Source organism: Lissotriton vulgaris, chromosome 8 (genome assembly GCF_964263255.1).
Source record: "Lissotriton vulgaris chromosome 8, aLisVul1.2, whole genome shotgun sequence".
NCBI classification, from domain to species: domain Eukaryota; kingdom Metazoa; phylum Chordata; class Amphibia; order Caudata; family Salamandridae; genus Lissotriton; species Lissotriton vulgaris.
The window spans coordinates 1,246,186,803-1,246,475,160 of NC_141696.1; the positions used below are offsets into that span (position 1 = coordinate 1,246,186,803).

The window sequence follows — 288,358 nt, forward strand, 5'->3', positions numbered from 1 at the left end:
CTATGTGTATGTTCTTTGTGGACTCTGGAGATCAGCCCTAGGATTTGCCTGCTTCCTCTTAGGGACTTTGTTTTCTGTTTAACTGCCTCTATTTAACTTTCTTGATAGAAAACGGCCAGCAGAGGTCAGTAAAATACCAGAAGCACTTTAGTATTCTCTAGCTTCCAGTCCATAGAAATTGTCTTCCACGAGCACCCGTAGACAATAATATATTTTTTCAAATCTAGTAGTAGGCATAAGTAAGTAAGTAAGTACACTGTTTCAGAACCGATTGGAATCTGAGGGACAATGAGTGATAGAGGAGACACCTCGATGGGGTAGATTTCTTCTGTTAAACATTTGCCCTGTAAAGGACAATATTGTGTACTGAAGATATGGTGTAGATACATAACTTGATTGATGAAACAACCTTGCATGTACTACCCTGATGCAACACTAGTTAAGCTATTCTGTAATGGAGATGTTTTGTTGTTTATTGTTTGTAAATATCCCAAAAAATAATCTTATCACAAAAATGTTTAGCAATTTCCATTACAGAACTAAACAAAAACGATAAAAGTCAAAAGACTGGCATTCGATGCAAGGCCTATTGGCTTTGAAAATGCTTGTGTTAATTACTTTTAGCCATGCTGCCAGCGGCCGCACTGCTGCACAGCATGGGTATAAATCATTGCCAACGCACGTAGCTCTGGTAAGTGAGACCTATTGGCTTTGCCAATGCTTGTTATTATGGTTAGGATGTTCCTGCAACAATGCGAATATTAAACATTGTGGAGCATGTGCCAGCTTCTGTCTTGCATGGGCAGAAAGTGGAAACCACAGGCCCATCCTTTGGCTAATTTAAGATCTGCCTGGTCAGCATTTCCCTTTTCTCTGACATGCCACACCGAATCACAAGGGATAGGCTTGTGCTCATCAGAGCCCTCCGATGTGTGCACTCTTCTCAGCCTTGCAGAGTCTGTGCCATCTTAAGGAGGAGGGGAGAGAACCCTTGTCGGATGCATTGCAGCAACTCTCTCTTTCTGTCTTGATAAAATAATGTCGTCTGCCGCTGCATGCGTTCTCTTAAAAAGTGTATCTTTTGCATCACATTCTTGACGTTGGCAAATTACCTTTTGTTTCTTCTATAAGGCCTCACAAGCGGCCATCCTGCGGACACAAAAATTCCCTCCACGTACTCATTCTTGTGCTATATGTACACACTTTCTTGCTGCTTTTCTCTTGTTTTTTTCTTCTCCACCTTGTCTTTCGCACTCGTACTGTCTCCCTTCATCATCCACTCTTTTTATCTTTCTTTTCTCCCTCCCTCCCCCACTGTCTTTTACCTCTCCGTCTTCCCTCCCTCTCTCCCCTTTTCGTTTATCCTCCTCTTTTTTCATTCTCTCCTGATTTTCTCTCTCACTCTAACTCTCTCCTGTTCTGTTTTTCTCTCTCTTGGTCTCTCTGTTCTTCTCTCTTTTTCCCACTTTCTTTCTCTCTAGTTATGACTAGTTTTCTTCAACACCAATAACACAATAACAATAACACTGGGCTTTAACGTACAAAAGTGGGGTGCTTCATCTAGGGCATATGATAATCCAGAATGGCTTTTCACAATGTGGCCTCTCCTGCCTCTGAATTCCAGCGGCCCTGACTGTAGCGAATTTGAAACAGCCACGCTCTATAGCCATCAGCCAGGACCTCTTCCAACCTTCTCCATTGGGCCCGAATCTGAGTTGGAGAATAGGGCATGCAAACATTTGGGATTAATGCAGAGGCGTGAAAGAGCAGGTGAGATGGGACTTTCCCCATGCAGTACGTTGTGGTGCAAGGCTGGCTTTTGCACTAGTGCGCCTGGTGCGACAATCTTTTTTGTCACCTTCCCAATTATCTCTTTCTCAACAGATTCCCTCACTACCACTCTCCAAAAGTGCCCCCATATCTCCTTAGCCTGTCTCTCACATTTTATTTGTTTCATTGCGCTGCTTCTCATACCAGTGTAGGGTGTTAGAGCACTTTATACCACACACACACATTACATAGAGACAAAGAATCATACGTGTGAAATTCCGTCTGTAGGAAAAGAGGATTACAAGGTGTTGGAATCACGTTATGCATACTAGTAGGCAGTATATTTTAAGAGTGTTTGGTATGCAGAAGCCAGACTCGTCCTCGGCATCCCACGACATGAACACATCACCCGACACCTGCAATACATCCACTGGCTCCCCGTCGACAATAGAGAAACCTTCAAGCTACTCATCCATGCCTACAAATCCACCCACAACACCAAACCGACATACCTCAACGAAAGAGTCTCCTTCCACGTACCCAAGAGAAACCTCCGCCGACCTCACCCTCGCCAAACCCCCTCACATCCGCAGAGCCAGAGCGGGTGGAAGAGCCTTCTCCTACATCGCGGGAAAGACCTGGAACGAGCTCCCAGTCAACATCAGACGCTCCCCCACTCTGCACACCTTCAGGAAGAGCCTCAAGACCTGGCTCTTTAGCTGACACGGAGCTGCACCCCACCCCCCCAGCGCCTTGAGACCCTCACGGGTGAGTAGCACCCTTCACAATTCCCTGATTGATTGATTGATAGAAGCTAGTAACAAAATGATCTCTGACGAAAACAGTAAGCCAGGGAGCTATCCAAATAAAATACGCCTCTGGGATCTGCATGGTACACATTATGAGCTAGACAAAGCTCATTTCCCTCCAGCAGGAACATTAACCACCAGAGTGATCTCGACATTTGAATTGTTATTCTGAAAACTGCTGGAGACACAAGGGACTCTACAGCAAGTAATTTTAAACCCAAATGGTATTTCTAAACACAGCACCCACTTTCTGCCCTCCCAGCTGAGGGCCTGGTGCGTCTGTACCTGTTGCACCACCCTAAAGCCTGCCCCATTGTAGTGCCTGTTATGTTTCGCCAAGTAGAGTTTCCAGAACTAGGCCAGTCCTCACTCTCCACCGTGCATTTAGTCAAATTCGTTGCATTAAAATGTAGTATTTGAGGCTATTGTTTCAAAAAGTTTTTGAGGAAGAGCCCCTATGAACCTCCTTGAGAAAGGCAATTAATGTCAGATACAACATTCGACTTTGGGCAACGTCCATGCAGGCAGCATTGGGTGTCATTCTTGGGAGTGACAGTGGTAGATGTCTTGGATGGCCTCCTAGGAAAACTCTTGTGTGCTCTTAGCTTTTAACAAATTGAGCATGCGTTGCTGCATTGCTTGTGCTCCTGATCTTGTCAGTATGTAGCTAATAAATGTGATTCGTTGCTTCTTGTAGTATGAGTCAAAGAACACCTTGCTGAAGATTGTTTCTCAGCGCATTCTCATTCCTCTATTCAGATTTCACATGGTCGCCATCATTCCATTCTCAAAAGTACTCCCACCTTCTTTCACTGAGTTAAAACAAATAATATTTCTTGTTTTGTAGTTGTCTTGTTTCTCTCACTATACACCACAGTCTGCAAAGGTTGCTGCTTTTAAATGGATTATCTTCCTGTAGTTGTAGGTTGCTGGCCTGTGTTCTGAAGAAATCACACAAACTAGCCCCAGAAAGTAAATACTCCATTTAAAGATATTGAGCTATTGTTTTTGAGAGGATGACTTATTAACAAGTTGACTTGCTTTAAGTGGTCTGCTCAGTATGTGAGTGGTGGGAGGTGTTTTCTAGTTGAGGGTCCTGAAATTACTTTTTGATTTCAACCTCCACTTCTAGGAGAGAGGCTCAATAATCTGCTTGAAGGGGTAGGACTCTGCTTATAAGAAGAGTGTATTGCACCCTGCAGAACAGATCATACTTGCTAACATTTTAGAACAGGAAAGCAGGACATTTTTACTTTTATTGAAACAGAGTCAATTTAAGACAAGCGACAGCTAAAATAAAGCCATTTAAAAGAGTCCTTATCCAAAATCGAGTCTATTGGCATGTATGAACAGATTTAGACAGATTGCTGCAGGTGGTGCTTTTCATGGTGGAAGCATACCACAGTCATGCATCCTTGTTCACACACCTACAGACACACATAATTGATACCGCCGACATACATCCATACACCGTATTTTTTATTTTTTTTATTCATTTTAAGGAGTTTTATATAGCGCGAACTTGACCCGAATCGGGTATCAGATCGCTTTACATAGCACCAGTTGCGTTACATGATGACACATTCATTTTTTTTATCCTACTGACTCAATTCATATACCAAAAACAGAACAAAATACCACATTTGTGAACACCCATCTCATACAGATATCAGGAATGCACATACCCAACAGACACACTCACATAAACACATGGGCACATATCTCATAAAAACACACCCACCTACACCACAAACATGTTCATCCACATACACCACACACAGAAACAGCAAATGACAATGCAAGGCTCCCAATGCCATTTTCTAATTCATAACCTTATTTTACTCTTTTCAAAAGAGGTAAAATCATTACATGGCCATAAAGTGACCAGCAAGCGGTCACGCATGAAGGCCCTGGCCCCGTTAGGCTTTACCTTGTCTGACTCGTGAATGATAAATTGGAATTCTGTTCCATTGCAGTTCACCCTACTCAGAAGCGATGGCATGTAGCTCCTTAAGTCTTCATATACACGAGCCTTTGTTTCCTCCAACGTGCATTCATATAAATATCAACCACGCCTAAAGTAGCCCTACCTATTGGCTTTGCCAGTGCTAGTTTAAAGTCCGCAATGCTATAGAAGGACAGCTGCAGTAGGTTTTCGTTTTGGGGTCTGTTTGCAGGGACGTAGTAGGGGCCGGGCCCCTTGGATATGAGGGGCCCGTTTTACCCCAGTTATTATGTCTTTAGTACCCCGCTGGGTGTAAAGCGGCAGTTTCCATCCTCGCAGCGGGGTCCATGGTACCCTTGCTACGTTACTGATCTGTTGAGCCAGTGAACAGTTTGGAGGAATATTATTTAGACCGTTGTCAAACATGTTTGTGTCTACAGGCCAGTGAGAAAACTCAGCGGGTGAAAGCACGTGCTGCAGAAAGCTGCTCGCAACCTCCAGATTGTAGCGTCCAAGCCCGTCCATTGATCACGGCTACTGGGTGAGGTAGCGCTGTAATCATCAGATTTAGTGGAGCAAAAGCATGCTATGTCCCTCCTGCGTTTCCGTAATGGTAAGGCCTTCTAAGAGCGTGGAAAGATGTTCCGTAATAATGAATTAATTGTGCCTCCAAGTGGAGCAGGATGTATTTTTCATGATATGCAGTAACTGCCTGGAAGCAATTCAAGGAAACAGTTTTGGAAAGTAACGTGACTCGATCGGGCTGCGTTGCATGGGTTTGTGACTTATTGAAACAAGGTGGCGTAGCAGGCTTAATCAGTTCCAGAAGAGATTTTGGGGCACTCCCTTTGGAGCTCGCTTCAATTTTTTATTGAAGTCCATTGTTCTCCAGAGCGGCTTGCACGCAGGTCCGTCACGCAGTGGCCTGGTGAAGCGCCAACATCACATGGTGAGCGCTATGTCAGCTCGCCATAGAGGCTCTGCGCAGCTGGGGGGGTTGGTCCTCGGTCCTAGGGGCTGCCTCCGTTTGTGGGGTTGTTAATGGGAGAGCCTAAGTGCTTCTTAGCCAGTAGTTGGCAGAAAGTGTGCACATCCAAGGACCCGCCTCCTCTTCACACAGTGAATATATTAGAGAAGTTGGCAGGCCTGGAAATCACATGTTTGCAGTGACTTGGATAGACCGGATCACTTTCCATGCGGTTTTCAGGGTGAGTTTCATATTTACCCGTACAAGTCCTGGGAGGAAGGGGAACAGCACGCACTGCTGCTGGTCTGGCGCACCTGTTCCTTGAATGACGGAAGCTTGCAGTGCTGCCGCCGCGGCATTGCACACCTTCTGAGGTAGGAGGGTGCTCGCACTGCTTCTACCGTCGTGTGAAGTGTGCCCTGCTGCTGCACCTGTTCTTTGTATGACCGAAGCTTGCAGTGCTGCTGCCGTGCTGCACATCTTCTGTGAGGAGTGGAGTTTGCACAGGTTGTGCCCTGCTAAGCTTGTTCTGTGAGTAGGAAAGCTTGCCCTTCGGTTGCTGTTCTTTACATTTTCTGGCTGGCCGAGGAGTTTGCCCACTTAGAATCATCCTGCTATGCCAGTTCTGCGAGGAGGGAAACTTGCACTGCTTCTGCTGTACTTGACATGTTCTGTGAGGTACAGGCGTTTGCACTGCTTCTGCTGTGCTTTACATGTTCTGTGAGGTAGGGGTGTTTACACTGCTTCAGCTGTGCTGAACATGCTCTGTGAGGTAGGGGCGTTTGCACTGCTTCTGCTGTGCTTTACATGTTCTGTGAGGTAGGGGTGTTTACACTGCTTCTGCTGTGCTTTACATGTTCTGTGAGGTAGGGGTGTTTACACTGCTTCAGCTGTGCTTTACATGTTCTGTGAGGTAGGGGTGTTTACACTGCTTCTGCTGTGCTTTACATGTTCTGTGAGGTAGGGGTGTTTACACTGCTTCTGCTGTGCTTTACATGTTCTGTGAGGTAGGGGCGTTTACACTGCTTCTGCTGTGCTTTACATGTTCTGTGAGGTAGGGGTGTTTACACTGCTTCTGCTGTGCTTTACATGTTCTGTGAGGTAGGGGTGTTTACACTGCTTCAGCTGTGCTTTACATGTTCTGTGAGGTAGGGGTGTTTACACTGCTTCAGCTGTGCTTTACATGTTCTGTGAGGTAGGGGTGTTTACACTGCTTCTGCTGTGCTTTACATGTTCTGTGAGGTAGGGGTGTTTACACTGCTTCTGCTGTGCTTTACATGTTCTGTGAGGTAGGGGTGTTTACACTGCTTCTGCTGTGCTTTACATGTTCTGTGAGGTAGGGGCGTTTACTCTGCTTCTGCTGTGCTTTACATGTTCTGTGAGGTAGGGGTGTTTACTCTGCTTCTGCTGTGCTTTACATGTTCTGTGAGGTAGGGGCGTTTACACTGCTTCTGCTGTGCTTTACATGTTCTGTGAGGTAGGGGCGTTTACTCTGCTTCTGCTGTGCTTTACATGTTCTGTGAGGTAGGGGTGTTTACACTGCTTCTGCTGTGCTTTACATGTTCTGTGAGGTAGGGGCGTTTACTCTGCTTCTGCTGTACTTAACTCCTGCCGCCTCTGAGGAGGAGAGCTTGTCTCTGGTCTGACTTGGTGTCCCTCTACTATGAGGGAGGAAGCATCTTGTTTTAGTGTACATCTTCTTTGAGGGAGGGGATTTGTGCGGCTCCTATGGTACTGTGAGGCACGAAGCATGCACCTCTTGTGAAACACCACATGTTCTCTTCATGAGGGTGTTGTGTTGCACATGTTAGGTGAGTAGGGCAGTCTGCACTGCTCCTCACATGCTGTGCCTCTCCTGTGAGTGAGGCAGTCTTGCTGTGTTGATGGCCACGCAATACATCCCCCCTTGTCTTACTGAAGCTCGAGAAGACATTAGCACTAAACCCTCGTCTAGATAACTGTAATTTTCAATGCTTCTTTGTTTTATGACTGCTCTAGATCAGGCGAACGTACAGTGCCTCAGATATGAGCCATTTAGTGCAGGAAAGTCTATTTTTTATTTGAGTGTGCAAGTCTGCGGTTGGTATGTCGCCTTTTCGTTGCTTGCAGAAGTCTTTAACACAGCCATCCACCAACAGGGGTAATGTTGCTTTATTTTAAGGCCTAAATATCACTTTTTTTTATTAAGGGCATAAAATAAAGCAACATTCCCCCTGTTGGTGGATGGGTGTGTACGAATTTCTTCTTTGATAAACCAATTTTTGGTATTTAGTTGGTACCAGCCTGTTTTTAACACGCTTAAAAAAAAAATTGTTGAGAGTTCATAAACATTACATCTTTGAATAATTTCATATATAACTACATATTTCAGTATTTCAAAAAAAGAGAAAATTAGTTTAAGCCTACAGTACAAAATATTACAGTATGATAAATATTAATTTCTAAATGCACAGCAATATAATCACAATATTCCTATAATACAGAGAGTTCATAATAAATTAAAGTGCAGAGTGCAGAATCGGGGTGCATACATATATACATACCTTATCTTTGTATATCAAATTTGACAGGATAGCCGAAGGAAATTAGGGACCTTCGAGTAAAGTGCAAAGTGCTACACCAGGACGAGTACATAAGTTCTGTCCTTTTATACCGACTGGAATACATTCTCTTATGTTTCAAACACACTCCAATATTTCTCATACTTTCTTATTGTCCCTTATCCTATTGCATATTTCTTTTGCATTTCTTGTACTCTGGTTAGTTTTGCCCTCCAAGCATTAAAAGTGGGTACTTTCTCTGTTCTCCAGAGTTGTAGGATTAGAGATCTTGCTAATAAAGCTACAATAAATAAACCTTCTTTGTGAACAGAGATAGCAGAGGAGCAACCCAGGACTGAGATAGATTTATCAATAAAAATCAGGGGATCGATTGTATTTTAAGATATTTCTCGATCTCCTCCCCAAAACTCTGGATTTTTGGGTACTCCCAGATGATATGTGTCCAGGTTCCTTTCTCTGTGCAACGAAAGCATTTGTCTTCTATCTGCGGGTATATTTTATGAAGAAAAGAGGGTGTTCTATATATCAACCATTTCGAATAGTATTGCATGCGTTTGAAGTTTGCCCTTCTAAATATAGCTATGTTAAACTTATTAAGCCTATTCCAGGTTGGTTTAAGGATCTGCATACCTTCCCTTTTCTTCCGTCTATCCCTGACTTTTTCATATAGAGAGAGACATTTATTGTCATTGAAGATTTTAATCCAATTACTAATCTTCCGCTGTATGAGGGAATTAAGGGCTTCACTAATAGTAGTTTTATAGTGCAGGTTTTCCATGTCTAGCTTTTCTAATATGGGTTTTAACCTAATGAATGACCATTTTAAAATTGTGCTTGAATGTTTCAGCCCTGTTTCAATATCCACCCAGGTTTTCCAAATATTCACCTTGGCGAAATCTTGGATCTCAACTTATCCATTTTCTTCCCATAGTTTTAATATGTTACTCTATAGCAAACTTATTTCCCCCACAAATAGATTCCAAAGCCTAGTTGAGATATTCATTCTTAAAATATCGTAGTGTGCTAAGAGCTGAGATTTTTGTTTATGTATCCTTTGCAAGGTCTTATAGCGTACTTTTGTGGGGTACTTAGTAACTCTTGTGGGGTCTACTATGTTATGTTCCTTTAAGATCTTTATCATACAAAAGTTATCTGCCTCTTGAGGATCTAAGAAGAAACATTTAAAACTATGATGTGCAAATGCTGCATAATATTAATCTCTGATATTTGGTAGTGATAGTCCTCCTTCTGCTACGGGATGGTTTAAAGTGCTGAGTGCCAATCTTGGTATCTTATTTGTCCATAAGAAAGAAGAGAACATACTGTCTATTTCTTAAAAAAAAGAAGCCTGTATTGCACAGGGTGCCGCACTAAAGAGAAAATTAAATAACGGGAGGATAGACATCTGTATTAACACAGCCCGGCATATTATTGATAACGGCAGCTGATTCCATCGCGTTAATTGAGAGTGTACCTTTTTCGATAATGGGATACAGTTTAGAGGAAAAAGATCTTCTACATTCTCAGTTACATAAATCTCTAGGTACCTCCTTGGGCTGGTATTATATGTCTGTCTGAATTCTAATAAAAGAGAACTCACCTCACAGTTGCATAATATTATTTCTGTTTTGGTCTTATTAATCTTATAACTCCCTATTTTTTCAAAGTCTGCGAAGATTCTCATAATTTCCGTCTGGGTATTTGTCTTTGGGTCCAAAAAAAGAACAATGTCGTCAGCGTATAATTTTATGTTTGTCATTCCTTGGACCGGGACCGTATGAGCTCTTTTTTCCCTAATCGCGATTGCTAAAGGCTCAATAAATAGAGCAAATAAGACACGCTTGTAGAGCCTGCATTTCCGCAAAGATACAGCTTTGAAGTGCTGCACAAGAATACCCTGAAATGAACCCTAAGGCTACTGGGAAAGGCGACCTAAGAAAATGACCACCCTCCCAAAGTATGCTAGAAGAGTACGGTTCTGTGGTTTGTCCCACCCATTGGGAGAAGGAGGGCGAGGGGAGTTCTGTAGTTAATCTCCTGAATATCTTGGGTTGGCTGATCGGGGTCCGGTTTGGAGGTTACAACTAGGCTGATCAGCGGGTCGGAAGCACAGAGGGCGATGTGCCAGGTCGCTCCGATCCCCTCCCGAGACCCGTGGTGCTAGTAGCGCCCCTTTTGAAAGTGCAGTGACACTCCAAATTTATGGAGTATTTTTTGGAATCGAGTATTTTACTCTTCCACTAATTTTTGCACTTTTTTTCACTTCCTTTTTACTTTCACGTCCCCAGGTTAGGGTGGGTGATTAGAGAGCCCATACCGCCGGGGTATAGTCCTGATGAATGCCACGGTAATATACCACCCTTATGGCTGAAACATGTTGACTGATAGCAATTGAGTATATCCTGTATTTTACCAACCTTGAACCTTGGCATATAAATACAGACACATAATACTCTTTTTTTTGTGCCTCAGGGATCATTTATTAAATATATTTTTTCGATACCCTTATTTCAGGCACTTTTAATATTTCACTGTAAACAAGAGCACGCCCTCCATACACAAAAAAACCTGCTCCGCAGTCTTCCTGGCGTCGTAGCACACCGCAGAGGCATTCGGCCTCTGTCGGTGGGGCCCGATGATGAAGCATGACACTGACTAGGTCAGTGTGTGAGGGCTTTCCTTATCACCCAAATCGGATGTGATAAAGCTAACCTTGTGTTGACTCCTTGAACTGTGGTTTATATAGTTAACTCCTTAATTGATCAAGTGTTTGATCTGACCTCTCTTTTCTTGTTTTTGCATGATCGGTCAATCGGACAAAACTGTAGCTGTCGGGTTGAGGTGCTCAGATCTCAGATTTGTATGCCTTGTTTTGGGTATTTTAGGCAGAGCACTTTATGAGCAGTTTTGTACTACGCAGTTCAACACGCCTATTAAAATAGGGGCAGTGTGGGGTCTGTTGTTGACCCTGAAGGCAACTGGTCCAAATTGAATTTTCTAATACTTTTCTGTGAGAATAGGAACTGTCCAATCCCATCTTTTTATGGTCTGGCATGACAGCGCAGCTGATAAAAGACAACCATGTGAGAATCATCAGGAGAGGGGCTTTGGTGCAGTCCAGATGTTGAGAGCCAAGAGTACATATTTTGATTGGGCAGAAGTTGTCTGCTTCCTCAAAAAAGTGCTTTCCTTCCACACAGCTGTGATCATTTTGTTTATTGAGCCAGCTGCCTAAACCTGAACTTTTAGTGGCACACACATCAAATTGTAATGCTATTAAAGTGTCTTAGATAACTAGATAATTTATGGTGTTTTTCTCTGGCAGTAGCACAGATGGAAGAAAGCTAGTCATTAACCTAGATGGATTTCTAATTCTGGATTGAAAGTGCAACTGTCACCTGACCTTTTAGCATACACACATTTTATTTTACAGTTCTTTACTTCCACTCAATTACATATCTATTCCCATGCTATTTACTTATGATGCTTCGCATTACCATGCAAAATTCCTCTAAAGCCAGTTGCCTACGCTTGTTTTTGTTTTTTCACTGTAGCAGGCTTTATAAATGTTTTAGTTAAGAATTATGTGCGAGTTCCACACACATATACACAGACATGTTTATACATGCCTGCATAACGGCACACAATTCAGCTTCTTTAAAAAAAAGCATTGGCAAAGCACAAGGCCTGGCTTAAATAAGACAAAGTATGAAACACAGACATGCACAAATGCAGTTTGGATGTACTAGCTCATTAAAGGAAGACCTATTTACTTTGGCAGAGCTACTTCATATTCTTGCGAGAGATATCTACGAGCCTTTTGGCTGCAGAAAGTTTCTTAATCGAGCATAGATACATGCCAAATGACTGAATGTGTTCTATAGAGCCTCCTGGTCCAAATCATGCCTAGCCGGATGGCGGAATCTCAGGGAGACTGGTTGGTTCAAAGTACAATGATAGGTGTTAATACCATGCTTCTGAATTGTGCTTATTTTATCCAGCAATGAAGGAAGGAAAGCATACATATTGCACCCAGTTCACTACAGCAAGCGCTCAACCCACTCTGCTTTTGCATCAGGTTAGCCATCATTGAAGTAGCACGTCTTGCTCATTTTCACTCGAGCTCTGCCTTTAAATGTGCCTCATAGCTGAGCTGCTTTGTGTCCTTGGAGCTTCGGTCCTTTAACTATTAACAGTGTGCACAGCCATGGGCGCCTGAGAAGTGTTGCTGCCCCTTTATTCTGTGCTAATACTGCGATTGATTATGTGCTGCCACATTGGTGGTTCTTGGGTACTACAAGCATTAGCACAAACAAAGCAGAGGGGAGACACTATTCTAAGGGTAAGAAGGAAGGTCAGTATCAAGTAGTATCAATATTTCTAGATAATTATGAAAACTAGATTACATTTGCATGCACATGTTCTTTTAACTGCAGAACCCTGGTTAGCTGCACACCTCCCCCACCCACTTGCACTTGATGCTGCAAGCACACATAAGTGAAAAGAGTCTTGCATTTGAACAGACTGAGGACGCACGTTCAGGACAGTTCCCAGAATCGAACAGCTCTTCAGTAAACCATATCTCTCCACAGCCTCATGGTTTCCCAAAAAATAATGATATATATATACTTGAATAAATAAATCCAGGGTTTGTAAAGTGCAGCAAATCACCTGCGAAATCTCTCGCCAAGCAAGAGCAAACACTCTACTTCCAGCAAGCGGGAGCTTTCAAACTGCTCCCGCTTTCTGGAAGGGGAGTTTAAGAAATGAAAATATTTCTCTTGCACGCAGGGAGCTGTATTTCCAACAGCTTCCTGTGTGCAAGAGCAATGCCACTCCTACAGGAGGCGGGGAGCCGGCTGGGACCAAGGGCCTTGAGGCTCAACACGTGGACCCTAACATGCACACTGGGTGCCCTGGGTAGTACCAGGACACCCAGGGAGACCAGGCTGGGCCCCGGGGGTCCCTGGGCTGAAATCTGCCCAGGGAGGGAGACCACACAGACCCCCACGCCTATTAAATTTTGACCAGGCCCTGGGGGATGTGGTCCCTGGGGCCGAAATCGATTCAGAAGGGGGGTCATGCAGGCCAGTTCCCCTAAAAAGTTTGAGCCTGGCCTCAGATGATGGGGTCCACTGAGGCTGTTGTGGTACTGATGCTCATTTCACATAAATTAAACCTCAGCAGGAAGCCCTTACAAATATAAACATAGGAGGTGCCCCAGCTGAAGCTCCACTTCTGTAAAGGACAAATGTTCCTAACTCCTGGGCTTGGCGAAGGCAAAGCAACTGTGCTTTCTCGACAATTCCATATTGAAAGACAATCTGAAATCCTTTGTGGAGGTGAATGCATTGTTAATATTTTGAAGCGCAATCTGTAGTAACTGTGACGAGTGGGTCCTTAACTAGGTAGAGCAGAGTCCATGGTTCTCCCTTTAAATTGCTACAAGTATTCAAATGTACAAATCACTTGAAAGCTTCACCATTTGGCCCTGCCCACCTTAGCAGTGTGCAAAGATGTTCCTGTCTTTTGCCAGGGTGATGGACAGCTTAACAAGTGGCCCCTCATTGTGTTTCTTGCCGATTTTGATGAGGGGTTTTTGATGCAGAGGAATATGGAGATATCTCCACCAAACAAAGAAGCACTTACTTCATATAGTTCTAATGTACTTAAGGTTATATCATTGGTGCTATTGTTGTAATGGTTTTAAGTAACTGTGAACTAAATAAATAAATACATACTTCATATAGTTATGAAGAAAGTACCTTGTTTGGTGGAGATTTTCCTCTTTATTGTCTCATTGTCTTCTCTACAGGAGGATTCATGTTAACACATATTTTTGGATAAAGACGCACCAGGAATAATCACATTGCCAAAATGCACAAAAGGTCACTGGTGACATTTCCTCATGCTCCATTACGCAGCTGTAGTGTAGAACATCTACTGGACATTTACCCAAGGAGGTAGCCTTAGTAATTAACCGGTAGAAAATACTCCACTTAGGTAGATATTTTGTGCAAAACTGTGGACTCTTGTTGGATAAAGAGGCAGGTGAGGTTCCATTGTGACCCAGCCACACACTGAGGCACTGCCACACCAAATGAGAGACCCACTCAGACACTAATACACCCACTCATAGACCCACTCAGACACTCATGCACCCACTCCCAAAACCACTCAGACACATACACCCACTCACAGACCCATTCAGACACTCATCCACCCACTCACAGAACCACTTATACTCTGTCACACCCACTCACAGACCTACTCAGAGACTCATGCACCAATTCAGAGACCTACTTAGAGACTCACACACCCACTCAGAGACTCACTCAGAGACTCATGCACCCACTCACAGACCCATTCAGAGACTTATGCACCCAATCACAAGCCCACTCAAACACTCCCCCCCCACACACACACACATATATATATATATATATATATATATATATATATATATATATATATATATATATATATATATATATATATATATATATATATATATGTGTGTATATATATATATATATATATATATATATATATATATATGAAGAGGAAGTCGAACTTGTCAAATGCATTTAAAAGACGACTGCGGACCCAAAGTTGAGGTGCATTTCGTTTATTTGTGCTCAAAACCCCCGCACCTAGCCATGACGCGTTTCGGGCCTCCCTGGCCCTTGATCACATGACACGCTGCGATGTGCAATAAACATATTTAAAGTGCAAGTGCTTATTACCAATGACAGCGTCATCATGAACATAGAAGTAACACTATGTTAGAACAGTGTTGGTCCAAGGTTATAAGAGAAAGTCTTCAGTAAAATACTATATAACCTAAAAACACTTGATAATCAAATTATAAACAATATATATAAAATCATTCATAAAATCAGTGATTTAAGACCATAAAATCAATACAGCTAAAATAGCATGTCACGATTTGATTGTTAAATTTCCAAATGGCAAAAACAATAATTGTAAAATACAATTAAAAATTTTTTTGATGGCAAAAAAATACGAAATTTTTCATTGACTTGCCTCTGAAACATTTGATTATCTAGCAGCACTGTTATAATTAAAACCTCAATAGAAGATGACGCATATATGAAAACTTTGATATTAAAAACAGTATATGGGGTCAATGGTAATGTGCAAAATTGTGCATAATCAAAAAGTGCAAGAAAACCTGTGCAAATAGTACATGTGCAAAAAATATGCTATATCACCACTAAAAAACCTTTTCAGTAGTAGAGAATTGTATATTTAAAATATGTGTAAAAAGAATTACTTTGTTTAAAATGATTTTTGCATTTAAAAAAGCCATTGTTACAAAATTGAAAAAACTAAATTACGTCTTTCTCATCTGAATTTAACAGCAATTGAATTTTGAAAAGATCCATTTAGATTGCGTGTGGTGACAGGAGAATCTGCAAGATCCTCAATAACTACAAACACGTATGCATATCTTCCCAAGCGTTTAAACCTCTAGGATGCTTGCTATCGAGGTTTAAGATGTAATGTGGTTCCAATCTTCTGAGGATTCCTTCTCTGTCTCCACCCCTACGTAAAGGCATTACTGCATCTATTACGTAGTATTGTAATAGACTAAGGTCTCTTTTATGGCAATCGTTGAAGTGCCTTGCGACTGGGTACGTCCCATCACAATTAGTGATAGCCCTGATATGTTGTAGTACTCTTTGATGGGCTGGGAGTTTAGTACTACCTATGTACCTTAACCCGCAGGGACATTCCAAAACATATATGGCAAATTCAGTCTTGCATGTCAAATATTTGTTAATGATGATTGGTTTGTCAAAAAAAGGAGAAACATATGATTTTTTGTTAGTACCATGTTTGCAGGCTTTACAGGTGAGACACTTATAAAAACCCTTTCTACTGTTCAACCAATCAGATTTAATTACGACCTCTGGGCTGCTTGTCACCAAACTATTTTCCATTGAGCCCGCCTTTCGGTAGGTAATGGTTGGTGAGGTTGTATTTCCCATTTCAAGTGCTAGGTCATTTTGAATTAATGGCCAATGTTTGGTCATAATATTCCTAATAGCGTGATGTTGCTTATTATATGTCGCTATTAGGCGGATTGGATTATCAACAGGCACTGGTTCAGTGTTTAGTCTCATCGCTTTGGTTATTAATGCTTCATCTCTGGGGAGTGTTTCTGTGCGTTTCATGGCAGCTTTAATGACTTTATCATCATAACCTCTTGCCAGAAAACGAAGGCGACATGCTGCTTGTTCATTTAATACATCTTCCTGCCTGCTACATATTCTTTTAATACGTAGCATCTCCCCGTAAGGGATGCTATTTATAAGATGACGGGGATGATGGCTTGATGCATGCAGGAGTGTATTACCAGCAGTGGCCTTTCGATGTAATTTAGTCTGAATAGTTTAGTGACTAATAAAAACTTCCACATCTAGGAAATTAACTGTGGTTTCACTAATGTTAGATGTGAAATGGAGATTAAGGGCGTTTATGTTGAGATTATCAACAAATGTCTGAGCTTCACTTTTTTCCCCTCTCCAAATCAAAAACAAATCATCTATATATCTGTAGATGCAAATCACATGATTAATCATAACATCGGAGTATTGGTCCCCGAGGACCTGCTTCTCCCACAGCCCCATATGCAGACAGGCATAGCTGGGGGAGAAGCAGGAATCCATAGCCACGCCTCTTGTTTGTTGAAAGCACATTTTGTCAAACATAAAGTAATTGTTACAAAGACATAATTCAATCATGTCAGTGATCATTGTATTATGTGCATGACACTGTAACGGTCTACTATGTAGAAAATGCTTGACAGCTTTGAGGCCGTCGACATGATTAATGCTTGTGTATAACGAGGTTACGTCCAATGTTACTAATAAGTAGTCCTCTTGCCACACAATGTTTTTTAATTTCCTTAGGAAGTCCCCAGTATCCTGAATAAAAGTTGGCAAGCTATTCATGTGCTCTTGTAGGAAAAAGTCAATATATTTGGAGGTATTTTCCAGGAGGCTACCACAGGCAGAGATAATTGGTCTGCCCGGTGGGTTTTTGGAGTCCTTGTGAATGTTAGGAATGAAATAAATGCATGGTATGACTGGATGATCATTACGTAAATATTTATACTCATCTGAACTCAGTAATCCCAAGCCTTTCCATGCCACAAGTTTCATATAGAATTTACTCCAAGAAGTTTTGATTTTTGCAATATCCACCTTTTTGTAGCAGTTTTTGTCATTTATGTGCCCCCAAGCTTCCTCCATATATTTTTCTCTTGGCCAGATAATAACCTTGCCACCTTTATTCGCCTGTCTGATGATGACTGATTTGCACAATTGTAGTTTTTTTTATCAAGGCATGGTATTCTTGATCCCTTCTTGAATATTTAAATTTGGTACGTGTCACTTTATGATGCAATTTTTTAATGTCTGAAATCACCAATTCATGATAATAGTCTATATTGCCCTTGGCCATGACAGGGCAGAAGGTGGATTTTGGTTTGAAATTAGTTAAACCCGCCCCTATCATTGGTTGGTTCATGGCACTTGCTGGCAGCTGGGTACTTTCACCTAAGAGATCAATAAGATCCATTCTTAGATCCATATCACCTGCTGTTAGGGACTCAGTATTTTTCCCTACTGCTGCAGTAATGTCTGTGGGTTTTGTTTTTATACCTTTTGTAGAAAAAAACTTCTTTAACTTGATTTTACGCACAAATTGAAAAATGTCCACTCTTGTTTGTGCGTATTGAAAATTCCCCACAGGACTATACGATAGACCCAAAGATAATATTTTGGTTTCTGTAGCATTCAGCGCAACATCTGATAGGTTGATGACGGACATTTCATCTATTGCATTTATTGTCTCTTTTTGTTTTTCTAATAATTGTTTGTGTTCTTTTTTCGTGGCTTTGCGTTGGCATTTCCTGCGTTGGTGACGTTTGAAGTTGTGGAATTTTTGTGGTTTGTTTACCCTGGGTCTTAAAGTGTCCAGACGGTCCCGCCTGACACAGTCGACCTCTTGCCCCAGGGTGAGCCGATGAAACCCCAACCCATCACTTTGCCCTGCTTGTTCATTGTCCGATCCGCTACCTGCTACAGAGCTATAATCGGATAGGGAGGTTGAAGATTCTGCTCTCTCAACCAATTCTGCTTGTTGCTGCGGTTGCATTGTGCTACGTGGGGGTTTTGTTATATTTCTTTTCACATTTAAAAAGCGTTTAGCAAATGTGAAAACCTGACCCCTTTCATAGTCTTCCTTGTCTCTTTGGAACTTGAAAGCTTTTCTTTTACGAATACTTTCTTCAACAACCAACCAACGCACACCATGACCGAACAACCACCCCCCACCACCACCCTCCACGCCTGGACCCCGATCAGCACCGAAGACACCATCCGCACGATGAACTCCATCCACTCCGGATCACCGACCGACCCCTGCCCTCACCACGTCTTCAACAAGGCCGACGCTGTCATCGCACCCCACCTGCGAGACATCATCAACACATCCTTCGACACCACCATCTTCCCTGAGAGCTGGAAATACGCCGAACTCAGCGCTCTACTCAAGAAACCAACAGCGGACCCCACCGACCTCAAGAATTACCGCCCCATCTCGCTCCTCCCGTTTCCAGCCAAAGTCATCGAGAAGACCGTCAACAAGCAGATGGCCGCTTTCCTCGAGACGAACGGATCCCTCGACCCCTCACAGTCCGGCTTCCGAGCCAACCACAGCACCGAGACCGCCCTCATCGCCGCCACCGATGACATCCGAGCCCTGATGGACAACGGAGAAACAGCGGCCCTCATCCTCCTAGACCTCTCCGCGGCATTCGACACGGTCTGCCACCGCACCCTAGTACGGCGCCTCAGCAACGTCGGAATCCAGGACAAGGCGCTGGAATGGATCATCTCCTTCCTCGACGGAAGAACACAGAGAGTCCGCCTACCACCGTACAAGTCAGAGGCCACCGAAGTCATCTGCGACGTCCCCCAAGGATCATCTCTGAGCCCCACCCTCTTCAACGTCTACATGAGCCCCCTCGCGGCCATCGTACGCAAACACAACCTCAGCATAATCTCCTACGCCGACGACACCCAGCTGATCCTCTCCCTGACCAACGACCCCGCCGCCGCCAGAGCCAACCTGCACGAAGGGATGAAAGAGGTAGCCGAGTGGATGACGACCAGCCGCCTGAAACTGAACTCGGACAAGACGGAGGTCCTCATCCTGGGCTCCTCTCCCTCCGCCTGGGACGACTCCTGGTGGCCTCCCGCCCTGGGCACCGCACCCAAACCGACAGACCATGCACGCAACCTGGGCTTCATCCTGGACTCCTCCCTCTCCATGACCAGGCAAGTCAACAACGTCTCCTCGGCATGCTTCAACATCCTACGCATGCTACGGAAGATCTTCTGGTGGATCCCCACCGAGACCAGGAAGACCGTCACCCAGGCCCTCGTCACCAGCTGACTGGACTACGGCAACGCCCTCTACGCCGGTACCACCGCCAAGCTCCAGAAGAGACTCCAGCGGATCCAGAACGCCTCAGCCAGACTCATCCTCGACATCCCACGAACCAGCCACATCTCCGGACATCTGAGAGACCTTCACTGGCTCCCCGTCAACAAAAGAATCACCTTCTGCCTCCTCACCCACGCACACAAAGCCCTACACGACCAAGGCCCGAGCTACCTCAACAGCCGAGTCAACTTCTACGCTCCCAAACGCCACCTCCGATCAGCCAACCACGCCCTCGCCACCGTCCCCCGCATCCGAAGAGCGACTACAGGAGGAAGGTCCTTCTCCTACCTGGCCGCCAAGACCAGGAACTCCCTCCCTCCCGACCTGCGCCTGACCCAAGACCACCTCTCCTTCAGGAAGAAGCTGAAGACCTGGCTGTTCGAGCAGTAGCGGCTCCCCCCCCCCCCCCCCAGCGCCTTGAGACCCTACGGGTATGTAGCGCGCTTTATAAGTGTCACTGATTGATTGATTGATTGATTTGTTAATCCTAACAAGCATTTCCTCCCTCATTTTAGTATTGGTTGGGGTCTGTTCATCTGCATCAAGTTCATTTTCTAGTGCCACAATTTGCTCCTCATATTTCACTCGATCTATTTCTGCATATTTTACCAGCAACATCATTAATTACAGGATTACTTTAACATCCTGAACACAAGCACACCAAAGTTGAATTTCACCTGTGAGATAAGCAAAGAAAAATCAATCTTCTTAGATGTGGAAATCTGTGTAAAGAACAATTGCTTGGAAACAAACTTACATAGAAAGAAAACAGCAACAAATGCCACATTGGAAGCAACTAGTTTCCACCAACTATCGCTGCTAACAAGTATACCATACAGAGCTTTTTAAGGTTGCGACGGTTTTGCAGTGAGGATCAGGAGTGGAAAAAGAACAGTGCCGCAACAATAAAACGCTTCAGAGAAAGGAAATATGCAAAAACAGTAGTAAAAAAATGCTGGAACAGGGTAAATCTAAAAACCAGGCAGGAATGCCTAACTGCAAAAAACAATCAGTCAGAAAGTAAGGAGGAACCCATCAGGCTAATCATGGATTATAGCCAGGAATCCAAGCAGATCGTGAATGTTATCAAGAAAAATTGGAACATTTTACAGCTTGATACAACCATTGGAGAAAAAATGGGGCCCCATCCGGTAATAACTTATCGGAGAGCGAAAAACATAAAAGACCGTCTGGTTCACAGCCATTTCAAAGCGAAATCCCCTAAAATCACATGACTCAAAACAAAAGGCTTTATAAAGTGCCACAACTGTAAAGTATGTGAAATTGCAAAACCGACAGCAGAAGTGGCAATGGCCAATAATAAGATCTGGCAGATAAGAGAATTAATCACATGCAAATGCCAATACACGGTATATGTGATCGAATGCCCGTGTATGATGAAATATGTGGGAAGCACCATATATGATTTAAAAAAACGCATATTGGAACATGTGCGCGGAACTAAAAACAAAGACAGTAACAACGCGGTTGCAAAGCACATGGAAATCCACCATAATGCAAATTGGAAAGCCTTGAAATTCTACGGGATAGAAACCATCCCACTGAACGAAAGAGGTGGAAATCGCCTAAAAAAACTGCGCCAGAGGAAATCGCGACACATCCTAAATTTGAGAACTATGATACCGTATGGACTGAATCAGTCGGAAGAACTGTATATACATTTGTAAATATTTCTGTTTAGTTTCTCTATTCGGTGCACTACAAGTATGACAAAATTGATAGAGTACCCGTTTTTTGTCTAACCCACAAAAGATAAAAGAATATGTTTATAAATACATGCAATGGGCCCACCCCCACCGGAGAGCAGAACCCGGAACTAACCCATAAAAGCATTGTATAACATACTCAAAAAATGGAGTAAAACTGATGCATGGCCCGAAAGGTTTCAATTTAGTAATATGATTTTAAATACACTGGTTATCTGTTAGAATTACGAATAGTAACTCACTGGAGAGGGTATTTACAATCACAGTAACAGGGCATAAACATGCATCAGGTTCGAGTTATGGTATAAACAAATGTGTAGGTTCCCACTAGAGGGATGAGAACATTTCAAATTGAATGATTGCTGTCTTCTAAATATGGGCAATGTAAATAATCAATGGGTCAAAATATCAAACACTAAGGGTACTCAATCATGCAAAAGAATATAGCAGTGCACCACGTTAATAATGTATAGATTGTAACTTAGGAACCACAAGTCCCATAAATCAATGTGGAGTACCTTGAAAAAAACAGGAAGTGATGTAACCAGTATTTCCTGTTTTTATTAATGTTTAAAATGCAATCATACACGAGAATATGTTAGCCGTGAACAAGGTATTAAGATATACCGGAACGCTTGTTTATGCTGTGTTAGGCTATGGAAATGAAATTTGGAAAATAAAACCATAGTGATACAAACTCTGCTGGTGTGCGACTCTGTTACTTCCGCTGTGGAGGTTTTGGGTACATTGAATTGCGGTGAGGTTCGATCGCGAGGGCAACGTACCCGTCATTGCAGCGCCTGATGCTGAGGTAAAGGAACCGCCATTTACTGGATATATATATATATATATATATATATATATATATATATATATATATATATATATATATATATATATATATATATATATATATATATATATATATATATTTCTCCAACACACGAAGTTTGCCTGGAATGAGGAAGCCCAGCGCAGGTGAGTAAAAGTAATCCCTCTTTTAATGGAGAAACCAGCAGCAGGTAACAGCACGTAGGCACCCAACTTAAAACTTAGTCCTGTGAAAAACGCCCAACGCGTTTCATGTTAACAAACATTTCTTCAGGGGCTCACAGTTGCAAAAGAGTTCCTGGGCACAGCTGTTTAACAAGCACTTGTTATTACGTCCCGCCCCGATGGGCGTTGCCACGAGCGTGGCCTCCTGGATCATGTAGTGCCTGATTTCATAACTCCTGTGAGCCGCCGTGCACAGTCTCCATATGTCAGCAATTCATTAAAACCCAAGTGGGCAGTGAATATCACCCACGACGTTACTGCTGCTCACAGTGTGCAAATCCATTAAGACTCTCCTGTCCTGGCGCTGCAACCTCGGGTAAAGTCACAGCAGGACTGTGTCAGACACAGTGGGGCTTCGCTCGCAGCTCAAGCAGCGCCGCTCAAATCCAACACACGAAGTTTGCCTGGAATGAGGAAGCCCAACTGGGTAGGAAATCGTTAGGGGACCCACGCAAGCCATACCTCGCTGGACTTCCCCGGGAGTCTAGTTTTCAGAAATGTGTGGGTTTGGTAGGTTTCCCTAGATGGCCGTCGAGCCCGGGGCCAAAAACTTATGGGACCCCCCTTGCAAACCCAGGTTGTTTTGTGAAAGGTAATTTTGATGTCGCCTCAATAGGTTTTGGGCCCTTGCATGTCACGAGCACTAGGCCTACCCACACAAGTGAGGTACCATTTTTCTTGTAAGGCTTTGGGGAACGCGGGGTGGGTGGAATTATGTGGACCCACGCAGATTCCATAACTTCCACCACAGATATGTGAGGAAAATGTGTTTTTTGGACATATTTTTAAGGTTTGCAAGGGGTTCTGGGTAACAGAACCTGGTGAGAGACAGTCAAGTCAACCCATCATGGATTTCCCTGGGTGTCTAGTTTTCAAAAATGTATAGGTTTACTAGGTTTCCCTAGGTGCCGGCAGAGCTAGGGTTCAAAATCTACAGCTAGGCACTTTGCAAAAAAAGGGTCAGTTTTCACTGTGAAAATGAGGTGTGTTCATGTTGCGTTTCGGGCCATTTCTTGTTGCGGCCACTGGGCCTACCCACGCAAGTGAAGTACCATTTTTCTCAGAAGACTTTGAGGGATGCGGGGTGGGTGGAATTTTGTGGATCCACGTAGATTCCAGAATTTCCACCACAGAAATGTGAGGAAAATGTGTTTTTTTGGACACATTTTTAGGTTTGCAAGGGATTCTTGGTAACAGAACCTGGTGAGAGCCAGTCAAGGCACCCCATCCTGGGTTCCCCTCGGTGTCTAGTTTAAAAAAATGTACAGGTTTGCTTGGTTTCCCTATGTGCCGGCTGCGTTAGGGCCCAAAATCCACAAGGAGACACATTGCTAAAAACAAGTCTGTGTCTAGTGGGCTTTCTGCTGTCCTGGGGGGGATATCGAGGGGGTGGGGTTGCCCCAATTTGTGCCCAAGGGGAGTAGAAACACTGTGGCTATAATTTTGGGGTTGGGGACATTGGTATGCCCATTCTGGGCAGCCCCCACCCCTGGCATAAAAAAAGCCAGCGTAATTGTTTGCATCTAGTGGGCTTTTTGCCACCCCAGGGGGGTAGATTGGGGGCTACTGCCCAATCTTCCTGCCAAGAGGGGCAGAAAGGCTGTCATTTTTGTGGGTGGAGGGTGGGGGCATGGGCATACCCGTTTTGGGCAGCCCCCATCCTAATTCAAATTTGCCCACAAAAATCACTGGCGTCTAGCTGTTGTTTTGCACCCCCGGGAGGGGGGGGGGGTAGATTGGGGGCTAATCCCAATCTGCCCCCCGGGGGGGCAAAAAGCCCACTAGACGCCAGGAACTTTTTTGGGGCAAATTTGAATTAGGGTGGGGGCTGCCCAAAATAGGCATGGCAATGCCCCCACCCTAATTAAAATGTGCCCAAAAAATCCCTGACGTCTAGTGACTTTTTGCCCCCGGGGGCAGATTGGGGGCTAAGGCCCCCATTATAGCCCCCAGGGGGGCAGAAAGGCTGTAATTATTGCTGGGGAGGGGTGGGGGCATTTGCATGCCCATTTTGGGCAGCCCTCACCCTAATTCAAATTTGCCCCAAAAAAATCCCTGGCGTCTAGTGGTCTTTTTGCCACCCCGGTGGTGAAGATGGGCGGCTAATGCCCCCATTTGCCCCCCAGGGGGGCGGAGAGACCACTAGACGTCAGGGATTTTTTGGGCAAATTGTAATTAGGGTGGGGGCTGCCCCCCCAGGAAGGGCAGAAAGACTGTACCTTTGCGGCAGGGTGGGGGCATTGGCATGCACATATTGGGCAGCCCCTCCCCCAAATTATAATTTAAAAAAAATCCCTGGTATCTAGTAGGCTTTCTGCCCCCCAGGGGGCATATTGGGGGATACTGCCCCATCTGCCCCCCAAGAGGGGCAGAAAGACTGTACCTTTGCGACGGGGCAATGGGGGCATTGGCATGCCCATATTGGGCAGCCCCCACCCCTAATTATTTCTACATGCTCAGGGGGCTGAGATAGCCCCCTGAGCACGTAGAAACTGAAACTGAAATGAGCCTCTTGGCTCATTTCAGTTTCGATTTCACTGAAATGACATCAGCGCGACGTGCGCGCCGATCGTCACTTCAGAGAAACCGGGGGGCCTCGGGAGCTGGGAAAGCTCTTCCCCAGCTTCCGATTGTTGCGCACGACGGCTCCCGGCCGTCGTGCGCATAGAAGGGGTTAAACTATCCTCTTAATTTGAACTTAAACCTAGATGATCCTTGCTTTTACTCATCTATAGATTAGAGGACCCGAAATTCTTCTCTGAGCACCAGATCTTACTACTGACCTTTTGTATTGCTGTGACTGAGCTTCTTCTTCGTCTAATACTGATACGCCTAAACTTCTTTAGGAGGTTGGGTTTCCCAGTTGTTATTCTGTATCTTTGTAGCATGGTGCTTGGAAGGTGCTTGGATGGATTTGTGTACCACAACATGATTGCTAATTTGCAGTAAACCTTCTTAACTATAGTCACTGATTCCTGGTCCTTATTGTGTAGCCAAATGCGTTACACTGTTAATTGAAATTGTTTGATGTAATATTAACTCCCATCACCCCTCAGGCGGGAAAGAAAGGTGCATTGGAGGACGAATGGTGATAGAGTTGGCCGTGAGCGCTGGATCACACGCACTTCCACGATTATGACGCTTCCTTGCTAGATCCTGTATGTCTTTGAATGCCTATATCATGTTTATCGTGGTCCTTGTGTTATGTATCATTTTAGGAACCTATTGTAAGTTTCCCGATTCATGCCCTTATATAGGTATAAATCACCATATCCTTATTTAGGCATAGCTCATGCAGTCCAAATGCGGCAGGGCTACTTCCACTAGTTCTGAAAATCCTCAACGATTTCTTGAAAAACTCAGCCTCAGCAGCCGGGGACTTCTCCTTGCTTGAATATTGATTTTTCCAATAACTCATGGAGTTTTCAAAGAACTGAGACTCTTTGATGACGTTATTATGTCCAACTGTACGTCAAAGTCGGCACCTTCAAGGTATAAATATGCCAACACTCTCCCAAGCAAACACACAGTGGTTTGGAGCAGTTCGACTATCTACTTTACCGACATGCCCTGCTACAGCAAGTGCCGAAGGAAGCCGAAACTCCAGCAGACGCACTGAGAGAGACGTTGTCTTTTCTCCTGCCGAGAAATGCAGCTCCAGTGTTTCCAAGCTACCCTTGCGGGTTGTTGGGAAATTGAGTCCCGAGACCGACCTTCTCCATTCTAAACTAAGGTACGGAGCTGATTAGACCCTTAGAGAAATCTTTAGCAGATTCTTGGCAAAAAGAATACTACCTTTATGCTACACCTCACTTACTTCTTCCCTCGTACTAAGCTTAGGTTAGGTACACCGGGGTAGGCGTATTTTAGAAGCACCAGTTGAGTACTTTTAGCCTCTGTTATTTATGTATGTATTTATATATGGTTTAGGAACCATACAATGCTCTTACAGTATTATATTATTCTACTATTTGTACTGTACGCATTATATTTTGCAAACAGTTTTACTATTGTAGCAGTTCATTTCTTATGCTTGAGAAAGAAGACTGTTCAATAAATCCTTTTATTGAAAACGCCCCTTCTTTCTACTTTCTCTGCACCTCTAGTGAAACGAAGCATGCACGATTGACTGAGTGAAATATCTATCTATTGTTTCCACGACTCTGAAGATACGTTTTATCTTGGTGAAACAAAGTTGTCATGTTTATGCGGTTGTCAGAGCCTAATCCCTTCTTGTGAATTCGAGAAAGTTTCCAGTGACCTCTAAGCTAGCTGGCACACGCAATTAAATCTAGTTTATTCGATAGAGACCTAGTCGACCTCAGTCCTACGTCTAATCTATAGGATGTACTATTCCAATGCGCAGAACCTATTGGGAATATAGGAACTACACTACACTTGGTTGGTGATTGTAGCCCGGTGGCTTTGGTTCTTGCAGGCCGCAGACCCCTTTATTGAAGAGATGTGCCCTGGCTTCATGTTAGCCGAGCTCTCCAAAGTACCCAGGTCGGGAGGGTTTAAGGACGGGAAGGGTCTTGCCAGATGGTGTGTGACTTGTACCGCTATTGCAAGTTCCGTGTTCAGAAGCAACATGGCTGAGTGTTATGTTGTATGTTTCTTTAAGTTCACGAGGGTCAGAATATAGAATAGTATGATGTGGGAATTCTATGTGGGAGATTGATTCTATGCTGAGCTGTTGAGATGGAAGACATCGCTTCCCTGGCTCCCACCTGTTATTCATCTAACTTTCTGCAAATAAATATATACCTTGACTACACCTTGGTTTGGAGTACTTCACTACAAATTGGCGACGAGGGAAACTGGAGTTCTACACGTATTTCAACGGATGGATATTAAATACGGTGATTGACGAAGAAAATTTTCTTTTTAAAAAAGGAAACGGATTTATACATATATACCGCTGTTGCCACCGCTGTTGTCCTGACTGCGCTTTATTTACTGTTACGCCTGTGCCTAGCGCCACTCGAGAGTGTAAACCATTGAAGTCACTGGGTTACCTGCATCTTTTAACCCGTGTTCACCATTCGGTCTGCATGCGCCAGCAAGCTCGAGAAGGACTACGTGCGTCACCTTACATGCGCAACTGTGATTGATAGCGCGTCCTGAGGAACTGACGTCGGACGCAGGTCACGCAGCGTGACCCTGACGTGACGGCCATTTTAGAAATCACTGTTTACCTTTTTTTACGAAGGATGTCGACATGGTGACAAAAAGACTTCAACAGTGTATGAAACTTCACAGCGCATAAGAGAAGAACAATTGCATTATACATTATATATATTCCGGTCAAGAAATTAAGGTGAAGTAATTAAAAAGTAGTTATTTTTTGGTTCTGAGTATTACAACAGGTGAGGAGGTTGGAAGAAGGTTGTTTTTTATTGATTTTGTATATTCATATGTGCTTCATAGTGCATGGAAGAAGGTGACTGCATTGTGAGCACTGTTGATAAGGACAGAGACATGGCACAACAAAATTTTTCAATTAGTCCTCCTGAACCATTTTGGGTTAAAGGTGCTCAACCCAGTATTAAATGGGTAGAATGGAAAGAATATTTTGTTAATTATTTAGAAGCTGTTGATGAAACAAAGAAAATGAAACCTGAACAGAAAAAGAGAATTTTACTACATTCTTTAGGACCCATGGGGTTAAAGACCTTTTCTAGGATGAGTAAGTCTGATGATTCCAATCTAGATGAGTTTGAGAATGCGATCAAAAATATGGATAAATATTTTGCACCCAAAGTGTGTATTGGGGTCATAAGACACAAATTCTTACAAAGGAAGCAAACTAAAGAAGAAACTGTGGATGAGTGGATGGATGACCTTAAAAAACTTGCCATTGACTGTAAATTTGACAATTTACATGATGACCTAATACGTGATCAACTAGTGATGCGCAACAACAACTCTGCCCTACAAGATCGTCTTTGGGTTAATGGAGATGCACCTCTTGATGATGTGGTAGCCATCATGAGGAAATCTGAAATGTCTGGGAGGTGCGCTACGGTCGTGAAGGAAACTGAAAAAGATTTGTCCAAGACTTCTGGAACTATTTGTAAAATTCAAGCTCCTAATAGAAATTTTCGCCAACAGCAACAGCATCAGCAAGGAAAATGGACTAACCAACCTACAAGGGTTCAGAATAGGAACATAGAGGAGAGAAGATGCTACAGATGTGATAGCAAAGAGCATCTAGCCTTTAGTAGACTCTGTCCAGCGTTAAAAAAAAAATGTGGTATATGTGGACTTCTAGGTCACTTTAGTAAAATGTGTCGCAGACGTAGTAATGTGAAGTATATGTATGAGGAAGATGTAGAGAGTATGGATGAAGTAGAAACTGAGGACGAATGTTGCGTTAAGAATGTTCGAGGGAACTATGTAATTAACATTTCTGAGGATTCTTTAAAAGGTAAACCAATTTGTGAGATATCTCTTGGTGGGGTGATTGTAAGTGTATATGCGGACTCCGGTTCCCCATACACGATTGTAAACGAGGAGGTTTGGAGAAAGAAATTTGTAAACAAGATTGGTGAGCAATTGAATCCACCTGATGTTTGCCCAATCAGTTATACAGGAAATAGAATTGGCATGATTGGTTTTAGATGGCTTACCTTTTTGTTTAAAGGCAGGTCCACTAGAGGAAAGTTGTATGTGGCAAAGGTAGGACCATCAGTGTTAGGGTGGTTCGACCAGAAAAAACTGCACATCATTTTAGACCCAAATTCAAAAGATAAAGTACTGATTTTGGATGACTGCAGCAAAATGGGAGAAACACTGTCTGAAAGCTTTCCTAAGGTGTTTAGCAAAGAGCTGGGTGTTCTAAAGGGGTTCGAACATAGGATTATTTTAAAAGCTGATGCACAACCTAAGGTTCACAAGGTGAGGCCCATACCTATACTGATAGGGGAGGAAGTTAAGAAGGAGATTCAGGGATTGCTTGCTAAAGGCATTATAGAGGAAATTGAGACGTCTGAATGGATTTCTCCGATTGTGGTTGCCCGGAAACCCAATGGAAAAATCAGTTTGTGCATTGATTTGCGCCACTTGAACAATAACATCGTGGTTGAGAAATTTCCCCTTCCCAAAATCAACGAAATGGTATCTTCCCTTAAGGGTGCAACATGGTTCTCCACGGTTGACCTCTCCGCCGCTTACCACCAGGTTATGTTAGTTCCCGACTCCAAGAACCTTACGGCGTTTATAACGCCATTTGGTTGTTACCAATTCAGGCGTATGCCTTTTGGGTTGGCCTCAGCCGCTGCTGTTTTTCAGCAGCTGATGCATAAACTCTTTGGAGACATGGACAATATCTCATTTTTTCAGGATGATATCCTGGTTGCGGCGAAAGACAAAGAGGGTCATGACTCTAAGTTAAAACAAGTTTTGGAAACCCTACAGTCAGCAGGCCTGACTGTGGAGTAATCCAAGTGCAAATTCAGCCAAAGAAGTGTTTCATATTTGGGACACATTATAAGCGAAGAAGGTGTTGAACCCAAACCCGCATTAGTAGAGAATATAGTAAAATTCCCTGCACCTGTTTCAAAAGATGAAGTAAGAGCGTTTCTCGGCATGGCCGAGTATTGTGCCAAGTTTATAAAAAATTTTGCTGCAAAAGTTTTTAATATACGTGCACTTTTGAAGAAGAACACTAAGTTCGTATGGAGTGAATTGTGTGAGGAAGAGTTTAAATTGGTCAAGATCGAGTTGCAAAATGTGAATGCACTTGCCAGTTTTGACCCCAATATTGACTGCCTGTTAACCACTGATGCAAGTGATAAAGGCCTGGGTGCCGTATTATCACAATATGATGGAGATGGTAAAGAAAAGATAATCTTGTTTGCATCTAGGGCTCTTTCCCCTGCTGAGAGTAGGTACCCTATCATCGAGAGAGAAGCCCTTGCGTGTGCGTGGGCTTTAGAACATTTTCGAGCATTTGTTTGGGGCAAGCCTGTGATCATTCGTACTGATCATAAACCATTGATCCGTATTTTGTCATGTGAGGGTATGTCTGGTGCGTCAGCAAGATTAGCGAGACTATCTATGCGGATGAAGGAGTACATTTATAAAATGGTTTACCTACCTGGGAGAGATAATCGTGTTGCTGATTGCTTATCAAGACTTCCACCTCCTCTTGAGGAATGCGAGGATGATCATTGGAGTGAATACTGTGTGGCATTAGTGCATGATTGTGGTGAACCTGCCATAAATAAGACTGAATGGTTGGCCGAACAGGAAAAGGATGTTGTTTTGAAAAATGTATTAGAGTACATTTGCAAGGGTTGGCCCAAGAAGAGAGGTATTCCTGGGTTGGCAAATCCGCATGGAGTTGTCCTCTGAAAATGGTATACTCTTTAGGGGTGATAGAATCGTTCCACCTGCGTCATTGAGAAGGAAAATTTTACAACTTTGTCATGAGGGGCATTTTGGAATTATGAGAACCAAGTCTATTGTTAAAGGGATGTTTTGGTGGCCAGGTGTTGACAGCGAAATAGAGGAGTTTATAAGGAAATGTGTGGTTTGCATGTCCGCTGACAAGACACTTAGGACCTTTAAGCCTAAAATGAGTGAGGGTTTAATACCCGATTTTCCTTGGGACACCATTGCTATTGATATTATTGGACCTATTGGGGACTCAAAAGAGTATGGGTTGGTTGCTATTGACCTTTTCTCCAAGTGGCCAGTTGTCAAGTTTGTTGAGAAAATTGACACTCAGACTGTGCTTACATTTTTAGATAAAATGTTCATCGTGGAAGGTTTGCCTGTTTGTGTGCTGTCTGACAATGGTGTCCAATTTACGTCCAAGCAGGCTAAGGAGTATTTTGACAGATGTGGTATTAAACATAAGACCACTGCATTGTACAACCCTAGTGGGAACGGCACTGTTGAAAGGTTCAACAGAGTGATCAAAGGCGTCATTCAGGCCTCTGTGCATAGTAAACTTGATTGGAAGGTGCAAGTACAGAAGGCGGTTTGGTAATATAGAGTTACTGTGCAAAACAGCACTGGCATGTCCCCGTTCACCATGATGAGAGGCAGAACAGCGAGATGTAAGTTTAACCCTGGATGGCTTTTTGATGGGAAAATAGCATGTTGGTCTCCGGTTGATGTTAAGGATAAATTACTGTCTACTCATGACAAAAGCAAGGAGTTTTATGATTGTCATCATAACACTAAAGATGTTTCCGTCAAGGTTGGAGATTGGGTGAGAGTTAAGAAACCCTTTAAGGTACCTAAGGGCGCGAGTCGCTTTGAACCACCTTGTAAGGTTATTGAAGTTTTAAGGAATTCAGTAAGATTAGACGATGGAAGGGTGTGGAATCTTAAAAACATTGCCATGAACCCTGATCAAGATTGTGTTGAGGTGTTTTCCAATCCTAATGTCAATAGTTTTGATTGGGTAGAAGATCATTTTGAGAATAGTCATGTTCAGTCTCAACTTGCTAATGAGTCTGTATCTGCTTCTGAACCCAAGCAATCCAGTTCGCGTTTGTGTAATGAGGGGGGAGTGGGCGAAGGTTGCAGTTCTGATGTTCAGACAACTACTCGTTCGGATGCATGTGATACTCAGAGCAAGGTTGTTGATGTTTTACCAGATAAAAGAACTAGAGCCTTGCCTGGTTGGCTTAAAGACTTTGCTATGTAATTTATTTGACTTGTTTCTGTTGCCTTATTTTTTTCTTTCTTGTTGCGTTTCTTTTCTTCTGGTTTTGTTTCCTTTCATTGTATAAGGGGGGGGATGTGTTATGTTGTATGTTTCTTTAAGTTCACGAGGGTCAGAATATAGAATAGTATGATGTGGGAATTCTATGTGCGAGATTGATTCTATGCTGAGCTGTTGAGATGGAAGACATCGCTTCCCTGGCTCCCACCTGTTATTCATCTAACTTTCTGCAAATAAATATATACCTTGACTACACCTTGGTTTGGAGTACTTCACTACACTGAGCTGTTTATGTTTTCGTGAATATGCACTGTTTATTCAGCTGTGCAGTTTCAAAAGCCCCCAGCGATTCCCTGCTGTTTATTTGTTTCACGGCAGCACATCCGTGTCAGCAGATGTCTGCTGGCAGCGTCTAGAAAGGAATCCGATCACAATACCGGTGCTTCGCTGTGTTGTACTCGTGTACCTGCTGTGCTCCCTTTGTGATAATCCACCTAGAGGTACATTCTCGAGGCCCTTGATCGGAGTTAAAGGTCTCCCTCGACGGCCTTCGGCATTCCATTTACAACTAATTCCATGCGGTTCACCTCTTGCGTGAGTGCATCAGATCCGATGCAGATGGACTACCTAAGCATCATTTAATTTTCCTGGTGTGTGTTTCTTGCCAAGCCTATTGGCTAGCATAATATAGCATAATCTAGCATAATATACCAGTTATCTCTGGGGCAACACGTTCTCTAGGGGTGCATAGAGCCATAGGCTCTTCTGCTGACCTCTTTTCTCCTCTACTCTGACATAGTTCACTGGGCCCTCAGTTTGAGCGGTTAGGTTTATTATAGTTAATCTTTTATGGCTCTTTTCATACATGTCACCACTGAGGAGCACCCAATGGGGATTGTGTTTAATTAATAGCCAAATTAACTGCAGCAGAGAGGAAGTGCTTTATGTAGCTCAAAGGTAAACTAAAAGTGGTCACATGTAATGCAATGAAACACCCAAAGCAGAGCAATATCCTTATTGTCATAAACAGTGGGACATTTTTAACTATTTAAAGAAATCAGGTGCATCTGGAATTACTCTAGTCTCTTACCATAAACAGTCTATACATCTGCACACATTCACGATTAAAGAAATAATGTAGCAATGCACGCAGTTAGTTTGGGGTGAAGCAATGGCCAGGCATTTTTTTGCATACCACACACTCATGGAAAAGAAGGAGTAATCATCTGGGCTGGCTAGGGCACATGTCCCCTCAGTGGTCGGCCAGACCAATGCATGCACAAGGAAATGGCATGACACTTTGCGGGCTGCCCAGGTATTTGCTGTGTCCCATGAACTCACACATTTCCTTGAAGAACCTTCCCCCTACAGCATTTCTACCTCCTCCTAGGCAGCAGTAGTTATTGTTAGAATCATGCAGTTATAACCCTTTCTTAGCTCATCCTATGGCATGAGCCTGCCTGTGCATTCTCTGCCATTGATTTTCCTGGTCCAGTAGTGTAGGTGACGCCACAACTCGGACTCAATGAACTGCCTTAGGGTCATTTGGCTCAAGGGCAAGGTAGGGCCCCCTTTTTGACTTTATTGTCCCTGAGCCACAAAAGGGACCCGGGCCAGGGTTCCCTTAGTTTAGCTGTGGGTAAGTCACCTGTGGTGTCTGCTGTGGATATGGGTAGTGTTGTGAGTTACACATTAAGATATTTTTAGGTCAAATGTCTTCCGTTCAGGTTTGACGCTAAGATCCGCTGATCTTTGCAAGGGTCATGTGACTTCCTCACTCGCCTGAGAGTCCAACATTCCAAGTACATTGGCAGAATTTCCTTGTTCTTGGACAGCTTCCTTTCTTGTCCATGTTAATCAGGTCCAGTCAGCAGGATCTGTGCAGTAGGATCCTCACCTTGGCATTGTGGGCTGCAAGGACAGATAATTCTAACTCTAGCACCCCCTCTGTGAGGAATGGGCCTGGACAGGGGTACCATCGAGGGGAGTGGGTAAGGGAAATTAGACTGCTACAGACATTTTGTTCTCTTGAAGCTTCTTTGGAGCTCGCAGTGCCATCTTAGGGCAGATGTTACAACAGTTTACAGCTTACCGATATCACTTTATTTCCCCTGTAATTGTTGCATTATATCAGATGGCTCCAGCCAGCATCTTGTTTCTTCGGCATTCATCAAAAAGAAGAGAGGAGGTTCTGTTTAACCATGGCAAGCTCTGAAGAAGGGTGAGGAGAGCTGGTCTTCCAAATGGTGGGGCAGACAGCAAGCAGGGGGGTTTCAACCACCTGCACTCATCATTCTTCATGCTGGGTGTTATGACTTGGCAACCATGATTAGGAGAGGCTTCGGCCTGAGATTACCGGTTTAGCCAAAAAGGTCCCACAGGCATTAACCACCTGGTCTCATATTCTACCACAAAAGGTTGCGGGAGCTGATTCCTCTTCGACAGGTCTCAACAAGTCTGCCAGGTGCCCGAACAGTTGTAGAAAGGAAGTTACTTAATGCTCCTTCCTTAAGGACCGTCACACATTTCTGTTTGAGGAGTGATCTCCTTTTTGTGAGTGATGTTGCCAGGCATTTATCCTGCAGAGTAATGAACTGGTTGTGGTGCTACTACTGCTAATCACTATGCAGCATTTTTCCTGGCTTAAATGGTGGCCTTGGGGGCTCGGGTAGTGGTTTAGTTAACTGTCCATGCCTGAGCCATGGTAGACTCATGGCATCCAGCATTCCAGAAAGTTGGGCAATTCTGGATTTGCCTAATTTTCTACTCAGTTATGGTCCTCCATGAAGCATGGGGAAATTGGGAGATCCCTCTTTAGTGCTGGTTTTGGCAAGGTGGTTTGGGCTCAGCTTTATAACTGGCCTGGCTCCTTGGTGTTGGGGAGCTGGTGATTTACATCCAGGAAGGGGCTCCAGGTATTAGTGGACGGGGGCCTATTTAATTCTCCGTTGCTAGAAGAGCCATCTGGGGGTGAGGTTACAATGGCCTCTCAGGGATTATTATTGCCCAAGTGGATAGGGCTCATGGTATCCAGCTATGAAGGATGAAAAGCAGTTTTCGGATTCAAAACTTTGAACTCCATATTGTATGTAGTTCACTTCAGCAGGTATTCAACCCACTCATCAGTGTATCCGCCAATAGCGGCAACACATTTTGCTCATCTGTACTCGAGCAATGCTTTTAAATGTGCCTCATCACTGTGCTGTTTTGCATCTTTACAGATGTGTGTCTTTAATAAGCATCTGCACAGCTATGGGTGCCTGAAAAGCATTGCTTCCCTTTTATCCTGTGCTGATACAGTGATTGCGTGCCATATTAGTCGTTTCCAGTGGTCGAAGTGGGAAAAAAAAGTAGGGGAACCGTGGGTGGAGAATCAGGGGGTGAGAATAACCGAATATTGAATCAGTGGGCGGAGTCAGGGGTGTGGCTAGAAATAGCAAAACATACCAATTTTTTGTACGTTTAGCATTTCACTGACCAGTTACAGCTTATAACGTTATTTAATTAAAACAATGGATAAACATGTTTATTTGAGGTTTAATTCAGGAAAAAACAAACACTCATAGGGAATACAGGTTTATGTAAAGCGTGTGAAATATAAGCAGGAACAACATGTTACCTTAATGCTTTTACTCTCATTGTTCCGAAATCCATGATTATTTTTTGTCTCAAATATTGAGGTCATGAATACATGGCTCCTCCTGTACACATGTGTTAAGCAGGGCTCAGAAGAGAAAGGGACTCTTCAGGAGAATCTAGACTCACGGAAACCCACAATGGCTCCTTCATATTCATGTCAGCCAGCTAGCTGCTCAATCATAATATAGCAAAAAGAACATCTGGTGGACAGAATGCAGAACAATATCATACATTCACCCCAGTACAGAGATCTGGGCCTAAATCCATTTTTTCTTTGCTCACCATGCCATTCCAGTTTGGACCCAGGCATATGCAAATCAGTCTTGATCCTGAGAACAGTCCAGCCTGAACTGCCAGGCCAGGTCCTCCCTGGACTGGAAACAAGCATCCTAGGACCGGTTTCGGGCTTTCTGCCCTCATCAGCCAGGATAGCTTGATTCCAGTGGCATGGAGAGCCCGGGACTCATGTCTGAGCATACCTGTCCCACTCGGGTGACAAATGCAAAAAGAACAATTGATGGACAGAACGCAGAACAATGTCATACATTCACCCCAGTTCAGAGATCTGGGCTTAAATCCATCGTTTTTTGCTCACCATGCCATTCCAGTTTGGACCCAGCCATATGCAAATCAGTCTTGATCCTGCGCCCAATGTGAACAGTCCAGCCCGAACTGCCAGGCCATATGCATTCAAGTGTCATTTCCTTCGGGAAGTGAACACAAAGCCGTACCCACTGAACTATGCACATAACATATTGCTCTTTGATATGCATGGTACATGTTCTTTGCAGCAGGCATTTTACTCCTCTGCACTACCTTAGGTGAGTAAAACAGCCACTAGACAAAACATGCTCCCATCTCTCTCCAGCAGGTACATTGATCACCAAAGTTATCTTTGCACTTGTATTGTTGACCGAAACCTGCTGAATATACAAAGAACTTTGCAGTGTTTTTAAAACTTCTGCACTTGTACAAAACCGGTCCCCCCAAACTAAACTGGCCCACTACCCTTCCAGTCGCCCTGGGAAACGCCTGCTCCTGCCCTTTGACTGCTCCTGTCCAGTCAGTACTCCTGCTCATGCTCGATCAACACTCCTGCTTCGTCAATTACCCTGCCCCCTCCCTTCTCCTGGCCCGTCACTTCTCCTGCCGGTCACTTCTCCTGCCCTGTTCACTGCTCATGCCCTGTTTACCGCTCCTGCCCTGTTCACCGCTCCTGCCCTGTTCACCACTCCTGCCCTGTTCACCACTCCTGCCCTGTTTACCGCTCCTGTCCGTTCACTGCTCCTGTCCGTTCACCACTCCCGTCCGTTCCCCGCTCCTGCTCGGTCACTGCTTCTGCTCATGCCTAATCACTGCTTCCGCCCGTCACCTCTCCTGCCCATCACTTCTCCTGCCCATCACTTCTCCTGCCCTGGCGCCTCTCCATCCCTGGCGCCTCTCCTGTCCTCTTCGCCTCTCCTGCCCTGTCCCTTTTCCTGCCCCGTCACTTCTGCCCCGTTCACTGCTTCTGCACCGTTCACTGCTTCTGCCCCGTTCACTACTCCTGCCCCATTCACTGCTCCTGCCCCATTTACTGCCCCTGCCCCATTCACTGCTCCTATCCGTTCACCGCTCCTGCCCGGTTAACGCTCTTGCTCATGCCTAATCACCGCTCATTCCCCATCACTTCTCCTGCTTCGTCATTTCTCCTGCCCCGTCACCTCTCCTGCCACATCACCTCTCCTGCCCCGTCACTTCTCCTGCCTGGTCACCTCTCCTCTCCTGCCCTGTCACATTACCTGCCCGTCATGTCACCTGCCCATCACGTCACCTGCCCATCACTTCTTTTGCCCGGTCACTTCACCTGCCCGTCACTTCTCCTGCCCGGTCACTTCTCCTGCCCGGTCACCTCTCCTGCCCTGTTGCCTCTCCTTCCCCGTCCCTTCTCCTTCCCCATCACTTCTCCCTCCCAGTCACTTCTCCTGTCTCGTCACTTCTCTTGTCCCGTCACTTCTCCTATCCCGGCACTTTCCTGTCCCGTCACTTCTCCTGTCCCGTCACTTTTCCTGCACCGTCACGTCTGCCCCATTCACTACTCCTGCCCCATTCACTACTCCTGCCCCATTCACTACTCCTGCCCCATTCACTGCTCATGCCCCGTTCACTGCTCCTGCCCCGTTCACTGCTCTTGCCCGGTTACCACTCCTGCTCATGCCAAATCACTGCTCCTGCCCCATTACTTCTACTGCTTTGTCACTTCTCCTGCCCATCACCTCTCCTGCCCATCACCTCTCCTGCCCATCACCCCTCCTGCCCGTCACTTCTTGTGCCCAGTCACCTCTCCTGCCCTGTTGCCTCTTTTTCCACGTCACCTCTCCTGCTCTGTCGCCTCTCCTGCCCATCACTTCTGCTGCCCAGTCACTGCTCCTGCCCGTCACTGCTCCTGCCCTGTTCACTGCTCCTGCCCTGTTCACTGCTCCTGCCCTGTTCACTGTTCCTGCCCCGTTCACCGCTCCTGTCCTTTCACCGCTCCTGTCCTTTTACCGCACCCGCCCGCTTACTGCTCTAGCTCGTGCCCCGTCACCTCTCCTGCCCCGTCACCTATCCTGCCCGTCACCTCCCCTGCCCCATCACCTCTCCTGCCCCGTCTCTCTCATGCCCTATCACCTCTCATGCCCCGTCACCTCTCCTGCCCCGTCACTTCTCGTGCCCGGGCACCTCTCCTGCCCTAGTACCTCACTTTTCCTGTCGCCTCTTTTGTCCAGTCACTGCTCCTGCCCAGTTCACTTTACTCCGTGTACAACATTGACAAATTACACAAGGTGTCAACTTTCCCACAGTACTCTGTCTGGGGAAAGCTCCTCTGTAATCACCAACTGCGATCTCACTGGCACTTGATATGCTAAAGGCAGAGGGCGGCCGCATTGTCATTTGAAAGGGGATAATCTGCCTCAATTGGAATGACAATGGGCCTGCCCACAGTCTGTGCGAGCTCAGGGAGGGCCTGCTGCAGCCTCTGGAGCTCAACAGAGAAGTGCGAGCAGCCCCTGGAATCTGAATGAAAAAAGTTATCGTTTTTAAGTTGGACTATTCTTGCCGTCCCGGGATGCTTTTTTGAAAGTAAGAAGTAGGGGAATGGACTGAAATAATTTTTAGAAGTAGGGGCACGCTGTGCTCTTCCGTTCCGCCCACTTCTACCACTGGTCGTTTCAGGGTCCATTGAGCAATAACAAAACAAAGAGGAGAGGTGCTATAAAATGGAAAGAAAGGAGGTCATATTGAAGCAGCGTCAAGATTTCTTGGCGCTATGAAAATGAGATTTACACACATATGTCTTTTCAGCTGCAGAGGTCTAGTTGGCTGCACCCTTGACCCCACACACTTGCACGTAATGCTACAAGCACACATAAGTAGAAAGTGTGTTTGTACACAGACTGCAGGCCGACGTGCAGGATAGTCCCCGGAATTCTGCAACTTTTCCCGTAAAACAAATCCCGCAGAACATCAAAATATTTCCGTATTTAGTTTTTTTTACCACTTTTAGTCATAGAATATTTGTCATTTTGGAAGTTCACAGTTGTTGGTGAGTTTTTTGTTATAATTGTGGTAATATGGAAATATAATTTCAGTCATTCACACGGTGCACACACCTAAAGTTGAGTTGCTTCGACGCATATAATTATGAAGTGTTATTAGCACCCAACCCAATTGTACTTTTTATTTATCTTTTAAGGAAAACATGCTGTTTCAGCACTGCTGGGATTCAAACTGTGACCAGAAGCAAAGTCACTAGGTCTTGTTGACTAATTCGCTTTGGCAAGGCTTTTTGCGGATACTGTGCAGCATCAGAAAAAGAACAAGCATTTGCAATTCAATAGGTCTCGCATTTGCGAGACTTTGAGCTACTGGCATTGTAAATGACAAACCTTTTATCTATGTGTTGGTTTTTGAAAACATATAAATAAAAGGCATTGCCATTTACAATGCCAATAGCTTAAATAGTGTGCAAATGCGAGACCTATTGCATTGCAAATGCTTGTTAGAGTTAGATGGTATACTGTGCCTTCTCATGTTTAAGCTTGTACAGGACCCTGCTTCCTCAGTACTGGAGGGTCTGTGCAGAGAATTTCCAGCAAATTTTGCAGTCCAGAGGCTTACGTTGCGGTTATCATGCAGATCATCTGAATGTATGTGCTGTTTCCCACAAAGCCCACATGGCCTGATGAGTCTGTTTAGGTGTTTCAGACATGATGATTCAAGAAAGTCCTGGCTCAAAATATCCCCAGGGGCAACAACTCCATCAGAAAGGCTGCCAATATGGTTGAAGTAATCCAGAAAGCCAAATAAATAGTAGGATTTCGGATTAGTTGTGAGAAAGAACAGAGCTCTGCGAAGACTTTATGCACGCACCACATGCAGTAGAAATTGGTGCTAGAACTCTGAGAAAAGTGGAGTTTGGGTCATATCCAATGAAGAATACAGCCCACGAATATAGTGTTTTTAACTTATTTCTATAATTTACTAATCTTATGCCCTCTTGTTTATTGGACCGGAGGCTTCCACAACTACAACTCAGAATGAGTCAAGCATGTGAATCTTTTAGAGATCCAATGCTGGATACCAGTGTTCCTGCTTCTGTGATCCTTCTTCCTAAATTCAGACATAGGTTCAAAACTGTGACTTACTAGTAAGTAGTGTGTCAGTGTAAGGCCCTTTAAGATCTTGTTCCCAATTACCAGTGTCATAATACAAAATGATGGGGTCCAATGCAAAATTTCTTTAGCAGCCGCTAATATTTCACTTAGGCTTGCGGCCTCACGGGCCAAGATTATGCTGATGCTTGATCCCCAGGACAACTGATGAGGAAGCACTCCTTGCATTGACCCGATAGATTTCTCGGGCCTTAGCAGGGCACTTATCCTGTGCACACTAGGCCCATGACAAATTCTATTCAGTTAGGCAATAGGGCACTGCTGCCTGTAAAGGAGGCTTGCACTGTCCCTCATGGTCCACGGCAATGCGTCGACGTACTTCCAAGGCACCAATCATACTATTGCCTCATAAACAGCTTTACCGACCCCTACCCTCGTCCCATCAAGGCCAGCCACTTGTACTTAGATGCTTCCAATAGGTCCTCTAGGACATCATACTGATTATAATATAGTTACTGCCTGATGTGATCGCATTTTATTGCCACTTGACCTTTAATTAAGAGATTTGGGAGCTCTACTCCTAAGAGTTCAAGACCAAGCTTATTCATTTCGAAATAAGAGAAATGAGCTCAGTGCCCATATCTGCAAAAGTTACAGATGTAAATAAATGCCCTAATGTAAGTAGAAAATAAATATTAATGTGAAGACGATGCACTCCTCTGTAGCTCTACAGTTCTGAAGATGCCACATGCGAGTGTAAAAGAGGTGGAAGTGCGGAGATGGGAGTGCATGACCATGATGAGGTGAATACTGCAGATATTGTAGAAGTCATTGTTGCTGTGAAGACCATATTGCACTGTCCTGGTGGTACTGATAGAAGAGGCTTAGGTCCAAGTCAGGGACATCTTAAGTTTTTTTAGAGCCTGGGACCAAACGTATTTAAGGGGGGGGGGGGGTCTGTGCTCGAAACTGCTTTGAATTTATAACCCAATTTCCGCTCTTTAAAACCCTCTTTGGCCAGGTCACTGCCAGTGCACAGGAACATCCACATTCTAAATGTATTTACATCTAATATTCAGGGATAGTGACATTTGTTATCAATATAGTAACCCAGCAGCAGCTCACTAATATTACGGCAAATAATCTCTGCGACACCCTCCCAGTTCTCATATGTGAGGTCCTGTTTTGATCTAGGAAACTTTTTTATGGATGTTGCATAAAAACCTAAGCACAACATTTCTCTGCAATCGACTCTCACACAACCCCCACATTCAAAATGAATTAAAGAAAAATGGTATTTAAAAACAATCTGGTTAAGACTTATTCAAGGTCAAATGGGCAACTCTTTCTGCTGAGCATGGCTGCCTCTCTGGGGGATGGGGCTGAAAGGCTGGGGCCCTGGGCCAGAGCACACTTTGCTCATTCCTTAAAACGTCTCTGGGTCCAGTGTCATTTAAATATCACAGTGTCACTACCAGTGCGACCCTCAGCAGCATGCAGGTGAATTCATGGAAAGGTTGTTGACTGGTGTGGTTTAGAAGTGGAGTGAAGGGTGTTGTTGAGGTGATTGCTGGCTTTGTATTCCAGTCATCTGTCAGCGTGACCCAAAGATGCGTGTCGAAGGCATTGTGGGGGCACTGGGCACAGCTCCGCAGCAGCAGTAGGGAGGCAGGTAGTGTGGGAGGCAAGGAGTGCAGAAGTGGGGCATAGACCCGTGGGAGAAGCGGGGAGACAGGCAGTGTGTGAGGGCAGGAGTGCAGAAGTAGGCCACCTATCTGTACAATGAAACTGACGAGACCAAAGACGTGCCCTGCTTCAGTGGAAGCACAGGCTGGTCAGAGCCTTGGGGGCTGTGTGGGAACAACATTTGAATCCATAGTGGCTCTGTGTTGAGTGCACAGTTGTGGAGCAGTACCAAGCCTCAGGCATCATTCTATATTACATATCTAATCGTCGGTCCCCCATGTAGTGCTAAAGGGTTACCTCTTGCCTGCCTCTGTGCACTATGAACGGCTTCAGTCTGCGCCCTGTGAGGCGGCCCGATCTGGCTGTTATCTCCGCAGCGGACGACGGGGCAGCCTAGGTCAGAGAAGGTCATCTGGCGAAAGCGAATTTGGCAAAGGTAGCGAGAAAACGAGCCCGCCTGGTGGTGCGGAAAGCAGGGTGGCTGGGCTTGCGCAGTAGAACGCTTCCCCTCCGCTGCCCCCTGCCTGACCTCATGCCACCCGCCTGACCCTTGTTATTCCAACACAGGTGCACCAACCGTGGCAATGTCCACACAGAATGCAGACGCCATTGGCAAAAGAACCCCAGCACTACGAGTACAGACAGTGCTCAAAGTGCATTAAAAGCAAGAGGGAAAGCAAAACCAGCGCAGCGCTTATGAAAGGGCACTGCGCAGATACAAAGAGCATGCCTTCCAGAAGATTGATGCGCCAATGCTATTAAAAACAAGTCCGAACGGACGAAAACTGTAGCTAGGTGCCCCTGCTTCCGGACTACACAGAAGTTACTATGGGATCAACAGTCAACACGAAGCGATAAGAACAGCAATGCCACAGTTAAACAAATCACAAGCGATATGACAAAGTACACGGAGTTTCACCCAACATATAGATTACTTTATGTCTCGCTGAGACAGTGCATGCGCTGCCGAGGTGAGACCTAAAAAAGGAAAAAAGGTAAAATGGCGCAATGATGCCACAAGTGCTGGCAGGTAAGTCATTCTGCTGGCACGCACGTCGGATGATATATGCGGCACATGCAAAATCATGAATGCTTGTGCCAGATAAATGACTCTGGCATCATTTTTTATTTTTTATTTTTTTATAATTGATTCAAGATGGCAGAAGCCACTTGACTCTGTAAATAAAAAACATGAAAGCAAAAGCAACGTTTGGAATACGGAGAGTCCTGACAGCAAATTGCAGCTGGCAGGCCCTACAAAAGAAAAAAAGAAAAATGAAAGAATTTGCTTTGAATACAAGTAATAGGGGAGCAACAGTAGGACTGGTGAAAGGGAAGCGTCCTATTTGAGGTGGGAGCAGCACAGGAGACATATCAAGAAAACACATGCACTTTCATGGAGGGATTAAAGAAAAGCAGTGTTGTGCAAGTGTGAGCAGTGGAAGGATACAAGTCAGCCAGTCAGAAGGATGAAAAAGAGGCTGTGCTCCAGGGGAGAGACAAACACAAGGAGAGGAAAACAAACCATCAAATAAGAAGCAAGCAAGTGAGAGTGACAATAAAGGCAACCAATAATAAGCATTGGGCAGGTTCTAAGCCAACCGTACGTTTTTGGCACGGTCCACAAGAGACTTTCATCTCATATCCAAGACCTAAATAGCACATTCTCCCTTCTTAGCTATTGTACTGAGTTTTCCAAAGATTCTCAACTTGTAAATTCAATGTTGAAGCTATGGCTTTTCCCGAGTCATAAGTTTTCTTACTTTCCTAACTTTGTAAGTACCCAGAAAGGATGACATCTCCAATTTTGCTGGAAAATATCTTAGCATTAATTTCATACAAAGCTCCTTGTGTCTACTGTTTACAAGAATGTCTGCCTGCCATCCTCATGATTCCTTTAACTCCTAAATTGTCAAAACTTTAGTCATTAGCAAACAAAAGCGTCTGCTGCAGAATAAGGCTTTCTTTGAAATATGTTGTAAATGATACAACTATTCGGCCAGTTAATTTGGAGAAAACAAATTGAACAATTGAAAAATAACTTTTTCAGGAAAGAGCCTCAATTTGCTGGCCACGCTCGCTCACTGTGCGCAGTACGGCGACTGGTAGGGCAAACTTTGCTAGGACTTCTTTAATTGGATCACAGGAAAGCTTGTGATAACTCTATTGTAATGTCCGCTGTGCTGGCCTAACTCTAAAATGTAGCAAAACACACAACAAATGTGGCCTTAAAAAGAACAGGTTTTTTTCTTTTTAGTAATTTTATCATAAAACATAATACATAAATTTTTCTGAGGTATCCCTGCGGCATGTTGTTATGCCTGCCACACTGTGCCAGAAGGGGGATATATCTTATGATGGCCGGTTTATGATGCTCAGACGTTTCTCTTTCTTTCTGATATAAATTATACAATGCCCCTCTTACTAGCTTATGTTGTGCTTGATCAGTGGCTATGGCGGGGGAAAATAAGTGCTCCATATCCAAACTTGCCAAGCTTCTTTTTACTGCCCCTAGCCAGGGTATATAATTTACCCTGTCACACCTTAAACAATCCGTGATTATTTCTTGGGTCAGAAAAGCGGCAGGGTTCCTCCATATTTTTAACCAAAATAATGCCGGCCTTGACCTGATGAAATCCTCCACATAAAAAAGATTCAGCTCCCTATGACAAACATAAGTGGGTGCTGAAATAGAGGCCCCAGGACCTTTCTACAGAATCTGTTCTCTTCATTGCCTTACCCACTTTATTCCTCCCATGCGCCACATGGGGCTGCCAAGATCCTGTATTTGAGAACATCAGGCCTAGGTAGGGGAAAGTGCTAGTGCTTTTTAGGATGTCACTCCCTGACACAATATGCTGGGTGCTGTGTTTTTTGGGCCCGCACGACATTATGTATGATTTATTAATATTAGTGCACAGGCCAAGATCCGCCATATATACGAGACAAAGCCCGGTATTAAAGTGCGCAGTGCATTGGGTGTGCGGCCCATAAGGACCGCGTCATCCACGTATAAAAAAACGGGGAGTGGTGTGCCATTAATGCTGGGGACGATTCAGAAAAGGGGGTGGTGATGAACAGAGTGTCTGAATTAAGCAGACCACTCTTACCCAGTCCAAAGATCAGGGCTTGATCCATCACCGTTATTTATCTCACTGCACCATTCCAGCTCAGAACCTGGCTATATGCAAATCAGTCTGTCCCTGGCCCAGTGCATCATGGGAACAGGGCAGACTAAACTACCAAGCCAATTCTTCACCAGAAAGGAGACAAGCTACCGGGGACCGGTTTCTGGCATTTCAGCCGTCTTCGGCCCGGCTTGCTTGAATCCTGATGGTGCAGTGAGAAAGGGACTCATGTCTGAGTATACCCTGCCACACCTATAGTGGCCAAAAACGATTCAGAAAAGGGGGTGGTGATGAACAAAAACGGTGAAACGGTGATGGATCAAGCCCTGATCTTTGGACTGGGTAAGAGTGGTCTGCTTAATTCAGACACTCTGTTCATCACCACCCCCTTTTCTGAATCATTAATGCTGGGGACATCACTAGTTAATTTAGACAATGAGTTACTTAATTCATTTATATAACAGATAAAAAGCAGGGGGGCTAAAACACAACCTTGCCTAACCCCCCTGCCTATTAAAATGTCCCCTGAAACCTCCCCTTCATTGTTTATCCTAACGCGGGCTTTCAAGTCACTGTGCAAATGGGCCAGGAAATATACAAGTGCTTTGTTCAACCCATAATTTAAAAGAACCACTCACATTCGAGAGCGGTTAACAAAATCAATAGCAGAACTTAAATTCATAAAACCCAAATACAATTGGGCTTTTTTGGCAAAGTGTATTTGCCCATTATTAGGTTTAAATTCAGACATTGCTCCACAGTCCCCACGTTGCTTCTAAAACCCAACTGACACCGAGTGCAAAAACTAATTGTCCTCCCCCCAGGCCCTGATTTTATTAAAAATGACTCCTCCTAGAATCTTTAAGGTGTTATCAATTAAGGATATTGGGCGATAACAACTAGCATTGAGTCTGTCACCCTTCCTGAAGATGGGGACGATGATACTATTAGACCAGGTTTCCGGGGCAGTGGTATGGGACAAGTTGTTAAAAACGTTACACAGTAGAGGTGACCAAAATTCAGGCTCTGATTTAATTTGATTGATAGATAGTCCATTAGGACCAGGTGCTTTGTTGCCTGCACTTTGATTTATAGCGTCTTCCACCTCCATTATCGTGATGTTAGGTGCCATGACTGGGTAGATGATGTTAGCAGATGCGCAAGGCGCAGCATAAATGTTTGTAAAATGATCTTCCCACATTTTACCTGTTATATTACAATTAATGGGGGTCATGTTTGATCCTATAGACCTCAAAGATTTGACCTCGCCCCAAAACCCGGCAAAAGCTTTCAGTGCGGCTGTGCGGGCAAGGGATTCCCACTGGTCCTTCAGTAGCTCTTCAGCCCGAGTTTTTGTTGCACGCTTATAGTGTGTCCTCAGTAGTATTACCAGGGACTGGTCCCGTGGTTCTGCTGAGAGTGCCACTCGTAGTTCCCGGTTTGCTTCAAACCACCTAGGATCTTGTTTAGGACGTGTAACTGGTTTGAAAATCTCCTTTTTAAAAGCTACACATAGCCGTGCTAAAGCCTCAATAATTTCAGGACCTTTGTGTTTGCTGGATAAACAGATTTCAACCAATTGAGGATACTTGTTAATAGTGCACGCTAAGAGCCCCTTATTGTCTATCCCCTTCCAAATTACCCTGAGTTTATTAGTTGATTCAGCCAGGTTAGTTGCCCCTATTTCCTGTCGCTTATCCAATCTTTTAATAGATTTAAAAATAGTCAGGATAGGATTATGGTCGCTATATACAGTGCTAGGGACGTCAGCCTTTATTAAACAGTCCACAAATAGGGAGGATATAAATACATAGTCAATTGTGGAGGAGCAGCCGCGCCCTGTGTAAGTGGCCAAAGGGCCTTCGCCCGTGATGCGACTGGCTATCTCCATAGCATTGACCGTAGATTTGTCCATCCACGATTTTGTCAATAAAATCAAACAGCCTTATAAAATTATTATTCGGTTGTGATATAAAATCATTATTATAAAAACTATTTAAACACAACTTTATCCTACTGGAATAGATTAAAGCCTGGAAATTCTCATCATTAGTCTCCAAGGTTTTAGTATGGCATCCTGCAGTGATCTTTACCCATGTTGATAGGCCTCCACTGGGTCGTCCCACGGCTGGACATGGTACGATGGAGTTATGGCAAGTATAGCCTTCAAGGAGCAGACTACTGGTACACCATGTTTCCTGGAGCATTAGGATGTCGAAATTATTAATCCATTCAGTCCAGTCTATGGATTCCATTTTTGCTTTTAGACCGGCAATGTTCCAGCTTAATATGGTTAACCTATCGGTAGGGGTAGCCACGACGGTGACAAGATCAGTTGTATTTAATTCCCGTGGCGATGTTCCCACGGAGCTGCTGAAGGGTAGGATTAATGCTGAATATCAGTAGCGGTCACTATACCGCCGATTAAAACCCTAAGATGCAGGCTCATGGGGCACGCAACATGTGAAACAACTGGACCACAACAGGTGAACCTTTTTCACGCTTCACTGAGGGCCCACTCAAGCCCTGAAGCACAACTTAGTAGCCTATTTTTGCTACCAAGTTTAGGACTTTAGGCATACTACATTTATTTATAATTGAGTTTTGTCAGTAGGGACCATCAGAGGTCCTGAGGAGTAAGCAGGAGGGGTCTGCTTACGAAACATGTCATGTCAACAAAGTAGATAACGCATTTCGTTCTACTTTATTACCCCTTTTTACTGTTCCCAGCCAGAGAAGTCAATAAATTATTTTTTTCTACTAGCCAGGGAATTTTTATCTTCATTTTTCCTTGTATCACCACCACACTTAAATAGGTCCCTACACCCCTATCACTTACCACTGTCCTCACATCACACATAGCATACCGTCATTACATCAAGTGCTCCCACGTAGTTCGTAGGTCGTAGCACGCCCCGCCCCGTAGAGGGACGGGAAGACCCCTATGATGAAGCATGACACTATGGGATTCAGAGTGTGTGGGGTATTTTAAAAGCACATAGTGCTCTCCTTTTGCCACCCGCAAAGAGGGCCTTTCCCACTGTTCCCTAACACCAGATCTTTATAAATACGAATAAAATATTCACTCCCCACATTGATAGAATCTCATTGGTTACATACAACGTTCAGGAGGGTGATTCTATCGCCACTGCCTCTGCACTTCCTCGTTTTGTTTTTTGTACCGCGACTGGCTATCTCCATAGCATTGATTAAGTCACGAGTGGCTAGGTGATTGAGTAATTCCTCCCCTCTTTCACAGGGTGGCATCCGACCAAGAGGGGCGACTGGGTTGGCGTTTCCCTTGTGAATATGAGCATTAAAGTGACCTCCCAGTATGATTCCATCTAATTTACCGTAGATTTGTCCATCCACGATTTTGTCAATAAAATCAAACAGCCTTATAAAATTATTATTCGGTTGTGATATAAAATCATTATTATAAAAATTATTTAAACACAACTTTATCCTACTGGAATAGATTAAAGCCTGGAAATTCTCATCATTAGTCTCCAAGGTTTTAGTATGGCATCCTGCAGTGATCTTTACCCATGTTGATAGGCCTCCACTGGGTCGTCCCACGGCTGGACATGGTACGATGGAGTTATGGCAAGTATAGCCTTCAAGGCGCAGACTACTGGTACACCATGTTTCCCGGAGCATTAGGATGTCGAAATTATTAATCCATTCAGTCCAGTCTATGGATTCCATTTTTGCTCCAGCTTTGTTCCAGCTTAATATGGTTAACCTATCGGTAGGGGTAGCCACGATGGTGACAAGATCAGTTGTATTTAATTCCAGTGGCGATGCTACCCCCACACAAGCCGTGGGAGCAGTGATAGTGGTGCTGGGTTTATTATTATCAAGGGGGCCATTGTCGTTGGTCATGCACCTTTCTATGACATCTCGGGTGCCCGTTGATGGTCAACCCTGGCTCTCTAGGTCAGATAGGGCACTAAACCTGTTAAATAATGGGTAAATTGGTGTGGCTGGGTTGTGTGGTCTCTGTGGAGGTCTGTAAAAATATCCCAAATGTAATGGGGTCACAGCAGTTGAAGGACTAAAGTGGGTATTGTTACTATTTAATATATATTTTACGGTTGAGGGATGCCTGAAGTTCATGACTATACAATCTCCATTAATGTTCTTAGGTATGGGACCAACCCAACCTACCCGTCGTACTGTCAGGATTTCACTAGAAATCTGCATCCCGACACCTTTGTGCCTGGACAGCCAATCAATGCACTTATTTTTTAGCTGAACCCAAGACTCGCTTTGATCATCTTTCAGGGGGGGGGGGGGGGGGGCACCTGCTAGGATTAAGACATACGGGCAAGCTTCAGGGGGCAAATGAAGGACTGGCCCTAGTTGTTTTTTGGGCCGTGTAACGTCAGTAGAACCGTTGTCAGAAGCTACTTTTTCAGGTTTCCCCGGTTTCGCAGAGGCCGGTTGGAAGTTTCCCATTGGGGCTCCCGCCACGTGGAACAGGGCTGCCTATCTACTACATGCAATGCGGTCTGAGATGGTGTGCGCGCAGTAAGACTATGTGAGGGCAGAAGCTGGTTTTTCCCTGTATCATTATCCCTGGTTACACTCTTAGTGCCTAATGCACCGCAGGTGGGCCTTCCCCCCATAATGCCCCTGTTGGCAGCCTCCATATCTTTCAGGAATCGATCTCCCCTTAACTGATCAATACTAATGGCACCTTTCCTTTTTACATCTTCCTTTTTTACCAGGCTTTCTAATCTGTCAAGTCTTTTAAAAATCATATTAAACTGTTTGTCCATTTGACTTTTCATTTGTTTAAAAACTGAATCAACTATGGTCTCAATAAAGTTCCCATTTAATTTATCCTGTGGAACACTTCCCATGATTGGCTCAGTCTGTGTACAGGCAAAGTTTTTCTCTCTTCTTGTAGAGGCAGCGACAATGTTGCTGTCATCTGAGGGTACAATCTCTATGTCAGATCCCCCGCTGGATGTGGTTTTCCTTCGGGACCACATGCTCTGTGGAGTAGGTTGCCCTTTATTACGAGGTGGTTGTTTCCTTTTATTTAATGTTGGTTTAGTGGGACCTCTCTTCCTTTTCCTTCCAACAGTCTTATCATTAGGAGTCGGGTGGGAGTGACAGTTAGGGACGTACGATCTTGCTTTGAGTCTGTGATGGTGATTGTGTTCAGTCCACTGGTAGAACAGCGGATGGAATGGCCGGCAAAACTGTTTTGATAATTGTAACCACTGGGGAGAGCGGCAAGACATCATTTGTACAAATCGACTGAGGTTCTGGTAGTTCTCGGTGTGAATTTGACAATCCCATAGACATTCTTCTTTCTGTATTAGCTATCTCTGTAGAGACAACATTAAAAGCATCTTCCAGCATGCTTTCAATGGAGGCGGGTATAGCAGAGGGAGCTTTAGTGGGCTGGGTGGAGGAGTTAGTATTACGTTTTCCATATTGAAAAACAGACTCACCTTTATAGCAGCTTAGAGGGCTGGCCCAGCCCGGCCTCCACCGGCCCGGACAGCCACAGACGGCCCGCCCTTTTCCCGGGCTTTGCCCGGCACCGCCCGCGGGCGTCCGCGACGCGGAGGAAGCTCCTGTACTTTATGCGTCTCCGGGCGCGCTGTCCGGCGGAAATGGGCGGTGCGGGCAAAGGAGCCTGGGAGCTGTAGTCTCCCCCCACTGCGGCCGCACAATGGTGCTTGTGGTGGCAGGGGAGACCAACAGCGTCAGGGCCTCAGGAGTGTCCGGCGAGCAAGGTGAGTGTGGCAGCCTCCGGTTCCCCACAGATATATTCGCTCCGTGCGGCGTTTGTGTCCCCCACTCGTCAGTGGGATCTCCTGTCCTTTATGCGCCTCCGGGCGCGCTGTCCGGCGGAAATGGGCGGTGCGGGCAAAGGAGCCTAGGAGCTGTAGTCTCCCCCCACTGCGGCCCGCGATGGTGCTTGCGGCGGCAGGGGAGACCAACAGCGTCAGGGCCCCAGGAGTGTCCGGCGAGCAAGGTGAGTGTGGCAGCCTCCGGTTCCCCACAGATATATTCGCTCCGTGCGGCGTTTGTGTCCCCCGCTCCTCAGTGGGAGCTCCTATCCTTTATGCGCCTCCGGGCGCGCTGTCCGGCGGAAATGGGCGGTGCGGGCAAAGGAGCCTTGGAGCTGTAGTCTCCCCACACTGCGGCCGCGCGATGGTGCTTGCGGCGGCAGGGGAGACCAACAGCGTCAGGGTCCTTGGAGTGTCCGGCGAGCAAGGTGAGTGTGGCAGCCTCCGGTTCCCCGCAGATATATTCCCTCCGTGCGGCGTTTGTGTCCCCCTCTCCTCAGTGGGAGCTCCTGTCCTTTATGCACCTCCGGGCGTGCTGTCCGGCGGAAATGGGTGGTGCGGGCAAAGGAGCCTGGGGGCTGTAGTCTCCCCCCACTGCGGCCGCGCGATGGTGCTTGCCGCGGCAGGGGAGACCAACATCGTCAGGGCCCCAGGAGTGTCCGGCGAGCAAGGTGAGTGCGGCAGCCTCCGGTTCCCCGCAGATATATTCGCTCCGTGCGGCGTTTGTGTCCCCCGCTCCTCAGTGGGAGCTCCTGTCCTTTATGCGCCTCCGGGCGCGCTGTCCGGCGGAAATGGGTGGTGCGGGCAAAGGAGCCTGGGAGCTGTAGTCTCCCCCCACTGTGGCCTCGCGATGGTGCTTGCGGCGGCAGGGGAGACCAACAGCGTCAGGACCCCAGGAGTGTCCGGCGAGCAAGGTGAGTGTGGCAGCCTCCGGTTCCCCGCAGATATATTTGCTCCGGGCGGCGTTTGTGTCTACTTTAAGGCTCAGCTCCTATTTGCGGCCCAGCCCAAGATGTCATGGCCCCCTTTCTGGACACCTTATATTGCTACTTTCCTACCTCCTGCGCCAGTGCCACAGTGGTAGCAATCAGTGGGATTGAGCCCGCATACGCAGCTTTATTTGAGAGGTATGTTTGGTACGGTCCCCAGTAACTCCTGGGACGGTTTCTGGGAGGGAGTAATTCATTGTATTTATTGGCTTGTGCGTTACAATACAACATATCAGCATGCAATTCTTTAATCCGCAGAAGTAGGCCACCCATCCAGTGCAATGCAACCCGGTGCTTAGCCAGGAGGAGTCCTATGGCTAGTAACAGACGTACTTTCTTGTCTACTGAGAGGTTCCACCCCAGAAGTGCCATCCGAGGGTCCGGCTCCAAGTCAGCACTTATAATAGTTCCCAACTCATGAAACACATTATCCCAGAATGCCTGAATCCCAAAGCACTGCCACGCTAGGTGCCAGCATCCGGCATCCTGCTCCCCAAATCTTAGGCAGCAGGAGGTCTCTACCAGCCCCCTCTGGAAATGGCGCTCCAGGGTGCAGTACACCCTGTGCAAAAACTTGAAGTGGATAAGTATATGCCTCCCATTGAGCGAGACTGAGCGGGCTCGGGAACAACAATACTGCCACTCCTTGTCACTCAACGGGGTGCCCAGATCCTGCTGCCAATCCTGTCTAACTCTGAGGATTTCAGGCCATCGAGTGTCCTGTAAATTAGTAGTGTAAAATTTTGTGATTAGCTTAAGGGGCTCCTCCACATTGATGCGAGATGTAAAGGACGCCATAGCCTGTGGTTCCAACAAGTCGTCACCTAGAAGAGCGCGCCACGTGTGCCCCGCCCTGAAGAAATGAAACAGCGCTGTGCCAGCCGGCTGTACATACAGCTGTTGCAAGGCCTCCGAGGCAGGGTTGGATTGGGATTAAAAATCGCCCGGGCACGCATGAAAAAATAGGCCCACATTTGCATAATGCCTTCCCTTAAATCACTGTTGCAGCGTAATTTTACAAAAAGGGGGGCGGGGGTTTAAAAAAAAAAACATGCACGCTTCAGTTTACACTAGTGAAACACACCTGAAACCAAGTGAGGCCACTTCTGCTCAGGCCACCTGCCCTGCTCAGTATGCCTATATTAATGGGGGGCCCAGCGAGAGAAAGGGGGTGACACCTCTACCTGTTGCTGCTATACGGGAGGTAATGAAAGCCTGTCTCCCTCCAGAAAGGCCACTTAGACACCCACTGGGCCGCTGGAGGTATAGTTGAACAACAGAGACACCGTCCAAATCGGCCCCCAGGCTGCTCAAAAGCAGCCCTCAGATGGACCTCGGACACTGGCCCCTCGGGCATTGCCCGAATGCCCCCGTTACCAATCCGACGCTACTCCCAGGATACTAGTGCACCAGCTCTGATAAAGCCCCCATTTTAGCGATTTCTATTGTTCGTAGTGCCTGCCTTGCTCCCATGTCTTGATCCAGCAAAACAGGAAAACAGGGTAGTCCCTCTTGTTTACTTAAGAAAAAGGGGGTAGTCCTTGTTTGTATAGTGCCACCATAACTCAAGAGATCTTAACAATTAAAGCCACTCACAACAGTTGTCACAAAATACAAAAACAATTCAGATAAAATATCTCGGTGATTTATTAAAAAATTTTTTTACAATGTCAAACATCAAATAACTGTGCCACAGTAGAAAATTAAAAAAGAGTGTCAGCATCATGCAGAAATGATGTACATCTCTATAGTATCCACATTACACAATTTAAAAACAGCAATAGATTTAAAACCAAGTTGTCGACGCAGCGTTTCGGTTCCTAAGTTGACACCTTCATCAGGACAGGGTTTAAAAAACGGACTCGTGTGGTCTTCGAGCCGTATCTTCCTCTCATTCAATTTGAGGGAAGCAGTCCTTAGTTCATCGCAGGACATCACATGTAAATCAGGTCAATTGTGACATTTCTGAAGGAATCTCCTTATGTCTTGGTAGTATCAAGGAGGTTTCGTTCTATGAAGGAAAAAGGAGCCACCGGTATATGGGACTGTTGTTTTGTCAAAGTTCCCCTTTCAAATAAGGGACCAGCGCGAAATGCAGCACGTGACTGGATGTCGTCAGGCTATTTTCGTATTGGAGGGTTTGATTCCTTATCAGGGTTAAGGAGGTATTTTTCGCATTCACCACCCTTCCGTCCGAGATTCGGCCTCCCTGCTCCTTTTTCACTCCGGGTTCATCGGGTTGTGTATCCGGCTGTACATACAGCTGTTGCAAGGCCTCCCAGGCAGGGTTGGATTGGGATTAAAAATCGCCCGGGCACGCATGAAAAAATAGGCCCACATTTGCATAATGCCTTCCCTTAAATCACTGTTGCAGCGTAATTTTACAAAAAGGGGGGCGGGGGTTTAAAAAAAAAACATGCACGCTTCAGTTTACACTAGTGAAACACACCTGAAACCAAGTGAGGCCACTTCTGCTCAGGCCACCTGCCCTGCTCAGTATGCCTATATTAATGGGGGGCCCAGCGAGAGAAAGGGGGTGACACCTCTACCTGTTGCTGCTATACGGGAGGTAATGAAAGCCTGTCTGCCTCCAGAAAGGCCACTTAGACACCCACTGGGCCGCTGGAGGTATAGTTGAACAACAGAGACACCGTCCAAATCGGCCCCCAGGCTGCTCAAAAGCAGCCCTCAGATGGACCTCGGACACTGGCCCCTCGGGCATTGCCCGAATGCCCCCGTTACCAATCCGACGCTACTCCCAGGATACTAGTGCACCAGCTCTGATAAAGCCCCCATTTTAGCGATTTCTATTGTTCGTAGTGCCTGCCTTGCTCCCATGTCTTGATCCAGCAAAAACCACAAACCCCACTCGAGTGGCATCTCTGGAGCATACAAGAAGGCCCCTGCCTGTCGATGCAATAACGTCTGCTCGGCCTGTACAGTGACAGCCAGAGAAACAAAGACCTGTAGGCACCTGTAGGTCGGACGTGTAAACATTTGTGGAAGTGAAAGCGTATCCGCCGCGTTTCACTCTAAATATAAAAAAAGGTGTATCCTGTGGACCATGTATCTAATAAAGCGCGAATGTGCTATTAGCAGCCCAATAATACTTTTCTAGGTCTGGGGCCCGCAATCCGCCCAACTCGTAAGGCAGCGTATGAGTGTCCCATCGTATTTGGGCTGTTTGCCAGCCCATGCTAGTGGTATCATCTGTGTTCGCCAAATTTTAAACAGGCGTTTGGGTAAGAGAATGGGTATGTTTTGGAATAGGAATCTTGGTAGGACCCTCATTTTCATAATGGTCCATTTATCAACGTTTTCGGTTAGTCATTGCGTGGCCCTACCATAATTTTCACGAATCACTAGCGTCGGGTCAGTATGAAATTGAATCCCCAGATACCGCACTGCATCCGTGGTCTAGCACAGTGGGAACTCCATGATGGGTTCCATAGTGAGGGGTGTGAGTGGGAATATTAGGGATTTCTCCAAGTTAATTTGTAAGGTAGAATGACCGCCAAACTGGACCACCTCTCACAGTATGGGGGATAAATTAACCTCTGGATCATAAAAGTATAATAAAGTGTCATCCGCATAATCAGAAATATTAAGCGTGTACTAAGGGAATCCTAGCCCTCTACGTGTGTGATACTCACAAATGGCGCAAGTCAATGGCTCTGTGACTATCGCATACAGGAGTGGGTAGAGCGGGCAGCCTTGTCGTGTACCCACACAATATTGAATGACTGGGAAATGACACCCCCGAATTGTATTCAAGCAGTGGGCGATGTGTATAACACTGATACTAACCGAAAATAGAACACCTGCAACAGCGTTACATTTGAGGACTCCCTAGGCAGCCCAGAACTTCCTACACGACTCTTTGCTTCACAGTCAAGTGTCTAGAGAGCTCTAAGTGACGCACCTTCAGGCAAATATCTGCATTCCAACACACTCTCCGCTCACCAAGCAAACCTCCAAGTGGTCCTTGAGCAAAAGAGCTAAATGGATTTCTGCCACTGTCCCCCCAGCATTGCCTTGCGTCAAAGAATAATACATCTGGGCCTAGATGCTGAAGATTGGAGAGATACTCTTGTTGTAAATGTAAATGTGATGTAAATGTAAATGTATTGGCATTTATATAGCGCACTACTTACCCGTAGGGTCCCAAGGCGCTTCGACCGCTGCGAAACCCTTCCTGGCTTCCCTGAGAGATGGTCCCTTAATGGGTATCTCCAGGGTGAGACCAGGCATCCCCGGCGATCTGGTGGGGCCGTTAGTGAAGATGTGGCAAGCTAATGCCCAGAGTTGCCGAGTGTGATCGCTGATCAGAGTGGGCACCGAGGCGAGAGAATTATCGAGTCCGCTGACCCTGGTCCAGAAACCTGCCCAGAAACCTGCCGCGCCGGGAATCGAACCCTGGTCCCGGGCCGTCCTCTGCTCTCGGGTCTGCCGCCTCTAACCAGTGAGCCACACTACTTCACTTGTTCAGAAGGGAGCATCACATCTTATTGGTGCATGTAGAAAACAACTTAGGGACCTTCAAAATTTCTTCAAGTCTCAGAAGATAGTGGGAAGACACATCACTACTTCAAATTCAATTTAATAGCAGATGAAGCCTAACCTGTCGAAACAAAACAAAATGTTAGCTACACTGAAGCTGCTTTTTGGACAATAAATCAAAAGTGAACTTTAAATCAAATATTAGAAAATTGCAGTCACACATAAAAAGTCATCCAGTGATTTGTCTTTACTTCCCTATCATTCTTCAGTGGAATTAGGAGGCCAATCTGATTTGTTCATTCTGTTTGGAGAGATTCTACCACAGCCATTGCCCAAGTTGAATGTATCACACATTTGCCCCCATCATAACAACGACAAATTATACATGTCAAGTGAGAAGAACACAGTCATCTTACTACTTGGAGCTGCATGTTGTAAAAGCAAATGTTGTTTAATCCGTATTTAATCTACATAAGCAGAGTCCTCGTCACTCTTTCATTTCCACAGTATAATTTTTAGTTGTCTTTGCGAAAAGCTGCACCACATGCAAAGCCAGTTAGCCCCCAATATTTTATTCAAGGAAAACCGATCAACGTAGCTCTCTCTGCAGTGGCAAAATATTTCACTCAGGTCTGTCAACTTGTGGTCGCCTAAAAAAACAGACTCATCACTGTTTCTTCCCCCTCTTTGTCACTCATTCACACAGTTATATCCTTCCCTGACCTCTAAAACAAACAAAACTGTAAAGACAATCATCCAACATTACCCTGGTTGAGACACATTCCTCTAGGTGCTCACTCACCGTCAGCCACTCAGATAATAATACTCCCACAAAGGCTTGATGCACATGATTGTGAAAAAGTTGCCTAACCTGCATTACTGTTTACTCCACTACTCTCTATTGAGGAAGATGAACATTTCACCACAATAATATAGAAATGTGCTAAATATTAACAGGAAAAATGCATAATAAGGTAAATGTTGAAAAATGTGTGTTTACTTAAATGCAAACTTGAAAATTTTTGTTTATTTTCTGCAGAAACCTTTAATTTCTATCGTTCGCCACTTACTAGGCAGCACTATTCATTTATTCTACTCTATCACTTTAAGAAAATACATGCTTTTCATAAAAATAGTGTTTTAATGTTATAATCCAACGCTAGGGCTTGACGTTTTGTGAAATGTGCTGTTTCCTGAAAAATGAATTCCTTCTTTCATCTCACAACATGACTTCACAGTATTTAGATTTCTTTGCCACATATACATAACAAACAAGTGTATTAATCAGAAGAAAAGGCTTGCTGCAGCTTACATTTTGTAATCTAACCAGGACAAACAGGAATTTGAATGTTTTATTTAATTTCATAGGGTGGCTCACTGTTAATTGATGGGGCTCGAAATAGCTAATAGAGTTCGCTTGCAAAATGTTCTCATGAGAACCTTTGTAGATATAACTTCTTGTAATCGTTGTAGCCATCTCTAACTGACTTCATGCTGGCATGAACGTTTACTGTGGGAATCGATGATGAAGATGATGGATCATCAAAAGTAGAAGAAGAAGAGGTTAAATAAATAACCATAAAAGATATCAAACATAATAAAAACGCAGTAAAAACCAATATAATGTATACATGACTACAGAATATCTCAAAAGCGAGTCAACCTATTTTCAGGTAGCAGATAATCCAATATATACAGGTTCCAATACACACAAAAGCCATTCTTTAAGATCACAGGAAGCATTATGGCCAGGCACCTCAGACTGTTCCCACACTGCTCAAAAAGTAAACCATACATACGCATATGCGAGAATTCCCCAGCATGGCTGATCTCACTGAGAAATTTAGCCTCCTTCAGCACTAGAATCAAATACTTTTTCCTTGGCAAAGTGCAATAACGGCAAAACATGACAACATGTAGCAACGACTACCCCGAGGAACCATCACACCCACAGGGCGCTAAACAGTCACCTGCCACCCATCCTTTAGGAAAACTAACCTGTGGGAAGAACACATTCATCCTAAACCTGGATAAAAGATGTTGATGATAAATGTTGTTCACCCAGGTTAAGTGAGGCTCATGACAACTGACTGTCTGGATCAGGCAATAAGCCCAAACTGACACTTCACAAAATTCAATGTCCTCACTGTTAGCTGATAAGCACATTAGAAAATGTTGTTCGACCCACTGGTAGTCATCTTTAGTGATCCCTTCTGGGCGCGGGAAAAGGTTGGGACGACCCAAGGCTAAGAATGCAGACTATATAATTCAAATAGAGATAGCTTATGGTTGTATAAGGAAAGGCAGTCCTGAAGGATCATTCTATTCAATATGGGTTCGCTCTTATACCAGATAAAGATCAAATGTAATGAAGGTCGACGTTTGAGAATATCTGAGATATAATTAATGCTAAGTTCCTCATGGATCGCAAATGTGGAGGTACCATGTGGAACACCCAGCAGTCTCCCGAGGAACTTGTTTTCTTCCCGTGGTATGAGGTCACAATCCTGTATACCCACAGAAGTCACTACCATAACTAACCACTGAGATACACTTATATAAAGTTTTAAATAGCGCGGACGTGACCCAAGCAGGTTTCAGAGCGCTTTACAGATAATCGAGGTACAAACAGAGTTGCAGGTAAAAAACATCAACAGTGAGAAGCAAGATACTGGAAACGATAGAGGAGCAAAAAAATATGCCAACACAAAAGGAAATAGAAGAGCATATAAGTGCAACAGACAAATAAAGGGGTTGAGCACAGACATAGTCAAAAGAATAGGACCCACTGTGGAAAAAAATAAAATAATAAACTATGAAGTAGTGTTAATCAGGGTGAGGCAGCTTGTGGAGGAGTTGAAAAGCCCGCCGGTAGCGGAACCAGCCACGAGAGGTATCTGATGAGGGTAGGTGCTGTCAGACAAGGGCGTTCATCCATAGAGCTTTCACTACTTTTTTGTTTCAAAATCTTTTTATTGAATTTTACATCAGTACGAGAAAAAACATGGCTAACATATCCAGTACAACAAACCAGACAAGTGTTACAGATGGCTAACTGGTAAACACAGCTTGTAAACAAGGACTAATCCTAGCGTTCAGCGTTTTCCCTGTTCCCTCTGCTCAGGTGTACTGAAGTGTCAAGCCCGAACTATTAGCCCAACGCTGTGCATTATGAAAGGAAGAAGCAGGAAAAACATGAAAGAGAAAAATTGGAAAACAGAAAAACCAAAAGTAAACCAAACAATGTATCATGGTGGGTATATTTCAATGTGGTGTCCTTTGTGGGGTTGTCTAGTTGGCTGCTGCCCGGGTCGGGAGCTTTTCAGACTATGAGTCTCTATTGGGTGCTGTCTTTGGTTAAATGTGGAATAGGTGGAGTGCCCTTAGTCTAGGGCTACATGTAAATAGGGGTAGTCCATTTGACATATGTAGTCAAAGCCCTTCCTCATATCCACTGTGATATCCGTCAAGCAATCCATCGCTAGTGCTTGCTAAAGTCTAGCATACCACTGCGTAATAGAGGGGGCTTCTGCCTTTTTCCAGGCCGCAGCGATCACCATCTTGGCGCCACCCAGACACAGGCACATGATAGCTCGGTCCCCCGCTGTTTGTCTTTTTAGTAACAGATCTTTAAGACCCAGGAGGGTGTGTTCTATGGTCTCAGGGATGGGGTACCGTAGTATCAGTTTTATCTGCGCAAGGATTTCTTTCCAAAATGTCTTGAGGGAGGGGCAGTTTCACAATATATGTCTGAAATCTCCCAACATGCCACAACCTCCCCAGCTTCTGTCCGAAGTGTTTGGGAATATTTTATGAAGTTTTTGGGGATACAGGTACCAATCGTACATTATTTTATAGTGAGCTTCTTGTAGGTGCCTGGAGCGGTTGTGTTTGGCAATGTCTTTATATAAACGGCCCCAATGCTTCTCCTCCACTGGTTTATCTAGCGTGGCGTCCCAGAACCCCCTATGTCTCAGAAGCAACTGTGGGCTCATTGCCCTGATGAGGGAGTACAGTAAGGAGACCGATCCCTTGGTGGAAGCCCCTGATTGAGCACATTTCTCGATTGGGAGCAGGCCCCTGGTGGCGGTCAGATGCTCCAGGGGTTGCTGCACCCAGTGTTTGAGCTGCGTGTAGTGGAAGCTCTCTGAGGGCTGTAGGTGGAAACTGCAAATGTCAGGAGGTCCCCTTTCTTATCTAGGTCGGATATCGTTAGGCAAACCCCCAATCTCCACTGCGTGAAGGGGCCACCTTGTAATGCCATGGGGGGGGGCAGGGTTAAAATGTATAGGGGTATAAGGCGAGGGGTAAGTCGTGAGGGAGTGTTTTAGTAAGTAGGTCCCATACTCGTAATGTAGTGGCCGTGGGGGTGCTAATGTAGGAGTTTAGGGGTCTGTGCTGCTTCTTTAATTATAAAAGATCCCAGATGGTCCTGCCCGTTATCTGACGATCCATATGGAGCCGGTGTTTTTCAGGCTCTCAGAGAAGCCACTCCATTATGACACAGACTTGTGCCACTTGGTAATAACCCCTAAAATCCGGGAGGGCCAGCCCCTGTCCATTCACAACCAAGTCAGGACCCGATATAAAAAGGCGAGCTTGTTGGCCCTGCCATATGAATTTAGTGATTGTTTTTTTTAGGTTGGTATATAGTTCCCTGTCAACAGGGATCGGGAGGCCCTGATAAAGCTAGAGGAGCCTGGGGAGTATGTTCATCTTCACTGCATTAATTCTCCCTATTCAGGAGGTGTAGACCGATTTCCACTCATTTAGATCCGCCTTGATCTGTCTCATCAGGGGGGGGGAAATTGGCTCTTTAGAGTCCAGAAATTGTTGGTGTGAGCTTCACCCCTAGGTATGTAATGTCTTTGCCCATACAGAATACCCTTTAGGGAAGTGAATGTGTGGTATTTATGGCTTAATGGGGACTCTTGGTGGCTCTTCTCTGCCACTTGTAGTTCCTTTATCAATAAAAACCTCTCTCCCCTCTGCTGGTTTCTATGTGTGGTGGTTAGTTCTATGCATTTACCCAAAGTAACCGCCTTAAAGGCGTCCTAGTTATTGGTGAAAGAGGTGAAGGCGGGGTCGATGCTCTTAAAATAAACCATGATTGCTGTTCGTAATTCGTCTCTGAGGAGTCTATCCCTGGTGAAAAAATAGTGAAAATACCATCTCCTGTGCTTCGTACCTGGTGCTGGGCAGTTTAGGATTAACTCCAGGGGGGCATGATCTGAAAGGCAGATCAGATGGAACCGTGCATCTGCTACTGTAAAGAGGAGGATTTGACTGAGGAATATATAATCTATTCTAGAGTGGGTTCCATGAGAGTGGGAGAAAAAGGAGTAATCTCTCGTCGTTGGGTGGGCTTCCCTCCAGGCGTCCAGTAACCCCAAGCGTCGAAGAGATGTTTTGAGAGTCTTGCTAAAAGTCCCGCCCGCCGCTCTATGAGGGTGGGTTGTGTATAGTGTGGGGACCCATATGAGGTTGAAATCCCCCATCAGTAAGATGTCCCACTAGGCAAACCCCTCCATTGTAGATAAGAAGGATTCCAGAAAGTCCAATTTGCCCTTGTTAGTTGCATATATTGTGGCAATGGTGCAAGCCCGCCCCCTGATCTCACCCGCGCCATTAGAAAGCACCTTGCTGCATCAGATTTCGTAGCTTGATGGTTAAAGGCGATCGAAGAATGGAAGAGAAGTGCCACTCCATTTTGTTTCGTAGAGGCAGATGAGCGAAAAATTTGGGGATATCACTTGTGTTTCAGCCTGCCTTCATCACATTTTTAAGTAAGTTTCCTGCAGAGCGGCTATCCGGATCTGGTGGTCAGAGAGAAATTTCCACAAGGCTTGCCTCTTACATTCCAGGAGAGGCAGGTAACTGCCATGATTTAATGCAAAGACCTCCCCCCGCTTGCCTCCCCCAATGTTCCACCCTTTCACCCCCCTTCCCAACCCCACCTGCCAACTCAAATTTTAAAAATACGTTGATACATAAAAAAAAAAACAATAGAGAAAAATGATAACTGAGAGTTGTGGGGACTTCTATCCCAGAGGAAGGCCTCACTTTGTCCAACTCTAGGAGCGAGCCCATTTCTGCTCCCACAACCCCTGTTATCCTGTTGACAGGGTACTAATTTCTTTCCCTCCGAAAGTATTTCAGAGTCCCTTCCCCCAAGGTTGTGCCATGTGCCAAGAATGTCAGCTGTCCTGCCAACTGTTAGTCTCAGTTCCTGATAAGTCTGTGGGGGCGCTTCATCCCTTTGGTTTCCCTTTGGTTTCCCTTTGTTATCCCCCTTTACCTTGACCTCTATATCGGGGGATGTACCATGTTACAACGCATACCATTACAACTACCTACTATTACAACGCGACCATTACAACGCATACCATTACAACGCATAGCGCTTTGAGGTGCTGGATAGTGGTAAGTATAATTTACTATTCTAACTCCAGTCCCCGTGGACACTAGGGAAGGTGTTGGATAGTAAATTATACTTATTCCCTATCCTAGAGCGCCCCCCAGCGCAATGCGTTGTAATGGTATGCGTTGTAAAAGTTGCGATGTAATAGTAGGTAGTTGGAAAAGTTGCGTTGTAACAGGTGTATACCATATCGGGATCTATGTGGGAGAACTGTCCGTGTGGGAGTTTTCCAGTAATGTCAGGATTCCTTATTTTCAGACCGTTGTTTTACTGCTGCTGCATCCGTTCGACTTCCATGGGTAGCCTCCTCTCTGTTCCCCTTTGCCGCTCTTTGGGTTGGATCCTCTTGTTGGAGGAGGGGCTTGATACCCTGAGGGCAGCTGCATCTTCCATGTTCGTGTAGTGAAGCTGCTTGTTATCTAGTTGGAAGGCGATACCAAAGGGATAAGTCCACCGGTACTTTATTTGTCGTTCCCGCAGGACTTCCGTGATCGGTCAAAATTGCTGCCTTCGATCCAGGGTGGCCTGTGCCACATCTTGGAACAAAGAGCAAGTGGTGTTTTGGAAGCTGACCTTGTCAGATCCTCTCACCTTTTGGAGCACTAGTTCTTTTGTTTTGAAGGAGCTAAATTTTACTAGGATGTCTCTTGGCCTCTTGTTGGTTCCAGGTATTTTTGGCCCCACTCTATGTGCCCTCTCCAGGCTCAACTCCGGTCCTCCCTCCCTGATAGTCGCGGAGAAGAGGCTCATCAGGAACACCTCTAGATCAGGACCTTCGCAACCTTCTTCCAGGCCCCCGACCCTTATGTTGTCACGCCGGGGGCGGTTCTCCAAATCCTCACATATGAGGGCGGATGCCCGCAGTTGGTCTCGTAGCTCCGATGTGCTCTCCTCCAAAGAGCCCAACCGGCCTTCCAAATCTTGACATTTTGCTTCTAGATCCAGGGTGCACGTTCCCACTGAGTCTACATCAGCCTGCAGGGCCACCATCTTCCTCCTCATCTCCACTCTGAAGGAGGCATCCATTTCGGCCTTGATATCTTCCCTCAGGTGTTTCCTGAAATCCCTGAAGGACTCTAGTAGGTCCTCTCGGGTAATCACCATGCTGCCCCCTGACTGCCTTTCTCCCTCCTAGGCTGCACCTGTGCTAGGTTGAGCGAAGTAGTTGGAGACTTTGCTGCCTCCTACTTTTATGGGTGGCATAAGGATGTTGGGGGCACCACCAGCTCAGGGCTGCCCCACCAATGGTCTGCGAGTTGCTCTAGTGACTATCACCTCCAGGGGTCTTCGTTGCCAGCCACTTGCACTCCTGATTTCGTAACCCACCTGTCTGCCAGGGGACGTCACATTTCTGGATGTTAGGCCCTTGATCAGTCCTCTTTCCCTACTATGTTCTGTGCAGGAGCTGGGACAGCTGGGGAGTAAGCCAAACCAGTTTAGACCAGCAGAGCCTACCTACCAGAGCTCCATCCAGCCCTTGGACCTCTCAGGGACTCCTTTGCTGTTGCAGTTGCCTGGGTGGGGGAGAACATGCTTGTGCTGATATGCTGGTGTGTTCGAGGGCTGGGCACTCATTTTACTGCTAACTATTGCACCGCGTTTATGAGGAGCAGCGCGAGTACAACGCCATTTTGAAGACAGGCAAAAGATTTGGGTGGGTCAGGCGTCTGGTCTGGCCTTCATGGTATCAAAAAGAGGAGTAATGGGCTATTACTACTTAGACATAAGTAGAAGGTCCAGCTACAGCTTGCCCTAAAAGGATACGTATATGCAAAATTGCCGTGCTGTTCCTAAGAGGAAGAGGGGATTGATACAGTCTGAGATGCGAACGATAATGGTAGGTTGACTAGAGGTTAACCCTGGGGATCCATTTTGTTGGATTTAATGCCCTCACACACCCTTTCAGGTGTCATGCTTCATCATTTGGGCCTGCTCCTCGTTGGGTCGGCGGTGCAATACCCAACGGGCAACACCTCATAGAGGGGCTCTTTGGCGGAGATCTTTTTCCAACAGCCGTATGGATGAAGTGCGGGTATGGGGCCAGAATAGGAGGTAGACGTTGAGGAGTGATTTAAAATAAAGCTAGGGTTTCAGGGAATGATTTATTCAGAAGGTCCGCTGCTTTAATTAAAAACGGATTTCTAGAGGAGAGTGCTGGAATATTATGTTTCCAGAGATCCTCCAGATCTTATTATTGTCCGGTCAACATGTTTCTCGCTGGCGTTAGTTTAACAAGCGATTCTTCAGGACCTATGTGACTATTTAGCAAGTATCTAGAAGTGAAAAACTGTCTACTCTAATTCCCTAATGTGTGGTGTGTGTACGCTAGTGTTGGTACAACAACGATATGGGGTGAAGGGAGAACATTCCTATATTACCCTTCTTCTATTCGAACCTGTGTTAAGCTGTCAATACCTGTCTAAGGAAAAAGGAAGAGCATATCACAAATAGCTTATTAACATTCGCATAGGTGACTGTATTCCTTGTGTGGATTGCATGCCAGTATATAAATTAAACAGGCGTGTCACTGCACCAAAACACAAGTGTACATGCACTCTCAAATGTGAGAACTCAGTGAGAGTGATGCGGACGGAACAATTAATACATTTTCAAAAAGAAACAATAAAATACCAGATTGGTATGGTTAGCAGCAAGCTATCAAAACGCACCTAAAATTTATGACAGTCAGATAACGACAGTATCCAGCGGGTAAAGCTTCAGGTTAGATCTTCTACTGCATGGCTATGTATAGGGAAAGATCTTAGTGCCTCTTGAACAGTGTGCAGTAACTGTTATAGTATGTATGAAATATAGCGTTTGTGCCAATGTTCAGTGTGGCCTGCAAGCGGTGCGGTATAAGTGGAGTCAAATCCAGAGTTGTATATCTCATGTAAGTGAGCACTTAAATGGTGGCCAACGTTGTAAGCAGTGCATAGATGTATTGGGAGCGTACAAAAGGGGGGGCATGGTGGCAGAGTCTGTCAATGTGATATGGTACGGTAACTGCCAAAAAGAAATGATGATTGCACACGGAAGACATAGTGCGATTATGTGAAAAACAAACCATGGGGGAGGAGGTTAACCATGGCTCGCTGGTTGCAAGTGTAAGTATACCATTATCCTGCGATTACAAAAGGGCTAGTATTTACCATTGGCAAGGAGAGGATATAACATGGTTCGCTGGTTTCAAGTGTAAGTATACCCTTATCCTACGATTACAAAAGGGCTAGTATTTGCCATTGGTAAGAGGAGGATATAGTCTGTTGGATACGCACAATGAGTCCGCTATCGTATTGAACGAGTTAAGATCTCCTTTCATTAATGGGGGCATCCGCTGCCGTATTAAACGCTTTGCGAGTTCCTATCAAGATAAGGTTAGGCAAGAAAGCAACCTGTGAGTGAGCCTCCGCTGCCGTATTAACCGCATTTCCAGTTAGTGTCAAGATCAGGTTAGGCAAGGAAGCAAGCTGTGTGTGAGCCTCCGCTGCCGTATTGACCGCATTGCCAGTTTGTCTCAGGGACTCCTTTGCTGTTGCAGTTGCCTGGGTGGGGGAGAACATGCTTGTGCTGATATGCTGGTGTGTTCGAGGGCTGGGCACTCATTTTACTGCTGACTATTGCACCGCGTTGATGAGGAGCAGCGCAAGTAGAACGCCATTTTGAAGACAGGCAAAAGATTTGGGTGGGTCAGGCATCCGGTCTGGCCTTCCCTGCATCATGCCTCATATGTGCGAGCCTCCCACTGTCATCGGGGACGGTCCCCGGGGCGCAATCACTAGCCTTCATGTTGTGATCCCCCCATCACGACCCTACTTACTTCTGTTGCTCGGCTGGAAACCTCTGCACAGCCCGGGAGGAATATTTTTCACCTTAGGGGGCCACATGTTGCGCTCATTAGCAGAAATCAGATGAGCTTTGGGACTCGTCCTCACCGGCAGCCTTTGTTCATTTCACTGTCGACTTTCTCTCTGCCGGCATTTTGTGGACCGCCGCATCGCTCCTGAGGTTGGTGGTCTCGTCTCCTATTTCGATCGCTCCTCAGCTCCTCGGAGCCCACCTCAACATTTCTATGGTTCCCCCACTTTTCACACACCTTGGGCCAGGGTCGGTGGTGAGATTAGTACACTTTTCTCAGTGGAACTTCACGGGATCTGGGACAGAGCCGTTCGGAGTCACGTACGAGTGGCCTTGATGCCTGGCCACGCCCTTCAACATTTTTTTGAAAGATGAGTAGAGACTGACAGTCTCATGTGTGGAGTTAGGGAGTTCCAGATTCTTGAGGCAATACCCAACAACGCCCGATTATACGTTTTCTTTTTCTGGAATTTTTGATGTTTCAGCAGGAGAATGCCTAGAAGATCGGCTCCCACCAGAAAGCTCCAATTTTTGGGCTAGGCACAGAGGGGTGTTAAAGTGAAGGGCCTTGTGAGTCATGCACACAATCTTAAGATGAATCCTAGCCTCCACAAGCAACCAGTTCGAGGATTTCAGTACTGGTGTGATGTGGCTATTTCTTCTGGACCCTGTGATGAGCCTTGTAGCTGAATTCAGGGAATCCCTGAGCGGAGCCAGCTTGTTGCTGGATAGTCCACAGAGTGTTGCACAGTTATAATCTAGCCTGGAAATTACTAGAGCTTGAACCACAGACTTGAAGTCATAGGGGGAGAGGAAGAGTTTTACCTTTCTTAGAATATTCATGTGGTAGTTGGCACCTTTGGTAGCTGAACTAATGTGTTCCTGCACGCTCAATGACTTGTCAAGTGTAATTCCAAGAAACCTTGCAGAGTCAATGATGTGTGGGGTACATTTGAGAGCTGTTAGATGGTTCACGTATTCAGTGATGATGGTAGTCTGTGTGGTTGGCGTGATCAGAGGCAATTCAGTTTTGGAGGAGTTAAGCTTAAGATGTCAGCCAGTGTAGAGTTTTGAGTAGGGTTGAGTTGAGTGATTTGATGTTGTCTGGGGAGGAGATTTTCAGGTACAGTTGGGTGTCATTGGCATACATGTGCTAGTGAATGTTGGATGAATTGAGTAATTCCGTTAGAGGCTCCATGAACAGGTTGAAGAGCGTGGGAAAGAGTGCAGATTCATGAGGGACTCCAAGTGTGGATGGCAAAGAGTTAGAAAGGGAATGATTGACTTTACATCTTTGCTTTCTGTTGTTAAGAAAGGACTCAAACCAGTTTAATACAGGGCCAGAGAGACCCATCCTTTGTTCCAGTAAATCCAGGAGGTTATCATGCTTGACCGTATCAAATGCTGACAATATGTTAAGGAGGATCAGAAGGCAGGCTTCTTTCCCATCGAACATTTTTAGATGGTCATTGACTGTGAGTGATAACCGTTTCAGTACCATGGCCCTGGCAAAAACCAGATTGAAATTGATTTAAGAGCTGGAATTGATCAATGTGTTTACATAGTTGGACAAGAATATATTTCTCAAGGAGCTTCGCTAGAGCAGGAGTGCTAGTGATAGGACGAAGGTTATTACGGTCCTCTTGGTCCGCAGTGGGATTTTTGAGAATGGGTGTAACCTGCCCTGACTTTAGACCGTTAGGGATCACACCTTGACGTAGGGGGCATTTACTATTTTAGTCCAGAGAGGAACTAAGGACCCTTTCATCTCATTGAAGAAACTTGAGGGTAAAGGGTCACTGAAGTGGTTTGAGGGTTTCAAAGTAGTAAGCAAGTTAAGAATAGAGAATTTGTCGTAGGGAGTAAATTGGCTCCAGCAGGCATTATTTTTGGATGAGAGACCTATGTCAGGCAGAGGCTGAGGTGAAGTGAGTTGGCTCCATTAGGAGTTACATTTGGGTGAGAGACCAATAGCAGTCAGAGGATGAGGTAGAGGAGGGGATGTAGGGTTAGTCAGGCATAGGACAGTCGGTTGGTTGCCTTGTAGGGCTCGTAGATCATTTTCAATCTGAATAGTCTTTTCAAGGAAGAAAGAGGCAAACACTTCACAGGTTGGCTGAGTAAGTGCCTGAGTTGGCGGGAGGATGGGTAGATAGTTGGTTAAGAGTTTGATCAATTCAAAACGTTTTTTTGGTCTGTTTCTGGCAATATCTAGTTGGCTTCTGAAGAAGTTTGATTTTGCCCTCCTGTTTGTTGTAAGAGATTCTTCTAGATCTGAGGAGCAGGAGATGTTCTGGGGATGGGGATCCTCTCCTGGATCATTTGGCAAGTCTCAGATTGCATCTCTCTGAATTTAAACTATCCTTGAATCAAGGTTTGGAGTCTTCAGAGGGCATTCTTTTAAGTTGTAAGGGGACAGCAGAGTCCAAAAAGCTCAATATAAAGCTGTTGTAATGTTCTGTGAGGTTCTGTACCTGGGACATGTCAATTGGAGGCAACAAGGAGTTCTTGTTGAGGGAGATCAGGTCATTCAAGTTTGAGTTTCGGAGAGAACGTTTCCAGAGCCTGGGATTCTTGTCTTGTGATCTATTCTTGGACCTGGGTTCAATGATGAGGAAGGAGATATAATGATGATCAGACCAGTCACATTGGGCATCGAGACCAATTGAATAGCATTGGGTTTAGCTATAATAAGGTCCAGGAAAAGCTTAGAATATTGGTGAGACTATCATATGTTTCAACCTGGCTGAGGTCCGCAAGGAAAGTTTTGAGAGATTTTCGCTACCAAGTCTTTTAAGTCATTCCAGTGTAGGTTGAAGTCTCTGAGGAAGATTTGGGGACAATGATGCCCCACACTGGAAGAAATGATTTCCATGATATCTTCAACGAAAGGAAGGTTGTCACCTGGTGGATGCCATTTGCATAATGAGGTATTTACAGGAGGAGACGGCATCCATGCAGGATTTCAGTGAGACTATTCTGGTATATAGATGCCATCCCACCACCAGGTCGGTCTGCTCTGTCCAGCCTAATGACGTTATGGTTCGAGGGGACTAGTATGTCAAGGATCGGAACAGAGGAATCCTTTAGCCAGGTTTCCGTAAGTATGAGGATGTCAAGATTCTGAGCCAGGATGAGATCAGCAATGTCTGTTGCATGTTTCACGGTTGATCTACAATTGATGAGCATGCACTTCAGATGTGGAGTGGTGACAGAGGAAACAGGCGGTGATATGGGAACTTGTATGAGGTTAGAGAGATTTACAGCATTAGTGTTGTGACTGGGTCTTCTGAGAGGGTTTAAAGGAATGGCTAGAATGTGGCCTTATCTCCCTTGATCAGGGCATTCACAGGTTTCCTATCCACCTGTGAGCTAAAATACATTACTGCTCCACACGACCTGGTGAGAGCACACTTCTTGGAATAATGGGAAGGGTCAGGATGATATGTCATCAAACAGGATGCCCAGGTAATTAAAAGAGCTCACCAGAGCAATTCGGCTTTCTGACAAAAATTATTCCTAGATTTAACAGGCTTGACCACCAGCCTCATTGTAATAGATTTTGTGAAATTTACGGACTAATCCATGCTCTCCGTAAAAGATGCATAAGAATCTAAGAGGCATTGGTGGCCTGATGTTGTCCTTGAAATAAGGACTGCATTTTCAGCTTATAAAAGGACTGGGATTGAGTGCGAACCCACCCTGGGAGAGTCAGCCTGAGCTTCCATTAGTGCTGTGTCCAGGACGTTAATGTAGATGCAAAACAAAAATGGCGCCAGGATACAACCATGTTGTAATTCATGGGTGATAGGAAAGCTCTTCGTACAAGCACCCTCATTTGTGAATCAAGCAGACCCTGACATTTCCCTATAAAGGTCCGCCATAAAATAAACTAAATGCTAGCTCCACACCCAATGACAGTAAAAGGGGGCACAGTTTTGACCAGTTCACCCGATCAAAAGCTATTGAAAGTTCCATAAAGCCCAAAAATACAGTCCCTTTCTTGGCCAAAGTGTATTTCTGAATCAGTAAATAGAGATTCAGATATTGTCCGATGATACTTAACCCAGTTCTAAACCCGTACTGACAATTGGACATAATATTCTTTTCCTCTGCCCAAATCTATCAACCTTTTTAAAACAACCTGACCCAGAACCTTCACGGTGTTGTTTATAAGTGAAATTGGTTTGTAACATTTTGGATCCCCTCAATCCCCTTTCTTGAGTACCAGTACTATAATGAATTGAGACCAAGAGGACAAGGGACCATAAGAAACCGCAACGTTTAGGAAAATAGTTAGTAAGGGATCTCAGATGGTAATATCTCCCTTAAAGAGATCTACAGGAACACCCTAGGGCCCCAGGCTTTATGCCTTGATAGACAGCTGGTAGCATTAATAACCTCTGAGATAGAAAAAGAGAGCAGGGAGATCTAACCTCAACTGTACTAACCTTAGATGACTGCATGTCCTGACTGTCATCCAGAGAGTAGATAGATGTGTAATGGGCGTACTAATGGGTTTCCGGTATAACCGGTGCCAGATCGGATAAAGTGTCCACTGCCAGTAAGGGGTGGTTTAAGATTTTCCAAAATGCAACTGTGTCACTGCAATTGCTAGCGTATACCAGCTCCTCGCAGATGTCCTTCCTGATGGGCTACTTTCCATCTTTCAAGGATATTTTGTATATAGGTCTTAGACATCGTATTTCAACCCTATCTCTAGGCCATGATTAGGGACTACCTTTAAGGCCCTTAAGCCTTTGAACAGTCTGTATTAAACCACCGGGGATTGTTAGTGGAAGGACGTCCCTGCCAATATGGGCACTTTTAACTCTAGCACAAAGGGCCAAAAAAGCTAAACGAATGTCTTTGGGGCATAAGTCAGGGTTGAGACAATTCACCACCTCTAAACAATATTGTTTAAAAAGTGACCCACAAAAATTATCGGGACAATTTTTGATCACCTAATCCAAAGTCCATCATAGGTAGGCCTGAGAGGAACTCTGGGAGTTTTGCTACACAGAATTCCACAGAGTGTCCCTAAAACTCTGCAAGACTCCAAGGATTTCTGCGAAAGGACGGAGCTGCTCAGCACACCCATTAGCACTACGTTTTTGACATACAGCAATGTGACGTGCATTCTCACACTCGAAATTGCGCGTGAATGGCTCCAAGAGGAGAAAATCTGCATGAGGATGCTGCTGTGGTCACTGGCACTCTCTCTTGCTCGCTGTCTTCTGAGAAAAGGCGCTGGATGTCGGGCCTGGCTTAAAGCCACGCTGGCATCCGGCAAGTCGTGCAAGTGCTCGCCGGCAGTCAGCAAGTCTTGCTAGTGCTCGCAGGCAGCCTGCAAATCTCGCTAATGCTTGCTGGCGGCTGGCAAATCTCGCAGGTGCTCGCTCAAGTGCGCCAACTGAAAATAAACTCTCCTATGTGGCGGAACACTGAATTTATTAGGAACTCAGCTTTCTCTACAGAATGCAGAGCTCCTGAATTCTGCAAATTCCACAATCGGAGTGGAATTTTACACCCATCTCTCACCATCGGACGCCTATGATCTGTTTTTGCAACATGTTTATCTGTTTTCTATATATTACAATATTATGTTTTCCTAACTAAAGAGGTAAATTAATTTCATGCATCCCTACCCTGCCATGCCCCTTGGCCCTTTGCTGTACTAGCCCGACTTGTCATTAGCTACTGCTTACTGTGATTTCTTTGTTCTTCTTATGCTTTGTGCAGATCTGTAAAAGATCTGTATTCGCTAATAATTAAAAGAACTACCAAGGAGCCAAAGGATACTGTATATGAATATCATGAGAGATTATTCCAGGTATTCCAGCAGCATAGTATATGTGAGTATCCTGAGGAAAAGGATATGGGGATTTTTGTGTCCTATTTGTACTAGGGCTGAATCCAGAGATCAGTTCGCACATACCCAAAGAGGGATTTCTGGTAGAATAAATCACTCGAAGAAATTCTGAGATAGGCTAAATTTTGTAGAGATGAGTTTGATGTGAAGCATGAAAGGATAAAAGAAAGATTCTTGTTGGCTCAGACGAAGCTGGCTCAGAAAGGTCTTCAGAAGCCTTCCTTTGTAGAGAACCAAGAAAATATGCAGGTAGTTGTGATGCCACAATCAGGTTTTAAAGGGAGGCAAGGAAGAATGCCCATGTCACAGGGAAGAGGTAGAGGTGTTCCTGTGGTAACAGGATCTGGATCAGATATTGCTGCTATGAAAAAGATTAACCTTTGTCACATCTGTCTCAAAACTGGACTTTGGAAGAGGGAATGTTGATATAATCCTGAAAATTCTGGAGGATATATGCAAATGCCACAAGGTATGCAAATGCAAAATGCAAAATGTGCCAGTACAGGGACAGGTCCCAATGATGCCAATTGCACCTGCACAGATGGGGAATCCTAAATATAATTTGAATCAGAGGCCAAAAATAAATATATATCAATTTATTTCAAAATGCCATATCACAATTCTAGAATCCAACCCAGAATACTTTGCAACAACCCCTCCCCCCCCCAGAAGGAAAACTGAGTGAAGAAAAGTATAGTGATTCATATTAATTTGTATTGATTAATAATTGATATTCTGATTTCTTGATTTTTGGGTACTGAATAATTTTATTAGTAGTGTAACTTAATTTATTCCTCATACAATTCCTTTTTACTTTGCACTAACATGGGGAAGAGAAAATTGGCGAGCACCCAGAACAAAAAATTAATCAAATCAGGGGAGCACCCGCATCAGTCCCTATTAAATTATTAAACGGGCACCGTGGGAGCTATTGAGCCGCAGATTATAACTGTTGAAGAGGCGTTGAATCCAAGAACGGAGGGGGGCGTATTGGGGAGAGTTAGCTCTATTAACCCAATAGACACACATGGGTGTGTATTGGGGGTTTAGCTCTATTAACCCAACAGACACACATAGAAGCAACTCAGGCACAAACGGCTGTTCAGTAAATATTTCTGATCATATATCTGGTAGCGAACATGATTACGAAACACAACCGCTGACTAAGAGCCCTAGGATCCCTGATATTCGCTCCTCTATGTCTGAGTTACCAGGCTCAAAGACTGTGTAAAAAGGCCACAATCAAGGAGACCGCATTTTCGCCCATGTCCCTGGGCATTCATTGCACTAAGCACTTTATTCACGCCCCCCAGAGGGTCTTTAAATCATCGACAGCGGTCCCGCGATGTGGGAGACCGCAATCAAGGAGACAGCACTTTTGCCCGAGTCCCTGGGCATTCATCGCACCAAGAACTTTACTCCTGGCCCCTGGAGGGGCTTTAAATCACCAGCGATGGTCCCGGGACCCATGTAGGCCGTGCCCGGTCCCGGCCCGGGTGAAGATCGGGCCAAGACGGTCCCATCTTAGCCCGTCATAGACCAACAGAGGCCGGGCCGGGCCACAACTATGTCATCTGCCACATCTAAGGTACTGTGATTTAAAGCAAAAGACTTCCAACTCTTCACTACTTAGTTCTAATACGTGCACACAGAGTGAGGTCGGATAGCTGAAAGCCAAATTGGAAGCCCTAGACATGCATATTAGAGAATGTTTAAATAATCTGACATCTAGATTTGACTTAATGGAGGTAACTTTATCCAAATGCTTGGACAAACTCCAGTCCTATGGGCAGGGGTGCGAGTCTATCCAACTGAGCACTCAGGACTGTGAAACAAATAGAATAAGGCCTAATACCACCAGTTCCACCCGGATACTCATAATGATACAGGACATGGAGTAACCAACACACTGTTTCAGTCTTCCACAGTAAACATTGGGATCTCTCCGCCTGCCAGCCCACCAGCCTTGACCCCACTCATGTGTGTTCCGCTCACCAGAAGCTTTAATGATGCATACGAAAAGAAGAAGGAACAGCACATAACATATCTGGACTTCCCCCAGCAGCCACGCCGTATATAGTGGTGTTATCTAATGTTCCAAAACTAGAAAATGGGACAGAAGAATTCTGGGAGGTTTTAAGGAACAAGTCTTTACATTGGCTCGGCCCTAGGATGGGCCACGCCGGGTAGCTATTCGATAGGCCTGGGTGGTAAATTCCGTTCCACTCGTGGAATTTGGGTAATTTGGATAATTTTGTGTTCCACGGAGAATGCGAAAATGCCCAAAATTCTGTGTTACGCAACTTCGCGAAATTTTTTGCTTGTTCGCGTTTTCAAATGTGTGTTCGCAAGATATTTCCCCCGAGCATGCAAACAGCGATTGCGAAGAGTAAAACAGCATTGCAAACAAGCAATTCCGCGTGTTCGCGGAATTTCTGCTTGTTCGCGGAGACTTTTTACCGTTTCCCGGAGATTTGCGTAACGCGATTCCGCAAATTCCGCCCACCCCTACTATTCGAGGAGTTTAAGATGGTAAGGAGAGTAGGATGGGTAGGCAGAGGACGGAAAACTCTCCCAGGGAACTGTGTAGTGCTGACATTTAAAACCCCTGTCTAGTAAAATTGGTTTTGCGTAGAGCGGGAAATCATACTGCGCTACGACCAGGTCTTAATGTAGTTCCATCAGGCTTTTTTATCAACCTATACATAGCAATAATACAAGAACAAACTGGGAACCCTACACTCCGATCCATAGAAATCAGTTTAATATTCAAACACATAACTGCTTCAATGTATTTAACAATCTCGAAGCAGTCGATTGACTGAGACCAGAGGATTCTACCCAGGTAACAACACCTAGTAGAATGAACGCTAGCTGGAATGTGGGCCCACTAACACTTCAAGTCAGTAATGAAATAGGTAACACACAAGATTATGTTACAAAGGAAAACATACAGGCAACTGTGAACATAGCCCTGGACACGGCTGTCCCAAGAAAAAACCCTCTTATCACTAACTGGATCCACAACTTTGCAAGCGGAGGATGGGCGGGAAAGGAACAGGAACAGGGTTATAGATAGGAATGGCAAATGCCAGTTTCTGTTCTGGAACGTGGCTGGTCTAAAATCCAAGGTGACCAATAATGTGTGGGTCGATTTTGTGAGCAAATTTGAGATCTTAAGCCTGCAAGAAACATGGGCAGAGGATCCAATCCACATCAGTGGGTACAAAACGTTTCATACCTCAGCAGTAAGATCGTCTTATGGCAGAGCCAAAGGGGGTCTTTGTACCTACATTTCCAATCACTTAAATCTGAGGAAAGTTGAATTACCTGTCTCTAATCAGTACTATCAAATCATAAACCTACATATAGACCAGGGGTCATGCTTGGTTTGGTTAAATTTTTATAATGATGCTCCAACTGAAACACTTGAGGGAATATTGCAAAAATTAAACATCGAGCTGAATAACTCACTGTCCAAATCAACTAATGAAGCTTTCGTTATATGGGGTGGAGATTTTAATCCCTCTATATGTCAAAGGGGTTATAAGGGGGTTTGTGGAATAACGTATGAAAAAGGCACTAATCTTCCTCATTTTCTTCTGAACGACATGTTTTCATATGATATGGGCTTTGCAAACAACTTATGTTCACCTGTGGTCCCTTTTTGCCCAACGTATAACGGACGAGGTATTTTTTCTACAATTGATTTTATACTGATAATGTGTAGGGATTCCCCTCGTATTAAGGATTTCACTTCTCATAGCATTGCTCTAAGTGATCACTTTCTGCAAAGTATTGACATGCTAGTGTATAAACAAGACTTTAACACAAGAGGTAATTCCACTTAGCTTCTTAAGAATATCACCTTGAGCAGACAAAATGGGTATGGACTAAAATGGGGGAAATTGGACCCTGAGGATTTTGTTACAAAAATCGTTTCGAAGTGCAAGAACATGTTTTAATCTTGTCTTGATGAGAAGTCCTCTCACCAAGTAATCATAGAGAGTTTTTCAAATATCTCTAATCAAATTAAAGAAACATTGTGTATAAAGGCAAGAAGGAATAATGTACACAGTAAAGACTGGTTTAAGTCACAATGCACAAAACCCTATACTAAACTTTAACATGCACTAAATGCTAGGGTGAAAGACCAGGACCATATTGGTAAACCAGATGGAATTATAAGAGGGTATTCTAAGAAAGGAAGAAAATGCTGAAAGAGGAAGCCTGGAGTGCCCTACATGAGGCTTCGATTAATCAAGATTCCACTGCTCTTTGGAAGGCGGTTAATGCGCCATTCTTGGCTGAGAATAACAAAGCAACTATAGAAATTGCTATAACTGAATCGGAGTGGATTTCGCATTATTCAAAGCTGTATAACAACTCAACTATTGATGAACAGGGATTCTTGGCGAATGAGCCTGACCTTGAGTCTTCCCTCCCTTTTCAAACATTAGCACTGGATTTTCCCTTAGGTGAGGTCAAGGCTGCCATAAATGCAAGCTTGGGTGGTAAGGCCCCGGCACCTGATGGCATCCCGGTTGACCTATTTAAATCTAACTTTGCATTGTGGGGACCACTTTTAACACAAGTATTTTATGTGTGTTGTACAAAGGGATTTTTAACGACCTAGTACGATTCTATAACTCTCCCCATTTTTAAAAAGGGAGACAGGGCGAATCCAGCTTGTTACCACCCAATTTCATTATTGGACTCTACAGTTAAGATTATAGGACGGGTGATCCTAGAAAGACTGCAGGCCTGGGTGGGGGAGAAAGGAATTATAAGTGATCTACAATATGGTTTTCGCAAGGGCCTGGGACAATTGATCAGAGACTAAATCTACACATTTTATTAGATAAATACACCCAAGCAAAAAGCAAAAGGTTGTTTTTAACTTTCATTGACCTAACGGCCGCATTTGATTGCGTTGTCCACGAAAAGTTATGGTTGATTTTAGAGGGGCAGGGGGTAGATATTTTATTAATCTCCTTTTTAAAGCAGCTTTATTTGGGGGCAAGGGCAAGGGTACGCTTTGGGATGGACAGGGACTGTACTAAAAATTTTAGAGTGTTGAAAGGCGTTAGGCAAGACTGCGTTCTCTCTCCATTTTTATTCACATTGTATATACATGATTTAGAAAACACTTTGGTAAAAGAGTGCAGGGATTTACTGTTAGCAGCAACTCGCCTTATTCCTGCACTCCTGTATGCAGTTGATGCGGTCCTTATGGCTCGTACGCCGCTTGGTCTCCAAAGGGTAGTTACCTCTTTTATAAATTTTATGTCTGACTTGGGTCTTACCATTAACTGCTCAAAAACATTCGTAATGAATTGTGGCAACGGATCCAATAAAAAGAGTAATACTATTTTTATTAACACCAAGGCAATAGAGTGCACTAAAACTTTTTCTTATCTTGGGATTTTATTTGACCAATCAGGAACTTGGACCCGGGCAGTTAAAACCAGAAGGCTTTTGTTTAGTAAGTCATTGATGGCACTAACCAATTTTAGTAGAAAACTAGGAAAACGCTCTCCGGGGGAACTATTGCATATTTATACTGCAAAATGTGTTGCGATTGCCACCTATGGAGCAGGAATCTCGGGATTGGGCAACGTGAATTTATTACAGATGGCAGAAAATATGTTTCTCAGGTTCCTCTTGTCAGTACCAGACAATAAGTCAAATTGTATCTGTTATGCTGAACTTGGTCTGCCCTACTTGGAGGACGTAATTAAGATTCAGCCCGTCCTCCTCTGGCATAGGGTTTGGACCACAGATGATCCTGCTTTTCATTGCAAACATAATAAAAGACGCCCGGGGGATTGATGGGGATAAACATATAAGATGTCTATAATATGTTAAAACATTTGTATTTCAATTAGGCCATCAAGAATATTATAACGATCCCCAAACTATGTGTAACATGTCTAGAAAGGATCTAAAGAGTAGCTGTATGCGATATTTGAGCGAAATGAGAATTATGACTGAAATGAAGGAAACAACGGTTCAGTCTCACCATCTTACTCTGGCCTTTGAGAACATTCAGCCATACGTCCTGTTAATCACTAGCTACTACGATAGATTCTTGCTAACACATTTCAGACTAAACATTCTACACAGGTCGTTAAGTTTCCCAGAACTAAATGATTGGTCTAGAACATTATGTAATTGCCCGTTTGAAGATGTTTCTGTACAGTCGTCTATACATATATTGTTTTTTTGCAAATTTGTATTCTATCCCTAGAACAAGATAGATTATACCAGTGATAAAGAAAATTTGGACTGAGAAAATGCCGCACTACAATTTTTTGATAATTAATTGACTATTGCCTCTATTACTGCCTTTTAAAGAAAAATATTTTTAAATTGTGTAAATCAATTGTGATATAACATATACATGTTCTTTCTTTTTTAGTTCATGATAAGAGTACCTGATACTTTTGTGGCTTTCTTTTTTAAATTGTTCAGGGAATTTTTATTGTGTAATATATGAACTGTGCTTTTATGGTTTACTTTGTATAGTAACCGAATAAGGTATTGAATTAGAATTGGTAAGAGAAGAACCAATTTGTTGTTTGTAATTCAAGTCCTCTGAACCGGTTATGGTGAGATTTGTAGAGCAACTTAAATTGCACATTATACTGTACACCAGAAGGTGTAGCATTCCAAACTCATGATGAAGACGTATGTTTAAATTGATCAGACAGCAAACCGAGGCAGGACTCTTTCCTTTGGTAACTATTGATGAATTACCTGAAGATCTGAGAGAAACAGTTAATGCAGAAGTTTGGGATTTTACAACAAAAGACAGCAGACTAATTAAAGGTGTAGAGCCAGTCCGAATTACTGTGAAACCAAATGCTGATTACTCTAGACCACCAATGTACCATTTGACCCCAGAACCTATTGCAGGAATACAACCAGTGATAGATAACATGTTACCGTAAGGGATCCTAAAAGAACTGATTGGAAGTCCAAGTAACCCTCCAATTATGAGGTTACGGAAACCCAGTGGTAAATAGGTGATAGTTCAGGATTTATGGAAAAGAATTGAAATTGTAGTGCCCTGATGTCCTGTGGTATCAAATCCAGCCACCATACTGTTTCAAATTCAATGTACTGCAGAATAGTTTAACATAATTGATCCATGTCAGGCTTTCTTCTCAGTGCCATTGCATGAAGAGAGTCAACTGTGATTTTTTTCGTCTTTCAGCAGAAAACATTAAAAATGGTGTCATGTCCCACAGGGGTATACAGAAAGTCCATCTATCTTTAACCAGATTATAAAATGGAATCTAGAGACCCAGGTAATGCCACACAAATCCACTCTAATTCAATAGATAGATCATATGCTTGGGACGTCTGAAACATAGAATGCATGTAAAAATGACAACATTGTACTCTTGAATCCCCTGGCTGAGAACAGAGACTCATTACAATGCAGTTCGGACCGCAACCAACAGCTTGTCGGTTGCGGTCCGAACCTCATCTACTGCTGCTGTCCAACTGACTCATTCTGATGCATGAGGTCAGAGGCAGCAGGAGCCTGTTGGCTGGTTGGAAAGACCTCATAATCCCTTAAGGATGGCATTTCCATCTTTGGGATTATGATGTCGGTTTCGGACAGCCTTTCCATGTCGGCCTTTCCGACATGGAAAGGCTGTTGGAAACCTGGGCCCCCTTCCCCTTGGCCCTCCACATATGGGCCTGGGGGGCACCTATGGTAACCCCTGGACATCCCTGTACCATGTGGCTGGCACCGTGAGGTTCTTGCCACACAGTGCAGTGATGTTTTAAAACTTCATTCTTTCAATGGGAGATTGTGCTGGGGGAAGTTTCAGCCCGCTGCACAAGCTCCCATTGAAAAATGGAAGTTTGCGACCGCACCATGTGCGGTGGCATCCAAATAATGTGGTCAGTCGGTTCCCAATCTGCAATGGTGTCCCCGGCCGACATCGTAATTAGGGCCAAAGTATCTCCTAGAAAACTGCAGTACTGTCAAAAAGAAGTTCAATATCTGGAACGCATCATTGTGAAAGGAGCTAGAAAAGTGTCACCAGAAAGAGTTGAAGCAATCTTGCATATTAATCCACCACAAACTCAGAAAGAAATCAGGATGTTTTTGAGAATGGTTGGCTACTTAAGGAAGTGGATACCAAACTTTTCCTTGGTGACAAAGCCTATACTGAGTCTGAGATATGTCTGATCTGAATCCATGGGCCAATGAATCGACAAAAGCATTGCTAGAGTTGAAGGTGAAGTTATGTTGTGCCCCGGCACTAGGAGTGCCACATTATACAAAAGAGTTCACACTGTTTTGTAGTGAGAGAAATGGGTGTGCTCCCTTAGTTTTGACACAAACACATGGTGGATCTCAAAAACAAGTTGCATATATTTCTACACTCTTGACCCTGTAATAATAGGACTTCTTGGTTTCCTTAAAGCTGTGGCTATGGTGAGTACTTGTCTGGAAAACAGCGAGAATATAGTGATGGGATACCCATTAACTGTCATGGTCCCTCACTCTGAGGAGCTGTTGCCAACCTGAACAAAGACCCAATACATGACCCATAGCATGTTGATGAAATATGAACAGAATATTTGATCCCCTGAAAATGTTGTTTTAAATGTTGCTCTGTGTTGAACCCATCACCATTATTCCCTGTAAATGATGAAAATTGTTATGAAAGTGAACACAACTGTCTAGATGTCATGGAATTGTGCACCAAACCCCACTCTGACGTTAAGGATAAACCCCTGAGTGAGCCCAATCATGTGTTATTCGTAGATGGCTCATGCTTGATAGGCAAGATAGCACACTCAGAGCAGCATTTGCTGTGTGCACCATACATGATGTGGTCGAAGATTCATGGCTTTAAACAGTTTTCTCTGCCAAAGCTGCTGAATTGATTGCTCTTACTAGAGATTGCAGTTTAACACCTCAAATGAGAGTCACTATATTTACAGACAGACTGTATGGGTTTTGTGTTGTCCATGATTTTGGACAGTTTTGGTCACAGCGAGGTTTTCTTAAATCCTCAGGAACTTCCATCAGAAACGAGATGCGGGTCAAGAACCTACTGGATGCACTACAGCTGCTAGGAGAAATTGTTTTAGTAAAATGTTTAGCACATCAAGGAGGAAGCAAATATGTTTCCATGGGCAACTGATACACTGACTCAGTAGCCTGATACTGTTCTCTGTTTGACTGTTCGTTTAATGTAGGTTTCACATGTGAGTTTGAAGAGGATAGTTCTTTTGCCATGTTGATGAAAGTCACTTATACTTGGGATGAACTAAATAGGGTGCAGAAAAATATGTCAGAAGCAGACCAGAACAGTTGGGTAAAGGCAGGATGTGAAAAAATACAAATGATATCTGGATGTCAGCAGATGGGAGACCAATACTACCAGACAGCTTGTTGTTTCAAATGACACAATATTACCCTGGATACACACATTTGGGGAGAGATGCAATGGTGAGACTTTTCAGAGAGAATTTATTGCAACCTCCCATTCAGGATGCTTGAAGAAGAGCTTTGCCACAGGTGCATAACTTGTTAATAGCTATATGTAGGGAAACAGGCACATATCACACTGATACACCTAGGGAGATCAGATGGCCCTTTTAACAAGATGCAGATGGATTTTATGGAGATGCCTGTTCCTAATGGGCAGAGATATAGCCCGGTGATAATGTGTATCTTCTCAAGATGGGTGGAAACCTACCCAACTAGAAGATGTGACAGCCTTACTGTAGCAAAACTGTTATCATGTGAACTGATCCCCAGGTTTGGCATGTTGATTTCTCTTGAGTCGGATAGAGGAACACACTCCAACAACAAGTCATGAAGATGATCTGCACAGCTTTACAGATTGAACAATAATAACACTGCAGTTACATACCAGAAGCCACTGGTATAGTTGAACACACAAACGGTACCATCAAGTCTATATTGGCCAAAGTATGTGCATCTACCACTCTGAATTGGCCAGATGCTTTACCATTGTTACTGATGAGTATTCAGAGTACACCTAACAGGAAGACAGAATTATCTCCTAACGAAATATTGATGGGCAAGGCAATGAGATTACCTGGTGTTCCCGCAAATGTTTTCTTGAACTTTACTGACAATATTATCCTAGATTATTGAAAGGATCTAGCTGATGTAGTCCATTCTGTCTCTCATCAGATCTCACCTGCCACAAAAGATCTGCATCAAGTCCAGTGCCACAACCTCAATACTGGTGATTGGGTCATGACCAAGAATCACGTTCAGAAGACTTGCCTTGAACCCAGATGAAAAGGCCCCTTTTAGGTGATCCTTACTACACGCTGGCTGTTAAGTGTGCTGGAGTCCCGAACTGGATTCATGCCTCGCACACCAAAAGAGTGAGCAATCCAGAAGAAGCACCTTTGCTCATTGATCCTGAGCAAAGATCAATGGTGGTTGCGCCACCAGTTGAGAGACCACCTAGATCAGCAGCTTTGTTGCCAGTTCACCAAGATGGAGATGAAATTGGTTAAGATCAGTGGACAGAAAAGCACGTGCAAGTACCAGAAATAACCCAGAGCGGTGTGGAGATCTCTAACAAAAGAAAACCAGAGATCGAGTCACCAAGAGGAAGTGCTTTGAATGTGGCTTTGAGAAATGAAGATTCAGATGAAGGAACTAGCACTGGAATAAGGAGAATCAATCTAAAAGCAGGATGGCCACAAGGCTATGAAAACAGAAATCGGACGAGAAGTGCTTCAATAGTTCAAATACCAGAAATGATACCTGAAGAGTCTAGTGATGAGGGTAGCTTTGAGCCAAATCAGAAACACCTGAGAAGACCAAATAGAGAAAGTGTGTCTTATCATAGGTATTCAGCACCTGAATGGTAGTATTTAATGAACATTACTTTGAATATTAAATTGGAAGATTTGTGCAACGTGAATCCTGAACTAGTTAAACCTTCCTGAAATAAAATAAAGGGGAAGATAATTTAGAAATAATCTGAGACTGAACACAAGGTGAAAGAGAGTTGAACTGTGTCTGTGTTTGGAGTTCCGCGAGCAGGTGGAGTTCCTCCGCTCATCCACCCCTACCCATTATAAATGGCAGCCAAATATCAACTATGTTTGCGCACACTTACCTTTATCAGTGTCAGAAGAGGTTACCTTCTAGAGCATTACATTATTTTATGCAATTTCTTGCAATATCTTATTATCCTTAGTATATAGGAAAGGACATTTTGAGTACTTTTAGTCTAATCATGATCTAATACTTTCCCAAGTACCATTAATAGAAAGCATGGACTTACACTCACAAGCAAAGGAAATGGATACACCCTGGTACTATTTCTTTCCCCATTGACCTGTAAATAGTGTAAAGGCTGATAAAGACAATCTAACCTGGAAAGGTTTATATAATGACTTTAGAAAAAAGATACACTAACATGACACTGTCTACTGACAAAAAGGGTGATGTTTCAGAGAATGCATGGAGGAAGAAGGAAAACCTATTTAGAAAGACGATTGTCTAAACTAAACTGGGATTTGACAGCCAACACAAAGGAAATATTTGTGTGTACGGAAGACAGACACTTAAAAGAACTAGACATGTAGGGACTAGTAACTGTGAACCAACTTTTTGAACTGACGGGTGGAAACAAGATTGTTATTCCAGGTGTTTATTACATGTTTGCACAGAATGCTTAGTTTCTTTTGGCGATTCAGAAAAGGGGGTGGTGATGAACAGAGTGTCTGAATTAAGCAGACCACTCTTACCCAGTCCAAATATCAGGGCTTGATCCATCACCGTTATTTATCTCACTGCACCATCCCAGCTCAGAACCTGGCTATATGCAAATCAGTCTGTCCCTGGCCCAGTGCATCATGGGAACAGGGCAGACTAAACTACCAAGCCAATTCTTCACCAGAAAGGAGACAAGCTACCGGGGACCGGTTTCTGGCATTTCAGCCTTCTTCGGCCTGGCTTGCTTGAATCCTGATGGTGCAGTGAGAAAGGGACTCATGTCTGAGTATACCCTGCCACGCCTATAGTGGCCAAAAACGATTCAGAAAAGGGGGTGGTGATGAACAGAGTGTCTGAATTAAGCAGACCACTCTTACCCAGTCCAAAGATCAGGGCTTGATCCATCACCGTTATTTATCTCACTGCACCATCCCAGCTCAGAACCTGGCTATATGCAAATCAGTCTGTCCCTGGCCCAGTGCATCATGGGAACAGGGCAGACTAAACTACCAAGCCAATTCTTCACCAGAAAGGAGACAAGCTACCGGGGACCGGTTTCTGGCATTTCAGCCTTCTTCGGCCCGGCTTGCTTGAATCCTGATGGTGCACTTTTTGAACTGACGGGTGGAAACAAGATTGTTATTCCAGGTGTTTATTACATGTTTGCACAGAATGCTTAGTTTCTTTTGGCAGCTGACTGGTAGAAGAACTGCTACTTAGGCATATTAGTTCCAAAAAATGTATCAAGGATAAAGTATAGATGCACTGGCACAAACACCTTCACATAGGCAGAAACTCAGTACAAACATAGGAGCTGGGTTAGTAGGAGACATATTTTGAACTGTCATTCCATCAGTAGGAGACCTTTTGAATGGCGAATAGATTAGAAAGCTGTCATCCGTAGTTCACAAAATGGCCTTGGCTTGTAATAAATACAGAACTAATAGCTATATGATCAATGGTTTTAAAAGACCGTGTTGCATTAGACAGTTTACTTGCCGTAAAAAGCGGAGTCTGCCGGATGTTCTCTATTGCACATACATATCTGAAAGCTTTGCATAGAACATTTCTGGTTTAGAATCTGAATTACATGAATTGGAAACACCAACTTTGTATGAACATTTTGGGAAAGAAATTGCCACAACTGGTTTTCAACAGCGGTAAAAGTTATATTGAAAGCTATAATAATGCCAGCAGCATTAGTAAGGGTTTGCCTTATGTTTCTTTACGCTCTATTACTGAGCTGAAAATACATACTCTGAAAGAGACAAAGGGGGTCATTACGATGTCGGGCGGATTGCCTCCGCAGGCTGGCGGTAGCCACCGCCGGCCTGGCGGGGGCAATCCGCCAGACATCCACACTAGTTTCCCCCCACCGCCATATTAGTATGGCGGGGGGACCTCTGCGGACGGAAAGACCGTCCGCCGCTTTTCCGCCCCGGTCGCCTTGCGGCCGGGGCGGAAAAGGAATAATATGGTGGCGGTGTCTATCAGACACAGCCAGCCATATTATGATAGGCATTTTTCAATGCCTCATTGCCGCCACGGAAAGGCATGCGGACTTCACTCTGGGGGTCCCCTGATGGTCCCCAGAGTGAAGGAGATTAGGGGGTGCACACGGGGGGTACCTGTGGTACCCCCTGCATTAGCATAATCAAAGCGGCAGGCACTGCGCGGTGCCTGCCGCTTTGATTATGCAAATGCTGAAATTAATTTTTAGCATTGTGGCGAGCACCACCCGCCACAATGCTAAAAATACAGGATGTGGCCGCCACTGTGGCGGACACATCCTATTACTCCCCACGGGACCCCCGCCCTTATGGCGGGCGGTCCCGATTACCACGAGGATGGCGGGCGGGCAAAGTCCACCCGCCATCCTAATGACCCCCTAAGATTCCAAAAGAAATTATATAAAAGGGCATGGGATTACATGGTTTGACAAATGATGACTACATGAACTCACTAACATTTAGGGGGTTGAAAAGATAAAGCCAAGACTCAACTGATGATGAAAGTGCATTCTGAAATGGACTCACCTGAGAAACTTAGATGTGTGATGATTTTATAAATCATCAGATGGGGAAATTGAGGACGCTGACATTTGTACCAAAATTTCACCACAATAATATAGAAATTTGCTAAATATTAACATATAAAATGCATAATCAGTTAAACGTTAGAAAATGCGCCTTTACTTAATGCGCAAATATAAAAATGTTTATTTATTTTTGCAGAAAGCTTTCATTTCTATCGTTCTCCACTTACTACGCCACACTGTTAATTTATTGTGCTCTATTCCTTCAAGAAAATAAATGCTTTTCATAAAATAGTGATTTAATATCATGATTGAACTCTAGGACTTACCTTTTTTGGAAATGTGCTGGTTCCTGAAAAAAGCATTCTTTCTTTCCTCGCACCATATGTCTTCACATATACATAGTAAACACGTGAATTAATGAAAAGGAAATGCTTACTGCAGCTTACATTTTGTGATCTACCCAGGACATTCCAGAATTTTAATGTTTCACTTCATAGCGTAGGTCATTGCTAAACGATGGGGCACCAAATAGCTAACAGAGTAAGCTAGCAAAAGGTTCTCATGAGTATCTTCTTCTAATGCGCTGTAGCCATCTCTCACTGTCTTCAAGTTGACAGATGACAGATGAAGACGACGGACCATCAAAAGATCTCTCACCATTGGACGCCAGTGACACATTCATCTGTTTTTGCAACATGTTTAGCTGCTTTCTGTATAGTACATGTTCCTAGCTAGAGCGATTCATTCATTCCATGCATTTCTACCCTGCCATGCCCCTTGACACTTTGCAATACTAGCCTGGCTTGCCATAAGCTGGGTCTGGTGGCTTAGTGGGCTAATGTATCCACTACAGGGGCCTGCGTTTGGCCTCATGGTCATAGGTTCAATTTCTGGTGGGTCAACACCCTTTCTGAGGTCAATAAAGTGAGTACCATTGAGCTGGGCAACAATAAACATCTGCTATTCAGCGCCTAGATCCCCCTTTGGGGGTGAACGTGTGCGTTACAAATACACATGTTATGTTATAAGCTATTGCTTACAGTGATTTATTTGTTTTTCATTATCATTACTCTTTGTGAGGACATTTTCTGTTTTATACTGATCATAGGTACCGCTGTGATTCTATCCTTCTCACCAGCATAGATTGTTGCAACTGCAATTTTCCGGAGAAGTCGGCTGCGTCTCCACACCTACCATTCATCGGGAGTTGAATTTTCCCCTTTAATTATCTGACTTTAACCCAAAATCTACTTGCTATTACAGAAGGAATTCTTTATGCGTTCTAGTTAGGATAGGATAAGTCATTTAGTTTAGAATAGAGACTATATACTGAATTGAACACACGGTTTTTATTTCTCTATGCTTGTTCTAACCAATCTTATTTCTGTATTATTTCTGTAATCAATTTGCCCCTATTTGAATAAAGAGAACAAAGATTCTGACTAATCTACTAAAATGAGAAAATAAACCTGTAAAACTACACCAACATTCACTTTATTGACTGAAAGACAAAAGCAATTATTAATGTAAATGTTGTGTACAGCTGTATTTTAAAACCGGTGGCAAAGGTTCATCAACTTACAAAAGCATGGAACTTCCAGGGTCTCTAAGTAAGTTTAAAGTGACATATTTGTGGAAATGTTATAAGATTTTCACGCTCGCACTATTCACAAGAAAGCGGCACCGATACTTTACGCTGTTATTTCCTATCCTAACCTTGAACCTGAAAAACACAAATTCTGAAGGCCTTACTTCCCTCATTTGTCTGGGCCATATGGCACTCATTGCTTCCATTGAGATATATACTTTGATACCATATGGCTCACTGCTAGGTCTCTACCTTGTGGTTGAAGGCCCTGCCGTCGTAGTCCCCCCTTCCCCAACATCACCAAGTCATCACTGCTTTTCAACGCAATTCGCTGCAGAAATTAATGATGTGCCCTCTTTGTTCTACTGATAAATATTGTCATTTGTTATTCCGTGCCCTTTTCTTACCACCATATGCTTTACTGAATGCTCATCACCTACGTGTCATGTACATTTGCCTTTCATTTGGCGCCACCGTACTGTCATTGCGAGTCTCAGGTGAGTATCAGGTTGAGGTTTCAGTTGAGCTAGTGCCAAAACACCTCCAGGTATACGTGCGCTTTAGAAATATTTTTAACATAATATAACGTAACTGTTACTTTGTGAGAACTATTCGTTCCCAAAGGAAATAATGCAGGCACTACATTATGTAAATGTATTCCTGTCCTCAAAGGTAAATTCAGAGTGTCTCTGTAAATATTTGTTTGCACTCTTGTCTTCGGCTCTCTGCCTATCCTTATATCCTGAGTTCTGGTTAACAAAACTGTAAACAATTAAATGCATCAATATAACTTTTAATTTCTGATGCGTATCTGTCCCATGACCCCTTCCATAAATATGACAGTCCTCTAAGGACTTAGAAACTGCTCGTGTCTCTCAGGTTTGATGTGTGTCCCTCACAGGTATTACATAACAATGGAGGTTCAGCTTGTTTACCAACTGCTTGACCATGTCACGCATGTATCAGGTGTATATGTTTACATACCATCAAACAATGTAATTCTCAGCTCTCTTTGAAAGGCTTCTGTGTTCTTTTTTTCTCACTTATCTCAATAGAAGTGTTTGATCACATATTTATTAATGCTGGGTTTTAGTTTAGTATATAAGGAACGGGGTGGACCCTATACCATCCAGCTAGACAGGGTCAATGTTAAGATTCACAAAAGAGAAAAGAGCTAGCTGGACATACAACCACTATCAATCACTGCAAGACCAAGCTATTAAATATAATGATCCAATGATTTAATCATATCAATATTTAAATATTTTTGTTATGTCCACAAAAAGATTTTCTGGTGTTGGATAAGGAGCAACAATGCACACGTCTCATTATTTACAAAACTTATACAAAACACATATTATATTTCATCTACAATAGACATAAATGAATTTAGACAAAAATCCATATTGCACAGAAAAAACATCCAATGACTATTCAACATTGACATGTAATCACAAATATATTCAAATCTACACTGCTACCAGTCGTAAGCAGAGATCAACAACAGCTGCCCAAAGCCTATGGTTCAGGGCTATCACTCAACGGGGATATATTTTATAAGCAACCCATTTTGAATTAATTTCTTCAGTTGCTACTTTATTTCAAACTTATAGTCCCCTGTTGGTGAACAAGGTGCCAATGCGTTTCGAAGCGCTTTTAATCAGGGGCTTGTCCTCAGGGCCGTAACTGGAATTCTTTGAGTTCGAAGCTCTTTAGATAAATGAAGGATTGTTATTCATTTTACAGGTGATTTTTTGGACAATGCACAACCTGCATTGCAGATCGATTACTCGTGTGGTGTGCCTTCATATTCCTATTAATTGGCGAGTTGTTTTCTTTACAATGACCTCCTTCATAAAACCAGGTTGAAAGGCAGAAACAGACGATAACTAACAGCCAATGTAATCTTTATTTTCAATTTTAACTCTCCTAATGGTGCTCTCAAAACAGGCTTCGTCAGTTACTGACGAAGCCCGTTTTGTGGTAACAGTTGAATATTTATCTGTTCCTGTAAAGTGGATTCCATATTCACCCGAGGGCATCCCCTCATACTTTGCAAAAGTTCATCATGCTCAATGTACACAAACAGGATTTTGGCCCACAACTTTGGCATTGCATTATTCTTACTAACCTTATCAACACATTTTCGTCTTTTTTTTGCAGATGGAGCTCCCTCCGACCAGCGCGTTGCTAATTCCATTGTAAAAGCTGATGTTGAATGAAGTGCGGAAATGAAGACGTTTGTCCTCGTAGAGCCTGCGGTGGCGCTCTACTGCTTTGCCTCCTTCCTAACCTTCCCACTTTTGCAGCAGTATGTCTATCAACGGCTTTGGCAAGACACCACCAACCCCGATTTTGGCGGGAATCTCACTTCCAATGAATGTGAGACAAACACATCAAGCCCTTTGTATATAGAACAAAAGGTAAGACGTATATTGGATGCTATTGCCGGATCTATAGACATTACATTTTCAAGCTTTGAAAACTCATAAAAATATCACAAGACCAAAACTTAAATAATCTACGCAACCTAATTATAATGCTCTTGAGCCATAACCTGGTTTAAAATTATTTGATCTTGGGCACATATTTTAATTCACTGAGCTGCCATTATTTTCATTATCACATATGAGAGTACCTTCAAATATGTGAGTTCAGCATGTCTGCTAGTCAAAAAACAGTTTTACTTCATTTAATAGACTAAATCTAGCCACATGTAGGATACACATGACGGCTTACTTGCCTCTTAGTTCATTAACCACATCGTCATCAAGACACGGGTAGGAATATTGCTCAAATCATGTTTAAAAACTATCACTTTTAATAAATACATACCTGAATCATGAGGTGGTAGGACACTGGTTTGCAATCAGCAGATTTTCTATTGAAATGGCCACAAAATGTCCCACTGTCGTGGTTTTACTGATAAAACTATAAATTGTACAATATTTTGAAATCGAGTTTCTGCAAATATTTTTCATTTGCCATCACCAAGTACAGTGTTCTGATTTGTTTTGCTCCTATTTAAATCTTTGTTTGCATCACACATCTGAATTACAAAAACATTTTCTTTCTTAAATCCTGATATGTATTGAAATACTTGTGCTTTTCATTTACAAGCTGTTTAAATGTTGTGTCTTACAAAGAAATTACATTTTACAGCCTTTTGTTTCACAATGATTGTCAGACAGCTCATGTGACAAAAACTTCTAACTGTAATAAGAGAAAGAAATGTAAACAATATGTTACAGGATAATACAAGCACCAATTAGTAAAAAGACAAACATTTAACGTCTGTCCTTGAGCAGACAGCAAATGTGTCAAGATGAAAACAAGATTTAAAGGTGTCTTTATTGCTCATTCACTTTCTGAATGAATAGAACTCCTGAAAATAGCTCGACCTGATAAGTTCTGACTTATGATAGCTAGTGGGCGAGCAGATTGTTCGAGACCTGATTTGGTAGCATAAATGCACCTTTATTCTCACTTTTATCAGGTGTTCCTGTAGAGTCCTTAATTTCCAGCTAGTCTTTAAAGTTCAGTACTGTGTTATGTTAAGCCATAAAAAAAATTAAACAGCCACTTTTTAACCAAAGAATCCTGGGGCTATGAATGATTGTAAACATAACACAGCCTGAAATCCAGAGCTGGACTGGCCTTAGCGGGCACTGTACATTTCTCAGGTGGGCCACAAGGGTGGGGGCTGGGTTTAGACCCCTGGGGTGCTGTTTTTGTTACCGGGGGCCAGTTTTGCAGCATAGCTGCAATATCAGCCCCCTGTAACAAAAGCAGCTGCAGTGTTTACCACGTGCACCAAACTCCCCCAGTCATGCCCCACCCCAGCTGCAGGCACGATTCAAGGCCAGGGCCAGTTTGTGTTCCCAGTCCGGACTTGCAGAAGTCCCAAACAATGCAGATTGAAAATGTGTGTACAAATCTGGTATTCACGTACATTAAAAGGCCTGCCAATTCTTTGTCCTGCATGTTATTTCCCATTTGTGCCTCTCAACGAAAACTTGTGATGGCCAGTAGCTGGGGTGATGATACTGGTTGAAATCAGTAACACAGGGTCAGGTACTACCACATCTTGCAAGTGGCCATCTCAAAATGAGGACCCAATATGGAAAATTGCATACTGACCACTTCAGACAACTGGCCTTGCAAGCTCTGTTTGGATTTCCATATCAAGCTCTGGCTTTGTTGTTGGTGCTATTGCTCTCACAAACTTAGAGGTAAACATTAATCTATGTTGTCCATTCCCTGCTGTTGGTGAATCACCATGAACACTACTTTCACATTGGATTCAACTGTCAATCATTTTTATAGCATGTGGAGGAAATACAGTCTAATTTAAAGTCGGGTGGTTAAAAATAATCCACCAAGTTATGGAGGAACTTTTAAATCTGGAAGAGAAGCCACTTAAAATTTAGAGGATTTTCCTTTACCACCCGAGATTTTATATAGTCAAAAGTGATCTGTTCTCCTATCTGTCACGATCAGTCAGGTTAATCTCCCAAACAATGTACAGTTTAGCCGGTAGAAACAAATGTGAGCAAGTATATCACAAAAGAGAAAAAAATTAAACGGTCTATATTTGTTTCAGTCATCCTCATTTAACTGTTATGTGACATCATACCACCGTACATATAACCCTCAATGCACTAAACAACACACTCATCTCTGGATTATTATGGCTCACTATATCCATGCAGCAGTAGAATTGTTCCACAGTATTGGGTGAACGTTTTTAGATGTAGATACAGGCTGAGAGAGGAGGGCATCCTCTACATTAACAGTGAATTTTGGTTAAAGATCGTTAAATAGTTAAATTGAGCAAGGTGAATGGAGGCTAGCTATATACTCTATACTCAACTTTAGGAAGAATGGCAGTTTGTTTTTTGTACATATATATATATATATATATATATATATATATATATATATATATATATATATATATATATATATATATATATATATATATATATATTCACTGAAAAAAACATAGGTTTTAGGAATGTTATAGTTAGTTAGACATTTCAGTTATACAAAACAACAGAAATCCCCCCGTTATAGTTAGTTCAGCTAACTATAACTTGCACGCCCTCAATGCACTGCTGATGACGTCACATATTACATCACTCATGACATGGTCAGTGACATCACAAATGACAACACTGATGACATCTCAAATGACATCACTGATGACATCATCCAGTGAATGTGAGTTTTTCTGAAAATTAAATATGTTTTATATATGTATATCTCAAGGTCGATGGAAGAATAAGTGGGTATATATGTGTCTAAATGGATGTTTTTCTGTGTATCAGTATGAGTGTCTGTATGGTTCGGTGGGGGTATTACTTAGTGCATAGATGCATGAATGAGTGACTCACTGTTTGTATGTGTTGAAGACAGCATGTGTGCAGGACTGTATGGGTAGATGAGTGTGTGTATGGGTGTGTTAGTGAGTGAATGACTGTCTCAATAGTGTATTTTTGAGTAACTACATATGTTTTAAACTAGTACATGTGAGTATTGGTGTATATAAGTGAGTATATGTGAGAGTGAGACATTGGAAAAGTTCCTGTATAAATATGTGTTTCTGTAAGTGATCGTTTAAGAGAGTAAGTATGTGTAAGTTTCTGTAGAAGTAAGTGTGGTAGTGTGTGTATAACTGTTTATGCAAGTAAATGGATGTTTGATACTTTGGTTGCATGTGTGACTATGTGTGTGAGTAACTCTATAGATGAGTGTGTTACAGGATGTATAGGTGTATGAGTACATAAGATGAATGAGTACATGTATGAGTGACTGTATAGGACTGTTGGTGAATGAGTGGATGTGTGTGTAGATCTTGGAATTACTGAATAGGTGTGTTGTAACTGGTATTGGTATGGCCATTGTTTTGAAAATGTTAGTTTGTATTTTTGAGTGTGTGTATCAAAGGTTATATTAGGGTGAGAGGAGGTCTGCCACTCTATCACAAGGATGATGTCATCAGTGATATCATCAGTGATGTAATTTGAGATGTCGTGAGTGATGTCATGAGTGATGTCACTGACCATGTCATGAGTAATGTAATATGTGACGTCATCAGCAGTGCATTGCGGGCGCGCGAGTTATAGTTAGCTGAACTAACTATAACGGGGGAATTTCTATGGTTTTGTACGAGTGAAATGACCAACTAACTATAATGCTCTTGAAACCTATATTTTTTTCAGTGAATTTATAAGGTTTTTAAATGCTAATTTCTAACTATAACGTGCCTGAAACCTATGGTTTTTTCAGTGAATGTCAAAGGTTTTTAAAATGCTAGTTTCTAACTATGCCTACAGAGGTAGGATATGTGATGAAAGAAAAAACGCATAGAAAGAAACAAAAATGAAGAAAAAAGCAACAGAAGTCCTCAAATACAAAGAAAAGTGCAGGAAGAAGAAGAGATGTGCAGAAAGAACCAACAGAGGAGCAGAAAGTGCTCCTGTGCCCACAACCTTTTCAGACGGGTACTAGTGGTAACTGACTCTGACTAACCAGACCTGAGCCAGTGCTATGCTAAAAGACACTTAGAATATAGTGAAAACACCTACATACACTAGGGAACACTGCGTTGGGGAACCCCTGTGATTAGCATGACCTCCTCTGTAAGACCCTAGTACATAATAGGGCAGCAGGATTAAAACTACCTCTTAAAATGCGCCACAGGGCACGCTTGCACACTGGTGAGGGGAGGGGGACCTGAGGTGACATGTGTGCAAACCCGCCCTGTGTCCGTTTTAAGTTGGGGGATAAAATCACCTTGAATCCTGAGGGTCCCTTGGGTCCAACTAGCCCACCAGGTATCTCCAGTAAGCAACACAGAGCTGCGTTGCAGAGAGGTGTAAAAAGGATCGTGGCCTCTGAACACCTCTCTCCAACGCAGCTCCCTGGCGCATACTGGAGGTACCTGGTGGGCTGGTTGGCCCCCAGGGACCCTCAGTATTCAAAGGGAATTAGTTATGGAGCGGCCATACGTTTTGAAAATTTCGCGACGATTCGTCAACCGGTGCCAAAGTTAATGGGAAAAGAATGTTATGAATTTCCTATGGATAATAGGTCCTAACTATAACTACCTAATGGCGACCGCCAGTAGGTAATATGCACAGTCTTTAAGTATAGGATTATACTGAAGACGTTGTCCCTTTCTATCTCAGCGTGGATGGCACTGTGCTAATCCTATGCTTAACCGCATCGCTGCTGCGGTTATTTTTGCGCTACGCGGCTTTTTTGCAAAAGCCCCGTTAGATGACCAGCTCAGCTCGTCATCCGCACACGCCCACCGTGGCTGATGACGAGCTGGTGTCGCTGGTGTTGTGATTGCTCTATACAGGAGCTGCTTCCACCTAAACTTGAGAATTACCCAGAGTTCTCTGTGTCTTTTTTGCATAATTTATGCATCAGTCTATGCCTGAAAGGGTATTGTTTTGACTTATACTGGGTGCTCCCGTGTGTCTGGACAAAGCTATGCCTCTCTGAAGAACTCTAATTAGAGAGAAACACTGAGTCAGGGGTCGCTTTTACTCATTTCAGGTTGGCGTAGTTGGTATTTTACCAATTCAAAGCTGTAATACTGTGCCTGGAGTGGTAAACAGCGTTTGTCATTTGACAGCTCGGCATGGACAGCACTGATTGATTGATTGATTGATTTTAAAACTTATATAGCGCTTACTGTCACCCCAAGGGTATCCTGGCGCTTCAGACTAAAAACTGAACCACGATTGAATAGGTCACACCTGCCCGAGCCTTTGGAGCCCCTGCAGAATGTATAATGGGGCCCCCAGATACAGCGAATTGCAGTAATCCAGCCTGCTACCCACTATACTACTTACTACCAGTGGGCGCGCCTCTTTGGTAGCAAGGGAAGTATTTTACGCAACATACGTATTAAAACAAAGCAGACATTGGCGGTCTTATTAGCCTGTGATTCCATCTGGAGATCCTTGTCAATCAGCACCCCCAGGTTACGTACTCTGCTTGCCGGGGTCAATGGTTCCTCCTCTGGGGTAACCCTAAATTCAGAGGGAAGTTGTCTAGGTGGCCTACCCGAGGAACAATAGACCACCTCGGTCTTTCCTGTGTTAAACTGTAGGGAATACCTACTAAGCCATTTGGCTGTCTTCCGCATGCATTCCTGAAACAGGTCAAGGGATACTGCATTGTCACCTTCCAGAGAGAATGCCAGTTGTGTATCGTACGCGTAATTGACTGTGCAGACTCCGGCAGACTTTATAATGGGGAGCAGGGTCTGCAGATAAATATTAAATAAGATGGGGCTGATTGCAGAGCCCTGCGGCACCCCATGGATGTCTGATGATTTACTGGCAGTGAAAGGAGCTAGTGTTACCACCTGCTGACGTCCTGCCGGGTAGGATTGTAGCCTTTGCAGTGCCCGCCCCCTCACTCCCAAATTCTGTAGTCTTTCCAGTAGGATGAGGTGGTTCACCATGTCGAATGCGGCCGACATATCGAGAAGCACTAGCACAGTCGCATTCCCTTTGTCGGCACGCATCCACAGGTTATCCAGCATTGTGACCAAGGCCGTCTCCGTCCCGTGACCAGGGCGGAAGCCAAACTGATCTTTGTCAAGTAAGGAGTTCTCCTCCAGAAAACGCGACAGTTCCCTACTAATTGTTTTCTCTAGGATCTTCACTGGGTAGGGTAGGAGAGAAATAGGCCTGAAATTGGCTGGTACTGATGGATCCAGGGAAGGCTTTTTAATCAGTGGAGTCACCGCTGCCAGTTTCCATTCCTCTGGGACCTCTCCTTTCTCCAGGGACTGATTACAAATCTGCCTTAACCAAGGAAGAGTGTCTCGACCAGATGACTTCCATATTCTGGCGGGGGAAGGGATCATTAGGTGAGCCTGAGGAGACACTCTCTACCAGACTATCAAATGCAGCTTTTGGGAGGGTTTGAAAATTATTCAGAGAAACCGGTTGTAATTGATCTTCAACTCCCATCTGTACAGGATTAAGTTGTTCAGCCTTCTTGGTAGCATTAAGACTATCCACAATCTTAGCGATTTTGTCTTGGAAATGTGTGGCAATTTCATCGCAAAGTTTTTGTGATGCTGAAACTTTATTGTCCATACATTTAGGGGCAGACAAAGCCTTAGTGATTTCAAAGAGGGCTTTTGTCCCATTAGATGCTTGGGCAATTGATCTGGCATAGAAGTCGGCCTTGGCCTTAAGGATGCTTTCCTTATAATGCAGCTGTCTCCGTCTTAGTTCAATTTTATCTTCCTCTCCATACCCCTTCCTCCATTTCCTTTCCGCCTTCTTGCGGAGCATGCAGAGCTGTTTGAGCTCCTCATTGAACCAAGGCGCCGTAGCCTTCCTCTTATTTTTTATCCTCTTCATGGGGATTACCTGGTCTAAGATGGCAGATATATGGTTTGTATAGAGTAAGTAGTTCTCTTCTACCGATAACATGGGGTCGAAGTGTGTGACCTCTGGGTCAAATACTGGGGGTCTAATCTGACCCAGTTTCGCCCATTCCCTGCCTATCCTATAGGACCTCTGCTGATCTTCACTGTCCCTTGAGTGCAACGTCCTGATGCTAAACAGGACTAAATAGTGGTCTGACCAACTCTGAGGCATTACATTTAGTACCCTCGTTGTGGCTTGATTAGAAAATAGCAAATCAAGGACGTGCCCCCCTTCATGTGTCGGGCTTTCCACCATCTGGGTGAGGTCCAGATTAGTACAAGTATGTCTTAGAGCTCGCAGATGGTTATTAGTCTTCCCATCTTCCCAGAGATTAAAATCTCCAAGAATAATCATTCTAGAGTGGGCCAGCGTAAGATTGGTAATTACATCAAAGAGGTTCTGATAGTCTGTAGAGCCCCCCAGGGGCCTATAGCATAGGAGTCCGGTAAGTAGGTTCCCACTTAGAGAGTATAATGCGAACCCCATAATTTCTATGCCCTCAACTTTATTAGTCTGTAGGAGTCTGAGATCCAGCTTTAAAGATTACTCCCACTCCTCCCCCTCTGACCGTGGCCCTAGGCTAATGTAGAATTTTATAGCCACTAGGACAGGCAAATCCCAGAACAGCAGTGGACTCTATATTCAGCCATATTTCTGTTAGGAATAGTACATCAAGTCGCAAATCCTCAATCAGATCAGAGACCACTGCGGCATGCTTCGTGATTGACCGACTATTAATCAGCCCTCCCCTGAGAGTCTTCCCATCGTCTTTCACGGGGGCCACAGTCTTACCTAGCTCCAAAAGTCGTTCTCTATCATATTTTATCCGCCTTTGGTCGGTTTCCAGGCGGGCAGCGATTCCTGCGCCGTGCGCCTCCGGGTCGCGGACGGGCGCAGACGGGCGCAGACGGGCTTGCCTCTGGCGTGCCTCCGGCTCGCCCGCTGCGCGCCCGTGATCGCATTTCCCCCTTTAAATATGCTGGCCCATGTGATCCACCGAGCAGCAACGACTAGAGCGCCTCCCAAGATGGCGCCTGCCGATGGTCGTGACCCTGCCTCTCTCTCACCCAAAATGGTGCGGTAGCTGCCTAGGAATTTCTATTCACGCTAAAATAGCGTGTGGTGGGTAAGTTTTAGTGTGCAAGTGAGCGAGTACTCTTATTAAAACAAAACAATCAATTCGTGATTAAAATAACACAACACCTAGTATTGCCAAAAACAGCGATTTTTAATAAGGTATAAAAGTTCCTGTCTTCCTGACCAAAGTAACCAGCGAGATCGCGCTGCAGTCTGTGCTAGTCCTATGCTTAAAGACTGTGCTGTAGAAATGGCAAAAGGCTTTGCCCCTTTCTATCTCGGCGTGGATGGCACTGTGCTAATCCTATGCTTAAAAACTTTGATAGAAAAGCAGACATTTGAGCTGAGCGGATCTAGCGTGTCACTGGTGTTGAGAGTGCTCTATACAGGAGCTGCTGTCCACCTAAACTTGAGAACTACCCAAAGTTCTCTGGTTTTTTTGTGCATAATTTATGCGTCAGTCTATGTCTGAAAAGGTATTGTTTTGATATGTATATCTCTATATATTTATGTATGTATATATATATATATAAATGTATATATATACATATATACATATTAGTTAGGACCTCGTTTCTATTCAAAAAGCGATTTTTCTTTTGCCAATATCTTTGGCGCCATTTGATGAATCTTCACGAACCTTTCCAAATTAAGGACCAGCTCAGGTCACCTCCTGTCTTGAAAGCTAGGGGGTAATTTGTTAAGCAGGGCCTAGAAAAAAGGGGGGTCCCAAAATGCATTTTCCTCATGTTCATTTCCATAGGAAACTTTAGACAAAGCTACAGCCCGAACTGCTGAACGGAATTACACCACATTTGGCACCACAAGCAGTTTCTCAGACAAGAAAGGGCTATCAATAAACTTAGAAAAATCAAAAGTGATGATACTCAACGGAAAGGACAAAAAACACCATCTTTGATGGGAACTGCGAGTTCAACAGCTAGAGGTGGTCAAAGAATATAAATACTTGGGAATAACCTTCGATAGAAGGGATCGTTCGGACAACAAAAAGCACTGATCAAAACAAGAGGGATCACACTGGCAGTGGCATTAAAAAACCTCAAGCAAAAAATAGCAGGTCCTAGTCTAACTCTTGTATTAGATGTGCCTTGAGCAAAACTGCTACCATCTATCACTTATGGTAGCGAAAGAATGAGAGGGAGAGACAAGACAATCTTGGACAAAGTGGTGTCAAAAACAATACGTATAATATTTAACCTCCCACAGTACACATCGCCAGCACAATTAAGACTAGAGTTTGGCCTACAAAAACAGTAATTAAGACGTAAGGGTGCCAACACCAAATGCTGCCACAAAATAAAGGGAGCAGAGCAATGCTCTCTGAATTAATATTTATGGAAAGAGTTGGAAAGGAATAAAGACAGCCCTGCAACGATCTACCTCCGAACAGCAATAAGTTCTCTTGCCCTACAAGACTTCTGGAAACTTAATGGGCCTCATAAAATCTTTAAGAAGCTTGTAAATAAAATAGTAAAGCTTTTATCTCTGGAGTTACACAAGGTCTTTGTCACAAGCTTATTTGGGAACAGGGTTCTCAAGAAAAGTGAAGTAATCCTATTTGAAATTGAGGATGGGTATCCTACCAGTAGATCAGCACCTGCCACCTTGGGAACGTATAGAAACAAAAATAAAGTGCAGAATCTGTTGCGATTTTAAAGAGGAAGTCCTGCATATACTGTGTAGCTGTAAAGCTCTAGACAGAGAGCAAAGACTTTTATTAAAACCACTCTGGAACCAAAGACGGATACGAACACGTAGGCAAGCACTAATAGCCTGCTTTGAGGGAAACGACATTCAGTTAGCATGTAGACTGGTCCGAATATAGCAAAAACCAGGTTAAATGTAACTACTAATTGACAAATCGATCACAGCGTTCACAATCAAAAGGTATAATTAGCTGCATAACCTTTAATTGCTAAGTTCCTTCTAAAGTTTTATATGTGGACTACTTGTGCCGCTACTGCAGATTTGGTATGTGCTTTAGGGTATAGAGGGCGGAGACCGACTTTGTTCAACAACTGTTAAGTTGGAATGTTCAGGTTCTTTTATCGTATTTTAAACCTTGCACAGTAATCGAATTTCATATGTATTTTAACGACTTGTAATCCAGTCTAATCATAATTCATGCGCATTTTCAACATAGACTGTTTTTGAATGTAGTTTTCCTACTACAAAGATTTTAATTAATCACGCAATAAAGAATTTTGTACCATTTTTTTGTGCAAATTTGGCAAAAAGGTAGGTCCTGGTCCATAAAGCGTGCTATTTTTTAAATGGTGTAAATCCGTTCAGTAGTTCCTGAGAAATTAAAAAAATAAAAATATCGATATCTGAGCACCGAGGAGGATTCGTGAATCATCCCGAGCACGAGCCTACTTCTGATTGGCTGCTAACACTCCTAACCAGAATGTGTTAGCAGCCATCTTGTGTCTCTGTAACCGAGTCCCAAGCAAACAGTAGAAAAACATTAAAACAGAAGAAAAAGGGTCAGGGTAGAAACAACCTGACCCCCTGGGCCTGCTCAGGGGGGTCCCACAGGACCCCCAGGGCCCAAAAAGCATTTTATTTTTTAAATTGCAGAATTCGCTCTGGGTTCGCGTTCGGCCAAATTCTTTTTTTTAAAACAAATCGCGGACTCCTGCGCTTTGTTTTCTATAAGCCCATGAGTGGGCCATCTCCCGGAGGCAAAGTGCAATGAATTAGTAGGGGCCCACTGGGGCCCCCACAGCCCTGGGGGCCACCACCTTCCTTGGGGCTTAGTTAATTATATGCGGGGGCACATGATCCCCTGCCGCCCGGTGACCGCCACCCCCCTGGTGCATGGTTATTTCTAAGCTGGGGGGGCCTTGCGGGCCCTCCCAAGCCCCAGGGAACTCCACCTCCCCAGGGCTAATATTAATTTTGGGTCGGGGGCATTGTGGGCCCCCCAATCCCCAGGGACCGCCATCTCCCCGGGTCTACTTGTAAAAACAAAGTGTGGGGGGGCTCAAGCGCCCCCACACTGCTCCGGCAATCAGTGGGATTGCTGAGAGGTCGTCCGAGGCCATGCCCCTATTTACACAAGTGCAAACGTGCCTCTTGGCGCACTGCTGGTGGGACAATGAGGTCCTCTTGTGTCCTGAGGACCTCAGGTCACAAGTAGCCTTCATCCCTCAAGCAACGGTGCACCAGGAAGTGCGTTTTCAGTGTGGTGTAAAAAGGGAGCGTGGCCTCAGACCACTTTCAGCAATCCAGCTATGTGAGCTTACTGGAGGTACCTGGTGGGCTAGCTGATTCCCTGGGACCCTCAGGAATGAAGGGGACTTAATCCCCCAACTTAAAATGTGCCAGGGGGCGCATTTGCAGAGTGGTGGACAAAGGGGGCATGGCCCGTGTCCACCTATCAGCAATCCCATTTTCTGGGTCATACTGGAGGTATAAGGTAGGCTAGTTGGCCCCTAAGGAACCCAGCAGCGAAGGGGACTTTAATCCCCATCCAAGAGCACGCCAGGGAGTGCATTTGCAGAGTGGTGGAGAATTGGGGCGGGCCTGCTATGACAATTTAGCAATCCCATGTGCGTGACTTGCTGGAGGTAATAGGAGGGGTAGTTGGCCCCCAAAGTTGCCTTTGGGGGCCAACTACCTCTCCTATTACCTCCATTAAGTGCCACACAGTGGGATTGCTAAGAGGTCTGCGGAGGCCACTCCCCCATTTCTCCACCACTCTGCAAACGCGCCTCCTGGCACAGTACTGGTTGTGGGATAAAGTCTACTTTACTCCTGAGGGACTTGGGGGACCAGGAGTCCTCCTGGTATCTCCTGTAAGTCCTACACAGTGGACTTCCTGAGTGCTGGTCAGAGGCCCAGCCCCCTTTCTGCACCACTCTGCAAATGCGACTACCAGTTAAAGAAGAATTTGTAATGTAATAGGTCTCACATTTGCAAGAGTTAGAGCTATTGACATTGTAAATGTAAACGTTTTTTACTAAGCATGGGCGGAAAATCCGTTACGCTCGCGGATTTTGCGGATTTTTGGGAAATTCGCAATCCGCAAGATTTGCGAATTTCCCGCAAAATCCGCAAATTCGCACGCAGCGGATTTTTTTTGCGGCTCGCGTCGTTGGTGATACAATTTTTGCGGCGCACGGCGTTTATCATCGTTTGCCGAGTTGTTTTTCTCGATATTTTGCGAGTGCTGCGCCATTTTGGATCTTGCTGTGTGATCCCGCGGGAATTTGGCGAGCGCGATTACGTCATCGCGGCTTGCCAACTTGCACAGCGAGAGTTTGTCAACGCGAGTACGGCGAGATCACGTCTCGCGGTACTTCGCAATTGCGAGATTTGAGATGCGGCGAGCAGCAACAATCTCGCACAAGCGAAAATATAAAATTTGCAATTGTGCACAAGAAATCCACCAGCAAGCAGCATAAACCTTCTTGAAATGATGATTTTTATCTGAATAACTCCTTAGGTTGACATTTGCCTGCACTTTTTTAGCGAGGAGTCCATTTTGGGGAGGGGGGGAGGGGGGTGGGAGGAAGGAAGTGCCCCACAGTCTTCAACTTCCTGTTCCTGTCCAGCAGGCTCCTCCCAGTGCTTTGTCCATCTCCTGGTCACTTTTCATTTGGATCTGGAGCTGGAAGGATTACTTTTTGTGGATGCTGCTGGATATTTGGATTTGAGGCCTTTTTGACTTTCTTTGGATCACTGTTGGAATTTTACAAGTAAGTTTGTTTGGGGCATTATAGTTGCTGCAACTAAAATTTTGGAATTTTCGATTTTTGGGCTGTTTTGGGGCCTTTTGCCCAGGGGTACTCAGTGGTGGGTGGACTGAGTCTTTCTGTGGGTTGTCTTGAACTTAAACATCATGGAGGGCATGGATGGATTGGGATTGTGCTGATTTTTCAGTGATTTTCGTTTTTTGGGGCTGTACTTGTGGCCTTTTCACCAGGCGTATTTGAGTCTAGCATGGGCCTAGTCTTTCTGTGGGCTGTCTTGAACTTAAACATCATGGAGGGCATGGATGGAATGGGATTGTGCTGACTTTTCAGCGATTTTTGTTTTTTGGGGCTGTACTTGTGGCCTTTTCACCAGGGGTATTTGAGTCTAGCATGGGCCTAGTCTTTCTGTGGGCTGTCTTGAACTTAAACATCATGGAGGGCATGGATGGAATGGGATTGTGCTGATTTTTCAGTGATTTTCGTTTTTTGGGGCTGTACTTGTGGCCTTTTCACCAGGGGTATTTGAGTCTAGCATGGGCCTAGTCTTTCTGTGGGCTGTCTTGAACTTAAACATCATGGAGGGCATGGATGGATTGGGATTGTGCTGATTTTTCAGTGATTTTCGTTTTTTGGGGCTGTACTTGTGGCCTTTTCACCAGGGGTATTTGAGTCTAGCATGGGCCTAGTCTTTCTGTGGGCTGTCTTGAACTTAAACATCATGGAGGGCATGGATGGAATGGGATTGTGCTGATTTTTCAGTGATTTTCGTTTTTTGGGGCTGTACTTGTGGCCTTTTCACCAGGGGTATTTGAGTCTAGCATGGGCCTAGTCTTTCTGTGGGCTGTCTTGAACTTAAACATCATGGAGGGCATGGATGGAATGGGATTGTGCTGATTTTGCAGTGTTTTTCGATTTTTGGGGGTGTTCATGGGGAGGGACAGGCCATGTGGCTGGTGGCCATTTTGAGTGCTGCTACAGGCACTGGCCATGTGCTGGGAGGCAAGTGGCCATTTTGAATGCAGGCTTTGTTGTTAGGCCTGCAACCATTTTGCCTACTTTTCAACCTTTATGCCCAGGGGTAGTGAGTCTTGCTTGGGCCTAGTCTTTCTGTGGGTTGTCTTGAATTTAAACATCATGGAGGGCATGGATGGATTGGGATTGTGCTGATTTTTCAGTGATTTTCGTTTTTTGGGGCTGTACTTGTGACCTTTTCACCAGGGGTATTTGAGTCTAGCATGGGCCTAGTCTTTCTGTGGGCTGTCTTGAACTTAAACATCATGGAGGGCATGGATGGAATGGGATTGTGCAGATTTTTCAGTGATTTTCGTTTTTTGGGGCTGTACTTGTGGCCTTTTCACCAGGGGTATTTGAGTCTAGCATGGGCCTAGTCTTTCTGTGGGCTGTCTTGAACTTAAACATCATGGAGGGCATGGATGGAATGGGAGTGTGCTGATTTTGCAGTGTTTTTCGATTTTTGGGGGTGTTCATGGGGAGGGACAGGCCATGTGGCTGGTGGCCATTTTGAGTGCTGCTACAGGCACTGGCCATGTGCTGGGAGGCAAGTGGCCATTTTGAATGCAGGCTTTGTTGTTAGGCCTGCAACCATTTTGCCTACTTTTTAACCTTTATGCCCAGGGGTAGTGAGTCTTGCATGGGCCTAGTCTTTCTGTGGGTTGTCTTGAATTTAAACATCATGGAGGGCATGGATGGATTGGGATTGCGCTGATTTTTCAGTGATTTTCGTTTTTTGGGGCTGTACTTGTGGCCTTTTCACCAGGGGTATTTGAGTCTAGCATGGGCCTAGTCTTTCTGTGGGCTGTCTTGAACTTAAACATCATGGAGGGCATGGATGGAATGGGATTGTGCTGATTTTGCAGTGTTTTTCGATTTTTGGGGGTGTTCATGGGGAGGGACAGGCCATGTGGCTGGGGGCCATTTTGAGTGCTGCTACAGGCACTGGCCATGTGCTGGGAGGCAAGTGGCCATTTTGAATGCAGGCATTGTTGTTAGGCCTGCAACCAGTTTGCCTACTTTTCAACCTTTATGCCCAGGGGTAGTGAGTCTTGCATGGGCCTAGTCTTTCTGTGGGTAGTCTTGAATTTAAACATCATGGAGGGCATGGATGGATTGGGATTGTGCTGATTTTTCAGTGATTTTCGTTTTTTGGGGCTGTACTTGTGGCCTTTTCACCAGGGGTATTTGAGTCTAGCATGGGCCTAGTCTTTCTGTGGGTTGTCTTGAATTTAAACATCATGGAGGGCTTGGATGGATTGGGATTGTGCTGATTTTTCAGGGATTTTCGTTTTTTGGGGCTGTACTTGTGGCCTTTTCACCAGGGGTATTTGAGTCTAGCATGGGCCTAGTCTTTCTGTAGGTTGTCTTGAATTTAAACATCATGGAGGGCATGGATGGAATGGGATTGTGCTGATTTTTTTGTGGTGTATAACTGAACTGATGTTCCTCTGTCTTCCATTGTTTTTAGGTGCACAAGACTCAAGAGAACCACCAGTGCCAGGAAGAAGTCCTGCAGCGGTGTGTGTGTGCAGCATAACGTCACGCGACGTCACGTCTGGCCTCAGAGAACTCTACAATTCGTGCAACTGCGGCCTGCTGTCTGACCTGCTCTGAAGAAGATGGCCCCAAAAAAAGTTCTCCGTAGCTCCTCTAGCAAGAAAGTTGCTAGTAAGGAGCAGAAGAAGCAAGTTACCAAGGAGGCTGGTGTGCCAACCGCCACGTTTTTTGGGAGCAAAAAAAAAAGTACGCCTGCAGCAGCAGCAGGATCTGCTGGGGACCAAGCTGGGAGCAGCACCCCTGCTCCATTGGGTTCAGTGCCTCCACCACCACGCCAACTTAAGTCAAAGCCCTTGAGTGCTTCAGAGGCAGTCAGTGTACTTCTCCAATCACCATCGACCAGTGATGTTGGCTCATCGCAAGAAAGTAGCAGCAATGTCCCTGAATCAACACAGGTTGTTGTAACTCATCTGACAAGTGTTGAACAACCACAGCTGCAACAACAACACCATGTGCAAGTACACGCCCAAGTACATGTGTAAGGAGAGGCAGCAAAAGGAGATGCGCAAGCAGAGGTGCATGGAGGGTCACAAGTGCCCACAATAGTTGTTCCTCCCGAAGTAGGGGCACATCAGGAAATCGACAATGAAGCCGAGGTATCATTGGAAGCCACTCCTCCTGATGATCATTCATTGTCTTCCACATCCCTAGCAAGGAAAAGATCAAGGGGGGTGTCTACATCTTCTTCAAGCCCACCTCCTTCTGATGATACGGATCAAGCTTGGGAACCACCACTGCGGTCTGAGAGTGAGGCACACCATGATCTGACAAAGGTACCTAAGCGTAAAAGGAAGGTCGTCGAAAAACTCATAGCTATGGAGTGTGATGAGGCTCAACAAGAAGTGACAGATACTGCTGGTGATGAAGCCTCTCACGATGACGACGAGCCAGTCATCACAAAGGTCACTGCAGCCCCAGCGGGCATGCAGCAAAGAGACATTTTGACCCTATCCCGAGAAGCTGCTGAGCGTGATGATGATGTCGACGAGGAGGCAATGGAAATGGAAACACAACAATCATTAGATTTGGAGTTAACTAGTACACCAACACCTACCGCTTCCATATTTCTTCCTCGCAAGAAGGTACCCACCTCGACCTCAATTCGTGGTGGTGAAAGTGCAAAACGTACTGAAGTTCGGCAATCCACATCCTCCACTTCATCTGGCATTAGCAGCAGGACCACCACCACCAGTATCGCCGCCTCCTCCGGCCCTCAAAGACATTTCAAGTCTCCAGTTTGGGACTTCTTTAGTGTTTGCCCAAAAATGGAAAACGTAGCCATTTGTAGCATTTGTAAGCTTCGAGTTAGTCGTGGTAAGCTTGGTTCTAACTATGGTACCGGAGGCCAGAGAGGTCATCTTAGGAGAGCGCACCCTGTCCAATGGTTTCCGCACCTAGAGGCGGTCAAGGAAGCCGGAATTGTACGTAATGAAAACGTTGATTTTTCATCTGATGATGACGAGGAGGAAGAAGACGATTCAAACACTTCACTTACACCCAGTACCCCTGTCAGCAGCACACCCCATGTGAGGCACACTAAGAGTGTGGGAGAGAGTGAAACATCAATGCGGAAAAGTTCATCAGCGAGCGTAACTGGGTCGAAGATATCATCATCATCCCGTAAATCCTTGGTCCAGGGCAACATTAAAAAGATGTTGTTTACAGAAGCGCAATATGAACGCAACCACCCACTGACGCGTCTGTATAACACTAAGCTGGCTAAAATGCTAGCTCTGGACCTTCTCCCTTTTTCTTTTGTAGAAGGGGTTGGTTTTCTAGAATTAGTGGCAGCGCTCTGCCCTAAATGGAAGGTTCCTAGCCGGTTCTATTTTGCCCGAGTTGCGGTTCCAGCACTACATGAAGATGTTCTGAAGGTGATTGGGGCAGCTTTGCAGAAGAGTGCTGTTCACACTATACATATGACAACAGACATGTGGACCAGTGGCGCAGGCGCTGATTACATGTGCATCACTGCACACTGGGTCTCTTTTTCAGGGGCTAAAGCAAAGCTAAACACAGGTGTTGACACAGACATTGTTTTTAAAGCTGCTCGGAAACATGCAACACTAGCCATGTTTGGTTTGGAGAAACGTCACACAGCAGAAAACATTTTGGATGTCTTTAACACAAAGGTCCTTAACTGGCTGTCCCCACTAAAACGCCAGGTTGGTTATGTTTCCACGGACAATGGCGCCAATATAGTTAAGGCCATGAGGGACGGTAACTATTTCAGAGTGCCGTGTTTGGCGCACTGTATAAACCTGGTTGTCCAAACCAAAAATTCTTGGGTAATAAAGGCAGTGCAGCGTACAGCGTATTGGACACCTGCCGAAAAATGTGCAAGCATTTCAGCCATTCTTTTAAGGCCCGGAAGCAGCTGAGGAGCCTGCTATATCAACGTAAAATGCCAGTGAAAGCACTCATCCAGGAGGTGGTAACACGTTGGAACTCAACCTTCTACATGCTTGAGCATCTGTATGAGCAGTATACGGAACTCGATCAATATTTCCTTACAGAGGGTACAGAGGAGCTGAGGATGGGTGCGACGCAATGGAACATAGTTCAAACCCTGACACGCATGCTTCGTCCTTTTGAGTTCTTCACGCGTGCAGTCAGCAAGGAGGACTGTAATTTGGGAAAAGCTATCCCATTGTTGTACATGCTGGAGGACCAACTGAAGGAGGTGTGTTCTGTGTTTGAAAAAGATGTAAAAAACCAAAACTCTTTTCTTCTGGCTGAGAAATTATTAGAGCTCCTACAAGGTGATGAACGTCTTAAAAAGATCCACTCAGAAGAGCATTACATTTGTGCTACTATTCTGGATCCACGCTACAAAAAGGCGCTGGCAGGCCAAGCATTCTTTCCTTTTGATGATGAACATGTTCCAAAGTACAAACATTGGCTAGCCTTGTCAGCCAAGAGGTTTGAAAGAGAACGGCTGGAAATTGAAGGAAATGGCAGTACATCAGCAGGCCATCCCCAGTCAAAACAATCCACTTCTGCACCTGTGGCTGTGGCACAAGTGACCTCTCAGCCGTTAAAGACACCGGCAACCGGATCATCTGCACCAGACACAACAGAAACATTGGAGGCTGAAGAGGATTGGCTAGCTCTGCGTGGGTTTGGTTCTCAAAAGGTCAGAGGCACAGCAAGAGCTAAGCAAAGTGGAGGAACCTTGGATGAGGACCTTGAGTCGATGGTGAAGGACTATCTGAATGACTCAACAGAGGTCTATGTTAATTCTGACCCATTGGCGTATTGGCATGGGAAAAAAGAATTGTGGCCACAGCTCACCAACCTGGCTTTAAACTACTTGTCTTGCCCACTCGCAAGCGTGTCTTCTGAACGGGTTTTCAGTGCTGCTGGTGGCATTGTAACTCCCAAACGGAGCCGCCTCTCGCCCAAAAATGTGGAGAGGTTAACAATGATCAAGATGAATCAGCACCTCATACCACCAGATTTCAGAGTACGAGAAAGCGTGCCGGATGAAGAGGAGGTGGCCTCAACATAGATGAGGGAATTTCTACTCTGTCACGTGACACTGAGCTCACCCTGCCTGAATTCGCAGAGTATGATGACGAAGCCTTATTCTCATTCCTGGACCGTGATACCGAGCCCTGAAAATGAGACAACGAATCAATAACTTTCTTTTTCGTCCTTATTCACTTTTATTCCTGTGTGTCTGTCTTTCTTTGTTGTGCACAGTTAATATATTTCAAACTTTAATCAGATAATCACAAAAACAAGCCCATCAGCAGAACTGTCTTCACTGGTTTGCTAATTGATTTGAAGTTGCCGCAGTCTGCATTCCTCAGGTTCACAAGTTCAGAAGAACATGCTCCTCTATCCTCCTCCTCCAGACTCCTATTTCCATCAAACCAGAGGGCTGGTTTACGCCCAATGAAGAAAGACTCAGCACTTGTGGGGGTGTTGTTGTACCTCTTTGCAGGTGAGTTGACGGCTCTGGGACCATTGTTGGGAAGCTCTAATACCGGATAAAAGTGGTTTGGACCAAATCCCAGGCGGAATTTTTTGTGTGTTTTTGATGACTTGCTTGCCTTTGAGGTGCTCTTAGGGGGGGTTCCGTCTGTTTGTGGGTGAGTTTCGTGGTCTGGGAGCACTGCTGGGACACTCTAATCTTGATTGCATTTGCTTTTCAGGAAATCCGTGGTGGCAACCCCGACGTATGGCCTAGCCACGCAGCGCGTTTGGACCGAAGGCCGAGAAATATTGCAAGTATGAGATTTTGCTTTTGGCCTGTTTGGGGGTGTTATGCTTCTTGGCGGGTGGGTTGGCGGGTCTTGGGGCATTCCTGGGAAGGTCTAATACTGGGTAGAAGTGGTTGGGACAAAATCCAGGCCGATTTTTTTTTTAGCTATTTCTGACATTTTGCTCAATGTAGCGTTTTCGGGGGCCTGTTTGGGGGGCTTCCTGGTGTTTGTGGGTGGGTTTCGGGGTCTGGGAGCACTGCTGGGACACTCTAATCTTGATTGCATTTGCTTTTCAGGAAATCCGTAGTGGCAACCCCGACTTATGGCCTAGCTACGCAGCGCGTTTGGACCGAAGGCCGAGAAATATTGCAAGTATGAGATTTTGCTTTTGGCCTGTTTGGGGGTGTTATGCTTCTTGGCGGGTGGGTTGGCGGGTCTTGGGGCATTCCTGGGAAGGTCTAATACCGGGTAGAAGTGGTTGGGACAAAATCCAGGCCGATTTTTTTTGGGCTATTCCTGACATTTTGCTCAATGTAGCGTTTTCGGGGGCCTGTTTGGGGGGCTTCCTGGTGTTTGTGGGTGGGTTTCGGGGTCTGGGCGCACTGCTGGCTATATATACTTTACTTTGCAAGAGGTTTGAAGCAAATCCATGGTGGCAGAGGGGAGTTAGGGCCTAGCTGCAGAGCGCGCGCGGAGTGATTTGGGAAATTTGGGAAAAACTGACAAAGTCCCCATTTTTGTACTTTTGCTCTTTGGCTGTTTGGGGGTCTTCTACTTGTTTTCTCCTGGGTTGACGGCTCTGGGGCCATTGCTGGGAAGCTGTAATACCGGATAAAAGTGGTTTGGACCAAATCCCAGGCGGAATTTTTTGTGTTTTTGATGACTTGCTTGCCTTTGAGGTGCTTTTAGGGGGGGTTCTGTCTGTTTGTGGGTGAGTTTCGTGGTCTGGGAGCACTGCTGGGGACACTCTAATCTTGATTGCATTTGCTTTTCAGGAAATCCGTGGTGGCAACCCCGACTTATGGCCTAGCTACGCAGCGCGTTTGGACCGAAGGCCGAGAAATATTGCAAGTATGAGATTTTGCTTTTGGCCTGTTTGGGGGTGTTATGCTTCTTGGCGGGTGGGTTGGCGGGTCTTGGGGCATTCCTGGGAAGGTCTAATACCGGGTAGAAGTGGTTGGGACAAAATCCAGGCTGATTTTTTTTGGGCTATTTCTGACATTTTGCTCAATGTAGCATTTTCGGGGGCCTGTTTGGGGGGCTTCCTGGTGTTTGTGGGTGGGTTTCGGGGTCTGGGAGCACTGCTGGGACACTCTAATCTTGATTGCATTTGCTTTTCAGGAAATCCGTGGTGGCAACCCTGACTTATGGCCTAGCTACGCAGCGCGTTTGGACCGAAGGCCGAGAAATATTGCAAGTATGAGATTTTGCTTTTGGCCTGTTTGGGGGTGTTATGCTTCTTGGCGGGTGGGTTGGCGGGTCTTGGGGCATTCCTGGGAAGGTCTAATACCGGGTAGAAGTGGTTGGGACAAAATCCAGGCCGATTTTTTTGGGGCTATTTTTGACATTTTGCTCAATGTAGCGTTTTCGGGGGCCTGTTTGGGGGGCTTCCTGGTGTTTGTGGGTGGGTTTTGGGGTCTGGGAGCACTGCTGGGACACTCTAATCTTGATTGCATTTGCTTTTCAGGAAATCCGTGGTGGCAACCCCGACTTATGGCCTAGCTACGCAGCGCGTTTGGACCGAAGGCCGAGAAATATTGCAAGTATGAGATTTTGCTTTTGGCCTGTTTGGGGGTGTTATGCTTCTTGGCGGGTGGGTTGGCGGCGGGTCTTGGGGCATTCCTGGGAAGGTCTAATACCGGGTAGAAGTGGTTGGGACAAAATCCTCGCGGAAAAGCCTTTTGGCACTTTTTGTAACTTAGGGTTCGTTAGGGTTAGCCCTAGCAGCAGGATTGCATGTGTTTCGGGGTGTTCTAGATTTTTGCAACTGAGTTCTGGGGTCTTAGAGCACTCGTGAGAATGTGTAATTTTGGTTGCAAGTCATTTGAAGAAAATCCATGGTGGGAAAGGGGGGATTTGGCATAGTTAAAGAAAGCCTTTGCCACTATTCTTAGGGTTAGCAGTATTTCTATTGCATGTGTTTGGGTGGGGGGGTTTTCGAGTCTTGGAGCGATGCTGGCTATGGATACTTTTGCTTGGTTGCTTGCAAGTGGTTGGAATGCAATCCACGGTGGGTAAGGGGGTACTTGGGCCTACTTTTACTTTCAAAGTACGTTTTGTCACCAGTTTTCTGCTAGGCCTCGTTTTTTGAGATTTGATTGGGGGTCTTCTACATTTTTGCGACTGGCTTTAGTAAGGGTCTGGGACCGTGGGAGCACTGCTGGGAAGATCTAATTTTGTTCTAAAACACAGTTTACAGTACACCTAGCTTGAGGGGAAAGATCCGCGACATTAATTTGCCCCTACTTATTTATCCTTCAAAAGGTGACTCAGACAGAGTACGCACTTTCAAAAATATTGTACTGTCTACTAGGAAAATCAAAGTGTGACTTTTTGCACTCCACAGCCTACAACCTTATATTTATTTATCAGTGGTGTTGTAATATTATATCACTTCCTGTTTTTCGTTGAATAATTACAGGCCGGGTTTCAGTCTCTGCAATGGGGAAAAAAGGATGGAGTCAGGCTTCACATTAGCGACCCACAATTCAGCATCAGGCAGGCAGTGGACAGGGTGTCTTCTGGTCACCAACATTGATGGACGAAGCGTCAGCTGCAATGGAGGAGTGCCGCTAATGAGAGGAATTTTTTTCTGAATGCAACTTACTTACCAAATTCAACAGGACAACTACAACAACATACAGATACAGTATCCTTAGTGTTTTTCTCTGACTGTGACTGCATTTCTTGGATCTCTCTCTGCTTCTAAATTGATCCCTTAACACATCACTTAGTCCACTCCACTATCACATCTGCACCACACATAGTCATTTGTAAGTGCTCCTACGTAATTTGCAAGTCGCAGCACGCCCCAGCCCGTAGAGGACTGGGATGGCCCCAATGATGAAGCATGTCACCAAGGGGCAACCCTGGTGAGTGAGGGGACACCTAAAAAAAAAGCAATTTCTCCTTTTCTATCTACTATACCTTCCATACCAACCCCATTGAGTGTTGTGAATGGATTTATAGTGACCAGCAAGGCTCTCAGGTATCTGGCTACAGAGACCTTATGTTGAATATAGTTATCAATATTTCCACACACGCCCTGTACTGTCGCATTCTTTCTTCCACAGTTGTCGAAAGTACTACTTACTTTTCACTGACATGCATGCAGTAGTGCATGCACTTTCAAAGATTGATGGATAGGTTTGTACCCAAAGATTTGTTAATGTTCAATTGTTTGTCCATGCTGTGCTTTTTTTACAGGGTGTCTTCTGGTGACCAACATCGATAGACGAAGCGTCGGCTGCAATGGAGGAGTGCGGCTAATAAGAGGATTTTTTTTCTGCAGGCAGCTTACTTACCACTTTCAACAGGACAACTACAACAACATACAGATACAGTATCCCTTGCCTTTTTCTCTGACTGTGACTGCATTTCTTGGATCTCTCTCTGCTTCTAAATTGATCCCTTAACACATCACTTAGTCCACTCCACTATCACATCTGCACCACACATAGTCATTTGTAAGTGATCCTACGTAATTCGCAAGTCGCAGCACGCCCCAGCCCGTAGAGGACTGGGATGGCCCCAATGATGGAGCATGTCACCAAGGGGCAACCCTGGTGAGTGAGGGGACACCTAGAAAAAGAGCAATTTCTCCATTTCTATCTACTATACCTTCCAGACCAACCCCATTGAGTGTTGTGAATGGATTTATAGTGACCAGCAAGGCTCTCAGGTATCTGGCAACAGAGACCTTATGTTGAATATAGTTATCAATAATTCCACACACGCCCTGTACTGTCTCATTCTTTCTTCCACAGTTGTCGAAAGTACTACTTACTTTTCACTGACATGCATGCAGTAATGCATGCACTTTCAAAGATTGATGGATAGGTTTGTACCCAAAGATTTGTTTATGTTCACAATTGTTTGTCCATGCTGTGCTATTTTTTCTTGTCTCCCAAAACCTTTCCCAAAAACCCCCGTACCCATCCATTTTTCAAACCCTAACCCTCTTCCCCCGGGCTGTGTGGTTTTGATTGATGTGTGACTAAATTGCAGCAATAAATCCACACACTTGCTGGGGAGGATAAGGTGATAGCAACAGGCTGGTGAAGAAATCCGAGGATATATTCTTACTCTGCTTGACAAAGACCCATGGCTAATGTCAAAGAACTAGTTATACTTTAACATTTGTTAGGCTACAATGTGTCACTGTTCTAGTGTACTTCTGTCACCTGCTATATTCTCTATTGTACCGTTGTATTGCTCAGGAGGACAAACCAGATTTCATTTTCTTTTTTTTCATAGGCATGCAACTGCCACTGTGTCACACCACTAGTACCACCGCTATGAGGAAATTTTATCCGCCCAGGATTGCCAACCTTATTTGCTGTTTCCCGTGGAGCCAGCCCTGGGCCTAGCCCTACTTGCAAACAGAAATTACAGGTAAGATAGACGTTTGGATGGAGGTAGTATAATGGAGTATTAGGAGAGACGAGAGATTTGATTGACGGTAGTACTACTAAAGTCCTAGGACTATTCAGGAAAACAAACTTACTGTTAAACCCCCACCCACCAGACTCAAAAGCAGTAAAAAACAGGTATGGTCAGATAAAGTTTCAAAAAGTATATTTTTATAGCCCTAACAAAAGAATCTCCCGCAAGACCCTCCCTAACCCCAACGATTGTCCTTCAAAAGTCCCCAAAATCCCAACTCCCAATTCCCACCCCCCAAAAGTCTCTAAAAAAGGGGCAAGGGACACTATGGCAGGGTGCTGTTGGAATTAGCAGCCAGGGCATCATGCTCCTTGCGGAGGGTGGCAAGTTCGAAGCGGAGGCCCTCCACCACGTTCTTATAGTTATGGACCTCCTGCTCCAGGTAGGACAGTCTGAGGGATAAGCGGCGCCGGTGTGCCTTGCAAATCCTGTGAGGGGCAGCTGCTTTCTTTGCTGCTGGGCGGTGGCGTTTGGCTTTGGTAGCCCGGCTCCGTACCGCTGGAGCACTGCGCTGGCTGGCAGCCCACACGAAGGAGGATGCAGCTGTCCCAGTGGACGTTGTTGTTGTACCAGACTGCGTCTCCTCCTCCTCCAGGGCCACCAGCCGCCGATATTCAGCGACAGTGGCATCCAGCCTCCGTTGCCGGGCCATTCGAGCCAGCTCCTTCCTCCTTGATGGTGTCTTGGATTTGGAAGGAGCAACTACATGAAAAAAGAAAGACATAGTCTGTAACCAATGCTCCTTAAGATTAACACAAAATGATTGAGCAGAAAGTTGTCACAGTACAAGTAGCAAATTGAAAGCACAGTACATAACTATTGAGGACAGTATCTATGTAACCTCCGACTTCTTCATCCTTGCTCTAACATTAGTGGGAGTTTCAGGAACAAATTCTACGAGCACTATGGACTTCCATTACAGTCGACTATGACAGTACACCACTCTTATTCTTCTTCTTCTCTCTTGTTTAGGAAAATTGGTACGTTATCTTATGCAAGCCGGCATAATGCCAGCGCAGTGAACTTGCACCCGAGAAAAACAGACGCACACCATGGTGAGTGAGACAGACTTGCGTTACTGTACCGGTCCAGTACATGCAGGTGGTGAAGCTCTTACTTTTCTATTACGGGTGGCACTGAGAATACTCTGTTAAAAGGGCTAGTGCTTAATTAATTTAGCTTTCACCCTACAGTGCAAATGAGTATTAGAAAAGGAAAATGAGGAAGCTAAATTATCTGATTATCTATCACTTTACATGGGATGTATTTGATGACATATGGGATGACTTTAGGTGCTTTGCTTATTATTGAGTGAACAGTGATACCCCCACACATGAATGACGTACTACTACTAAACTAAAGTTATTAAGGGAGGTAGGGAGTGTCCACCGTAATAACCGGATATATGCTGTGCTTGCAGTTGCAATACAAACTACTGCTACTATTCATGGTAGTATTTGGACAACGTTACAACTTCTTTTCCTTGCCTTTCCTACACTGGAACGGACGTGCGGGTGCGGTGTTACATGCTCTTCAAAGTAACACTTAGTTCATCCAGTGACCGTCTACTCTCTCTAGATACACATATGCTATCTAAGAGTCAGACAGTACCATGAATGATCCAGGCATCCATCCATTCAAAGTATATTGCACACATACAGTTTCTGTCTCACCCACCCAGGCTGTTCTCCTTCCACCCATCCTTGCTTCATCATTCACCCAGCCATGCACCATACCATTTTCTTACCTTCCCAGCCACCTCGGGGACCAAGCAAACACATATCATTCTTCTTTGCCAGTCATCATTACATTTCTCGTGCTTCCACACTTACTTACACCCTTCTTTCGCTTTTCGTTCATCCCATCCATCAAGTTCACCTCAGATCTGATTGGGATTCTTCTCGCCAAAAACTTCACAGCTAAGTCGAAGTACATTTAGAGGAGGCTACTACCTGCTTTTTTTATAATACACCCGTGCAGAAAGCACACTCTGCAGTCTTCAATCTCAATGACTAAGGAATGTATAGCTTACCTCTGCCCGCCACCACCGTGTGAACCCTCACAGGCATGTCCTTGTCCGGCACTTGCACCGCCTCCTCCCCAGAGTTGTCCTCCTCGTCCAATGCCACCACCACCTCCGCGCTGGCCCCGTCTCCAGATGTTCCACCTACAAAGTACATTTAATAATGTTAGAATACACCACTCACTACTATATAATATTTGGTCTAGGAGGAAGAAAGAAATGTGAAAAAAACAGTGTACAATTTAATAATTTATGACTGTGTACTCTAGAGTAAAAATGTCCCTTTTTCCAGGGAAGGCTGTTGTCTTGCTGCACTTTTTGGCACAACTGATGAATGTTTGCTTTTTACTTTTTAACATGCACCACTTTTTCTCCTAACAGACAGAACCTTGACTTCTAATAACACGAGCAGGATCAAGTTCAAACCAAGTGAGAGCTTGGCTCGACCACAAGAAATGTGTCCAATTAATCGTCAGCACTAAGCACTTTTCCATTTTCAGTTACACGTTCACTTTTATGACAAACTTGAATTTAATAAATGTGTTTACTTTTAATAAAGCTTTTAAACTTAAATAGACTCTGTGGTTTTTGGTCCTCCAGACTAGAGTGGATGAGCTAAAGGTTTTCGAATTTTTGCAAGCATGAGTCTGTGCCTCTGCCATCGGTGACTTTGGGAGCTAAATGACTCTGCCACACTATCTAGTCAGTAAGGAGATTGGGGGTTCAACTACAAAGTCTGTTATCACTGAGGTATGTGGAAAGTCTAACAGTTACAGCACCTATTATAATTGATAAGCTAAGCGATGCATTATTTAGTGTCCATAGTTCTGTTTGTGCAAATTTGTCCCTGCAACAGTAGTAGAATGGATTGTCCTCCTATCCAAACCAAAAGTAAAGTTGTATCTTATTCTTTCTTGGTGGTGGTCATTCACCTTTTTATTGTTGGCAATGGTCAAAGCATAAACATTTAGAATACTTGAAAAGACATTATGGACAATCCCAGAGGACTGCACTCAGTGCATAGAGCTATTGCTGACTAGAATGGGAGTCCAATGGAAATGCCAAATGTGCAATCTTAGTTAGCTACACAGACAGACTAATAAGAATAATCTAGTAATACCACACGGAGTCATAGTCGAGGCAGGATAAGAATTTAGATCCTGTCTACAAGAAGATCAAAGACGATTTAGAAAAAATCGAATGAGGAACGCTAGGAAAAAATAAGTACTCTATATTAAAATTAAAACTTACTGGGGCCAGCAAAGGAGCCCTCGACTGCCCGGTCCTGGCCTGCATCGTCAACAGCACCCTCCTCCTCCTCCTCCTGTGTCCTCCTCTTGCCCCTGGGGGAAGCTGATGTACAACATGAAAGAAAGAAAAACAGAAAACATGGATGATATTTCTCAACCAAATCAAACATTTCAAAAGAACTAACAAAGTAACAAAATATTTTTGCGAAATAGCAAATAGGGAACGACTCCACGGGATATATTATTGACCAATCTCATGTGGTCGACTACGTCATTACTTTAGTATTGCTTGATTTGCGGACCGTCGAATTGGAAACTACCCTATGTAACTCACTAAACAAAGTACTAAAAAGGTTTGCCTAGGATTGGCAGGCAGCAGTCCGCAGCACGCAAAGTGACAGCCAAAGTCCATCGTGATTGAAGATCAGCGACAACACTAAAGTTTCCTACTACATTAACCAGTCATTAAAATACTCAAACTATTAATCCACCACCACTATTTCTTCTTATCGCCATGTGTACAAAGGAAGGACTGGACTTGAGTCTGTAGGGGCTGATTTAGAAGGCCCTTGCGGCTCTTTTGCTCCATTGTTGCGTGACTTTTGTGACGCAGCGACAGCACAAAAGAGGCGCAATGGTGCGGCGTATATTAACAACGTGACGCATATGGGAGATGCATCATGTTGTAAAGCCCTGCGCCAATAGGGGGCGTTCCGGCGCAAGGGAGGGCGTTCCTGCGCAGGAACGCATCCTAAAAGTAGCTGAGGGAAATCTACAAGATTTCAATCAGTCACTTTGAGGACAATGATGCGTGACTCAAACCCTGCGCCTGCTTGAAGCAGACGTACGGCTTGACGCAGCATTGGGGAGATAGGGCACCCCAGAGCATTGATGGAGCTGCACCATCGTTGCGACGCAACTCCAGCAATGCGCCGCCTTTACGGCACAGATGCGTAACGCTTTGGTGACGTTTTGGGCCCATGGCGCGCCGCATTGTAAATACGGCGCACCATGGGTGATGGTGGCGTGACGCACAATTACTGGCGCATCCCTGCAACTTTGCAGGGATGCGCCGGTAATTAAAAATCTGAACCTTAGTGTGTAGCATTACGCAGTTCTTTCAACTACACTCATACATAATTTCACAGGCCAATGAAATGAAGACAAAATCTAAAACAAATAAGCATAGTAGCAACACTACTGAGAAGAAGGAGAGCAGTGTACCTGAAATGCACAGAAGATTTTGAAATAAAATGTACCTACAATGTAATGAGCAACATTATTGCTCTTGGTAAAAAACAAAAATTTGCAATATAATAACACAGCAGGAGAAAACATAGTAGTAAAGACATAGCTACTACTACTCACCAAGCCCGGGGATCTCAAGGCCAAGGAGGTCGAGCAGATCTCGCTCACGGGTCAGGACATCCGTCCAGCGGTGGGTGGCCTGGTTGTAGGTGCGCCAGACCCGAGAGTGGTGGTAAATGGCCTGGCACACCTTCTCCAACCGCTTCCGGCGCTCCCGGGCCCCGTACCCGGCACTGATCTTGCCGCCTCCCATGATGGTCCTGGGGAGGCGGCGCTGAACATAAAAAACGAGTTGGGCCACCTCCTCCGGGGTAAAGATCTCCCGTGGCATCACTAGCTCCCCCCTCAAACGCCCGCACGGGAGCCGGACACGGGGTGCGGGACCCTTCCCCTTCTCGGGATGCTTCCCGGATCCCTTCACCATGGTCTGGGCGGAAAGGAATAAAGAAAATAGAATAGGGAAGAGAAGAAAAGAAAAGAGTTTACAAAAGTAGTTTAAAATTAACCAAAAGTAGCAGTAAACACAAAAATATAGGGCTAGAAAAATAGAGGGATAGATAATAAGTAAAATAGATCAAAAAAAACTTCAAACAAGCAAAGGATGGCAGAGATTGACAGAGGATACAAAGACCATGCCCAGAACCATAGCAATAAATGAGAAACAAGATGGCCGCGCCTGTTCACGACCGCGCGGGTAAGTTCGCGCAAGATTTTCCTTGCGAACACGCGCGAAACTGTACTGGCAAGCCGCGGACTTTGCGAGATTACACTTCGCGCCCGGAAACGGAAATACGTCAGGCAAACAAGATGGCTGCGCCCTTGAACGACCACGAGGGTAACTTCGCGCCTTGCGCTACGAGCGGCTCGCAAAAACGCACAAAACCTTGCCAACTAACACGCCGCAAAAAAAACAAATTGCATATTCGCACGAATTTGCGGCTTCCGAATCCGATCTCGCGCGTGTTCACGCCCCGCGAACCCCGCGAAATTGCAGAAAAACGAGTTTTTCAAAACTGAAAGCACTCGGCAGGGGCAAGAGTTCAAACTCATCATTAGTAACAATTCCCGGTAGTGCTTCCTGACTGGGGCCCCTCCAGAATTCAGTTGCTAGTTGCAACAATTGTATGACCCTGCTCTGACCCTCACAGCAGGCTCATAGAATAGCTACAAGTAGGCCACAAAGGTCCTGGGGAAAAAAAATGCACTGCAACAGAAAGCAAAATTACAGATAAGGAAGCAGGTGCCAGACTGGAATTTTAAAACAGTGACACATTAATAAACTAACCCCAAATTAATTCATCTCAGTTGAAGCAGGGCTGGTGTGCTTGCTTTTCCCCCCCATAATCTACAGTAATGATGAACCAGAGGGTGGCATTGATGTAACAGAGGGTTGCAGTGGTGAAACAGAGGGTGCTGGGAACCTGTGATGATGAACCAGACGTAGAAACAACATAATTCGCGACCGTTGTGCGCCGAAATGTAAGTTCGCAATTGCGAACTGGTACGAAACCCTCGCGAACTGGCAGAAATCCTTGCGAACACACATAAAAAAAATCCGCAAATTCGCAAGAATTCGCGGATTTTGCGGATTGCGAGTTCGCAAATCCGCAAAATTCGCGAACGCGAGATTCGCAAAATTCGCCCACACTTATTTTTTACCAATGTTTTTTGGAGTGGAGTGGATTTACATTGTGTGTAGTGGAATCATATTGTTAGACCTGGAACCTTGTTCGTGGTTCTCCCTTCCATTTTTTTGCTGTTGCCCCTTGTGTTTTTGCTGGTTATAGATGCATTGGGCACTGTGCCACTGCTGTCCAGTACCACAATGCAAGTGCTCCCTATGGTAAAATGATGTATGGATTAGTGATTCCATGATTGGTTGGTTTGGTTTACTTGTCAGACCCTAGTACAGTGCACTGAGTGTGCCCAGGGCTTGTAAACCAAATGCTGCTGGTGGGCTTGCAGCACTGGTTGTGCCACTCACAGAAGCAGCCTGTAAAAGTGTCTGCCATTGCAGAGCCTGTGTGCAGTCTGGTACTGCCATGTTGACTGCGCAAGTGCACCCACTTGCCAGTCCCCAAACCTTCCCTTTTCTGAATATTAGTCAACCCTATGCTCGGCCCATGGGCAGGTTGCATTGAAGGTAAAAGGTAGGACAAGCCCTGATGTGTGTGGCATGTCCCAATAGTGAATTACAGCCATTTTAGTTTTTCACTATTGCAAGGCTACCTGTTCCCCATAGGCCAGAATGGGCAGTTTGATTATTACATCTTATAATCCTAACTGTCTCAGGGAACTAGGTAGAAATTCGAGTTTAGTATGCCTGAACTCAGAATGATAAAATGCATCTTTTAGTGAAGTTAGTTTTAACATTCGGTGTTTGAAAATACCACTTTTAAAAAGTAGGTATTTTCTTGTCTAACCATCCAATCCTGCCTCTACTAGTTTGAGTATTCCTTGTCCGGTGTTTGAATGACAGGGGCTGGGGGATTCCAGGAGACAGGTGAGTCAGCACTGGGCTGAATTGAGAGATCTGCATGTAGATGGGTGGGAGGAGTTGCAACTGGGACCTGAATAGTTCTGTGCCTTCCCTCCACAATGCTGGCACCACCTCCTGTGGTGCATCTGATGTCCCTGCTCTGCACTGTGAAAGGAAAGAAGGAGTCATGTAAACAGAGTTCTCCGGGACTGACCAGGACTGGTTTGGACTAGGCAAAGGCCTCTCTGCCTTCAGAGAACAAAGAGAGACTGTGTATAAAAATGGGGACCCAGACCCCAGAATTTTAGATCACTTTTGGGGAACAAGAAGAAACCTTTGCTGAGGAGAGGAACCAGAGAGACTGAGGAGAGACTATCCCTAAGCTGAAGTGCTGCTTGGGGGATTGGCCTGCAGTAGTTGCCTGACAGCCAAAGAAAGGAGAGAGGAACTTTGTGAAGGATCTCCAAGGGCTTGAGAAAGAGCTTGCCTCCTGCTGAAGTCTCAGGGAGAACAGACTTCACCAACCAGCTCCCCAAGAGTTCTTTGGAAGGGCCTGCAGTTGTGTTGGGCTTTCTGAGTGACTGCGTGTTGCAAGGAGCTGGAAGTGCGACTCGCGAAGAAGCATGTGGCCGAACTGCCACAGCCGCTTCACAACGCAAAAGCGCCTCGCATCACCGGAGAAGAGGATCGCTGCCGCCGCATCATTGAAGATGTGTGTCGCTGACGCAGTCGCAGCCGCTGTCGTCGCATCACTAGGAAAACATGTCGCCGCTGCAAGCTGTCGCATTGTTGCCGAAGTGCCTCATATCGCTGGAGAAGAGGATCGGCGTCGCATCAGACGCGGCCACATCACCAGGAAGCATGTTGCAGGACCTGTTGCGGCTCAGGAGAATCATTGAGTTGCTGCATGGCCGTCGGGTGTGCAAGCATCATTTCGCATCCAAGAGAAGACGCTATCTTTATTTCATTGCACCAGATCTTTATCGCATCACGGTGTTGCGGACCACATCGCCACGGAAGCGCAGTAAGAAACTGATGCATCACCTCCCCTCGCAGAGAAGAACCGACGCATTCCCTACGCATCAGTAGGGACCCGACGCATCACCGTTCTTGCGTGTAAGGAACAGATGCATCACTTCCCTGCAACACTTCTGTTGTATAGCGTTACGCATCCTAAGGTACATTGAACTCAAAGTGTTGCATTTTACATCTAAAGTGAACTAAGCTAATTCTACCATGTTTAAGTACGGTATTGTGGATTTTTGTCGTTTGTGGACATGTGTTCAGTCTATATAAAAATACTTCTTTTTATACTACAACTTGTGTGGTGTCCATCCGTAGTGTTGTCACTGGGTTACTGAATGTGTTCACAAATGCTTTACACACTGCCTCTGAGATAAGCCTTTCTGCTCGTGCCAAGCTACCAAGGTTATTTTAGGAGTGTACCCCCTTACCCTGACTAGGCGCAAGGGTCCCTATTTGTCAAAGGTACCTACCTCTGCCAACTAGAGACCCCCAAATCTAACATTGGTGGTCAGGGGTGAGGGTTTGGACTTGCATTTGTGACTCATATACAGTGATTGGTGAACACTTCTAGTGAGTGCAAACCAAACGCAACCACATACTTTTTGGTAGATTGTTTTCCTGGGATTTTCTATTTTTGCAAAGAACTGTCAAGCTTAACCACCATGGAGAAAGCAGCATCCATAGCATCAGATGTACGTTGTTACAACGCATGCTTTTACCACGCATGCCTTTACAACGCAGGTTTTTTAACGCAAGTCGTTACAACGACTTGCGTTGGGGGGTGCTGGATAGTGAATAGTTTAATTTACTATTCCAACTCCAGTCCCCGTAGATGGTAGGGAAGGTGTTGGATAGTAAATTAAACTATTACCTATCCTACAGCGCCCCCAGCGCAAATCCGTTGTAATGACTTGCGTTGAAAAACCTGCGTTGTAAAGGCACTGCGTGGTAAAAGTTGTGTCGTTAAGGATGTTTCCCATAGCATCTGTGGATTGTGATTGGGAAGAGGAGAAACTGGAATGCTACAATGTCAAACAGCTAAAGCACTTCTGCAGGAAATTTAAAGTTGCAATGACTAGTCTCTCCAAGAAGGATGAGTTCCAAAAGGCGCTGAGGGCCTGGGTCGCAGCAAGGAATACCCCTGAGAATGAGGAAGGGGTTGATAATGCAAAGGAGCAGCTGAATGGGCCATTGGGTCCAGGGGGGAGGAGAGCAACCTCCCCAGCAGGTAGCAGTGTTTCTGTCACAGGCCTGTCCCCAGAGGAGCTGGAGGACAGGGAGGGGAATAGGATGCATGAGTTGGAGCTAGCCAAATTGAATGGGCAATTAGAAATTAGGAAATTGGCCCTAGAGGAAAAGAAGATGCAACTGGATCATGAAAGAAGTTTGAGGGAGTTGGAGTTCAAAGCAAGGAGCTTAGAGAATACTTCCTCTGGTGGCAGCACACCATTGATGCCTGTGGAAGCTAGAGTGTATATTCCTAAAGATGTGAAAGAGTTTTATGAGAATGATGACATTGGGGAGTGGTTTAAAGCCTATGAGGTAGCCATGTCTTCCCACCGGATCCCTGAGAAGGAGTGGGGAGTGGGGTTGTGGGGGTAGGTTCCTTAGTGAGAGGCAGGATATGCTGTTAGCCTTGCCCTCTGAAGTCCATAATTCTTATAGCCACATGAAAGATGCATTGGTGTCCAGGTATGGGTTGACTCCTGAATTGTATAGACACAAATTTAGAAATTGCAAGAAGTTGGAGTCAAACACCTGGGTAGAATATGTAACTTTCTTTTGCAGAGTATTGGATGGTTGGGTGAAGTGTAGCAAAGTTAATGATTTTGAGGGGCTCTTTGATTTAATTGCATGGGAAGCACTTGTCAAGTAATTGTTTTCCAGAGCTACGCCAGCACCTGATTTATAGCAAGCTGACTAACCCTAGGAAGCTTGCTGAGGAGGTGAACCGCTGAGTGAGCACCCGGGTCCACAAGGGTCACGTGGGAGACTCAGCCAAGAGTGGGCAGGGTCCCCAGCAAAAGAGTGGGGGGGACAAGGTAAACAGAGGGAGTTCCAGAAAGGGCCCCAAAGTAATTCCCAAAGGAAAGGTTCCCAGCCTCCCCGTGAGAAGAAGCAAGGGGCCCGACTGATAGACCTGTTCCCAGGGGACCCCTGAGGTGTTACTCATGTGGTGAAGAGGGTCATAAGTTGAGTGATCCCCAGTGCCCACAGTTTGGAAAGACAGCACCCAATGGTGCTCCACCCCTACAGATGGTGAGTGTAGCCCTGGGGGAGGAGAGGAGTGTCCACGGTGAGTAGGGTCCCGCAGAGATGTTCCTTGTCTCTTTAGGAGACTGTGAGGTGGTCCCCAGGACCCAACTGCCTGATATTACTAAGAAGTACAGGCAGTTTGTGACCATCAATGGCCATAGAGTGGAGGCTCTTAGAGACACAGGAGCCAGTGTGACAGCGGTCAAGTCTCACCTGGTATCTCAAGAGCAGGTTTTCCCCAATGCATTTTACCCTGTTGTTGCCGCTGACACCACAGAGAGCCACTGCAAGATGGCTCAGGTTCCCTTTGAGTGGGGGGGTCTCTGGTACTCTTCAGGTAGCTGTGATGCCCGCCCCTACCTGTTGACTGTTTGTTAGGGAACGATTTGGAGAGTTCACTTTGGGCAAAGGTGGAGAGAAGTACTCATTTGGAGATATTGGGTCTGCCTGACTGGGCGTGTGTAACCACACGGTCCATGGCAGCCAGTAAGGGTACTCAAGAGGACCTGGAGCCTGAGAAGGAGGCCCAGGTACCTGCCTTAAAGAGAAGAGGCAGGGGCGCAGAAAACCGGCCCCCGAAGTCCTGATGGTCCAGGAGGAGGCAGACCCAGACGGGGATGCCCTGGAGCTTACAGGGGAACTGGTAGCTGAACTGGGGGACCTGCCTGAGCTGACCCATTGGCAGCAGGAAGGAGGACCCTCCAGGGAAGAGTTCTGTGAGGAGCAGAACAAGTGCCCTTCTCTTGTGGGTGTGCGCCAGCAGGCTGCAGACCAGGCAGCAGGTGATCAGTCTGGATCACACTGGATCTACTGGGAGAATGGTCTCCTGTAGGGTGAGCCTAAGATTGCTGAGCCTGGGTCAGCCCGTGTGCTGGTGGTACCCCAGCACTTCAGAGCCTTCCTACTGGAGCTAGCTCATGATGTGCCGTCAGCAGGACATTTTGGGCAGGAGTACACCTTTGAGAGGCTTGTCACCCACTTTTATTGGCCCCAAATGCGCAAGAGTTCAGACACTCATTGCAGGACCTGTCAGACTTGCCAGGCAAGTGGAAAGAGCGGGAGGAAGCAGAAGGATCCTCTCCAGCCATTCCCTGTGGTCAGCACCCCCTTTGAACGGGTGGGTATTGACATTGTGGGGCAACTGGACCCCAAGACCGCCATGGGCAACAGGTTCATCCTGGTCTTCGTGGACTATACCACCCGGTACCCGGAAGCCATACCTCTGAGGACAGTGACGGCCCCGTGGTGGGACGGGCACTGATGGAAATTTTCTCATGAGTGGGATTACCTAGAGAGATAGTGTCTGACCGAGGTACAAACTTAATTTCCAAGTATATGAAGTCCCTGTGGCAGGAGTGTGGAGTAACCTACAAGTTTACCACTTCTTACCACCCCCAAGGAAATGAGTTGGTTGAGAGATTCAACTGAACCCTAAAAGGCATGATTATGGGTCTTGAGGAACCCATGAGGCATAAGTGGGACATCCTCTTATCATGCCTGCTGTTTTCATATCGTGAGGTGCCACAGAAATCCCTAGGGTTCAGTCCCTTTGAGCTTCTCTATGGTCAACCAGTGAGAGGACGTCTGAGTCTGGTCAAGGAAGGCTGGGAGCAATCTCCCAGGATGTATATAGCTACAATCTGGCCTTCACTGACCAGACAAGGCATTTCAGAAAACTCACTGAGGCGAATCTGGAAGCCAGCCAAGAGGAGATGAAGTGGTGGTACGACCAGAATCCCACCCTGGTAGAGCTTCAGCCTGTTCAGAAAGTGTGGGTCATGGCCCCAGTAGAGCCGTGTGCGCTCCAGAATAAGTGGACCGGACCATTTGAGGTGGTGGAGCACAAAAGTCATGTTACCTACTTGGTGGACTTGCGGTCTCTCAGGAACCCCTTGTGGGTCCCTTATGTCAACCGCCTGAAGCCCCACTTGGAGAGGTCCGAAGTGGGCATGCTCTTAGCGACAGATGATGGAATGGAGGAGGAGACTGAGCCTCTTCCTGGCCTCCCGTCGGCAACAGAGCGAGATGGGTCAGTGGATGGAGTGAACCTCTCTTCCACCCTGACCCCTGAGCAACAGAATGACTGCCGCCAGTTGCTGCGACAGTTTTCTGATCTGTTCTCCCTGATTCCCAGTGTCACTGATTGGAAAATCCATGATGTGGACACTGGAGATAGTTTTCCTGTGAAGCACAAAACTTACAGGGTGACTGACAGGGTGAGAGCTTGCATCAAGGAAGAAGTCTCCAAGATGCTTGCGTTAGGGGGGATTGAGTCCTCTAACAGTCCTTGGGCCATCCCAGTGGTCTAGGTCCCAAAGGATGCCGCACCGGGTGCCACACTAGAACTCCGGTTCAGTGTGGACTACCGAGGGCTCAATTCAGTCACGAGGACTGACGCGCACCCCATCCCCAGAGCTGATGAGCTCATCGATCGGTTAGGGGCTGCCCGGTACCTCAGCACGTTTGACCTACCGTCTGGGTACTGGCAGATTACCTTAACTGATGGGGAAAGGGAGAGGTCAGCATTCTCCACACCAACTGGCCACTACCAGTTCCGGGTTATGCCCTTTGGGATAAAGAATGCCCCTGCCACCTTTCAGAGGTTGGTCAACCAGGTGTTATTATTATTATTATTAAATTAGTTTTGTAACACGCACAGCTACCCAAAAAGGGTTTACCGGCGCCTAGCACACAAATTGCTAGAAGAGAGCAATCAAGACCCAATTTCCCACTAAAAGAGCCAAGTTTTAAGATTTCTTCGAAAGCTAAGATAGGACGGGCAATTTTTCAAGGAAACCCGGAAGAGAATTCCAGATTTTGGGGCCAAGACAAGAAAAGGAACTGCCTCCCATTCTTTCAAGTTTAAATCTGGGAATCACAAAGTCTCCGTGGGCAGTAGAGCGCAGGGGACGAGAAGGAATATAAGAATGACTGAGCACTTGCAGATACGCTGGAGCCACACCTTGTTTGATTTTAAAGATGTAAAACAGGGTTTTAAGTTTAATTCTGTCTTGGCTGGACTGGAAGAGTTCAGTGCCGGCTACCTGGATGACATTAAAGTGTTCAGCACCAGTTGGGAAGAACATCTGCGCCACCTCTGGGAAGTGTTGATGGTGCTGAGGAGGGCAGGCTTCACGATCAAGGCGAGTAAGTGCCAGATCTGGCAGGGTTCCGTGGTGTACTTGGGACACTAGGCTGGGAGCGGCCAGGTGGCGCCCCAACATCCCAAGATTGACACCATCTTGGCTTGGAGCCCCCCCAAGACCCAGACAGAGGTGAGAGCCATTTTAGGACTCACTGGGTATTACAGGTGGTTTGTCAAGGGGTATGGCAGCATTTTTGCACCCTTGACAGAGCTGACTTCCAGGACGCAGCCCAAGAAAGTGATTTGGACTGACACCTATCAGAAAGCGTTTGAGGCCCTGAAAACCCTCCTGGCACCCAACTTCTCCAGAGAGCTTATCGTTCAGAGAGACGCTTCAGAGCATGGTGTGGGGGCTGTTTTGTCACAGATAAATGAGGAGGGCCTAGATCAACCTGTAGCATTCATCAGTAGGAGGTTACTTCCACGGGAACAGAGGTGGAGTGTGATTGAGCGTGAGGCATTTGCTGTGGTCTGGGCACTGAAGAAGTTAGGACCATACCTGTTTGGGACTCACTTCCGGGCTCAGACAGACCACAGGCCCCTCAGCTGGTTGATGCAGATGAGGGGTGAGAATTCAAAGCTGTTGAGGTGGTCCATTTCCCTACAGGGGATGGATTTCACAGTGGAACACCACCTGGTACAGAACACACCAATGCTGATGGTCTGTCCAGATTTTTCCGCCTTAGTGATGAAAACTCCCAGGAGGTAGGGTAGTTCTCCCCACATATCAGCATGAGGGGACACGTGCTAGACCTGGCACCTTGGCGTGGGTCGCCCTTTCATTTTTTGCTGTTGCCTCAAGTGTTTTTTCTGGTTATAGATGCTTTGGGCACTGTGCCACTGTCCAGTTCCACAGTGCAAGTGCTCCCTATGGTAAATTGATGTATGGATTAGTGATTGCATGATTGGTTGGTTTGGTGTTACTTGTCAGACCCTAGTACAGTGCACTGAGTGTGCCCAGGGCTTGTAAACCAAATGCTGCTGGTGGGGTTGCGATTCAGAAAAGGGGGTGGTGATGAACAGAGTGTCTGAATTAAGCAGACCACTCTTACCCAGTCCAAAGATCAGGGCTTGATCCATCACCGTTATTTATCTCACTGCACCATCCCAGCTCAGAACCTGGCTATATGCAAATCAGTCTGTCCCTGGCCCAGTGCATCATGGGAACAGGGCAGACTAAACTACCAAGCCAATTCTTCACCAGAAAGGAGACAAGCTACCGGGGACCGGTTTCTGGCATTTCAGCCGTCTTCGGCCCGGCTTGCTTGAATCCTGATGGTGCAGTGAGAAAGGGACTCATGTCTGAGTATACCCTGCCACACCTATAGTGGCCAAAAACGATTCAGAAAAGGGGGTGGTGATGAACAGAGTGTCTGAATTAAGCAGACCACTCTTACCCAGTCCAAAGATCAGGGCTTGATCCATCACCGTTATTTATCTCACTGCACCATCCCAGCTCAGAACCTGGCTATATGCAAATCAGTCTGTCCCTGGCCCAGTGCATCATGGGAACAGGGCAGACTAAACTACCAAGCCAATTCTTCACCAGAAAGGAGACAAGCTACCGGGGACCGGTTTCTGGCATTTCAGCCGTCTTCGGCCCGGCTTGCTTGAATCCTGATGGTGCAGTGAGAAAGGGACTCATGTCTGAGTATACCCTGCCACACCTATAGTGGCCAAAAACGATTCAGAAAAGGGGGTGGTGATGAACAGAGTGTCTGAATTAAGCAGACCACTCTTACCCAGTCCAAAGATCAGGGCTTGATCCATCACCATTATTTATCTCACTGCACCATCCCAGATCAGAACCTGGCTATATGCAAATCAGTCTGTCCCTGGCCCAGTGCATCATGGGAACAGGGCAGACTAAACTACCAAGCCAATTCTTCACCAGAAAGGAGACAAGCTACCGGGGACCGGTTTCTGGCATTTCAGCCGTCTTCGGCCCGGCTTGCTTGAATCCTGATGGTGCAGTGAGAAAGGGACTCATGTCTGAGTATACCCTGCCACACCTATAGTGGCCAAAAACGATTCAGAAAAGGGGGTGGTGATGAACAGAGTGTCTGAATTAAGCAGACCACTCTTACCCAGTCCAAAGATCAGGGCTTGATCCATCACCGTTATTTATCTCACTGCACCATCCCAGCTCAGAACCTGGCTATATGCAAATCAGTCTGTCACTGGCCCAGTGCATCATGGGAACAGGGCAGACTAAACTACCAAGACAATTCTTCACCAGAAAGGAGACAAGCTACCGGGGACCGGTTTCTGGCATTTCAGCCGTCTTCGGCCCGGCTTGCTTGAATCCTGATGGTGCAGTGAGAAAGGGACTCATGTCTGAGTATACCCTGCCACACCTATAGTGGCCAAAAACGATTCAGAAAAGGGGATGGTGATGAACAGAGTGTCTGAATTAAGCAGACCACTCTTACCCAGTCCAAAGATCAGGGCTTGATCCATCACCGTTATTTATCTCACTGCACCATCCCAGCTCAGAACCTGGCTATATGCAAATCAGTCTGTCCCTGGCCCAGTGCATCATGGGAACAGGGCAGACTAAACTACCAAGCCAATTCTTCACCAGAAAGGAGACAAGCTACCGGGGACCGGTTTCTGGCATTTCAGCCGTCTTCGGCCCGGCTTGCTTGGCTTGCTGGTGGGGTTGCAGCACTGGTTGTACCACCCACAGAAGCAGCCTGTAAAAATGTGTCTCAGGTCTGCCATTGCTGAGCCTGTGTGCAGTCTGGTACTGCCATGTTGACTGGGCACGTGCACCCACTTGCCAGCCCCTAAACCTTCCCTTTTCTGCATATTAGTCACCCCTATGGCAGGCCCAAGGGCAGAGAGCATTGTAGGTAAAAGGTAGGGCAAGCCCTGATGTGTGTGGCATGTCCTAATAGTGTATTACAACCATTTTTGTTTTTCACTATTGCAAGGCTATCTGTTCCCCATAGGCCAGAATGGGGAGTATGATTATTACATCTTATAACCCTAAATGACTCAGGGAACTAGGTAGAAATTTGAGTTGAGTATGCCTGAACTCAGAATGATAAAATGCATCTTTTAGTGAAGTTGGTTTTAACATTCTGTGTTTGAAAATACCACTTTTATAAAGTAAGTATTTACTTGTCTAACCATCCAAGCCTGCCTCTACTAGGTTGTGTATTCCTTGTCTGGAGTTTGAAGGACAGGGGCTGGGGGATTTCAGGAGACAGAGTGAGTCAGCACCGGGCTGAATAGAGAGATCTGCATGTAGATGGGTGGGAGGAGTTGCACCAGGGACCTGAATAGGGCTGTGCCTTCGCTCCATAATGCTGGCTCCACCGCCTATGGTACCTCTGATGTCCCTGCCCTGCACTGTGAAAGCAAAGAAGGAGTCATGTAAACCGAGTGCTCCGGGACTGACAAGAACTGGTTTGGACTAGGCAAAGGCCTCTCTGACTTTAGAGAACAAAGAAAAACTGTGTATAATAAGGGGGACCCAGACCCCAGACTTTATGATCACTTTTGGAAACAAGAAGAAACATTTGCTGAAGAGAGGAACCAAAGAGACTGAGGAGAGACTATCCCTAAACTGAAGTGCTGCTTGAGGGATTGGCCTGTAGTGGTTGCCTGACTGCCAAAGAACGGAGAGCGGATCTTTGTGTGTACTTTCATCAACTTGTGAAGGATCTCCAAGGGCTTGAGAAAGAGCTTGCCTCCTGCTGAAGTCTCAGGGACAAGAGACTTCACCCACCAGCTCCCCAAGAGTTATTTGTACGTGCCTGCAGTTGTGTTGGGCTTTCTGAGGGACTGCGTGTCGCAAGGAGCTGGAAGCGCGACTCACGAAGGAGAAGCGTGTAGCCGAACTGCCGCAATCGCTTCACAACACAAAAGTGCCTCGCATCGCCAGAGAAGAGGATCGATGTCACACCAGACGCCTCTGCATCATTGGATAAGCGTGTCGGAGCCGCAGCCACAGCCGCTTTCGTTGCATTGCTGGAAAGGACGTCGCCGCTGCAAGCTGTCGCATCATTGCCGAAGCGCCTCGCATCGCCGAAGAAGAGGATCAACATCACTTCAGATGCCGCCACATCACCGAGAAGCGTGTGACAGGGCCTGTCGCGGCTCAGGAGAATTGTTGAGTCATGCATCGTGTCGCATCCAAGAGAAGACAACATCTTTGTTTCATAGCAGCGGATCTTCATCGCATCACGGCGTTGGGGGCCGCACTGCCACGTAAGCGCAGTCAGAAACCGACGCATCACCTCCCCTCGCAGAGAAGAACCAACGCATATCCTACGCATCAGAAGGGACTCGCGCCTCACCGTTCTTGCGTGTAAGGAACCAACGCATCACTTTCCCTGCAACACTTTCATTGTATAGGGTTACGCATCCTAAGGTACATTGAACTCAAAGTGTCACATTTTACATCTAAAGAGAACTAAGCTAATTCTACCATTTTAATGTACAGTATTGTGGATTTTTGTCATTTGTGGTCTTGTGTTAAGTCTATATAAAAATACATATTTTTCTACTACAACTTGTGTGGTGTCCATCTGTAGTGTTGTCACTGGGTTACTGTATGTGTTCACAAATGCTTTACACGCTGCCTCTGAGATAAGCCTGTCTTCTCGTGCCAAGCTACCAAGGGGGTGAGCAGGGGTTATTTGATGAGTGTACCCCCTTACCCTGACTAGATGCAAGGGTCCCTATTTGTCAACGGTACCTACCTCTGCCAACTAGAGACCCCCAAATCTAACAGGTATGTTGTGCGGTGAAATTATTTGGATAGAAAGTATGTGGTATTTAGTGTAAGGGAATTATGTAGAGTGGGATTACGTGTTATGGAGAGTAATTATGTGGTATGGAAGTCTGTGTTGTGGAGTGGTAACTTCAGGTTTAGTCTTACTCGTTTCCATAGAAGCTAAACTATAAACTCAATGAGAAAAAAAAGAAGGAACCACTGAGGAGTACTTCTGGACCACGTCGGAGGTATGAGCAGGGCCACTGGAATTATGCTGCACCAACTTTTGCACAATTATACATTTTCCGAATTAGCCACATAATCCACCATCTGATGCCTAATCTGCAGATATGAACAAAAACGCCTTGTTTCTAGCTCAAATGGCTCAAATGTTCTCAAAAAGGCAGTGGTCCCAGAATGCTTGTTTCCAGTCCAGGGAGGACCAGGCATGGCAGTTCAGTGTGGACTGTTCCGATGGGGCACAGGGTCAAGACTGATTTGCATATTGCTGGGTCCAAACTGGGGTGGCGTAGTGGGCAAAAGAACTATTGATTTTACCCAGATCTCTTGACTGGGGGACAATGTTTGCATTGTCAGCATTCCGTTCATCATTTGTTTGCTGTACCCCAAAAATGCAGCATCACATGTTACAGCATGGTGGAAGGTCCTTTGTAAACCTAGAATGGTCACCTATTACTTGTTGCTAAATGGGAGTGTTAATTGGTACTAATAGTGTGCAAGCCACTCTTGCTTTTTCTGTGAATCTCTTGCCTCTTTCTACATTCTGTTGCTTGTTTCTGCAATCCCTCTTGCCGCTTTCTGCACCTCTTTTGCCTCTTTCAGCACCGAAGACACCGTCCGCATGATGAACTCCATCCACTCCGGATCTCCGACCGACCCCTGCCCTCACCACGTCTTCAACAAGGCCGACGCTGTCATCGCACCCCACCTGCGGGACATCATCAACACCTCCTTCGACACCGCCACCTTCCCGGAGAGCTGGAAGCACGCCGAACTCAGCGCCCTACTAAAGAAACCCACAGCGGACCCCACCAAACTCAAGAATTACCGCCCCATCTCGCTCCTCCCGTTCCCAGCCAAAGTCATCGAGAAGACCGTCAACAAACAGCTGGCCGCCTTCCTCGAGACGAATGGATCCCTCGACCCCTCACAGTCTGGCTTCCGAGCCAACCACAGCACCGAGACCGCCCTCATCGCTGCCACCGATGACATTCGAGCCCTGATGGACAACGGAGAAACAGCGGCCCTCATCCTCCTAGACCTCTCCGCGGCATTCAACACTGTCTGCCACCGCACCCTAGTGCAGCGCCTCAGCAACGTCGAAATCCAGGAGAAGGCACTGGACTGGATCATCTCCTTCCTCGACGGAAGAACACAGAGAGTCCGTCTACCACCGTACAAGTCAGAGGCCACCGAAGTCATCTGGGGCGTCCCTCAAGGATCCTCGCTGAGCCCCACCCTCTTCAACATCTACATGAGCCCCCTCGCGGCCATCGCACGCCAACACAACCTCAACATCATCTCCTACGCTGACGACACCCAGCTGATCCTCTCCCTGACCAACGACCCCGCCGCCGCCAGAGCCAACCTTCACGAAGGGATGAAAGACGTAGCCGAGTGGATGACGACCAGCCGCCTGAAACTGAACTCAGACAAGACAGAAGTCCTCATCCTGGGTTCCTCGCCCTCCGCCTGGGACGACTCCTGGTGGCCCCCTGCCCTGGGCACCTCACCCAAACCGACAGACCACGCACGCAACCTGGGCTTCATCTTGGACTCCTGCCTCACCATGACCAGACAAGTCAACGCCGTCTCCTCGTCATGCTTCAACATCCTGCGCATGCTACGGAAGATCTTCCGGTGGATCCCCACCGAGACCAGGAAGACGGTCACCCAGGCCCTCGTCACCAGCCGACTGGACTACGGCAACGCCCTCTACGCCGGAACCACCGCCAAGCTCCAGAAGAGACTCCAGCGGATCCAGAACGCCTCAGCCAGACTCATCCTCGACATCCCACAACACAGCCACATCTCCGGACATCTGAGAGCCCTGCATTGGCTCCCCGTCAACAAAAGAATCACCTTCCGTCTCCTCACCCACGCACACAAAGCCCTACACGATCAAGGCCCGAGCTACCTCAACAACCGCATCAACTTCTACGATCCCAAACGCCATCTCCGATCAGCCAGTCACGCCCTCGCCGCCGTCCCCCGCATCCGAAGAACAACAACAGGAGGAAGGTCCTTCTCCTACCTGGCCGCCAAGACCTGGAACTCCCACCCGACCGACCTGCGCCTGACCCAAGACCACCTCTCCTTCAGGAAGAAGCTCAAGACCTGGCTGTTCGAGCAGTAGCAGCACCCCCCCCCCAAGCACCTTGAGACCCTCCGGGTAAGTAGTGCGCTCTATAAATGTCTTTGATTGATTGATTGATTTCTGCACCTCTGTTACCTCTTTCTGTACCTCACTTTCTTCTTTGTGTACCCCTCTTGCCTCTTTATGCACCTCTCTTGCTTCTTTCTGCACCCCTTTCTGCACCCCTCTTCCCTCTTTCTGTACCCAACTAACGGGCCCTTTTCCGGTTGAAAAGGGTGTTCGTCAGGCCTGTGTCCTTGCCTCCACCCTTTTCTCCCTTTTTATTAATGGGCTCATGGACGAGCTTCTGGCCACTAAAGACATTGACTCCCTCAAATTGGCTTCCCAAAGATTTCCTGCTCTTTTGTTTGCAGACGACACCCTGCTGCTTTCTAAATCGCCTATGGGCATGCAGCGGGTGTTAAACCAGTTCACTCATTTCTGCAAAACAGGAATTTGGTGGTTAACATTGACAAAACTAAGTATATGGCTTTTAATGCCAATACTACCAATTGCCCACATCCTATGATGGAGGGTATGCCTCTGGATAGGGTCCCTACTTTTGAGTATCTGGGTCTAACGCTGAACGATAAAATAGGGTGGGGTCCTCAAAAGGCTAAGGCAAATCTAAAACTAACGCAGGCTGTAGGGGGCATTCTAAAGGTACAAATAAAATGTATTGTAAAAATAATAAGTGCCCCTCTTGAAATCTACAGTGTTCAAGCAAGGTCCTCGTCCCTTTACGGGGCCGAACTTTTGTGCCACACAGTATCAAACGAATTAACTGGTACAGAAAATAATTTTATTAGGCAGATCATGTCCCTCCCAAAAAATACGCAGCTTGTGCCGCTAAGGCTATACTTAAATATTCGACCAATATCTGATGTTATAGCCTCGCAGCCCCTGCTGTACTGGAGGAGACTTTGGAGTACTCCAGAGTTGGCGAGCTATAAGGATGAACTAAAAGTGGCACTGGGTTCTTTAGGTGCCGAAAAAATCCCCTGGCTTACATTTGTTAGGCAGTCCTTTATCTTGATTGGGCTGGAGAACCTCTGGATTAATCCTGAGGATTCTTGTACTGCTATTTCAAAGAAAACACTTGCCCTAACAATTAAAGATCATAATCTAAGGAAAGTACTCGGCTCTGCCAAAACTCCAAGCTTAACCCATGAGTTCCTCGATTTTAAGACACATTACAAATTTGAACCTGAACTAGATGTTATACAACATACTCTAGCTAAGAAGTTATTTTTACAATTTAGATTTGGAACTCTGCCTCTATACGCACTTATCGATAGGTGGACGGGAGGCCCTTCCCGTCCTTGTCCAGGATGTGGGAAGGAGGAGGAAACTCCCCTACACGTCATACTTTTCTGTCCTATATATGCTCCAATTCGGAAGAAGTGGATTATCCAGCTATGTCAAAACCTGGGTATCAGGAACTATCTTGTCTTCTATAGGATTTTAAGGACTGATACTAGTAGATTGATAGTCGCTGCAATCGCTAAGTTCCTGTTCTCAATGTGGCTAATACGCAGGAAACAAATTAGTTAAATTTTGCTATTTATCTGTATTAATTAAATCCTACAAACCTCGGGAATGAATGTGTGTTAAATGTAATTTTACTATTTCTTTAATCTATCTAGATATAACTTAAAATTTTATAGCTTTCAAATCTTGTCTCCCCATTCGGACAACCGGCACTGTTGATGTATTTTTAATTAACTGGTCTATTTTAAAATGTACGGTATAATGTTCAAAAACTGTTTTTCTTCCTTTTAAAAAAAAATTGCTTGTGCTTTTATGGTTATATCTAACTGCAATAAAGTTTTTGAACTGAACTTTCTGTACCCATCCTGCCACTTTCTGCACTTCTTTGATTTCTTTCTGTACCTCTCTTGCTTCTTTCTACACCCCTCTTGCCTTTCTCCACCATTCTTCCCTCTTCCTACATATCTGTTGTTTCTTTCTGCATTTCTCTTGCCTCTTTCTCCAGCCCTCTTCCCTCTTACTGCATCTCTGTTACTTCTTTCTGCACTTATCTTGCGTCTTTCTGTACCTCTCTTGCTTCTTTCTGCACCTCTGTTGCTTCTTTCTGCGTGCCTCGTGCCTCTTTCACACCCCTCTTCCCGCACCTCTCTTGCCTCTTTTTTTCTTACTGTACCTCTAACTTCTTTCTGTACCCCTTGTGCCTCTTTCTGTACCCCTCTTCCCTCTTTCTGTACCCCTCTTGCCTCTTTCTGCACCTCTTTTCCTTCTTTCTGCACTTCTTTTGTTTCTTTCTGCAGCTCTTTTGCTTCTTTCAGCACCATCTTGCCTCTTTCTCTCTCCTCTTCCTTCTTTCTTCACCCCTGTTGCTTCTTTCTACACCTTTGATCCTACTTTCTGTACTTCTTTTGTTTCTTTTTGCACATCTGTTGCTTCATTCTGCACCGCTTGTGCCTCTTTCTGCACCACTCTACCCTCTTTTTGCCCCCCTTGCTTCTTTCTGTACCTCTGTTGTTTCTTTCTGCACTACTTGTGCTTCTTTCTGCGCTACTCGTGCTTCTTTCTGCACCCTCTTGCCTCTCTATGCACCTCTGTTCTTTCTTTCTGGACTTATTTGGTTTCTTCCTGCACGTCTCTTGTTTCTTTCTGCACCCCTCTTGCACTTTCTCCACTCCTGTTACTACTTTTTGCATCTCTGATGCTTCTTTCTGCACTTCTCTTGTCTCTTTCATCCCTATACCCTCTTTCTGCACCTCTGTTGCTTCTTTCTGTACTTCTTTTGCTTCTGTTTGCACCGCTGTCCCTTTTTTCTGCAACCCTTATGCCTCTTTCTGCACCTGTCTTCCCTCTTTCTGCTCCCCTTTTCTCTTTCTGCACCTCTGTTCATTCTTTCTGCACTTCTTTTGTTTCTTTCTGCAGCTCTTTTGCTTCTTTCTGCACCCCTCGGGCATCTTTTTGCACCCCTCTTTCCTCTTTTTGTATCCCTCTTGCCTCTTTGTGCACCTCTGTTGCTTCTCTCTGCACTACTCTTGCTTCTTTCTGTACCTCTGTTGCTTCTTTCTGCACCACTCATGCTTCTTTCTGAGCCCCTCTTCCCTTTTTCTGCACCCCACTTGTCTCTTTCTGTACCTCTGTTCCTTCTTTCTGGTCTTCCTTTGTTTCTTTCTGCACCTCTCTTCATTCTTTCTGCAACCCTCTTCCCATTCTCTCCACCCCTGTTACTAAGTTTTGCATCTCTATTGCTTCTTTCTGCACTTCTCTTGTCTCTTTCTCCACCCTTCTTCCCTATTTTTATACCTCTTTTGCTTCTTTATGTCCTTCTCTTGCTTCTTTCTGCACCTCTGTCCCTTCTTTCTGCATCCATTGTGCCTCTTTCTGAACCCCTCTCCTCTTGCCTCTTAATGTACCTCTGTTCCTTCTTTTTGCACTTCTTTTGTTTCTTTCTGCACCCCTCTTGCATCTTTCACATCCCTTTTCCCTCTTTCTCCACCCCTCTTGCCTCTTTCTGTAGTTCTGTTCCTTCTTATTGCACTACTTCTTTCTTTCTGCACTTCTCTTCCTTATTTTTGCACCCTTCATGCTTCTTTCACACCCCTCCTTCTTTCTGCACCCCTCTTGCCTCTTTCAGCACCTTTGTTCCTTCTTTCTGCACTTCTCTTGCTTCTTTCTGCACCCCTTGTGCCTCTTTCTGCACCCCTCTTCCCTCTTTCTGCACTCCTCTTACCTCTTTGTGAACCTCTTTTACTACATTATGCACTTCTTTTGTTTCTTTCTGCACCCCTCTTCCCTCTTTCTGCAGCTCTGTTCCTTCTTTCTGTTCATCTTTTGTTTCTTTCTGTACCTCTCACTTCTTTCTGCACCCCTGTTGCCTCTTTCTGCACCCCTCTTGCCTCTTTCTGCACCTCTGTTCCTTCTTTTTACACGTTTTTCTTTCTTTCTACAGCTCTCTTGATTCTTTCTGCACCCCTTGCCTCTTTCTCCAGCCCTCTTCCCTCTTTCTTCACCCATGCTGCCTCTTTCTGCACCTCTGTTCCTTCTTTCTGTACTTCTTTTGTTTCTTTCTGCACATCTCTTGCTTCTTTCTGCACCCCTCTTCCATCATTTTGTACCCCTCTTGCGTCTGTGCATCACTGTTGCTTCTTTCTGCACTACTCTTGCTTCTTTCTGCACATCTCTTCTATCTCTACCACTCGTGCTTCTTTCTGCACCCCTCTTCTCTCTTTCTGCACCCCTCTTGCCTCTTTCTGCACCCCGTTCCTTCTTCTGCTCTTGTTTTGTTTCTTTCTGTAATGCAATATAATGTAATGTAATGTGTTAGACCCGGGATCCCTGGTTGGCTGACGTAGGTACCTTAGGCCTAGTGGGGACCCACGTTCCAATATCAGGGAAAGGAAGGTCACCTTCTTAGATAGACCCGCTCAGCCCCTCGTTCACTTGGCACGAGCAGCCAGGCTTATCTTCAAGGCAAATGTGTTAAGTATTTGCAGCCGTGCTCACAACAACCCAATAATGACACTACAAATAGACTCCACACGAGTTTTTATAAAAAGGAGTATAAACTTTATATACAAAGATATACAATAAGACCACACAATATAAATCCAACATAGGAGGTTGTGTACTATTTCTCCTGGCTGGTTGTTAGGCCAGGTACAAAAGGGGGTGGTGATGGACGGAGCATCTGCATCAATCAAACACTCACACCCAGTCAAAAGATCTGGGTTTAATCCATCACCGTTTTTTAGCCCACTCTGCCACCCCAGTTCAGACATGGCTATATGCAAATCAGTCTGACCCTGTGCCTCATGGGAACAGTCCAGCCCGAACTGCCAAGCCATGTCTTCCCTGGACCGGAAACAAGCTTCCGAGGACCAGTTTCTGGCATTCCAGCCGTCTTCAGCCCGGCTTGCTTGAATCCAGTGGCAAAGTGAGCAAGGTACTCACGTCTGAGCATACCCTGCCACACTTATGGCGGCCAAAAGTGGTACAAAAGAGGGTGGTGATGGACGGAGCATCTGAATCAATCAAACACTCACACCCAGTCAAAAGATCTGGGTTTAATCCATCACCGTTCTTTAGCCCACTCTGCCACCCCAGTTCAGACATGGCTATATGCAAATCAGTCTGACCCTGTGCCTCATGGGAACAGTCCAGCCGAACTGCCAAGCCATGTCTTCCCTGGACCGGAAACAAGCTTCCGAGGACCGGTTTCTGGCATTCCAGCCGTCTTCAGCCCAGTTTGCTTGAATCCAGTGGCAAAGTGAGCAAGGGACTCACGTCTGAGCATACCCTGCCACACTTGCTCACTTTGCCACTCGGGCTGGACTGTTCCCATGAGGCACAGGGTCAGACTGATTTGCATATAGCCATGTCTGAACTGGGGTGGCAGAGTGGGCTAAAGAATGGTGATGGATTAAACCTAGATCTTTTGACTGGGTGTGAGTGTTTGATTGATTCAGATGCTCCGTCCATCACCACCCCCTTTTGTACCACTGGTGTTTAGGCCAGCGAGCCCTTGTAAGTTCCGGCGGTTTTAATCAGCACTTCTAAACATTCTCCTGTACTTCTAATATTATGCTATACAGTTTGTAATGCTAGAATCTGGTCCTTTTGCAATGTAAACATACTGTAAGACGTAACGCATTAATTAGACACTCTGCAATGAAAAGTATGCAATGCGTAATGCAACAATCAGGCATTTGGCAGGGTAAAATAATACAATACGTAATACAACCACCAGGTATTTCGTTATGCAGAAATAAGGCAATGCGTAATACACTAATCAGGCAATTTGTTATGCAGGAACAATGCAATGGGCAATATGCTAATCAGGTAGTTTGTTATGCAGAAACAATGCAATGCGCCATACAACAATCAGGTAGTTCGTTATGCAGATAAAATGCCATGCGTCATACACTAATCCGGTAGTTCAATATGCAGGAATAAGGCAATGCGTAATACTCTAATCAGGTACTCTGTTATGCAGAAATGATGCAATGTGTAATACGACAGTCAGGTACTCCGTTCTGCAGAAATAGAATATTGCGTAATACACTCAGGCCCGAACACCGGGCCTTAGGCGGTCTCTCTGCCTCTCCTTCTGACTTGCAGTCAGCCTCTCAACAGTTGCCCCCAACACGGTATAATGTAATCAAAAGTGCAGCTCTACACTCCGGCCCCCTGCACTGCCACTCCCTTGGCTATACGGGCCGTGATACGAGCAGAAGCAGAGGCTTGCGCTGCCGACACAAGAGAGAGGCAGAGAGCGTTTCCCTCTGAGCCCGTGTCGCGCCCCACGAGTTGACACACATTACCTGGGGGGCGCAAACTCACTCCCCTCTCCTCATCCAGCGGCTGGGCCTCCAAGGCAGCTTTGTGAATTGGCAACGGCGACTCGGGCTGGCAATTCAGCTCCTCCAGGACTGCCAGTCCGGGCTGCTACCATTATGAAGATCTCAGGCTGCCGCAAAGCACATGCACACAGCGTCGCTGAGTCTTCCTTAAGCTTCAGGTGCACGATCACTGGGCACGCCGCACACAGGTCTCAGGCTGCACGAAGATCACACGCACAGCGTCGCTGAGACTCCGATGCACACAATAACAAGGCAAATCCACACGAAGGTCTCACGGTGCACAACGTACCCGCACACAGCATCAATGAGACTCACTTGGATTCTGGTGCACACAATAACAAGCAAACCTCATGAAGGTCTCAGGGTGCACAGCGCACAGGCACACAGCGTCGATGAGACTCACTTGGATTCTGGTGCACTCGATAACAAGGCAAATCCTCACAAAGGTCTCACGGTGCTCAACATACCCGCACACAGCGTCAATGAGACTCACTAGGATTCCGGTGCACACAATTACAAGGCAAATCCTCACAAAGGTCTCACAGTGCACAACGCACACAGCGTCGATGAGACTCACTTGGATTCCAGTGCACACGATCCCTGGACAGTCCTTACAAAGATGTTCAGGCTGCACAAAGCACACATACACCGCATCGCTGATCCTTGCTTGGACTCCAGGTGCCCAGGATCACAGGGCACGCCTTACGAAGGTCTCAGGCTGCAACAAGCAGGCACACACAGCGCTGCTGAGACTCTCATGGAAACTTTGTGTTCCTGTGTTTCCGAAACAGGGAGTCAGCTCACCTTGGGCCTTTGGGGATAAGTTACTTCAGGACACAATACACAGCAAAGTCCTTTCAAGCAGGGGGACACAGCACACAGCAAAGTCCCTTTAGCCTTTCCTTGGTTAAAACAGCAAACTGCAGGCCAGCCCCAGAACACACAGCAAGGATCAGTCCTATCCTTCAGTCTATTCAGTTGTTTCTTCCTTGGCAAAGGTCCTCTTGACTCCAGTCTTGTTCACACCTGATCAAGCCATTCTTCAAAGTTCAGGGGCTTCAGCACTCATAGTTATACCCCTCAATGGCTTTGAAGTATTTGTGTTTCAGGGGGCACTGACCCCTGTTTAAACCAGTTCTGGGTGCCTCCCTGCCAGTGACACCTTCTTACTTTGATTAGTGGGGGTCTGGACTCTCAATCACTCAGCAGGAGATGGGACAATTGTTTTATAGCAGCAACCCAGGCCTCTTCACTTCTAGGGTCTTCTCCTCCCCTACACTCCAGATGCAGATCAGCCTGTTGCTGTCTCACCTCCTCCTCTGGGTCAAGACATTCCCCAGATCCTATCACTTTCAAATCCAGACAGTCTATACACAGCCAGGCAGAGACACACAGAAATTTTAGAGCACAAAAACTCATCCACTTCTAAAAGAGTGGCTTCTAAACAGACAGTGCAAAAACCACCTTCATAAAAAGATGTGTTATTACTAGGCCCGGGGGGGAGATTCCATTCCGCTCGCAGAATTTGGGTAATTTCGTGTTCCGCGGAGAATGCGGAATTGCCCAAAAATTCTGCGATCCGCGGCTTAGCAGAATTTTTTGCTTGTTCGCGCTTTCAAAATATGTGTTTGCGAGATATTTCTCCCAGAGCACGCAAACAGCGTTCGTGAACAGGAAAAAAGCACCGTGAACAGGCGGAACAAGCAATTCCGCTTGTTCGCTGTAATTTTACGTGCCCGCAGAGATTTTTTACCATTTCGCTGACCATTGCATAGCACGACTACGCAGATTCCGCCCACTCCTAGTTATTACAGTGTGAGTTCAGGCATACTAAACTTCATCTTTCCATCTTAAACTTTTTAGGAAGATAGGCTGGAAAACATATTACACAGCCTCCCCATTCTTTCCTATGGGCATGATGGCTCTTCAACAGTGAAAAAATGAAATGGAGATTATTTCATTGACAGGACATGGTACACACCTTAGTACATTTCCTACCTTTCACATGCACTGCACCCTGCCCAAGGGGGTACCCTAGACCTACCGTAGGGATGTCTGTGGGCATAGAAAGGGAAGGGTAAGGAGGGCAAGTGAATGCACTAGTCAGTACAACATGGCAGTTTAACAAACCAATTACTATTACACTTTATACAGGGAGCACTTTGACACTGTTTAGCAGTGGCAAAGTGTCCAAAGCATCTAAGTTGGCAACACCATGTCAGAAAAAAGGTCTATGGAGTAAGCAAAAATTTTAGGGACAAAAAGAGCCAAGTCCTACACAACCCACTCTCAGCCAAAAGCCAGGGTAGACCAATCAACTACCTTGATGGACTTCCCTGCTTAGGGCGATAGAACACGGACGCAGGCCCACTACCACAGGGACAACCTACTGTTCGATGCCTTTCTGACCCCAGGGGATTCTCTTGGTCACCACTTCCTGGGTCAACTATGCCGCTCCATGGGTGCTTCCAGACAGTTGGGGCCTCTCTAGGGGTGCTGGCCCCTTGCCAACCCCCACCTAGAGTGGTATGCCTGGAAGACACTGTTCCCAGTTATCATATCCTTCAGGTTAGATGTGGTGTACCCTGGTCACTTCTAGGGCACCCAACCCTACTGGCTGTACACAGTCCCACAGGTTTTCCCACTGAGGGACACCTCCCTCCCATAACCTTCCATTTAGATTTCTGTGCCTGCCATTTAGTAATGGCACCCACAAACTTTAGGACTGGGAGAGCTCTGGTGACAGACACCCCATGCCCTCCTGACTCCAGGTGTTCTTCCTCGTACAGCTGGCAAGTAGGCGCTAGGCTTCCCACTGGGTGCTCCTTTAAGGAACCCTCCAGTCTCTGGGGTGGTAATCCCCTCGGGACACAGCTCACACTCCCTCCCTCTCCTTTGAGTCAAGGCGCTATCCCGCATGCCCGCCCACTATTCTGGGACCTAACGGTTCTACTTTGCTTCTCTTCCCTCTCTAGGGCCCTTTCAGGCCCTTGGATGCATGACCAGGGGTCCGACTCCTGTGCCATCTCCTGGGAATCAAAGAGCTCGCACCCTAACACAGGTAGGCGCAATCCTGGAAAACAATAACTAAGCCTAAGCTCCCCAGGGGTAAGGTTGAGCACCCCCTTCAAATCATTTGCCATGCTCACCAACACCCAGTCATCCAGTGCACGCTTGTACTCATCCACACTTGGCACTGGCTGTACGCTGCCACCATTCAAACTGGACTCTGCCTTTTTAACCTTAATGTCCAGCTCCCCCATGCTTAACTCATGAGCTAAGAGAATGTTTTTCTCTTCCACCCTTTCCTTAGTTCCTTTGTCTAGTTGTACCAATGCCTCCCCTCCCAAGTCACATTTAATCCTAGCTCTTCAATGTCCTCCTCCACTTAGCCCCATCTCAGTTTTCCTTTTTTTACTACAGACTCTTTAAAGTTCCTCTCCTTCCCAATATCTGTTTCCATTTTAACAGCAAAGGTCCCATCTGACTCCGGTATCACTACCCCATAAAATACAAATATCCTGTGGAATTATGTTGCAGGCAAGTCAAGGGAGTGGGCAAGGTGGTTCAGGTAGCCAAGTGCAAAAAAATCAAACCAGAGGTTTTAGAGAGTATTGTATGGCGTACGGGGCATCTTCTTCCCCATTCGAAAGATCAGTATGTTGTCCCTCTGGATCTGTATGTTTTTTTCTAGGGCAATGAAAACATGTGTAGAAAAGAATAGAAATAGTGGAAAATGGTGTAAAATACACATATGAAGATAGGTAAAGAAACCTCTGTCTCCATAGAGGCAACTGTGGAGAAAGCCCTTGAAAGGGCCAGGCCCATAAATTCTAGATCTTGTCAAGACTCACAGGACGATGGTTCTCTTTAGCAGCATGAAAGCATTGAGGGGAGAAAGTTCAACATTATTAACAAATCAATTCTACAGGCGGCTCTTTAGACTCATAGTAAATACAGACAACTCTGTAAGGTTAGTCAATTCATTACAAAACTAGAAACAACTGAACATAAAGACACCTTAAGATGAGAGTGTAAAAATACATTGGAATCAGCATCAAGCCAAATCTATGCACCCATCGTAATAATCCACGCAGCACCCAGACCGATTGGTTCAAAAATAGAACGCAAAGGATAAAAGAGCATGAGTCCAAATTTCTCTGCATCGAGGGTTTATGAAAATACAGCATTAGTCTATCCCTACACTGACGTTAATTTGGCATACCTACTTTGGCATTCTCAGAAGATAAGTGAAATAAAAGCTGACAGCATGTGAAGTCTTTCTAAGAAGTCTCTCCACGTCAATGGGTCAGGTAGCATGAAGTTACAGAGGTCGTTCTACGAGGGTCTTTCTCCTTGAGCAGAGAAGGAAGAGTGTGCACTTTCCCTACTTGCATCACATTATTAAAGGTACATTTTCCCAAGAGGTTTTGCGGCGAGTCACGCCATCCGCTCCGTACACAATCCCATCAATAAGTTTCCACTGGGGAGCGATTGTCCTGAACTGCAACATTGCTGACCTTGATTCCAAGCCTTCTCCGGTATGAAACACAACTTTTTCTTTTATCAACCTATGCTCAAGATGTATCCCCTTCTCTCCTTGCCTGACTAAAAACGTTATTCTAGCTAACAAGGATGCTTCTTTCACCTGCAACACAAATGTGAGAAAGAACAAAATCCACAGTGCACATGATATTCAACTGTTAATTCTAAAACAAGAGCTTCCATGGAGAAAGGCATTTCAGGCCTACAAATTCAGCTAAAATAAGAAAATGGCACATGAGCGTTACGAATTTGAATAAGAAATAAACGCATTCGATTAATATTATTACCTGCATCTAAATAACACGTTCCAAAAGCACATTAGATAGATGAATAATTGTCAGCTGCACAACATGAATTCTTCAAGTTAATGTTTACATTTGCCGTCTACATTATTTGCTCCATGTTACATTCTAATTGCCTAGAATACATCACGTTTCAAGTTATTACATCTCAAATTCTAACACTTCATGTAGACAACAAAAGATTATAGGCGGATATGGACAACGCGTGTGATTATAACGCACCCCTACAAATAAAATGTGTTTCAGGCTCCATCACCCTCAACTGCTGGTGTCACGACATACTGGATAGAAAGTAAGTTTGGTTCTCAAAGTCATGACATCAATAATGCAGATGTCACTAATGCCTGATTGCCGTAAGAAGTACAATATTTTCAGAATGAAGTGTCACTTGATTCATGCTGTGGTAGATAGCCAGACAGATACCAGTTACTTATCTGGCTCAGATAGCACGCATGCTGCATGTTGGGTGCTTCCTGGAGGTGTAGTTATATAATGATGTGTAATCACTGTGTGCACTCATTTTAAAGTGCTTTATTCTTTTTTTTCAGGAGGTCCAAAAGAAGGCATCAATGCTTTCCATGTTGATGGACTTAAGTGGCTTGATTCCAGGTCTTCTGGTGACCCTGGCCATCGTTGCCTATGGTGACCGACATGGACGCAAAACTTCCTTATTTTTGCCCTCTCTAGGAGGCTTCGTGACGTCTGCCTTTTACTTTGCAATATCTTACTTCTCCTGGCCTCTTTATATTTTATATATATCAGCCGTACTTACTGGGTTTCTTGGGAGATTCGGAACTTTTCTTGGTGGATGTTTTGCGTATGCAGCAGATATAAGCCATGGAGCAAAACAGAGGACACTACGTATAGCTCTGATTGACATGATTCTTGGAGTGTCAAGTGGATTGGCTGGCATCGTCTCAGGCTATTTCATTGAAAGCGTTGGTTTCACGTGGCTGTTTGCCACAACCTGTGCCCTTCACTTTGTTAATATGGTCTACATCATTTTCTTCCTTCAAGAAACTGTAAAAATATCAGAATCACAAGCAAATGCATTCAGTACCGAAGGCTTTAAAGAGGTGTTTGATAGTGTGTACCTACTGTTTAAAAATGCTTCATGCAGAAAGCGATCTTTGATTATCGGAATGCTTTTTGCTTTCATGTCTTACACGTTTGGACAGTTTGGAGCTGCTTCCATTCTTACTCTCTACGAGTTGGCCTCTCCTCTCTGCTGGGATGCAGTCCTTATTGGATGGGGTTCCTCACTGAATACCTTTGCATTTGTGACCAGTTTCCTTGGAGTGTTCTTTTTCACCAAGTTCCTGAGGGAACCATTCATTATCTTCATTGGCCTCTTTTCCTGGATCACTGGAATGCTCATGACAGCCTTTGCCAAAACAACACTGCTAATGTTTCTAGGTAAGTTATCTTCAGATCCGTAACCTCCTTTGATTCATAATATTATAAGTCACACGGATAGATGTGTTTCAATGGTTATCCAAGAGTGAGGTATGCATTGGTGACTAGGATACTGAGGTTTTTATTCTGAAAATACATTCCCTCATTATGGCACATGCACACATGTGTAGGAAGAACCATGTTATGGCCTGGTGTTATAGGGCAGAGTTGAACAAGTTGAGGCTGGCCAGGAAGGCTAGTGAGGGAAGAGAGTGATAAGTGGTACAAGTAAGATTTTTTTAAAGTGTGTCATGAGAGATGTTACATTTGGAGACTTCAGTTTGTTGGCTTGAGAGTGAAAGTTGAAATGACCTGCTGCTTCGTCTTGAATCTGGGCAGTCCTCCCACTATGGCATTGTGGGTCAAATATATACTTTTAAACCTTTTTGTCAAGAGAAACTGTGGCCTCAATTGGTGGGCTGAAATCATGAGGTTTAAACTGTATGAAGATCAAAAAGTATTTGGAGAAACCCTTTTTAAGAAAAGGGAATGGGTTTATACTCAACAAATACACGAATCCCTTTTCCTTGTTTTATAAGGAAATAAATCTCACTTGGTCTTATTCTATTCTAAAGCTGTTACATTAATCGCCAACTTTTTGCCCATATTGCATTGTGATTGAACTTACTGCTGTGATAATATATAACATTGTGTGTGTAAACGATAGTCTATATATGTAAATTTGTTAATTTGATCTAACTCCACTCTCTACTTACCACACCGGTGATTAATGTAACAGCTTTAGAATAGAATAAGACCATGTGAGATTTATTTCCTTATAAAACACGGAAAAGGGTTTCGTGTATTTGTTAAAACTATATGAGCATTTAATACCAACCAAGATGCACCAAGTGTTTAAGGTATTTCAGTGCAATCTCTAAATGCATGCTCACAAACACAAGGCCTAGCAACTGGGTAGGATATCATAAATGTAAATTGATACTTGTATAGCGCACTACCCACCCGCAAGGGTCTCAAGGCGCTTGTACAAATACCGCTGTGGAACCCGACCTGGCTTTCCCTGTGAGGCGTCCACTCCTGGGCACCCCCAGGGTGAAGGCCAGGCATCCTTAGCGTTGTGGGGGCCGTTGTGGAGATTAAGCAAGCTATTGCCCAGAGTTGCAGAGTGGGACTCTATGATTAGAATAGGCACTGAGGCGAGAATTATCAGGTCCGTGGAATTTTGAGCCCAAGATCCGCCGGGCAGGGAATTGAACCCTGGTCCCGGGCTAGACCTCTGCATCAGGGTCTGCCGCTCTAAACATTGAGCCACACTTATCCACTCTCATATCTACTCTCCTCCTGAAATGGGCCTTACTCCACCACTTGCAGCTACAAAACTCTGTATAAATGTTCCTGAAACTGGCATAAATGGTGTTAGTTGAACTGAATATCCAAATTATCCAAGCAAAGCGGTATGGAAGAAATCTTCTTTATTGAGGGAAAGTAACCAAGATGTAGAGCCTATCGACCAGCGTCCTTCCAGCTCTGCTGTTCCCACTTCACTGCCTAATAGACATCTGTCTTCCAAGGCTGGAATGCAGAACCTGGAACCACGCTTAAAGATGCACTGTCAAGAACACTTCACCTAGAGATTACTGAATAAAGAATGCTGAACACAGAATACAGAACGTGTAACATCATTCCTAAAATTGTATTTCCTGAAGAAGATTCGGGGGACTCCGCAAGTTCAAATGTATTTCTGGAAGCAGAGAAAAGATTGTCATTAGATTTTTCAGATGAACCTAGTATTGTCCTGTAGAGATTCAATTTTTATTCAAGAAAACAGGCTTTGGAGAGAATATTGACCAATACGTTGCTGCTCTTAGAATTTTGGCAGGCAATTGTAAATTTAAGAATGCCAAAGACTATTATTTGAAAGACCAGATCATCTTGAACTGTCATTCTAAGAAGGTCCAGTAACATCTTCTGTGTTGCATCAATCCTACTGTTGACAAAACTGTAAAAATTGTTAAGGGTATTATTGAGCGTTCGTTAGAGTCAGATAAAGTAATATCTGTTGCATCATTTGGGTCAGAAAATATGAGTGTGAATACTGTTAGGAAAGTGCAGGATAGTCACAAAACTAATACAATTATTAAGAACAGTGAGTGTAATAGATGTGGCTCCTGTAGTCATTTGGTTTATAATCCCAATTGCCCAGCTCATGGAAAAAAATGTAGCAAAGTTCAAGAAAACAGGCCATTCATGAGAGCATGCAAGAATTGTGACACAGTTAAAGTGAACGCGCTCCGGAAGTGGAACAGCATTTCATGCAATTAGATGAAGGAATTAATACCATTACAATTTTAACTGTGGGAATTGATCAGCAGGCAGTAAGTGGGCAGTCACTATATGGAACGTATCAGCTGAGTGTATGCGTACCGGAAACATATCATAATGCTGGGTTGGTTGCTAGAAAGAATGGTCCGTTTGGCAATGTCAAAATCGGGGAAGTTGGAATAAGGGTAATGGTGGACTTAGGATCATCAATTACAATGTATTTTGAAAGATCTTTTATGCCAGATTGGTGCAACAGCTTACTCAAGAAACTAGATTTAATGGCTATTGTTTACGGGGAATCAGAAATAGCAACCTGAGGATTTTCAGGGGGAGTTTTACAATTTTTGAGCAGGGAGATCTTTACTACAATTTAAGTTCCGTTAATGGCATGGACAGTATGGTCTGGGTTGGTATAGGAAGGCTAGGCATTGTATAGAGACCAGGCACTCGTGTTCCTGTTATGTTTATTGAGTCCAGTAATGAGGGTATAGATCAGATTCCATCAAAGTACCCTACCATTTTTTTCTGAAGGCACAGTTGAGGGTTCGAGCAAGAAATAATTTGAAAGCAAGATGTTGTTCCAGCTCAGCACAAGGTAAGGAATGTTCCCTTATCTGTGAAAGGAGATTTAAGGAAATATCTTGACCAGTTGTGTATGGATAAGATTGTTCAAAGAATCAATGCACCTGAGTGGATCAGTGCTGTTGTTATAACTAAAATAAAAGTATATTCTAGTAAATCAGGATTACACACTTTCCACGAGTCATACAGAGGACGAGAGGCAATGGCAGATTGAAAAGCCTTATGGGTTTTATCAGGTTGAAATTTACTCGAAGACAAGCGATCTGAAAAAGGGTCCAACCATTGGTTAAAATCACCAGCAACGATGAAGTTAGGACAGTCAATGGATGCAATAAGCAATTTAATGTCTTTCCAAAATTTGGGGTCTGGACGAACAGGGCCATAAATATTCAATAAGACCATCGTCTTGTTGTGAATAACAACCTTTGCCATTGCCCAGCGACCTTCATCATCATTTTGAGAGGAGATAATTTGTGCATTTAAAGCCTTGTGAAATAATATAGCAACCCCTCCTTTTTTGTTGACTGCAGGAGAAAACACAACCTGACCCACCCATTGTCTCTTTAATTTAAGGGAATCAATGTCTGAGCAATGAGTTTCCTGAAGAAAGACAACCTGTGAATGAAATTTGGTTAAGTGAGACAATACCTTCTGACGCTTGACAGGATGACCAAGACCACGAACATTCCAAGAGACAAAATTACACATGTCGGAATGAGGGAGGAATGGGCGAAGAGTGGAGGCAACACACAGCAAGGAGATCACTACATAGGGGAAGACAAAAAATAACGGTTAAACATTGGAGTAGGAGAGCGCTCATTTCAAGAAGGGAGAGAAAAATCAAGTAGCAAAAAAAGAAGAAACGAAGAAGTAAAGAAAACAGCAGAGGTAACTTGAGAAGAAGGAAGCGAGGAAAGAGAGAGAAGAGAAAGAAAGAGGGAAGATACATAAAGAAGGGGAGAGAATTAGAAAACAGGTCAAGGCACAAAGGCTTGATCTGAGAAGAGAACAGTAACCAAAACATGTGAGACGCGGGTACTAGAATATACTTTTTTTCTAATGTCCACCATACACGTTCAAGGATTGATTATATTATGATTAGTAAGTCTCTCCTTCCCTCCCTTCAAAAATCTGTTATTGGCTCTATTTTTATTTCTGACCATGCACCGGTCTACACTACCCTGGATCTATCCATTAGTCCCTCCAATTTTAGTCGTTGGAAATTTAACTCTTTTCTTTTATCTGATGCCACTTTTATGAAAAAATGTACTGAGTTTTTTAATGAATATTTTTCCTTAAATGACCCTGTTGATACTTCCATTCCTAACACTTGGGATGCTTTTAAGGCTTCTTTTCGTGCTTTTACGATTTCCTATGTTTCTGCCAAAAAGAAGCTTAACAAGCAAAAATATGAAGATCAACTTAAACATATTAAAACCCTTGAACATACATATTTCTCCTCCAAATCCCCATCTGCCCTTCAGGACCTGATTCATGCCAAAACAGCTCTCAATAAAATTATAACTAATGAAGCTTGTCATACCCTCCTTAAAATAAAATCTAAATATCATGGGGGTCAGAACAAAGCAGGTAAAATGTTGGCCAACTACTTGAAAATCAAATCTGAACGCAAAGCTGTCGGCCCAATTTTTAATGACTCACTCAACAAGCTGGTCACCTCCGATGAAGACATTGCTGAAGTTTTTCACAACTACTATCAAGCCTTATATACAGATGATACTCACCCTTCTGATGCTAACTTAACAACCTTTTTTGAAGGCCTTCCCTCCCCCCCAGCCCTTCCTGTTGAATTTTCACACCTAGAACGTGAAATTACTCTCCAAGAGATTACCTCAGCTATTCATTCCCTTAAGAAATCAAAAGCCCCTGGCCCTGATGGCCTACCGATTGAATTTTACTCCTCCCTTCATTCGTTTTTTGCTCCCAAACTCCTTCAATTATTTAATTCCTTTATTTTTGAAGCTAAGGCCTCTGGGTCATTCTTGGATGCCCTCATTGTCATCATCCCGAAACCCGATAAGGATCATTCCCAATGTAAAAATTTCCGCCCCATATCCTTAATTAATTATGATTGTAAAATTTTTGCTAAAATTCTTGCCTCTCGCCTTGATTCTATTATCCCTCGCTTAATCAACACAGACCAGGTGGGGTTTGTTAAGGGCAGACTTGCTGCTGATAATGCCCGTCTTTTTTCCAATGTCCTCTCTCACAGTAAAACTGTCAAAACCCCATTAGCAGCCCTTTCCCTTGATGCTGAAAAAGCTTTTGATCGTATTAATTGGCAGTACATGTTTCGAACCCTTACGTGGTTTGGTTTTGGTCCAAATTTTATAGCGTTAGTCAAACTCCTTTATTCCTCCCCTCGTGCCAGTATTTTTGTTAACAATCAATTTTCCAGATTTTTTTCTTTAACAAGAGGCACAAGACAAGGCTGTCCCCTTTCTCCTTTACTATTTATCTTATGCCTTGAACCCTTTTTACAACGTATTCGTTCTAACCCTCATATCACTGGTTTAAAATTCTCCTCTGTCGAAACTAAACTCTCAGCGTACGCTGATGATGTCCTCATTTACATGTCCAATCCTGAATCTTCCCTCCCACCCTTTTTAGATGAAGTTCAGTTATATTCCTCAATATCAGGTTATAAGCTCAATTTATCCAAAACAGAAGTGCTTCCCCTTAACTCTTTATGTTTTCAATATATGTTTAATAATACGGATTTTGCATGGTGTCCATCTAAAATTAAGTACCTCGGAATATGGTTTTCTTCCTCTCTAAAAGATACCCTTAAAATAACATTTGATTCGTTACTTAAGAAAATTCAATCACTTCTGCAGATTTGGTCTCCCCTTTTTCTTTCTTGGTGGGGTAGATTAGATACCATCAAAATGATGATTACCCCTCATGTTTTATATACAGTCTCTATGCTCCCCTTCAAAATCCCTAAATCCTATTTTTCCCGTATCAATTCAATATGCACAAAATTTTTGTGGAACAATAAACATCCCCGCATTGGATTACATAAGCTGGTTCGTCCTAAAAATGAAGGTGGTGTTCGTTTCCCTGATTTTGGCTCTTATCATTCTGCCTTTCTTATCAAACAATCCTTCTCCTTGGCATATGATTTCCTTGATACTCCTGTTCCTAAGTGGGTGCTCCTGGAACGCTCTTTTTTAAAAGATTTCTCATTTCAACATGTTCCTTTCATGTCAAATTGTACCTTTATATCCAAGTATCCTATTTTGAAATATTGCCAATCTACCTTGCAAAATGTTTTTTCCTCTTCCCTTTCCCCTCTACAATGTTTTTTATCATCTGTAGTTTGGTACAACAAATTTCTTAGATATAAAGGTAAATCATTCTACTTTAAACACTGGAAAGAAAAGGATATAATGTTTGTACATCAATTTTTTCTTGATTCTACTCTTCTTTCTTTTGTAGATCTACAAAATAAGTTTAACTTACCCTCCTCTTTTCTTGCTGAATATTCTATTATAATCTCTGCTATTCAATCTCATTTATCCTCGTTATCCTCTTCCTCTGATTCTTTTTCCTCTTTCACTCCTGTCACTCCACTTTACCCTCTCTTCTCTACCCAACAACCTAAAGCTGCTCTTGTATATTCACTCTTATTATCTAATTGTTCTGTTCGATCTAAGTCTACAGTGGAGACTGCTTGGGAAACTGATCTGGCTGTCTCTTTTGATACTGCATTGTGGGATCGTTTATGGTCTCGACTCTTCAAAGTTTCTGTTGCTGCACGCATTACCCAATCCTTACTTTTTATTTACCATAGAGTTGTTATTACCCCGGTTACTATACATAAATTTTCTCCAACCTCCTCTCCTTTATGTTGGTCCTGTTCTAAAGTTCCTGGTACTTTACAACACCAACTTTACTATTGTTCCCCAGTTTTATCTTTCTGGACTGCTGTTTGGAATATATGTATGAAAATGTTATCTTTTCCTTCACAATTGTCTTTTATACACATATTTTTAGGTTCTTTATCTGATGATATTGATATTACTACACCCTCTTCTGCTAAGTTGTTAGACCTTTTTATTGCACTTGCATTTAAAGTTATTTTATCGTGTTGGAAAGATAATTCGAAACTCTCGGTCCACACATGGTGGAATTATATATGTGACGAACATAGAATTTCTATTGCCTCTTCTACCTCTATTCCTTTGAAAATTAAATCTGACTTATTATGGCTTCCCTTTACTTCATATCTCTCTTCCAATCCTTCTCCCTTACCGCGTGCTCCTTGTCCCTCATGATCCCTTAATTTTACTTCCTTCTTCTCCTCTCTCTCCCCTCTCCTCTTTCCCTGTCTTCTGCTTTCTTCCTTTTCTTTTTTCCTTTCCAATCCTTTCCTTTCTTCTTCCTCCTTTCTATCTTTTCATACCTTTCTTTTCTCTATATAAATTCCTGTAGATTGATGTCTTTTAATTATTATTACACTCATATGTACTTTTTCCTAATTTTTCATGACATGTTTCTTGTATCACTTTTTAATGCTTAATAAAAATTCTTAAACAAAAAAAATAACTAAAATAAAAATGGGCAGATACATCTGTGTCTGGACTTGCGTTTACTCAACAAATATATAATGGTGAATTGTCATCCACTACCTAAATTAATGAATTGCTGTCTACTTTAGAAGGTGCAAGGGTTTTTAGTAACATTGACCTCAAAGCGGCCTACCACCCCTGAAAGCAGAGTCAGAAGCCCTAACTTTGTTTAACACTTTGTTTGAGGCTTATAAGTTCTTAACGCTTGACATTTGGTTTAGCATCAGGGACAAACATATTTCAAAGAATACATACCTGGGTGTACCAATGCCAGAGCGGTTTGTTTGTCTAAACTTTCTACTCAAGACCAAGAAGGATTATCTAACAAGGAGTTATTAGGTAATGAGTGTGTTGTGGCCAGCATGGATGTGGTGGACAGTTGCCAGGGCACCATTTCAGAGCAGGAGTGGAACAAGGCTTGTGAGGAAGATGTGATTTTGCAGAAAGTTAAGCCAGTTGTACAACAAAAATACCAACAGGTCAAACATTTTGAAGGTCAAACTATTTAAAGGAGACATATTGTTTTAACCAGTTAGCTGTGATCAACTTACAGTTGAGACAAGCATTTTATTACATGCTGGAAAAGTTGTGTACCTAAATGTTTGAGGTTGAAAGTGATTGATTTTTCTCATAGGGTACATTTGGGTTCTACAGCCCCAAGAAGACCTGGAAATGCCTTTTTTTGGTGGCCCTACATGGAACACACAGTACATAATGTGTAACATCATACATAATAGGATTACCACAGTGTTGTTTTAATACAATGCTGATGCGCTTGTGTGGGTGCATCAACACTAGATCCATTGCACAAAGATTTGTTACCCTACTGTGCCATGCCTGAGGTTATTTTAAATGAAATTCCGACACCCAGGTATCAAAATATTGAGTGCAATAGTGTTCTATGTACATTGGTTCCATGTCTGATGGTTTACATTTGAATTAGAAACAATATCTACCCACTACAATGCACTGAGTTGGCGCTAATTTTAAGCACTTTTGACATGCTCTTGCACGAATACTGGGTCCTTTTACTGGATATAATGCAGTATAGTGAAACATGCCAGCCCCTAAAACATGCGAACCCCTAAATGAACTGTGTATCACGTCATTTAAGAGTGTTCATCAGGAGGCCCAAGGTTACTCTCATTTGCATCCAATGCTTCGGTATTACCTGTGACTGTCTTTCTATTTGCACAAATTTAACTTCTAAGAAATGCAGAGCATTATTTCTACTGAAGTCTTCTTTAAAGGCAGGATAACTGTGTATTCAAGTAGTTTAGTTTGCAGTTTGTAAAACAGTGACCCTTTTAAAATAGATAAGTGTCAAGACCTTGCAACAATATTTTGCAGTGTTAACATTGGTGGGAGGACCCTTCCATGGTGAGGATACAGCTCATGAAAGTTGAAATGTGGGTGAATGTGCCACTCTTTACCACGTTACAGATTACCAGTAACATGGGCTATAAACCTTATAAGCCCTGCAGTAGCTAGTGTTGGATTTTTTTAATCCTATATCCATCCATCAAAACTGGCTGCCAGAAGAATAAACAACCAGCTGTATTCTCCTCCTCTAAAAGCACTCAACTAATTGATTCCACTTAGTCATCAGTCTTTCTTCTTCTTTCCTATTGGGTTCATTTCCTACTTATCTGCCTGAGTTCAAACTTGTTTTACAAACGCTGTGGTATACACCATAAAAAAAATGTCACAGCAGGATGTATCTTGATCCATCAAATATCCTAGTTTTACCAAAGGAGTGTTTCTGTTGCTTTGAATGGGTGTCATACCATCTGGTTGTTGTTATGGTGGCATACTGATCCTTTTAATGCAAACCCTGCTTCATCATTGTCCAATATGGAAGACCTGCACCACTCATTGCCAACAGCAATGGCTGTGGCAGTAGTTCCATTGGCGTCTTGCTTTCATTTCAAAGATTAATACATGTTGGCCGGAAGTAAGACAGTTCAAGGTTGCTAAAGCCTGGAGTAAAACTTCTCATGCTGCTTCAGAAACCTGACCATGCTAAGAGAGCATTGGGCCTCTTCTAAATTAATGTGTTGCTCATGTTCCTTGCTTTCTGTTAGATGCATAGATCCAGTGCCATCCATAGAGATTTCAAATGATTGTTTAGAGTGAAATGTCAATGTACTATATTTGAAATTAAAGGGATGGGGATCCAAAGCATTTTGACCAATACGCGTTTCATAACTAAAAAAATCAATTACAATTTGTTGGTTCTTCAGAGCGAACACATAATTAACTTAATCTTAACTATTTAGTGCATGCATGTAAGTATAGTGAACAAACAGTTACATCACAAAGGGATGTTTTATGAAGAAGACAAAAACGACAAACAACAAATTTATACCCAGAAAAAAAGCAATATACATTTGCAAATTACAGTACAATGAAATAATTAATGATAGAGAGCAATAGCATTTAAAACAACAAAAAAACCTAGTACTCTTAAAGTTGAAAGAGGTTTAAATTTCACAGAATCAATAAAACAAAAAGCTAGGTGAAAAAATGTAATTGAGCAACCTTTATTGTGAGAATTAGAAGTCGGAAAGCGTTAACATAGATGCAATAATTTGTTTTTTGAAGCAATTTAGTGTCAAATTAAATAAATCAGCCAGCGAAATATGATATAAAAATGTGTATGTGAGAACATTATTAGAGAAATACTTAAAATGTATACCGTTTGTGGGTGTGCTGGCGCTATCACTTGGATAATCTACATATAGTGGTACCAAGTTTGCGGGGTAGGGGATAGTGTTGACCTCAAGAGCTGTGAGGCAATGTCTCGCTAAATATAAGGTTCAAAACAGCATTTCAAAGTACAGTAAATAAAGAAAAGGCTGACTCAAAAAGAAAATCCAAGATCAGTAATTTAAAGAAAACCATGAAGGTGTATTAAAATATTAAGGTACAATGCAAAAGGAAAAATATAGCTTGGTTCAACAAATCAATGATAAAGCATAAAAATAATATTCCATGACTGCCCTAAGCATTTCAATAGATACAGAAGTAGGCAAAAATTTGGAAACGACAAAGTTCAGAGTATATCACAAATCGATATTGAATTGAACATGATCCCTATAGGCTCAGAAAAGATTCTGGCTCACCCTAAATTCAAGGGTCTTGTATACTCAATTTCGGCATTGAAAATGATAAAATCCAGATGTCAGCATGGTGCAAGTAAAAGTATCCTTATGTCAGAATATCAGATTTCAATTATAAATTCTACATAGCCCTCTCTGATTCGCACTAACCCACTACAGGAACACTGATTTACCCCTTTTGACCTAATACCATCTGGAACAGATCCCTTGAATTAATGAAGGAAAAGCATTGAATATATTAAAGACCTCCTCTGAAGTTCTTTGAAAATAAAAAATTATTGCAAAACGAACAGGGCACACTTTGCTGCATGCAGTGTGAAGTGAGAGATATTAACAAACATTGAACATTATGAAACAGCAGCCATGTTTTTGTAAAGATTGAGTCGAGGCTCAACTGAGGCCTCGTTTAATCTAAGCCAGAAATTTGTATTAAAGCACATCATAATGATATTGTTACAATTGCAATATCTTCATATTAGTGCACGTATGTTAATAAAATGTAGAATATTATTTCACAGTTTCCCTCCTCTGATGATGATTCCCATCATCAAAAACCCACCAATATTCATAATGCAGTATGCATCAATTTCTGTCTTGTGTGTCTCCTTTCTTACAGCATCTACATGTCATTGTAAACTCATGCCTTGATATTTTCCATTTCAAACAAGTCTCTTTTCCTCCTATTTGTAGACGTTGATGATACCTTATTTTTACACCCACAATTTATTTCCAATTTAGAACAGATGATTTCAAAGAATTTTAACAAAACAATAAGAATAACTGTACAAATTAACATAATAATTATAGGGGTTTTTACCGCGTGTAGCATGCTCCCCCCCAAGTTTTCACACCATTTACCAACCTTTCTGAATCCCTTTCCAAACTCACCAAACCAAGAATCAACTATACCCACAATCCGTTCTCCTCAAGAGCTTTTGATTTACAAGAAATCTCTTGTACCTTTTCCTTTGGGAGAAGGATAGCTAAAGCAAGGTGGTTTTGCTTAGTCATAGCGCGCACAGCCATTTGCTCTTGATGGATTTTCGTTAGTATTCCTGGGGTATTAGAAGCAAGGTGATACACAAGTGTAGATAATCTTTTAATCTTCACGTCATTCCCAGCTACACCAATAGATGGAATCATAGCACTTAGCACATCCAATCTAAGTTGTCCAAATCTTCCCTTCACTCTTTTTAAACCAACAGCATCATTCATTTCATTCACATGTTAACCCCAAGGTAATACCAAACCAAAATAGTGGCTCCCCACCCAATTACAGGGTAGGTTAAATAGGCAGTCTTCCCACAACCATAATAAATCCCCCTAAATATCAGCTCTCCGCCAACTGAAAACTTATTATCAATAACATTCACACTCACTCTGTCCAACATCTATAGTATTCAACAGATTTTCTGCGGTTTTTGACGCACCATACGGAACACTTTTTTTCATGGTCCATTTTAAGTCTCAGATGCACGTTTGAGTTCCTACATTTCTCTTCAGCCCAAATGTGTGTTCTATTTCACTCACATCATTCAAATTTCTCAGAATGTTCATTCTTCTCTCATATTCCTTAACAAACTCACACTCTTCTTCACTTAAACTGTATACATGCTTATTTTTAGTTTGATTAACACTTATGTAAGGTTGTGCAAATGTTTTCAAATATTCAGACTGAGTCACACCATTCCCAGAATCTTTCAATACATGATTTCTTTTCAATGAAGCATTGGGATCCGAAAGATATGATGACAAAAACTCTTAATTATGTACAATATCAGTAAACATATTACAGGATAATCCACATGAAAGGGACAACTGAAAATATGTTTCACACTCTGCGGCAGAGGATAGTAAATATGTGCATAAATAACAGTTCCTTACGTTCATTATACTAACATACTCCCCTAATAAATTTGAATATATATTATCTCTATACCTACCAACTGAGCTATCACTATGTGTTAACTTTAAGTGTGATATTTCATTGTGTATGGTAGGGAAATCATCTTCTGAAGGATAAGTATACCCAACGGGAGAAATCAAGTATACCAAACAAAAATGTTTAATATTTTTATTAATGAAAATGTGCCAAAAATGTTAAAACATTTGTTGCTAGACATCTTCTACTGAGAAAAACAAAAACCCTAACTTCTAAAGGCAGAAAATCAGGAATTATACTTAAAAAAAAATATATAAATGTTCAGCTCATTATTTCAGTCGGATCACTGACAGAATTTCGACCTCATAAATATCGACCTACAGGAATATCGAGTCAACAATATCGAGGGCAAGAATATCGACATCCTATCTACAACATGGTAAGTACAAAAATATCGAAAAAATAATATAGATGTTAAAAATATTGATGTTAAAAATATCGATTTTTTTTCTTTTAATGTATAAATGTAAAATTAAGTATATAACACTAATAAATAAAATCTACATATTTAAAAGTATCTAATAATGTTTAAAATTATTAAATAATACATATATAGTAATAATACATTAATTAAATATATACAGTAAATATATAATATATATGTACTGAACAATAACTATTAATAATTATTTTACTAATTTATAAATTAATAAAATATATTCTAAATTACTAATACATTTACAAACATAAAACAATAACATAAATAAAATGTAACTAATATAAAAAATAAAATAAACATTAAATTTTTTTACAATTAATTATATAAAACGCTGGATAGCGTAAGGGTAAAAATTACTATTCCCACTCCAGAGAGTGCAACAGTAGGGAAAGCGTTTGATAGCGTAGGGGTAAAATTACTATTCCCACTCCAGAGAGTGCAACAGTAGGGAAAGCGTTGGATAGCGTAGGAGTAAAAATTACTATTCCCACTCCAGAGAGTGCAACAGTAGGGAAAGCGTTGGATAGCGTACGGGTAAAAATTACTATTCCCACTCCAGAGAGTGCAACAGTAGGGAAAACATTTGATAGCGTAGGGGTAAAAATTACTATTCCCACTCCAGAGAGTGCAACAGTAGGGAAAGCGTTGGATAGCGTAGGGGTAAAAATTACTATTCCCACTCCAGAGAGTGCAACAGTAGGGAAAGCGTTGGATAGCGTACGGGTAAAAATTACTATTCCCACTCCAGAGAGTGCAACAGTAGGGAAAGCGTTGGATAGCGTAGGGGTAAAAATTACTATTCCCACTCCAGAGAGTGCAACAGTAGGGAAAGCGTTGGATAGCGTACGGGTAAAAATTACTATTCCCACTCCAGAGAGTGCAACAGTAGGGAAAGCGTTGGATAGCGTAGGAGTAAAAATTATTATTCCCACTCCAGAGAGTGCAACAGTAGGGAAAGCATTGGATAGCGTAAGGAGAAAAATTACTATTCCCACTCCAGAGAGGGCAACAGTAGGGAAAACGTTGGATAGCGTAGGGGTAAAAATTACTAATCCCACTCCAGAGAGTGCAACAGTAGGGAAAGCATTGGATAGCGTAGGGGTAAAAATTACTATTCCCACTCCAGAGAGTGCAACAGTAGGGAAAGCGTTGGATAGCGTAGGGGTAAAAATTACTATTCCCACTCCAGAGAGTGCAACAGTAGGGAAAGCGTTGGATAGCGTAGGGGTAAAAAATACTATTCCAACTCCAGAGAGTGCAACAGTAGGGATAGTATAAGGGTTAAAATAACATACTTATAAATAAACGATTTTTGTAATTATAAAAAAATAAACTATTAAATAAATATAAACCATATACAATACCTATACATAATTATAAAATACATGCTTAGCAAAATATATTTAACCTAAAATAAATTTAAAATAATACCATTTAATAATATTTAATTAACAATTAATAATTAATTAACAATTATATTATTAACAATACAATTAGTTTTAATACATTATTAATAAATTAAATTTACATTACTTCCTACCATATTTCCCTATAAAACCACTACCCACAACATAACACATTTATCCATTTATGGATTAATGAAAAATAATTAGCAAATAATTAAAATTAATTAACTATTAATTAAAATTAATTACCAATTAATTAAATTGATTTTATAATTCCTACTAATTATTAAATAATTAACAATAATTAAATTACTTCCCACCCTATTCCCCTATAAACCCACATCCCGCTACAGAACATATATATCAATTAATCAATTAATTTATTTTTTTTTCCAATTAATTAATAATAATTAGCAATTAATTATAATTAATTAATAAATCCTACTAATTATTAATCAACTTACCATAATTAAATTACTTCCCACCCTATTCCCCTATAAACCCACAACCCGCTACAGAACATATATATCAATTAATAAATTAATTAAAATTATTTTCCAATGATTTTCAAATAATTACCAATTAATTATAATTTATTAATAAATCCTACTAATTAATAATCAATTTACCATAATTAAATTACTTCCCACCCTATTCCCCTATAAACCCACAACCCGCTCCGGTACTAAAACATACAATTTTCTTATAAATTAATTTATTATTATATAAAATTAATACACATATAATAGTAATTATTTTAAATACTTAAGTTAAACATATAACACATACATAATAAAAAACTATAAAATAATACAAATATCGATATTAGTGTCATCGAAATTAGTAACATCGATATATATGCTATCGATATTACTAACTTCGATATTACTTACATCGATATTAAGAATTTCGATATTACTTACCTTAGGGTCGATATTCTGTCCTACGATATTCTTGACTTCGATATTATGCTCCTTCGATATTTCAGACTCGATATTATGGTAGGTCGATATTTCCTACTCGATATTTTGACTGTGTACCATTTCAGTCCATAGGATTTGGAAAACCCTTTTATCTTGGAAACCTAAGGTACAAAAATAAACAAAATATTGGTTCAGTTCTTATTTCAGAGTTTCAGCTCAAACAGTTATCCAGGACGTAGCACAAGTTCAAGGCAGTTTTTCCTCTTCCGGTTTATCCTCATAGATAAACTGGTAACAAATTGTTAAATTATTGATTTCCACATCTGACTCTTCATCTGCTGCAATTGATGCTAGATAAGTCTACTCAGGAGATGTGTGCTTTCTGTTTGCCACTCTTTGTCTTGTCGATCTTTTTACGGCATGTGATTCATATACGCTGTTTGTTTGAACCCCTCCTGAGGCGGAAATCCGGGAGGTTGCTGCTGAATCCTGTATTTGTTAACTTATAGCCAGATTGAAGTGTGCTATTTGTGTGATATTTGTGGGGCTCCCTCTCGGATTTTATCGCGGCAACTCCCCTCACTCTCATTTATTTTAATCTCACTGGAATATTCCCTTGTGCACCCTGCCCTAATTTACGAGCAGTTTTAACTTACTTGGTCACTCGCTCCCCCGCTTTCCGAGTGGGGTCCAGCTGAGCCAATAGCTGATTCCCCCGGTTGCGGGCTTCCTGTGGCGTCCATCTTGGCTTGGGAGGCTAGAGGGACACTATATAAGGAGCTTCCTGGGTGCAGTCGCGAGATACGCTGTTTGTTTGAACCCCTTCTGAGGCAGAAAGCCGGGAGGTTGCTGCTGAATCCTGTATTTGTTAACTTATAGCCAGATTGAAGTGTGCTATTTGTGTGATATTTGTGGGGCTCCCTTGCAGGTTTTATCGCAGCGACTCCCCTTCACTCTCATTTATTTTAATCTCACTGGAATATTCCCTTGTGCACCCTGCCCTAATTTACGAGCAGTTTTAACTTACTTGGTCACTCGCTCCCCCCGCTTTCCGAGTGGGGTCCAGCCGAGCCAATTGCTGAGTCCCCCGGTTGCGGGCTTCCTGTGGCAGCCATCTTGGCTTGGGAGGCTAGAGGGACACTATATAAAGAGACGGTCATGACTCCGCGCAGTGGACGCGGTCAGCGGGTGCGCCGGATCTGTGCTGGAGTCGTGCCAGAGTCCTGCCCTTTTGCGCCCATCCGCGCCTGTACGTCGCCTCTCGCTAAGGCCACTGGGGAAAATCGGAGAGGTAGACTTTCGTACTCAAGACAAGATTTACTCACTCTCAAATGTTTGAAAGGGGAATGCACTAAACTCTATTTTCCACTGAGCAAAGCCCGTTCTACCTGCCCGTGTGGCTTTTCCCTGCCAAAAACCTCCCTGCCACCGTCCCTTATTAAGGCCAGTCGGCAACTAATTAGGATGGGCCAACTGAATGTAAGGTCCATGAAGAAACACCATCTGGAAATTCATGAACTTATTACTAACCACACCCTTGACATTCTATTTCTAACTGAAACGTGGTTACAAGATGATATGGACTCAGTTATCAATCTAGCAACCCCCAATGGATGTACCACGTACACCCTAAATAGACACACTAGGGGAGGTGGGATCGCGTTGATGGTGAAATCCAACTTTTCCTGCAGGTTTAGTAGGCTAGACATGGAAGATTGTGAATGTGCCCGATATAACATCCAAATTAACCCTCAACTTACTCTCGTGGGTCTCTTGATCTACAGACCCCCAGGAGCAGACAAGAACTTCATAGCATCACTCCTTGAAAACATGTGCTCCTTGATCACTGGCACTGCCAATTTTACCATCATAGGAGATCAGAATATCCATTTTGATATGACCACTGACAATACGGTCAACACTCTGATAGCTGACTTAGACGCCCTACAGCTTTGCCAACTTGTGAGTGGCCCCACTCACAGCGGCAGACATCTCCTAGACCCGATCTTCTCTAATTTGACCAACGCGAGCGTAGAATCGCCTATCCCCATGACCTGGACAGACCACTGCTTAGTGACCATGATATTGCCCATTGGGGGCGATCCTAATATAAATCCCGCCCAGCAGGTGCGGAAAAGGCCATGGAGAAAGCTCTGTCTTGAGGAATTCCATGCTCTCCTCACAGCTGACCCTCCTACACTTAGAGATGACCCTAATCTAGGATATGCTAGATTTTGTGATTGGATTAATAAGGCCTTAGATGCTTTAATTCCTGGCAAGTAGATCAAGGCACGGTCTCACGTATCCAGCCCATGGTTCAATGACGAGCTTACCTTACTAAGAAAGGAGCTAAAAAAAACGGAACGTAGATGGAGAAGAGATTATGATCCTGTTCTAAAGACCCTGTATGTCAAGTCACAAAAAAGCTATCACCGGAACATCTGTAGGGCTCGAGCAGCTTTCTACGCCAAAGAGATCAACAATAGCCACAATGCTTCCAAAACTATTTTCAGAATACTGAAAGAGCTCAGTGCCAAAACATTAGTAGGCAACCCCAACACCTCATCTGCACTGTGCGATAATTTGGCTACTTTCTTCAAGGACAAAATCCAGAAAATCTATAAAGCCTTTCCGGCCAGTCCACAACTCATTCGCAAAGCTGACCCAAATAGGCCCAAATTGTACTCCATCCCGGCACTTAGCCAAGAAAACTTCTCGACACTCTGCAATAAAATTAAGTCAGGTTCACCAGCAGACCCCCTTAAACCTGAACTATTCAGAGAAGCAGATGAGACAGTACTTGGCCCCCTCAGAGACATTATTAACCTGTCCCTTCACACAGCTAATATTCCCGCCAGCTGGAAGCAAGCATGGGTATCCCCCATTATAAAGAAACCCACGCTAGACCCTAACCTACCCGAACATTTTAGACCCATATCTCTGCTCCCCTGGCCAGCCAAAGTGGTGGAAGCCCATGTTAACTCCATCCTGACCAATTTTCTGGTGTCTAACTCCATTCTAGACAGGTCCCAACTTGGCTTCCAGGCCGGGCACAGCACCGACACAGCCCTCCTGAGTGTGATAGAACATCTTCGAACTATACTAGACTCAGGAGGAATGGCAGCACTGATCCTTTTGGATCTCAGTGCTGCCTTCGACACAGTCTCCCATGAGGTGCTGATGTTCAGGCTGGAGGAAGCAGGGGTATCTGGCCAGGCTCTTAATTGGTTCAAGTCTTTCCTGTCATGCAGATCCTTTAGGGTCTCCACCCCGCCGTTTCTCTCTAAAGAATGCCCCATTGAACAAGGAGTGCCCCAAGGGTCTGCTCTCAGCCCCACCTTGTTCAATGTTTACGTGCAACCTTTGGCAGAGGTAGCTAGGAAACACGGGTTGTCATTAGTGTCCTACGCTGACGACACCCAGCTGGTGGTGGCATTGAAAGACGAGAGCGGCTTTGGTGCGCAGAATTTTAAACAGACTCTCGCCGACATTACTAGCTGGATGACATGAAACTATCTCCAGCTTAACGCCGGCAAGACGGAGGTCTTGCTGGTAGGCAAAGATACAACTGCTTCGGGAACAACTGGTGGCCTGAGGCACCGGGACAACCACCTGAGCCCAAAAATGTAGTAAAAAACTTAGGAGTATGGGTAGATTCTGCCTTGAATTTTATCCATCACACGAAAAAAGTGGCAGCCAACTGTTTCAGGATTCTACGTAACCTAAGGCCTATCCTAAAATACTTTGACCACCAAACTCGCCAACTGGTGGTACAGTCAGCTATTCTCTCACGGCTAGACTACGCCAGCTCCCTGTTGCTAGGGACGAATGTTGCAGAGAAAGCTAGACTGCAACGAGTCCAAAATGCCGCCGCAAGAGCTCTTACTGGCCTTCTCCGCCACAAGTCAATAACTAACACCCTCAGGAAACTTCATTGGCTCCCAGTGGAGAAGAGGATCTATTTCAAAACCCTGTGCCTCGCTTTTAAAATCCTGAAATCTGCCTCCCCCGCTATGCTGTGCCCACTCCTTTCATTTTATATTCCCCGACGTGCTCTACGGTCGGAAGGACAGAATCTGGCCATTGTCCCCCGCATTAAACTAGCCCGGATGGGCGGTCGCTCTTTCAGATACCTAGCAGCAAGGCTCTGGAATAAACTTCCAGCCCAGATACGCGGACTTAATGACCTGCTGTCCTTCAGAAAGGCCATAAAAACGCACCTCTTCTGTTAGTCATGTTATGTCTTCTGCAAACTTCCATCAGCAGCAGCCCCTTCTTAGGTACGAACAGCTTGCGCCGGGACGCCCCTTTGCTGGGGCAGCCGTGCGTCATATAAGTACATATAACATAACATAACATAACATTCACTCTCATTATTTTCACATTCCAATTTAATTGTCTTGAACTCGTCTCTAATTTATTCTGTTCTCTGAGTGTTTCAGTGCAATCTTTTGCTGATTCTCGCAGTTTGAGCCCACTTGTCTCCATGATGCACATTCTCAACTTGTCTTTCTTTACTGGTGACTACTGCTGAATCTTCTCCACTCACAGCTGGGCATGTGCTCTGATTGGCATAAACAACATAATAAATTGTCACCTGCTTTCCTTTGGGGCTCTTGTGACTTGAATATTCTGCTTCACTTTCTCACAAAATGGTATTCCCGTCTCAGTTTCTTCTTCTTCTTCATGATTTTTCAATACTTCTCCATTTCAATTTGGTGACCTTCACCAATGTATTCTTCTCCCCCCTCTGGATCCGCACAGCAAACTCAAACTTTTCACTGTGACTCAGTGATTGTTGTCACCACTTCTTCATCTGTAGTGTTCACTCTCTTTTCGTGAGCAACATGGATCCACTGTGGAATACCAGCACACTTCACAGCAGTATTAGTCATACCTATTATGTGATGTGGCCCCTTCTTCTAGGCAGTATTTGTGAACATATTTCTTCACGAGGACCAAATCTACAGGCTGCAGTGGGTGGCACTGGAGTTCTTTTGTTGATCGCGTTGACAAATTCACCTGATGAGAAATTGATTTTTACCACATAAGCCAGACCTTTACAGTAATCCAATATAATGTCATCACTTATTGAAACAAGTGCTGCTGCAGGAATACAGGGTATTTGCATAGACCTGCCCAGTAAACTTCATGCAGCAAAAGAAGATTATTTTTGTTTGGAGTACTTCCAATGATCATTAGTACAAGAGGAAGAGCATCTGACCATTTCAGTTGTCGAAGAACACGCTTAAGCAAACGAGGCCTTAATGGTATCATTCAACGTTCTAACCACACCTGAAGCTTGTGGTCTGTAACTGCATGAAAGTGTTTGTCAATTTGCAATGCTGTACACAATAGCTTTACAATCGCAAATCGAACGATCTTTAGTGGGCTAAAATTCCATAAAAGATATACATACATACATTATGAAAACGAGAAACTTTTTCCAATGAAATCATTTAAAATTCAATACAATAGAGAAAATATTCAAAAAGGTTCATTCTGTTTCACGGTAAAAAGATGTGAGAAGGAATATACAGGTTGTCTATTCGGGTGGCCTAGCTTGATTACTCTTAACAAACATTTCGTTTGACCTCATAGAGTAAATTCTCCAAATGGGTATATGGTTCCCTACGCTTTATTGCAAATATGATGTATCTAGTAACTGTGAAACAGTCTTCCACAATAGCTAGTTTGCATAAATAATTAAAAGCCTCATTAAAATAGAACAATTTATTTAGAATAAATAACGGTTTTAGAAATCGTTTCCTACTATAATTACAAAATGTGCAAAATAGGATAACGTGCTGGGTAGATTGTGCAGTTTGACCCTCACATGGACATTTTGATAAGTTCTTTGTCCATTCGCCCATTCATGGGAACGCTCCTATAAAGTGTAAGGTATTTAGCTGGAGCCTATTAAGGTAAAGCCTGTCCTGCACATTAGTCACTAATGATAAATAACCTTGGATGCCATTGTGCAAATGACTATTAATATAACATGTCACAGTTGATTGGCACTCTCGCTAAGTCGACTTTTGGCCGCTCTTTGACACATCTAGACTCTTTAAGAGACTGCTTTCATGAGCAAACCAAAGGATTCTGACCGACCTGAACTATTTGGAAACTCAAAAGGTGACACGTCTTTACATGGCATAATGGCTACAACATACGGTAGAAGGTGCTAGACAATACCATGGCATTAGGTGTAAAAAATGTTGTTTATTAAAACATAAGCCAAGCACCCGAACTGTGCTTGTTCTAGACCCTGATGAGCACAGCCATTATTTACATTCTGCGTATTCCCCTCGATGTTATAGGTGTACATTGGTTATTTCTTCCTTTGCTGCTTTTTATTCATCCAGAAATAGTTGTCAGCAATTTTGCCATATGGAAACATGCTATAGTATGGTCTATGATATTCTTTATCACAGAGCCTGAAATGTGGATACTTACTCTACACTCTCTCTTGAATAAACCAAGTGCCACGTTGATAACAGCTAAAGAAATTTATGGATACTAGTTGCTTTTGAGCTGAGTAGCAAATGTATGTGATGGAGCGTTTTAGTGACATAACTGAATTTATTTCTGGTCTTGTATGGTTGCATGCTTCAACAGAACCCCGTTTGGTAGGAAACTTTTTGCATTCTGCATAGACAATTAAAAACAATCTTTATGCATTATACAACAATACTCCCATTGTTATACATCTATGCTGCTATAATTTGGATGCAGCACGTGCTGTACGGTCTGTTGTTTCTTGGACTTACCTTCTCGATCAATTCAATGAAATGCTCTAAATGAGGAAAGAAGAAATTCCATTGAGAGCTACTGGGTTTGTGTTAAACAACCCAACAATAGAATCACGTGTGCTGCAGCACAGGTTGAATACAGACTCTTCTGCACAACAGCACCCTCAAAAATCTATTGTACAGACAAATACACAAACCCAAAGCCTTGAGAGCAATGTGCCAACATTGCTCCTGCTGAGACAATGACTTCATTACAAGCATTCGCAAAAGAATACCTTTGGGGCACATGCATCAAGCATTTTTGTCTTGGCAAACTGGCTGATTCGCAGAATTGGTTCGTTTGAGTACGTAAAAAATGCTTTTCAGATGTAGCAACCCCTATTTTGCAATTCGGTAACCTGCTACCGAATTGAAAAATGGGTTTGCAATTCGCTATTAGGAAGGGGCGAGTTTAGGGAGTCCCTTCCTGATACCGAATCCCATTGGTATGTAGGAATGTTTTGTGACAAAATGCGGTCCATTTGCAAATTGGAAGTGGTCCCTAAGGGACCCTATCCCCTTTGTGAATGCTTGTTGCAGCGTTTTTAAGAGCTGCCAGTGGTCTCACGGACCACTGCCTACAAAAGAAAACTTTTCATTTTTTCTTTAGAAACGTATTCCGTTTTCCTTTAGAGAAAATTGGCTGCATTTTTTGAAAAAAAATGCTTTATTTAAAAGCAATCACTGACATGGTGATCTGCTGACCCCAGCAGGCCACCATCCCAGTGATTTTTGTGATTTCTAGGGGGTCGCAAATTGCGACCTACCTCATTATTATTCATGAAGTAAGTCATTTGCCATCCACTAGGAATCGCAAAAAGTGTTCAACACACTTTCATGCATGCCGTATTGCAATTTCCTAATTGCAAATCGCAAGGATTCACAATTAGGACATCGCAAAACGGTTTCTTCATACATCTGGCCCTTTGTCTTTTCAAACGGAAAGGCATTCAAACAGTTTTAGTTATTCTAGACATCACTTTTTTGCAACATTTTTATTTTGGTGCGTGATAAGGAACGTATGATCAGATGTACGACCCTTTTTAGCAGTCACAAATGTAAAATCGTCCTGTTTGCGACCACTAAATAAGGTTGTGTTATGTACAAATCCTATTGTGCAAGTTAGTAACCCGTTACCAACTCACAAAATAGGGTTTGGCAGTTGCTATTAAGAAGGGGCTTGCAAAGGGCATACTTCCTAATAGCGAGTCACACTGGTATGTACGGTTGTTTTGCGACCACAAATGTGGTCGCAAAACAATCTCAGTTACCACCTACTTTGAGTAAGTGGTAAGCCAGTGGCAAATGGGAATGGGTCCCAAGGGGACCCTTTCCTCTTGGTTTTGTGCAGCGAAAATATTTTTAAGAGCAGTCGATGGTCCCATGGACCACTGCCTACTCTTATAAAAATGAAAAGGAAATGTTTCATTTTTATTTTTAAATCGGACTTACATCCCAACTCAGGTAGGATTCTCCTGAGTTTATCTTTAGTTTATTTAGTATAAAATAAAGTTGGCAACGTAATTGCCCCCAGGCAGTTAGGGATCCCAGGCCGTGTAGAATGCCCCAGATCCATTAGGGCTACAGAGTAGTATAGAAACATGTTCGCATAACAGAGAGATGGTCTGAGCCATTGCCCTCAACCTACCGTCTTGCCTCTGTTTTTTGATATGCCAGCAGTCCTCTATGAATAAAGGAGTTACACTGGGGAACTACAAGGTTTTTTTGATGCACTGATATGAATACCTCCTTTGTCCAGTAGTTTTTAATCTAAGAGCTCCCTCGTGATCCAAGTCCAGCAGGAGGTTGAGTCCGCCCTGGTGGCATTGTCCTACCAGGGTGGAGAGAGGCTGCTGATGATTCAGCATAGCCCTAAATATGTGTGTGAGGCCTCCTCTCCCAAATGATGGACATCCCTAGGAACCTGCACAGTACTTTGTAACGTCCATGTAGGACTTTGACTTGGTTTTTTAGTTAGGATTACAGTCCCGTATATCAGTATAGCTAGCGTACCTTTTGTGGTTGATGTTCATCTCAGGAGGATGTCTGGTAGTCTCACCTCCATCTCTCCATTTATGTGAGAAGAAGTGCAATGAATGATAACCCGCCGGCAGAGGCATTTCTGGGGGGCCATGGGATCCTTTCTCCTCTTTCAGGGGGATGCCCTCTAGGGGGATTGGGCTTACAGCTCTGACTGTGCAACACATCTTTGTGGCTTACAGACATTGCACCTTCTGATCGCCTCTGTGCCTCTGCTCCTGTCTGCAATATTAGCAGGTGCAGCGGAAAAGTGTTTCGTTCATTAGCAGGGGCCACAACCCTGTGCAATTCAGGACAGAGCCCTTTAGAATTGCTCTTGCTCTACATGTGTGCTGGTGCTATCTATCCTTTATAAAGGCGGCACAAGCGGCTGTGGAACAACCAGTAATGGAAAAGTGCCACAGGGGCACAGAAAGTGAGCTGACACACATGTTGCTCGCCTGGGGCACTTTTCATTATATGACTCCTGGTAAATACTGATTAGCCTGGGTTCAATATCTACCAGGTGTGCAATTATGACCCATTCTGATGTACATACACTGAAATGAGAATAATCCACTATTTGCACATATTTGCCCTATTCTAAGATTCACAAACAGCACGTATGCGCTATTTTCTTAACTTTTCTGAGCTATATTATACCTGGTGAAAATTGAAATAGTAAAACCCTCTAGTATGTTCAACTTGCACCTGGATAAAAAAATCACAAGAGAGCGTAAACAGCAGTTCAAACTTAAGTTGGTATTTGTGAACTAGTTGCAGCCTGGGGGGCAGATTCGCTTGGCTTTAGTTTCATGATTCATTGGCATATTTCTGGACATCTCTGAAAGTCATAGATTTCCTGGCTATACACCGGATCCCTGTGTAAATAGAAGCAAGATAATGGCAATCCCAAAATCAGGAAGCTTCAGCCTACACAAGTCAATGGCAATCCTAGCACGAGGAGGTTTTAGCCTACACAAGCCAACGGTAATCCCAGCACGAGGATGCTTCATCCTACACCTGATGGAATATTATATTCAACTGCTATGGCAATTGGGCCTAAACCTCTAAGTTTCAAGGCATCCGGGAGTGATGATTACTATGTAGGATAAAGGGAATGTGGAATCAATTCAAAAGTTTAAATCAGAAATTTGTTGCTGTTGTTCAAGAAAAGCTAATTTGTAGCAAGGTAATGGTGTTTTACCTAGAAGATTTCCTAGAATCTTAGCCTTAGTCTTAAGTAGAGCAATCTCAGAATGGACTCTTCAATGCTTAGGTGCACCCTCAAGCACAGCAGCCCTGTTTTAGGTACTGCCTAACTATCAGAGCAGAAGCATGTGGCCTGAAGGTTTTGTTGGTTTAGTATCTCTTCTTTGTTTTGTTTCATAGTTCGAGTGCCCATCGTGTTTGCTTACATGCCTTTGCCCATCTTTCGATCGATGATGTCAAAGGTGGTGCTGGACAGTGAACAAGGTGAGTCTATTTTACTCCCATTCTTCAAAGGCTTTTAGGAGCACCCATTGTTTACATTTCAAATTCAACATGGCTAAAACTAACAAGGAAATATTTTGAATTAAAAGCAAAAAGAATAAATGTATGTGTATTTTTAAATGACAACCATTTATTTACCAGATTATCCACTTTATTGTCAATGTCATCATTTCATTGGCATTGTGATTGTGGAGTTTAGAGCTGCATGACTTATGATCATTATCTGCTGTGAAATTGTTTATTTATGCTTACCTTCTCTGGATCTGATTTCTTTCAGTAAAATGGGTATTTGTATTGATTCTCTATCATAAAAACAGCTTTCATTGATTTATCCTTAACATAACCCTGGTTGTATGATTAATTGAAATGATGTAAATATTGAACCCATTTTTTCTTACAAAAATGTACATTTTGATATCTTTCTGAGGTATAATAATTTTAGGAAAACGTATATATTGTCCACGCTTGCAGGATAGACTGTGCCCCAAAACCTGGGAATGTTGACTTTGTGAAGCTAGCTTCCTCAGACTCATCTTTTCAGTCCCACTGAACTCTGTTCAGGATGAGGTCCTTCAGTGCCTTCTGACAATTCTGCTTTCAGGCTTCTAATCACACTCTGAAGAACATCCTTTGGGAAGAAGCGGTGTCTTACAGATTAACAGTTGATATTTCTTAGGACATCTGAGATCTGCAGTAGGTAAGAGACTACCTGTAATGGAAGTGGGACCATGGTTGGTATAAGCCTCCTGCCCACTTATACATCTGATACATGATGATGGCACATGTCATTTATTTGAGAAGCAATTTTTAGGTTTGAGGCGTTGATGAGCGGTGTAAGTCTGGCACAAAATGATTCAATCATCTGTCCTTTTACAAGCTTGATTCTTAAGGTCTTCTTTAGGTTTCCTAGGATTGACCAGTTTCCCACTTCTGTACCAGTAGAAAAAGGGAGGTGGGTGTTAAGTCAAATTAGGCAATATTAAAAGAAATTCCCTCGTCAAATGACAGTACAGAGAGTGGTTGCTCAGTCCTCACTGCATTCCTTCTTGAGGGTTTCCAGTGGTATGTATAGAAAACCCTATTTTATCTTTCGTTTCCCAAGAAAAACAGAAATGCAAGATGGTGCAGAATAGACTTTAGGCTTCCTTCGGAAAAGTTGACTCCACGAGTGTTAAAGGGCAGTTTGCACGTTATAAGTAATAGCATATATTGACCCGATGCCTAGCTTCTCCGTCATGATCAACGTCTTTGGCCTCTTCAGACACATAGGACATTAAGATAGGGATGGTCAAAAATTCGAGCTTATATATCAACCTACCTTAACCATGTGCCCGTACCTGTGGTCTGTGAAGAAAAACTGCTGTGGCAGACTAAGGGCAGAGAAGGCGGACTGTCATTGTCCACACTTCCCAGAGTATATCCTTTCAAAGATAGAGCCAATCCACAACTCATCTTTGTAGATTCACCTGAGTGACATGGCAATAATTTGAGTAAATGAGCATAAGTGACATATGAAGCAACACCCTAACTGCAAATCAGTATCAAAAATAAAGAATTTAAACTATCCACTACAAGTTTAAGTAATGTTAATTCCTGTTTTAAGAAACAGTAAAGTGAAGCTTTACAATTAGTTATGGATACCAGAAGATATGAAGGAAAAAAGAAATGGCCATATTAATTAATGGACCAAAATAGTCTCGGATACACTTGCAATCATCGAAAAGTCTTTTATCACTGGAATCATCACTTAAGATGCCCAACCTAAATTTTTTCACAGATTCCAGTTAGGATGGCTAAAATCAAGTATGCTGAGTCGTCAGGCTGCATCCCGACAGGAATTTCAAAGGCGTGATAAAGGCAGTCATTCCAGCATTGTCCAGTTCCCAAGCACTTATGTTTGCTGGATACTTCCAAGAGCATCTCAACAATTGTATTAAACTTGAAAGAGGCTGCACTTGGTTCCTCACAACTCATGTATGGATTTTTATATTCTTCCAACAGTCTGTGGCTCTATGGATTGCCCAGCATGCTACTATGGTTATGGTCCTATTGTAGGTGCTTGCTACTTTTCCACCTTCTGATGCGAATGCCCCTAGAAAGCAGCTTATTCCATCAGAAGACATTCTTAGCCTGCACCATTAAGAAAGGTAGGTAAGTGCCGTGCAACACTTCTCCTCTGGCATTGGGAAGTGTCATCTTCCTTGACAGCCCTTGTCCTTCTGTAAATCGGCTTTTACATTTCATTGGTGGTCCAGTTCTAAGATATAAATACTTGAAACTTGGGAACTCAATGCTCTGAGAAAATGCATAAAAGGTCAAGGACTACTCCCCAATGTGCATAACCTTCAGTGGATGACAATAAGCTCAGTGACAGTGCTCTGTTCATCTACAAGGGTAGTGTCTGGCAATAGAAAATATCTAAAGCAAACCACTTCTTCCGGTTTCTATTGATGTGACAACCTCCTAGTATATGAGAGATTATCAGCAAATAAAGGCAGACAGATTATTTGAACTGACTGATTACTTTTTTGGTGGGTTTCTATGATTGTGATATTAAAGAAAAAACAATATTTGCCTGGCTCAGCAAGCGCTTGCTAATGTGAGATCCTTGAGCTTTGAAGCCACGCTTCTACCTCCAAATAGTGACCAAGTCATAAGAAATTTGAAAGTGCCAAGTATCTTCTCTCATTTAGTTCTTCCTACCAACAGTCATAATTTGATGTTGTGGGCTTAAATTGCACACATGGGGGGCTATAGCAACTTAAAATATCCTTATTATTACTGGTGTGGATAAGTGTCCCAGTGCCAACTCTCGTTACTCCAGGGACCATAGGCCATCTTCGGTTTATCTGTAATATGTACCACAGTCATTAATCCTACACGCTCGTTTAACAGAGCTTCATTACATTTCCTAAACTCATCCTGAGCCACTTTCTCATTTTGCTGCTCTAATTTATTTCATCATTACAACAAGCTGTACCTGTTAAATATGAGAACTATTGACACCACAGATATTTAATCAAGGAATGGTTTGCTGTAGTTGTGAAGTCTTGGGGTCTCTTTTAACAGGCAAGCATTCCATTTAAATATACTAGGCAAGCCATTCACATTAAGAAACTGAAGGCCGAATGTACAGAATTCAGGGATTGCAGGTTCCTAATTGTGATTCCTTGCGAATTGCAATTAGGAAATTGCAATTCCCAATCCAAAAAAATGTACCAGTTAGTAATAGTGTTTCCTAATAGACCTACCTCATCAGTGGTCGAAGTGGGGGGATAAAAGTAGGGGAACTGTGGACGGAGAATTAGAGGGTGGGAATAACCCGAGGATTGGGTCAGTGGGCGGAGTCAGAGGTGTGGCCAGAAAGAGCAAATCATTCTAAATGTTAGTATTTGTTTGGCATTTTACTACCCAGTTACAGTTTATTACGTTATTTAATTCATGCCATGGATACACATTTATTTAAGGTTTAATTTGAGTTATTGACAATAAAATTCTATCCCAAAGTGGGATTCGTTTCCAATCATTGAATGTCCCAAATATGCTTAGAATTGGAATCATAAGCCATTGTTCTCAGGGCCATGGAGTTTATGTCATAAACACTGTTATCAACACTTCTCCCTTTTTCCACAAGAGCACTTCAAACACAAATGTCAAAATATCATAGTTTGTAAATGTTTTCTATATAATTATAGCTCTGCAATATTTGCCACATAATGCATCGTCTGCTGCATAATTTGATGATTTTAACTAATACATTTTTTGGCGCTCAAACGGATCAAAAGTTTTTTAAAAATGTGACTTGTGCTTCTGCAAAGTAGATAGCCCTTTTCAAAGGTCGACTGATCACCTTTCTCACTTCTGCATTTGTATGGTACACTGGTACTAACAACCCAACATCTTTGCAGAGAGTGTTAGCATGTGTAAAAATGTCAAAATCAGAAAATATACTGCATTACGCTGCAGCCTTTTTTTTGCAGCATAATTTAGTCAACACTGCAGCATAATTTTGTCCTCCATTGCTGCTTAATTCCAGTGGCCCTAAAGCAGGCAGCTCATGTTAAGTACTTGTGCATAAAGCAGAGACACTGTGATGTTTGTGAACTTAGTTAGGTGTATGGGCAAATCTTGAATTGCAGACCCCTGGTAAGTTGCAGCTACTACTGCTGAAACAAGGCCAATGGCGGTACCAATGGGTGAGGCAGACTGGCCTCAAGGGCAGGGCCAGCTTTAGTGCTGGTGGCTCCCTGTGCAACACTGTTTGTTGCTGCCCCCCAATGACCACATCTGCCACGGATTACCTCACTACCACCCTTTAAGAGTGCCTCTCAAGTCTCCATAACCACACTCTCTCGCAGATGCATTTAGTTTGATTTACATCACCACTCATACCAGTGTAGTGTGTCAGAGCAATTTACATCCCACACATTACACAGAGACAATCAATCATACATGTGTAAATCACTGTATAAGAAATGTTACATAAGACAAAGGATGACGAAGTGTAGGAGTGATATTACAACCATACTAGTAGTCAGTATAGTTTAATAGTGATTGGTCTGGAGAAACACAAACTCAGAATTTAGAACGTAATACCATAGTTGTTTTTCTTTTTTAATAACCATAATTAATTTCCACCCAAATGTACCCTTTTTGCAACAATAAAATAATCAAAGAGTGGAGAAAAAAACACAACGCTCTAGTTTATACCTTGCAGTTTGCATGCAGCTCTTAGATGACATTTAGTAGCTCGCTTTAACTGCAAGTAAGAAAAGGATCTCACTGACAAAAGCACTAACCCACTGACCTATTTACAGTATGTGCACTTTGTGATCTGCATGGTACATGTTCTTTGCAGCAGGCACATTAATCATCTGCACAAACTTTCCATGAGTCAAAACTTCCACTTGACAAACCTCCATCTCTCTCTAGGAAGAACTTTAATTACCGGAGTTATCATGACATTTTTATTGTCGCTGAAAATTGCTGGAGGCTAGGAAGGAGGCAGCAAGTGTTTCGAGAAACATAATATACTTACAAATATGATGCCCTCACCCAAAGTCAGTGCCTGATGAGATCGCACCAGTCGCACCACCCTAGAGCTGCTCTGTTCAAGGGTCCTGTAGCCTCAGTGACAGAGTCACTGTTGCTCTAAGGTGTGGTGCTTCACAGGCCTGCCCGCAAGACTGGAGGTGAACCTCAGCATGGATTGTGGTGGTTAGGCCTTCAAGGTTAACCCACACTTGCCATCACTAGGGCCTACCTGCTGGTGCTAAGACATCAGGGCTTCTAAGGTCTTGTGGGGCCTTCTAAGGTTTAGAACGGGATTATGCTCCCTCAGGAAAATGGTTTAGTGAACTGGTCATGAAGGCTGAACTTGCATCCCCATTTCCAAATTCAGCAGCTTTGACCATAGTGCCACATCCTCTCGCCCACTGAACCACATACTGCCCCACTGAGAGAAACTCGCACTGCCTTCAACTACAACCCAGTTGTGCCCCGCTATAAACACCAGGATGTGACTCAATTCAAATTATGCACTAGACAAGAGTAATATGCTGCCTAAAAGAAAAAAGTAACAACATCCTGGAAAAAGCAAACACTCAAGGTAATGCAAGATTAAGTAAAGCATGTGAGATGTAAGAAGGAACAACATGGTTACAGTAACGCTTTTACACTCCTTATTCAGAAATCACGAGTGTTTTTGGCTGAAAAGTTAAGGACATGACTATAGGGCCCAGAAGGGACCCGTTTCAATGTTCATTGCTTATATCCTTACAAAACGTAAGCAGCATAGTTTAAAAAGACCACATCCATGAACACAGGGCTGCGGTACACATTTATGTTTCCAATCCACCCACTGTTTCACTTCCTACCTATGCAGCAGTCAGGATGTGGAACCTCAAGATTCCAGTTGTTACCAGTTACATGTGGCGTTCATTAATTTAGGTTTAATTTTCCCCTACGATATTCATCTCCCACATGGAGCTTTAGACTTCCTCTTGGCTACTCACAAAATCAGCTTGCAAATTACTCCAATGACACCAACTGCATCTGAAGGTCTCAACTGTTAATTGTAGGCAATTGTTCCTCCCTCTCATCAGGTCGTGACTGCCCTGCACCTACTGAAAGCTTAACCAAACAAATCAGTATCCCTCATCTCCAACATCTACCAATGCCATATTCTGTTCAGGCTGTTGTATGACTGGAGGACTGGCTGCAGATGAAAAGTTTGCGCTCAATAAATCTTAAAAATAAATAAATAAAATATATACTATGTAAAGACACCAAACCCTTCAGTTTATTACTTTAAAGAAAACGTATTTGGAGGCAAAGAAACGTTTTTTCTTAGTCCAAAATGTTTTTGACTTCTTTAATTTTAAGTACATGTATTCTCTAAATGATATGTCATAGATTAAATACAGTCACATTTGTTTATATATTCACATATACTTCTAAATATTATAAACGCTTCAAAACTATCAATTATTTTTAATGTATAGCAGCTACACCTGATTTTGCAAATTAAACTATTGTATTTTGTAAATGAAGTAAATTTGAATACATACATAAATGTGATTGGATGTTATGAGTTTCATCTCTGACAAATACTTCAAAGAATAAATTACTTCAAATTTATATAATCGAGACGATTTTGAAATAAGAAAAACACTCTTTTTTGAGTGTCTCCAAATACTTTTTCTTTATTGTGTATATAGTGACACCAAAAGTGTAACTGGTGCAGTGGAGTGCACTAGACAACGTACACCGACATTTCCTCAGCTCTTCAAATATTTTTTTTATAAAAATAGAATACTTTGTTGGGATGAATGATGGTAACCAAAAGTGATGCAGTTATTCATGATTTTCAAAAGATACTTCTTTTACCAGTTAGATTGCTATTGTTCACCCTAGAGTAACATACAAACTCCTTGAGATAATGCAGAGAGAAAAGGTTGTGTACCCTAGGCTCTGGCCCATACACAATAGCAACCATGCCTCTGCAAATGTGGCTATGAAAGAGGAAATGTAAACTGATTAGGTCTGCAACAGGTGGAGGTTGGAAAATTAGTTTCAATTAGGTGTGCATCCCTAGAGCAGAGGTGTGCTAATAGCTGGGTCGTTTATCCTAAAGACAAATAAGTGGAAAGTTAGAGAACTCATTTGAACAAAGCCAACTGGATCCAAATTGAATTGGAACATAGATCTTCATTGAGCAATTAGGATAGGTGGCCAAACTGATGATCATGTAAGGAATATCTAATTAAAGCAAATCTTTTGTGGACAAGGCCATTCACTTGAAGACTTACAAACTAACACATTGAAAGGAAAACCTCTGCGATTCAAATAAAAATGGTTTATTAGTTCGGTAAAACATATTTGCAGATTGATACAACTGATAACAAAGAGTTTGGCCATTACTGTTCAGTTGACCGAGTGGCATGACAGTTACTCGGCATCAATTCAGTATCACTGTCTGACTAATGGAAGTGCACCTGCATCTGCCAGGTTTTCAGATTGCTTATGTGTGCATTTCAGTGGTTTCAGGGACATTCAACTGCCAAATGTGTGACACTTAGAGTGACACTTTCTCACGAGTAAAACCAAGCAATGATGTGAATGGTGAGACGTAAATATCAGAAGTTAGACCGTTTAAGCAAAGAGAAGGTCTGGATCTTGAACCCGCTCCCACAGTCTCAAAGCCATCACCCGCATTGCACAGATCAGTGAGGGATATCTTGCTGGACTCACCTGTGCTACCAGAAGTATGTCCTCCCTGCTGTGCCAAGTTGAGACAGAGAGCTTCTTCGCCCCAGGTTCTTGGACTAGAGGCCCAGTGAACTCACTGGCAGAGCTGCCGCTGTAGGCTAGAAGTGGCTGCAGCTCGTCATCTCACAGTGGTCCTTTGGTGCTTAGTTGCGTAGAGTTTATTTTCAGTATTAAACAACTTGCCTCATAGTATATTGCCCCTGTCTTATTCCAACAGGTGGAAGCAGAGCCTCACGGTGGACTTAGCTGTCCCTACCAGCATTAAGATATAATACAATCATGCTTCATTTAGCCATTTTCTTTGCAAGTGACGAGGCATAGAGCGTATTTTCCATTCAGAGTGACAAATGCATTATCACATAATGATAATATTTAGAATTAGAAGTTTTATGCTTTCAAATGCTGGCACGAAAGCTATGGATTTATCGCATTTCCATTGGGTGTCTCAGAGCGTCTCACAATGAATCTCAGGCTGCGCTTGCCTGGTTGCTGCATACTTCTCTGGCGCCACAGAGGGTGCCAGGCTGTCAGGATTTTACAAAATTAATACCATCTTCAGGGCACCACGTGTTGACACGACTCGAGTTGTTGTTTTCTTTTGATTCAGTTTGGTGGACCCCACCAGGGTGGCAGCAATGTCTTCCTAGGGGCCTTGGCTAACAGGATTTTGCATTAAAACTAAAAACATCCTGGTGTCAGTCATATATATCCTCTGACCCTGTCTCGGCTGCCTTGCACACAGTGCACTGCCAATGAAGCTGGGGTTGCGCCATGTGGAACAGAGGTGCAAGTCACACTGTTGGGTGATCACTCTGGATATGTTGTATCTGTGACAACAAGCCACATGCCATGGTACCTGAGGCTGCTGCGGCCGAGCTGAGGGAGTCTCGGCTTGATGATTGAATCAAGCAACCAGCTCCCTGGCCACGGTGTGGTGCCGATGTACTGTTGTGAGTTGTAAAGTCCTATTGTGAATAAACTGTGAGCTTGAGGCACCAGTATGCAGGCTTAGTGGTCAGGCAGTGTGCACTCTCCCAGCACCACAGCGGGCCGCGCTGCTAATTCAGCTCCTCTCTTCGGTTTTGGCTATTGCATCCCAGTGCTGGTGGTATCAGGAGGCAATATGAATGCGTGACTAATGCATTTTTAGTGCTGTGATGTGGACCACCACACTAAAATGCCTTTAGTCTAACCCCTGATGCGTGGTACTTGGCAGGACTGCTCGCGCTACCTAGCCCTTGAAGTGTAGTAGATGGAGATGCATTAGAAGAGAAAAGATGTCAAGTTATTTTGACTCAAAGGTTACCTCATACAGGTGAAGATAGCACACTGTGTAGGTGCTCTGCTTTCTTTCTTAAGTGTGGTGCCACATGGACAACAATGGGGTTGATCAAGGGGACACTAAAAAAGATAGATGCCCTTGCTGGTAGGGTGACTTTACTGTCAAAGGGCAGTGGAGGTAACTGGATATTACAGATGGGAGACCCACTAATATGGCAGAGTAGTACCTCCCAGTTTGCCTACAGCAGAACATTAATATTGTAGATTGATTCCAGTTTAATCTCAGTTCTATCTTGCCGTGATTCTGAAGCCTGTCAGTAGTACCAGCTTCACCACACTGAGAACAAACATCCTGCTGAAACAGATATGTTTTCTCTACCAAAGAGGATGGCTCTGCCATGAGTACTCTTTAAAGGAGGGAAACCAGAGGTTAAAATTCTGCAAATGCCATTTTTTGTATTGCATCAGTATCGTTTATGTAGCCCTTACTACCCCCTACGTGAGACAATCATACTCAAACCTATATGTCGAGGGTGTGTGTGTGGGAGTGTTGTCTTTGTTTTTTGATCCTGTGTGGGAAGTGTTTCCATGTTGTGCATCATGATCACTGAGATGGGGTAATCATGTTATGGGATGCGGTACTAAACAGTGTGGTGAATTAAATTAGGAAAAACAATCGCTAAAATTCTGTGAATGCCCTGTTTGTATTGCAAAAGCATTTCTATAGCTCTTCCTACCCCTAGGAGAGACATTGATGCTCAAACTTATATGGCAACAAGCTACGCTGTGTAGGGTGTGTGGTTGTGAGTGTATTATCTTAGTTTTTGATCCTGCGTGGAAAGCGTTTCCATGCTGTGCATGATGATCACTGAGGTGTGATTATCGTATTATGAGACGCAGCACTAAGCAGTGTGGTGGATGTGGAGGTGTAAGAGATAGGCATGCAATTTATGGTTTTCAGTAAGCAGGCAGCTTTGAACAGTTCTGTAGGTCCCTTTATGATTTTTCTTATATTTACAGTCTACTTAGCTGTTTTTTTGCACTGAGTTGTCCAGCCTGATATTTTGTTTCATATAGTGGTCCTGAGAAGGTACAGTCAGAGAAAGTAGTGGTGGGAAAATTTTGAGATGCATTTTGTTACTATCATCCCATATCAGATATGTCATTGTGAGATGTAAGGAAGAGATCATAGTGTGTAGCTAGTTGCGACCTCCAGTGGTGGACTACATTAGATTCCATTGATTAACCAGCAGTATGTGATAGATCTCTTCAGTTTTTCCATGCCTGTTTAATTTGTCATCTGCATAGTTGTAACAGGTGGGTTGAATAATTTTATTAGGTTTGGTAAGAGGTTCAGGTAGTTGTTGAATAATAGAGTAGATATGATGGACCCCTGAATGATGTCATGGTGTTGGGTGTGAAAGGCTGATTTGAAACGTGGTAGATAATCCATACTTACTCTGTCTGAGGGGTGAGAAGCAATCAATTTTGGTGGAGCCATTGCATTAGTGCGTGGTGGTGGTGGACATTGTCAAATATACCCGATAAATCCAGAAGAAATTGGGCGGCCACTCTGTTCTTCTCCACTGTGAGTTTCAGGTCATCCCAAATCTACAGATGGATCCCCACCAGAACCAGAAGGACAGTAACCCAAGCCCTTGTCACCAGCAGGCTTGACTACGGCAACGCCCTCTATGCGGGAACCTTGGCCAAACTCCAGGAAAGACTTCAACGCATACAGAACGCCTCCGCACACCTCGTCCTTGACATCCCCATCACTGCCCACCTGAGAGACCTGCACTGCCTCCCCATCAGCAAGAGGATCCTCATCCAGCTCCTCACCCACCCTCACAAAGCACTCCATGATAACTGGCCAACATACCTCAACAAACGACTCACCTTCTACAATCCCAACCGCCATCTCCGCTCTGCTGACCTCGACCTCGTCACCGTTCCAAGCATCCATCGAACAACCACCAGTGGCAGATCGTTCTCCCACCTCGCTGCCAAGACATGGAACACCCTCCGCATCCACCCACGACAGACCCAGGACCTGTTGACCTTCAGGAGACTTCTCAAGACGTGGCTGTTCGAGCAGTATCAGCTCCCACCCACCCCCCTTAGCGCCTTGAGACCCTCGCGGGTGAGTAGTGCGCTCTACAAATGTTTGATTGATTGATTGAAATGGATATGCTGGCTGACTCTTTGCCTGTTCTGACTTTGGACGGTTGGTCTGACAGCAAGTAATTTTCTTCTGTAAATTTTGAAAGTTGAGTAAACACTACTATATCAAGCATTTTCTTAAGAATGATACAGGCCTATATTTTGGTGAGTTGGATAGGTCAAGATTTTTCTTATGGAAGAGTGGTCTATCATAGAAGATTTCTTAACTCAGGTGGAAAAAACCTAGTTCTAGGGACTTCGTGAGTAAGCTTCTAGTTACTGCCCCTATTCAGATTGTGTGAAGCATATTTTTTAAAGTTGAGGGGCCCAGGGTGTTTTCTCAGTTTAGATGGGTGTCTTTGGGTGCCTAGGACACCAGATTAAGTCTGTATTAAATATCTCTTAAGAGCAATTATGATTTAAAATGTCTTTATAGTCATGAAATTACTTCATAAATCCATATACATACAGACACATATGTCTGTATGTCAGTTGCCACTAAGTAGTTGCAATAACTTTGGCACCATTTGACGTGTCTTCGCAAAGGCGTCCAAAAAAGTGCTTTTTTTTGCCTGGTTTGTGCATGGAAAGTTTTAAGGTGATCTGTCAAGTGGAACATGAAAAAAAAGAGTCCAAAATGCAAAATTCCCATGCATTGTCCTTAGGCTTTTTTAGGCAGAGCTACATCAAAAACTGCTGAACAGAATTACATCAATTTTGTCAAGAAGCTAGATTTTGGTCCACAGATTGTGAATTTTTTGATTCAGTGTAATCCGTTCAGTAGATTATGAGACAGTAAGGTTTAAAAATATATGTATACTTGGACAGTTGGGTCTGCAGGAGTCTCTCTCGAGTCTCTCAGGAGCACCAATTTAAAAATAAAGCATTTTGATTGGACCAGAGAGTTTTTGGGTGCTTGGGCTATCTCGCTCCTGCGGGAGTCAGACTCCCACTGGAGCGAGTGCTCTGATTGGCTACCAGCAACATGATAAAAATGTTGCTGGCAGCCGTTAACGGACTCAGGGACGTAGTCTCCTGTACTGCAGTAAAAATTAAAAAAATATATAAAGGATCCAGGTAGGCATGCCCTGCCCGTGGCTTTTTTTGTTGTCATTTTGGCTCCTAAGGGCTCCCTCTGGGTCCTCCTGATAATTCAGATTTAGTATAGCAGCACAGGTGCAGATTATTTGTGGTTGTGGGGGGGTAGCCGAACAACCAGTCGGATGGTTTATGGGTGTGTGATTAAGAATTTGTTGGAGAGAAGATTCAGTTCCTTCTTGAAGTGAGGGAGTGATTGATTGTCCCGTAATTCTTGAGGTAGTGGGTTCCATATTCTAGGAGCGTTCCCAGAGAATGAGCCAGTGCAAGATTTCTCTTTCTTAAATTTTTGTGGAATCAGGAGAAGACTGTCAGAGCTTTGAAGAGGTCTGCTTTTGATAATGTATTTGCAAGGTAGGCTGATGTTTAAGTGTATAGAGATTTGTGGGTTATGCCTCTCCTGAACCCAGATTGGAAGGTGTCATGCAGTTTGTATTTTTCTATGTGGCTGTTGAGTTGTGCAAGCTGGTTTTCTTAAAGAGAAAGAGATTAGTAAGGGGAGTGGGGTGCAGCCCCTCTCCTTAAGCTGTGTTCGGCTCCGGAGAACCTATCCCCCAGGGCCCAATCAATGTTGAGGTCCTTGGGGCTTGGAAACTCTCTGGGAGGAGACAGCGTGGCCCCCTTCCCCTTTTATTTAAATTCTGGCCCTGGGAGATAGGTCCCCTTGGACTAATTAGGCTCAGGGAGGAGGGCAGAGCTAACTATAACTTGCGCTCCTGCCATGCACTGCTTATGACCTCACATATTACGTCAGTCATGAAATAACATCAACATAAGTAATAGCCAAAGTTATGGTACTCTGAGGCGCTGGCACGTGAAACTTCAGCCATCCAAGTATGCTCTGGAAATATATTGTATTTTCATAATATAGTTTAATAAAAGGCACCAAAATTAAAGGGTACTGGTTATTCATGGTGAAACCTAGTGGCAATTGATTAAAGTTGCAGCACATGACAATAGCATGTATTTTGCACATTAAATACCTATTTTAGAGGATGGAAGTAAGAGGACATTTGCAAGAAGATGATTAAAGTATTTTCTGACATCCTCAGGGTTCTCCTGCCTATTAAGAGGGCAGTGGATGACATTCTTCAGATGATGGCGCCTCCACCAGCTTGCTACTAGGAATCATGTGGGCAGTTCAGATACTGCTGGAAATGATGTTAGAATGGCCTTCCAATTCACCATAAATGGTTTGCTTCCATCTACTGCAAGCCTTACTCTATGAAAGATGACCATGAAACCAACTGCTGTATTCCTTGGAGCAGCCAAGTATTCTTTGCGTCTCAGGAGAAGTCTCCCAGCATTTCAAGGTCACTTATCCTCTGGGTAGTATCAATATAAGCCAATATCGGGCTACCTTCATGCTTTAACGCGTAGTGATGTCAATTTCACGCTCATTGTGAACTGCCACACAACGTTTTTGCCCCAAGAACGTTTACTTTCTTTGCGGTTGAAGCTTCCTCTGGCAAAAGCCAACAGTTATGTCAGCTATCACTAAATATGGCCGACCTTTTCCTGCCATTAAGACAGATATGTTTCCTTTGCAAAGTCGGCGGCTGACAAGCCCACTTCAAAAAAAAAAACATATCCGGCACTAAGCATTTTTCACATTAATCATCGGGGGCACATGCATCAAAGTAGGCAATTGTGATTCATTAATTGCGATTATTAAGGAATCGCAATTATGGAATCGCAATTGTCAATGCAAGTAGGTTTCGCTAAAATATTAGCGATTCCTACATATTCCTTAATTGCGAATAGCAAATTGCAATTCGCAATTAAGGAATAGCTTCCCAATCATTCCTAGAGGCCCATAGGAATGAATGGAAATTGCATGAGCAAATTTGCAAGAACCAAATAGGTACTTGCAAATTGCAGATGCAATTTCAAGGTTGCAAGGGGGGCAAAAGACCACCCTGATGCACCCCGAAATTGGCAAGTGTGCACATGTGGCACACAAAAAATGCCCCACGGGTATGTGTGTGCGCTACATGGCACTTTGAAAAATGCACTTTTGTGCATTTTTTAACGTTTTCGCAAATTACCATCAACTTGCAGTTGATGGTAATTAGCGTTTCCTAAAGGCAAAGTCGCATTTATCAAAGGCTTGTTGCATCCCAAATACGGAATTGCAATTTGCGATTCACTAAATGCCTTCACAATTTTGGTAATCGCTAATTTTGCGATGGCCTATTTTGCATTTGGGTTGATGCATCCCAAATGCCAAATTACCGGTCTGCGAATCGGCCCGTTTGCGACCGGTATTTTGGTTGATGCATGTGCCCCCTGATTTCTTGTCAAAAACTGTGGATTGGGCAACCACATCCTTTGAACATTTTGAGACAATCCTAGAGAAGAACACTTGTACTGTACAAAGGTTAGAAGTAGGTTATGTTTTCTACATTCGCTTAGTATGAATCATTTTTGTTGTATATTTCCCAAAGCCCTGAAATGTCTAGGTAAATTTGAAGAGCTGGAAATCTCTTCCTGGCGGCTGCTGGAGAAAAAGCACTTGGAATTCTCTCACGTTGTACTATTTTAAGCAACATATTATGAATAATATACCGTTTTTTTAAATTTTACAGAAATGTTCGGATATGTAAGGCGAATAGGAATCATATTTGTGTCTCAAGGGAAGTAATAATTTTGTGTTGGTAATTTTTGGCTTACTAAGCAAAATTAAACATTCATATACACCATTTTGAAATAGTACCTGGGCTGTGAATAAGTGTGGTGGTATTTCTAACAAGCTTCATCAGCACTTAAAATATATATTTGTTTAATTATGTACATTTATGATTGTTGCTGATTTTATCTTTTTCCAGAAGAGCTATTTAAATACGGGGCAAATACATGTAATGTTAAGTATCTGCATGAAATTGTTTGCCCTCAAACGCGGGATCAAGTACAGTGAGAAAATAGAACACATCCATTCTTGAACTACTTTTAATATGAGTGCATTTGTTTGTTTTTTGTTAGGTGCTCTGTTTGGATGTATTGCCTGCTTGGAGAGTTTAACTTCAACCGTTTCAGGTGCTGTTTTCTGTAGCGTTTATGCAACTACAGTTATGTGGCTTCCAGGATTTAGTTTCTTGTTGGCAGCTGGACTCGTCCTGATTCCATTGTTCCTGGTGTGGTAAGTACACTGATAACTTTGCTTTCAATATGCATCAAAAATAATTGCAAAAAGAACAATTGATGGACAGAATGCAGAACAATGTCATACATTCACCCCAGTACAGAGATCTGGGCCCAAATCCATTATTTTTTTGCTCACCATGCCATTCCAGTTTGAACCCAGCCATATGCAAATCAGCCTTGACCCTGTGCCCAATGGGAACAGCCCAGCCTGAACTGCCAGGCCAGGTCCTCCCTGGACTGGAAACAAGCATCCTAGGACCGGTTTTGGGCTTTCAGCCCTCATCAGCCAGGATAGCGTGACTCCAGTGGCAAGGAGAGCACATGACCCATGTCTGGGCATACCCGTCTCACTCGGGGTGACAAATGCAAAAAGAACAATTGATGTACCGAATGCAGAATAATGTCATAGATTCACCCCAGTACAGAGACGTGGGCCTAAATCCATAATTTTTTTTGCTCATCATGCCATTCCAGTACAAAAGGGGGTGGTGATGGATGGAGCATCTGAACCAATCAAACACTCACACCCAGTCAACAGATCTGGGTTTAATCAACCACCGTTCTTTAGCCCACTCTGCCACCCCAGTTCAGACATGGCCATATGCAAATCAGTCTGACCCTGTGCCTCATGGGAACAGTCCAGCCCGAACTGCCAAGCCATGCCTTCCCTGGACCGGATTCAAGCTCCCTAGGACCGGTTTCTGGCATTACAGCCGTCTTCAGCCAGTCTTGCTTGAATCCAGTGGCAAAGTGAGCAAGGGACTCACGTCTGAGCATACCCTGCCAACTTATGGCGAACTAAGCGGTACAAAAGGGGGTGGTGATGGACGGAGCATCTGAACCAATCAAACACTCACACCCAGTCAACAGATCTGGGTTTAATCCATCACCGTTCTTTAGCCCACTCTGCCACCCCAGTTCAGACATGGCCATATGCAAATCAGTCTGACCCTGTGCCTCATTGGAACAGTCCAGCCCGAACTGCCAAAACATGCCTTCCCTGGACCGGATTCAAGCTTCCTAGGACCGGTTTGTGGCATTACAGCCGTCTTCAATCAGGCTTGCTTGAATCCAGTGGCAAAGTGAGCATGGGACTCACGTCTGAGCATACCATGCCAACTTAGGGCGAACAAAGAGGTACAAAAGGGGGTGGTGATGGACGGAGCATCTGAACCAATCTAACACTCACACCCAGTCAACAGATCTGGGTTTAATCCATCACCGTTCTTTAGCCCACTCTGCCACCCCAGTTCAGACATGGCCATATGCAAATCAGTCTGACCCTGTGCCTCATGGGAACAGTCCAGCCCGAACTGCCAAGCCATGCCTTCCTTGGACCGGATTCAAGCCTCCTAGGACCGGTTTCTGGCATTACAGCCGTCTTCAGCCAGGCTTGCTTGAATCCAGTGGCAAAGTGAGCAAGGGACTCACGTCTGAGCATACCCTGCCAACTTATGGCGAACAAAGCGGTACAAAAGGGGGTGGTGATGGACGGAGCATCTGAACCAATCGAACACTCACACCCAGTCAACAGATCTGGGTTTAATCCATCACCGTTCTTTAGCCCACTCTTGCACCCCAGTTCAGACATGGCCATATGCAAATCAGTCTGACCCTGTGCCTCATAGGAACAGTCCAGCCCGAACTGCCAAGCCATGCCTTCCGTCCATCATCTTGTGTGTTTTGCTGTTCACCATATGTGGGAAGGGTATGCCCAGACGTGGGTCCCGTGCTCACTAAGCCACTGGAGTCAAGCTATTCTGGCTGAGGACCGCTGATAGCCAGAAACCGGTCCTAGGATGCTTGATTCCGATCCAGGGAAGACTTGGCTTGGCGGTACTGTCTGGACTGTTCCCATGAGGCACACGGTCAAGACTCATTTGCATATGGCCATGTCTGAACTGGGGTGGCTTGGTGAGCAAAATAACGATGGATTAAACCCAGATCTGTGACTGCGGGTGAATGTTTTGCCATTGTGCAACATTCCGTCCATCATCTTGTGTGTTTTACTGTTCACCATGCCATTCCAGTTTGGACCCAGCCATATGCAAATCAATCTTGACCTTGCGCCCATTGGGAACAGCCCAGGCCGAACTGCCAAGCCAGGTCCTCCCTGGACTGGAAACAAGCATCCTAGGACCGTTTTTTGGCTTTCTGCCCTCATCAGCCAGGATAGCTTGATTCCAGTGGCATTTAGAACACAGGACCCATGTCTGGCCTCTGTGGGTGACAAATGCAAAAAGAACAATTGATGGACAGAATGCAGAACAATGTCATACAATTGCAGTCATTGATGCTCTATTGACTCTGAAGATAATATACTGCTGCATGTGCAAAGTCTTAAGTGCATTTCAAACTATTACATTTTCAGTGGTCATCTGGTGTATCAGTTTTTTTCAGAAGGAACTAATTGTAGCCGAGTTTTTCTTTCCATTAGTCTTTCCTGTTGTATTAATTTTGCATGGTATACCCTCTATTATTATGAAGAATGCTATGTTCATAGAGATATGGAGCACAGAAACATAACAATGTAATGAGATGGATTTGGTCAGTGTACGTTTGAAAAGGAATGTAAATGTTCCTGTTCACAAACGCAGAAAGTTGACTATTTTCCAGTTGGTAACTTCAGTGTCCTTGCTATTATTCATACTTGGCAAATGAGGCATGTTTTTTTTTCATTACTGACTAACTTTTCTGAATATAATCCGTCCCCGATTCAATTCTACATAGATCAGCGCAAAGTAAAAAAAAAACACACCTTCGTGTTTGAACCTAGAGACACCCTGTGGCCTTCCTCAGCACTTTCATAGACCTATCAATACAAACAAAGTTTAGTCCCAAAAGTAAACCAGTATCACATACAAAGTTTTAAGAGGCGTTATGAATTGTGCTCGATAATGGATATCCAAATACACAGACCTATTTCATCAGTTGGCTTCATAAATGTTTAGCGGGCAGGAAGAGGCTTTTGATCCTATCTTATGTTGGGACAGAGAAGTCCTCTGGATGCAGGGTTATGGGCGTGTACCCCTGTCCTGAATCCCCAACTGTACTTTTGTCTGGATCCCTGCAATCCCTAATGCTGATTTTGTTGCCATAGGAAAACACGTATTATGCGTGTGCGCCATTACATGGGCCATGGTTTTAAGGATGGTATTACTAATCTCACTAAGAACTGGAGCTACCTAAGTTGTAAGTGACTTTAGAAGAAATGCAGACCACACATCCAAAGGAAAGCACGAGGGTTTATTATGCACAATTCATTTTGTACTTTATGAATTGGAAAGAGGCTCAAACTTTACTATAACTGCCATATTGTTCCTTCTTGTCTTTCTAACTATTATGTCTGGGTAAATTAACATATCATGGTCTGTTTCTGTTCTGTCTCTTATATATTCCAAGTCTTCTTTAACAATGGCTAGTTTCCGTTTTGAAAAAGTTGGCTACTCTATCTACCAATTCTTGCTCAAGGGTGTTAAAGGATTCAAGTCTTTTAAATAATTTCAGAGAGACATTTAAAACAGAAAGATTTTCTTGGAATAGAAGGTTTTTTGTAGCTTTAGTTAAAAAATTATACATACTCCCTTCTTTGAGTGGTTGTTTTTCTCTTGTGAGGAATGAGATTATAGCTAGCAAGCCTCAAGCTTGTAGTCTTTTTTCTGTTTGAGATCAGAGGTATACCAGGATCAAAATCACTTTTTTTAAGAGGTCAGTTGCATCCATGACTGCTTCAAGGACATATTAAAATAATTTGTTTTATTTTCAGTGCCCATAGTCTCACGGAGAGGAGTGACATTATGGAATTTGCAGGGCCGTGGGCAGGATATATTTTGGGGCCCCCAGTAAACCCTGAAATAAATATATTACTTACCTGTGCACTTCATTACCCAAAACCTTAGTCCTCCCCGTCATAAAACATTACTTCATGAGGAGTTCCGACTCTTATTAACAGTCAAGTCTTTCAACAGCTTCTATGCAGATAGCAACCTCCCTTCCCTTCGCATAAGGCCATACCTCCCGGAACCTTGCTTTTATCTCCAAATCAGATTGAGGAATTATGGGGCACATGTATGTCTATTTAATTTTGCGACTCGCAAATTGAGATTTATAGAAACTTGCAATTTGTGAGTCGCAAAATGAAATGTTATGATGTGTCTCGACACATTTAGTGATTCCCAATTGGGACGCAAATGACCTACCTCATTAATATTCATGATGTGGTTCGCAATTTTTCACCCATTGGGAATGGCATGTAATCACAGGGATGGTGACCTGCTGGGTCAGCAGACATCCATGTCTGTAAATTATTTTTAAATAAGGCAATTTTTTTTTTTAATGCAGCCCGTTTTCCTTAAAGGAAAACAGGATGCATTAAAAAAAAGAAATGTGAAAAGTTTCATTTTCTTTTTTTAAGAGTAGGCAGCGGTCCGTGGGACACCTACCTGCGCTTAAAAAAGGTTTTCGTTAACATTCACAAAGGGGAAGGCCTTCCCGTTTGCAACTGGCTTACTACCTACTTGAAGTAGGCGGTAAACTGCGATTGTTTTGCGACAGCATTCCTTTCACAAAAAAATCGTACATCACCCTGCGATTCGCTGTTAGGAAGGGACACCCTTGGCAGGCCCTTTCCTAATAGCGACTCACAAACCATATTTTGCAAGTCAGCAACAGGTTACTGACTGGCAAAACAGTGTTGATACATTCTACAGGCCATTTTAGCTGTCACAATCGGCCCAATTAGCTGTTTGTGACCGCTAAAAACATACATGTGGCCCTAAGAACCTAGGGACGGAGGAATGGAACTTTGTGAGGGGGAGGTCTAACATTTCAGGTAATGAAGATGACAGGTAAGTAATATATTTATTAGCCCAAAAACCATCCTCCCTGCCACAGTCCATTACTCAAAGAGGATGTACAAATGATTATTTCTGCAGTTCCTCAATGACACAGCCATAAAACTACTGCTGTCACACAGAGAAAATGTAATGGTTGAAGACAAAGGAAAATTGTCATTCACTCATAACATTTTTAAGAACTCCAAAACCAAGATTTACAGAGTCATCCAATTCCAATCCATAATGCTTGACAAAAGTATCTTCTAAAGACCAGGTTGCAGTTCTACGCATCTCCATAAAGGGGACCCAATTTGCCTCTATCCATGTAGCTACAACCACTCTTGTAGACTTGCCAATAATGCATCCCAGGACATGCAGTTCCATATTAGAGTAGACTTTTGAAAAGTCCTACTAAACCCATCTACTAAAAGTCATTGTAGATGACTTCTTCCTTTTATTTGCTGGACCAAAGTAAACAAAAAGGGAATTGGATTTTCTAAAATCCCTTGTCCAGTCTAAGTATATCAGTAAAGACCACTTTAAAACCAGCACCAATGGTACCGCTTTGTCTCTTCCCATTCTAAATACTCAGAGGACTAGTTTTTGATCTTTGTAGAGTTGAGACTGCACCTTTGGATGAAATTTCGGCTGTAACCTGCAAATGACTAGTCAAGAAAAAATCTGATGTAAGAGTAAGATGCCAATAGGGCTCCTAATTCTCGCGGCCTCTTGGTTATAACCACAAGGAAGACTACGTTGGCCAACAACTGCTGCAAGGATGCCAACTATAAGGGTTTAACTGGATGACGACCCTGAACATCCTTTAATTCTGTATATAAATCCAAAGAGGGACTCGCAACAAGAGGGACAAGCTTGGAAAAATCAAGGAGAGTCACCAAAGCCTCTAATGGCTGCCCACTGAGAACACAAAGCAGAAGGAGATAGCCCCTCCTGAAAACCTTTCTCGAAAAATTGCAACAGCTTAAAGGGATCACATGATGCACCTACACAGTTATTCCACAAATACTATTTTTCAAAAGTTCCCCAGTGCTTTGCATAAGACGATAAAATAGATGGCTTCACTGACTCCTGAATGGAGATGGCCAGCTCCATAGAACACCGTAGGGCTTACAATCCCCTCCTCTCAACTTCCAGGCCAATAGTTTAAATACTCGCACGGCCTCATGACAAAGGTGAGAAAACTTTATTGAAGACGAGAATAGTGGAAAATGAATTACTTGTTGATCTCCCAACGTGGCATTTTAAACCACGTCCTTCTGGGCCAGAACGGTGCTGCCAGGATTATTGTCTGGTAGCTCCTTCTGAATCTTCCGTAGCACCCTGCAGAGAAGGGGAATGAGGGGAAAGCGTACAGTAGCTCCATTGGCCTTTTGAAGAACCAAGTTTCCACTGCCCAAGCATAAGTCTTCTTTGTTTCTGTGTAGTAATTTCAGAGAAGAGCATTGTTTAGGAAGCAAAAAGGTCCAACCACGGGTAACCAAATGCCATCACAAATGGTGGAACACTTCCCATCCCAGCTGCAAGTTCACGGACATTGTAACATTTCTGCTTAGGAAGTCTGCTTGGAAACTGTCCTTGCTGGGTAAATAGATTGCTGAGAGTGAAAGTAGGTGAAATATCTGCCCACTAACAAATTGCTCTGACATTTGTAATGACCTTATCTTGGTTACCCTGGGTCGATTTATGTAGCCTTTGGCCACCTAACTGTCTGTTCTGACCACTATTGCTTTTTGTTGAATCAGAGAAGCAAAAACCCGGAGAGCCCTTTCTATAGATGCTAACTCTCTCCAATGTGAAGAATGACAAGCCTCTGCAGAGAACCACTTGTCTTTTATTTTCTTGTCCACTAGAGTTTCTCCCCAGCCACACTGACTCGAATTGGTCATTAACACAAGTGGAATAGGTGGAACTAGGAACAACCCTTTTAGCAGAGTTTCTATTTCCAACCACCAACTGTGTTCTTGATCTAAGGATTGTGAGACCAGTACTGTAGTATTGTAATTCTGAGATATTGGGGACTTGAGGTCCAGAAGGCAGTGAAGCAGGGCCATTATCCCCTGCACGTTCAAGAACATCCTGGCAGGAGTCTCTTGACAAAAGAGAAGAAGAATCAAATGTCTTTGCAACATCTGGCCTCTTGTCCCTTGTAAGAACACACAAACCTTAGACGTGTCGAATAGGCCTCTGATAAAGAGTCTCTAATGCATATTACCAGTTGTGACTTCTTCAAATCAATTCATATACTGATGAGACACTAGATGGCCCATCGCACATCATTCAATGTTTCAGAAAGAGAAGGGGAAACAATTAACTACTCATCCAGATAAACATGACCTGAATACCTTCTAAATGCAAAAGAGAGACTACTGGGGCCAATACTTTTGTGAAGGCTCTTGGTGAAGTTGTGAGCCAAAAAGGAAGAACATTGAATTTGAAATTATTCCCCCTAAAGCAAACCACCAGAGAGGCTGACTTTTGCAATGAACGGGTACATGAAAGAAGACATCCTGGAGACCTAGGGTAATCATGTAGTCGGTCTTTGTCACATATGGAATTACCTGCTGCAATGTCGTCATCCTGAAAAGAACATTTTGAACAAACTTGTTTAACCATTTAAAGTCTAAAACTCGATTATAGAAACCATTTGCTTTGGGGACCAGGAACAAAATCGAGTGTACACCCTGGTGTATTTGGTGCACTGGGACCTCTGTTATTGCTCCTTTCACCTGCAGACCTTCTACCCCCTTCAAGAGGTAATCATTCTTTACCACACATTTTTTGAATGATGTTTCCTGAAAACAAGAATGTGGTCTTTCTTTTAGCTCTATAAAATAACCACTTCTTACTACTATAAGAGTTCATCTGTATTTGTTTACTTTTTTTCATCTTTCATGATAGTGAAGAAGCTTTAGGATTGGGAAACTTGGGGCAGTCTTTCTCTCTTTGTGCAGTGCTCCTTACCCCGCGCCCGATCTCGAAAGGGCTGTGATGTTTGCTGCGCATCTTGGGTCTTTGGAGACATGTTTTGTTGTGTGCAGAAAACAGTCTGAAAGGTTCTTCTTTTCACAGGACATTTTCTGCACCAGTTTGTTTAATACAGCACCAAAAGAACTTTTGACCTGTGAAGAGCAGCTTATGAATCTAGGACCTGTGAGAAGTGTCACATTTTCACAATTTTAGCCATAGCAACCTCCGGGCTGCCACTCATATCCCTGTCAAAGTTGAAGCGGACCATAAAGAGCCAAGGGCCAGATGCATCATGCAAAGAAATAGCGATTCCTTATTAGCGAATATTAAGGAATCGCAAATAAGGACTTGCTGTTAGCTATGCATGATGAGGATAGCGAAAAAATAAAGATTCGCTCAAAATCGCTAAATACAATAGCAATTCCATTCTCGCATTTTGTGATCCCGCTAATTGTGATATCGCAAATAGCGATATCGCAAATAGCGATATCGCAAATAGCGGGACCGGGAAAACTACAGAGTCGCATTGGGAGCAGGCTGATGACATCACAACCAGGAAATCAATCAGCCCATGCTGCCACCTGTGCAGAGAGGAACAGAGAGGCAGAAGCTGAGTGCTGGGAGAGAGAGCAGGAAAAACAAACTGTAGTTTGCTTATAGGTGGAGACAGCCAAAATGTCCCAAACAGCTACAGAGGAGGGTGCAGTGGCCAGGAAGAGAAAAATCAAGTTCAGTGAGAGTGAACTTGAGCACCTCATTGAGGAGGTGGCAAACAACCATGAGAAGCTATTTGGGAAGCTCTCCCTCAAAGTACCAGAGGCTGAAAAAAGAAGGATATGGAACCGGATTAAAAACAAGGTCAATGCTGTGGGGGTCACACATTGCAGCATAGATGATTTAAAGAAACGCTGCTACGATCTGCGTAGCCGTGCCAAGGAGCGGATAGTGGAAAGGCTGAAGGAGGCGAAGGGGACCGGAGGACGAAGCCCAACAGTCCCAGACAACACAGCCCAGGAGGACATGGTTGAGGGCACAATCGAGCCTGAAGCAGTGGAGGGAGTAATGCAGCTGGACACATCCGGGGCGGCTAGCAGCACACAAGGTAAGATGCATGAAAATCCACATATAAATATACATACTGAGAGTGTCCAAAATTAAATCAACCTGCAAACTCACAGTAGAAATAGTCCATTCCACATTTTACATAGGGACACCAATGCATCATGGGACCTGTAGTCTGTAGAACCCAATCCAACATAGTAAGCCCAAATGCTACCAAAATGCAGTACAGTCATTGATGAGAGACAGTGAAAGCATAAATGTATAGATTTTTAATGTTGCTCAACTAATGCAACAACATAAAATAACATTGCACTGTTTCACATCACAGATGCAGCCGAACTAAACACTGATGACAGTGATAGTGGAGACAGCACACAGGTCATCCAAGAGGCTGCCGTGTCAAAACCTGTGACACCACAACCCAAATCCAAGGCACCAGCAAAACGCAGGGCCACAGTTACACCATTGCAGCCAATGGAGTCAGAACAGGAACCAGTTACTGCTCCTGGGACAAGCCGTCCAAGTGCGAGCCACACAACTACACCGCAGGCACATGTCCGTCCAGGAACAAGACGCAGGCCAAGGACCCATACCTGGGAACAGGAGGCAGGTACTCCCAATGAGTGGGGTGGCGTTGAGTCACAGATGGTGCGGGTGCAGCGCCTGCAAGCAAGGCATATGGGAGCCATCAACCTGCAGATGACGAAAATGAAGAAAACATATCAGTAATGGCCGAGAGTTTGAGGGAGTTCACTACTGCACTAGTGGAAGCAAATAGACAATCAAACAACACACTGCAGGAGGTGGCACGTGTGATGCAGGAGGGACACACCACACAGAGGAGGAGGCATCACCAGTTTGTGACCTGCATGGGTGGCTATACCAGGTCCAACAACAAGATTTGCGCCAGCATGGCACAGCTGTCACGTCGGTCGGTGGAAATGCAGATTGATATGGGCCATTGTTGTGGGGATGTGTCCAAGGCACACGCCAAATTACCACTGCCGTTGAACTGATGCAGTCTAGCACTGGTGGTCAGGGCAATGTTTTAGGGGAAGAGGGTAGTGAGGCAACCAGCCTAAGCAGCATAACTGCGCCAGTCACCACTGTCAGGAGGAGCAGTAGCCTTAGACAAACACCTACCGCTGCATCCGGGAATGCAGATGCAGATGCAGGAGAAAGACATTTGGGTGTGAGAGGGAGGAGACGCTAAACATTTTCAGAAGGGTGTCATTTATCATGGTGACGTAACCATGTCCTAGACATTCTTTGTGACTGCATTGCAAGTCCTTTGTGTGTCTCTTGTGTCCTTCAGTGCATGCAGTTAATGTGCTAATGGCCACCTGCTCTGTTCAATTTTACACCCCTACCGCCTGACGTGGTAATAAATACTTTATCTTCAAATGCAATTGAGTGTTGTGTGTCATCATTACATACCTTAGAAATAATGCTGGGTGATGTCTGTACGTTTTCTTTGCCCCTCCACTGAACTCCCAAGATGTGCCCGGCGTGGGTGTGCTGGGGGCTGGTTGCCCTCTGTGTCGGATTCCTCAATGGGGATACCTCTCCTTGTTGCTATGTTGTGCAACATGGCACATGCCGCAATTATCCTGCAGCATGTTTCCGGTTGGTACAGCATTACTCCTCCAGTTTTATGCAGGATGCGGAAGCGACTCTTGAGCAATCCAAATGTCCGTTCTATTACATTACGTGTCCTGATGCGGGCTGCATTGTACCTCTGTTGTTGTAGGCTGGCTGGGTTCAGGTATGGAGTCAAGATGTAATGCCTCACCACGTATGCACTGTCACCTACAGAGTTACAAAAAAATATGTTAGTGTCAGGTATGCATTGCCATTACATTATTCAGTGATGAGTATTGTGTTACATTTACCTAGCAGGTGTCCATCGCCAAAATCACCCCTGAGCAGACGTGTGTGCAAGCCACTATGGCGGAAGATGTAGGAATCGTGAGTGCTCCCAGGGTATTGTGCTACGAGGTCGGTGATGATCTTTTTAGCATTGCACACTGCTTGGACATTTATTTATTTATTTTTTTAATTTTTTGGGGAAAACCTTTATTGTGCATTTGCAGAAGTACATATACGGGCCTACAACCCTCGGGCCGGCCACGAAAGAAAACTGTAGCAGCACTGTCGCAAACAATACAATGACACGGTAGCACGTAATGAACACAGGCTGACATCAAAAGGTTACACCATTAATTAACATGATATCGCGTCACAGGAGCTGTGAGGTTAATTTTTAAAGGTTTTTTTACGCAGCAATTAAAGTCCAACATTTCTGTTTCAATATAAAGCACAAGATGAAGTAGGGAAATAATAAGGCAGGGCCCGTGCAGGAGTAAAACGCAACGGTGGCGACATGTCCACCAGACTGATAATGACATAAAAATCAAGATTCCGCAGGCAGCATAGGGGTCAAGTACGGCCAACAGGGGTATCAGGATCAGTAAACCATCTGGTATGCACCCCCGGCCACCCGCCCACAGTCCCGACACAGGCCCAAAGCAGGAAGAAAGAGAGAAATCATAAAAAGGAAAAACAAGGCACCATAGAAACCGAAAATAAGAAAACCCCTCCCCCAACCCACCACCCTACACGCATGCAGAGGCTACGGCCTACCCCCCCCCCAGCAGTGTGTCTGTCGCCCAATAAACCCGAAATGTAGATTAAGAAAGAAAAAGGGGAGAAAAAGGAAACACGATAGTGACTGAAGTATGAGAGTAAGAGAAGAAAAACCAATCCCACTCCCATAGTACAGAGGCCCGGAGGAGGGCCAAGAACATTATTACCCGGGCTCCCAGCCCACACCTAATCTCCCACCCGACAACCACGACCCGCCAGAGACCATATCTGATGCAGCATAAAACAAGCAACCCTGTAGCCTCCCAGTACATCGAGGAATGACACAATCCAAACTGCAACCAATCAAATGAAGAAAACCACAGCAGGGACCCCCCTTTCTGCACATACACCAGGCCCGCCCGCACGCCGAACCCCCATCTTTCAAGCAGAAATCAGCAGCTGTGCCCACCAAGTACAACCCCATGCTGGTCAAAACAAAGCGCCGTCAAAAGTTCCAAAATAGAACGAGGGTCCCGATATCTGGCAGCCAGGCAAACAAAGTCAGTACAAAGATACATCACCCCTGGCCTGAGCGTTGCAGTCCTTTCGAAAATGGCCACCGCGGGAACCATGCCGAAGGCAGAACAAAGGGACAAGATGGCCGTCCCCCACGAGGAGAAAACCTGGAAGAAAGAAATGCAGGATCCCGATCCACAAGGGGATGACCGACAAAAAGGGGGGGCTTCTCAGCACATACGGGAAGGAGTACCACCGGCTGAGGAAAGGATGAAGTTCCAGTTGCAGGAGCGGCAAGGAAGTCCAGCAGCCGGGACGTCAAAAGACCATGTGGAAACAGTAATGGCGGAGGCTGAGCATCAGAGTGCAGGGTGGAGAGCAACAAAGTATCCCTCTTCGCGGCGGTAGGCAAGTCAGCAACACTGTCTCCAGAAACCATCAGTTCCGTGGCGGGCGACAGCTGAAACATAGTATCCGGACCATGGATAGTTTCAGACAGCTGGTGTCCCGGTGCAGATATCGCCTCATCAAACTTGCGGCTCAACTCACAGGTAACCTGCCGACATGCGGAGCCAAGAGCCTCGAGAGCCGCCAGGACATCCATACAAGTCGGGGCCCGCTGCGGGGCCAGACAATATGGCATTTGGGTCGGTGTCCCCGGTTGACAGGACCAGGGTAGTGCAGGCAAGGCAGGACAACCAGGGGACAAAGAGGCGATCGTCTCCCCTCCTCTCGGGACCGCCATCTTTACTGCCGCAATCCAGAAACAAGGGGTGGGGGGAAAGAACGTTCAAAATTCAAAATGCAGCAGGCGGGGGCGCCGGCATGGGAGCTGACCGCAGAGCAGAGAGGCAAAACCGCAGGCGACCCCTCGCCGCTAGTCGGAAGGCAGCCCCCGGCGCAGGCGGCACTGCCAGCCGGAGCCGAGCCAGCCCTCCAGCCGAGTTACTCCAAAAAACAAAGGGGTAGGGGTCCCGTCCCGCCAGCGCCCGCCGCATCCAAGTCTGGAGAGCCCCCGATTAAACAGGGATGACCTCGTCGATCCACCCCACCAGCAGCAATTCTGGCGGGAGTTGCAGCGCCTCCCGTGTCAATCCACCGGGGCACCGACGTCTCGCTGCGGCCAGCAAAGCGGAGTCCAGGGGGATACAATGGCGGGCGGCTCTCGCTGCCGTATCTTCGTCCACACGGCCGGTAGAGTCCTCGGAGGAACGCGGTCGAGAACTACGCGCTCATGCGGTCGTGGCGCCGCAGCAGTTTTCAGGATTAGTGGCAGGATACCGGCGTGGGAAGAAGAGGCTCGCGGAGCTGGGAGCCTACACGTCCGTCCTGTCGGCCATCTTGGCTCCTCCCCCTGCTTGGACATTTATTGAGTGATATGCTTCCCGGTTGCGGAAGATATACTCATTTACGGCGGGGGACATATGGCTACGTGGGTGCAACCTATACATCCGATCACGTGTGGAAACTGGGCAGCTTGGTAGAAGTCCTGTTTTGTTTGGCTCAATTCCTGCTGGGTTGTGGGGAAGGTGATGTGGTTGTTGATCAAAGACATCATGGCGGCCAGGAAGGATTTGAAGATCCGCAAGAGGGAGCTCTGTGATACCCCTACGGTTTCTGCCACTATATCTTGGAAGCTACCTGACGCAAGCAGGTGCAGGCAACATAGCACCTGGACATGAGTTGGGATTGCCTGGGTCCTACGTGTTTGGCGCTGCAATAGTGGGTCCAATTCATCTATTAAGTATAGAATCATTGCTGCATTCATCCTGTACTTGTCATATATTTGCTCACGAGTCTGTCCCAACAAAGTGATGCGCAGGCGGAAGATTCTCTCCTGGATTTTCCTTCTGGCCTGCTGCAAGTATCCTCCTCCTCCTCGCAAAAATGTAGAGTCCTGCCATTGTGGGAGGCCACTATGGCCTCATGGGTCTGTTTAAATCGACCTCAGATGTATGACAGTTGAGTAATTTTTTTTTTTTTTTTACCACCTGATTGTGATTCTCTTTAAACTGCTATCGTAAAATTGCGATTTTTGTTATTATCGCTAGTTGCGATTTTCCATGAATCGGGTTTGCGATTATTTAGCGATTTCGCAAAATTGAATTTGCGAAATCGCAAAATATTTCGCAGTATCCTTGGATTCTCGCTAATTATGATTCGCTAAGGGGGTTCTACCTGGTTTCTGCGATTTATTTTGCGAATTCGCATTTTTGATTTTGCGAATTCGCATTTTTTTATTTTTTCGCTTCATGAATGGATTTTAATTGTTTAGCGATCGCAATAGCTAATTCGCACCTATTGCGATGGCTATTTTGGTTGATGCATCTGGCTGCAAATGAAACTCTGCTAGCAACTCCATATTCCCTAAAATTGCCATAGTATCTTCTCCTTCGTGTAAACAATCAAACAGGGGTGGAAATCTTTCAACAATGTTTGTGCCACATGCGCCACATATGAGCGGAGGCACATTTAATAGCATTTTCCACTTTTTTGTAGCAAGGATCCAGTAAAAGAGATTCTTCGGATAACCAGGGATGAAGATGATACCACACACTTAACTAATTGGGCAATGCAACTCCGGCCTACGATGGAGGAGTCAGAACTCCTCATAGAGTAACATACTTTGTTGGGGAGGGCCTGTTTTGGGGTAATGGTTACTTTCCAAGTGTACTTGTGGTTTCATTGGGTTGAAAAAGAAATTATATTTGCAACCTGGTATATTTGATGCAACTTGCATGCTGTGATTTGCGTACAGGTTGCATGTGGGTGGTGGAATGTGGGACTGTGAGACTGAACTGATGTGTCTGAGCTGCATTGCCCTTTTAGCAGCAAATGGCGATTGGTGGGACCCCGAGTGGGAATGACGTGCTACAGAGTCAGACATGCCACTGTAGAGTTGTTATGCCTTTCATTATTCTGAGATCAGTACATTGAGAACCAAAGCACTACCCTGATAGTGGTGGAAGGCTAATGCATTCACAGCATGAACACAGCAGTGGCAGCTTACCGTGTAGTGATCAGTAGAAGCAAGCAGGTCCTTTTTTAACCTGAGCCAGTGGAGTGTGACATAAGTGAAGATTCCACTGCTGTGTTCTTAACGCACCTTTGCCCTACCTCATTTAGGTGTACAGTGCTGCACAGTGCAGGAGTGCTGACTCTGCACTGGATGTATATGTGCCTGAAAAGTGTACAGTACAGGGATAGAGCAGTAGTCTGCAGTGCATGCATGCTGAGTGTGTGTACTGGGTGTATGTATACGAGAGTGGAATATATTACATGAGAGAAGTAGTGCTGCATCTGCAATGAAAGCATGTGCTGGGTGTACGGGTGCTTGAAAGAAGTACATTACATGAAGAGTGAAGTGTTGTGCAGTGCGAGGATGGTGAATGTGTGTACTAGCAATGGGAGTGTTTTCTTGTAGCACACCATGGCACAATACAGAAAGGATGCAGTACTGAGCAGTGATTGTGTTTGCTGAGTCTACGTGTGCCTGAGGTGGCACAATAGTGGGAGGTGACAATACTGGACAATATGTGTGCTGTGTATGTACACTGAGTGCAAGTGTGCCTGTATTGGTACATTACATGGAGGACCCTGGGTGTGCCTGTATTGGTACATTACATGGAGGACCCTGGGATCCATTTTGGGAAACCCAGACCTGCCTGATGAAGGGATGGGGAGTAGGGGAATCCCCTAGACATATGTGAGTATTGCTGTATTCCTGTGAATTGTGTGGGACACACTGGAGAAGGAAGAGGGAAACCCCCCTGTACACTTCAAATGGTGCCCTTTAATTCATTGAGAGGGCACAAGGGAAGGGGTCTGGACACATCTCAGGAAGGAGATGGGCTGATAAGGGAATCATAAAGAGTTGGGTTGGGAGCCCGGAATTATTATTTTTTTTTACACTTACCACTGTGGCTGACATCTAGGTGTGAAACCTGGTTACTCCCATTGACAATTTTGTGGAACAGATTTGAAGTCTCTCCTGCTGTGACACACAGCCTTTCAAGGGGATGAAGAGAGAAGAATAGCGCACACTTCAAAAGAAGCAGAATCTCAACATAACATTTTAAAGGCCCGGACTCTAAATAACATTTGATGTCTAGAAATGGACTATAAGATGGGGAGGTTGAGACCCTAACAATGTGTCATATGCCAAGCAGCCAAATGTGCTGTATGAGGAGGGGAAGCTCTGCAACACTTCTGCCTGCCTGCTTGTTTCCCTCCTGGGTGAGGGAAACCATCACCACCTGCACTGGAGCCTAGAGCACCAGCACCTGCCTGCTTGCTGAGACCAGTGTACCCTGTGAGGAAGAGGAGAGCATTTGAAGGAGTGAGGTGCCCAGCCAAGTTGACTCCTGATGCGAGATGTGAGGAGAAGGCTGCTACAGAGATTGGGAAGTTGCCCATGTGTAGATTCCTGTTGGCAACCCCCATTAGCCAGGAAAGGCCACCATAAAAATAGCCATCAGCGGAGTGACGTGCAGGGCAATGGAAGCCCGTATGGCACTGATTGGGAGGACACTGTATGCCAGGAGGGGCAGATGTGTAAGTTGTGCTGAATATGAAGAGCCGAAGCCTGTGTGAAAATTAGTGTTGGTCCGTATACAATTAGGGGTCACTGTGGTACGGACTACCATGTGGTGAGGGCCGGCGCCTTGGCTGATAGAGTTATGGCAACCCTGTATGCTGGGAGAGGCTGCCAATGCCAAAGTTGTTGCAAGTATCAGGCCGACCCCCAAGAACTGTGATCCGTGACCCATAGATCACCCTGAAGCATCGAGGGTTGCGCCCCGTTTGCCCCATGAACTGAGAAGGCTACAGGGGGTGCATCATCACATTACCGGGACCCCACCGAGGAGCATCGGAATCCAATACCCACTGCAAGACTTACTGTGCAGGAGGAGCAGGAGTGCGCCTCCGATCGCTGCTGGAGCTGGATGCATATGCTCCAGAGAGAGGCTGCATGCAGCCGACTCTCTGAACAGGACCGGAGCAGTGTGAGCGCCTGCAGTCTGTGCACCCTCTGGGACATTGCAAGCCTCCTCGTTGTTGGAGCAGATAAGACTGGTTACAGGCCTATCTGGCCCTGGAGGACTTGCTGCTGCATGCGCTACTGCACCAAGACACTTTGACTAATTTTCAGAAAGTCGAAGTGGACTCGAGTTAAGGCCTACTGGTGAGCATTCCCTGGATGTGGCCACCAGTGAATGGGGACTAACCCCTACCACATTACGAAGAATGGGTGGTACAGGGATTTGTTAGCGAAACACTAGAGCCCCGACCTCAATGAGAAATGTGGCAATGTCTATATATGTCGTAATTTTGCTTTGAATGCATAAAAGTAGAAATAAAAGACCTCTTTTTATTATATAAATAAGTATTTTACTGGACATTGACTTATTGACACAGTCTGTGAGTTATGAGTTGTGTTCACTGACCTGTATTCACACTTCCCTGGCAAGGGATCCTTGGACTGCTCGACCATAGCCAAAACTGAGAGTCAAGTGCAGAAGCGGTACTTGGCCCCGTTGTTCAGAATCCATAGTATGTTGGGCCCTGGTACATCAAGAGTAAAAGGCCTCAACCCCCATGGTTGGGCCCATTACCCCCTGCGTGCCCCGTAGCCCTCTGAAAGAGGTTCTGACATTGATACAAAGCACATTTGGCCAGGAAAAAAACATACCCAATTTTATTGGGTGTGTAATTGTTTTTTACACATTGGTCTGAACATTTTCTTAGGAATTATAATCCCCCAATACAGACCTCAAATATGGGCCTTATATCACTTGTTCCCATCTTGCCGGTGTGATGTATTTGATTCTATTCCGGGTGAAAGATGGGAACATCAAGTGTTTCTAAATTGGTACAAGAATGGCGCTCCTGATTTCAAAGTTAATGAGTCATACCAGTAGCTCTTTTTTGTTATTTGAATACTAACCATTTTATAATGATTTCCTTGTTATTTAAACAAAAGCGTTCCGGGATGGCTTCCTGTGTGCCCACAGTAATGCTTTGAGAACCAGCTGAAACGTTTTGCCAAACAGTGCCCTTAAACCAAAACTACAGTCATTGGTAAAATCAATAGGTAAGAAAAGAGAAGACCTATTGGCTTTGCCAATGCTTGTTGTGACTAATGAACATATAGTATTTTAAAGGACAAGGGAACCCGCTAGGTAAGCCAGGACCTGGGGTATCAATTGCTAAAGAAACAAAGGTCCTTGACAAGAAAGTTAACAACCATAATAATTATAGGCCACAATATGCACTATAATAACCAAATAAGTCCAGCCGGACTTACAAATTTATTCAATAGTTAAATAAATTAATTTGAGAGAAAACAATGAAACAGTGGGACACAGTCCTGCATCCACAGTGCTACACGTACATTAAGACAATACATACACATAGGGTATTTCAGGCATGTGAGGAAAAACGGAGCAAAAGGCAGTATTTACAATATGTTTGCTTCACATATGTGGGAAACAGAACGTTTTAGGCACATAATAGTGAACTAGTGTTAAGCCCACATATCATGTCGACGGCGTTTCGATCCAGTCAAAGATAATGGATCATCATCAGGACAACCATTGCCTGCCTGAATTAAAGCATGATAGCGAAGGGCGGTGTAGTGGCGCGCTGACCACTAGTTGTCTAGGAGGGGCTGGGTCCGATCAGAAAGCTGCAGTAACCCGTTGGGGTGATGCCTTATTGTTAAAGTGTCCGGGGATTCACCTATTCAGTTCCGGAGCCGATTATACGTCAGGCATCCAGGGGTGTATTCTGAGGATCGCTAGGTCGATATCTAGAATGGCAGCAGGTAGACGGGCAAGGAGCCAGTGGAGGGCTCCTATGTGGAAGGTCTCGGTGCAGGAACCGAGTAGAACCTGAAGTCGAGGGTTGGATATGGGTCACGCGGCAAGAATCCGCAGCGGACCTCAGATACAGCGGCTTCAAGGTGGCGAAGCGTGATTGCCTGTATGCAGGATTCCTTAGTTCTCGATGGAACTGCGGAAATCGTCCCGGTGCTCGATCGCGCCGTGGGATGAACATATAGTGGCAGTTAGCTCGAATGCATAAGAATCCTGGGCCAAACAGGAAGCAGTGAAACTAAAGTGCACATGTCTTGGCATTTTGGCGTGTTGTTTTAGTGCATCGAGCCCCAAGCGTATTTGAATTTTTCATTTGGGTAAATAAAATGTTGGCCCTGTCTATGCAAGGTAGGAGTAGTGAAGTGCAAATTGTGCTCTATGCGAGACTTCTCAGACAGTGGTGCTTGACAATTATATAATATTAAAATCACTGAAACCATAGGGATTGTTTCATCAAATATGTATCATTGCACATCACCAAGTAAAGTGTCTTGATTTGTTTGATCCTAATAAAATCTTTGTTTCCATCACAATTCAGTACTACAAAAAGTGCTTTATTTGTGCTTTCCTAATTGCTGCTATAATTTTAAATATATGTATAGTTTCATTTGCTAAAATGTAAATGTTATGTATTGGAAAAAAACTGACATCCAACAGCCTATTCATTTGTTTCCTGTATCATAGCAGGATTATCACACAGTTAACTTTTACAAAATCCACTCTTTTTGCAGTAAGAGAAAAAAATGTACACACCATATTTGGAATAAACAGCAATTTTTCAGAAGATACAGCCTCACATGTAACCTTTCTCTTTGAACGTGCAGCAAATATGACAAGATAGACAAAAAATTGTTGTATTCTTGTCTTCTCCTTCCCTGCTGCTCAGCCTGTGTGTGTGTGATGTAATCAGAATGTTCGTGAATGCATGGCTTGAATGAGTGGTCAGTTTGAGTGAGTGGGGCTGAGCAGCAGGACGCTGCTCCCGGTGGGGCCTCCTTTACCATTCTACTTTCAATGAATAAACCTACTTAACTACACCTTCGGCTACTGGATTACTTACTTGCTAGAGCACATTCTTCGATGTAAAAAAATGTAAAGGCCTCTTTATTGCTCATTCACTTTCTGAACTCAAGCATGATTATTTCAGGAGGTGCTGCAGCACCCCTACATCCAGCACTTGTGTATGATCGCAGCACCTGTCCTTATTGGCTGTGAAGCCTCCAGAAGAGACCGCAAGAAACATTTATCACCAGAACCGGTGAATATCCCGGGAAAGTGATGTGAAGGTGTCGAGAAGGAATTATAAAAGGGATCATCAATGTGTCACTTCCCATCAATCTGTTTATGCACTCATTCTGTTTACGACTTTGGACCTTCAAAGAGTTTAAAATGTGATTCTTCACTACTGTGCTCTCATACATATATTATAATCTCCATATATATGTGAGGATTTAGATGTATATACCTGTCAATTAATATTACCTAAAGTATTTTCATAGGTGTGTAGTCTGCCTATTTATTGTTTGTGTGTGTGCCAATCAATCAATAAGGCTACGCACCTGTGAGCGTCTCGAGGCACTGGGGGGGGGGGGGTAAGATGGGGCTGCTGATCTGTCTAGGTGCTGGGGTTCAGTCATAGAGCCAGGTCTTAAGTTCGGTCCGGAATTGGGACAGCGATGGAGATTGGCTGAGGTGGAGAGGCAGGGTGTTCCAGGTCTTGGCGGCGAGGTAGGAGAAGGATCTTCCTCCGGTTCTGGTCTTGTGGATCCGCCGGTTGGCGGCCAGTGCCAGTTGGATTGAGTGGAGGTATCTGGTAGGTATGGGGAAGGAGAGGCGGTGGTTTAGATGGGACGCCGAGACGACGCTATTTAGGGCAAGCTGGCCAGAAGGTGAGCCTGCTTAGTGCTCCTGAGGCCGTGAATATCTTTGGTGCCTCGCTGTTGTTCGCGCTGGTCGCGCGCCTATCTGCCCAGCATAATTTTTAATATTTCCCGTTTTGTGGATTTTTGTAATTTTTAATTTCGCATTCTTCCCTGTTTTTAATCTGTTCTGGCCCATACCTGCACTTAATTCAGGAATTACCGCCGCTGTTTGGCGGGTCCGGGCTACCGGGAGGTTGTGGTTCAGCGCCATCTTTGGTTGGGAGGAAGCGCGAGCGCCATCTTTGAGCGTCCAGGTCACCTGGGACGCCGAGACGACGCTATTTAGGGCGAGCTGGCCAGAAGGTGAGCCTGCTTAGTGCTCCTGAGGCCGTGAATATCTTTGGTGCCTCGCTGTTGTTCGCGCTGGTCGCGCGCCTATCTGCCGAGCATAATTTTTAATATTTCCCGTTTTGTGGATTTTTGTAATTTTTAATTTCGCATTCTTCCCTGTTTTTAATCTGTTCTGGCCCCTACCTGCACTTAATTCAGGAATTACCACCGCTGTTTGGCGGGTCCGGGCTACCGGGAGGTTGTGGTTCAGCGCCATCTTTGGTTGGGAGGAAGCGCGAGCGCCATCTTTGAGCGTCCAGGTCACCTGGGACGCCGAGACGACGCTATTTAGGGCGAGCTGGCCAGAAGGTGAGCCTGCTTAGTGCTCCTGAGGCCGTGAATATCTTTGGTGCCTCGCTGTTGTTCGCGCTGGTCGCGCGCCTATCTGCCCAGCATAATTTTTAATATTTCCCGTTTTGTGGATTTTTGTAATTTTTAATTTCGCATTCTTCCCTGTTTTTAATCTGTTCTGGCCCCTACCTACACTTAATTCAGGAATTACCACCGCTGTTTGGCGGGTCTGGGCTACCGGGAGGTTGTGGTTCAGCGCCATCTTTGGTTGGGAGGAAGCGCGAGCGCCATCTTTGAGCGTCCAGGTCACCTGGGACGCCGAGACGACGCTATTTAGGGCGAGCTGGCCAGAAGGTGAGCCTGCTTAGTGCTCCTGAGGCCGTGAATATCTTTGGTGCCTCGCTGTTGTTCGCGCTGGTCGCGCGCCTATCTGCCCAGCATAATTTTTAATATTTCCTGTTTTGTGGATTTTTGTAATTTTTAATTTCGCATTCTTCCCTGTTTTTAATCTGTTCTGGCCCCTACCTGCACTTAATTCAGGAATTACCACCGCTGTTTGGCGGGTCCGGGCTACCGGGAGGTTGTGGTTCAGCGCCATCTTTGGTTGGGAGGAAGCGCGAGCGCCATCTTTGAGCGTCCAGGTCACCTGGGACGCCGAGACGACGCTATTTAGGGCGAGCTGGCCAGAAGGTGAGCCTGCTTAGTGCTCCTGAGGCCGTGAATATCTTTGGTGCCTCGCTGTTGTTCGCGCTGGTCGCGCGCCTATCTGCCCAGCATAATTTTTAATATTTCCCGTTTTGTGGATTTTTGTAATTTTTAATTTTGCATTCTTCCCTGTTTTTAATCTGTTCTGGCCCCTACCTGCACTTAATTCAGGAATTACCACCGCTGTTTGGCGGGTCCGGGCTACCGGGAGGTTGTGGTTCAGCGCCATCTTTGGTTGGGAGGAAGCGCAAGCGCCATCTTTGAGCGTCCAGGTCACCTGGGACGCCGAGACGACGCTATTTAATGCTCGCCTGCAGCGCGCAGCGGTGACGCGCAGCGGAGCGCCCTCCCTGCGCCTGAGTCATGCCAGAGTCCTGCCCGTCTGCGCTCGTCAGCGTCTCGGAGGCGGACGAGGCCGGACTCTGGCTCCTGGCTCCTCCATCTTTTACTGGCTCCCTGCTGTTCTGCTGCTTGGTGGCTGACTTCCTGTTGCTCCAGGATGATTACTTACAGCGCTGCAGCCTTGTCAACTCTGCGCCCTCTTCGCTCTGACTGTATGTCTCTTTTCCCCGGCGGTCGCCGACTGGGCAAAGGCTGCCCTTTGTGTAACTGGCGCCCTACGTTTACATCAACCCGTGTTCTACCTGCCCCTCCTTTGCATTGTCATTGCGCGTTGCTGAATACTAGGTCCCTTCCGCGTCATGCCTCGGACATATGGGATCTTCTCGCGCACTCCAAGACTCCATGCTTATTCTTAACGGAGACTTGGTTGGGGGTGGGTTCGGAACCTGACATTGCATGTGCTATTCCGCCCAATTATTCCATCTTAAGGAAAGATAGAACTGAGGGAAGAGGAGGCGGGGTGGCCCTGATAGTGGACAAGGCCTTTGATTGTTCCTCCTTTACGGTCGACAATATTGCTGGATGTGAAGCCTTAGGTTTTACGCTCTGCCTATCGGCGACTCAGACCTGCACAGGGATTCTCCTCTACAGACCCCCTGGACCTATCGGGTCCTTCTTTGAGGACTTACAGTCGGCTTTATCAGTACCGTGCATGCGTTCTGCGCATTGCCTTCTATTAGGCGATTTAAATCTGCACATGGACTCCTTAACCGATGCTGAAGCCGCCAAACTCCGAGACATTACGGCGTTGCTGGGGCTAGCCTCTTTTATTGACAGTCCCACTCATGTGAAAGGCCACACACTAGATGTGATCTTTTCCACTGTACCTATTGAGGTGTCCCCACCACTCCCAGTCCTTTGGTCAGACCATTACCTTATAAACTTTGCCATAGTGCTTGAGTCTAAGCCCAGACAAAGAACACAGAAGGAAGGGTCCCGGCAATCTAGAGCTTTTCACTTTGTGACAGCAGATATGCTTTCTGATGCTCTCTGCCAACATCCGTATCAATTGACAGGGGTCTTAGAAGCTGATTTAATCGTGGTCCAGAATTGGATGCAGGCTAGATTTGAGGAGCTGGCCCCACCGAAGTCAGCGAGAACAGCCCCTCATCATGACTCCGCTCCTTGGTTTTCTTCCACATTACGTATAATGCGCCAAGATTGTAAAAAGATGGAAAGGCGCTGGCGGCGCAAGTACGATCTTGTGGAGAAAACAAAATACCGCGATGCCATAAAGACATACCATAAACAGATTGCTGTAGCTAAAAAGAACTATCTCGAGCCGAGAATTGACAAAGCCGATAATACGAGTCAGGAACTATTTAGGATTGTGAAGGAGTTTGTCAATCCCGTCGCCGGCACCCATGTACATTCACATACGGAAGAATGGATTAAACAGCTTGCAGACTTTTTTGTGGCTAAAATCTTAAAGATTCAGGACTCTTTCCTGTCTGTGGATCCTTTAACTGATGCCGCTGCTTCAGGGGGTAAGTTGAAGCCTATAGCTTCCTCACAGGCAGAATCCGGGCCCTTACTATCTGTCTTTCCCCAGTTGTCCTGTGAAACATCGCTCGAGCTGCTATCCCGTTTGCAATCTGGCTCTCCTCTGGATGCCTGTCCGGCGAAATGTTTGGGCAGGGTGGCTTCAGCTGTGAACAGCTTGCTGAACCCCCTGCTTAATCTATCATTGAGCTCTGGGGTGGTTTCCTCGACAATGGAAACACGCACTTATTCTGCCGTTGATCAAGAAGCCTCTGCTAGATCCCCTGCAGCTGGCTAACTATAGACCGATCTCCCTCCTCCCTGCTCTGGCAAAGGTGTTGGAGAAACATGTTCAGCATACTCTTACCACCTTTATTGAGATTAACAAACTGCTGCATGACTCCCAGTCTGGTTTTCGTGCGAACTACAGCACGGAGACAGCTCTGGTAGAGGTAACCAACGCCATCAGGGAGACGCTCGATCAGGGGGGAAAGGCTATGTTAGTCATGCTGGACCTGTCGGCGGCTTTCGACACCGTCCCACACGCAGGTCTCCTTTTAAGACTCAGGGAGATAGGTCTGCGGGGGACGGTGTTGGATTGGTTCCAATCCTTTCTCGCCGACCGCCGACAGGTGATCTGGGCTCCGCCGTTCTCTGCTGACATGCCTTCGCTGGAGGTGGGGGTGCCTCAAGGTTCCATTCTGAGCCCCACCATCTTTAACATATACATGGCCCCTCTGGCGGAGGTAGCGGAGGCGTTTGGGACCCGGGTCATCTCATACACTGATGACACCCAGCTCTTGTTCACCTGCAGGAAGGGAGAGGTCTTCGACGGCGGCAGAATCAAAGACTGTCTGAGCGCAGTCTTTGCGTGGTTTCAGCGGCACAGCCTTAAATGCAATTCAGACAAGTCTGAACTGCTCTTTTTCGGCTGTGCCCCTGATCCTGGTTGGAAGACATGGTGGCCCCAGGATATGTTCCCCCCTGAGAAACCATCTGCTCAAGTAAAAAATCTTGGAGTGGTGTTCGACGATGATCTTTCGTTCCGTCCACACATTCTAGGATTATCAGGGAAATGCTTCGGCATCCTCAAGATGCTTAGGAAATTCCTCCCACTGCTCTCACTGCAGTATCGTAGGAATGTAGTCCAGGCGCTTGTGGGATCTCGTCTGGATTATGCAAATGCGCTTTTTGCAGGCCTACCTAAGTATCTTTTATCCAGACTGCAAATCGTCCAGAATTCGGCGGCCAGAGCCATCTATAGCCTGCCTAGGAGAGCCAGTGCCTCATCGCTATTAGCTAGGCTGCATTGGCTACCGATTTCTGGCAGAATTAGATTTAAACTCCTCACACTGGCGTTTAAAGCCCTTCATTCTGTTGGTCCCAACTATCTCAGGAAGCGTATTGCTTTCTATGTGCCACGGAGGACGCTGCGGTCAGCTGATTTGGCCAAAATGGAGGTGCCTGCGGTAAAACGTGCCCGGATGGGCGGCCGATCTTTCCAACATGTGGCAGCTTGTTTGTGGAACGAGCTCCCACTTTCTCTTCGGAAAGCGAATAACCTTCTGGCTTTTAGGAAGGAGTTGAAGACTTTGCTCTTCACTAAGTAATCATCGTGACTATAGCGTGTCTGCCTTTGGTTTCATGGTTTCTTCAGGCCTCTTTGCTAAAGCGCCGGGACACCCTCTTGGGGTAGCCGTGCGCTCAAAAAGTACGGCTTAACATTAACATTATCATTAGATATGCTGGTCCTGTGTCGTGGAGGGCTTTGCAGTCGTGTGTGAGGAGCTCAAAAGTGATTCTTTTGTTGACCGGGAGCCACTGGAGTTCTCAAAGGTGTTTGGTGATGTGTTTGTGGTAGGGGGGATGTTGAGGACCAGTCTGACTGTGGCATTTTGAGCATTCTTTCGTTTCCTGAGGAGTTTGTGGGGGACTCCGGCTTGGAGTGCATTGCAGTAGTCCAGTCTGCTGCTGATGAAGGCCTGGATGACTGCCTTTCTGGGTTTGGTGGGGTCCATTTGAAGGTTTTTCGAAGCAGGCAAAACTTGTGGAAGCATGATGGGGAGATGGTGTTGATCTGGTAGTTCATTGTGAGCGAGGAGTCCAGTATTATGTCTAGGTTTCGTGCATGGTCTGTGGATGTGTGGAGGTTCCAAGTGTGGCGGGCCACCAGGAGTCATCCCACGCTGTGGTGGTGGGACCCAGGATGAGGACTTCGGTCTTGTCCGAGTTAAGTTTGAGGCAACTATATTTCATCCAGGTGGCGATGGCCTTCATCCTGCTGTGGAAGTTGATTCTGGCAGCTGTGGGTTCGTTGGTGAGGTACAGGACTAGCTGGGTGTTGTCAGCATAGGAGACGATGTTGAGTCTGTGGTTCCTGATGATACCTGCAAGTGGGGCCTGTGGGTTCTGAGAGGAACGGGGGTAGTCTGACTCGCTCTGCTTGACCGGTGAGGAAGGTGTGGATCCAGTCCAGGTTCTTGTCGCAAATGCATAGAGTCTTATGATTTGGGTGCGATGAGAGATGGTATTGAAGGCGGCCGAGAGGTCGAGAAGGATGGGGGCTGCTGTTTTGCCCCGGCCGAGTAGGGAGAGGATGTTGACGGTGGCATATAGGAGGGTGATCCTGGTGCTGTGGTTGCTTCAGAAGCCAGATTGGGAGATGTCCAGGACATGTTTGCCTTCGATGAACTCAGAGAGTGGGACGTTGATGGTCTTCTCGATGACCTTGGCTGGGAAGGGGAGCAGAGAGATGGGTCTGAAGTTCTTGAGGTCTGTCAGGTCGGCGGAAGGTTTCTTCAGCAGGAGAGGTTGATCTCAGCGTGTTTCCAGTAGTCAGGGAAGGTGGCGGTCTTGATGGAGCAGTTCATGGTACGGCATAGCTCGGGCGATAGCGGTGACAGCTCTATGGAAGATGTGGTGTAGGCATGGGCCTGAGGGGGCTCCAGAGTGGATGCTCTTGAGTGTGCCATCTGTGGTGAGCAGAGTCCAGTTGAGCAGGATCTGTTGGGGTGTGGTGTTGCTGGGTGGGGTGGTGGCAGGTGTGGTGGGATGGTCTTGGGTGTTGAAGCTGTTGTGGATCTGCCTAATCTTTTGGTTGAAGAAAGTGCTGAGTTTGTTGCAGAGTTCTCAGGAGGGTGGGACGTCTGTGGTCTTGCTGTTGGTTCTGGCAAACTCCTTGACTATGTTGAAGAGTTCTTTGCTGTTGTGTGTGTTGCCGTTAATTCTGTCTTGGCAGGCGGTTTTCTTTGTGGTTTTGAGGAGGAGGTGGGGTGGGGTGACGGCAGATTTGAATGTTGCATGGGCCTCCAGGGTTTTGTTGTTCCTCCATCTCTTCTTGAGTCGTCCACAGGTGCGTCTGGACTTGTGGAGGGCTGGAGTGAATCAACTGACTTTCTTGGAGGGTTGCTTGCTGGGTGTCTTCTTGAGGGGCGCCAGAGTGTCTGAACAGTGGGAGATTCATTGGTGAAGGTTGTGTGTTGAGGTATTGGCGCCTGTGGATGTCAGCAGTGTGGTTGTATTGAGTGAGACGGTAAGGTGTTCTTCAGTGACTTTGTTCCAGTTACGGTGGAGGGGGCGTTGAGTGCGGTGGTGTACTGCGGGTTTGGTGAAGGTGAATATACTTAAGGATTGTATAGAAAACAACTCAGTAATTTTCACCATATCCTTTTGGCCTATAGTAGCCATGCAGATTTATTAGAGACTGGTTCATTTTTGACAAAGCAACTAAGAAAAGTTGGATTTAACATAGGAGTTTACTATTTGTTTGAGAAACGTGTGCCACTTAATTTTCCCAATGCAAACTTATAAATGTAACCCCTGTAGATTCAGAAAACTGTGACCTTGATCACATTATGTTTATATAGACATTTGTGAGGAAGACCCCACACTTACCCGAAATATGCAGGGTCGACCATGGTGTCCGGAAACCTCTAGAGGAAGACCACGCCCACATGACTCTCCTGTATCTTCACAGGAGAATGCCGATCACTTGTGTAACCTGGAAGTCCAACCCCCATACCCCGGAAGTGAGAGACACGAACCAATGAACTGCACGCAGGGACAGGTAAAAGGGGAGAGAGCAGACGCGGAACCGGCGTGGACGAGAGAAGACGTGGGACCCGGTGAAGAAGACGCAGGACCTGGTAGAGAAGACGCGGGACCCGGTGAAGAAGACGCGGGACCCGGTAGAGAAGACGCAGGACCCGGTGAAGAAGACGCGGGACCCGGTAGAGAAGACGCGGGACCCGGTGACCAGAACGTCGGACCTGACGACCCTGAAGAGGAAAGCTGGTCGGAGGACTGGTGGTGTCCGGAGGAGGCTGGAAGGCGGCCGTAACTCGGAGGAGAGTTACGGCGGGGTCGGTGAGTTAACTGACTCGGGGACACACAAAGGGAGGGGGCGGGAGTGAGCATAGTGGGAGGGTAGAGCACTTTGGACATCAAGTGAAGCTTGGGAGACTCATATGTACCACGCTGTTTTGCGAAGTATGCTAGTGATGGTACACAAAATCTACCCTACTCTAGATATCTATGCTCATTGCTGAAAGGTGTTTGAAGTCATGCACAGATCTCTCCTGTCCTAAGCACTTTAAAATTCACAAACCCATATTTTTCTAAAACCACTTGCCATTTGAATTATCCTGACAAACACGGGTGTGGTGAAGGAATCCATTTTGTTATAAAAGAGCTCCATTTTGGTTCCCCTTTGTTTATTTTCCATCCTTCTATGAGCCTCCTGAGTAACCAAACCAGTCCAGAAGACCTAGAGGGCACGAGAACAACTTCGCAGACCTTTGGTTCCTCCGACTCATCTCAGGAAACCTCAGAAGAAGAAGAAACTCTCAATCCCCATCCATTTCCCTATCCCTCTAATATCAATAAACCTATTTCCAAACCTATATTGCAGCCTCCACGCCTGTATATCAAGCCCTCGCTCTCACAAGTGGTGTCAGAAGTGGGATTGAAAGGCGAAATGGAGGCTACCCTTGCAAAAATGGCCGAAAATCAGGAACACCTGAGCAAGGTTATGGAACGTTTCTTAACGGTCGTGGAGGAAGACCGAGGCAAGTTCCAGCAGGCCATAACAGGACAGGGACAGACTCATGAAGCTGCAGTGGGTAAACTTACAGAAGCCTTGGGCCACCAGAGAGGCCCTACTACCTTGCCATCTGTAATGTTACAGCGTTATGTTGCAGGAGAGGATCCCGATTTTTTCTTTAGTAATTTTGAAAAGATGGCGACTGCAGCCTCCTGGCCTGCTGAGAAATGGGGACAGTATTTGGGTCCGTTGTTATCTGGTGACTTGCAAGCAGCCTACCAGGCGGCCACCTTACAAGGGACAGTGCCTTATGCAGACATAAAGAAATGCATCCTGGAAAGACTAGGAGTCGATGACGGAACTTATAGACTTAAACTGAGACAAATGAAGGAGGGCCCACAAGAAACTCCTCGTGCCTTATACTTTAGAGTGAAGGACATGGCAGACCGTTGGCTAAAACCCGCTACCACTAACAAGGATGGTATCATGGCTAAAATATATTTAGAACAGTACCTAAGGTCCCTTCATCCCCCTATTCAACAGTGGGTTAGACAGCAAGCCAACCTTACCCTGGAAACAGCTGTGGAAATAGCCAGTGCATACAACAGGGCACAAGACTTCCAGAAAACCAGGGACGAAACCATGGGGAAAACCAGTGGACATATGCCAAATCGATCTCCTCGACCTCCAATCATAAAAAAACCGGAACCTCTGGCGCTTGTTCCCAGTAACCCATTGCCCAGCGTCCCATTCGTGAGACCTCCTACGTCGGGTCCACAATGTTTTCAGTGTGGGGGAATGGGACATATAGCCAGGTTTTGTCCCCAAAAAGAAGAGCCCATGGAGATAGGATTGGCTCGTAATTATTTCTGTTCACCCCAAGAACACCAAAGACTACCCCCATACAAGTGTGCTGTGTCCATGAATGGACGACCTGTTACTGCACTGACAGATACTGGTTGCTTACACAGCGTGGTTAGACCCGAGGATTTGGGAAACAGCATTGGCCCTATAGAAGGTATGGTGGCCATCAAATGCGTTCACGGGGATGTTAAACCCTACCCCACGGCTCGAGTGCTAGTCCAACATCCCAAAGATTCAGGGACTTCTTTAACGGTGGGACTCATACCCCGATTACCTGAACAAGCAATCCTAGGAAATGATTATGCCAAATTACCCCAGTTGTTACAGGAGTCTTCCCTGGCTACAGAGGACTGGTTATCCTCTGCACCATTTTCTACAGAGACTGATAAGGAATGGCCAACTCCTAAGGAACGGAAAAGTCGCAGACAAAGAAGGGCTGAAAAAAGTAAAGACCCCTTGGTAATACCTGTGATTCCGGTAGAGAATCCTTGGGAAACGGATCGTAACTTTCATGCGGCTCAGCGGGAAGACCCTGTTCTTTGGGAAGCCTGGAACAAGGCTCTTGATGGAGAGGACCCGCAACATGTAGGTCCATATTTTTTTGTACAAAATGGCTTGTTATATAGAAAGAATCATCCACATCAGAATGCCCAGTTGTTAGTCCCAGATCCCTTCCGAGAGAAAGTATTGTATCTAGCTCACAGCCATCTGTTAGGGAGTCATTTTGGCTTAGACAAGACAGAAAAAACTATCCTGGAAAATTTATATTGGCCAGGCATATATCAACAGGTAAAAAAATATTGTAGGGAGTGTCCTGTGTGCCAAAAACACAGTCGCTATCAACCCCCAAAAGCCCAGTTGATTCCCCTTCCCGTCATAGATGAACCCTTCTCACGGGTTGGTATGGATATCATCGGTCCCTTATTGCCATCTAGAAGTGGGTGTAGATATGTATTGGTTCTAGTAGATTATGCTACTCGATTCCCAGAAGCCATACCTCTACACAGACCTGATACTACCAATATCGCTAAAGCGATGGTTAGTGTTTTTTCCAGGGTGGGGTTTCCAAAAGAAATTCTAACTGACCAGGGAACCCCCTTTACCTCTAAAATGATGAGAGATATTTGTATGCAATTAGGTGTGAAGCAAATCCGTACATCAGCCTACCATCCCCAAACGGATGGGTTGGTGGAAAGATATAATGCTACCATTAAAACCACTCTCAAAAAATTATTAGACTTGGAAGCCCGTAAATGGGAGGACATTCTTCCCCTAGCTCTCTTTGCCATCAGATGTAAAGAACAAAAGAGTACGGGTTATTCCCCCTTTGAGTTGCTGTACGGACACAAACCGCGTACTCTATTAGATATGGCTAAAGAGCAGTGGGAAACAGAACAAAATGATGCCAGGCCACTTCCCGAGTACGTTTCTAATCTTCAAACTCATTTGAAACAAATTCGGAGTATTGTCAGGAATAATCTAGAGAATGCCCAGATGGCCCAGAAAAACCAATATGACCGAGGGTCGAAACCTAGGACCTTTCAGGTAGGCGATCTTGTATTGCTTATGATGGCCTCTTCAGACCAGAAGTTATTGGGACAATGGCAGGGCCCCTATAAAGTCATTCAACAGATAACTGCAGTAACCTACAGGATAGAAACAGATTCCCAGAAGAAGATATCGCAAATATACCACGTGAACCTACTAAAGAAATGGGAGGGACCTGCACCAGTGGCAGTGAATAGCGTGGAACCTCAAACCCCCCTGTTTCAAACATGTCGGGATACCGAATTGCCTGTTGGGTTAGCACATGATTTAACAAAGGTTTTACGACCTTTAGCTTCGGTGTTTTCCACCACCCCTGGAAAGACCACACTCATTGAACATGCTATAAAGACCCCACCTGGTAAACGAGTGAGACTAAGACCCTACCGTATACCTGAATCTCGCAGGCAGGTTATGCGTGAAGAGGTAGAGAAAATGTTACAGCTAGATGTCATAGAACCTTCTAAAAGTGAATGGAACTCACCCATAGTACTAGTTCCAAAACCAGATGGGTCTGTAAGGTTCTGTATTGACTTCAGAGAGGTGAACAAAATATCCGAATTTGACACATATCCTCTCCCAAGAGTGGATGAGATGGTAGAAAGGATAGGAAAGGCCAAATATATCAGCACATTAGACTTGTGTAAAGGATATTGGCAAATCCCTTTGAAACCCGAGGACAAAGAAAAGACTGCATTTTCCACCCCAGATGGGTTATACCATTTCAAAATGTTACCCTTTGGCTTGCATGGAGCGCCTGCCACGTTTCAGCGAGCCATGAGTACGGTCCTCAAACCTCATGAGGCCTATGCTGGAGCCTATATAGACGATATCATAATATATAGTGACTCTTGGGAACAACATTTGGTCCATCTCTCTCAAGTAATAAAAACTCTAGGAGTTCATGGGTTAAAAATGAATCCAGCCAAAAGCCATCTGGCAGCTCAGACAGTCAAGTACCTTGGATACCTTTTAGGTGAAGGAGTCATAAGGCCTCAAAACTCCAAAGTGTCAGCCATCTCCCAGATACCATTACCTAAGACAAAGAAAGACCTACGAGCCTTCTTGGGATTGTTGGGATATTACCGGCGGTTCATCCCTGGTTTTTCACAAATAGCAGCTCCTTTAACCGATCTGTTACAGAAAACATTCGACCAGAGGAGGTATTACAATCACCTCCCGCTGCGATAGTGCGGTCTTTCGAGACCTTAAAAAATTCCCTAACCTCTGATTCAGTGTTAATCAGTCCAGATTATTCCCGACCTTTTATTTTACAAACAGACGCCTCTGACTTGGGTCTAGGAGCTGTTTTGTCCCAAGAAACTCCACAAGGTGAAAAACCCATCCTGGATATAAGCTGCAAACTCTTTCCTAGGGAGAAGAACTATGCCACCATCGAAAAAGAGGCACTTGCTATTAAGTGGGCGGTAGAAACCCTACGGTATTACCTAGAGGGTAGAGAGTTCATTCTTTTCACTGATCACGCTCCTCTGGAGTGGCTAGTGAGGAATAAGGGCCATAATGAGAGAGTCCTGAGATGGTTTCTTTCTCTACAGCCCTACCGATTTCTTACTAGGCATCGAAAAGGGAAGGACCAAGGGAATGCTGCTTTCTTATCTAGATATCCCCAGAATAGCTCCCCTAGAAGAAGGACAGCAAGGGAAAGGGGATGTGAGGAAGACCCCACACTTACCCGAAATATGAAGGGTCGACCATGGTGTCCAGAAACCTCTAGAGGAAGACCACGCCCACATGACTCTCCTGTATCTTCACAGGAGAATGCCGATCAGTCGTGTAACCTGGAAGTCCAACCCCCATACCCCGGAAGTGAGAGACACGAACCAATGAACTGCACGCAGGGACAGGTAAAAGGGGAGAGAGCAGACGCGGAAACGGCGAGGACGAGAGAAGACGCGGGACCCGGTGAAGAAGACGCAGGACCTGGTAGAGAAGACGCAGGACCTGGTAGAGAAGACGCGGGACCCGGTGAAGAAGACGCGGGACCCGGTAGAGAAGACGCGGGACCCGGTGAAGAAGACGCGGGACCCGGTAGAGAAGACGCGGGACCCGGTGACCAGAACGTCGGACCTGACGACCCTGAAGAGGAAAGCTGGTCGGAGGACTGGTGGTGTCCGGAGGAGGCTGGAAGGCGGCCGTAACTCGGAGGAGAGTTACGGCGGGGTCGGTGAGTTAACTGACTCGGGGACACACAAAGGGAGGGGGCGGGAGTGAGCATAGTGGGAGGGTAGAGCACTTTGGACATCAAGTGAAGCTTGGGAGACTCATATGTACCACGCTGTTTTGCGAAGTATGCTAGTGATGGTACACAAAATCTACCCTACTCTAGATATCTATGTTCATTGCTGAAAGGTGTTTGAAGTCATGCACAGATCTCTCCTGTCCTAAGCACTTTAAAATTCACAAACCCATATTTTTCTAAAACCACTTGCCATTTGAATTATCCTGACAAACACGGGTGTGGTGAAGGAATCCATTTTGTTATAAAAGAGCTCCATTCTGACGGTTCCCCTTTGTTTATTTTCCATCCTTCTATGAGCCTCCGGAGTAACCAACCCGGTCCAGAAGACCTAGAGGGCACGAGAACAACTTTGCAGACCGTTGGTTCCTCCGGCTCATCTCAGGAAACCTCAGAAGAAGAAAAAACTCTCAATCCCCATCCATTTCCCCATCCCTCTAATATCAATAAACCTATTTCCAAACCTATATTGCAGCCTCCACGCCTGTATATCAAGCCCTCGCTCTTACAACATTCATATAGCGTATGTCTGCTACTTGCGTGGTCTCGCTGCTCTGTTGGAGCCCCTTCCATATACTTCTCACAGCTCTGGAACACTCAGCAAGTGGATTCTAAGTGGTCTAGTGGTACTGTGTGGGGTAGTTTAGTGAAAACAGGCCTTGCAGATATTTAGGATTATAAATTATTTGTCTTTTTAGGAATGTGCAACAGCTGACATCTCCATGGCCCAGTGAAACTGCTTTAGTAATGTATTTTTCTGTGATATACATTTACCTTTAACTCAGTTGAGTAGTATGTTCCATTCTCTGAGTAAGCAGCAAGGTTCCAGTCACAATGGGGCTGATGTAGGCTTCCTTTCAAGTTAAAATGCTTATAAGGAAGTTATGTGTTACTGTAGAGATACAGGCCTAGTTGTGTTGTGTGGAATTACATCTGTGTCAGCTCCCTCACACCTCGCGCCCAACCTGGTACTTGTTCCACCCATGTAGGGAGAGTAACTCTGTCCCTGAAGATCTCTACCCTCCAAAAATCGAGCCGGTGCATCTGTGCTTTTCAGACACCTTTTTCTCTCTTGTTCTGCCTTCTCGGTGCTTAATAAATAAATACCAAAAAAGGTAACATGTGCTGGGGACTGTACTATATTAAAAGCTGCCCCTGGTGCTGATGAATGCCAGGGTTACTGCCTAGTCTTGATTCTACACTATGATTTCATCCACCACCTTTGAGTTACGATCTCTGTATCTTCCTATTTCTGGTTCAAAGACAAACACCTATTGTATAAACACCCATGCATAGAGTGGGCTGTGGGTCAGCCCATTGGTTGGCTTTTTTGTCAATCTTATTTGAATCCTTCTTATTTGATGGCTTTATTCTTATTCTTGTGTTGCCCCTTCCTTGGAGCATAGCCTCTTTACCATATTTTTGCTTGGATGACTTGCATCCTTCCATGGCTGGCATTCAGAAAACTACTTTTTTTCATTTTATTTCTTTTTATTTCAGCACTCCATCGGTTTTCATGTGTTTTCTTCGGTTCTCCTAAGTGCTGTTTGCCTGATATCTTCAACTCTGGGCTTTATGTGTTGCTTGGCTTCATCTTTCCCCAGCTCTCCTGTTGTTTCACCAACCCTTCTTTATCCGTCTCAGCCTTTTTTTCCTTTTATTTTTTCAACCTCTTTTACTCCCGGTTTGTCCATTGCTTTCTTACCCTTCCGTGCTCACCGATAGATATGTTGCTTCTGACATTCTGCAATGTGCAGTTGCTCTTACCTCCTGTCTTTTGTGTTGATTCCCTTCTCTTCCCCATGCATTATTTCAATTTATTTACCATCTAGCAGGTCACAGCAGTTGCAATGTGCTACCAGAACACTAATTTCCCTACAATTTTGCCCACTTTTTATTTATGTATTTTTGTACTTATCACTCCAAGATGCGTGTCTCTGTTCTTAGAACACTAAATTTAACAAGCATTTGCAATGCAGTAGGTCTCGCCTTTACAAGAGTTTGAGCTATTGACATTGTAAATGACAATGTCATTTATTTATGTGTTGTTTTTAAAACAGATAAATAAAAGGCATTGTCATTTACAATGCCAATAGCTTAAACTCTGGCAAATGCAAGACCTATTGCATTGCAAACACGTTTCGCGCCCCTGCTATCAAACTTAAAAAAAGGTATTAGGAGAGAGTGTGCAGGACACAGCTATTTGAGGAAATAGTGCTCGGACACTGTAATTAAAGCCTACCAAGTAACAAAGCACGTTACAGGGGGTGTCACCATGGGAGGGTACAAAATTAAACAAGGCGGTACCAAGGAAAGACTACTAAGCCTATTGACCAATGAACAGCTACAGTTTACAGTGGACAATGACACAAGCCAATGAAAAATATGGGCAGAACTTCAAGTCCCTACCTGAATACAGCATGTCTCGCAGAGCTGCCCAGGCTCAACCTAAAAAAAGACAAAATAGCTCTGCAGCCATACCGTATCATGACGTACTAGGCACTCATATCATCACGCTGAAGCAGCCACTTTGCCATATTTTTTCACGCAGTGCTGTTCAGCAATTGCAAGCAGAATTTTTCAAACTTTTTGCCAGTGATGTTGAGTATGATGGCAAACATTAGCAAAGCCAAAAGGCTGGCATCTTTCAAAGGCGCAACCTAAGGGCTTTGCCAATGCTTGTTAGTTGCGGGACTATACTGTTTACTTGTGTTTACAGGGACCCATCAGTGTTTCATTACACATGATTTTGCTGTAACTTCTTAAAAAAAGGACTATATCATTGAAAGTTGTGCAAGGGATGCATGTGCCAAATGACTTTTAGTATGCTGACATCCGTTGTACTACTTCATTTCACGGAAGGTAGTCACTGTCATTCGATATTTTACAAACCACCTATTTCGATTGCACGTGTGTCAAAATGCATTATCACATGTGCTGATGTGAAACTGCACTAATAAAGGTTTGCTTTCCTCATCCCCTCATTACTGTGGTGGCGCCAACACATTTTGTGCATGTGCTAATACACAGGGGAATGTATGAAAACATTTTGTAATCTAGAAGAACAGTCTAAATACAAAGGCAATAATACATTGCGCAGATGTTTGGGGAAAGCAAAAGGTGCTGCTAATACATATGATTTTGTAGTAAACTCAATAAATTCAGGAAGCTGGTGAAACTTGAGTTTAATTTATTAGGTAGAAAGATCTACACAGCTCATCATCTGATGGTCACCTCCACTCCAGTACAGTTAACTCCCAGCATTGAAAACATAACATTCCAGATGCAGTGACATCATAAACCCAGTGACAGCTGTAATCAAATGTCTAAATAAACTTGCCTAACAATAATATAGCATATAACATCATATCAAAACATAGTTCATAGAATATAACATACCTCCTTTCCTTAAAATAAAATAAAACAAAAATAATAAAACTACTTGCACCAAAAATAGTAGGAACAAAGAATAACTTTATATAGTTTTAATCACGGAACCTACGAGAAATAATAGAAACTCTAGAACTTTTCCTCCTCTGTCCAAAAGAAGAAGATCGATTGGTGTCATTGCTGTCCGGTCCCTTTGAATCAGGACACGTAGAACCAGAACAGCATCTGGTTTTGACTACCTTTGATACATTCCACCAATAACCCCCTTCTACTTGAACAGCATTGTTGCCAATTCTGACAACCTTGATAGGTTCACCAATTTACCATTTCCTTTCTTTGTATGCACATGATTTTTGATTCTTACAAAATAACCAACACACAAAGGAACAATCTTGGCATTTTTCCTTTTGTCAAACCATTCTTTTTCTTTTCCCTGTGTGATATCAACATTGGTCTTAACACTTTCCATAACTGATTCAACATCAACCAAAGAATCAAACCATTTGCCCATCCATCCTGGTTGAAAACTAGTATTAGCTTTCCTTCCCCTTAAAACTTCGAACGGACAAAACTTAGTAGTTGAATGAGGTGTGGTTCTGTAGAACCACAACATACTTTCTAGTGAAACCCACACATCATGCTTTCCCTTGACAGCCCCTTTGATAAACTCTCCTACAACTCTGTTCATTCTCTCCACCAGACCATTGGCCTGTGGATAATATAAAGAGCTCTTGAGGTGTTTTACACCACTAGATTTAAGAAAACATTGGAATTCATGACTCACAAATTGAGTCCCATTATCTGAGACAAGAAATTGAGGAAACCCTTCCCTCAAAAACACTTCCTTCAAAAATGTGATGACACTAGAAGAACTGGCCTCTCTAACCACCTTGACTTCCGGACACTTGGAACTGTAATCCATCAGAACAATGATAAATATCATACCCAAAGGTAAAACTTCATATGGACCCATTATATCGACACCTACCTTGACCCATGGCCCTGCTGGACACTCTATGGGAGATAAAGGTGGCATAGCCACTTTAAGTGCTTTTTCTGACGGACAACACACTAGACAATTCTCTACAGCCGTCCTGATCTCATTGTCCATACTTGGCCACCAAAGTTTTTCACGGACCCGTCGTATTGTAAGAAAAAATTCCTAAGTGTCCTTCATGAGATTCCTCAACAATGACAGACCGAAGAGAATGTGGAGGAACTAATTTGTCACACCTCATCAGTAAACCATCTTCTATAGATAGCTCAGACTCAACTTTCCAATATGGCTGAAGTTCAAAAGATAGGGATTTTTCTTTAGGCCAACCATTCTTTACATACATGCAAACATCTTGAAGAACTTTGTCTTCCTAAAAAGCCGACCTCCAATCCTCTTCTGAACCAACAGCCAAAATAGGAAAGTCTACAGACGCTACAAAACAATCTTCATCATCCTCATCATTCAACTCTTGAAAACTTGTGCCCTCGCAAAGATCACCACTTTGAGGAAAACGTGAGAGAAAATCAGCTCTGATATTCTTGCCACCAGCAATATGTGTAATTTCAAACTGATATTGTAACAATTTGCTGACCATCCTGGTGATTCTAGGTGTACTCTAGATTCTAGGTGTCTAGGTTGCTTGGACCAGAAGACAATATCGAAACAAAGGGCTTGTGATCTGTGACGAAGTTAAAATGCCTTTCCCAAACATATGGACGGTATTTGTCAATAGCCCACAGGCAAGCTAATAGTTCTTTCTCAATTTCAGAATATTGAATTTCTGCGCTCCTAAGAACTCTTGATACAAAAGTGACGGTATATTCCTGATTACCAGACAGTGTGAGCTGTCGTTTTCTGCTGCTTGAGTAGATTTTTACTCGAGCGGCAGCTTTCTCAACTTGGACTCGCAATGAGAAACCTGACGTCCCCGCATTGAGAATCTCGCCGGGAGGTTTATTTTCCATGCTCGCAATCGGCAACTTGATGTTGCTGATCGTGAACGAGGAAAAAGTCTCGCCGGAATGTCATTTTGCTCGCTCGCGGTCGCCAACGTGACGTTGAGGACCGCGATCAAGCAAAAAATGACCGCAAAGCTATGCTACGCGTGTTTGCACTGTGCTACGTGCAATTCACGTAGTGCGAAGTAGTGCAAACTTCTCAAACTACGCAAGCATAGTGTACTGCTTCACCCAGGTTTATTGGTAATAAACCCATGGCCAGCACTCTTGCGAAGCTTGTGGTGTTGTTAAGTTATGGGCACCGAGAAGGCCAGGCGTGTGGGGTGCCCACTCTGTGTGAGGCCTTACTCAGAATGCTAGATTGTAAGTAGCCAGTAACAAGCACTCATGCTCTCAGAACATTTTAGGATACAAAGGTTGGTGGTAAGACTTTCACTGCACTTTGCATACCCTTTTAACTCTGTGTATCTTGTTTTGCAGCGCCATTATGTTCGTCGGATACGAGGAAGAGAAGCCCCACGTGCTCCTCGTCAATGAAAGAGAGCCAGATGGCGGCGATACATTAGCTGAGCGAGGAGCGTGACGTGGCACTACCCACCAGGCCTTATCAGGCATGCGCGCACACGCCTTTCTAAGAAGACTTCTAGCAGCAGACAGGAGTGGTTTACAAATCAGCCTGCAGGACTTCTGCACTATATATCATAGACTACACGGAACATACAGCTGAGAGAGGGTGATGAATGTTTAGTTGTGATCATCCACTTTTAGTTTCTAGCACTTCTATATTGGACCGAAATGGGGAATTTCATGGTTTAACCATCAGTTTTCCCAATCTCCAGCAGCTTGGTTGCTCTAAGCAAGCATGCTATTTTTAGGTCGACCATTCGAGACCACTTGTATATACTTTAGTATAAACTTATATGTATGTGTATGTACTTTGTGGGCTCTGGCGATTATCCCTAGGACTTGTCTGCTTCCGCTTAGGGGCTTTTTCTTTTGTTCAACTGCCTCTATTTAACTGTCTTAATAGAAAAGGACCAGTAGAGGTCAGTAAAATACCAGAATTGCTCTCTGCTTGTTCAACTGCCTCTATTTAAATGCCTTGATAGAAAACGACCAGTAGAGGTCAGTAAAATGCCAGAATTACTTTAGCATTCTCTAGATTCCAGACAATAGAAATTGTCTTTCACGAGCACCCGTAGGCACTAATATTTTTTTTCAAATCTTGTATTTTCAGTGATATGACCACCGAAGGCCCTGATTTTATATGAAAAACAGAGCTTTGGACTATACCATTTCCAGCTGAAAGTCGATATTTGTCTCCATGTGTTCCCATACCTGGCATGCCACATAGTTTGGTGTTAACTTTCCCTCCATGTTAAAGAACAGTAGATGTTTCAGCACCCAGGCTAATGTGCTGCATAGATAAATACATATAAGGTCCCAAACACGAGACCGATTGCATTGCAAATGCTTGTTTATATTTTGAAGACAGTGTTGGCGAAGGGGACACCGTTTTCTGCTTAGGCTAAGCAAACAGACATATTTTGAAAAATGCTATTGTTTAAAACTTAGCAGGACGCTTATAAAGAATACATTTATATACGGATTTAGGGTCCGGTTCACAAACATTTTGCATATCTTAGTCAAATTGACGTGAATAAAATGTCACCTGAGGCCACAAAAGGTAGGACCAGCTCCACAGACTCAAGTTCTGCGAATATTTAAGGGTGCAGATGGAAATTTCAGCTACATTTCCCACAGTCTTGTATGGGTTGGAAGTTTGAAGTTCCCAATGTAGAGACCGCTGGCAATGCCCAAAAAATGTTAGAACATTTTAGTGATAGCAAACATTGACAGTTATTTTCCTCTACAATTCCACACCTAACTTTAGTTGTAAATCATGTTGGTCTTAAGTGCACAATCAAGGTAGGAAAGTGTCAAAGAAGCACTTATATTTTCAAAGGATGTGGGGGAAGGGAATTTAATCATGACTGGTATTCATATTGTGGCAATATAAATCCTGTGGCTGTCAATATTAAAAGAATATATTGTTAGTCAAAATATGATGGAAGATTGGGCATCAGTGTTATCAATCCAAAAAAACTTAAAAGGTGCAAAGGTCAGAGCAGAAAAAGTGCTAATTTGAAAACATACCTCTTAGTTACTTAGCACATAGCAGGCAGACAAATGACAGTGCTTATCCAAGTCAGGGTGCACTGGTTTCAGGAAACAGAAAAAGTACAGCACACACAGCTGATAATTTAATTCATGAGATGCCATTGAACATAAATGGGGCCTGCTTAAAAAGTGAATTTAAAGAAAATGCATATTGTGACATTTAATAGTAAAGTGTAATGTTCAAATGCTATCTTATTACCATAGACTGTTGCATCATATTAATCATACTCTTGACCTTGGCTACTTCACATCTTGGACCCATGGAATGAGAGTCTGCTCTGGTCCTGCTTAAATGCCTGTGTTTATAAGTAATACACAGGAAGAACAGCATGGCCTGAACCATGTCTAATACGAAGCCGGAATCACGCTATGCCTTTACAGCGGCAGCAATAGAACGAACGTGTCTTTATCACACATTTTTTTAGCAAGCAAGTCGTTACAACGGCCTGCTTTAGAGGGTGCGCGTTGCTGGAGAGGTGTTGGATTTAAATTTCAACACCTTCCCTACTGTTGCGTGGACTGGAGTTGGAATAGTAAATGATACCTATCCAAAGTCCAGCAACCCCCTAAGGCAAGTTGTTGTAAAGACTTGCGTGTAAAAGGAATGCGTCATAACAACACGTTTGTTTTAATACAGGCATTGAAAAGGCATGCATGCAAAAGGCATGCCTGATTCCGTCATACAACCGCCTGTAGATGTGGCGCAAGGAAAAGGATATTTATTACCATTATGCAAGGGAGGGCAGCATGACACACTCAAGGATTTGCCTCTTGTGAACAGTGGCCCGCACTCCTCACACAAAATAAATAGCATGTTAAAATCTCTATGTACAATATATATTGACAAATCTGCATATATCCAGGGCTTGTTCTAGGGCACAGAAAGTGCAGGTGATTGCTAAAGGCACTTCTGGTAAGGGGCATGAGAGTGGGTGCATCAATTAAATTTTAACGGTGCTACTCACAAAAAACCTTGTACCAGCCATGCATTAATTTATGTATCTATAGTATTTGTTTGTATGCGTTAATTGCACAAAATGCAGAGGCATAAAAAATCCTATTTCATAGGGTCACATTAAATATGAACAATTATCCACAGGCCCCATTTAAATGTAGTTTTATCATCATAATGAAAGACGCCAAGTGGTCCGAAAATCTTTACTATTGTCCAGGCCACTAGGATTATGCAGCAACTGTGGACAAAATTATATGCAGGGTTATCCAAATTATACACCAGAAATGATGTGGCATTATGGAACACATTCTTTGGTGGAATTATTTTGACCCATTTCTCCAAGAATTTTGTTGTTTTTGCTTAAATCTGTAGTTTATGCAGCAAATGAAGTGCTATAATATATGTTTGGGGTCACTTTTATTGCACAAAAATGAGTGGTACAAAATGACCCGTATTTCACAGAGAACTATTTCCTGGTTCCCTGTAAAAAATGTATTTAATCAATATAATGTTCCCAAATGACTCTGTAACGCTTTACCATTGGCGGTGCCCCTAGGATTATTCAGCAAAGTTATCTAAATCGTTCAACAAAAAAACAAATTATGAGCCACATTCATTAGCAGTATCATTTTCATTCATTTGAGCTAGGGAAACAACATATTTTTAATGAAATCTGCAAAATATACAATTTATGTGGCAATGCAGAAAATCCATAACAATGTGGTAAAGTCTACAGCCACAGAACCTCATAAATCCATTGGCCCGCATCATTGTTTTACCAATAATGTATTCATGAAAGGAAAACAAACAAAAATTGAATTCCAATCAGTACCTATTAGCTGTTTTTTTAATAAAACTGCCTTTCAGGCTAATTACCTTAACATAAACATATAATATTAAAAAATACACAATAAGCAACATGTAATATGCTTCTATAGTGCCATCTTGGGGTTCTGGTGAAATGTACAAACCACTCGCCCTTCGGATTTATGGCTTATATTGTCACCAGAACTCTTCAATGGCAATGATGATGCTGATTGGTTTACTTGTATGAAGTTAGGGCATGTTTTCCCATGACACCATCATAGAGGCTCTGCATTCTATCTCAGTCCCATTAATTCCTCATTGCATCTATCATGTATCTCATTTATAGGTTCTTGAAAGAGTGAAGGGTACAGTGACAGAATGCCTCTAGTGGGCATCTCAGAGAACCATGTCATGATATCATATTTCAATATTGCACTATGCATGTGTCTCTATACTTGTGTAGACATGTACATGTACATGTGTGTGTGTGTGTGTATATATATATATATAAATATATATATACAAACATATATCTGTTACACAGTGATTTTTTGGCTTGCTAATAACTTTGGTGCCGTTTGTTGAATCTTCCTGTAATTTTCCTCAAAAAGTGAATCCAACTCGGCTCCCTCCTGGAAATTTTTGGTGTGACCTGTAAAACTATGACCAAGAAAAAAGGGGAGGTCCTAAAACGCAACTTTCCCATGCAATTGCCATGGGAATTTTTGGACAGCCCTACAGCCAAAACGACTGAAAGGATTTAATGCAAATTTGGCAGAAAGCTAGATCTTTATCCGGAAATTGTGCTTTTTGTGATTTGATGTAAATCCATTCAATAGCTTTTGGAAAATTTAGGGTCAAAATGTGAAGATATTTGGACATTTGGGTTCATGGAAATCCCGCGAGCATGCAAAGTCAAATAATAGAGCAATCTGATTGGCCGAGGAGGCCTTTTCCCATCGGCCACCTCACTACCATGGACGCCCAGAAATTCAATGGAAGACCAAAGGTTAGAATGATGATATAGCTAGGGGGAAAGGGCCAGTTTAAATGTTACATTTTAAGCTAAAAAAACACTGAAATTCAGCAGTTAAGGTTAACTGAAGTAACTATAACTCCCGCCATTGCCAAGCAATGCTTATGACCTCACGGCCTTGTGTATATAAAAATGAAAGAGATGTTGGACTCACTAACAATGATAAAGACCATGTTGGTCGAAACACGTCAGTGTCTGTTTGGAGATCTTATTAAATGTCTTAAAAAACCTTGAGTTCCTAGAGTGCAGCATTTTCTTTCTTGTTGGATATACGTATATAAATATATTTATTTCCACATTAATATCGTTTTTCATTTTTTCCTCTCTAAATGAATATATATGAGAAAAGATCTCTTCCTAGCCATTTGCATACTTAGAGACAGACACATGCATACATACAGACGGTGGCATCACCAGCCGTGATTTTTAGGAAGGACTCAAAAGGGGTCACAGATAAAACTGGTGGCGCACCTACAACAGGTGATCATAAAGATTGAGCGCATGTATGTTTTGTTTATTTATTTGTATATATATTTATTTATATATGTGTGTGTACATATATGTGTGTGTATATATATATATATATATATATATATATATATATATATATATATATATATATATATATGTCCAAAACATAGCTCAGGGCTTTGAAGCTGCACACCGCTGAAAGTTTGGTCACAAACCTTTATTTGCAAGCACGTTGTATCCCCTCCAGTTGCTGTATCCTTCGGCCTGACGCGTTTCGATGCCTTTGTGCATCTCTTCTATGTATTTGAACTTTTTAAGCAGACTGTGAATTAAACATTACCAACATTACTACAGTTTGTGGATGAGGCAAGGTCTTCGGGGTGTGCCTCAATCACTCCTGTTCTCATCTTCACACCACTCTCTTTTGCAGTCACTTTGTTAGATATTTACCCTCTTTTTTCTGTAACACTCAATCTGCATATCTTACATTTCATATCTTTACTCTTTAGCAACCTCTTTTCATTGTCTCCTGCATATACTTCGTTGCATCTTTTTCACTTCACAAATCCCATCTCATACACAGTGCACCCACTCATCTGTAGTCACATATTTTCTATAACTTTTGCCCTGTCAATATTTTAACATCTGTGTAACTCCTTTACACTTTCACATATAGTGATAATTAATATTGCACAACTAACCATTGCTCTGTGTGCTCTGCAGAGAATGTTCAGTATTGAATGACCATGTATGCCAAACTCCTTTATCACCCACTGCATTTGGACTGAACTCTGCAGCTGTCAATCGTGGCCCACCCACAACCTGAACTGACTCAGTTATATAAGAGCAACACTGTTCACACTAAGCACTATCAATGAGTAATGTGTTGCTTGAAAAAAATACAGAAACACACCATTCTGGAAAAAAGCAAGTACTCTCAGGGAATTCAAGAATAGAGTAAAAATGTGAACAGTAAACAGGAACAGCTGTTTCCAGACTGAGAGGGCTGTGTCTGTTTTTAGTGGTGGGACACAAGAAGCTCCAGAACATTTACAGATTGGTACTGGCCCCACCAGGTCCCCCTATCAATGTCACTACACACAAATGTCTGTACCTATCCTTTACATAACATGGAAGGAGGTAGTTCACTGTATTTTCCCCAGGGGTACATGTTGTTTCTAAAAGTTAGAAAATAGTTGCCCGCTTCTATGTGATTTTTTTTCTCCCATGCCCCTTATTGGAAATGTGGGAGATAGATTTTTAATTTCCAGCTTTGCATATTTTCAATGATATAGAGAGGGTCTTTTAGTGAAAGCTAGCTCTCTATGGACCAAATGTATCAAGCCTGTTTGCAGCCACAAATGGGCGAATAATGCGAATTCGCAGATTCAGTCATTTTGTGACTGCAAAAAACCCATTTTGGTTTGTATTAAACCCCAACTGCGATTCGGAAGCATGTTATCGAATCACAATTTTGGCTTGCAACCAAATACCCATTCGCTATTTGAATGGGACGTCCCTTACAAATACCAAATCAGAATGGGAAGTCGCAAAACATTAATAATTTACAGACTGCAGATGTGTAATGGTAAATAATTGGAAAATAAATGCTTGTTTCAACGCATCCTGTTTTTCTTTAAGGAAAATGTATTAAAAAATAAGACTGCTTTATTTAAAAGCAACCACAGACATAGTGGTCTGCGAATCTCAGCAGGCATCCATCCCTGTGATAGTGTTCATTCCTCATGGGGCACAAACTTTGCCTTACCTCATTATTATGAGACAGGTTGATTTGTGGCCCACTATTAATCGCTATTTTAAAAATAAAAATTTCATAAATTAGTGATTACGATTTCCAAATTAGGATTTGTTAATAATACTCGAAATTTGGAAATCGCAAATACTACTGTTGGTACATATGGGCCCAAATCTCTGCTTCAGAGCATCCAAAAGTATTTCGCTCAGTAGCTAAGAGACTGAGAGGTTTTGATTTGCAGTGAAGAGAAGTGGAGAAACACTAAGCTTTACTTGGCTTCCTGAGTATAATATTAACAGCAAAATTAAGCGGCTTTGGAAGGACACACCCCCAAGTTTCTTTAAAATAATCTCAAAATCCAGCATACTCAGATTCCACTGTATGGAAGTACTGAAAATGAAATGTGGCTACATAATGCATACTGAGGCCACTAGACCATGAGTGCCACTCTCATGTGACCCAGCACCAGCCCCGTTTAATCAGCTGCTTGCCTTACTCTCATTTTAATTTTTTCACCTTCGTGCATAAACTGGAGTTATACAACAACAGTTACATCTTGGGATTGAGTAGGTGGGTACAGTATTATCTCAGGAAGGTCAGTGAGAAGAAATGGTTTGGATCATTGAGTGCTTTTTTTGCTTGATCTTGGTAAGTTAACACAAGTACAGTATTAGGCACTCTCAGCCCTGTGCATGCCATATTCTAGTATATTAGCTTCTCAGTACCTGTATATACACAGCATTGCCACTGCCAGGCACACTCCATCTATTGTTTTGATTCTCAGATCCCCAAACATAGAGGGTCATTACGATGACAGTGAGACTGCCACTGACCGGCTGTCGGTGGTGGTCTCACCGCCATAACAAAACCATTCCCGCCTGCCACATTACGGTGGCTGGTGGTTCCAAATTGGCCGGATACTCTGACTGCCATGCATTTGATGGCCCCTTGAGACTGCCAAGCGGGAGAGGGCCTCCGAATCCCTTCATTGGTGGCGGTGCCTACCAGGCACCACCGTAGGGATTAGGATGTCTCTCCCAACCAGCCACCATGAAAAGGCTGGCACGGATGGACATTGGGAATCCGTAGCGGGTTCCATTTCCTCCCTGGCAGATTTCTTTGGGTGTTGGAGGGTACCTATGATGCCCCCCCACATATCCCTGTGCCAGGTGGCAGGCACCACATGGTGCCTGCCACGTAGTGCAGTGATATGTAAAATGTCCCGTTTTCATATTGTGGCAGGTGCTGCAGCCAGCAGCACCGATCGCAATGTAAAATATAGACATTGTGACTGCCATGGTGGCGGTCACATTGTAATTGGCACTGTGGGACCACCCCATTGTAGGTGAGCTCTCCCGGTCCCCGATACGATGGTGGACGGACTTCACTCCGTCTGCCATCGTAATTGCCCCCATAGTCACTCGAACCAGATTTAGCAATGATCTTTTTATCAAATTGATCCTCCATTAATGTTTAAACTATGTTTATGAAAGCAAATGCAGGATAAGCTGATACCGAGCTCTTCACCATGCTGAGTGGAGGTCTTCCGCACAGCAGTTAAGGGCATGGATGCAGGGTTTTCTTGCCGACTTCCACCTTGGTGGAGCATCAAAACAGTCACAGACCTGCTCTATATGTACCGTAAGTCTTAATCAGTCCAGAAATCAGGTGTGTGCTGTGCTGCTAAAGGGATGGCAGATACTACTGTTGTGAATTTCAGTCTTCCTCCTTGCCCCGCTTCTGGGACAGCTTGGAGTCTATTTGGTATACTAAGCTAATTCGTATAAGTAAATGAAGGTAGAGGGCAAACCCCCAATCAATCAAACCACAATAACATATACTCAATACAGAAAACAGTGTATTGGAACATTTTTATATATCAAACACTGGTTTTCCTAATAATTATCTGGTATTGGGTACAAGAGATCAAGATGCCAATTCGTGTTCTCAAAGTATAACACTGTTACCAAGAGGTCCATCGTCCATCACCAATAATTACACCCAAAAGTTTAAAAGTCAGAAAACACCTGAAAGCAACTGGGGAATGCTGTTAAACATTCATCTTGCCTCCCTGACTTCTCGTAATCGATACTAACTGATAACCAGTGCAGCGAAATTCATTAATCTCGTTTTGAAAAATCTCCCTCCAATACCTTGCATACCTCTTACGAGTTATCAAGAAATTCAAAATAGAGTAAGTGATAATTTTTGGAAACTTGTTCTAGACCGTACAAAGTTATGTCAGTTTTCATTTCTTCAAGGAAGCTAAGGTTTATCTTTATTTGTGAGCATTCGAGATGTTAGAAATACATTAAAAAATTACACAGAAAATTTACCAGCAGTAGATTTCCTATTGATTTTGTCAATTGGCACTTTAGGAGAGCGCATGAAAATCAACGCACCCCACAGTATGCCATAATTTCTGGAAGTCATTTGCTGTGGTCACTGATTCAGTTGGAATCAGTGAATTCACCTGCTGTGCTGGGACATTCCCAGCAAAGACTCTTTTTTTATGAAATACATTATTACTCCAGTCTTACCTAGATGCAAAGCACCTAGAAGCAAGCACTGTTGCTATTCTGTGAGCACTGTACGACTTCTCTCAGGATGTGCTAAACATATGTGTGTATCACTTATAGACCTACTTCTTAATCATAAAGTACTAACAGAGCCAAACTATGGAGAGTCGGTGCTGGTTGTGATCAGTTGGGATGTAGGATGGCGAGGTAGCTCTACAAAACAAAAACAGGTGGGAGCATTTTTGTACTCTGAAGGAGTAGTTTTGACACTCAGTCATTATTCCATGGCACAAGATATCAGAGAGGGCGAATTAAAAAAAGTTGTATGAGGCCCTGCAGTCACTGACCAAGGAGTTGATTACACACACTCTTGTGCACCAGATAGAATGGGAGATAGCAATGGGCCAGGGTGGCCCACATCTTGGTTCCATACATGCATGAGGGATTGAATATCTTGACTTGGAACGTCCGGGGGTGCCTATCAAGCGCCTCAGGGTGCTGTCATAGCTGAAGCACTAGATGATTCACTCCGCCTGTTTACAAGAAACACACCTTAAAACACAGAGTTGAGCAAACTGGGTAGGCAGTGGAGGGGCCAATTAATTGGTACAATGTACTCAGCATATTCAACAACCCCTTGTGGTTTCAGGCAATGGTTGGCAGATGTTTGCCTCTGATACCTTAAGGTGGCTGCAAACAGCCGTACTCTTAGATTCTCCCTTCTGATCAGTAATCACGAATCAGATTACGTATTATTTCGCTGAAAATGAGGGGACAGTATGTAATATCTCAGTAGAATGTGGAGCATTTAATGTTGTTATATGAGGTGTATGCCTCAAAAATACTTGTGGTATGCATGTGGTCCTTATCCAACAACTGACGACACCTGAGCAAAATATGTGAGGGGTGATAGATATGAAAATGTGATGATAGAGATTGGAGGCCCAAAAGAAATACTTGTAACTCTTGGAGAGACTCAAAGGGGTGGATTATAAATAATACTTGGTAATTCAGCATAGGAAAGGAAAGGGGGTGGCAGTCTTTTGGTATAGCTGCTTTGTTCTGAGGTTGAATGGAAATGTACATGATTAGATTGCCTATCGGGGAGAATCTTCATACATAGGGCTCGATTAGGATGGCGGTGAATCCACATCCTTCGGGCCGGTGGAAGCCACCACTGGCCCGGAGGATGCGGATTCACCGCTGCGGTCCCTGTAAACACCACCCGCCAGATCAGGATGGCGGTAGGATCAGCGGCGGACGGCAGGTCCGTCCGCCGCTGATCCACGGGGTGTAGCCTGCTATTTGGTGGCGGTGTCTGCAAGACACCGCCAGCCGAATTAGGAAGCATGTGTAAACATGCTTTTCCGTGGCGATTTTTCCGCCGTGGAAAAGCATGTGGAACTTTGCTTCTGGGGGGCCCTTGCAGGCCCCCAGGGTGAAGGTGGGGTGGGGGTGCACATGGGGGGTACCTATGGTACCCTCCTGCATTTGCATGCACAAAGCGGCAGGCACCGCGCGTGGTTTGCCGCTTTGTGCATGCAAATGCAATGCATGCATTTTTAACATTGCGACGGGTGCTGCTTGAAGCTGCACCCGCCGCAATGTTAAGGATACAGGATGTGACTGCCAGGGTGGCGGTCACATCCTAATTGGCATGGAGGGACCGCCGCTGCCCTTGCGGACGGTCCCTCCACCTCGGGGTGGCGGACAGACGCAGGTCCGTCCGCCATCCTAATGACCCCCATAGTTGGCTATTACTGAGGCCTTTTTTGCCTACTACGGGGAGTTGAACTCTGCTCCTGCAGAGTGCGAGTTAGCCCCAATAGACAGGTTTCTGATAGACACAGAAGAAACTGTGACAAACTCATAGCTGCAGCGCAGGTCAAAGCCCACAAGATCGTGCAGCAAGCACCCAGCAATGCTAGAAATACGAGATTACGGCTGGAACTAGGGCTTGCCAGACCGGAACTGGCCCTCCAGGGAGACTTAATAAAGTATTACATTTGAGTCCTTAAAGCACCCCACAACTCCCTAAAACATCATTTGGTAACAATCTTCAAAGAAGAGGTCTCCCCTGGCACACCAAGCTGAACAAAGCAATGTAGACACTAAACATAGATCGAAACAGTCTTCCCCTAACAGAAATCCAGCACAAGGCCTGGTTGAACACCATGAGACGGCAGGTCCGCTCCGTTTCTTATGAAAAAGATCTAACCGCACTCCGAAATAACAACCATGCGAAGGCATTGGACGATTCTTGCATCCTGGGGAAAGTCCAACCATACCTAACGGAAGCACTAGGGGCCCAGGCCCGCAAGAAAATTCTGTTCATGAGGCTAACGGTCCTCAGAATTTGGGACTTTAATCCAGCATGGGCACGATCAGATGAATTATTGACATTAATGACAGATTGATAGCTCTTTCTCGATTCTGTGGGTGGTGGTGCATGGCCGTTCTCAGTTGGTGGAATGATTTGTCAGGTTAATTCCGATAACGAACAAGACTCCTCCATGCTAACTAGTTACGGGACCCCCAGCTATTCCGAAAGGAGGATCCCCCTCCTGCGTGCTCACACCCACCTTTTCAACTGTCTTTTGTTAATAATTTTTTGGATCTAGGGGAACTGTGCAATTCTGTTGTTGGATACACGATCAGATGAAGCCATTTCATGTCGCCTATGTAACTACTATTACTGGAATCTTGGCTCCATTTATTGTGTTGTTGTCCGAAACTCATCAATGAACGACAGAGGCTTCTCCGTCCCATCCTAAGAGCCCACGGTATCAGAACTTGCAAGGAGGCATCAGATTGGTGCTTCTCGGAAACCAAAACACACAATCTTGCAAGAATAGCAAAATTTATTTTTCAAATTGGACACGCTCTAGGTGCTATAGAACAAAAAAAGGTCTGTCCTCAAGCTCTCAAATTCAGAGTTGATAAGCGTGCAACTAATGGCTTCCCTCAAACACCAAGGGGCAAAGAAGAGCCTACTTACCACTTCAAGTGCTCTGCTTGGAACCCATCCGCATCGAAATTAAGTACCAGGATAGAAAGCTGAAAGGTCCCTGCAACACAAGATTGACTGTTGGAATGTTTTTTGTTTTTTTTTCCACAGGAGGCACCGGGGGGGGGGGGGGGAAAGGGTGGGTGGGGTTCTAATTTTATCTTATTTACTGTAATGATTTTAATGAATCAAACGGTTTAATAAATCAATCAATCAACCAATCAATCAATCAATAGACACAGGAGTAGCAAAATTGTCTAGAGATTGAAGGATAACCTTAGATGCTCCTATGACCCTGGAGGAGGTTAACATGGCCATTGGAAAGCTGTCTAGGGATATGGGTCCTGGCCAAATAAGCCTCCTGATAGAGTTTTGCATGGCATATACAGGAGTCTTGGCTCACAAGTTACTGGCTGTTTATGAATCAGCATTCTGTACAGGAATACGGCCACCTTCCACCAGGGAAGCAACATTAGTGGTTATACTGAAAGAGGGTATATTCCATGTCCGATCTTATTGGTCTTTCTCCTTATTCGGAAAACGAAAGGTTTGGGGTAACTCATTGCAAATTAGTTAATGCCTTTCATCCGCAAATTGGTACAACCAGATAACACAGGGTTTATACCCACGTGTACCACCTATGAGAATTTGCATACGCTTTTTCTGGTGTTGATGGCACCTCACACAATTTTCCATGGACTGCAATGATTTCTCTTGATATAGAGAAGACATTTGACACCTTGGGATGGTCATACTTGTTTACTGTTCTTCAAAGCATAGGTCTGGGTCTTAAGATCCTTAGCTGAACACAACTGCTGGACATGAACCCAATGGCGAGAGTACATACAGGGCAAACCTTTTCAAATCCGTGCGGATTCAGAGGAACACAAGGCAGGGCTGACCTCTCTGATACTGTTTGCACTGGTGATGGAGCATGTCTGCTGCAAACATATGCATAGAAGTGGGGTGCCAAGTTACAAACTAGAGTACACTTGATCCCTTTGTACGCCAATATAGCACTGTTAGATCTGAAGGACCAGAGTCAAATTTTTTCCTGTATGGTGCCGGTTAGGACTGTGCTACCAGGCACTCTCCCCTCAAATGGGAACCCAGCACATTCAAATATCTGGGGGTGCAGAAATGTCATTTTAATGAGTGTTTATTGACCGGAAACTTTGGAAGGATAGTTGCTGGGATGAATGAATGAGTACAAATTTGTAGAGCGCTGGCTACCCGGAGGCATCCCAGCGCTTTTAGACCCATAACGGAGCAACACCACTCAGCAGAACAGGAAGGTCTTCAGCCGTTTTCTAAATGCTAGATGATTGGGTTCAAGCCGTAAGTCATCGGGAAGTTGATTCCAGCTTTTTGCTGCGTGAACTGCGAACCGGTGGCCACCTGTACGAGAGCGCTTGATCCTCGGAACAGAGAGCAGATTACAATGGTTAGATCTTAAAGCTCTGGAGGATTGATAATGGCAGAACAGAGGGCGCAGGATGGCCGGACCGTTGTTAGTTATCGACTTATGGGCCATACACATGGCTTTAAACCGGATCCTTTCCTGCACCGGTAGCCAATGAAGAGATCGCACGGCATCCTTCGCCGAACCATGTCTCGGTACCTACAAGAGCATATGAGCTGCACAGTTCTGGATTGACTGAAGTATCTTAATAGTGCCTAAGGGTGCACCCAGATATACCGCATTCGCATAGTCCAGTCGAGAGAGAATCAGGGACTGGACAAGGATCCGTCTCGCCTCGAACGGAAGAAGGATCAGCACCTTCCTTAAGAGCCTCAAAAGGCCATAACAAGTCGAGACGACCTTACGAGCCTGAACTTGAAAGCCCAGAGTGGGATCAAGCCAAACCCCTAGACTCTTGATTTGGTTCTTCGGGGTAGGAGAGGGGCCCAGACAACTCGGCCACCAAAAATCAAGATTAATGGGGGCCTTATATCCCAGCAACTTGACCTCGGTTTTTGATCCGTTGAGCTTTAGAAAAGAGGCATCCATCCAATCGAGAACCTTGGTAAGACAAGGGACAGGTTGTTAGTCCCAGAATCCACAGCATCCGCCCTAGTAAGGGAAACAACCAACTGCGTGTCATCGGCGTAGGTGACCACCTGGATTCTCCAGGGAAGAACCACATCAGCCAAAGGCCTCATGTAGATGTTGAACATGGTCGGGCTCAATGAAGATCCCTGGGGAACGCCGTAATGCAGTGGAAGTTGTTTGGATGCTGCTTCATCTTCAAAGACTGAAAAGGTTCTTTTCGACAGAAAGGACTGGAGCCATTTAAGGGCAACCCTTGCGATGCCAGTCTCCCACAAACGGTAAATCAGGAGTGGATGGTATACCGTGTCGAAGGCTGCGCTGAGGTCCAACAGGACCACCGCCGCGCAGCCTCCTGCATCAACAATTTTCCTAGTCTCCTCCACCACCGCAACCAGAGCAATCTCTGTTCCATGTTTAGTTCTGAAGCCCGTTTGGGTGGAATGCAGGGTTCCCTCATTCTCAATGAACGAAGATAATGCAAGGTTGACATGTTTCTCTGCGATTTTACTAAGCCCTGGCAGCAGAGAAATGGGTCGATAGTTGGACCAGTATTTCGGGTCAATCTAAGTTTTTTAATAGAGCCTTAACTCTGGCCTGCTTCCATGGAGGGGGCACTACACCTGCCATCAAGGAGGAATTGATAACATCCCTAATAATAGGCGCAACAGTGGCTGAGGCCTGTTTAAGTACAGATGGAGGAACAATGTCTAAAGGGCAGATTCCTGAGGAGTCTTTCCACCAGGGGCAAATATAACACAGGGAAGACTCAAGTGCTATGGGGGGACAGGCAGAGTCAAAGGGACGGTGGTCTCGGTAGTGTCAGAAGGTCGGAAGGCTGAGTATATGTTACCTACCTTCGTGGCAAAGAAATGGGCCAGTTCAACGCAGCGTTTCTGGGGGTCAATTACTTCATTAGAGGGATAAGGGGGAGTGACCAGGAACTTAACATTTTTTAAAATGTCCCTAGGTGAATTAGCGGCATTGGCGATTTTCCCTTGATAGTTAGCGGATTGTGCGATTTTTAGTTGGTTCTTGTATTCCCTAAGTACCAGTCTATGTTCATTTTTGTTCTTACAGGAGAAGTTCCTTCTCCACTTCCTTTCGGCCCTCTTGCAACTACGCTTAAGATTTTTCAAGTCCTGGGAATACCAGGGCAGTTTAATTAAGCCGGTCTGATGACTAACTACAGTTATCGGAAGGATAAGATCTAAGGAGGTCTCTAGCCACTTATTAAAAGCCGCATTAGCTCTGATAGGATCAGCACAGAAAGGGGGGGGGGGAGACATGTTTAAGGTAGCTACCCAGTTATCAAAGGAGAGCCTCGACCAAATTCGACTCATCTTCTTAGAGATTATGGCCGGATGACTAAAGTCGGCTGGAATCCACGTAAATGATAGCAACGCATGGTCTGACCATGGAACAAAAAGTGACTCATCCCAGCTAATATCCTCCAAGTTGGTAAAGAAGTGGTCAACTGAGTGCCCCGCCAAATGGCTACAATTTCTTTAAGTTGTAGCATCCCCAGACCTTCCAGAAGAGCTTGCGAAGGAGGAGCTACTGGGTCATCAAGATGTATATTAAAATCTCCAAGGATAGAAAAATTTGGGGTGCTGCTGATAATATGGGTGATCTTATCGTAAAGATTGTCGCAAAAGCTATTCTGTGCTCCAGGGGGCCTATACACCACAATACCTGAAAGGGTACATGTAGGGGAAAAAGTGATAGCATACGACAAACTCTGAAACTCAGAAAGTGGGCTCTCAGAGGTATGACACCCAAATGAATTTCTATAAATAATTGCAACCCCTCCTCCCCGTCCACTTTGGCGATCATATCTGCTAATCGCATAGCAGGGAGGAAGGGCACAAACTAATTCCGGGTCAGAGGCCTCAGTTAGCCAAGTTTCCGTGAGGAACAAGACGTCATGATCTCGCTCCCGCAGCAACATGCGTATTTCATGCGCATGTTTCGGAAGGGAGCGACAGTTCAGAAGCAGTAATGAGTATGTTTTAGGTTTAATAGTTCTCAAGGAACCAGTATCAGCGGGCGCGCCACCCTCGCGCCTAAGGAAAGCTCGTCTGTGCCCGTCCGTGACAGGACGGGACTAGGGGCTAGGAGGATGGGAGCCATTGCTGTCAATGTAGCAGGTAAACAAAAATATAGTGGGGAACAGCTCTTGAGGTTGAGAGATGATCCTGCTGTCTTCTGTCCTCACCTTATATTTCCTGAGGAGGTAATGACTCCTTGCCCTCATTGTAAGTGTTTGTTGGGTCCTCATAGGATATGGGTGTCTATTCTGTTCTGGACCTGATTGCCACTCACTCCTATAGGACGGGTGGTAATAGCAAAAATTTGCATCTTAACACATCTTTTGTATCATTTTGTTTCTGTTCCATTAATATTAAAAAGTCTTTTTTAAGGAGGTGAGGAGCTTGTGGGGTGACTTTATATGGGCTCCCCAGAGGGGGCTACTCGCGCTCTCCAAGCTGATGACGCCACTTACTGAGGGTGATATGGGTGTTCCAGACTGGGAGTCATACTTCTGTGTGGCGCAGCTTATATGGCAAATGCAATGGATTGCTGATTTGGGTGGTTCAGCATCCCTAGAGACCATTTGCCGGTACTGCTGGAGGAGGTATTGAGGTTCTAGCGTTGCATCCTCAGAGAGGTAGAAAGAGTTGCAACAAAGCGGTTTATGCCGCTTGCTTCTGCTGGAAGACTTATATGTCTAGACTGGGGGGAGGTCTACCTAAACCCCAAAGATACCCCTTTGGACCTGCCACGCGTCAGAGACCTGGCACTAGTCTATAATAAAACACATTGGATGGAGGCAGGGTTTGCCACAGTAGGTGATTTATATGAGAGAGGGACGCTATACACATTTGAGTCCCTTAGTGAAGCCACAAGTATAGCAGTGGCTTAGTATCTGGCTCACACTGCTTTAAAGCAAGTTGCGAGGAGCACATGAATAATTGAGGAGGCAGAACCCAATAGATCAAGCACCTTGAGAAGCATACTCACCTGCGGGCACACTAACCATGCTGCACACAGCAATAGCCGCTTTTTTATGTGCCCCTTGGCCTATTGTGTGTGTGATTGGCGCAATGTCTGGGAGGGGGGTTACTGACACAGAGGCATACCATCCTGGGATAGGCTCAGATAGTTAGGAGAAACCCATAATTGTAAATACACCCACATTTATTAGATGTTTCTATTCCCTGCAAGTATAACTAAGATGTTCCCAAGTGTATCCGATTAGTCTCCTAGAAGTCAGCCGGGTCAAGCTGACTTTTATCACATGATCTGGATGCTCTCAGTGAATCAGTCATACTGGATAGTGATAATAAAAGTCATTAGTGGAAATGGGGGTTAGGACGATCCTATTGAATCCCGCCATCTGTGATCTGCGGCTGGTGGAGAGGACAAATAATTTGAAAACTGCGGTGCTGGTCCTGGCTAGAATGTGTCTGGCAATGTTATGGAAGGTGCAGGTTGTACTGGGAGTTGCCCAGTGGCTGAAAGAATTGCGTAAATTGTCCCTGGCTGAGGTTGCTGCAGTGGGTGGTGTCCCGGGCATTGGGGCGAATGAGGACGCAGTGGCAATTTGGGAGGGCTTTCTGAGGGCTGTTGATGCCAAGATGGATGACTTACCGTCTTAGATGCACAACACGGTACATTGAGAGATTTTATGCCATTTCTGTAGACGTGTCTGGTCCCCCTCTCCCTAAACAGTGATCGATTACTCAGTCCCCGACAGTCATGTGTCATGATGCCGTGCCGACAGGTATATCCGTACCAAGTGACTTCTAATGTATATTAATGATGCAAATATCTTTACTGACCTCTGTCTGTCATAGATTTCTTGCACATCCCTTGGTGCTAGGGTGAGTAGGAAGGGAAGTGTTTCAATTTAATGCAAAATGTTGATTGTTTCTGTTACAACTGTTGCATCCCTGCTCGACCACAATGACGTGATCTAGCTACTGTGGCTTCTTTCTTCGTCAAACGATGGGTGACTCTTGATGCATGTAAAATAAATAAAGAGATATTAAAAAATTGAAGAAATCTAGTTTGTTTCTTGTATGACAACCTTGTAATTACATACTGCCCATAGTTGGGAGTAAACTGCTATAAAATACTTGGAGGTCTGTATTGATAGCTCGGATGTTGATTCGGTTGAGGGTACTATAGGGATTGCGGTGGCAGCAATGAGACCAGGATTGGTTTTTAGGAAAACATTAGCAGTGTCACTGGCTAGGAGAGTAGCTAAGATAGTCATCCTGCCATGACTTTTATGTTTCTTCACCACTCTGCAGGTGGTGGTAACCAGACAATGGTTCCAAGAGATAGATACTCTGTTTACGGAACTAATTTGGCATTCGGGTAGACACAGACTAGCATTACCTAAATTAAAGTTTTCTACAACAGAGGACAGTCTTGCCACTCTGATATGGAGATTTATTATTTAGTGGATCAGCTTCAATGGGTAACTAGATGGGTACACACACTAATTAATGGACATGACGAAACGGAACGGAATTCAGTTGTCTACAATTATATTTATTAATTGAGATACTGCTGACTCCCAGGAAAATAAACACAAATATCCAAGGGTCTTTGAGGCAAATGAAATACTCCTCGAGTAGAGCCCTACAAAAAACCTGGACATTAATTCCTTACTATTTTAAAAATCCCGCAAGAGGCACGTTAGAAGAATGAGAATACAATTCTATATTCTCAAAATGAATTTAATTAGTTAAACCATATCAACCTCACTAATAGCAAACCAATGTTTGTGTCATCATCAACATGTAATACATATTTGAATTACAGTAATATTTGTTGCTGTGACTACCACTAAATGTATTATTTCATTACGAAAGAAACAATATATTATGAAATGAACAGACAAAAAACACAGCCAACATCTGTTTCGTGACCCCTTCGCATTTTCAAGGCTGTAAAGAAAATGAAAATAAAGGCATCATTGCAGCTAAATTAATTTTTCACCAAAAACAAATACTACACTCTTGACAAAGTGATCTGGCCCAACAAAAACACCAATATTTATAACATCAATAGAAAATACAAAAATAGCTCTTTACAGTTCTTAAATAGACTGTTCAGAGTTTTTAAATATAATTCCTTTGCTAAGTAACTTAGGGTCTTTAGGCTTTGACATTATTACCATATAGTGAAATAAATTTCACGACTTGAATATATTGCACTCTTGCCAGCCAGTCAAAAACAGCACTTTTTAATTGCAAAACGGTCAGTCATATGATCCACATTCGTGTTCAAAAGGGTTGCAGGGAACCTGAAAGTCTGCAAAAGATTTTGTTTTTTACAAAAACATATTTCATCTTCAGGAATTGTATTAACTTATATACATTGCTTTTCATATTGATTAAATTAATTAGTAAATATTTATACAAGTAAGATGCAATTTATAGCAATGAAACCAACATTTATACTTCAACGATTGTGTTATTTATAGTCATTTGTGCAACAGACAACAATAGAAAAAATCAGGAAGAAGGAAAAGATAAGAAACGTAAATAGAGAAAGAGATAAGAGAGAACAGAAAAGAAAAAAACGTATGTCCTACATGTCTTCTTATCTTTTCTTTCTTCCTGATTGTTTTACTGTTATATTGATAAGAGGGAACATTGTTGGCCAGCTGACTACAATTGGCTCAATATACTAGTTATGGCGGATCCCCAACTCTGTAAGATTCTTTACAAGATGGTTGACCGAACTTATTAAGTGCATAAACAATCTGCAAAAATGTATGCATTGATCATCACAAACCATTAACCACCTCAGCTGCAAGCCAAAACTGTTATCCGTTGAAAATTGAAAATAATAAAAATATGTATGCAAAATAAAAAGTATTTCTGATGAAAGCTCGGCTGCTGTAAAACAGTACTTAACCCCTCAAAATTGCAGCCAGACTCAACACAGACATAAATTCACCAAAATTCCCAGGGTGGCGGATGGGACAAGACTTGCTCTTTGACCACCTACAGTTAAATCACAGGAAGTGACTTCATGTGAACTTTCACCTAACATCCTGGGAAGTGATGTCACCTGACTTTACTCGGAGGACAACAGGAGAAGGGACATCACTGCAGTTACAAATCCTGCAAAAAGTGCAAGGCTGATAAAGAGGTTAGGTACTGTCTTTATGATCTCCCTTTTACCTGCTACTCTGTCATTCAGATGTTTCTCATTGTAGCGCCCACCCTAGCCTGGGTACCCTCCAATGACTATGCCACACATGGAGCTTAGTATTGCACGTCTTTATTCTTGTATGTGTAACTGAGAACTCAGCATTCTAAAGCAAGCTATCATTGCATTCCACTGTAAAACTTACGTCACCGCTCTATGGAGTCTGGGAGCAACCAAAAGGATCCGTTATGATAACTCGCAAGACACTACATCTCCCCCTCTGTTAAATAAAAATATTTTTCTTTACAGATCATCATATATACCTACATTGACATCTCTTCTAATAGTCTTTTTTGGCGCCTTAATCATACGATCTGATCCGGTTTCTGGAAACTGGGAGCAGTCGTCTTAAGTGTCAGAGATCTTCAAAGACGGTGAAGAAACAACAACACCACTTCGATCAGGAGACTGATGAGTTAAATGCCTAAAGTGAGAAAAGTCTCTGGTTACAGACTTCCCAGGACGCTGGGCAGTCACCATATGTCCCTTGGTGGATACCATACGAAAGGATTCAACATCATAGGGAGGATCAGACTTCTTTCCTCGCATATGCCGGGTGATCGCTGTTATCTTTCAATTCAATTCAAAGAGGTCTTTATTTCACCGATCAGGCATTAAAAGACAAAAAATGTAAACATAAATTAAAGACCATCAATGAATAAAACCACAAAGCATCAAAACATTGCCAACAAAGTAAACATTAAAGCCAGTCGACGAAACTTAATCAGCCAAGACAGGAATAATAACATGTGCTGATAGGAATAATCATGTAAAGTGCTAGTGCGAATAATAAGATGTTCAAATATTATAGATAAAAACACTAGAACCGCAGTCGAGCAGCAGTTAAAACGTCAAATTAGAAATGATAAGTTAAAACTTCATAGAGCATGAAAACAAAAATATCACCGGCAGATGCCCAGCGCAACCCCACTAAACCCTCTCCTGGCGCAAACAGCGGCCTTGAGTAAGGAGCTCACCCTAAGGCTAATATCAGGGGTATTCAACAATTGCAAGTGGTACAAAGCTTCTCTGCACCAAAGATGGCCGAGAGTTATTATCAATGGTTTAAGAAAACGCCTAAGTGCTTGATTGAAGTAGTTACAGATAAACATGTAATGTAGCCGAGACTGCTCGGAAATGCCATCGCAAGTACAGGCAGTGGCTGATCTCCCAAAAGCAGCAGATGATTTATCAGAGCACAGAAGCCTCCACACTGTGCTAGACTTAAAACTAAAAAGAAGAGACCTCTCCCGGTGGGTGAGTTCTAGGGAGAGATAATAAGTGGGCTCAGCAGACGCGGATAACCAATAAAAGGATTGTACTGTGCATTGCATTCGCTCGAATTGAAGTCTACTATCTTTGTGAAATTGCAAATAAAGTTGTTTAACCATCAATGTATCTTCTTTCTTAATACTAAGGGGAAAGGAGAATCAAGAAGACAGCCCAGAGCCTGCAAAGATTTTCAATATAACTCAGCCACGGTGTAGCAAGACCATTATCCATGCTGATGCCGTCCACAAGGACATCTCTGCAAAACTGTGCTTGAGGGTTGACCCATACGCTAATCCACAGCAGCAATGGAGCCAAATTGCCGCTGTCCTCAATCTACTGCTGATTTTACTCCGCATGGACAATGAAGCTAGGGGCCGTTGGTAGGAGGTGGAACATCCTCTGACAAATAAAATTTTCCTCAGTCTGGAGCGAAGAGCCATTATGATAGTCCCAGATCCCTGCCCCATACACAGCTGTCGGGACACATTGAGCATAATACACTTTTAAAAAGGGTGAAATGGTGCATTTGTTTGTAGGGCTAGAAAGATTCAATCCTCGGAGGTGCACGGGGGTAGGAACAATGTTTTCCTGTTGCTAGCAGAGACTGAAAATGCGCAGATTACCCCTCGCCTGCAATACCTCATGGGGCATGATAACTGCTGAGATAAAGACCAAATAGGTCGATTTTTTCTGCCTCGTGAGGGCCAACTCATGCCCTGAGGCCTAAACATCCAACTTATTTTTGTTGGATGTTTATAGGACAGTAGGCATTATCTGTTAGAAACTGAGTAAACAACAGTAGGGACCGTTCTTTTGGTCCTGATGAGTAAGCAGTAGGGGACTGCTTACGAAACATGTCGACAAGGTAGTAGCTAATGCTCTACCACACAACCCCTTCTTAATGTTCCCAGCTGGAGAAGTTAATAAATGTGTTTTTTTCTACTAGCCAGGGAATTTTTAAATATTTTCCATTTTTTCACTTTTTTACACACTCACTAGTGTTAGGTCCCTACACTTTCACTGACTCCTATACACCTACACATAGCCTCTGTCACATCTTAGTGCTCCCGCGTATTCCGTCTGGTCGTAGCACGCCCCGTCCCGTTATAGGGGCGGGAAGACCCCTATGATGAAGCATGACTCTACTTGGTTTTTTAGAGTGTGAGGGGTATTTTAACAAGCACATTGTGCTCCCATCTTTCCATGTGTAAGAGAGAGCCTAGCACCCTGGTGTAAACGGTAAAAAGTATATATAAAAAATTATCACCTATTCACTTTTTTGATAGAATCTCTGTGGTTATAATAGAAAGATTCAAACACATCTCCTGCCGAACTAATACGTTTGAGACAAGAGGAGGGCAACTGCGAATGCCAGGAACCAAGGGAGCGAAAGTTAACTCCCAAGTAGCTAAACTCACTTACACAGTTCAAAGGCTCACACTTAATTACAAATCTGCTTAAGGTTTTTTGCAGGGCCCATAGGCCAAGATCTGTGAATTGCCATAGAGGGTTACTAAGTCAAGATTGTTCATAAAAAGAACAATGCAGTCCACAAGCAACCATAAGGCATTGGGGGTTTGAGCCAGTAGGACTGCGTCATGTGTGTGAAGCAATGTGGGGACCTGAGCTCCTGCTATTCTGGGGGTATCAAAGGCTGTTTATGTATAAAATGCAAAGTAAAGAGGCCAAAATACACCCTTGGTGCACTCAGCGCTTAAGGTGAAACTCAGGTGACATTTCTCCACGCTCACTTTAGCGTTAATGATTTTGTAAAAATTGTTAAAGGAGGACACCATTTTTTTCTGAAACTCAAACTTTCATATCTGGATCAAGGAAACTCAAAGGGACATACTGCCAATCCCACTTGCAAAGTTTGCCTGAATTATTACTTGGGACCACTATTTATAAAGGATATCGGCAGTTGATCAGCAAAAAGTGAGAAGTGACGTTCAGATTTGTCCGAGATACATCATCAGGAATTGTTTTTTGCTGACCGTGCAAAATCCAGACTGCATAAAGCCTCCAAGCAGGTGCAGATATGATTTTTGACTTCCATAAAAGTTTCTGCGTCTGTTGGTATAGCCTATCAATGGGACAAACCCTGGCCTAAATCAGAGCTGTCTACAGGAGGCACCTAGATCCCAGACAACCCTGAACAAATCTTATTACCTCACATTGACACGGAGCTGAGCCAGGGGCTGGAGGCGGGGGCATGTTCTCCTTGTAATGCAGCCTGCATGGAGAAACCGGAAGTGTGTATGACTGGTTTAGGCGGGCCAACCAAACAGTCATTGCGCACTTAGGAGTGGGCAAACCACTCCTTTCCTGCCCTGCTCATGAGCAGATCAGGCCTGCAAACCTACTTAGCAGCAGGACACGTCAGGAAGCATAAAATGATAATAACTTAAGCCTGACTACTTTTGTGCCTAGCTACCTACCCAAGAGTTAAGCACATGTTAGTTTGGTGACTTCTTGTGGTTCACCCTAACAAGGATTGGGATGTTGTCTAAGTGGAGCTTCAACACCCTCAAACAATAACCAAATTCCTCACAGACTCACCATTGGTAACATTATGTGCTTTGGGGTACATTGCTGGTCCCTTTGACTTTGGTAACATCTTGTGAGAACAATAGCATTATTTCAACTCCTCAGGGGAACTCCTATGGGAAACCTCACCTCCACTAACCGAAGTAGTATTTCTTTCATTGCATGTTCACAAACTGTGCTGGTAATTTGTTGATTATGGGTGTCAAATATATTCAGCAATAAACAAATCCAACATCACTCGTAGGTAGGGCATTTGAGCACTACTTAAATCTTACTGTAAACAAATATAGTTTGTGTTTTATTAGTCTTAAGATGCAGATAATTGGTGGAAAGCCAGAACTGAAGGAGGAAGCCTTTTAAGGATGGTATTTAGACAGGATTGAGGAAAGTAAGGGAGAGAGCTAATATGAGAGAATTAATAGAATAGAAATGTGACAGATAATAAGAGGAAATGATAATAGCTAGTGGGGTGGTGTGCGGAGACAGGAGGGTCCATGATAGGTTCACTGGGAGCCAAAGTGCAGAGACAGAAGAGAAAGGTAGATGTGGCCATACTAACTGATACAGTAAGAACACACACTGACACAGAACATAAGGTAAAAATAGTTGAATATCACCAAGGTATTCAAGTAAGTTTAAGAGAAAAGAAGGGAGTGTTATATGGTGATAACTGGTGGAGTAGGATGGATCTGGTAAAGGTTAAATATTTGAAATAGACATGGAACCTTTATGATGAAAGGGAAAGCTTAAATAGTAAAGACAGGCGGCAAATGAAAGGCAGGTTGCAGAGAGGTGATCAGTGGTGGCAGGATTAGCATGGCTCATGGAGTAAGTAACTTGAGAGGTAGACTTTAGATGGGAATTAATCACATGCGAAGAAAGCCTATCAATGAATAATAGAATCTGAAAAAAAGGGATACACAAATATGTGATATTCAAACCACATCTCTTGCCAATTTTGTTAGCACTCGGCTTTGGTGTCTCTAACTAGTCACATGGGGGCTTGTTTCTTTAATGTGAATGCCACTGAGGGTTTTCGTCTTCAAAGACATAATGAAAGAACCTCTTCTTGTGGGTGTGAATTAATCACGTTATTTAGATTCGAATCTGAAATTGCTTAAGTGCCTAGAGGTATTGCATGCTTATGTTGCCTGTGAAAGACTCCTTGTTCTTTGTGTGCCAAAGATAATTTGCCTGTAAATGGATTCATGAAGAGCTGCGGATAGGAAAACATGTTTTTATCTAAAGAGAAACTGTTGTTGAACTTGGGAAGGATGGTGAAGACATTGTGCTAACATTAGTATATGAGTTCAAACATTTGGCACTTTGTGCAGACCTGGTTGTTTGCCCATGCGGAAAGTTGCCAATCTCCACACAAAAAGAATGGGAAAATTCATAAGCAAATAATAATTCTCCACTGTCTCAATCATATTAAATAGGTATTTCTTTCATTCTCACTAGTGTATAATTAGGCATTCATATCTATGCCCATGTGACTGCTTCTATGCCAACATGTGTTTCGCGGAAAAATAAGTCACTTCGTCTGGGCAACATCACACTTTCACAGCACGAGTACTCTTTATGTATGAAAGTGAAAACATTTGTTTTAGAACTCAGTCCTGAATTCTAACGTCATAAGCTACTTATAGCCAGTACATTTATGATGAACAGTATCAATGTTGTATTTAATTTGTTGATTAAATTCAATTGACTTTATTCGATTATAAAAATAATAATAAAAATACATGAGGGCCCCACGCCCACTGACCTTCTAGATGCCCGTTGTATGAGAGCGGGATGCTCTTCATAGGCTGGAGCGCATGGACTACAGGCAGCGGCTACATGCGTTAGGCGATACATCTGAACAGATGCTTGCTTGGTTCCAGATGCTTGCTTGGTTCCAGATGCTTGCTTGGTTGTTGAAAAGGGAAAGGCCACCTCCCACTATCCTCACCCTAGTAGAAGCAGACTGTACATGACTGGTGACCAAGCAGGCCATTAAAGAAGCTCTTAGGCGTTACCTCTCAGGAGTGCAAAAGAGAACCAGAGTACCACAACCCAGGGCGATACACAAATCTTTGAAGGGTATCACGACGTGGAGGCTCTCCTGGGCACAGGCACTGGAGCTAAAGAGGGATTTGCATTTGGAGGGATTATTGGAGGCCAAAAAGGGTATGCCACGGAAAGACACCGGGATCAGGCTGCCTGCAGCAGAGTTTCACTATGTTCGGGAGCCAGCTGATCGAGCTAGTCCTTAAGGTCTATGATGATGCTAGATGGACAGGAAGGTTGCCGGCTTCCATGAGGTAATCCGTGATAATCATGCTTCTCAAACAGGACAGAGACCCAAAGACCATGGGGTCATACAGACCCCAAGCCATGAAAAAAGGTGACACAAAAATTCTGGCCAAAGCCCCAGCCAATAGGCTGGGGCGAGTTGTGGGGATGCTTCAACATAAGGACCAATGCGGGTTCATCCCAGGACGCTGCACACATATAAACCTGCAAAGCCTTAGTTATGTGTTACATGAGCAAGAATGTATGAATGTGGAGGCTACGTTAGTAGAAATGGATATAGAAGAGGTCTGCAATACCCTTGACTAGAAATTAATATTTGCAGTGATGGAGAGATGGGCATTGGACCCCGATTTCGAACCTTTGTTCTATTCTTGCACACAGACCCCATGGCAGTAGTGAGGTTTGGAGGTATAGTCTCCACAGAGAGGGTTGGTGGAAAGGGGCACGAGGCAGGGGTGCTCACTTTCACCTTATTGTTTGCGCTTGCGATGTAGTGTAGTTCCTATATCCTTGATAGGCTCTCCGCATTGGAATAATATACAGTATAGTTTTGACATAGGACTGAGGTCAGTATGTCTCTATCGAGTACATTAAACTTAATTACTTGTGTGTGCCAGCTAACTCAGAAGTCACTAGAAATTTCTCGAATGAACAAGAATGGATTAGTTTCTGACAACCGCATAAACATGACAACTTTGTTTCCCTTGGAGTCGGAACAATATCTTCAGAGTCGTGGAAACAATAGATTGTAGTTTCACTCAGTCAATCATGCATGCTTCGTTTCTTCAGAGTTGTACAGAAATAGAGAGGCGGCGGTTTCAATAAAAAGGGTTTATTGAACAGTCTTCTTTCTCATGCAAGAGATATGAACTGCTACAATCGTAAGACAGAATGCAAAGTATAATACGTACAGCGTTAGCAGTAGGATAAAATAATACTGCAATAGCATGGTCTGAAGCTATGACATATATAAAAATACATACATAAATAACACAGGCTAAAATACTCAACCGGTGCTTCTAAAATAATCCTACCCCAGTGTACCTAACCTACGTGTAGTACGAGGGAAGAAGTAGGTGCTGTTTAGCTATAATTTCGTTTAGTTATAGTTTAGTTTAACTATAGTTGCCAAGAGTCCCTCTAGGTTCTAGCCTGCTCCATACCTTAGAATGAGAGAGGTTTTAATCTCTTTCCCAAGACTCGATCTCTAACACCCTGCAAGGGGAGTCAGAAACACTGGAGCTGGATTCTCGGGGAGGAGGATGGCAGTGTCTGGTCAGTGCTTCAGTTGGGGACTTGACTTCCTTCGGGACTTGCTGTGGGGAGCCGCATCGTGCAAGTAGGTAGCTGAACCGCACTGTGCCTTGCCATAGCAAGTGAAGGTATATTTATACCTTGAAGATGTTTAGGAATGCCAGTATTGACGTACAAGTCGTACAAGTCGTCATGAATGAACCCCTAAGGAATAGATGTTCATGCATAATAAATGAGTTCTTGGAGAAATCAATATCCAGGCAAGGGGAAGTCCTAAAGGCTTAAGAGTCTGGTTTTCCAAGAACTCGTTGGGACAAAGATGAACGGATGTAGTTGACCATGCTTGTATTTGGTTAGCATGAGCAATGCCTAAAAATTGGCTGAATTTCTATTCCGCAATAAGGGCAATGTGAATTGTACCTATATAAGGGCATGAATCGGGAAATCTATATACGGTATCTAAATCGACACACAACAGCGGTAGAACCCTTGGCAGCGAGACTGCTGGAAGTATCAGAGACCTGGGTGCAACAAACCATGTGGTGTCGATGTATACAGATAATACCTTAATGGCCAAACTAGAACGGTACAGGGCAGTGTCTGGACTTCAGACTAACTGAGATAAAACCTTCTTATTCCCTCTGACCTCTCTTGCGCATTGCACGCCGGAAGAGTTGCTGTATTTAGGGTTGCGATGGGAGTTGGGCAACTTTCGATACCTGGACAGTTTACTGATGTTCTTAGTGTGGGCAGGGAAGAGAAATCAAGTTCATATGACAGTACTGAAGAGAGACAAGGAGGAGGAAGGCTTGAGTCTACCTAATATGGAACTTTACTTTAGCTGCCCAACTCTAAGACAGAGAACTGGTAGAAAAGACTACTAGGAGGACTAATTGACGCTGTCTCACTTCCGGTGCATTTAATAAAGGGGACGACCCAAGTCATGGAGCACCCATACATAGGACGGACAATGGTGGGGGCATGGGAAATAGCGGTTCAAAGTGTCCTCAGATTGGCCCAATACTCCAGTGATCTCCCCATGAAACAATTACATCCTTTCTGACAGATTCAGCAAACTGTGTCGTTGAGGAGATGAGAGTAGGGGCGAACTGTACCTCGGAGATAAGTTCATTACCTTTGCCGAGGCTAGTAAAGCGTTTGACATAAGCAGGGACCAGCTCCTGCAGTTTGTAAAGCTGGCTAGAATGGCAAGAGAGTTGTTGCTGCGTTTCTCTGACACTACCCTGGAATTGACAAGACACTTGATATCGCAACTCTATAGGGCTCTCACAACTGACAGACAGAAGCCCACTCAGAAGGCTAGAGGGCAATAGAATAAGGACCTACCCGTACCCTTGATAGAGAGGAAATGGGAGAAAATAAGCGCTTTGGTACAGCCCATCACTGGTAATGCTCCATTCAAACTGGTCCGTTCAAACGTCTTGCATCTCACTTACCTCACACCGGAAGGGTTACAGAAAATATATCTGAGTAGATCACCAGCCTGTCTTAGGTGTGCTATTCCCAAAGACATGTTCCAACATATGACCTGGACATGAGACCTCATACAGGCATTCTGGTGGGAGGTTGTGATGACCCTAAAGAGAGTGACCAACATTAGTATTGAAAGTACGCTTCACCACTGCTTTCTGGGATTAATACCACACCCAAAAAATGTGAGAATCAGGTTCTGCTTTGCTTTCTTGTGGATGGTGCTGGGTATATGCAGAATAGCAATACACAAGTTATTCCCTAGAACCCCTACATATGTATCCTGGCAAAAAATATAAGGGAGTGGGCACTGTCGGAGGAAAGAAGAAAGAGGGAAGAGCCTACTGACAAAGATCTCTGAAGGACGACTTGCAAAAGTGGGGAGACATGCTGGATGGGCTTATAAAGCCCAAAGGGGTGGTAAATGTCGAACAGGAAGAGGCAATAGTTTAGACGAGTCACCTGGCGTGGCATATATGGCAGTGTGTATGTGAAGTTTCTGTCGGGAGGAAGGAGTGCAACCACAACATATCCCAGCCCACTGATTGGGATAGACATTACGAAAGTTGTAGGATACTGCTTTCCTGTGTTGCATTTGTGGTACAGGTTGTGGGGGAGGGCAGGTGTTTGATTGACTTTATGGAAAGTAACGTTTGTAGTTGCAATTGATTACTGTTGCCTGGAACCGGGCATATAAATCAATAACAATATACATTAAAAAAAAGTACATATATCATGCATTTACAATTTGAAACACAATTTTTATAAATATAAAAAATACATGAAAATTTAAAAAGTAATGTTGAATTGCAACTTTAAAAAAAGTACCCTCTAAAAAACATACTTTTCAGAAGATAACAATTGAAAAAAACAGAGAGCGTCTGTATTTACCAAATCCTTGCGTCTTCAACACTGGAATTAAAGATCGACGCGTAAAATGTTGATAATGTTTACTAAAAACATAAATGCAACAAGGACTAAGGGGAGGATTCATCAAATAGCAGATCATGATTGTAGCAGTATCATACTAACCAAGAGGAAAACAAAAAATAACTGGGTATGGAACCCAATCTAAATTTAGATAGAAAGCTCTCTCCTAGTGATGTATATGCTTTGCCTAATATGGTTCCAGACCCAAGATAGCTTGGAGAGTAGCATATAGTCTCAGGAAGTGTTTATTTAATTCCTCATTTTCTCTAAAGGAATGCCTGCGCGTCACAAAAGGTTCATGACCAAGAGCTATCTTCTTTTGACATTAGGTGGGGAATCATAAATGAAGATGGCCTACCTAACTCTTCAGGTACAGGTTTAACATATGTAAACCATGGCATATTTAGGCCATAGTCATAAACTAAACAGTCCTCAGGGGCTTTTATCCTCAGGGATAAAAAGTGCAAACTTTTTGCCGGCAAAAATAAGTGGTGTCTACAAAAACGAATTTCCTCTGCATGGAGATTAGACACAAGACTATGGTCCCAAATCCCTGAACCATAGGCTAATAAAGGGGAACATGTTCTTCTATAGATTTCAAATGGGGTAGTATAGGCATGCTGCCTAAATTAGATGTGAAATTAAAAGAAAATACTTTGTCTGACTAAATCTCTATCCCCTACGAATGAGACAAGGGGACCATCAACTTTCTTAGTTGAATGTTACTCCCAAATACTATTATTATTATTATTATTATTAACGGATTTTGTACCGCGCACGGTTACCCAGGGGCATCCCAGCGCTTATAGAGACCTAGGGCGAGCTGCACATGCAGAGCAAAAGAGCTAAAGTTATACCGGGAATAGATAGGTTTTTAAAAGTTTCCGGAACCTGAGAAGATTTGGTTCAGAACGTAATGAAAGTGGGAGGGAGTTCCAGGCCCGCGCTGTATGGATGGAAAAGCTCCTGCCGCTTGAACGAGCTCTCCTAACTCTCTTCGTCTGAAGGAGGTGTTTGTTGTCAGAGCGTAGAGCTCTTGTAGGCTTGTAAGGCCGGATCATATCCTTCAGGATGGCTGGTCCTGTCCCCTGTATGCTCTTATGGGCAATACAGAGGGCCTTAAAGGTGACTCTCTCTCGGATAGGGAGCCAGTGGAGTGCTTATAAAGCGGGACTGGCTGACTGCCTGGCCGGAACGTTCAGCAGCAGCCTTGCGGCTGCATTCTGCACTTGTTGCAGGATCTTGAACGTTGACTCCGGCGCTCCGAGAAAGAGCGCATTACTGTAGTCCAGGCGCGAGATGATTAGACCTTGGACTAACAGCTTCCGAGAGAGATCTGGTAACAGGGGAAGAACCTTACGGGCCGACCGGAGCATTCCATAACACACGCCCGCGGTCTTCTTGGCGTGTGTCCTAAAGGACAAATCCGGCTCCAGCCAGACCCCCAGGCTCTTGATCTCCTTCTTTGGGTCAGGCGGGGTGCCCATACAGTTGGGCCAGCTGCTCGGCGAGAGGGCGAAGCTTGACTGGCCCAAGATCATCAGCTCTGTTTTTGAGCCATTCAGTTTGAGCGATGACCTGGACATCCAATCAAATACCTCTCCCAAGCATGAGTGGAGCATCTCAGGCTGTTTCTCCAGCTGTGTCAGACCCACCACTAGCTGGGTGTCATCCGCATAGCTTATGGTCTTGAAGCCAAACGGAGACACCACACCCTCCAGGGGTGCCATATACACGCTAAATAACGTGGGGCTCAGGGATGAGCCCTGGGGCACCCCGCAGTGAAGTGGGAGGGGAGGAGATTTTGCGTTTCCTTCCCAAACCTCGAAGGTACGCCCCTCCATAAAGGAGGCCAACCATTCCAGGGCCACTCCTGTGACACCTGACTCTGCTAGACGTTGTATCAGCACTCCATGATTGACCATATCGAAGGCCGCACTAAGGTCCAGGAGGATCACTGCCACTGATCCCCCTGCGTCCAAAGTGCTTCTGGCCTCCTCTACCACTGCTAGCAGAGCCGTGTCTGTTCCATGACCCGGTCGGAATCCCGTCTGGGAGTCCCTCAACCGGCCATTCTCCTCGAGAAAGTTGGATAGCTGTCGGTTTACCAACCTCTCGGCAACCTTACTAACCCCTGGTAGCAAGGAAATGGGCCTGAAGTTGGCCAGGTTCAGCGGGTCCAAGCCGGGCTTCTTCAAAAGCGCTTTGACGACCGCACTTTTCCAGTCAGGCGGCACAGTCCCATGGGCGAAGGAGAGATTGACCAAATCGGTCAAGGGCTCTCCTATCGACAAGGCGGCCTGCTTTAAATACCGCATTGGGACGGGGTCCCGGGGTGAGCCACTTTTCAGGCTCCCGAGGACCTTCAGTACTTTGCCTGAGGTTACAGGGCCAAATGACGTTAGTCGCTTTTCCGAGATGCTCGGGTCCCCAGAAGAGGCCGGAGCCCCCATAGTCGGGGGAAGAGAGCTTACAATGGTGTCAATTTTATTCTTAAAATAAGTGGCCAATTCCAGACATTTTTCCTGTGGTCTGTCGTGGACAAGTGGGGGATCAGGCGGTTTAAGAAGCTCCTTCATCACTAGAAAAGCTTCCCTGGATGAGGACGCAGCGTGCTTAACTCTCTCCCCATAAAAGGAGGCCTTTGCAGCACGTATTGCAAGTTTGTATGTCCTTAGTTCCATGCGATATTTTTCCCTGCTATCTGTCCCCAAATTCCTCCTCCATGTCCTCTCAGCCCGTTTACAATTCTTTCTCAGGGTTCTGAGCTCTAGGGTATACCATGGGGCGGACCCCACTCTCCTGTCCCTGATGAGCATCTTTTTGAGTGGAAGCACATGGTCCACTGCGTTGGTCAGCCAGTTCCTCACAGTGGCATCTGCAGTCACCGGATCCCGACCCTTCTCAGGCAGGGTGACCTCCAAGCGGGCATTCCAGGCCTCTACAGGGAGCCTTGACCCTACCCTGTCTATTCTGAATTTCCTGGATGGGAGAGTGTCGTCACACTTTACTTCCCAACTAACCATAATCAATGAGTGGTCGGACCAGGGAAGAGCGAGGGGGGGCATAGCTGATATACCCGCCATATTCGCGAAGAAAGGGTCCAGAAAGTGACCCTTAACATGTGTGGCCCCAGTGTTCATTAATTTAATCTGCAGGGCGCTCAGCTCGCTCATCAGATTAGTTGCCATGTGGTCAGTTGCCTCATCAAAGTGGCAATTGAGGTCTCCCAGCAGGATGAAGTTGGACGAGGCCGAAGCCAGGAGCGTGGTAGTTTCCATTAGTGAAGATATAAAATCACCCGCACTCCCTGGTGGCCGGTAGACTAGGAGGCCTGTCAGCGTGCTGGTAGGGGAGAATTGAAGGGAGAATTGGCAGCTCTCACAGTCTTTCACCCCTGCCTTTCGTGCCTTACAACCCAGTGAATCCCTGTAGATAATGGCCAGACCCCCCCCCCTCCCTACGCCTCTGTCAAGATGGTAGATCAAATATCCCGGGGCCAACGCTGTAACCACGTCCGGACCCGAGGTGTCCGATAGCCAAGTCTCAGTAAGAAACAAGGCATCAACCTGGTGGTCCAGGACTAGGGAGTTAATCTCCGTAGCATGGCAGGGGAGAGACCTACAATTCAGCAAGGCGAGACGACGCAAGATGGTAGGGGTAGTTTCTCCTATTCCTGGTTGACAGACTCTACATCCCTAAAGCGCTTTCCCCCTTTTGCAATATAGCAACATGTGTCAAACTTAGGTAGTCTATAGGATAAAAGATCATTCTTCGTGTACCTGATCCTAGCGGCTTGTTGGGGGCTCGCATCAGGCATAGCAGCTGGCCCTAGTCCCGTCTGGGCCCGGACTGGCGGAACTCCGGCGCAAATCCGGCGATACTAGAACTCACATACTTGACATTAGGCGTCCCTTTACTAAGTATGGGTCTAGTCTTTAAGTTCTTATGGTCACATGCCATTTAAAAAGGTTTTGGTCTGGTAGGTGTCCAGATCTATTTAATTCATGAAAAAAAAGTTATCAATTAGACGTGAAAGCCACTTGAGGGTGAGCGACATACGTACGACATCATCAGCGTACAAATGTGCTGGTAAGATAACTTTAATCAGGGGTATGTCCTGAACATGTTCTATAAGAACGTAATGTAATGTATTTATGTATAACAGAAAAAGAATATCTACTAAGACACATCCCTATAGCATGCCATGATCCAGGGTGGAAAGTTTGGTACATTCGTCCTGTTCAATAAATCTAACAGAGGCTAAGACATCAGAAAATAATGCCCAAAGGAATTCTACCCGTGATTGGTCTAAAACGATGCCTGCAGGTAGACCCAGAAGGTTAGATCGATTCATCCAGTCAAAAGCGCCACAGACGCACTTGAATGCTAAAAACATGGCACTTCCCTTGGCTACCATATATTTACTATTAGATTGACTCGTTGTTTCAATGTTCATAACCTCTCTCTAAAGTTATCCTACCAGCACTTTTGTATGCTGACGATGCCATACGTATGTCGCTCACCCTCAACGGGCTTTCACGTCTAATAGATAAAAAAGAAATCATGAATTAAATAAATTTGGACATTAACCAGTCTATACTTAAACTTCAGTTCCATGTTTACCTTTGTGAATTTTGCCCTAAATCTGTTAGCGCACGAAATCGGTTAAAAACAGATATATTAACTTCAGACCTAAAAAGAGACTGAGGATCGCTGGTTCGAAGGTGTGTAACAAACAAACAAACAACTGACCTGGGAGCTTTTCGGAGGAGGAGGCGTCAGCGATCATCTTGCTCTCTTGCCCTTGGGTCCCACTGTTGCCGCCGCAGCTCGCCGCACCCGCTCCGCGGGTGCCGCTTCGCTGTTCTCAGTGAGGGGCGCTGCTGCTCAGGCGCTTGAAACCGGGAGGAGCCGAAAAACACCAACGGCGCGTGTAGCAGGGACTCGGAAGGCCAGGAGTCCCTGCGTTCCACAGGTGCGCACGGACGCGCCCACTGCCAGACACGCCTGGCCAGATTCAAAAGGCGTGTGCTACACTCGCTGTTTGGGACACCTTGTGACTGACCTGGGAGCTTTTCGGAGGAGGAGGCGTCAGCGATCATCTTGCTCTCTTGCCCTTGGGTCCCACTGTTGCCGCCGCAGCTCGCCGCACCCGCTCCGCGGGTGCCGCTTCGCGGATCTCAGTGAGGGGCGCTGCTGCTCAGGCGCTTGAAACCGGGAGGAGCCGAAAAACACCAACGGCGCCTGCAGCAGGGACTCGGAAGTCCAGGAGTCCCTGCGTTCCACAGGTGCGCACCGACGCGCCCACTGCCAGACACGCCCCCCACTTGCAACGTCCCTATTTCACGATCTGCACAACGCTCAGCGGGACGCGAGCGGGACGCCGAGCGAAGCCCGAGCAAAGGGCGGGCAGTCTGTGGCAGTCAGGGGCAGACAGAGGCTGGGCTGGGCCACGTCTCTTACATCCGGCCCTGGGCTCAGGTGGGTTGCGTGAGACTCCCTAAGGTGTACCCCTTACCATGTCAACCCGTTCTGGTAAATTACTTAGGAGTGAGGGCGAAAAGGGAGCTGCTGTTGGGAGCCCAGTGATTGGAACTATGGACCGTTTCATAACCAGAGTGGCGGCGGTTATTGAAAAGGAGATCGCCATGTCTGAACGCCGTCTCTCCGAGGTCTATCTCCCTTCCAGACGCTCCTCACTGGGGGCTGTAGCCCAGGCCTTGTCACCGGCCTGTGAACGGGTCCATTCTGCTCCCCATGTTGTCCCGGACGGCCCTGTAGATCCCCCCCAGATGGTAGAAATAGGGAAAAATATAGATAGGTTGGAACATTTGGCGGCACTTCTTCCTAGTGGCGTTGTGGAAGAGGGTGGCACAAGTACATCACATTCACCTGCACCCCCAAATAAAGGTACAACTCAAATATTATTGCCAACTCCACCTTTACCCAACACAGTAAACCTAGCTGGGGCGCCATCTGTGCATGACTCAAGTGGGCAGAGTAAAAGGGCCAAAAATAAAAAGGCAGCCAGCTCTAGTAAGGGTAGGCTGGTGAGACAGGCCGCGCTTTACAAGCGACGAGAACGTTTTTTGGGCAGGGGGGGAAGGACGCAAAGGGGCCGGTCCCAGAGGATAAGCCTGGGGTGGAGGGGGTTTCTGTGGACACACCCACGGGTTATAATGTTTGTTCGTCCCCTAGAAGTAGTGCTGTTAATGTCCCCACATTTATTGACCCCAAGACTATTGACAGCATTATGGAGAGGGTAAATAGTCTCTTGATGCCCCTGTTGACCGAGGTTAAGGGTTTGGGGGCCAGAATAGATAAACTAGAGCAATCTACCCTCGACGGCTTTTTCTCACTTAAATCTACAATTAAACAGCATAAAAGAGCGAGTGAGAACCAGGCCATGGGACTAAAGGGGAGTGTGCCCCCAGTGGCTTCCTTGCCACTACAGGCGGACTCTAATCCTTCAACTAGGGCAAATAAGGTTGATACTAGCAGAGTGCAAGCTCCACTACCTATAATTCCTCCCCCACCAAAAGTAGGGCCCCAACATAAGGGAACGGTAACATCCTCTGAGGATGCCAAAATTAAACCAAAACTAACACCCCAATCGCAGCCCCAGACAAGTAGAGGGATGGTAAAAGATAGCCAAGCCCTTGGTACACAAGACAAAGGCAAGGGAGCAGTGACAGAGACGGTCACCAAAACTGCCCCTCATCCTGTAGTCCCAGTTGTTACCACAGTGGCCCCCCGCAAATTCCCACGGTGGATCCCCCCCATCAATCTCCCACCAGATTGCCACCCTTTTGTTGCCGTACTAGTAAACGTTCCTCCACTGAAGGAAGACCAGTTGGAGAATCACCAGTCCCTTAAGAATAAGTGTATCCACTGGCTAAAGTCAAATAAGCCAATCCCGACTGGTGTGGATGGGCTATTTTTAACTGTTCGCAGAGTAGGGTGGGTAGGCCAAGGAAAAAAACCACAAGAGGGGGATTGTGTAATAATAAACTTTCAAGATCCCAGAGTAGTGAGCACCATCTGTGGCCCTATAAAAACCAAGGATGCGGCAGGGGTTAAATTAGTGGATCTAACCTTTTTTTACCCCAGGCCAATTGTTATGTCGCCTTGGGCGGGCCCTAGCACATCTGGCTCAGGCCAAAACTGGGACCCGCATTGGGCTGGGGGTCTCGGGTACAACGGACTGAACCTCCCGTGGGGGCCAGGGAGTTGTTGACTGGAGGGGGGCGATACGAGGGAAATTGCCGTTTCTGATATGGTAACTGGCAATAGAATAGGCTTAATGACAGCACCACCACCCCGAATAGTCCCACCTCTAACTACAAGCGACAGTGGGTTGGTAGACTCTCTGCCCATTCCATTGGATTGTAACTCGCATGTTCCTCCTGTGAGGCCTGCAGACAGTAGTGTTCTCGCGGTCAGCGACACATCAGCTGTGACGGACCGTGTTTTCAAGGTTTTCAGCTGGAATGTCGCAGGGATCGCGAGAAAGCTGGCCCTCCCAGACTGGAATGCGTTGGTTGATGAGCACGCCATATGCATCTTCCAGGAGACCTGGAGTTTGGAGCCGGTACATAGGGTGGGATTCTCCTCCTACTTCGTGCCTGCACTAATCTCGAAATCAGGGAGAGGGCGCCCCTCGGGTGGCTTGCTCATATGGGTAGCAGCTTCCCTAGACTGCAGAATAGAGGAGTCTCAGACAGGCTGTCCAGATATTCAAAATATTATTCTAAGAGATTCCAGGGGCCGTACAATATTGAATATTTATAACGTGTACGCCAGAGGGACGAAGGGCGGGAGGAAGTCCACTGTATTATCTCTTCTGGAGAGCCTTTTGAGCACAACTTCACATAAGTTGTGTATCCTGGTCGCGGGAGACATGAACTGCACGTTCGAGCCTTTGGGCTCGGATGTTGCCCTAGAGCAGGATGAGGAGGACGCCAAGATAGGGATCCCAGCCCTGGAGATTCCACCCATTAGGAGATGGACAGAGGTGGCGTTACAGTTATACACCCTGAGTCTTGAACTAAATCTAAGGGCAGTGAATGGGAGGACAAATTCAGATAGGGGGGGCTCATACCTATAATAGACCAGGACACACTTCTAGAATCGACTATATCTTATTAGATATATGTCTGTGGAGCCAGGTGAGGGACGTGGTTGTGGTCCCGACGATCGAAAGCGATCACAACCCACTTTCCTTGACCATGGCCCAGTGGTGGTGTTTTCCTAAGAAGGGTCCCATTAACCCCACATTAGCTCCCCCTGATGAGTCGGTAGTCTCACTCTGTGGAAGGCGTCTAAAATGGGCTAAATTGGTCCTCTCGGAGGAAAGGGTTGGAGAAATATCACTCCTTTTAGACCAAGCACTGTTAAACCTGGGGTCCCTCCCGGAAGGGGTGGGTAGGGCTTGCGGGGTCTTTGTCTCCTTAGCAGAGGCTCTGACAAATGTGTTTACCATCCCCTCGAGTAAGGTAGGGAATAAAAGAGGTGCAAAGCAAGGTAACGGTTGGTACACACAAATATGTAGGGTACACAAATCAAGACTTGTAGAGGCAGTGAAACTCAAATCCCACCGTGATATACTGGAAGCAAGGAAGGCTTATAATAGATCCCTTAAAATTGCTAAGAAGGAGTGGGAAGAGAAATTTTGGGAGGACCTACTTCTTGCCAGCAAAAGCAAATACTCAAGGGGTTTTTGGAACCTTGTAGGCTCCCGGAACAGGCCCGACGAAGCTATGAGACACTGTAATATCCCCCCACAAAGCTGGGTAAAACACTTTGGAGCCTTATACCTCCCGGCGGACGGGGCACTAAATGTCAGGGTGATCCCCCCACTAGTATCTGAACCTCACGGCTATAATCTCTTTACACCTTTAGAGATCGAAAAGGTAATTGGGTGGGTAGCCCCCCGGAAGGCAGCAGGCCCAGATGGCCTACCGGGGGATCTCATGCGGGCATATCCAGTGGCCTGGGGAAGGGTTATTGCAGCACTCCTTAATGATATTATGAAGGGGGGGCCAGTGCCCGATTCCTGGAAAGGGGCGGTGGTGGTCCCAATTTATAAAAAAGGATGCAGAGAAATCCCGGGGAACTACCGGCCCCTAAGTCTCATTGACTCCACCCAAAAGATAGCAGGTAAAGCTATACTTGGTAGGATTCTTCATTGGGTGGAGGAAAATAAAATACTATCAGACTTCCAGGCAGGGTTCCGGGCAGGAATGGGGACGATTGAGCAGGTGTTTAGGCTAGCACTCCTTGGCTGGAAGGTGGTGGAGCTAGGCAAGGGCAGTCTATACTTGGCCTTTATAGATCTGAGGACTGCCTTTGACCTAGTTCCTCGGGAGGAGTTATGGAGGGTGCTTCATGGGCTGGGATTGCCTCCTTACATCTTGTCCCTCCTTATTAGCCTTCATGCCCATACCTTTGCTCCGGTTCGCTGGGGGAGAAATGGAGAGTTGACTGAGAAAATCCCAGTGTCTAGGGGTGTGAGACAGGGATGCGTCCTAGCGCCCACCCTCTTCTCACTATATGTTAATGGGGTGGTGGAATATCTCCAGCAAGAACCAGCCGACGCCCCTTGTCTTGGGGGAGTGCGGATTCCAACCCTACTTTTTGCGGACGATACGCTCCTGATTTCCAAGACTCCGCAAGGCCTCCAGAAGTTGCTAACTCGTTTCCAGAACTTTTGTGTTTCAAGGGGCTTGGTAATCAAAGTAGATAAAACCAAGTATTTAATTTTAAACCCTCCAAGGAAACTGGGCCGCCCACCTATTCTCAACTCTGTTCCCTTGGAGAAAGTATCCGAATTTGATTACCTTGGAATACGGATTACGGACAGCATGAACTGGTCACCTCACATTGCCAAGATGGTCTTGAACCATAAGAGAGTAGGAGGTGCCCTTCTGAGGGAATTCCGGGCATCACCGAGGAAGTTGCTTGCCCAAGTAATTGACATTTACAAGGCTAAGGGAGTAACATCAGCCTTGTATGGGGCAGAGCTGTGGGGGCATTGCTGCCTGGATTCCCTGGCAACAGCGGAGAGCAAGCTTTTGAAATCTTTAATCGCCATCCCTCCGAGCACTCCAACAGTGCCTGTGCTGCTGGATACAGGTTGTAAAAATATCAAAGACCAAGCCCGGCTTCGTCCACTTCTCTTATGGGCACGTATTTGGAGGGGTGATGAGCTAAAATCTTATGCTGAAGGGTTGGCTGAGATAATGAGCCTGGGCGGCTGGGCTAAGATCAAGTGGTTGAGAGACACCAAAAAGCTTTTGGAGAAACTTGGGCTGGGGGACTGTTGGTCATCAAGAACGGCTCCACCAAAAGACGTTCTGAAAAGATTATACTGGAATTGGGTTGCGGACCAGCTAGCTACAAATTCTGGTCATTGTAAATCTACAGCTGCCTTCTTAACAATAAAAGATGTAGTAGTTTACGAACCTTACCTGGACCTAATTACCCTTCCAGTTGATCGAGCACTCTATTTTAAATTCAGAGTGGGCTCCCTTCCAGTTGGGGCCCTGGTGTCAAAGTGGAAATCAGGTGCCCACACGTCCCCTTTTTGTGCCCGCTGTACCACTAGGACAGAGTCTATTCCGCATATCCTGTTTGAATGTCCGGACTATGCTAAACTTAGGAGTTTCTGGCTCAAACCCCTTTGTTGCAATATGGGTACACGTAGTTATCTGGTAGCCCTTCGCATTCTAATGATGGACACTTCCCCCCCCATTGTTTGTGGTGTAGCCAAATTTTTAAAGCACTTTTGGTTGATTCGTTGCAAGAGATTGTCAATAGCGGTTTAATTCGTTTTAGCTAATTTATTCTGGCATCACATGTCTTTTTATCTTTCTTAAATGTACATTCAATATTGCTTCTTAAAAATGTTTTTTCTAGTTTTGTAAATGCTGTATTCTGTGTACGCTTATAAGATATCTTGCATATCGAATAAAAGCTTCAACCAACCAACAAAAAACATCAACAGCAGAATGCTAATTGAGCCACGGCAGTCTGGCCTATGAGAGGTTCGAGTTATATGTTTCTGGGAAAATTGGGATGCCCTAAAATTACTAATAACACAATTTCCTTTACATAATTTCGATAAAGGGCCAATCCATGCTACTCTATGCACAAATAACTTCTTTTCAAATTTAACAACATTAAAATCAGAAGGCTTAGCCAGCCAATGGACTTCCTTATTCTTCAAAACAAACAGCAGTGGATTCTGTTCATTAGATGGAGCCAAAACATTGGGAATAATAACCTCACAGGGGCATGCTTCAGGGGAAGATGTAAAACAGCAGGTGTACAATTTCTAAAAGTTTGCAAGAGGCACTCCAGCTCCCTGGTAACTCTAGACAACCCCATGGCAAGTTCATTGGCCCTTTGTTGTAACATACAACCTTCCTGCTGTCTCTGTGACATAGGGCTCTCATTTGAGGCAGGCACAATTTCGATGGGAGGAGAAGGGTTTGCTTAGTTCAGTCACTGAGTTGGAAGGGGCTATTGGGGGCATGGAAGGGGCACATACGGCACATAAAGGAGTCACTATAATGCTTGCTAATTGAACCTCAGTGTTTCTTTTAAAATATCCTTTATTTTAATGAAAAAAGAGTCAAAATGCATGCATACTTTCCTCCCACAAGGGGGCATGAAAGTGAAATGTGTGTAGTAAATTTATGTTATGTTATGTTATGTTATGTTATGTTAAGTTCATTTATTAGGCGCACAGCTGCTCCAGCGAAGGAGCGTCCTGGCGCCCGACAAGTAGCAACACAACACAACTGGTCAAAGCAAAGCAAAAGAATTTCAAGGAAACAAATGGGTTTTTAGGGCACGACGAAAGGAAAGCAAATCCCGAAGAGCGCGTATAACAGGGGGAAGAGAGTTCCACAACGTTGCGGCACGTACTTGAAAAGAGCGGCCACCTGCTCTGCAACGCTGAAAACGGGGAACAACCGCGAGTTCTAAGTCCGAAGATCTTAAAGCCCGGGTCGGAACATAGCGGGACAGAAGATTGGAGAGGATCATGGCGGGGGATCCCTTGAGGATTTTATAAGCAACACACAGGACCTTAAACTGGATCCTTTGTGCAATCGGCAGCCAGTGCAGCGTGCGCAAGGTGTTAGCCATTGGACAGAATCTGGGTAGTCCCACAACCGCTCTCGCTGTGGCGTTCTGGACACGCTGCAGGCGGATGATTTCCGATTGATTTATTCCCGCTAGCAGGGAACTAGCATAGTCGAGCCGGGAGATCACAGTCGCTTGGACCACCAGTTGCCTGGTGGTGGCGTCGAAGAATTTAAGAACAGGCCGGAGTCCACGTAAAATACCAAAACAGCAGGCTGCCGTACGTTTGGTATGGCAGGCAAAAGAAAGCGTTGGATCGAGCCAGACCCCAAGGTTTTTTAGCTCAGCGACCAGGGTTGGCGTAGGTCCCAAATCCGACGGCCATCACCTGTCTCCCCAGAGTTCCGTTTGTTTGCCAAAGATCATAACCTCCGTCTTGCTGGCGTTCAGCTGGAGGCAGTTGGAGGTCATCCAGCTGGCAACCGCCCGCAGTCAATTCTGGAATCTGGGGGCATCCACCTCCGCATCCCTGCTGATCGTAACCGCTAGCTGGGTGTCATCGGCATAAGACACCATGGTGAAGCCCCAATGCCTGACAACCTCAGCTAGCGGTCTCACGTACAGATTGAAAAGCGTGGGACTCAGCGAGGAGCCCTGGGGGACCCCCAGATCCAGAGGATGGTGTTTGGACTGATAGGGCGGGACGGCCACGCAGAAGGAGCGGTTGGCAAGAAAGGAACTGAACCACTGGAGAGCAGTCCCCGTGACACCAGCTTCCTCCAGGCGAAGCAGAAGGATGGGATGGGACACGGTGTCAAAGGCGGCGCTCAGATCTAATAACACCAGCACCGCCGTTTGACCCGCATCCAGCACGGAGCGTAAATGCTCCACCATATAAAGTAGAGCAGTCTCCGTGCTGTGCCCAGCTCGAAAACCGTTCTGCGTGCTGTCAAAAATATTCGCCTGGAGAAGATGGTCGGAGAGGACAGAGTTGACATACATCTCCGTTACTTTAGCAGGCCACGGGAGAAGTGAAATTGGACGATAATTCTCGGGCTTGCTGGCGTCCAAGGATGGTTTCTTAAGAATAGGCATAACTACTGCCTGTTTCCACTTCAACGGGACCTCGCCAGATGCTAATGGGGTGTTGATTAACCCCTTCCAGGCTGATGACGAGCTGGGCTCGTCATGGCGTAGCCTCCTCGCACGCTGATGACGAGCCCAGCTCGTCACGTAAAGTGCGCTTTCGCAAATCTCAGCGTGCGAGCGGAATAACGCTAGCGCGCATGAGGTTAAAGAGCAAACCGGCGAGAGGCCATGAGATGCTATGGAGGAGTTTATATAGCGCTAGCAAGACCTGAAGGTATTGGAGCGCTTTACAACATTTGTCGAATGACAGTCGAGTATACAAAGAGTGGAACAGTAAAAACAGTGTTTAAAGACGGGTCATTGATCTGCATAAGTCACTTAGCATTCGAATGCCGAGTAGTAGTGGTGGAGGTAATAGTAAGGTGCGGGGGTAAGTTAATGCATGGTTTATCCAGTGTTTTTGAGGGCTGAGTAGTCCCTTTCCTGTGCTTGACAGGGGAGTTGATTCACTAGCGTGTCCATCTTTAGGCATTGGTCCTTCACTAGGAGCACCACCCTTACATTCTCTTCCCTACCCCAGCTAATAAGCTTTGATTTTGAAAAGCGAATACATTGGAAGTAAAGAGGATGGAATTATAAGTGTTAGTAGGAAGTTTTCCGCTAACACAATTCCCCCACCGCATGTTTCAGAAAGGATTTGTAGTGTCCGGCAAAGACACAGTCTAGTTGTTCTCCAGTGTAACCATACACTGTACACCCACCCACCACAGACGTCACTGGGTCAGGTGACGCTGCAAATAAAAGGACCCGAGCGCACGTGCTCGAGGCCAGAGTTACTATCCCCTAACTGGTGTCTGTGTCACTCTGTTATTCCATCATGTGGGCCTAAGGCCCCATCACCACATTGGCGACGAGGCGGTAACGCAATACCATGCGTGCCAGCAGAAAGGACAACATCGTGGGGGAAGAGGAGAGAGCTGAGAGGCGATGTCGCGCCCCCCCCCCCCCACTTCCCCACGGGATCGGCGCCGGCCTGCAGTGAGGCCCACGGGGCGTGTGCTGTGCCCCGGGCCCATGCGCTGATGTCGAGGTGACCGGAAGCCGACCCCGCACCTCACGCGCCGTGCCTGCCGAGGAAGTGCGAACCACGCGGAGCCCACCCGCTGTGGTTGCAACCAGGTGCCCCACCGGAATAAGCGGACCGGCCAGTGCCCACCTGCGCCGGCCGCGACAACGAGACCCCACCGAAGAGAAGCGGACCGGGCAGTACCCACCTACACCGGCCGCACCGGTGGCCGGACCCGAGGAAAGCCAGCGGAGCCCACCCGCCATGGGCGTAGCTATGGAAGAGGCCCGTGGGCCTGAGGTGAGCCGGGAAGTGCCTGGGGCACCGCGTGTGCCTGCAGCGACCCCCCCCTAATGACTCTGGAATAAGCGGAGCCTACCCGCATTGACCAGCGCGCCTTGCACAATAAACCTGAAACAAAGCAGGACCAGCGGAGCCCACCCGTGGCCTGCCTGAGGCGTCCGCAAGTGTGAGTGGAGGCGGCGGGGTGAATAATCTCCAAAGGAAGCGCCCGCAGCGTGCAGAGAGCTGGCGGGCGCTAAGTAAACTAAGCGGAGCCCACCCGCAGGCGCCGGCAGAGACTACAGAGCATCGCGTCCCCCGCCCCGCGCAGCGAGTGACCAAAGAAGCTGCCGCAGGCGGGTGAAGTGTAAAGGCGCGAGCCCATCCGCATTATCAGAAGGCCCCCTCACCCCTACCTGTTGTGAAGTCAGCACACCAGTAGTTGGGAGTGGGCGGAGCTAGGGGGCCAGAGGAAGAGGAGGGGCAGACACAGGAAAGGGTCAGTTAGAGTAGGGACAGTGAGTGAGTAAGAAGTAGTGAATAAAGCTCTTGAAGATAAGCGATGGTGTCTGTGGTTATTGGTAGCTGGACGCTACAGCTGGCGACGAAGGTGGGATGAGCAAAACCCCACAAGCCACAACACCTCGTAAAGCCACCCTGTCCCCGCAGCGTCGAGGAGCGAGCTCCGCTGCTTAATCAAGTGGGCGCCGAAAAGAGGAAGTCGGCAGTAAATGACCTCGGCCCCAGCGACGCTGAGGAGCCCCAAGAGAGTCCTGACAGCGAGCGCTGCAACGCTCGACATGCGAAGACATTTCGCGCCGAAAGCGCGAGTCACGCTGGATGCGTGCAACTTGGCATCCTAGGAAAACAGGAGTCGGGAGCCCACTCCGACCCTGTCCAGCACCCCAGATCAAAACCGGAGTCCCCGACGTCGAGGACGCTGCCCCGAGAGCCCGGTGACAAGCGCTGTATGGCCGGCGTTTGAAAGACGCTTTCGCGCCAAAAGAAAGCGTCGGACTTGCCCCCAGTGACGCCGACAACAAAGAAGGTACTGGGAGCCCACCCCAGCCCTCGTGAAGTGACCCGTAAAGTGGAAGGGGTCCCAGAAGCCAAGTGACCCCTGCAGAGGCACCGGAGGACAAGTGCAGAGTCGGCCGGCATCGGGTCTCACCCCGATGCGTGAGGAGCGGCGAGGTAGCTGAAGAAACGGAGGTCGGGAGCTCACCCCGATCCTACCTGCCACGTGGATGCCCAGATGCGCGTCTGGAAGTGCTCTCCGCCTGGAAATCGGCTGCCGGTGAGTGCCGAGTGAAGAGACGTGTGTCTGGAGGCTTGAATGAGACTGAGATCTCGTGGGAAACGAGATTCCCATAGCGGCGGCCATCTTTGAGTCAGGCGGATTTCAGGGACATACCCTGTGCGATTTATAGGCGGCCATCTTGGAGTCAGGCAACCGCCAGAAAGTGAACAAACATTGGCAAGAACAAAGTCAACAAGCATTGGTAAAAGGAAGTCAACAAGCATTGGTGGCTGCAAGGACAAGTATTGGCTAAGAGTGAACAAGCATTGATACATGCAAACAAACAAGCAGTGATACATGCAATTAAACAAACATTGACACATGCAAATCAACAAGCATTGGTGCATGCAAAGACAAGTATTGGCTAAGAGTAAACAAGCACTAGTACATGCAAGTACACAAGCAGTGACACATGCAATGAGACAAACATTGATATATGCAAATTAACAAGCATTGGTACGTGCAAAGAAACAAGCATTGATCCATGCAAAGAGACACAAGCGTTGATACACGCAGATCAACAAGCATTGGCGAACATAACAGAATCAAGCATTAGCAAAGACCAGACGAGTACTGGCGAAGGCCGAACAAGCATTGCCAACGTCCCAGCACATGACCAGACCGCAGGTTTCGACTGAAGAAGATCAACTACGATGACGCGAAGTCGAGTGAACAGCCCGTGCCCTGCAAATACGATCCATCAGAATCCTCTTCTCATGGCGAGGGAAGAAGTAGCACGACGACGCGACCCTTGCATCAGAGCACCACCCCCAGGAATGCAGTATGATACCTGGAGTCTGTGTCTTGAACAGAACCAATGGCTGGCGACACTGGGTGACTTCCTGGACGCCAATGGTGAACAAAGAGAGAGGAAATGTCTAATGCTGCTCCTCCATTTGGTGGGTCCAGAGGGCCGATGCCCAATCGAAACATTTTCCAAAAAAGACACAGAAATCTATAAAAGACTCCAAGAACAGCTATGTGCCCGTCTTTCCGCACAAGCGGAAGTAGATCAAGAGCGCATCGCTTTCAACACAGCTCGACAGCAACCAGGTGAACCACTGCCAACTTTCATCACTCGGCTGCAAAACCTGGTACAAGGCTGCCACTTCAACACCTTTACGAATGAGGACGCAGTTCGACTTCGGATAATTGACGGCTGCGCAAACCCCGACACAAAGCTCAAGATCTTGCGAGGACAGTGGTCGCTAGAAGAAATCATCAGGAAGGCTAAAATGGGAATGCACGTCAAGGCCAGAGACAGATCAAAGGACCCGAATCTGAAGGCAAATCATCAAGGTGTTTGGACAGATGATACTCGAAAAACAGTCAAAACAAAAAAGAGAGAGAGGGAAGGCAGACCAATGGAAAGACAACGGGAGAGACACAGTGACAAGGAGTACTCTGAGTCAATCAGTCAAAGGACAACCTCAAAGAGTTCTTCACCCTCAAAGTGTCATTCAAAGTATGACAAAGGAGGAGTGTCAAGTGGGACAGATCGCACCCCTGAACAAGATGGCAATTTACACAACAAGAGAGTAAGGAAGACAAACTATAGAAGGAGAGCTCAAAATGGTCACAACTGGAAGTTGGCGCAAGAACACTCTTCGTCAAGTTGTGAAGACGAGTCTGAGGGAACATCATCCAGCAGGAGAACACACCACCAACAGATCAGAGATACGAGAGCACCGAACAATTGGGAAGGAGAACCAGATCACACAAGACGGACTGGTCCCACACAACAACAACGAGCAAGAAAAGATCCATGCAGTCATGGGCCTCAAAGCATCCATGGGCCCCGCGACATCGTAGAAACAGAGCGTAGATGGGTAACATCAGGCGAGAAGGACGAAGAGGCAAAAGCTTGGGATCAAGCACAAGGAACAAGCACGGAATCTTTAAACAATCTCTCAAATGAGACAACATTGAAGATGCTCCAACAAAGACACACGGAGAAGCTTTTCACAGACAACTCCGAGACGGAAAGCAGCTCGTCACAGACTACCAGGTTCCGAAGACCACCTGGTAAGACATTCCCAAAGGAACACTCACAGAGGAAGCTGACGGAGCACCCCTCTGATTCAGAAAGCATGTCGGTCCGATCCTTTGAGTCGGCAGAATCGTGGTCCCGACAACGGCCACGCGCAACATTCGTAAAGAAACGTTCTCAGAGGGAAGTGAGGGAGGACCCCTCTGATTCAGATAGCATCTCGGTCCGATCCTTCGAGTCGACAGAGTCGTGGTCCCGACAACGGCCATGGCGCCAAGCACCTGAACACATCAGCGGACCAAGGGACACTTTTCCCGTCAAGAGCGATGTGTCTCACACCAATGTCAATGCACACTCGATCACTCCACCAGACGACCTGCCTCATCGAACGCAGGTGCATCGCGACACAACTACTACACCGTCACCCCGGGTAGGGGCAGCAAGGTTGACTCGAAGGTCCTGGTCCTGGTCCTATAAAATGGAAACAGATATCGTGGCCAGTAACACCCAAATAAAGACGGATCAACCAGTCGATCTGCAAAGGAAGCCGGACGCGCCAGGAGAGCCAAGTCATCATCGGATAAGAACGAAACACACAACTACCTAGCCGGTTCCAAAGTTTGCCTGTTCTAGGCGCGAGCAGGAGTGGGAGAGGCAACCCGAGGCAGCCAATCAACCTCCAAGCCATACCAAGATGGCCTCCTCAATTCATACCCCATCGGCTGGCATCCCAGACTCGAAACAGGAGGACAGTGTTGTTCTCGACCTGACAAGGCAAAATGAAGCAAAAATACAGACAGACACTCGGAAGGGAACTAGAATAACATCCCCGTGGAAAAGAGGCCGAGCGTCACATGAGCAAGAGTCACAAAGGAGGACAGACTGCCGACATCAAACTGAGCTCGCCATAGGCACCTCGGACACTGAAGGCCCCATCTCTCCAGACATCAGCAACAGAGCTTGTCTATTCAAAGACGAACCACTGGCGGACACTCATCATGACATACGTCCACCCAAGAGACTGTTAGTGGAAATGGACTGAGAAGTCAGTATGTTTTGTTTGTTTTGTTACAAAGGGGGGAGATGTTGTGAAGTCAGCACACCAGTAGTTGGGAGTGGGCGGAGCTAGGGGGCCAGAGGAAGAGGAGGGGCAGACACAGGAAAGGGTCAGTTAGAGTAGGGACAGTGAGTGAGTAAGAAGTAGTGAATAAAGCTCTTGAAGATAAGCAATGGTGTCTGTGGTTATTGGTAGCTGGACGCTACACTACCGACACTCATAACCGTCGGCACCCGCGTGTGTGCCCGGCGCCGTCAAGAAGAAAGAAGAGACTCACCGCAAGGATAGAAGCGGTCCGGCTGCAGCGCAGCCGTCTGAGGAGGTGTCTGCAGTTGAGGACATTGGGTGCAGGCAGCACTCACCACGAGTCGCCCTCTGTTCCCCTGCCCCACCGAGGCCTGCTAGGTCAAGACTCCACAGCAACGTGGAACCCCGAGAGACACACAGAGGAAGGTAACACCGCCACCCAGTGGCCGGCAGGCGCCATCGCGCCTTACAGCCTGAATGAACTGTAAAATAAAGGCAACAGCAAAATGAAGATGGCACAGTGATGGGAGAGCACAGGGGTGTCGAGCCAGGTGTCAGGGAAAAGAGCGTAATCACTGGTGTACGCCAAAAGGGACGCAGGGCACTACACTGCAGCGAGACGACAGCTGCAATACAAGGAGAGAATGACTGTACAGCACACACAGGTGCCCAACACCTGGTAGTGCGCACAGCAGCCCAGGGACGCCAAGCCACCGACAAGTGATGGCGCAGGAACGCCACACCGCCGCAAGAAAGCCCCACCAGGACAACGCAGCACTGCGATGCGCAGGACAGCGCAAGGAGTGAAGAAACTCCACGTACCAGAAAGACACCGGAGCAGAAGCACCATTCCTCAGAAGCACTGACGCCACACCAACGGAAAGCACGGTGACGCCTAGTGGCCACAGGCTGTCACCGCTGCCAGAAGAAAGCAAAGGAGCACCACCACGAGACTCCCCACCAGGCAAGCGCGACACAGTGAAGAAGCGCGACGACCGACGACACTGCTCCAGGACCCCGGAAGAAAGCAAGCACACCCCGTGAAGTAACGGGAAGCGACTTTGAACACTAAGAACCTCGCAGCGGTGACGTAACCCTCCGCACCAAAGATGCACAGGAAGAGCATGGACAAAAGCGCGCCAATGATACAGCGCTAAAACCTTCAGTAACGCACCAGGCGACAGCGCAGGAATGCGCCGGAATCTCCAGGGACAGCGCAAGGAATCGAGGAACCCTCCCCAAGGCAAGCCAGCAGCAACCAGCAGCACAAGAGACTTGCTATATCAGAATAGCGCCAAGTCTAACCACATAGCTTTAAGGATACAAAATAGACTGCGCAGAAGCGCACCAGAAGCGCAGGAACGCACCGGAAGCGCTAGGAACACACCAGGAGACAGCGCAGGAACCCGCCAGCAACGCAGGAACCGTACCACAAAGCGCAAGAACGCGACAGGAGTGCAAGAACTCCACACCCGCGCGACAGGACCGCGCAGCACTGCGCCGGAACGTGCCAAGAGCGCCAAGAATCAAGAGCGCCAGAGTGACGCTGCACAGCCAACGCCAACGCCACGGGACAGCGCACAAAGGTCCCCAAGAAAGACGGCGATGCCTCGCAGCAACCAAAGCGCCATCGTCAGCACGCATGGCGGCATGCACCAGAGGATGCACCAGGAGCGGTGACGCAACCCTCATCCGCACAGACAAAGCGCGCCAACGCCAAAACACCGTGACGCGCCCAACAAGCCGACCCGCCAATGGTCGCACCCAAGCCAAGAAGCCGTCCTGCCCAAAAGGTCGCACCCAAGCCAAGAAGCCGTCCTGCCCAAAAGGTCGCACCCAAGCCAAGAAGCCGACCTGCCCAAAGGTCGCACCCAAGCCAAGAAGCCGACCTGCCCAAAGGTCGCACCCAAGCAGGAAGACGACTCGACCAATAGTCGTGCCCACCCAAAGAAGCCGACCCACCAAAGGTCACACCCAAGCAAAGAAGTTCGAGCACCAAGACAGTTCACGAACATGGACCAGCGAACTTCGACAACCACAGTTTAACATTCTGAGTCAAGAGGGAAGATCGCGACGACCGGTCCAGTCACAAGAAGAGAAGATCACAGTGTCGGAGAGCCATGCCCAAACCAGAGAGAAACAGGTGGAGTGCACGCTGCCTGGAGAAGACTGGTTGGGAAGAGCAAGACAGTACGGTGACCAGACTGCGTCGCGAAATGGAACAGGGAGAAGAAGGGCGCAGCGCCACAAAGAAAGGGAAGAAGACAAGAAGCCAATTCGCCAGAGAATTGCAGAAGTGCCGCCGGAAAAGGAACCAAAGAAACCCGATGACCAAGGAAGGGTATCCTGATTGAAGGCAACAGAAGTGATCAAGTAACAGAAAGATACGACGACAGGTCTAGTCAACAAGCCAGGGGATGACAGTGTCCTACCACATGGACAAGACCAAGGGGACGACATGTAGAAGCCTGGTTTAGCATGAGCAAGCAAGGAAGAAGACCTGACCACGTCGAGGAAGAAAACGAAGAGGAAGAATGGAGTAACACATCATCACTCCACAGAGGAAGAGAGAGAACCACAGTCAGCACACAGGAACATCGGTGCTGTCCAAGGAGCATTGCAACAGTCAGCACACAGGAACATCCGTGCTGTCCAAGGAACATCCCAACATCCGTGTGGATCCCAGTAATCCTGACAACTGACAACTCACACCTGAGACCAACCACTGAAGAACCATATGGGTGCCCCGTGAACCTGAAGCTTGCCGAAGCAGAGCATACCCGAGCACTAGACAATCCACCCTTGTGGACTACACAAGACTCGACTGTGGCCATGTCCGAAGTTCCGCAGCGACCCGCACAGCCCACGCGATCAAGTGGCAGTCCAGGGGACAAGGGCCTCGGCCGCATGTCCTGTGAGAGAGGAATCCGGATGGGAGAGGTGCAGCAGCGGCAGCTCCATGACAGGCTACAGGAAGCACGAAGGCCCCAGGTGAACACCTGGCAACGAGAAACGGTCTGATGAAGACACTGAACCCATGTCCTAACGGCAAGACCATCCTGACGAATGACATCAACACCCCCTAGGACATCATGAGAGTCTTGGCGGTGAGTCCGTTGGCAGTTCCTCAGTGACGCCTTTGCGCGGCTCATGCGAAGCCCCGCACGGTCTGCCCGTGTCCCATCGTGTCCGGCAAGAGGGTCCTCCCAGCGTCTCTAGTGAGAGAAGAGTCCAAGCAGGAGAGGCCAGCCTTCGAGGCTCCAGCGAGAGAGGAGTCCGGCAAGAAAGGTAAGTCGTAAGTTACTTGGCCGGACGGAGGTGTGAAAGCATCAAGATCAGCAAATCCAAAGAAAGACCTCTCGTGCCACAGTCGTCTCCAGCAACCAACAAGCGTTGTCATTCACCGGACTCGGAACACCGGTGAGACCCCTCAAGGGTCAATCCTATTCTGCTCCAGATAACCCCAAGTGTTGAATAATGTACATAAGCGCAGCAAGACAAGGATGATCTGAAGTACACCGCTGAGGTGAAGCTCATCTGACTGACTTTGTAATCCAGGAACTGTTCAACGTTCTCCCAGCCGATCATCTGAAGAAAACCTGTTGGGGCTGTAAATTGTTATTATTCTGTTTTCTTGCTTGTTGGACATTTTGTTTTCTTTTCCCTGAACTTTGGGAGGGATGTAGTGTCCTGCAAAGACACAGTCTAGTTGTTCTCCAGTGTAACCATACACTGTACACCCACCCACCACAGACGTCACTGGGTCAGGTGACGCAAATAAAAGGACCCGAGCGCACGTGCTCGAGGCCAGAGTTACTATCCCCTAACTGGTGTCTGTGTCACTCTGTTATTCCATCATGTGGGCCTAAGGCCCCAACACCACAGGATTCTAGTTTTTTTGTCCTCATGTCACCATGAAAGCCTCAACCGCCTTTCTGGCATCAGCAGCTCCTTAGGCATCACTGCATGTGTATGTGTTCAGACCCAGTTGGCATTTCTTTGAGCGATTCTCTCATTCTGCCTTATGGATGACCCACACTTTATAAAGAGAACCAAGGTGTAATCAACGGACTCCATCAAGATGGCTGTTGATTTTCCATGATTCAATAGGTTTCCACACTACCTCCCTCTTCATACTATAAGTCGCTCTGTCCAAACTGCTCACCTGGGCAACTGCTGCCGGGGCTCCAAATGTGTCCGTCACCTTCAAATATCTCTTCTCCCTATCTGATTAGGCAAAATAACAACCTACTATGTTCCTCAGTGAGGGCTCTTTCTTATTGTATTGTGTTCCACACCAAACAATATCAGATTGGGGCTCAACTTAATTTCACAATTGAGTCCAGCTCCTTTCCCACTTCTTGCCAAAATGTTGCCAAACCTGGGCATTCCACGAAAATCTGCATATTGTTAGCCTCCTTCGGGCCACATCTAGGTCATTAACCCTTAATTACTTTCTTGAATTTTGCCATTTTCGCAAGGGTCCGTAGCATCTATGAAGGGTAAAGTAATGATTACTTCTAGGGTAGCAGATCTCACAGTAGCATACAATATATTGAAGGACACTCGTCATAACTTCTCAGTTGACGCTTTGGGCAAGTCTCACTCCCAGATGTCAAACAGTGGATTAGCTCTCCTTTTTTTTATTGTCTTTTTAACCTCTCCTTTCCAATGATGGCACCAAATTCCATTAGAATTTTTAAATTGATTTTTTCTTGCATATCCTTCTCCATTTGACGCCTTTCAATCCGAAACATATCCAGTTGCTTTACCCATGCTATTATCTGAATGAGCTGAAACTTAGAGAAGCGAGCAGTCGTTCTCTCCCCCCCTTTCTACCATGAGAGCGTTTCTCCCTCATTTAATGCATTCTCCCATCTCCTGATCACATCTCGTCATCTTTGGCCACATAACGTATCTTTCAAATGGGGTTCCTGGCGAGTGCCAGATTGGAGCAGGTAAACTATAGTAGGGAATACCTAAATGCCTAAGAGAGTTTGTATATTATTCCACAATCTGGCTGCCACCTGAGGAATCTTAAGCCTAATTTTTAAAGAATTTTGGGGGTACACATTTATACAATACGCCTGTTTTTGTTATACTCGCTGTCAAACCCTGCATTAGCGTACCTATTGGGCTTCTGACAGACTCGCCCATCAGCCGCCTACATTTATTTATTTGCAAACACCAGCAGTAAAACTGTAGTTCCGGCAGAGCCAGACCACCGTTTGATACTTTCCTCCTACACCACTTCCACAATATCCTGAACCCTCTAAAGCTCCAGATAAAACTTCTGACCACCCCTCAAAATGTCTTTATTGGTTGTTTATTAAAGGGAACTTGGATATTAACAAATAAGAATGTAAACTTGGATAAAACTATCATCTTTACTAGATTAACATGGTCATAACTTGTCAGGGCAAATTCTTCTACCTTTCTAATAATCCTTTACAATTTTAATGACTCTGTTCTGATCAGTTTTAGTCAATTTCCCAAGTTCTTTCACCACCCTGATAACTAAATACCTAATAGTGTCTTTCCTTTTATCTAAATCACAAGGATGATTCCATGCCACTATTTCTGTCTTGTCTGCATTTACCTGATATCCCAAAAGATTATGCTGTATTGCACGATATGTTCTATTTGCATCCGACGTGTAAAAAATTAGATCGCAGCATACAGTGCCAGATTCTTCTTAAAACTATTATCGCAGAAGGTGACTATGTTTTTGTTCTGTCTAAGTCTTCGCAAAAATGGTTCAATATAGAAATTAAATAGAAAAGGGGACAACAGGCACACTTGTCTCGTCCCCCTTTTAATGTTCACCAGATCAAATAAACTATAATGTATCAATATCCTGGCCATAGGAGAATCATAACGCATCTCTATAACCGTAGATAAGGTGAAACCCAACCCAGGATGTTTCATTACTTGACCCAGATAGACCCATCTTGCTTAATCAAAGGCTTTTGCTGTGTCTTCTGTAATCACAGCTAGAGTTAGTGAATCTGAAAGTGCCAAAATCTATCAGTGCCACCATCCATGCATAAGCTTGTCGAGATACCTTCCAGGCATAAGCCCACAACTTGAGCATTTGCTTAGCCAATCCTTTGCCATAATAAGTGTGAAGACCTTGTAGGCACAATTTAGCAGTGATATTTGTCGGTATGAATCACACCTATTGAAAGGATTCTCTGGTGACGCCATTTAGTTCAGGATTGGCTTTGGCTAATTCCCAAGTTGATGAGTCTCCTACTATATTGACTGGTTACAAATAATATTAATCCTTAAGGCAGTTCAGAAGATACAACTTTCAATTCAGAACTTAGGGCCTGATTACCATCGGGGCAGAAAGTCTCTGACCAGCTGTTGGAGGCTTTCACCCCAACTTCGTAGGTTTCAGTCCGACTGCTATATTAGGATGATGGCAGTCACAGTGAAACCTACGGAGAGGTTCCGACAAATTTCCGATGGCAACAAAGAGCCCATCAGAGCATAGGGTGGTCACATCCTAATACTGAGGTCGGAACCGCCGCTACGCCGCTAGCCCGCTACATCGGTCCGACATCGTAATGAGCCCCTTTGATGCATGAACATCAGTCTCTATTTTGTCAAAAATATTTCAGCACAAATTTCTAGATTCCCAGTGTTGTTTTTAAACAATGTCCTGGTATAAATTCTCTCCTTGATGTTTCTCATTATCTAACTGAAACAACGCCACTATAATTCATGTTTAAATTGTCAACAATGACTTATCTTCATTATTGCATCTCTTCTTCCAATCCGTATTCAATATTGTGTATATTTCCATCACTCTTTTCAACTAAAATTCATGGATCTGTACTCAACCTCATATTCTTGATAATCGGTCCACAAAGTTTCATTGGCTTTATTTGTCAACCAAACAATGTGCAGAACTCACATTGATACAATATGTACGCCACAGGGCCGGCTTTAGCGTTGGTGGCGCCCATTGCAACAATGTTTGTTGGCGCACCTCAGTATCCACCTCCGTTCCGGATTCCCTCACAACCACCCTCTCTCAGATGCATTTAATTCATTTTATAGCACCATTGCTACTCATACTAGTGGAGGCTGTTAGAGCATGTTACATCACACACACTACACAGAGACAATCATAGGTGTGTAGATTAGTGTATAGGAAATGTTACATAAAGCAGAGGACTACAAGGTACAGGCGTCAAGTCATCCATTCAGGATAGTTTAACAGTGCTTGGTCTGGAGAAGCACAAACTAAATTTAAAACTTAACACCATGGTTGGTGGTTCTATTTAATAATCAGAATTGATTTATATCCAAATGAACCCGTTTTCCCAACATTAGGATAATGAAAGACGGGATTAAATCATAACGTTCTAATCTATGCCTTGCAGTTTTTATGCAGCTCTTTGGTGAAAGTTAATAGCTCACTGTTTTATGCTAGGATTATAATTTATAAACTATAAGTCACAAAAGGATCTCTCTGGAAAAAACAGTAACCCACTGACCTATTTGTATTATATGCTCTTTGTGATCTGAATGGTACAAGTTCTATGCAGCAAGCATATTAACTCTCTGTGCTACCTTACCACACAAGTCAAAACTTCCAAAAGACAAACCTCTGATCTCTCTCTAAGAAGCACATTAATCACCGGAGTTATCTTGACATTTATATTTTTGTGCCTGTAAATTTCTGGAGGACACGAATGCGGCAGCAGGTGCTTTAAAACCACACAATACTTCCAAAGACGACGTCCCACTTGAAGTCAGCGCCTGGCGCGGTCTTACCAGTCGCACCGCCCTGGTACGGCATATTTGTCATGCCAGACACAAACTGCATTGGTAGGCAAACTCCAGTGCAGTGCAATCGCCCACATTGTCCTTGGTTGTACAGAACCACTGACAGTCAGAAGAAAATTCACATTGGCTGGGTTTGCACAGCAACACTGTCATGCCAGAAACCTTTGGAGAGGTATACAAAGCCCCATTTTAATGCACGTAGCATTGCCAACATGGAAACCACTGAACGGCCAATCACAGTTCTGCTTCCATCTGACAGATGGGCTCCACATGGGCTGCACCCAGCTGCTCGGGACTACTAGGATGGCTCTGCACCCACTAGAACTTCAGAGTTCTGGCAAGTGCCATGCTCTCAGTACACTGCTGCAGAGATAGAAGTTTTATATGTTTTCTTTCTCTGCAATACTCTCGGTTTCACACCTGCTGGGAGCTAGAGATGGCCTTCCGCTTCATCTTCTATCCGGCTTTGATTCAGGGAAGAAAGCATAGTGCACAAGAGGGTGAGAGCACGAACAGGGAACTTTGGCTAAAATGGATGCTTTCAGGGCAAGATCATATTGCAGGTCCGAAAGAAACTACAAGCTGCTGTAGGGAAATTCCAGATTGCTAAGTTTCACAGACCAGCCACACTAGTTTCAACTCAGATTGGCATCCTGATCCTATGGATCCAAAGCCACACTCAGGAGTCCAGCCTGTGTTCATAGCACTGGGTTATGCAAGAGGGAAGCTAGAAATAATCTGATTTTTTTGCGTGGGAGGATGGCGTTAGTGATCTTCATTATTTTTGTAGAATGAATTTTCAATGGGTAATTTAAATTGGAAAATTAGGAATAGGAAATGGATATAAAATAAGACAGGTTACTGACTTATCCACTAAAAAGCAATTCTGTTTAGGAAATCAAGAATACTGAGGATTGCAATATTCTTCCTCTTAGCCATGCAAAATAAGTTGATCATTTGAGAATGTGTGTGTGATCTACCGCCTTTCAGGTTCAAACCTACAGGAAAGTAATCTGTGAGATTTAAGGAGGCCAGAGGAAGCAAGTGAGCAAGTTATCAGTAGAATTCAGCAATTAAAGTTAGTATATGAATGTGGCATTTGACGTCAAACACAGTTGACCAAAAACCTGAGCAAATGCGCATTGTGCCATACTGCACACAATTTTGATATGTGCAGAGTTAATGGTCGTACTATTCTGCACCAATCATAATAGCTTGTTCTCTGGGGGCTCTTAAGAATCGTCCCATGTGATTGAAATCTATTCAACACAGCAAGGTTTCACTACACAAAGCAACACACACCTGCTGAATAAGTCACCAACACTCACTCACATGTTCCCTAGCTGGAACATTCCTTTCACTAATACATATATAAAAATCAGAGATCCTACCATCAAGACCACAGCTATTGATGACACAACGAAGGGCCTCATTATGATGTCGATTGGAAAGTCTCCGAATGGCATTCGGTTCAACGGAACCCGTTTCGGAAGCTATCTTTCCAACCGACTTGGAAACATTTCCGACCGACCAATTATGATACAAGTTAGTCGGTCGGTCATTCAGAATCAGTTCCGATCGGCATTCAGAGAGTCCGAGTTGGTCGGACCCAAATCGTAAATCTCTACGGGCCGTGTTTCCGATCCACCGATCACGATGTTGGATTCCGACAGCCATTCCGACTAGGTCTGACCGATACAGATCAGCTGTCAGAAACCGACTTTGGGGGCCCGTTGTAGACCCCCGTCACCCTTATGCCTCCGGTTGGGACTGTGGGGGTACCCATGGGTACCCTCTTTCCAACCGTGCATAGTTTAGCAGGCACCCTAGGGTGCCCGTCACAGGGTGAAAGGTTTTCCGCAACCACCATGGAAGCCTGTGTTGTCAGTTGGAACGCAGGCTCCCATTGAAGTCAATTGAAATCTGACCGAACACTGCTTGGAACCATTGTAATAGATCGGTTGGACTCCCCATTTGACCGACATCATAATGAGGCCCTACCAAGGGTACACACAGTTCATGAATAACTATATAATCTAGAATGCAGACGGTCTTGGATGAACCTGCGTAGAAATATATGGGCCATTTTCTCCTGAAATAATGTTTTCTCTGGTACTTCAACAAAGAACCATAAAAGCAGAAAGAAGCGAAAATTTGGAAAATAGCAAATTTTATGAAGGATAAACAAGGCAGCAACCACTATAAGCTTTCAAAGGCATTACTGAAAGAGGCATGTTCAGTAGCTAACACCTGAGAGTCTGTTATGGATTGAAGCAGGAGCACCAAAAGAAAGGATCACTAGATCTTTCAGGGGAGACGCAACAATGCATTGTTGACTCACACAAAGTGAGCTTAGTTGTTAGGTCTTGAGAAATGTTCTTCATAGATGAGTGAGGATCCAGTCCAGTAGAGGAGGGAATTTATTTTATTTACATATTAGGCCTTAGGTAGAATGTAAGCTACCTAGCTCATGTCGACTTTCCTCTCTCACCAACTGTATTTACCAACTTCCACTCCACACACCAATATTCTACAGGAAACAGCCTTTAGCACAAAGTGCCTTTACCACACAGTCTTTACCACGCACTTAGTCATTTCAAAGCCTGAGCGGTGTTTCGCTACACGGAACTCTGCGATGTGACAAATAAACTCCGCCACCCTACGCAGTGATTTTGAGATCCGGGTGTTCGTCATGCGCTGTAAAACCATTGTGAACGGCACCATACGCAGTGCAAGAGTGAGCAGCTTCCATTCTGCTGCTCGAGTAGATTTCCTATTCGAACTGCAGCTTTCTCAACGCGAACGGAAGGTTTCTCAGCATGAGAGGTCGTG

At 44.8% G+C, this 288,358-nt stretch overlaps 1 protein-coding gene across 2 annotated transcripts; it reads left to right on the forward strand.

Annotated features, from left to right (window-relative positions):
* Positions 1–5,598: 5,598 nt before the first annotated feature.
* On the forward strand, positions 5,599–231,181 carry LOC147698550 (lysosomal proton-coupled steroid conjugate and bile acid symporter SLC46A3-like). 2 transcript variants are annotated; one of them, XM_086935161.1, is made up of 6 exons: positions 5,599–5,732; positions 90,131–90,390; positions 147,006–147,873; positions 173,407–173,490; positions 188,803–188,959; positions 228,495–228,725. In XM_086935161.1, exons 2-6 carry the CDS (start codon positions 90,199–90,201, stop codon positions 228,595–228,597), a joined length of 1,404 nt encoding a protein of 467 aa, XP_086791287.1. In that variant the 5' UTR covers positions 5,599–5,732; positions 90,131–90,198; the 3' UTR covers positions 228,598–228,725. The 2 variants fall into 2 exon arrangements, with proteins under 2 accessions (XP_086791287.1, XP_086791288.1); XM_086935162.1 differs by having other exon boundaries at positions 5,680–5,865; positions 228,495–231,181.
* The last annotated feature ends 57,177 nt before the right edge of the window (positions 231,182–288,358 follow it).

Coding starts and splice junctions, on each gene's coding strand:
- LOC147698550 (XM_086935161.1), top strand. CDS start 90,199: ATGAAGACGTTTGTCCTCGTAGAGCCTGCGGTGGCGCTCTACTGCTTT. Junction 173,491..188,802: donor GGTGCTGGACAGTGAACAAG/GTGAGTCTATTT, acceptor GTTTTTTGTTAG/GTGCTCTGTTTGGATGTATT. Junction 188,960..228,494: donor ATTCCATTGTTCCTGGTGTG/GTAAGTACACTG, acceptor CTTGTTTTGCAG/CGCCATTATGTTCGTCGGAT.